The sequence below is a fragment of the Thalassophryne amazonica genome, chromosome 18, assembly GCF_902500255.1.
Source record: "Thalassophryne amazonica chromosome 18, fThaAma1.1, whole genome shotgun sequence".
NCBI classification, from domain to species: Eukaryota; Metazoa; Chordata; class Actinopteri; order Batrachoidiformes; family Batrachoididae; genus Thalassophryne; species Thalassophryne amazonica.
The window spans coordinates 30878859-31149450 of record NC_047120.1 but is presented as its reverse complement, the minus strand read 5'-3'; the positions used below and the strand labels follow the sequence as shown (position 1 = coordinate 31149450).

General features: G+C 40.5%; 2 protein-coding genes and 2 long non-coding RNA genes across 7 annotated transcripts; 2 read left to right on the top strand and 2 right to left on the bottom strand.

Moving 5' to 3' along the window:
- Positions 1-45403: 45403 nt before the first annotated feature.
- On the bottom strand, positions 45404-47473 carry LOC117530291. Its single transcript, XR_004566291.1, has 2 exons — positions 46822-47473; positions 45404-46471 (listed from the first exon to the last, which is right to left on the bottom strand). It is a non-coding gene; the product is annotated as an uncharacterized LOC117530291 (long non-coding RNA).
- A 4910-nt stretch (positions 47474-52383) lies between these two features.
- On the bottom strand, positions 52384-254299 carry ptprea (protein tyrosine phosphatase receptor type Ea). Of its 4 annotated transcripts, XM_034193179.1 has the most exons (22): positions 254231-254297; positions 156209-156392; positions 100809-100886; positions 96994-97090; positions 96514-96587; positions 92570-92614; positions 91167-91303; positions 79149-79239; positions 76019-76095; positions 75859-75895; positions 72553-72650; positions 71770-71889; positions 69393-69553; positions 69033-69168; positions 68794-68943; positions 62548-62641; positions 62365-62441; positions 59651-59785; positions 59354-59479; positions 55897-56048; positions 53009-53144; positions 52384-52883 (listed from the first exon to the last, which is right to left on the bottom strand). In XM_034193179.1, the coding sequence occupies exons 3-22, from the start codon at positions 100879-100881 to the stop codon at positions 52809-52811; spliced, it is 2091 nt and encodes a 696-aa protein (XP_034049070.1). In that variant the 5' UTR covers positions 100882-100886; positions 156209-156392; positions 254231-254297; the 3' UTR covers positions 52384-52808. The 4 variants fall into 4 exon arrangements, with proteins under 4 accessions (XP_034049070.1, XP_034049071.1, XP_034049072.1 ...); XM_034193180.1 differs by lacking the exon at positions 92570-92614 and having other exon boundaries at positions 254231-254299; XM_034193181.1 differs by lacking the exons at positions 96994-97090; positions 100809-100886; positions 156209-156392; positions 254231-254297 and adding an exon at positions 96698-96918.
- On the top strand, positions 54898-75581 carry LOC117530293. Its single transcript, XR_004566292.1, has 4 exons — positions 54898-54909; positions 55739-55746; positions 58483-58485; positions 75469-75581. It is a non-coding gene; the product is annotated as an uncharacterized LOC117530293 (long non-coding RNA).
- A 5768-nt stretch (positions 254300-260067) lies between the features above and the next one.
- On the top strand, positions 260068-268242 carry LOC117531062 (clarin-3). The gene is made up of 3 exons (XM_034194084.1): positions 260068-260344; positions 265521-265706; positions 267536-268242. Exons 1-3 carry the CDS (start codon positions 260113-260115, stop codon positions 267811-267813), a joined length of 696 nt encoding a protein of 231 aa, XP_034049975.1. The 5' UTR covers positions 260068-260112; the 3' UTR covers positions 267814-268242.
- The last annotated feature ends 2350 nt before the right edge of the window (positions 268243-270592 follow it).

Genomic DNA, 270592 nt, shown 5'->3' with positions numbered 1-270592 from the left:
CTATTTGTACAGGTTACATTGCTAGGCTAGGTTACGTGACTGGCAGAGTTAGCACGAATGAAAATAATATCCAACCTTAATTCATATCTGAGTGACCCAGTTAGACAGCACTTTACTTCGGACCAGAAGATCAGAATGTCTCTCTCACACACAGATGTTTGATTTATGAACAAGTTAGGTTGCTGTTCATCAATTAATAGCTGAAGTTAACCTTCACTTACCATCATGGCCGTAGTGGTCCCCGCCTCACTTTATAGTCACCCTTTCTTGACTTCAATGAAAATACATACTTGTTTTATAAAAAGTAAAATAAAGACCTCTTTCTTGACCTCATATTTAACTGGTGACAGCACTGTAACAGTAAAACTTATAATTTCTAACCTACATTGTTAATAAATGTAACTATTAAATTGTTTCTAACATTTTTCTAACATTTAAATTTTCTCTAAACATTTTACTTGTCGAAATTATTATTATTTTAAGTAGTATTAGTAGTTGTAATAAATAAGGCTTCAAAACTGGACCTTTAATCTAGGGGTGTTGTGAGGGGGGGACATCCTTGCCCCACGCCCCCATTCCATCTGGATTCGCCCCTGCTTTGGCGTTTGAGCACAAAGAATGGATAACATTTATTTATGCAGAAAACGACCAGATTTACAGGTCAGAAAGTTTTATTGCGTTTTCACATCATGCACTCCCCAGAAAGAGAGTTTAGGTGCATTTGAGTGGAAAATAGTGTTAGTTGTTGACGCGTCGCAGAGGATCAGCTGTTTTAACGTGCAGATACAGAGCGGCTCAGCTCAGCTCTAAATAAAGAAGGAAAAAAGCATAAAAATGTCTTTGTAAAGCTCAGTGCAGGTGTGCTGTTATCACCGCGCCTTAAGAGGTGACGACGAGTCGTAGCTGCTACAAAAAAAAAAAAAAAATGCGGATAAAAGCTCACAGTTCGCTTTACTTCATAAAAAATAAAAAAATTAAAAAAATCCGCAGGCCAGTAGGCCATCAGGCCAGCGGACAAATTCCCGGTGTGCAATACTATCAGTCCAGCGGTGGCAAAAAGTGACTGAGGAAAAGTGACCAGCTGCCTTTCATTTTCAATCAGAATGGGCGTTTTACAGCAACAAGAGACAAGCAGTCGCTGTGACGCCAGCAAGGTGGGGCCAAAATAGACGAGAAGTCTATTTTATGCGAATGCTGAGCGATGCAACACAGTAGCTGCTAGTTTGAGTGGAGGCAGTGTGACGACAACATGACATACATTGGTTGGTCGTTTGAAGACAATAATCTAAGATAACGGAAGATGCTTGCAGACAGCTGTATTTCTATGTTTGTCATTTTTTTCAAATTTCAGAAATTTTTATTGCCAAATATCATATTGGTCCCCAAAAATTCCACATGATTTGGGCTCAACCTTTGTACAGTCAGGCCCATACGTATTTGGACAGTGACAAAAAGACTTTCGGCTTTCATTCAATGTTACGAATTACAGCCTTTTGTGTAGACATCCCCTCCATGTTCAGGCTATGCTTGTCCAAAGGTGCTGACTGGATGCCTTTGGTACCAGGTGCCTTCAGAAGATCCTTGGGTACTGCTGGAATGATTTTTGTCAAATGAGTAGTTACTTAGGGAGACTTGAATTATAAGGGAACATCAGCTACAATATTAAGGCTGTTGTAGCTGATGTGTTAGCTATATTTCTCTGTGCTGGACCAAGCACACAGGTTCCTCAGTGTTGAAGACCCACTGGCTGGAGAAGGCCAAGGAGATGCCTATGTTTACCCTGGCTGCGGTAAATAGCTGGTTACTTTCTAGAGGTGGGGATGAACCGGCTGTCTGCTGTCCAAATTTCAAGGCAGTTAACTAGTGTTTTGGATGCAGTGTTGCACGGCAAAACTGCATACTCCCAGCTCCTGACCACCAATTACAGTGTTCAGACACCTGTACTGCTGAACAGCAGTGGGCACAGTTCACCTAACAGCTAATTAGCAAAGCTATCTTTTTGTTTGTAGTTTAGCTTTGACGGATTGGCGTCACAGGAAAAGCCTTAAGGACAAGTTGGAACATGTCCAGCTGTTAAACAATTTCTCAGATACTCACTCAACTGAAAGCCATCAAAAGCCGCCTGTTTTTTTACAAATGGTTATCAACACGGAGGCGTTTCTCCTGTGGCGGCGTGCCGCGCCAGCTGCCTGTCGACGCGCCAATCCGTCCGCACCTCTTTCATTACAAAATCTCCTTTAACAGTGGAATGTCCAGATAAACTGCTGATCCCGACCTCTTCTGAAAGTTCTCTGCTCTCTCACAACGTCCTGGGTCAACAGAGGCTTAAATTTGGAGGTTTTCAGCTTGAAACAGGCTGACGACGGCGCCTCAGAGCGCTGAGTGACGTCCCACTCCGTGGGAAGTCCTTAAAGCGACAGTAACACTCCATAATCTCTCATCACTGAATGTTCACTGAAAACCAGCTGAATTTCTCGAATGGTGTCCACTTCGATGTGCCTCACAGGTTCTGAAAAAATTTTGATAAATGACATAACCGACAGGCGTGAAAAAACTCACGCATGCGCACGAGGGTTCAAGGTTGGCTGATGTAATTGCACGTGATTCAAATCCATATAGTTTTTGAAAAAAATAAATAGGTAGGATACTTTTCTGATAGACCTCGTATTTTCTTTTCTGAAGGCAAACCTTTCCAACATCAAGCAAGAAGTGAAGACATCTGTAGTGAAAGCCTGCCAAACCATCACCATGAATCAAACCCGACATCTGCTGATGTGTGTGGGTGCTACATGCCTTCTGGCAAATTCACACTTGTAATTCTTTCACATGATGTGTTGATGGCATCCCTCGCTGATATAGTCCTTATTTACCACCAACATTCTATAGGGGATGGTTAAAATGACACATACTTTGAAGTAGTGAGGAACGTCCAGTGAAGTGACTGTTTTCTAGGTGGTTTAGAGCCCATTTACTATCCCAATGATAAATATGACACCAAAAACATGACAAAACAAAAATGGTACCCACCTGACTTACCCTTGGAACAAGATGAGCAAAGTCAGCGTGCAGCCAAAAAAAACAAAAAAAAAAAACACAATCAGATAAAAGACAACGAGACAGAGGAGTGGGAGTCTGAACACTCTGATGAAGAGGAAGACTACCCCTACTGCCTCAGGACCATACCTGTGTATCACAGGGAGGGAGTCAGACCTCCCCTACCTAGGTCAAAACCACATATTGAACTCAGTGCTGTAGCTCCAGCGTTCCAGCCAATGAGACCAGTAAATGAGACAGTTCAAATGCAGCAGCCAGCTGAACTTGAGCCAGTTGCAGTGCCATATCCAGTGCAGGTGCAGATGCCATCTACTACACCACCAGCTGAAGAGCTACAGGAGGACCCAACTGTTATGTGCAGACGCGGGTTGAGGAGCGGACCTGCGTCTGACTGAACCCAGTGCTAAATAACCAGAAAGCGGTTCCAAAAACAAAACAGTTTTATTTTTTCTCCTGTGCAATAATTGGTGTACAACATAAATGTGCATTTGTCTGGCGAGGTGAAGGACGGCGCGCTCTCCAGCGCCCAAATGGATCAAAGCTCGGCGCTTCTGGACCCAGACTCACCGCCGAACACCCCCCAGGTGGATACGACAAACTGACTCTGTGAAGGGTGAAAAGGTGAGTTAAGTCAACAGCTACAACAAATATCCTTCAAAGGCACACACTATCAGCAACACATTCAGGTCTGAATTTAAGCTTTATGTAAATGAGCAGCTTCTCACAACAGGTGGAGGATCATCATTCCGTACGCCACGGCAGTGAGAAGCGAGCTGCACAATTCTCATCAATGTTCAAATATACTGCGTAACAAAATACCAAATTACTGTTAACACTTATTCAGACAATCATCACCTCTGATGTGTGCTGACAGCATGTGTCCCTCACCCATCCTCCTTCGCAGGCATGATGTGTCAAACCCAGGCGCGGTCCTCAGCGTCTCACAAACGAACGTCACAAGGTCGAGTTCCCGGCAATCTGCTCGAATCACTCATGGCTTAAATGCAGAACGCCATCTCATTATCTGCTTCAGCTGAAAGTCTTTAAGTTTGCACGTGAGCATCATCCACAGGTGCTGCAAATCATGCTGATGAGGGTGAAGGACTCTTCTGCCAGCACCTTCTCCACAGACAAAAACCAGTTTGCATACCACCTGGAGAGCAAAGAAAAGAAAACAACACCAAAATGTCCAGCCAAACCCCCCAACACACAACAGTACCCCCCCATCAACGGGAAGCCTCCCGGCGACCGAACAGACCAGGCCCGAGAACAGCACCTCCCTCCGGGGTCCACGTCAGGAAGCAGACGGCGTAACACTCCCAAGGTCCACCGCAGACAGCAGGACAGGGCACAGCGGCTGGAAGGCTGGCTGGCATCAACAAAAAACCCCAAAAAGTCCCATATACAACCCAACATACAAGAAAAAACACAAAACCCACCCAAACCCTCCCCAGGGGACCGTCCCATCCAACCCCGGGAAGAAAAGAAAAACACCCAAATCCAACAACCCAACACAGCCCCAACAACACAATACAAACATAAATTCACAAAGAAAAACAACAAACAACCCCCCCAGAACAACTTGCAGAGCCCAACACCCCCCAGAAGACCTTTACCGCCAGTTCCAGGAGAAACAGCCAAAGCCGGAATCCCACAGAGGTCCCCAGGTACACACGGAGCAACAGCGTCCCCCAGAGGACCGTACCATCAACCCCAGGAGGCACCCTCCCCACAACCCAGGAACCCCAGACCCGGCCACACTTGGCTAGTCGGCCCCACAAGCCAATTCCCCCCCAGAGGACCGTTCCATCAACCCTGGAGGTGGAACCTGGAAGGAAACATAAGAAACACAAAAATCCAACCCCCGGCGGACTTCATTAAACCACCCTGGGGGCAAATAAAACAACCGGCAAACCCTGTTACCTCCCCCAGCACCCCGAAAGACCCCAGATCACTCCCAGAGCCTATCGTTGGCTCAATTTTGGCGAACGGCACAAAACTACCAAGCTGGGGAAGGAAACAGGAAAAACTAACCCAGTCCCATCCCCTAAGCACAGCGGAAAACCGGAAAGACATCCGGTGCCCCAAACCGACCATACCACCAGCCCATCGGGAGGGGTGGAACTACCGAAATGGCGAACGGCACAGATCGGCCCACCACTCCAACTGAGGTACATTCCCGCTGCACCACACCCCAGTAACACCAGTGACGAACGGTCAAAGGTCCACCGGGGCTGGAGTGCAACCGGGCATCAACCAAACCCAAAAAAATGCCCCTGACAACCCCCCCTAGGTGCAGAGGTTGTCTGAGAAACGCTCAGCGTAACCAACCTGCACCACCCCACAACCCAAAAGACAAACGGTCTTAGAGAATGTGAGGTTGGGGTTAGGGAAACAGGGAAATAAAAACAAAACAAAACGACCCAATCCTCAAACAAAAATTACCTAAATTCAAATAATGATTACCTGAGTCCAGCCGAGCTCCGAACCGCCAGTCGTTCACTCCACCAGAACCGCCTCTAAATCCCCAAACAATTTATAACCCCTTACAAGAAAACAAAAACAGCCCTAATAACTAAACAACCAAAGATCTGCCCCCTTTTTTTTTTTTTTGTGTCCAATATTATGCCTGTCTAAGAACACCTGGAGATACGTCATTGTTATCTTTCTTGACGCTTATGTGACCGGGGCAATATGGCGGCTTCAGCTCATCCGAGCTGCATGGGCTCATCCGCAAGAGGAGCCAGAGGTCCCGTCAGAGGAGTCTCAGTGGGGCGAAGAAGAGGCAGCCCTGATCCGTGTCGGGGAAAGCCCCAAGACGAAAAGACCCACTCTGATGTCCGCCCTCTCTCGCGTCCACGCTCCTTTATCCGATCATCTAGACGAATAGCCAAAGATATTAGCTCATCTAAATCTTCTGGTTCGTCATGGACCGCTAGCTCGTCTTTTAATGAATCGTTCAAACCATCCGCAAACACTCCTCTCAAAGCTGCGGCATTCCAACCGGACTGAGCAGAAAAAATTCGGAAATCCACGGAATAATCCGCCGCACTCCGCCTCCCCTGCCTGAGATTCAGCAACCGTTGGGCAACGGTATTTGTTTTCACCGGATGGTCAAAAAACAATCTGAACTCCCGGGAGAAATCCTTAAGGATCCTAACAATGGAGAGTTATTACTCCACAACGCAGTGACCCAAGCTAAGGCGTCACCTCGGAGCAAATTTGTCACATCAGGCTACCAGACCGGCTACCATCAGAAGAGAAGGAAGCCGGTCGCTGAGCAAAAACCAGAGAACATTGCATCAAAAACGGAGCACAAGCTTCAACGTTTCCCGCATATGGCTCCGGGTGACAAATAATTGGTTCGGAAGCCGAATCTCTGGGTGACGGAGTTATCTGCACCGGTATCGATGGTGCCGCAGCTGGAGCAGCAGGAAGCGGAACGGCTTGCGCTGCAAGCTCCGTGACGCGGGCATCTGTTTGTTTAATTTGGTTTGAGAGATGCTGTAATTGCTCCCATATCTTCTCCAAATGTTCTTGAACTCTTTCAGCAAAAGGAACCGCTTCTGCCGCTGGGTCCATTTTAGAATGGCCGGGAACTACTGTTATGTGCAGACGCGGGTTGAGGAGCGGACCTGCGTCTGACTGAACCCAGCGCTAAATAACCAGAAAGCGGTTCCAAAAACAAAACAGTTTTATTTTTTCTTCTGTGCAATAATTGGTGTACAACATAAATGTGCGTTTGTCTGGCGAGGTGAAGGACGGCGCGCTCTCCAGCGCCCAAATGGATCAAAGCTCGGCGCTTCTGGACCCAGACTCACCGCCGAACACCCCCCAGGTGGATACGACAAACTGACTCTGTGAAGGATGAAAAGGTGAGGTAAGTCAACAGCTACAACAAATATCCTTCAAAGGCACTGTTAACACTTATTCAGACAATCATCACCTCTGATGTGTGCTGACAGCATGTGTCCCTCACCCGTCCTCCTTCACAGGCATGATGTGTCAAACCCAGGCGCGGTCCTCAGCGTCTCACAAACGAACGTCACAAGGTCGAGTTCCCGGCAATTCTGCTCGAATCACTCATGGCTTAAATGCAGAACGCCATCTCATTATCTGCTTCAGCTGAAAGTCTTTAAGTTTGCACGTGAGCATCATCCACAGGTGCTGCAAATCATGCTGATGAGGGTGAAGGACTCTTCTGCCAGCACCTTCTCCACAGACAAAAACCAGTTTGCATACCACCTGGAGAGCAAAGAAAAGAAAACAACACCAAAATGTCCAGCCAAACCCCCCAACACACAACACCAACAAGGGATAACATTATGGAGGAAGTAGGTACAGAGGAGCAGGTTGAAAAGAGTATGCGTGCTACAGAGCCATTGGGGGTGGTGGGGGTGGGGGCACTGCCTGTGAGGAGGTCAAGCCGAGCAAGAAAACCTCGAGAAATGCTCACAGACGACCACCTTTGACAACCCTCCTATTAGCCATGGAGGCCTGGAGCAAAACATGTTAGACCTGTGTTAACAAAGATCTTGACTTAAAAGACATTCACTTGTGCAACTGCGATAGACTTTGAAACTCTAACTTTCTTGGCTCTTGACAGCTATCCTTCACTTGTGTTAGTTTGGTTCTAGATGTCCGGAGACATCTCTTGAAGCAGGGGAGAGTGTAATTGATTGAAAATGCTATATAGATAATGCTATATATATTTTTTATTTATTTTTTTTTTTTGCGATAACATTGTAAAGAAATACTCTAGCAGAGTGACTTGAATGCATTATGGATTCATGGATTTACTCCACCAAAGCAGTAGATGACACCCGTTCGCTCCTGTGGATCAGGGAGAGCCGTTTCTTCTCAAGCCTTACCTAATGCGACTCAGAAATAAAATGTCGCTGGCTTGATAAAGACTTTAATCTGTTGTCTGTCCTCATTGATCCACAGTGTGTAGAACCAGTGCACCACAGATCCACAGTGCTTCCCAGCCTGTGTATCACATGTTGCCGGCCCACATACCCCTAGGTCTGACGCCGGTTACATGGACACCCTGGGCAGGCTGCCAGTCTATCACATGGCTGGAACAAATAGACAGAAAAACCAGTTCACCAAATTGTGAGGAAACCAGAGTACCAGGAAGGAACCCACACAAAGACGGGGAGAACATGCTAACCACTAATCCACCGTACTGCCCAAATACAATAATTAGATGAATAAAATTATTTTCCATGTGTGTTTTTATGACTTAACATTTGTTATTTGTATAATGTTTTCAGTTTTATGCATAAATTGTTGTGTGGGCCGCCAGAAGAGGAGGTACTGCTGGCCCACCACCAGTGGGCGCCCTGCCTGAAGTGCGGGCTTCAGGCACGAGAGGGCGCTGCCGCCACGGACACAGCCGGGGGTGACAGCTGTCACTCATTATCTCTTGACAGCTGTCACCCATCTACTCAACATCATCTCACTCCATAAAGACCAGACGTCAACTCCACCTCGTTGCCGAGATATCGTACTTCGTTGGAGGTAATATTCTCAGCCATTTGTGTTACAACATATCTGTATATTGTGAGTGTTTGCAGGAGTACCGGTCACTCTTTCCGTGGAGGCTGAGTGAGTGCAGGACGGCACTCTTTTCCCCTGAGGAATCACTGCGGTACTCTGCAACATATTGAGTGAGAGGTGGAGGTGGCATTCCCACCGTTGTTGTTACTGGGTGTACACACACCCACACTTGACTGTTTTTGTTCTCGCCAGTAGTACCAGATCCGACAGTCGGGGACGGTGATCACCTGGGAATTCGGGACTTGGCGGCTCCAGTATTCACCAGGTTCGGTGGCGGCGGAAATCGTGTGGTTCCGGCTCTTCTCAGGACAGACATCTTCTATCCTCGAGCCTGCCCACACGTCACCTTTGTGGATTGACTGTAATCATATTCTGAGATTGTCTGTATGTTCGTTGTGCACCTTCACAACATTAAATTGTTAATTTTTGGCTCATCTATTGACCGTTCATTTGCGCCCCCTGTTGTGGGTCCGTGTCACTACACTTTCACAACATAAATTGTATGTTGAATTTAGACTACTGTCCATTGAATTATTCACACACATCTTGATCATCATCTAATCTTGGTGTGCTTAACCTTGTGGAAGTGGCTATTTGTATGTAGCTGTATTAATATATCCAAATTCTATTAGGCTAGTACATAGCTATCCTTGTTAGGGATTATTGTTATGGTTAGGATTAGTGGTTGTGGTTAACATAGTTTAGGAATCTATGTATCAATAGCAAGTACATGAACCAGTGTGTAGCCTCATGATCACGTGACCTATATTGACCAATGAGAGAGAGAGAGAGAGAGAGAGAGAGAGAGAGAGAGAGAGAGAGAGAGAGAGAGAGAGACGCTACATACATAAAGAATTTTACTATACGAATGCGGCTATGTACGAATCTATTTTGGGGAACTTCCATGTTTTCACTACAAAGTATTAAAATTTCACTTGTTTAGGTCTGTTTTTTGTGGGGGAGGAGGGGGTTAGAGCCAAGAAGAAGATGCTATTCAATTTCTAAGTTAACCATTAGCAGTAACTTTAGCTGAATGAATTAGCAGTTTAGCATTATTACAGTTAACTTTTCAATTAGCGAATTAGCGTTCATTGAAGCTAACTTTTAGGTTAGCTGTGCCCACCAATGTATAAATGTAATGTGGTACAAAGGCGAGCAGCGTTTGGTTCACACACACACACACACACACACACACACACACACACACACACACACACACACACACACACACACACACACACACACACACACACACACTGCTACTCATACAGAAATCATGTGTTCTCTTTTCTACTACCAAGGCTATAAAACAAAGACCTGCCTGTTTTTGATTCATGGTCAGTGGGGGTGGAAGCATGCAGTTAATCACACAGAAGGTTAGACGATAACCAGAACAATAAACCACTATGTGTCAGCGCAACTACCAATAAAAGAATAAAAAAAAATAAAAAGAAATAAAATCTGTCACCATCAGCAGAAAACAGTTAACATATGGGTGTGATGCTCATGTGAGTGCGCATGGAATCAAATTAAGTGGTGTTGGGGAAATTCTTTATTTAATGGATCTTTTTTTTTTAATGGTAGTGCTGTGAACAGATGTGTTTTGCTCCCAGGTCTCACTCTATGCTATGCAGTAATTATAAACATTTAAATAAAATACAAAAAAATAATACGTTTGTAATCACTTATGCTAACTACATACAGTATTACTGCCCAACTGAAATGCATTTTAAATATAAAACTAGAAGCACTCGGAGAGCACAAACCTCCAACAAGGCCATAGGGTCACTGACGTCACATGGAATACCCTTTGGCAAAGAGACTTATTCCACATCGTTTCATGCATCTCACGTCATGTTTCAGATTCAGTGGTTAACCCTCTGGGGTCCGAGGGCATTTTTTTGGACAGTTCACTCGCCTGGCTTAAATGTTTTATTATTGCTGTTAATGGCTCCCCCTGCATCCCACAATCAAGTTTTATGTCTCTTTTTTCCAACACTTGTACTTTCAAAATATATATGCTATAGTTGTGTTTTATAAGTGCAATCAGAAATAAGAAAGGAAAAAGTAAAGCGGAAATCATTTTCCACACACATTTATTCAAAACACACAGCAAACTATAATAAACTAGTAACACATCACTCCTAAAAACAATCTTTGGTGTGTCACGTAAGGTGAATCTGCCCTACGATTGGATTTTGGAAAACCATGTGACGGTGAACCAATTCCGATTGGACACTCACATTGCTCACGTCATCACACAGCTTCTATTAGGAGTACAAAGATGGTGGACGGTGGCTCAAAGGTCCGTGGAGTTAATGTTTCAGCAAAAAAACTAAGTTTCTAGCTCATATCATTAAAAAGTTATTTATAATTTAGTAAAGCTTGGTCTCAGCCATCGTATACAACGGCGTCAGCCCCAGAGGGTTAAACCCTTAGCTCTTCAGCAAATGTATTTATAAAGAGAAACTGCATGAACTACATAAGTTTTTTAATTTTCTAACAAGTTTATTCACTGAAGAGAAACAAATGCTAAATTACTGTTGTGTCATAGCTTAATTTTTGTTCAGCCTTTGTTACATGCAAAAATGTTGAAATTGGCCCTATCCTGCAATGATAAAGAATCCTTAAAAAATGACTGGATCCGGATTGTGTTTTGGATCATTACCAAAATTTAATGACTTCTAAGTTAGGCCAAGATATACCCCTGGTAAAAATTTCATTGAAATCTGTTGAGGATTTTTTTTTTGAGTAATCCTGTAACCAAGCAACCAACAAACAGACGCAACTGAAAACATAACCTCCTTGGTGGTGGTAACAAAGAAATAACCAGATATCCATGGGAGGTATGCTGGAGACAAACATTATATTTTGTGTGTAAAATAGTACGGTGGCATAATAAATCATTCATTAGCAATAAATGAATCCTTTTTTTGACAAACACTAGTTTTAATTCAAGTACAAACTTTAGTTGTAGGTTCAACAACATCAAATTCAACTGGATTTTTGTTCTATTCTGAGTATATTCAGATATTCAGTTAGCACTTCATTGATAATGTAACTGGCCCCCTGTGACAGACTGGTGTCCTGTCCACAGTGTACCCCGCCTCATGCCCTGTAACTGCCGGGAAAGGCTCCAGCCCTTCTGTGACCCTTAACTGGAGTAAGCAGGGATATAGGAAATGGATGGATGGATGGATGGATGGATGGATGGATGGATGGATGGATGGATGGATGGATGGATGGATGGATGGATGGATGGATGGATGGATGGATGGATGGATGGATGGATGGATGGATGGATGGATGATAATGTAGTTCTGCTGTCAGTGATGAGTCCCACACACCCACGGAGTGCACCGCAGCTCAACACCTGAGCTACAGTGACATTCACTGAGCTTTTTGGATATTTTGTTTCACTTGAAAAGCTACTATGGTGCATCACCAGAGTCAGTGTTTGTCATCATTTAATTTGGGTACCTTTCAGTATCAACAAGGTGAATATTTTAAGAGTAATTGTATGAACTGTCAAACAGCTGTGAGTGAAACAAACCCTTTATGTTAATTCCGGGGTTAATCTTTGTCCACATGTCAAGTTTGGTTTGGAGTGTGATTAAAAGTTTCAAATCAGACTGAAGATGGCTGCAGGTGAGGCTCACATTGGAAAACTGGCCCCAGATTTCACTGCCAAAGCGATGATGCCAGATGGACAGTTTAAGGACCTCAAGCTTTCAGACTACAGAGGGATCTACCTTGGGCACCTTTCTGTGCCCAAGGTAGATCATTGCCTTCAGTGACGCTGCTGATGTATTTAAGAAGATTTAAACAAAGATTTAAAAGTGTTCTTTCCACAACATTTTGGTGTATAGTAATTTGGGGCTCCATGTGACTCTGGGCTCCTTATCTTCAACTCAGGCCAAACTGTTGGAAGTACAATGTGTAAGAGACATGATACCTATTTTTGGTCCTTCACAGATTTTAGTATTTCCTCATTCTGTGAACTGCTTACTGAAGCAATTGTGGTTCCTCAGAAATTCCAAAATACATAGGTGCTAAATTGCAGACAGAATCTGAGAAGAAGGGAACTCAAAGGGTTGGCAAGCAGTAACAGTTAAAATAAATGTCAAACAGCTTGGGTTGCATCGAGGTTATTCACTGGTGTTGTTGCTGAATTAATCACATGGAATGAATGGGCAGATCTGTGATCCATCCCCATCTCCTAAAAGCAGCCATCTTTTTGTCACAGGCATGTGAGACAAGAGCGTGTCATTGACTTTTCTCAGTAAATGTGGTTCTCAGCAATGAGAAACCTGTGTGCTGGAAATCTCAGAACAACGCACCCCATGACTCACCCAGTCTGTTCACAGCTTGTGAGATGGAAGACATCAGGTGGACAGAGATGGAGGTGTTGCAGAAACGAGGTACTCAAATGCTTCACCTCAGGGAACTTTGGTGGATATCATTCCATAAATGGTCTGCTCATAAGCTTGGATTTGCTCACAGATCAATTTCCTTGCCAGAAAACCTATTACTGAAGTCTATCATCTAAATACACGCCTGCCTCTCAAAGGGAATGACAGGTAACAAACTGGATTAATCGTGGTGATGACACAAGGTGAAATGAACCCATAATTAATTAAGAGGCTAAAGACAACTCCTTCGAGCCCTGAATCTTCATTTGAACTCAGATTTCCCACCATGTAAATAGTAAAAGTGGACATGGACACGTCCCAAAAGCACTTGCACGATGACTAGCTTGGGCCTCTAGTATGAAAGACATCCAGACGTTATCCTAGGTCACTGGTAAGCCTCCAGGTGTCACAATCTACAGTATGATTTGGAATCTTGTCCTGGAAATATATCAGCATCACCATACACCCCCGCTGTTGACTGCTCAGTCCAAAACCCTGGCTAGTGGGCTTTATTCAATGCATTCATAAGCTGAGAGCCTCAGATATTTCTGGAGCTCTGCAACCAGGACATACTAAGATTCCCAAAACATCACAGCATCATATGCAAAGTCAAGGCCAGTGAGCATTTCCTAACTGACAAAAGCACACAAGTTGCTGGACTCTACAGCCTTATACAGCACCCAGTCTGTGCAAGCCTTGAGCAACACAGGAACCAGAACAAATCCCTGACAAATGTTAGATATCACTGGAAATAATTCAAAGACCGGAATTCCGCTCTGCACAGCGCTCCCGAGAGCCTGCATGGAAGCCTGCTATGACATCTAGCAACCTAATAAAATATTTTACAAAAATCAGCATAGGTCACAAAAAATCCTGCCAATGTTCATGGTTGTGTTAAATGAGTAAATGCAGATGTAATGTGGTCAGTGAATGAATTCATAGACGTGAAGCCAGACTGCTCTTGAGCAAACAACTGGCAAGAAATTGTATTCAAAATGACCCTTTGAAGTACTTATGTTGGGTGTGTATATATATGTGTGTGTGTGTGTGTGTGTGTGTGTGTGTGTGTGTGTGTGTGTGTGTGTGTGTGTGTGTGTGTGTGTGTGTGTGTGTGTGTGTGTGTGTGATTGTTGTTGTCTCATGTCTGTGTCATTTCTGTTTGTGCTCTCCCCGGTCATCGTCTGTCATCCGTGTGTCCTCCGGGTGTCTGTTGGTCTGTATTTTCCCGTCCCAAGTCCTCAGTGTCCTTATTCCATGTTAATCCTCTTGTTATTTTTTCCCTCCTGCAATTTCCGTGTTTGTACTCTGTTCCCTTAGCCTTGTTTTTGTGATCGTTTGAAGTTGCAAGTTGCATTGATGCAAGTGTTGATGCAAACATATGCAAGCGTTGTGAGAAGAAATTGCAACATTACAATGTGGTACATTCTTTTAAATTCTGTGGTAAATTCCACAGCACAGATCCCAGCAGGTTTACCTGCTCATGACTTAATCACCACTTTGGAATCTTGGAGATTTGGTGGATCACAAATTACTGAACAATGAGCCAGAAAAACACTGGAATTGTAGATGTCCAATAATCCAGCTGGACGATCAGCCTCATACAACAGCTAAAAGTAAAAGCAGAGTCATCTGTCATGGCCGTGCCATAAATTTTCATGACTGCAGCAACAAAGAGTGTGCGTGTGGATGCATACTGTGCTTTGATTTCCATGTAAGCACAGCTAAAACATAAATAATACAACAAATCAAAGGTTTAAAGTGACTACATGTCTCCCTGAGGGCTTCCCAGAGGGCTGTTAGTGAGGAAATGTACAATGAAATATAACCACAGCAACAATATTTCACAACATATATGTTGTTGTTCTGCTGTGTTCATCTCTTCAAAGAAAAACATTACTCATGCTACACTGTATAACAGATGTCATCAAGCTGCACACAGGAAGAAGCGCTCATTTTTTATGTGATCGCACTGAATAGAATTTTCTGCATTAAAGCCATGTACAGAATTATTCATATTTGGTTAATTTGGTCATTGTGTGTGTGTGTGTGGTGGTGGTGGTGGTGGGGGGGGGGGGGGGGGTGTACCATGGTTACTTTTGCCAAGCAACAGGTCTGTAAAAGTGAAAGGTGGACATATATGCACACATCTGGCTTATATATACACACATACATACAAACATATATACAGTGAGGCAAATAGGTATTTGATCCACTGTCAATTTTGCAGGTTTTTCGACCTACACAGAATAAAGAGGTCTGTAATTTTTTTATCGTAGGTACACTTCAACTGTGAGAGAATCTAAAATAAATAAATAAAATAAGAAAATCACATTGTATGATTTTTAAATAATTAATTTGCATTTTATTGCATTGATATAAGTTTTTGATACAATAGAATTGCATTAATTTCATGAACTAGTCATGAACTAGTCGTGAACACTATTTGTCACTGCTTGTCAATGCTTGACATTGCGCGCAGGGCATCGGAATGATTTTGATGGAATATTATATCTACAATAAACATAATTTTACAGATACATTATCTAACCACTGAGAAGGAATGAAAATGCAACTGTTTTATCAATCCATTCCAATATACGTATAATAAAAAATACATTTGAGACAAGATTCCAAATGTGTTCTCCACTGCATGATGCACACGAGACAACCTGCAGCTGCAGATAATTCCTCTGTCATTCTGGAGTTCTGAGAGCAAATGTGTCATGAAATTATTATTTTATATAGCGTGACATCCAGCAGGACAAAGCGGGATGCATTGGCATGACAAACTGCGCGGCAGGCGGAGATCAAATTTGTGCGAGTGTCAAGGTGCCTTAAGACTGCAGTCTTCTGGACAGAGACCTCCGATGTTGTGCCTGGAATCTGTTGGAGCCAATCTTCCAAGATGAGGTTTACAGATCCTAGGACAGGGGTGGCCAAGTTCGGTCCTCGAGAGCCACCTTCCTGACACTCTTAGTTGTCTCCCTGCTCCATCACACCTGAATCCAATGAAAGGCTCATTAAAAGTCTGCTAACGAGTCTTTCACTGGATTCATACTTGGCCACCCCTGTCCTAGGGCTTCTATTATCACACAGACCACTTTGAGCTTTACCTTTCACATCCATTCCAATTGCTCCTTCAACCCTCTGTATTTCTCAGTTTTCTCATGCTCTTTCTTTCTGATGTTACCATCAACTGGGATTGCCACATCGGTCACAACTCCACAGGCTTTTCTTCTTTCCCTTGTCAACCATTACTATATCTGGTTGGTTGGCCAGCAGCTGCTTGTCTGTTTGGAATTTGATGTCCCACAGGACCTTAGCCCTGTCATTCTCAACCACCTTTGGTGGTCCTGGGGACTTCTAATCCATATGTGGCACAGATGATTGTGTATACGATTCCTGACACTTGGTTGTGCCTCTCAGTGTACGATGTCCCAGCTTACATCTTGCATACTACTACTATGTTCTGGACTGTCTCTGGGGCACATTTGCACAACCTGCAACTTGGGTCCTGTTAGCTATGATAAACTCCTGCCTCTATGGATTTGGTGCTTAGGGCTTGTTCTTGTGCTGTCATTTTTATGTTTTTGCCAATACATTGTTAACAGGGAATTGTGTTAACGGTGTCATCTGGACACCATCTCTGTCAGGTTTTCAACAAACAACAGTATCACTTGCTTTTTCTACAAATTCCTTACAGTTCAACCCTTACACATTTGGACAATGGTGACTTATTTTAACAGTCAAACACATCATATTAAAGTTGGAAGGTAAGAACAAATATGAATTTCATGTGAATATTAGTACCTTGATGGATATAGGAAAATATGACATGTTAATGTCACAGTGCTGTTACAAAAAAGATCAACAGTTTGTAGTCAGATGAAAGACAAACCTTGCTGGTATAAATACATTCCATTATTGTACTGGCCCATATATAAGACAGCCCTACATATAAGGTGACCTCTATTTTTGAAGATGTAGTTTTCTGCCATCTCCTCTGCTTAAGACACTCTTAGGCTTCCTAACAGTCCTCCTTCCTACTCTTACCAGTTTAGCACCATAGGAGCTCACTTAAGGCCTAAGGTAATTTGCGGACAACTTTCATCTTACCAAAGGAAAATTCTAAGAAATGTCTAAGAATTAAAGTACACTCAACAACAATATAAACGCAACACTTTTGGTTTTGCTCCCATTTTGTATGAGATGAACTCAAAGATCTAAAACTTTTTCCACATACACAATATCACCATTTCCCTCAAATATTGTTCACAAACCAGTCTAAATCTGTGATAGTGAGCACTTCTCCTTTGCTGAGATAATCCATCCCACCTCACAGGTGTGCCATATCAAGATGCTGATTAGACACCATGATTAGTGCACAGGTGTGCCTTAGACTGCCCACAATAAAACGCCACTCTGAAAGGTGCAGTTTTATCACACAGTACAATGCCACAGATGTCGCAAGATTTGAGGGAGCGTGCAATTGGCACGCTGACAGCAGGAATGTCAACCAGAGCTGTTGCTCGTGTATTGAATGTTCATTTCTCTACCATAAGCCGTCTCCAAAGGCGTTTCAGAGAATTTGGCAGTACATCCAACCAGCCTCACAACCGCAGACCACGTGTAACCACACCAGCCCAGGACCTCCACATCCAGCATGTTCACCTCCAAGATCGTCTGAGACCAGCCACTTGGACAGCTGCTGAAACAATCGTTTTGCATAACCAAAGAATTTCTGCACAAACTGTCAGAAACCGTCTCAGGGAAGCTCATCTGCATGCTCGTCGTCCTCATCGGGGTCTCGACCTGACTCCAGTTCGTCGTCGTAACCGACTTGAGTGGGCAAATGCTCACATTCGCTGGCGTTTGGCACGTTGGAGAGGTGTTCTCTTCACGGATGAATCCCGGTTCACACTGTCCAGGGCAGATGGCAGACAGCGTGTGTGGCGTCGTGTGGGTGAGCGGTTTTCTGATGTCAATGTTGTGGATCAAGTGGCCCACGGTGGCGGTGGGGTTATGGTATGGGCAGGCATCTGTTATGGACGAAGAACACAGGTGCATTTTATTGATGGCATTTTGAATGCACAGAGATACCGTGACGAGATCCTGAGGTCCATTGTTGTGCCATACATCCAAGAACATCACCTCATGTTGCAGCAGGATAATGCACGGCCCCATGTTGCAAGGATCTGTACACAATTCTTGGAAGCTGAAAATGTCCCAGTTCTTGCATGGCCGGCATACTCACCGGACATGTCACCCATTGAGCATGTTTGGGATGCTCTGGACCGGCGTATACGACAGTGTGTACCAGTTCCTGCCAATATCCAGCAACTTCGCACAGCCATTGAAGAGGAGTGGACCAACATTCCACAGGCCACAATTGACAACCTGATCAACTCTATACGAAGGAGATGTGTTGCACTGCATGAGGCAAATGGTGGTCACACCAGATACTGACTGGTATCACCCCCAATAAAACAAAACTGCACCTTTCAGAGTAGCCTTTTATTGTGGGCAGTCTAAGGCACACCTGTGCACTAATCATGGTGTCTAATCAGCATCTTGATATGGCACACCTGTGAGGTGGGATGGATTATCTCAGCAAAGGAGAAGTGCTCACTATCACAGATTTAGACTGGTTTGTGAACAATATTTGAGGGAAATGGTGATATTGTGTATGTGGAAAAAGTTTTAGATCTTTGAGTTCATCTCGTACAAAATGGGAGCAAAACCAAAAGTGTTGTGTTTATATTTTTGTTGAGTGTAATTCTAAGATTTTGTTGAGAATAATGTCATTAGGAGCTATTTTTAGCCTTAGGGTGCTTCGTGGAGATGGGCCCAGGCTTTTAATGATTTCCTGGACTTAGTCATCATCGTTGTATCTGTAGCTATGTAGTGAAAGTATTGAATTTATAGAGATATTCACTTACCTCTGCAGTGACATTCATGCCTCTGAGTCTTCAGCCTTTGAGATCGTGAGGCACCTGGGAAGAGTCTATGGAGTCATGAGGTCCTTGGACAGAAGTGTTTGAGGATGTCTTTGGTCTTTAGGGTCCCAGTGCTTCCTGTCTTACTCAATGGTTGTGATGCCTGGATACTAACCATTGACCTAAGGTGATGACTTTATGTATGGCAACCACTGGATTAACTTTGTATCAAACAAGCAGTTACATAGGGAGACCAAGATAAGAGGTGTCACTTGCATTGTGAAGAAGTGTCAGCTTCAACATTTGGAGCATTCCTCTGTGCATGATCCAGCACACAGGTGCCTGAGCGCTGAGGGCCCAAGTGGATGGAGAACATCAAAGGGACACCACGGTGAGGAGGTTGGATGACTAATTGAGAGATGTGGATATATATATATATATATATATATATATATATATATATATATATATATATACACGAGGTCTGTCAATAAAGTATAGGTCCTTTTTATTTTTTTCAAAAACTATATGGATTTCATTCATATGTTTTTACGTCAGACATGCTTAAACCCTCGTGCGCATGCGTGAGTTTTTCCACGCCTGTCGGTGACATCATCCGCTTGTGAGCACTCCTTGTGGGAGGAGTCGTCCAGCCCCTCGTCGGAATTCCTTTGTCTGAGAAGTTGCTGAGAGACTGGCGCTTTGTTTGATCAAAATTTTTTCTAAACCTGTGAGACACATCGAAGTGGACACGGTTCGAAAAATTAAGCTGGTTTTCGGTGAAAATTTTAACGGCTGATGAGAGATTTTGAGGTGATTTTGAGGTGCGAGACGTCGCGCAGCGCTCTCAGGCGCCGTCGTCAGCCTGTTTCAAGCTGAAAACCTCCACATTTCAGGCTCTATTGATCCAGGACGTCATGAGAGAACAGAGAAGTTTCAGTTTTCAGAAGAAGTCGGTTTCAGCATTTTATCCGGATATTCCACTGTTAGAGATTTTTTTAATGAAAGACGTGCGGACGGATTGCAGCGTCGGCTCGCTGCTGCTGCGATGCTCCGCCACAGGAAAAACACCTCTGTTGGAAGCCTTAAGGACAAGTTGTCCAGCTGTTAAACAATTTCTCATATACTGACTCCACTGAAAGCCATCAAAAGCCGCCTGGATTTTACAAATGGTTTGACAGTGGAATATCCAGATAAAATGCTGAAACAGACTTCTTCTGAAACCTCTCTGTTCTCTCACGATGTCCTGGATCAATAGAGCCTGAAATGTGGATGTTTTCAGCTTGAAACAGGCTGACGACGGCGCCTGGGACCGCTGCACGACGTCTCGCACCGTGGGAAGTCCTTAAAGCGACAGTATCACCTCAAAATCTCTCATCAGCCATTAAAATTTTCACCAAAAACCAGCTTAATTTTTCGAACCATGTCCACTTCGATGTGCCTCACAGGTTTAGAATAAATTTTGATCAAACAAAGCGCCAGTCTCTCAGCAACTTCTCAGACAAAGGAATTCCGACGAGGGGCTGGACGACTCCTCCCACAAGGAGTGCTCACAGGCGAATGACGTCACCGACAGGCGTGGAAAAACTCACGCATGCGCACGAGGGTTCAAGCATGTCTGACGTAAAAACATAGGAATGAAATCGACGAGCGTGTGGACGACTCCTCACTCAAAGACTGCCCACAGGCGAATGATGTAACCGACAGGCGTGAAAAAACTCTCGCATGCCCACGAGGGTTCAAGCATGTCTGATGTAATCACACGTGATTCAAATCCATATGGTTTTTGAAAAAAATAAGGTCGGATACTTTTCTAATAGACCTCGTATATTTATCCCATGGTCACTGAGAATTCTATGTCTAACTGGCGTACATTATTTTCGTGTATACGCACATGTAGTTTGGCGAGTTAAGTCACAGTTATAATCACTCCGCTCTGGTTGTCACCATAGCAACGTGCAAATCAGTTGGTGCAGATCAGCTGTGTTTTGACAGGTGAATGACAGAAACGTGATAAAAGTGAATTTTAAGATTTTAAGATTTTTGACCAAAATAAAACGTGTGAGGAATGGAAAGAGGAGGAGAGCAAACGAAAAGAACAGCAAAAGCAACGGCATAAAGATTTAACATCGGAACTGGACAAAATTGAAGACGGGAAAGAAGAAGAGAACGGTTCTATCCTTGGGGGCTGCCGGAGCGCTCTGGATCAAAACAGCGAGCATAGTTTCTGGGCCTGTTGCCAGAGTTGGCTGCAGCTCCACAAAGCGGGGGGGGCGGGGTGAGTGGCCCGCTGCGGCACGAGCCGCAGACACAGTAAGCGCATTGGAGACAAAATGTCTCGAGACTGGCATAAAATAGTCCCAAATACTTACGCACTTCGTCGTGGTGTTTTAGACTCCGTGTCGTGCTTTCAAACCGTATATAATGCACAGTTTCTCGTTGTTTAATCCTTATATATATGTGTGTGTGTGTGTGTGTGTATAAATAGTATTTATTATTATTTCTTGCATGGAAATAGTCAAAGGTACAGATCTCAGAGGCTTGAATGTTAATGTTTTAATGGGACTAAAGCTGTAAAAACCAATTAACTTTTTGGTAATTTCACTCTTACAAAGTTATAAACCTTTGGTGTTCTCACCTTCTGCCTAATTAAATGTTTGATTTCCTGAGTTTTATAGTGTCTACAGTTTGAAAAGTTTATGAGCCTGATGCCTAATTCTTGTAATCCATTTTTTTGGTGGTGAGAAGCTTCACATTAAGGCCGCAGTAAGAGCTGTGTGACTGAGTTATGGCGAGTCTTAAAGTGTCTGTTCATAACGGGTTTATGAGAGCGAGACGGAGCGAGGAAGAGGGCAAATTTAACAAAGTGATTAACAAGATGGTGAGGACTCACAGGGACGTGCAGCAGACATCATCCGGAGAGACAATCAGGACCTGGGGTTCATTCCTGGGATATTAATGGTTCAGTTTCCACAGTACGTCCTGTGCCTGTCTCCCTTCATCACACACAAACACACTGAGGCGAAACGATGACACAGCGCAACACAGTAAAGGACAAACTCATGCTAAAATTACAAATGCAATATTATCCAGGCCAAATCAACCCCAAGCACACACACCCCCCCCCCCCCATCTACTATTAAGTCATAGTTATCTGCAGATATGATTTCAGCTGTGATTAAAGTTTTATCTTTGTCAACATCCTTCTTGTTGTTGACACCATGTTTTATCATAACTGCAATACTCTCAACATGCAGTTGAGTATTTGCTATGTGCAACCATTGGCTAGTACATACTACCCAGTCAATACTGTAGTAGGTACTACGTAAAAGTAAACAAGCGAGCAGGAGAGACGCAATTCTGATGCACTCACAGCCACTATATTACTGCAAAAATGTCTATTTTGTATTATATAACGGCTGAGTGGATCCTTGTCATTTGATTGGTGCTTTGTATGTCATGTGACATGGATTATTCATCCCATTTGTGTTGCATTGCATTTAGAGTGCAAATTTGGTTCCATACATTTGGTACCATTGCACTCTGCGCACACACACACACACACACACACACACACACACACACACACACACACACACACACACACACACTAAACAAATCCACTGCGCTATAAGCCATCTGACGTGATTGTTTTCTTGTTTTCGCTGCACTGAGGAAGTACACAGTCTTTTTTTTTGGTAGTACACACGCGCAACTGCTGTCCCGCTTGTGTGAGTGTGCACGCGTGCATGGTGCACGCTCACACAAGCTGGACGGTGCTTACTTTTAAAACAAACATGGCGGAGTTTGTTTTGCTGACAGACGACGATTTGATGCACGGCATGGCGGACTTCATCGTCAGATTTTTGGACTCCTATTTAAAGTTCATGTTGGATTGTTGATGTCAAAGCAGCAATGACGCACCAAAGCTGGATTAATTTCTGATGTGATTTTTTTCACTGGACTGAGAAGGTACAGAATGTAAGTCCCTTTTCTGTTGTTTGTAAATTAATATAATATAAAATGACAAGGATCTATTTTAGCCGTTATATAAAACAAATAATGAATGTTTTTGCATTCTTTCAATGGAAAAAATATTTAGTTTGGTGAAAGCTGGAACATTCCATTCAACGAGGCCTCCAGCTTTCACCTCATGAAATATTCATACCATTGAACTCAAACATTTAGTATTTGTACACCATTTCATATTTGTGCTATGCCACGCCCCCTTGGATTCTGCTATTTTTATGTATGTCCGCTATCTTCTCAGAATTTTTCCAGGAAGTTTTTCTTTCTTCTGTGACCAGGTTCCAGCTGCATTGTGAGATTACGTCGTGTTGTCCGATTGCACACTATGGGGGCAGTATCATCCAGAAACCATGAGGACTAAATCCATACAGTGTATCTGGATAGCCTATGACATAATGCTTATTGCCTACTATATAGTAAGCTCATATGAGTATTCCTATGTAGTCTCCATCTCAAAGGAGAGGGGTCGTGGCAAACATTAACTCCTTTTCATTTAAAGTAACACGCACACATTTTTATTTTTGTTCCCGAAACATCAACATTAGATTATTTTAGGTTCTTAGGAATTTCTGTTCCCTTACAATGTTACCTTAAAGCTTAGTCCACATCTGTTTGCAAAACACTGTATAGAAAGCAAGTTTGTTTGGAAATAAATGAGATTTGGAACAAGTGCACAAACAGTAATCATCACAAAGTGGTTGCAAAGGGTTCGGTGCTCAGGCTCCACTGACACACCCACGTACGAATGAAAGATTCCATCATCTTTGTTATAAACTGGAAGGAAAAATTTAAATGAGTTTGGGGTCAATCAAAATAGAGAGTGGGTTTGGGTTAATGCATAATACATATGACCTCTTCACTCATGGTGACCTCTCCGGGGCTGCGGGTCATCCTGCTGTTGTGACGTGTTGTCATGGTGCGCGACCATTGAGGAAGTGGAAACTGTCAACAAAGACACTTTTTGTCACTTGGGTTTCTCTGTGAGATAAGAAACATGATTGTCTGGCAACAAATTTAGCTCCTCTTTACTCCCTGCATAATGGACTGATAGCAATCACACGGCTCTGTAAGCACAGATTTAGATCCTGTGTGTGTGTGTGTGTGTGTGTGTGTGTGTGTGTGTGTCTGTGCATGTGATAGCATACTGTATAACCCTGAAAGAAGTGATTGTTTTAATTTACGAGTTATTTTAAACCTACAGTATCTATTTAGAAATGTAAAAATATAAGTATCACTGTTTTCACTTGTAGTGCACAGATTATATCTTATTTACTGTAATCAAACGGAGCAATAACTAATTTTTTTTTTTTATCTATCTTTTGTAGATGAATATGGTTTGGGATTTCACATTACTCATCCTCAAATCCCATAATTCCACATATGTGTATTTGGAATCTATCCTAAGCAAAATTTGATCAAGAATTGTCTGGTTTTAGACTTCTGTGACATATGACACAAAAGGTCAATGACTGGAGTCCTGCTCGCCCTGTGAGACAATGAGGGGGTGTTATACTGTCTAACACACCCACATGATCTGTCGGACAGAGAAATGCTCCCTTACACTTTGGAAGGGGATGTGGCTAATAACAGCTTCTTTTCACTTGAGGTGAAATGCTCATAAATTATTTTAGTTCCTCTTGAGGATGAATTACTACTACTACTACTCGCATGTCTGCAGTATTTCTTATTGGAACCCCCAAAAAACCTGATTCTGGACCTTCTGGCTAAGAGGACACATGGTGGATTCATGGCCGCATGAATCATCATGGACAAAAGAAGCTGTAGGGGCAAATCTGAGGTGCCAGTAACTCTGATGAAGAAGTACATAGAAAAAAGTTAGTCCTACTACATACGTAGGCCCTGAGACCCATTAGTGTTGGTGCTTATTCCCAGATTCCTGTCAGAACGGGCGGGGGCCAGTCTACTGTGGTGGCTGGACCCACAATGCAAACTCCCAGACTAGGCTTAGGTGTAGGAGAAAACATGGTCTTTATTCCAGGCTCTGGTTCGGTACACGTGATCGAGCACAGATACAATCAGGATCAGGCAAAAAAGCAGTCATGGTTGAGCAGGGGTCAGAGGCACGAGCAAACTCAGACGTCCGTGACAAGGCAAAAGGCATGGTCGAGGAAAACGGAGCAGAGGTACGATACACGGTGAAGCAAAAAAAAAATCAGAACTGACAAAGGTGCTGGAATGTGTACGAGACAACAAACTGGCAGTGAGCTGTGAGACTGTGATGGTTTAAATAAGGAGCAAACAAATTAGGGTGATGTGAAGCAGGTGTGTGGAAGTCTCTGGAAGGGGGGATGAGCAAGGGGAGCCAAAGGTTGTGCAGAGTACAAGATAGTGAAGGAAGGAAAGCACAGAGGACTGAAGTAACAGACAAAGACACGTGAGCTGGAGCAAGAGTGGGAGTGAACGAAAACACAAAGCAGACATAAACAAGGTGGGAAACAAAGACATGGGGCAGGTGCAGTGATGTGAACATAATAAGCTGGGTGTGAGGAATAAACTAACACCGAATGTGAAACTACAAAAACATGAACTGAAATCAAACATGAGCATGTGAACAAAAGCAACTAAAACTGATCAGGAAATCAATACAAAAGCAAAATTAAACAGGAACAGACTAATAAATAGAAAACAAAACCTGATATAAAAGTACAACAGAAAACAACAGCCAACATATACAGAAGAAAGCTAAATGATAAACAATGAAAACACAAACCGGCTGAACAGAACTAGAACAGAACTGGACAATGGCTAAAGTATGAAAAGTAACAAAGTGATAAGAAAAACATAACCGAATAAGTAAATAATATTAAATAATATAATAATAGTAAAAAGTGATTCAAATTATTGGCTGAAATGAAAGAATTAATAAGTGGAATAATTTTGACTGTGTTGAATGCTTAGCCTCCAAAGTAAAAGTCAAACAAGGTCGACGTCCATTGGATTCTATGACATATGACATGTAACATGATAACTAAACATGGCAGATGGCAGTGATTATCCGAGAAATTGTGGATGTGCCTGGACATGCCAGAACATGTCCCTTGAGGCTTCATCACGGCATTGCTTTGCGCCAAGCGGCACCGCTGCGACGCGCAAAGCCTCCAGTCCTCTTTCCATGACAAAAACTCCTGTAACAGTGGAATGTGCCGTTCATTTCCAAACTGGACGCTGTGTTTTATCCGGGACGTCGTCTGACTAGCACAGGAATTGTGAAAAGACGTGGACATCAGCACTTTTTCGGCACATTGAGACAGACGTGTGGAGGAATTCCGCTCGGCTTTCCATGACAAAATCTCTTGTTGAAAGTGAAATCTGCCGGAAAATGGTTGATGTCCAGCTCTTGTCATAACCAGAGAAATGGCACACGATGGTCACGGATCCATACAGCCATCCGTTTAGAAATGAAATGGTCGTTCAGCCTGTCGATGGCGGCTTCGGAGCGCGGCGCGCCCCACAGCCGCTGGGGGCCGTCCTTAAAGCGACAGTAACACTCCTTATTCTCTACCAAGCCCGTAACATTTTCACCGAAAGCCAGATACATTTTTCTAATGGTTTCCAGCTGCCAGTCTCTAACAGTTTCTGAAAAAATTCTGATGGAAAAAAGCCCAAATCATTCCACCATTTCCTGACAATGAAACAACGACAAGGGGGTGGACCACTCTTCACTCAAAGCCTGCTCACAGGCGAATGACAGGCGTGGAAAAACTCACGCATGCGCATGAGGGTTCAAGCTTGTCTGACGCAATCACATGTGATTCAAATCCATATGATTTTTTAAAAAAATAATAAGGTCGGATACTTTTCTAATAGACCTCGTATATGTAGTTTTGCAGATATAGCTACTGATTCACCGTGCCCCGGTTTCACCTATTCCTTTTTAAAATGCGAAAAACTCAACCAATAATTTGCATAATTTTTTTTACCAAAATTAGAGCAACTTAAACATTTGACTCCTGTACAAACTGAAACTGACCTTTGTCACCATTTTTGCTGTTTTTGCCCCATAACTTCAGAACATTCAGTCATAAACAGTCCAAACTGTACCTTTTTGGAATAGTTATGATCAGATAAATAATGTGGTATAGTTTTCAACATGATTGGAGCATTTTTAAATTTTGACCTCTGTGTAATTGTTTATTTACCCCTGTAGCTCATTAGAGGTCAGCTCCAGGATGTCTCCATATCTGAAAATAAACATTAGTTAATTTAGAATATGTGTCTGCCAAATTACATGCTTTTAACACAAAATTAACAAATTTTATGGAAATTTTAGCTAAGCTGCACCACTACAGGCAACACCAGGGCCCTAACGCCTTGGACCTTTGTTCATTTGCAAACACCTCTGTCCAGTGACCTCATGTATGCCACTGCCGAGGTAAGTGAATATTTCTAAAAGTTCAACAGTTTCACCACATACAGATACACTTTTGATGCCTGAGTCCAGGAAGTCTTTAAAAGCCCGAAACTTAGTCTTGATCCATGACAATCTCAAACCCAGACACTTCGATTCCTCACCGAGCTTCTCAAGTGCTGCATGAAACTCTGACACATATTGTACCTTAATCTCATCATCTCTAAGTGCTCAGCATATTAACACTGTGCTTTCTGACAGTGATATTCAGTGGTGGGCCGAGAGAGTGGATCCAACATCTCATCTTCCAGCAAACATGGCAGAGGAAGCATCAAAGGTCACATGACTGTACGAGGTCTATAATGGGTTTTTAACTCCGTGTTTAGGCAGCAACTCTGTGAAAGGTTGAAATAACATCTCAAACAGGTGACTTAATGAACAAGTGTGGCTTGAGGCTAGACAGCAGCTTATCAACATACGATATTAGTCAGCCAGAAATTTGCAAGGGTTAGAGCAACTGCACCTTTCATAGTGTAGAATGTTAGCAGAAGCTTCTGGGAATTTGGCACAATCTGTGCATAAAAAGGCTATAAACAAGTGTGAAACAGAGAGGCATCACACATCTCAAGGCACAAATCTGGAGAAGGATACAGAAACATTTCCACTGCTTTGAAGGTCCCAATGAGCACAGTGGCCTCCATCATCCCTAAATGGAAGAAGTTTGGATCCACCAGGAGTCTTCCTAGAGTTGGCCACCCATCTAAACTGAGCAATCGGGGGAGAAGAGCCTTAGTCAGGGAGGTGACTGAAAGCCCAATGGTCACTCTGTCAGAGCTCCAGCATTCCTCTGTGGAGAGAGGAGAACCGTCCAGAAGGACAGCCATCTCTGCAGCAATCCACTAATCAGGCCTGTATAGTAGAGTGGCCAGACAGGAGCCACTCCTTAGTAAAAGGCACATGGCAGCCCACCTGGGGTTTGCCAAAAGGCAACCTGAAGGACTCTCAAACCATGAGAAACAAAATTCTCTGGTCTGATGAGACAAAGATTGAACTCTTTGGTGTGAATGCCAGGTGTCATGTTTGGAGGAAACCAGGCACCATCCCTACAGTGAAGCATGGTGGTGGCAGCATCATGCTGTGGGGATGTTTTTCAGCATCAGGAACTGGGAGACTAGTTAGAATTGAGGGAAAGATGACTGCAGCAATGTACAGAGACATCCTGGATGAAAACCTGCTCCAGAGCGCTCTTGACCTCAGACTTGGGCGGCGGTTCATCTTTCAGCAGGACAATGACCCTAAACACACAGCCAAGATATCTAAGGAGTGACTTCAGGACAACTCTGTGAACGTCCTTGAGTGACCCAGCCAGAGTCCAGACCTGAATCCAATTGAACATCTCTGGAGAGATCTGAAAATGGCTGTGCACTGACGCTCCCCATCCAACCTGATGGAGCTTGAGAGGTGCTGCAAAGAGGAATGGGCAAAACTGCCCAAAGACAGGTGCACCAAGCTTGTGGCATCATATTAAAGAAGACTTGAGGCTGTAATTGCTGCCAAAGGTGCATCAACAAAGTATTGAGCAAAGGGTGTGAATACTTAAGTACATGTGATTATTATTTTACAGTGGATTGCAAAAGTATTGGGCCCCTTTGGTATTTCATACATTTTAATTTGTTTGTGCCATTTCAAATACAAAAAGTAAATCAGGTTTCTCAATATAACAATTTGGAAAATTATGTTCCTTAAACTCAAACTGAAAACAAATCTCTACAATTTGATGTAAATTAATAAAAAATATAAAAGCCAAGATAATGGATTGCATAAGTAATCAGCCCTTTTGGTATAATACCTGTAAATAATCAGCTTTATTGCCAGTTATCTTCAAACAAGACAGGAGATGGATACATAAACATTTCCATGTCACTGATTATGGCTTGGAATTTATTTACATAAATTATGAAGAAATACAAACAATATGGCACTGTTTGGTAAATCTGTATGGAGCACATAGTTCTCAAAAATTGAATGACTGTGCAAGAAGGAGAAGAGTGAGGAAAGCCAACAAGACACCCAGACAATCCAGAAGAAGTTATAGGCTTCTCTGGCTGTGACTGGAGAAATTGTGCATAGTGTATTTTGCATTTTGTATCCCCAGTTATACAACTTCATGATGAAGTGATATGGAGGAGGATTTTCTTTTACCAAAACATCAAATCTAGGCTTTCATCTCAGATGTCCCTTCTGGCAAATTGGAGCTGAACTTTCAGATCTCTTTTTTTTTTTTTTTTTTTTAAAGAAAACTCTTCAGTCAGCGGGGACCATATTAGGGATCTTCTAGAGCACATCGGTCAAGAGGGCAGTTCTGGGTCTTCCTGATCTTGCTCAATCTGTGATGCTTGTTCTGGATAACCACACCCCATACTTTTTCTGAGTCAAGCTCAAAACATTTCAGTCATATAAAGCAAGTTTCTTTCACCTACATAATATTTCAAGTACATGCCTTCACCTGAGTGCTAGCTAACAACCGTCATGAGGCCCATAATGCTTAGCGTGTGGCCAAATGTGATGTGAAATATGCAGCAGAATGGAAAAGTAAATCCAGAATTTATATATATATATATATATATATATATATATATATATATATATATATATATATATATATATATATATATATATATATATATATATATATATATACACACACACACACACACACACACACACACACACATTGCTCTCGGTGTGTTGTGAGTGCCTTGTATGATGGCACCCTGACATCGGGGTGAATGTGAGGCATTAAAGCGCTTTGAGCATCTGATGCAGATGGAAAACGCTATATAAATGCAGTCCATTTACCATTTATATATAGTGTGGATGGGGTGATACCACACCTTTTCATTTGTACTGGTACTTAGTGAACATTGTCCCCCAACCTATAAAATAAAATAAATAAACCTTAGATATGCTTAATACTGGCACTTACTGGATGGTTCATAAATGTGCATCCACACAAAAATGTGAACTTCATATTTACAGGCTACACTTAGGGCAGGTTCTGTATGTGCACTAGCATGTATGTTGCTTGTGTTATATCACAGAGGGGAAACATGTTATGTGTCGGACGCAGGACGGAGAACCAACCAGCGTTTGAAAGACCCAGTATGAAATAAGCAGAGCACGGTACAAAGGATAACAAAATTTAATGACATAACAGTGATAAAAGTACAAACAAATAAGTGCGCGGTCTGGCGAGGTGGATTAGCGGTGCGCTCCTAGCAGCACAAACGGTCCGGAGCCAGAACCAGTTCGGACCCAAGGACCCCGCCGACACCCCCCAGGTGGCCGCGACAAACCGAGTCTGTGAAAGAAGAAACCATCATGTGAGTCCACACTCCACACACAGAGAGACCACTCAAAGGTGTACATAAACAGCAAACACTTCCTGGCTTAATCACTAATCAGCTTCCCACCCTGCAGGCATGGAACACCCAGTTCACATTCTCAACTGCAGTGGAAGCTAATTAAACGACTAACATAACAGCTCAATATAATAAGGTGTGAGGGACACCACATCTACTGACTGTACTTATGTTAGTCACAAAACCTAACGTACCTCAGGAAGTGTGCTGACGAGCGTGAGACCTCACCCCCTCCTCTTTCACAGACCATGGCATCAAACCTGGACGGTCTCTGCATCCATAATGATGAGATGGCTCTCAAGACGACGATCTCACCCGTCTGGTCACAAGGTCGAGTCTCTGGCAAATACACACTGTGTACTCCAGACTTAAATGCCACCATGCTCCAATCCATATAGATGCACCACAGCTGTGAGTCCTGACGAGCTCCACATGACAAGCTTCAGGTGATCAGGGTGAGGTCCTGATAACTCAGCCACACAGCCACTCAGTCCTAAACGCGTACCACCTGGAAGGAAAAACAAAAGACAGAAACAGAAGACAGAAACAAAAGGCAGCCAGGCACGCCAGGCACCCCAGCCACAACAAAACAAAGGTGTTTTTTTTTTTGCATTGTTTGGTTCCATCAAAGTTAACCAAGGTCAAATCAGTTTATCTAGAAATAACGAGACTTTTGCCAAGTCAGGTCTTGGGGCGCGTGTTGGTGCCACACATGGTCACATCAACCACACTATGGAACTGCCTTGGGTGGCAATCACCCAGGCAAACAAAACCAAGGAAGATGGTATGAACTGTGAAGGCTGGGTACAGCGGTGCTGGTTCTTCTGCTTACAACAGAAACAAGCCCTGCGCTGACAATGAACTCGTATGAACTTAGTGAAGAGTGGTGTCACCAAACTGGAAGAATGCTAAGATAATTTGCTGGCTATATAATCTGTTGTTTCTTTTATTTCCTGCAGTAACCACATATAAACATACCTCCAATGGGATCGGCTCCATGCTCCCAGACCTTCGAATGACATTTTCACCTGTTCAGTGGAGAGAAGAAGCAGTTTACATTGAGGTTTGTAGCTTGCCCCATAGCCTTCCATTGTATCGGTTTTTGGCACATGACAGTGTTAGTGTTCTACCTCGGTACTGGAAAAATTATTGTTTTTGTCAACAGTGAAATGTTTAACTCAAAAACATCTACGAATGGGGCCAACATTGAAAAATGTGGGATTTACTCTTTAAATTATTTGCAAGCTATACATTTCTACAGGTTCTAATGCAACACAGTGTTGAAAAGTGAAACACTGCAATGATAACAGCCAAAGTCAACAAAATTTCACCCAGATTTACATAACCATTGAGTCTACAGAGAACGTTTTGAGATTAAATTACTCAGAAACTCAAAGTATGCACATACATCCTGAAAATGACTGAGATTTCTTATTTTGACCTTTGACCTAGCTGAATTGGTCCCTTGCTGTATTTCAGTAAAAGGTCAGGACCATTGTCCAGAAAAAGGGATAAACTTAAGAAAATATCAAAGCAAATAAATGAACAACTTAATAAAGATGTAAAATATTTATGTTGTGAATTATTCAGCATCACATTCAAGACCATACAACCAGCCCAAAAATCAGTCTGTAATAGGCTGTTTGCTTACAAAACATAATCAGATTTTTCCAAGATAAAATAATCATTCATCCATTTGAAATGATTGCTTCAGTTGTAATTACAGTGAATTTGTTTTTAATTGCTAGTTTGCTTGCAGTTTGGGGAATACTGGGAGTAAACAAGGTTAATTTTGATCTAATATTAACAGTTTCATACTCACATTATTCAGCATCACTGAAGCTGCAACATTTTTCTCATAAATACTGAATTAAAAAAACAACAACTTGTAGATTGTTATATTTCTATATGAATGTTTTATGCTTAATAGAATACATTATGTGCATGTAAAAAACAAGATTAAAGATACACTGCCCCCTGTTGGCCCACATTTTTATTGACACGGGCCTCTGGTTGTGACTTGACAGGTATCACTAACATTGCGTAACTATGGCGACATCATCTTTTTACAACCATGGAGAAAACATAGCTCAGGTATTGATATAAACATCATTTTATGATTAGGTCATGTATAATTATTATTACAACTTTTTAATTATTTAATGTACTTACCACTGCAGATCCAGTATGGTTCCACCTTGGCTTTGGCACATTTATGCTAGATGTCCTCCTTAAAGCAGCTCCACTTGTACAATTAGAATAGGGCATGGGTGACCTCAACCCGGTGATGTTTATATTGGGAGGCAAGTGTGATCAGTCCTTGTGCTGTCGTAGCACCATAATTATTTACTTACCCCACGATCAGATAGCTACAAATGGGCCCAACAAGCATTTGCTGTTTGCCGATGGGCATGATGGGCGTTCCTGGGGCGTGGCCAGCTTGTAGTTATTTAGCATTATTGTGTGCAATGTTTGATGATAGACTGTAAAGGACGGCAGAAACCCGAAGCTGTCACTATGACCCTTCCCCATTTTTCCTCCATGCTTGACTGCTTAAAGGAACCAGAGTTTGGTTGCTTTGATTCACGCTTTTTTTTTTTTTAAACTTTATTTACCGGTTTTTTAATTTTAGTATACATTCACACAAATATAACAGCACACAAAACAAAATCAGACAAAAATAAATACAACACCACAAATCCTGGTAAAGACCATGGATTAATCCAAGCACGGTACTGACGGAACTGAAGATATAAATATGTAAATAAAAATAAAAAAAACACCACAAAAAGGAAAAAAAAAGGGGGGGGGGGGGGCCTAAAACAGTGTCATAACAAAAAAAAAACTATCACTCCAAATCCAAAACAAACCAAGGTGCATATTTCTTGTGGGTCACTTAGAGCATTAAGTAATCCAAAATAGGTCTCCATATATTATAAAGTTTCTGTGGTGAGCCTGCCACTTCATACCTCAATTTTTCAATATGGAGAATCCCTGTTAGCTCCCTCAGCCAAGCCTCAAAATGGGGTGGTGAATCTGACTTCCATAGTTTCAAAATACACCTCTTGGCAATAACCATCCCATAGGCTACTACTACACATGCACTGTGATCCAAATTGTCTAATGTGCTGGAAAAGCCAAGTAAAGCTGTTTCTGGGTCAGGATCAAGGTTTACTTTCAATACAGTAGAATACCATTTAAATACTGATTCACTCTGTTTTCCACAGTCAAGTTCCTGTATTGCTAGTTAGCATGCTAGCATCTCTGTAAGATGAACTGCAAATCAACTAAGAGATACTGGCTACAAAAACTGTGTTTTTAGCTTTAAAGGTTTTTATTTCTCACAAACTTGATCAGAATATGTGAGAAACTTCACTCGCATTCTCAGTCGCCATGTAGCGTTACTCAGTAGTTGCGTAAAATAAGACTATTTTGGCACTGTCTAGCTGGTGACTATTCTGCAAAAACACCCACTGGCTGAGAATGAACAGCAACTCATCACTTTGCCTCTGTCGCCTGCGGACACTTGTACAGTGTGTTAGATAATATCTCTGCTAATTCCTTATTCTATGTTAGTTATCAAGTGTTTGTCTGTGTTATTTGTCTGGAAATTTCTGAGCGTTAAGTTTCACTTCCATCACGTGCAAGTTTCAGAAACAGGGAGATCTTCCCCTGTTGGTGAGAGCCAGTAACATTATAAATGTGAGACTAAATCACACCTACTGTGATGCCCACAGGGTATAAAAAGGGTTGTATGACTCATTTTAGGGGCCTTTCACAAGATGGACACTGTCTCTGAGGGTCCCAGGCCTGGTTTCTAACATGGCCTTGAATAAACTCAAAATGAGGAATGCAATGGTTTGGTTTTTGGTAAGGGGCAGAATCTTATCGGAATGTATTTCCCATAAATCCCGTTGCAAATACTGGACAGAGCAGTCTGGATGTGCCCAGACTGGCCGTTTATTTTTTTTTTCAACCCGTGCTCAGACACAGGACCTAAAACGAGGTAGGCTGTAACTCAAGGCGGGTAATTATTAACAAAATGCTGCTTGTTGCCTGCACTGTAATATAATGTTGTTTCACACATATCCCTGGGTTTGATGAACCAAACCACTTTAGCTCAGCGCCCTCTGTGTGGCGCACCCTCTGGAGCCTGACGCACATCTGCTAAACAACTGAACCGCAAAAGGCTGTGATTTGTCACTTTTCCACTTTCACTCCATATTGTTCGAATAAAAATCAATCACTCAGTTGACTGACCAAATGTAATCCTTTTAATGCACATAACACCTACTCACAGCACCCCATAATGACATGAAATTTTTTTTTATTTATTTATTAAAAAAAAACTAAGAAATCACATGTACTTAAGTATTCACACCCTTTGCTCAATACGGTGTTGATGCACTGTTGGCAAGTGTTCTTGAATATGATGCTACAAGCTTGGCACACCTATCTTTGGGCAGTTTTGTCCATTCCTCTTTGCAACACCTCTCAAGCGCTATCAGGTTGGATGGGGAGCGTCGGTGCACAGCCATTTTCAGATCTGTCCAGAGATGTTCAATCAGATTCAAGTCTGGGCTCTGGCTGGTCCACACAAAGACATTCACAGAGTTGTCCTGAAGCCACTCCTTTGATATCTTGGCTGTGTGCTTAGGGTCATTGTCCTGCTGAAAGATGAACTGTCACCCCAGTCTGAGGTCAAGAGCACTCTGGAACAGGTTTTCATTGTTTTACATTGTTGCATTCATCTTTCCCTCAATCCTAACTAGTCTCCCAGTTCCTGCTGCTGAAAAACATCACCACTACTTGATGCTGCCACCATCATGCTTCACTGTAGGGGTGGTGCCTGGTTTCCTCCAAACATAACGCCTGGCATTCATGCCAAAGAGTTCAATCATTGTCTCATCAGACCAGAGAATTTTGTTTCTCATGGTCTGAGAGTCATTTGGCAAACTATTAACGTTAATTTTACAACTGAAGCTCTTGCTCCTCCATCTCTTCAAGATGATGCCTATAGCCTTTAAGCTTAGGCCTTTAAGCTAGAAGCAAGAAGAAATATGCTTGATATTATTTAAGGGTGATTCTTAGACTACGGGCACTTATTATGTCCTTTGATCATATTGTATGAAAAACAGAAAAAGGGAAATTTCACACTTTTATAGTTATCTTTACAATGATAGTGTGTTAAGAAATTTGTTCTAGTAGTCTATGATGACTTTTTCACCTTTTTTCAGCATCATTATATGCAAATATTGCCGTTTTGTGCTTGTCCCACACCCAGACTTTTGATCTTCAATGATAAAAATGAATGGTAAACGTTTTTTCTAATGTTTTAAAATATCTCTGAATAAATATCAGTAAAATAATCAAAACATAATTGGGGTATTCAATGTCATACAACTGTTGTGATTTTTTTAAACAAAATGTAGTTGTCCCACACTATTGCCGTAATTTCCACCACAACACTGTAATGTCCCTTTAAACAGTTTGTATGAAAGATTGTTTGGGTAGTTTCTATGGAGATAAACAGTGACATCAGAGCACATGTATATAGCGCCAAATCACAACAAACAGTTGCCCCAAGGCGCTTTATATTGTAAGGCAATGGTGTGGTGGAAATTACATTTACAAGGCCAATAGTGCCCATAGTTAAAGAATCACCCTTGTAATCATTAGTGTTTTTATTAAGTGAAAGAATCTATGACTGTGCTCAGGGCAAAGGACTGAGATGATTTCAACTGTTCATCAAAATCTCTCCCGTCTTGGAAAATATTCCCTCATAAGGCACAGAAGTGGTTGCCGAAATGAGGATAGATCTTTGTCAGCTGAACCAAATGAGTGAAATATTGCACGATCTAACACACCTTCTTCTGGGTAGATATGGAGGATGACAAATATCAATATTGAGAAGTAATTCATACATTTGTAAGTGGGTGATGTGAAATACTCAATTGTCATGGCAATCGCTCAGTGGCATTTAAGATCATCTTTGATCCATTTCTCGATGGCATGGTGGACGTGGTGAAAATCTACATCAAGGATTGAGCTAGAGACACCTGTACGTGGGTTTGTTTAACGTGGGAATGTCATTGCATGTTGACAAACGCACAGACCACGGCCGATCCGTTGACTGGTCCAATGGATGGGAAATCCCAGGTGATCGGGGTCTGAGGACCTACTGCAGCCTTCAAAATCGTTCAGTTACAAACAATAACCAAAACTGAAGTCTGCTTTAGTTTCTCTTTTATTTACAACAGAAAACTGAACATTTCCGATGTAAATCCTGACAACCCGAGTATTTATGACAGCAGTACTTACGTACTTCCAACCAACAGGGGGTGTGGGAGACTGACTTCTCAGAGGCAGAGGATTTGAAGAAGAGATATCACACCTGCATATCTTGTCATTTATTTGTTATTGCAAAATGTATTTTATGTTATAATGCTACATTACTGTTAGTTTTTCTGGTTTTACAAAAATAACGTATACTCATACAGGTAACAGTCATTTTTCAGTTAGTGGGCTGTTGTAACTCACACACGCCCCCTAATGTTCAGAGTAGTAACTGCTGATGCAAATGTCATGATGTTTTAATGGCTCCATTCTACAAGTGATAATTTGCTTAACAATGTAAGACAAATATTTATAGTTACTGCTGTGCTAGATACAGTCAGATTTGTGTAATAATATTTGATCATTTTTATAAACTGCTGAAATTAAAATCTTTCCTAATGTGTTAGATAGCACATGCCGGTTAGCCTCATACCTGAGCAGAAAATAATTTGATAAAAATGAAATAAGAGTTTACTTGAATTTTACATTATATTTATAAATGCTATTACAAATGGACTTGAAGATAAAATATGTTTATGAATTTGTAGTAGCTGACAAAAATGTAAGTGGGAAATGGCATTTGAATGTTTTTTTTTTTTTCAAAATGATTTTCTATATTTTTATGACCTATAACACTTATTATGAAAGGACACTGATTTTTCAATTATGGTCAATAAAGATAAAGCAGCTTGTTGACCAATGTCAATTAAAAAAGTATTTGCTGATCTGTTTTCATATGTGTCTACTATAGTACTTTCATGTCCGGTACCCATAACATCAGCATTTTGGAACAGTTGGCGATGTATGGATATTGTGTATGACAGCGATGGAACGTTTGCTTGTTTGATTCATCGCGCTACCATGAGAAAACAGGTTGCAATATCTCAACATACAGCATTAAACAAGGGAAAAGAACAAACAAAAAAGAGCAACAATAGCCCTATTGAACTTCTGCAAAGGCCAAAACTGCACCCCCAAAATATATTTTTCAGCCTGATTGCACATTCATAGTTTCAAAATATTTTCTTTTTCTGGATGATAAACTGCAATTTATTCATTTTTTGCTTGTTTGGCTGGTCCCATGACTTGTATTTAAAAATACTGTATTAGCATCTAGGCCCATAACATGTCACAATCTACAAGCATGACAAGGTGCTTCTCTACACACTGATCAGAATGAGGTACTGTTTGATCCACACTCCAGAGCAGAATGTCACAGTAATGCATCATTAAGCTGGATGTCAGTCCCTGTAAATCAAGATTTGACTGAGGAGGGTGTGCTGGGCCTTTGAAAATTATTCAAGCATGATCTCAAACTGAAAGACCATGCTCTTGAACTAGGTATGTATGTGTACAGTAGTGTTCAGAATAATAGTTGTTACATGGGAAACAAGGTACCAGTAGATTCTCACAAATCCAACAAGACCAAGCATTCATGATATGCACACTCCTAAGGCTATGAAATTGGGCTATTAGTTAAAAAAAAGTAGAAAAGAGGGTGTTCATAATAATAGTAGTGTGGCATTCAGTCAGTGAGTTCGTCAATTTTGTGGAACAAACAGATGTGAATCAGGTGTCCCCTATTTAAGGATGAAGCCAGCACCTGTTGAACATGCTTTTCTCTTTGAAAGCCTGAGGAAAATGGGACATTCAAGACATTGTTCAGAAGAACAGCGTAGTTTGATTAAAAAGTTGATTGGAGAGGGAAAACTTATACGCAGGTGCAAAAAATTATAGGCTGTTCATCTACAATGATCTCCAATGCTTTAAAATGGACAAAAAAAAAACAAATAAAACAGAGACACGTGGAAGAAAACGGAAAACAACCATCAAAATGTTTAGAAGAATAACCAGAATGGCAAAGGCTCACCCATTGATCAGCTCCAGGATGATCAAAGACAGTCTGGAGTTACCTGCAAGTGCTGTGACAGTTAAAAGACGCCTGTGTAGAATCCCCCGCAAATTCCCGCTGTTAAATAAAAGACGCGCAGAAGAGGTTACAATTTGCCAAAGAACACATCAACTGGCCAAAAGAGAAATGGAGGAATATTTTGTGGACTGATGAGAGTAAAATTGTTCTTTTTGGGTCCAAGGGCTGCAGACAGTTTGTGAGACGACCCCCAAACTCTGAATTCAAGCCACAGTTCACAGTGAAGACAGTGAAGCATGGTGGTGCAAGCATCATGATATGGGCATGTTTCTCCTACTATGGTGTTGGGCCTATATATCGCATACCAGGTATCATGGATCAGTTTGGATATGTCAGAATAATTGAAGAGGTCATGTTGCCTTATGCTGAAGAGGACATGCCCTTGAAGTGGGTGTTTCAACAAGACAATGACCCCAAGCACACTAGTAAACAAGGAAAATCTTGGTTCCAAACCAACAAAATGAATGCCTTGCAGATGTGAAGAAATCATGATAAACTGTGGTTATACAACTAAATACTAGTTTAGTGATTCACAGGATTGCTAAAAAAGCAGTTTGAACATAATAGTTTTGAGTTTGTAGCGTCAACAGCAGATGCGACTATTATTGTGAACACCCCCTTTTCTACTTTTTTTACTAATAGCCCAATTTCATAGCCTTAAGAGTGTGCATATTATGAATGCTTGGTCTTGTTGGATTTGTGAGAATCTACTGGTACCTTGTTTCCCATGTAACAATAAGAAATATACTCAAAATCTGGATTATTCTGAACACTACTGTATGTGTATAGGTATATATATATATATATATATATATATATATATATATATATATATATATATACACTCAACAAAAATATAAACGCAACACTTTTGGTTTTGCACCCATTTTGTATGAGATGAACTCAAAGATCTAAAACTTTTTCCACATACACAATATCACCATTTCCCTCAAATATTGTTCACAAACCAGTCTAAATCTGTGATAGTGAGCACTTCTCCTTTGCTGAGATAATCCATCCAACCTCACAGGTGTGCCATATCAAGATGCTGATTAGACACCATGATTAGTGCACAGGTGTGCCTTAGACTGCCCACAATAAAAGGCCACTCTGAAAGGTGCAGTTTTATCACACAGCACAATGCCACAGATGTCGCACGATTTGAGGGAGCGTGCAATTGGCATGCTGACAGCAGGAATGTCAACCAGAGTTGTTGCTCGTGTATTGAATGTTCATTTCTCTACCATAAGCCGTCTCCAAAGGCCTTTCAGAGAATTTGGCAGTACATCCAACCAGCCTCACAACCGCAGACCATGTGTAACCACACCAGCCCAGGACCTCCACATCCAGCATGTTCACCTCCAAGATTGTCTGAGACCAGCCACTTGGACAGCTGCTGAAACAATCGATTTGCATAACCAAAGAATTTCTGCACAAATTGTCAGAAACCATCTCAGGGAAGCTCATCTGCATGCTCGTCGTCCTCATCAGGGTCTCGACCTGACTCCAGTTCGTCGTTGTAACCGACTTGAGTGGGCAAATGCTCACATTCGCTGGCGTTTGGCACATTGGAGAGGTGTTCTCTTCACGGCTGAATCCCAGTTCACACTGTTCAGGGCAGATGGCAGACAGCGTGTGTGGCGTCGTGTGGGTGAGCGGTTTTCTGATGTCAATGTTGTGGATCGAGTGGCCCATGGTGGCGGTGGGGTTATGGTATGGGCAGGCGTCTGTTATGGACGAAGAACACAGGTGCATTTTACTGATGGCATTTTGAATGCACAGAGATACAGTGACGAGATCCTGAGGCCTATTGTTGTGCCATACATCCAAGAACATCCCCTCATGTTGCAGCAGGATAATGCACAGCCCCATGTTGCAAGGATCTGTACACAATTCTTGGAAGCTGAAAATGTCCCAGTTCTTGCATGGCCAGCATACTCACCGGACATGTCACCCATTGAGCATGTTTGGGATGCTCTGGACCGGCGTATACGACAGCGTGTACCAGTTCCTGCCAATATCCACCAACTTTGCACAGCTATTGAAGAGGAGTGGACCAACATTCCACAGGCCACAATTGACAACCTGATCAACTCTATGCAGAGATGTGTTGCACTGCATGAGGCAAATGGTGGTCACACCAGATACCGACTGGTATCCCCCCCCAATAAAACAAAACTGCACCTTTCAGAGTGGCCTTTTATTGTGGGCAGTCTAAGGCACACCTGTGCACTAATCATGGTGTCTAATCAGCATCTTGATATGGCACACCTGTGAGGTTGGATGGATTATCTCAGCAAAGGAGAAGTGCTCACTATCACAGATTTAGACTGGTTTGTGAACAATATTTGAGGGAAATGGTGATATTGTGTATGTGGAAAAAGTTTTAGATCTTTGAGTCCATCTCATACAAAATGGGAGCAAAACCAAAAGCGTTGTGTTTATATTTTTGTTGAGTGTAATTCTAAGATTTTGTTGAGAATAATGTCATTAGGAGCTATTTTTAGCCTTAGGGTGCTTCGTGGAGATGGGCCCAGACTTTTAATGATTTCCTGGACTTAGTCATCATCGTTGTATGTTTTTGGGAGCAAAACCAAAAGTGTTGCGTTTATATTTTTGTTGAGTGTGTGTATATATACATACACACACACACACACACACACACACACACACAATTATATATATACAATTTCTTGGATAGTCACACGACTGAAAAGCCACCGAAAGCCGTCTGAATCTTCCGAATGGTGGAAGAGGTGGGCATGTCACATGTCCTGTAAGACTTCAACACGAAGGCGCGTTTGCTCCGCCATCAGCTTCGTGCCCAAGCCATCGGCATGAATTTCGCTACAAGTCTTTTCATGGCAAAATCTTCTGTCACAGTGGAATGTGCCGAAAAAGTGCTGATGTCCACCTCCACCACCGCAATTTCTCGGATAGTCACACGATGGTCCCGCATCACCACAGCGTTCACTTTGGAAATGATCTAGTCATTTCAGCATGTTGATGGCCGCTCGGAGCGCGGCGTGCCCTCCACCGTTGTGCGGCCATCTTTAAACCGGATGTACCGCTCCTTAATCTGTGTGATGCCCAGAGGATCGTCACCAAAAGCCGGCTGAATAATCCGAATGGTTTCCACCTGGCTGTCGCCCAGTTTGTGGCAAAATTTGATGCAGTCGCGCTGCTCCAGTCGTTCCGCCATTTCCTTCCAAAGAAAAAAACGACGAGAGACTCCACCTATCCTCACACAAAGGCTGCTTACAAGCAAATGACGCAATCGACAGGCGTGAAAAAATTCACGCATGCGCACGAAGGGTCAAGGTTGGCTCATGCAAGCACACGTGATTCAACATTTAACAGGTAGGTGCTCAACTGATTTTAAATTTTTAAAATGTTTGTAGCCGTTCAGCTTTGTTTACCACGTTAACGGTCTAAAAATTATCGGACGAAAATTTATCGGAAGATAATTAGTCCAATAATAGTTTTTAAAGTTATCTGAAAACATAATCTGATAATGAAAAAAATGGTTTATTCTTCTCTACAAGAGTCAAGACAGAAGTCAGACTACCAGAGCAAGAATTTTAGCTGAGGAAGCTTCTGTGATTTGAAGCGAAACGTCCTCACGTCAAGCAACCCAGTCCAGTCGAAGATTCAAGGTTCTCTACTCTGATAATGAAAACGTTATCTTCGATAATTATCAGTTATTGGATTATTGGAACTGTGCCCACCACTGCTCTCAACGTCTTTGTGCTTTGTGCAGTAACATTAATTAGCCTGTTAGCTTCTGTTTGCTAATGCGGTATTTACTTTATAAATAATGTGTGGAGGGCAGCATGATGTCTTAGTTGTTAGCACTGTTGCCTCACAGCAAGAAGGTTGTGGGATCACTTCCCATCTAGGGCCTATCTGTAGAGTTTCCATGCTCTCCCTGTGTTTGCGTGAGTTCCGTCTGGGTGCTCTGGCTTCCTCCCACATCGAAAACATTGAATGTTAGGTAAATTGGAAACTTTAAATCGACCGTAGGTGTACGTGTGTGTGAATGTGTTTGTCTATGTGTGGTCCTGTGGTAGACTGGTGTCCTGTCCAGGGTGTACCCTGCCTCTCGCCCTATGACTTCTAGGATATAGGCTCCAGCCGCCCCATGACCCTTAATTGCAGTAAGCGAGTATAGAAAATGGATGGATGAATAATGTGCGGATTAAACTCATTTCACTTCTTATAGCAAGAAGCAGCAGCACAAAGTTTCCAAAATAAATAGACCGATGTGACGTGTACATTTTCCCCCTCTTCACAACACATTGCACCGATGCAGTAGGGCTGAAAACTAGAATTTGAGGGAAGTGATGTGCAGTTTACGTATTATGGACTTGTCCTGTCCTGACTATGACAGTCATTTAGATGTTTGGTGGTAGATTATTTAACACTTCACTGGTAGACATTTTTCAAAAGCTAGAAACTGAAGTGGAGTTGTATAAAAAAAAAAACACTTTTAATCTGCCTTTCCTGGACACCATTGAGCTGTTGCATCCCCCAAAAAATGGTCCCCGGTTTAAAACCATTCATGCCTCAAATTCCATGTTCATGTGTTGTTGCTTCAGGACGGGCATCTGGTGTAAACCTTATACCAAATCACCATGCAGATGTACACAAGAAACACTGTGGTGAACCCGAGCAAAAATGGGAGCAACAAAAACAATCACAGTTGGCCTTAGTACATTCTGGTCCAAGAATCAAATCTGCTTCCTGACATTTGACAAATATAACCCACCACTCAAAACAATATGATTGTGCAGGCATTTTTCCCCCTCTAATATCTATATTTTACCTTCTGTTTAAAGTGGAAGGTGTTCCTCCAAACATCTAAACTCTTTTTAGGAAAAATATTTTTCTCCTTCTCTTCAACTCCCTAATATCAAAACATATTTTATTTCTGTTTGTTTCTTCCACTGCTCATCCAAAGTGCTTCTGCCAATTTCCATCAATCCTCAATATGCATGTTGGCTTACCCCAAAACTGTCTTTCAGGGATTTGTTTTAGAAAAAGGTCAGTCATTGGAATCAAAGGTCAAAATCTGGGTTGCAAATTCTCCTATGTTGGACAAATAAAGGAATATCTTATCTGTCTGTTTGTTCCCCTAATTCCTCCCAGGTCCTCTGCCTAATTTCCAACAATCTTGATATGCAAATGACAACTCATCCCAAAACTGCCCTTAAAGGCTCTTTTTTGGCAAAAGTCAAGATCACCACAGTGTTGTGAAAGTGTAGTGACACGGACCCACAACAGGGGGCGCAAATGAACGGTCAATAGATGAGCCAAAAAGTAACAATTTAATGTTGTGAAGGTGCACAACGAATATACAGACAATCTCAGAATATGATTACAGTCAATCCACAAAGGTGACGTGTGGGCAGGCTCGAGGATAGAAGACGTCTGTCCTGAGAAGAGCCGGAACCACACGATTTCCGCCGCCACCGAACCTGGTGAATACTGGAGCCGCCAAGTCCCGAATTCCCAGGTGATCACCGTCCCCGACTGTTGGATCTGGTACTGCTGGCGAAGAGCAAAGACAGTCAAGTGTGGGTGTGTGTACACCCCGTAACAACAACGGTGGGAATGCCACCTACACCTCTAATACACACTCGTGCAGCGTCTGTGTAACCACTTATCTGACGGGAAGTAGGACGAAACAGTCGCGACCCACGCCGGCCCTCTGGTTAGACAGCTGCAACACAATAGCTCTTGGAATCAATCAATACAGGCAGAGAAAGTTACCTCCATAGAAGTACGATATCTCGGCGATGAGGTGGAGATGACGTCTGGGTTTTATGGAGTGAGATGATGAAGAATGAGTGACAGCTGTCAGGAAATAATGAGTGACGGCTGTCACTCCCGGCTGTGTCCGTGGCGGCAGCGCCCTCTCGTGCCTGAAGCCCGCACTTCAGGCAGGGCGCCCTCTGGTGGTGGGCCAGCAGTACCTCCTCTTCTGGCGGCCCACACAACACACAGTCCACTGTTAAAATTATTATTTTCATTCTGACATCCACCAAACATGACACAAGTATGTAAGTGGGTTCAGCAGAATTTACCAAGGCAAAAATTGTGGTCACAGTCATGTCTGTCTTTTGTCTGAGTTGTTGGCCAACACCTACCAGGCCATTTTGATGTTTTCTACCAAACTTGGTATGTTAATGAAGGTTGGCTCTGAACTTTTCAAGGCAAAAGTCAAAGTCAAGACATTGTAGCAGACATTCAACATGTAATGGACGTTGTGGACATAATTCACCATACCAAGGCATGCATACTGAGTTTTCCTGTCTCGCCAATGTGTATTCTAGGCATATAAAGCTGTTTCCTGTTTTGGCCCCTGTGTGGGTGAGAAACATTCTATGCATATAAAGCTGTCTGGGCAATGTTTATTCCTGTTATGTATTCAAAGGTCTCTATTCCTGTTACGCATGTGACAAAATGCTGATTTGTGTGACGTGTATACAAAGGTCTTGGCCCTATTGATGCTCTCCTGTCAGGACCCCTGTGTCATTAATGGGCAGGGCTGAGCTGTATAAAAGGTCTGTTAATTGTGTGAGGAGAAATGGAGAAATAAAGAGGAAAAAGTGACACGCCATTGTGTTGTCAAAATGGGAAAGTTGTGGCTCTTTCATTCATCACAATCTCTACAATATTTGACTTTCAACCCAATTTGGGTGAAACACACTTAGGTGGATCCCAGAATTGCCCTGGCAAGGTCAGCCAGAGGACAACCTATGGGTAAAGGTCAAATGTCAGACTGCCATCGCTATTAATGTTTTTGTGGCCACTGGTACTGATTTTTAATCGTGCAACAGAATGAACTGTAGCTAGTGGCATCCAGGAAAGGCGGGTGATTATTTTAACTTCTTTTTCATTATGCTGTTTTTGAAAAAGGATATTTATATAGTTTAGGACATCAAAATCACCATACTGTCCTCTCAGGTCAACATCTGATCTTTGACCTTCAACTCAACTCCTATAAAATTCCTACATTTTACAAAACTATACATGGCACTGATTTATGAAAAAATACTCCTGTAACAATAAGGGGAAAAACATTATGGTCATATTGTTGAGTACTGCAGATTATTGGCAAAGGGCTTAGTTATATGTGCTTTTTAATGCGCAGTCACTTTATCAAAAATGTTGCTTGCCATCTACAGACAAAATTCAGGTGAGTACAGGTACAAATGTGCTCAATGTCTTTACCACTTTAAGGTACAGAACCAGTTAAATGAGTTTTCACCACTCTGTAGTATGTAGAACTGTGAACGTATACCTGATTCTGTCGGGGAAACCAACCCTCCTGTTGTGGCCCCAGCCTCCGCTGCATAACGTAAAGGAGAACACTGGGATTTTACCACCTAGTCACTATTTTTAGACATTTTGGGGGTCTTACTCCATGAGCCAGTCATCAATTTTGACCTAATCTGTACCACTTAAGGTGACCAAACGACACTTAGAATCCAGCCTCAGTGTCCCATGGCCTACACAAAAATGTATGATAGCCATCCCAGGGTGGTAGCTGTAACCAGGTAGGGGTCAATGAAGAATTACACAATGTGACTGGAGCATTTTTCAATTTTGACCTCTGTGTAATTCTTCATTGACTCCTACCTGGCTACAGCTACCACCCTGGGATGGTTATCATACAGTTTTGCGTAGGCCATGGTACACCGAGGCAAGATTCTAAGTGTTGTTTGGTCACCTTAAGTGGTACCAAAAACATGACTGGCCCATGGACTATCTTCTTTTCACTTGGAACAAAAACAACATTAACTGGCGCAGTACAGATTTAGAACCCAAATATATTCAAGAGCTAACCAGCTAATTTATGTAATGGCATGCATAGCACATGCTGAAAGTACTCTTAGTAAATGGTTTCTTCACACTACTGAAAATGTCCCGAAAGTGTCCTGGAGCACACATAATGTCCCAGTGGAGGGAAATATGTACATGCTTACCTCACTAAATAGAAATCTGAATCAATTGTGCAGTTAGCTGAGCACCGCATTAGCATACAGCATGTAATCACTTAGAGAATAGCACCATAGGTGAGGATGGCTCACTAAGGAATGTGGCTAACTGTAAAATCACTGGGGGAAGAAGGCTAGGCTAAGGTAAGCAGTTAACTGAAAATCAGTTGTTTAAAAAAGTTTCCATTTACATTTAGTGAGGTAAACCTGTCTATGTTTATGTTGTTAAGTATGCTCTCTGTGCTACTAGACACTTTTAATATTTTTGCCTGTACAATGGTGACAATAATCTATTTAGTAATCAATCAATCAATCAATCAATTTTATTTATATAGCGCCAAATCACAACAAACAGTTGCCCCAAGGCGCTTTATATTGTAAGGCAAGGCCATACAATAATTACGTAAAAACCCCAACGGTCAAAACGACCCCCTGTGAGCAAGCACTTGGCGACAGTGGGAAGGAAAAACTCCCTTTTAACAGGAAGAAACCTCCAGCAGAACCAGGCTCAGGGAGGGGCAGTCTTCTGCTGGGACTGGTTGGGGCTGAGGGAGAGAACCAGGAAAAAGACATGCTGTGGAGGGGAGCAGAGATCAATCACTAATGATTAAATGCAGAGTGGTGCATACAGAGCAAAAAGAGAAAGAAAACCCCCAGCAGTCTAAGTCTATAGCAGCATAACTAAGGGATGGTTCAGGGTCACCTGATCCAGCCCTAACTATAAGCTTTAGCAAAAAGGAAAGTTTTAAGCCTAATCTTAAAAGTAGAGAGGGTGTCTGTCTCCCTGATCTGAATTGGGAGCTGGTTCCAGAGGAGAGGAGAATGAAAGCTGAAGGCTCTGCCTGCCATTCTACTCTTACAAACCCTAGGAACTACAAGTAAGCCTGCAGTCTGAGAGCGAAGCGCTCTATTGGGGTGATATGGTACTATGAGGTCCCTAAGATAAGATGGGACCTGATTATTCAAAACCTTATAAGTAAGAAGAAGAATTTTAAATTCTATTCTAGAATTAACAGGAAGCCAATGAAGAGAGGTCAATATGGGTGAGATATGCTCTCTCCTTCTAGTCCCTGTCAGTACTCTAGCTGCAGCATTTTGAATTAACTGAAGGCTTTTCAGGGAACTTTTAGGACAACCTGATAATAATGAATTACAATAGTCCAGCCTAGAGGAAATAAATGCATGAATTAGTTTTTCAGCATCACTCTAAGACAAGACCTTTCTAATTTAAGAGATATTGTTGTGTGTTGGGGGGTGTGGCTGGAGGTTTTGGTGTTGTTTTCTTTTCTTTGCTCCTCAGGTGCCATGGAAGCTGATTTGTCTGTGGAAAAAAGGTGCTGGCTGAAGAATCCTCACCCTCGTCAATATCATGTGAGGCACCTGGGACTGGTGCTCACGTGCAGCCCTAAAGACTTTCAGCTGTAGCGGATAATTGGATGGCGTTCTGCTTTTAAGGCATGTGTGAATCAAGCAGAACTGCCGGGAACTCGACCTTGTGATGTTCGTTTGTGAGACGCTGAGGACCGCACCTGGGTTTGACACATTAAGCCTGTGAAGCAAGGAAGGGTGAGGACACATGCTGTCAGCACACAGTAAAGGTAATTAACTGTTGGACTAATTGTAGATAGTAACTTGATGTTTTGCTACATAGTATACGTGAAATTGTGATGAGAATGGTGTGGCTTGCTTCTCACTGCTGTGGCGTGCAGGATAAGTGATCCTCCACTTATTGTGAGAAGCTGCTCATGTGCATAAAGATAAAAAGTACAGACCTTGATGTGTTGCTGATAGCATGTGTTTTGTGAAAGAAATTGCTATAACTGCTAACGTACCTCACATCTTCTGTGCTTCAACAGAGGGTCAGTTTGTCGTGTCCACCTGCGGGGTGTCTGTTTGATGGTAGTGAGTCCAGGAGCACTGGACTTCTCTCTCCATGAACACTGGAGAGCGTGCCAGCAGTCACGCCTCTTGAAGGACATTGGGTTGGGGTTTTTTGTATAATTTATTTAGGCACAGGTGAAAAATAAATTGTTTTTTGTTGATGGAACCGCTTTCTGGTTATTTTTAGTGCTGGGTCCTGTCTGACGCAGGTTCGCTCCTCAATCTGCGTCGACATATAACAGATATTGCGCAAATGCAAAAAAGCAGTCCTACATATTTGTTTAATATGCGCATTGAATGACATATCCTGATCAAAAATGACTCCAAGATTTCTCACAGTATTACTAGAGGTCAGGGTAATGCCATCCAGAGTAAGGATCTGGTTAGACACCATGTTTCTAAGATTTGTGGGGCCAAGTACAATAACGTCAGTTTTATTTGAGTTTAAAAGCAGGAAATTAGAGGTCATCCATGTCTTTATGTCTGTAAGACAATCCTGCAGTTTAGCTAATTGGTGTGTGTCCTCATCTGCGTAACAATGAAAATTTAAGCAATGCCGTCTAATAATACTGCCTAAGGGAAGCATGTATAAAGTGAATAAAATTGGTCCTTACACAGAACCTTGTGGAACTCCATAATTAACCTTAGTCTGTGAAGAAGATTCCCCATTTACATGAACAAATTGTAATCTATTAGATAAATATGATTCAAACCACCGCAGCGCAGTGCCTTTAATACCTATGGCATGCTCTAATCTCTGTAATAAAATTTTATGGTCAACAGTATCAAAAGCAGCACTGAGGTCTAACAGAACAAGCACAGAAATGAGTCCACTGTCTGAGGCCATAAGAAGATCATTTGTAACCTTCACTAATGCTGTTTCTGTACTATGATGAATTCTAAAACCTGACTGAAACTCTTCAAATAGACCATTCCTCTGCAGATGATCAGTTAGCTGTTTTACAACTACCCTTTCAAGAATTTTTGAGAGAAAAGGAAGGTTGGAGATTGGCCTATAATTAGCTAAGATAGCTGGCTCAAGTGATGGCTTTTTAAGTAATGGTTTAATTACTGCCACCTTAAAATCCTGTGGTACATAGCCAACTAATAAAGATAGATTGATCATATTTAAGATCGAAGCATTAAATAATGGTAGGGCTTCCTTGAGCAGCCTGGTAGGAATGGGGTCTAATAGACATGTTGATGGTTTGGATGAAGTAACTAATGAAAATAACTCAGACAGAACAATCGGAGAGAAAGAGTCTAACCAAATACCGGCATCACTGAAAACAGCCAAAGATAACGATACGCCTTTGGGATGGTTATGAGTAATTTTTTCTCTAATAGTTAAAATTTTATTAGCAAAGAAAGTCATGAAGTCATTACTAGTTAAAGTTAATGGAATACTCGGCTCAATAGAGCTCTGACTCTGTCAGCCTGGCTACAGTGCTGAAAAGAAACCTGGGGTTGTTCTTATTTTCTTCAATTAGTGATGAGTAGCAAGATGTCCTAGCTTTACGGAGGGCTTTTTTATAGAGCAACAGACTCTTTTTCCAGGCTAAGTGAAGATCTTCTAAATTAGTGAGACGCCATTTCCTCTCCAACTTACGGGTTATCTACTTTAAGCTGCGAGTTTGTGAGTTATACCACGGAGTCAGGCACTTCTGATTTAAAGCTTTCTTTTTCAGAGGAGCTACAGCATCCAAAGTTGTCTTCAATGAGGATGTAAAACTATTGACGAGATACTCTATCTCACTTACAGAGTTTAGGTAGCTACTCTGTACTGTGTTGGTATATGGCATTAGAGAACATAAAGAAGGAATCATATCCTTAAACCTAGTTACAGCGCTTTCTGAAAGACTTCTAGTGTAATGAAACTTATTCCCCACTGCTGGGTAGTCCATCAGAGTAAATGTAAATGTTATTAAGAAATGATCAGACAGAAGGGAGTTTTCAGGGAATACTGTTAAGTCTTCAATTTCCATACCATAAATCAGAACAAGATCTAAGATATGATTAAAGTGGTGGGTGGACTCATTTACATTTTGAGCAAAGCCAATTGAGTCTAATAATAGATTAAATGCAGTGTTGAGGCTGTCATTCTCAGCATCTGTGTGGATGTTAAAATCGCCCACTATAATTATCTTATCTGAGCTAAGCACTAAGTCAGACAAAAGGTCTGAAAATTCACAGAGAAACTCACAGTAACGACCAGGTGGACGATAGATAATAACAAATAAAACTGGTTTTTGGGACTTCCAATTTGGATGGACAAGACTAAGAGTCAAGCTTTCAAATGAATTAAAGCTCTGTCTGGGTTTTTGATTAATTAATAAGCTGGAATGGAAGATTGCTGCTAATCCTCCGCCTCGGCCCGTGCTACGAGCATTCTGGCAGTTAGTGTGACTCGGGGGTGTTGACTCATTTAAACTAACATATTCATCCTGCTGTAACCAGGTTTCTGTAAGGCAGAATAAATCAATATGTTGATCAATTATTATATCATTTACTAACAGGGACTTAGAAGAGAGAGACCTAATGTTTAATAGACCACATTTAACTGTTTTAGTCTGTGGTGCAGTTGAAGGTGCTATATTATTTTTTCTTTTTGAATTTTTATGCTTAAATAGATTTTTGCTGGTTATTGGTGGTCTGGGAGCAGGCACCGTCTCTACGGGGATGGGGTAATGAGGGGATGGCAGGGGGAGAGAAGCTGCAGAGAGGTGTGGAAGTCTACAACTCTGCTTCCTGGTCCCAACCCTGGATAGTCACGGTTTGGAGGATTTAAGAAAATTGGCCAGATTTCTAGAAATGAGAGCTGCTCCATCCAAAGTGGGATGGATGCCGTCTCTCCTAACAAGACCAGGTTTTCTCCAGAAGCTTTGCCAATTATCTATGAAGCCCACCTCATTTTTTGGACACCACTCAGACAGCCAGCAATTCAAGGAGAACATGCGGCTAAACATGTCACTCCCGGTCCGATTGGGGAGGGGCCCAGAGAAAACTACAGAGTCCGACATTGTTTTTGCAAAGTTACACACTGATTCAATGGTGCGTAAGAGTGTTATAGTTCCCTCTATCATTAGCCAGTTTGCCTGTAATGGTATTACATGATAAATCAATACTGGGATGAGGAGGACAGCTAGGCTAAGGTCAGCATGACATTAGAATAATTACACAGCCTGTGACAGGGTTTTGTGCTCTAAACCAGTATTGTGGTGATTAAATATTTTTGTGCCAAGTGAAAAGATGACCCCATAAATGTTTGTACAAAAGGCTGAGGTTGTAAAATCCCAGAGTTCCCCTTTAACATTTGTTGCTGAAGTAACAATCTTTTTATGAAGACATTTCTGCTGAAAAACCATCGCATTCATTCACAGGCATCTAGTTTGAGGACAATAAAAATCTTCAATATCACCTGTAATCTCAGGTAAAAGTTAGCAGTAAAAGACAGAAGGAAGGTTTATATATATATATATATATATATATAAAAAAAACATTCTTGCCATGTTCTCCAAACGTAAGAATGGAAAGTCAATACATAAATACATTTACAGTAACTTACTCTTAAAAAATATTATGTAGTCAGTCCAAAAACATTTAAAATACAGTATTATACAATAAAGATTGACTGAAACAACACTTCATGACAAAATAATCATCATACATGATATGAAATATACAATATTAATCAAACTTTTTTAAATTTACAATTTTTACCTACTGACATACAGTATATTACAGCGAGGATGGAGTTTTAGTTAATGGCGCCACAAGTGCATAGCAAAATAGAAAATCATTTCATAAGGGAAAGACATAAAAGTGACAAATCAGCTTTAGAAAACAACATTAAAAATCGGCTTTAAGGCAAATCTCACTTGAAATTGGCATAGTCTGAGAAAATGTCGACAAAGTCTTGTACCACCCTGTAGCAGAAGTCGTATTGTTCCTGTAGATAGAAGAAGAAAAAGAAGAAGAAGAAGAAGAAGTAGAAGTAGAAGTAGAAGAAGAATTTTTAACATTTTCTTCGTTTTCCCACTTTGAACAAAAAGAACATCTTGGGATGGCACATACCACAGTTTGGACCATATGAGGCCTCTGCATGCGTAAACTCTTCACAGTTTGGAACAAGTCCAGCAGGCCTTCTGCCTTGACTCGCTCCAGGATATTACTCAGTGCAATGAACGTACCTGTCCGCCCTGCACCAGCACTGCAAACACACACACAAAAAACACAGCAAATAACTCAAAATACCAATTTGTTACCATATTAATGTAGTCTGGCACTGTGAAAAGAAAAGTTCTGTTTTGCACCACTCCAGGTCAGTTGTGGGTACAACTAACGTTAGCTTCAATATCTGCTAATCTGTTAACTGAAACGTTAACTTTGATAACACTAAGCTGTTAAAGACTTATCTGAAAATTACGCTATCTGCTAATTTTTATTGCATGAAATTAGCTTGGGGTTTGCTTGTTTTATTTTCATTATTTATTTGGCTCTAAACCCTGAAAAACAGACCTAAAAATCTGAAAAAACCTGCATGTTGTAGCATTCCCAAAAAGGTTTAGCATGCTAAAATCAGATGATAATCAAAATGTACATCAGTAATTAAATGAACAAATACGTAAAATTAAAGAGTAGTTTCCAATCAACATACAGTTTATTCACAGTGCTACAGTGCTAAGAAAGATATAACAATGAAAATATGCATGGAAAGTCATTTAACCCTCTGGAGTGGTCTGACCTGTTTCCATGTAAAAGTCACGTGACCGCATTAAGTAGTCGTCCCATCAAATCCACCAGACTGTATGTTTCAGTTTGAATGTGTGTTGAAAGTGTGGATTGCAAACAATATACCGGTTTTTAGGTCCAGAAAAACTTGAATTATAATTAATTAATAATTTTAATGTTTTTTTCCTGAATGTTACCGTCATTTTTGGCGTGCTATTTTGTAGAAACATGCAGCAAACGTGACTTCCTCTTCCTTGTCGGCTCTCCCTCTGTGCAGTTGCAGGGGGAAAAAAAGGACTTCCCATTCATCGTTGGTGAAACAACGCACGACCTAAACCAATCAAAAACACCAACCCCCACATGGGGTAGTGATCAACTAACAGACCCAGAATTTAGATGAAGTGAGGCCGAGACCTGTTCCATTGCTAATAAAATGAATTTAAAAGGATAAGAAGCATAGTACCCTACTATGGCAGTATGCTAACCATACGAGAGGGAGAACAGATGCATCTTAAGTCTTGACTTGAATGTCTCTACAGAATCTGTTTTTTTCTCCATAGGGAGATCATTCCACAAAACAAGTGCAGGACTTTTTATTCACCCTAGGGACACAAAGTAGTTCTGCACGCTGCTGAGAACACAGAGCCCGGGCCGGTATGTAGGGTTTGATTAGGTCAGCTAAGTAAGGAGGTGCTAGACCGTAAATAACTTTATAGGTTAATAGCATAACCTTAAAATCCAACCTTACAGAGACACTGATGCAAGGTAATCCTCTAAGGATTTTATGTGTATGAGATTACCAGCAATTATCGGCATGTAAAACCACCCAGGCACTTTTACCCAGAATCCTTTGCGATCTGTATGTTTGTTACAAAACCTCAAAATTAGTGCATTACTCAACATTAAAAGATATGTGTTATATTTTAACTTTGTACAAATGACATAATTGACATTAATGGAGTTATTCTATCGGTATTAATGTTATTTATAATCAAAACCATAAGTCAGCATGACTTTATTTTTCAAGACCTGCGCCTTACCGGAGTGTCATAATTGATACAGAGTTGGCTTTATGGCTGATCTTGGAGTGCCTCTGTGTTGGGAGCTCTGTAGTAAATAAGAGCTTCCAGCAGGGGCAGAATGTAGAAATAAAAGTGTGGTCTCATTGTTGGGGTCTGTTTTTATTTTTAATATTACTGTAAGCTATTAAATTTGTTTTACTACTAGTTGTAGATGTGTCAGAGGTAATATTGGAATTTATCTGTTATCGGTTATCTGTAACTTCTGATACATTTTTGGGTGGTTTATTGTTATATCTTTATTGAAGATAACTTTTCAGTTATCTGATTATCTGTTAGTTAATTTTTTGGTTATCTGTGCCCACCACTGTAGACAAGTATATACTTTTCCAAATCATGTCCAATCAATCAAATGTATCGCAGGTGGACTCCAATTAAGCTGTAGAAACATCTCAAGTATGATCAGTGGAAACAGGATCCACCTGACCTCAATTTTGAGCTTCATGGCAAAAACTGTGAATACTTAGGTACATGTGATTTCTTAGTTTTTTTGTTGTTTTTTTTTATAAATTAGCAAAAATCTCAAAAAGCTTTTTTCACATTCTCATTATGGTGTAGAATTTTGAAAAAAATTAATTTCATCCATTTTGGAAAAAGGTTGTAACACAGCAATATGTGGAAAACATGAAGTGCTGTGAATACTTTCTGGATGCACTGTAGGTTAAGTTTAGCAGCCCAAGCCTTGTGACTTCACTCTGCTTGAACTATGGACCAAACTGTCATAACGGGCAATTCCACGTCCTCTACTTTGACACTGCCAAATTTGGAGGATGGAGGTTATATCAAACAATGGCACAGTAACTCTAACGCAAATCCTGCCAACCAAGATCTATTAGGGAATAAACATGGTGAGTATATTTTGTTGATAGATGGAAAGTACCTTTTATTGCCCCATTTTGGACCCCTAAAAACAATGTGGATCCCCCACTTCATCCAGACTCACACAAAATCACAAATATGCCCTGGTCGATGTGAATCTACTGTCACATGGCAGTAGACCAAGTCCTCTGCCAAGTGTTCTATCGTGAACGTGTTCATTAGTGTGATTAAACCTGCTGCCCTCTCGTGAAGACAAGTAAAAACCAAGTGAAAGTCAAACCTGCTTGAGAAACAGCCTGAATGCCCATCTAAAAGAGAAATGGGGCGTTTTACCTGCAGTGTACGACGATGGGATGGTTCCCAGACTGCTGCTGCTGTCTCTGCACTGAGGCGATGATGTCGATCATGCCTTTACCCTCGGCCGGGATGCCAATCTCCGGCCAGCCGTGAAAGTGGAAGTGCCTGATCAGCCTCGTCTGCTTCTCCTGTAAGAGGAAATGCACAGCAGCTTGAGAGATCATAAAACCTTCCAAATGTGATTTCACGTCAATATATGAAACTTAATAGCAGACATGTTCTCACTGATGGTAAATGAACTGTGGTCTGTTGCGCATAGATGGATGCTGCTCTGAGATCTATACAAAGTGTTATAAGCCTATTTTAGAGTCCTGCTGAGGACAGTACAGAGATAAAACTGGCTGAGCTGTTTGATAAAAATGGATTTTTTTTTTTTAGACTTTTTTCACATCATTAAGGGTTGTATCTCTCTGAGCTGTGACTGCTGGCAAATGGCAATGGCAATCACAAGGGAGTTTCCCTAAATGTGTGGTGCAAGTCGGTGAGTCACCACACAAAACATCCACTTATTTCTTTGTTTTATTTCCCCTGCAAGGCTGTTATTTATTTATTTTTTTAAAGGGTGTTGCCTTCCATGCCTACAGTCTGGGGTATTCCACAGCCTCTTTTCACATAACAGCAGCATCATAGCAGCCCACAGCCATTGAGCACTTTGTTTGCAAACATGTCATAATTTCAGTGTGAAAACTTGTCGCTAATTTGCGTGTTTTGTGTCTCCAAATCCTCGCGAACAGTCGCAGCCCAGTGAGACACTACCCTAAAGAAAGCGATCAATTGTCAAGTTACAACATCACCACCAAGACCAACATACTGATCTTGCTGATGTGCTGACCCAGCATGTCAACAAAGACAATTGGTAATAATCACACAATTTAAAAAAAATAACACAATGCTAAAAATACCCTCGGCCGCATGAGCAGTGTGTTCTTTATAATTTGCAGTTGTTTAATTAATTATTAAGATCCTATTGTCTTATGTACAATTTGTGTATGTTCAATAATGTTCTATTGTGTTCTCCCAATCAATCAATCAATCAATCAATCATACACAATATTTAAGTTTTAACGGCATCTGCAGGAGGGTGTGCGTATATGTGTACATGAGCTTTTGACAAGGGTGGAAGTTACTTTGAGTCAGAGGAAATTAGTGTGCATGCTGACATCCGCGAAATGTCTCATAAATCCTTCCAGAGGTGTTATTAGGTTACAAAACACCATTTTCATTTTTAGAAGTGTTTATTTCTTGATAGCTTTTACATAATATATGATAAAGGCGTTATATTTAGCCAAAAACAAAGTAAAGTTAGTATCGAGCGAAACCAGGAAGTGATGTCACCACACTAACGTCCAAGCGATCATACCATAAAAATACAACCAGAATGTGACATTTAACCTCTTAAAATATGTCAAGATTAGCCATCTTTTAACTTGTCCAAGGTCTGTGTCCCAAAAATGTAAAAATTGTAAAAATTAACCATTTAAAATAAACTGCAAACTAAAAGTAATTACGTATTTTTAAAGGTAAAAGGAGGTCACATTATGCAGTTCATATTTGTTAATTTATATTTTGTTCCTTGGGGGCTTCCCTCACTCGTCTCCTTGCACAGTCATTTAGTTTTTGAGAACTGGCTGCTCCATACAGGTTTACCATACAGTACCATACTGTTTGTTTTCTTAATGATTGGTGTAAATAAATTCCAAGACATACTCAGTGACTTCGTAAAGCACATGTGGCTGCATATAAACACAGTTCAGGTCCTGGAAAAGTTATTGATACTGACATTGTGTCCTTGGGACCTTTCAGAACAGCTTTTTCAAATGAAGCAATTTCAAATCTGAAAAAGCTGAAGAAGTGCTGGACGAAAGAGAGGACCTCTTTGAAAGCCAAGTCAACAAAGATGCTTTCACTGTGCACAGTTTGCACATGTTTAGATGTGAAACTGAAATATATCACAACCTTTATAAGGGTGTGTGTCACCCTGTCTGCAAAGCTTGAGGTGTACTGTGTTTGTCCCAGATCAAGTCAAAGATCCAGGCTTTCAGTGACTTCTTGAAATCGGACATTACAAGTGTATCTGTATACAGTGAAAGTGTCAATCTTGGAGAGACAGTCTTTTTTATGAATTCTGGATACAGGTGTTTAATGATGTTGATATCTTTGCAGGAGAATGAAGTTCCAAGTCGTTAGGGTCGTGGTCCTTCCTGTATTACTGTACTGTTATGAGACTTGGAGACTAACCACTGACCTAAAACGATGACTCTTCAGAGGATCCTTGGGTACCACTGGTACGATTGAGTCAAATGAATAGTAACTTTTTTTTTTCAATATTTATTTCATTCATTTAAAAGAAAAACAGAAAAGCAGAAATGAATATATTACAAGACATTGAATGAAAAGGAGCAGAGAGAAGAACAAGTCTTATATTTTCTGCCCCTTTTTACAATACAATCTTTTAATTGTATTTAGTCGGGACACAGCCGCTCATGGCGCGGAACAAACAACACCTCCGTGTTGGAAACCATTCGTAAGATTCAGATGACTTTCGGTGGCTTTTCAGTCGAGTGAGTATCCGAGAAATTGTTTAACAGCTGGGCATGTTCCAACTTGTCCTGTGAGACTTCCAACACGGAGGTGTTGTTTGTCCCACGCCATGAGCGGCTGCGTCCCGACGCGCGAATCCGTCCGCACGTCTTTCATTACAAAATCTCCTTTAACAGTGGAATGTGCCGATAAAGTGCTGATTCCGACCTCTTCTGAAACTTCTCTGCTAGTCACACGATGTCCTGCATCAACAGAGCCTTAAATTTGGAAGTGATCTGCTCGTTCCAGCCTGTCGATGGCCGCTTGGGGCGCGGTGCGCCCTCCACCGCCGTGGGCCATTTTTAATCCAGTTTTAATGGTCCTTAATCCGTGTGATACCGATAGAATCTTCACCGAAAGCCATCTGAATCTTCCAAATGGTTTCCATCTGGCTGTCTGGCAGAGTTTCTGAAAGAATTTTCATGGAACAATGCGGCAGTCGCTCCGCCATTCCTAAACAATAAAAATCCAACGAGGGGGGTGGACCAGTGCTCACTCAAAGCCTGCCCACAGGCGAATGACGCAACTGACAGGCGTGAAAAAACTCGCGCATGCGCACGAAGGTTCAAGCTTGTCTGATGCAAGCGCACCTGATTCAAATCCATATAGTTTTTGAAAAAAATAAAAAGGTCGGATACTTTTCTAACAGACCTCGTATAGGCTGGCTACTTTAGTGTGGTGTATGTGGTGAAGGACTGCGTTGATGCATGCTGCCGGTCCTTAACTCAGTTGTCTAGTACGATCATGAAGTCAAAAGAAAATCTACGAAAACTGCAGCTTTCTGATTTTCGAGCGACTGACAGGTAAATGCAACGGGGCGTTCACTTTGATACTGTGAGGTTCATTTGCTTACCGGCACAAAGCTGAGTACCAAGTCTCGTAGACTGAAGGTGTCACACAAAGTGTCACCCTTCAGTTCTACTGTATAATTTCCATAGGTGACTGTGGCTTCTGTGGGCCAGTACTGGCAACATTTGTCCTGCAAACACATGCAGACAAATCCTAAGAATGCAGTCATTCAACGGGAATTTTGCCCAAATATGAAACAATTCATTTTATTTATTTACTGCACATGAAGGCAAATTTTTTATGTTGACTGGGTATTTGTTCAAAGCCAGAAGTTAGTTTGCTTGCAGGCATCGCAGCTTACCTGCTCCCTCTCCTGAAGCTCAGTGAGCATGACAATAGAGTGACATTTCCATTCCCACACCATTCTCCAGAAATCCTCCACTGTATGTGGCAGAGGGCCCTGGGTGGCTATAAAGTAGTCCTTCTGTCTGTAGCCCTGAAACACAACCATTTGATATGAAGACAAATTAGTCTCTAAATAGTCATGAATCTAAATGACATGATCTACAAGTAAAAAAAAAAAAAAAAAAAAATAGGATTTACAAATGAGAATAACAGTCTGTGTGTAAATGTGGTTACTCATGAATGCATGTTGTAAATCACGATTGCAATTTCTTAAACGCATGCATCACATACTATAAAGACAATACTGTAGTGGCCCGAATGTAAGACATGTCTGATTTTAAGATGCCGCCATGTTTTTCAGATGTGTTTTAAAGGAAAAAACTATGTCTGCATATTTGGAACAATACAGCAAGACAGTATTGTATGTACACAATAGGCTATGAACAGATTTTTTTCACTTCAACATCACAGATTTGATAATACTTTTCAAAAGGCTACATTTGTGTGTGAAGTTTTGAGATTTTTCATGATCTCAAGCTCTCACAGATCCATACAAGCATGCTGCGTTTAAGTGCTCGTCAAAAAGTGGGACATCTGGGTGTTTGGTGGATTCAAAGTAACAGACAGAAACCAATTATACTTTGACTATATCTCCAATATACGTTATCAGATCTGTGAAGTTGAAGATAAAAGTCTCATAAAATCTGAATATTTATTCATGTTGTGATGTGTGCATTTGTAGAACTGCTTTACATGTGCAAATTAATTGGTATTTATGTGTGGACTGAAACATGCATTTGAGTACACAAAATTGTTCACAAATTCATTGTTCACATTTGTAAATCTTATTTTTCATCTGTAGATGATATTACAAGCAGTAGTAGCCACCAGACCGAGATTTTGGAAATGAAAGAATGAATAAATAAATAAATATTGAAAATAATAATAATTATTATTATTATTATTAATGCTGTCATTATTATTGTTATGCACAGCACTTTCAGGTAGAAAAAAATTGACAAAGTGTTGTAAATAATAAATTATCAAACAAAACAATAATAAATTTGATAATTTACATAGCGATTTTATATAGCACATTTATACAGCACTTTCATAGTCAAAGCGCTGACCATGAGAAACAAAATTCTCTGATCTGATGAGATGAAGATTGAACTCTATGGTGTGAATGCTAGGCGTCATGTTTGAAGGAAACCAGGCACCATCCCTACAGTGAAGCATGGCGGTGGCAGCATCATGCTGTGGGAATGTTCTTCAGCGGCAGGAACTGGGAGACTAGTCAGGATTGAGGGAAAGATGAATGGAGCAATGTACAGAGACATCCTGGAGGAAAACCTGCTCCAGAGCGCTCTTGACCTCAGACTGCTCCGATGGTTCATCTTTCAGCAGGACAATGACTCTAAGCACACAGCCAAGATATCAAAGGAGTGGCTTCAGGACAACTCTGTGAATGTCCTTGGGTGTTCCAGCCAAAACTGCCCAAAGATAAGTGTACCAAGCTTGAGACATCATATTCAAGAGGTCTCGAGGGTGTAATTGGTGCCAAAAGTGCATCAACAAAGTACTGAGCACATCATAGCCACCAATTGTTTGCAAGCTGACCTGAGACTTGACTTAGGACTTGCTGGTTCATGACTTGAGAATCACTTGACAGTGACTTACTCCCACCTCTGGTATTGAGCAAAGGGTGTGAATACTTATGATGTACATGTGATTTCTTAATTTTTTTTTATTTTTAATAAATTTGCAAAAATGTTTAAACTGTTGTTGTTATCATCCAGCTAGATGTGGAGAACATAATTCAGCATTTTTTATGAAGAGGAAGTGAGCAAGCATGTCTCCTTGTGGGGGTAAAAGCTCTCAATGAGGTTAACAGGTGTCACCAGTGTTTTCCTTGTAAATACTGAGAAATGCCTACTAATAAACTATAGGCTTTGCAAGTGAAGACGCATGCTGCACTTCTCCGTCAATGTAGCCACTGGTCAAAGAGCAACAGTGGTGAGAGTCCAGTATCCGTCACCGTTACACAACGCAAACCTGTGACTAAGGGAAGGAAAACCCCTACAGAAAAATCCTGATGCAGGTGTGGCGAGCTGCGTCAAAAAGAGAAGTACGGCCGACAGCTTCACGGTTAAAGCCTGTGACCTACCAGTTCCAAGCAGGACCAGCATCCCTGCCTCAGGAACGATCCACGATGGAGCAGTGCCAACTGGGATCAATTTGTGACCAAATTTATTAAATGCGGAAATCACATAAAAATCAGTACCTTCAACATATGTACACTGAACAAATCTGACCACCTAGAAGAACTCATCCACTGTGTCAACATGAAATTAGTAAAACAATCTTGCTTCATTTTTTATTATTATTTTTTATGTGGTGCATCACAGTTCACCAAAATTTAAGCAGTTTATCCTTATTGCATGCCTTTTTAATTTGGATAGTCCCAAGATGATAGCCTTTAGTGCTTTTGGTTCATCATGTTAACATACTGAAGTGGATGGACACATTCATCCATCTATTCATTCACTCATTGTATTTGCTGAAGCCTTCATAAATACACATTCCAGATCATCTCTGGTTTTTTTCGCTCCAGCATTCAGCACATCAGGCATGCATAATTAAGAAGAATGCCATAAAACCCTGCCTTACATCTATAAATGATGCGTTGATGTAGTCGGTGAAGTCCTGCCCTCTTCTCATGGAGAGAATAACTCTGTTGAAGTCATCTGGAATGGAAGAAGAAAACATTTAGCAATAAAGAGGGAACACAAACGCTTTTTAGTGAGCTACTTTATGAACACAGTGTTGTGTTTGTTGTGATCCGTTGCTTACATGGAATAATTTGCAGAACTCTGTTCTTCTTCATATTGGCAGGAAGGTTCCCCGTCCTCATGTTTTCCTTCATTATTCGCATGTTGGTCAGTTTCTGCTCAGAATTCAGAAAAAGAAAGGATAAAATGGTACAAACCCACAAATGCTCACTGATCATTTATATGCATATTCGCAAAGTGAAATCAGAACGTTTGTCCTTCAAATATTATACAAATAACGAATGTTTATGAGTTCAATGGTACAAAAAAGACTGTGTACTTCCTCAGTGCAGCGAAAAAAATCATGTCAGACGGCTTACATCGCAGTGTTTTTTTTTTTGTGTGTGCACACGCATGTTGTGTGCGTCTGTGTGTGCACACGCACGCATGCGCATGTGTATGTGTGCGCGCATCTTCATGTGTGCATGCGCGCGTGTTTGTGTGTGCGCGCAGTGCAATGGTACCAAACGTATGGAACCAAATTTGCACTCTAAATGCAATGCAACACAAATGGGATGAATAATCCATGTCACGTGACATACAAAGCACCAATCAAATGACAAGGATCCACTCAGCCATTATACATTTGTTCTTATAAACAAGTTTCCTCATTTCCAAAAGTGTTTGTTGGTAAGAAAATTCACAAACTCTAATGAATGTTGACATAAATAAAGATCAACATCCAAACACATTTTGCATTTAAACTCTGTTCAGTATGTTTTTAAAATGAATTATGGGGAAAATACAAAATGTTCAATGATTGTGGGTCAAGTTTTTTTTTTTAAATTAATAACATGTTTTATTTTACAGCACAGAGCTTAATATAGCTTTTTTTTAGTACATTTTTGCTTGTACATCAAATCAACTTTTAATAACATCAATAACAACATCGGTAAATAAATTATTAGAAGAAAGTACTGCTCTTTCCTCAAACAAATCTCCACACATTTAGGCCCCATTAAAAAAAACCCATGCTTGCATGTCGAAATCGGCCCAAAATTTATTTATATTTTTATTTTGGCGAATTTCATTGACAATGGTACAGCTGGTGCAAGAACTGGTGTTCTGTCGAGATGAGGTTCCTCACGTAACCTATGTGTGCACTGAAAAAAATTACTTGACGAAGTTCGCTTATTTTGATGGGCAAGTAAATGTATAAATTGTTCAAATGTAGTAATGTATAAAATCTACTCACTATAAAACAATAAGTATTTTTAACCTGGAGTTAGCTTATTTCAACAGGCAAAATATACATATACATACATTTATGCTCTTAACGTAAAATACAGAAAATGTTTTACTTACTAGGCTACAAATACACTGAATACAATTAATAAAAAAACGTTGACGGAAAAAACAAAAACAAAAATATAAACAAAATGCGCATGCCTGTGCGTCTCCCCACGTGTAGTTGCGCGAGGCACCTCATCTCGAGTAGTGACGTCTTCAAGTCCGGCACGCATGCGCAGTAGCGCGACGCACCTCATCTCGACGTTCACCTCATCTCGACGGGACACCGGCACATCCGCTAGCTGGCGAGTATGCTTTGGCCGAAGACAGCCGAAAGTTACTGAGCCGGACCCGTAAATTGCAGTCCGTTGCTCCGTCTTACTAACACACACAGTACACATGTTTATCACACTACTAGTGTGCCGGACACTGACTGCATTCAACATGGAAACAAAAATTATTTTAAAACTATCTGATATTTTCACTTTCTCACTTGGTATGCAGGTGCTGTATGTGTCATTTGTCAGGTTTGAAATGACATTTTATGTACCGGTTTCAAAGAAAAATAAATAAATAAAAATCTGTCCTCCCGCACTACTTTTTTCTGACATCTATTTTTTTTTTTTTTTTTTTTTTTTTAATGGGGCCTTATCTGAATTAAACAACATTTCTGTGAAAATGCTCAATTTATTATTGACTGATGTAATTTCAAGTAACATTTAATGACTGGGACTCATATTCTGATTTGTCTAATGTAACTACTTTATCAGTGATGACTCATGCAATCTATTATTTTTTGTTTGGCTTCGATTATACTTAAGTTTTTTGTAAAACAAAAGTAAACATTTAAATAATTTTTTTGTCTTTTTTTTCTCTCATTAAAAATATGTCGTTTATGCATGTGTAAACAAATTTAAGCTTTTTCCCCTCTTTCTACTTTCTATCATTAAAAATGTATAATTTATGATGCACGGGTACCCAAATGTTTGCTTCCAACCTCAGATGGCACAGTTCTGCAGCTGGGAATTTAATGTGCTATTTGATAATTGGCACATGTTTTTGGTTTGTAATGTTGATGCAAGATGGTGTTGGAAATAGGACTTACATCCAAACAATAATGAGCAGTCAGTAATTAGAACTTGTTAAATATTCCCACCTACCATGTCCCAGTATCCTTTGCATTATTATCAGATTTTTTTTGTAAAAATAAGGAAATAAAATGCATTATTCATTATTTTAATTGTGTCTTAATTTTACATTAACAAAATTCTTTAACGGGTGCCTTCATTCAGGTTTCAATACTGAATTTATTTCCATCATTCATTCATTTTCTGCTGAATATCTGGTCCAGGTAATGGCAGCAGTAGACCAAGCAGCTCATCCCACACTTCAGTCTAGAAAAGTTATTAATTAGAATAAAACGGATCTATTTACATGACAGTTATTTTCTAGATTATTTGTACATGTCACAGTAGTTTAAACATCACCCAAGATGTTCAGTATGAGCAAGTATTAGTGATTAGATTCAAAAGTTAGGATCAACAAAATATGATCAAGATCAAAAGTCAACATTAAGGATCAAAGTTCAGCATTCAAGATCAATGGTAACACCCCCGTCACACACAGCCGGAATCATGCAGAGTGGCATCGGATTTATGAATTGGCGCACATCCGAAGGGTGTCAGATTTCATTTCCACACTCTCTGACAGCCATCTGCGGAAGTCGACACAGTTGGTCAAAATCGGCCGATGACCCCAAGTGTGACGCACATGTTCATAATTCTCCAGGCGACGTCGAGATGGGACACCAATCCGACAGCGATCCATGTGTAATCTGACTATGATCTGACCGCAATTTACATATTCTGACAGCATCAAAACAGCATCTGAAACGATCTGATCGCAGTTGATTCAGCTCTGAGATCGATCGGTCACAGCAAAGCCTGCCGAAATGTTGTTCCACGTTTGTCCATCTCCAAGGACCCCGGCCAGGGACGGCAAAGGAAATGTTGGTCATGTAATAACATGTATGTGGCACTGAGGGTGCATCAGAGGCTCAGTCCGGCGCCCAGCAATGCAGCTTAACTGGGATATCACAGCTGTAACGCAATTACGCACGTATTATTACACGTTCAGCTCCCAAGTCTGTAGCAGGTATGATGTGGAAATGGTTGCCCAGCACATGATGACATAAATAAACATGTAACTCCCTTCCGGTACCCCGAGTTCCACAGCGCAGACAGCTGGTCCCTTTCACCGCGCTGCTCTGTGTACTGCCGATCAGATGACAAAAGCATAATCCACCTCCGATATAATTGCGCACCGACAGCACAATCAGCAACAGTTTGGAGTCCAGCCGGACATGTGCACCCCACGTGCACACGCGGAGTGGCTGGTACAGCGTTTATGAACACATACACACAGCTAAGCAAACATTTCGGCCACACACTCGCACACTGCTTTGATCACCTGTTCTGCACACGAGGGCGCGCTACACGCAGTGGCTCCTTCAGCCATTGTGACCACACACACACACACACACACGCGCTGCTGAGTGGACACACACTCATCACTCGAATCACCCGTTCTACGCATGTACACACTCGCACTCCATCATGTGAGACACACACTGATGAGAGGTAGTTTAGCGATGGGAATATGAGGACGAGCGGAGATTTGTCGGTGCCGTCTGACAGCACTCTGTCATCTAACTTGTCTGAAATATGTTTGGGCTGAATTCTGCAGGTGTGCACAAGGCAGTCCGGATGTGTTCGGGCAACGGGTCTTTTTCTGCCGACTGCATCGGATTATGAAAACATCTGCCGTGTCGGAATGACTCCTCCACATTGTTGCTATGTGTGATGGGGGCTTAAGGGTCAAAGATTCCAGATAAGGCTCAAAAGATAAGAACATGAACAAAGATGAGCAACCGGAATCAAATATCAGCAACCAAGATGAAATATTATTGTTCAGGACCAATGATATGTTATCAGGATCAAAGTTCAGCATTCAAGAACAAAGGTTTGGATCAAATAGCCCAGATAAGGCTCAAAAGACAGAAACATGAGCAAAGGTGCGCAATCTGAATAAAAATATCAGTAATCACGATTAAATAATATTTCTCATGATCAAAGAATAGGATCAAAGGATATGTGATTAGGATGAAAAATCAGCTATTATGATCAAAGGTCAGCATTAAAGATCAAAATTCTTTGATCACATCCAAGTTCAGCCTTCAAGATCAAAGGGCGAGATCCAGCGGTGGGTACAGCTAACCACAAAGTTACCTTTGATAACAGTTAATCTACTAACTGAAAAGTTAACGTTAATAAAGCTAAACCAATAAATCCTGCAGAGAGTTCGCATTGAGACTGTCTGATCAGGCTGCAATTTAACCGCTGCCCTGCATGAACAACAGCATTAACGTCATCCAAACATAAAACTCTTTGTATATTGTGCCTAAAACTCTCATGAATATATGATCTGGGTTTTGAGACGTTATTGTGTTTGTTTTATGTAAACCTGCGAGAAGCTCAGGTTGTTTCACTGTTATTTAAAGTGGGCAGGAAATCGCCGTGAGCCACGATTGCTTTAACTGAAGTTTGCTCTTTAACATCCTGCTTATTGTCCTTTACAGCAGCACTGTTTGTTCCAGAATAATATATATAAAATGTTTGAAATTTGGTTTGTGTTTATGAAGTTCCATGCAGGTTAATGGTAGCAGACACGGAATATTTGGAATATTTGTTTTAGCAAATTTTCAGGGTCCGATACAGCAGTCTCTTAAAAATGTTATGAAAGGCATAAAAGTTACATTTTGGTCATATAATGTTCATTTGCAATTGTTGTCATGTAGTTTCTCAGTATTATTTTGACTGCAGCAACTCTCTGGTGCGCAAGGGATTATGTGACATCTCAATGGGGCAAACTGTGGTACTTTAAAATGATATACTGTCGTGAAACTGAAATAAAAAATAAAAAAAACAATTTTGACACCACCTGTAAAGTTACTGTAACTTGTGTGTTGGTTTTTACAATGCCTGTGATCTGTGATTCACTTATATTGAGACATTCTGAATATGTTGGTCTATTTACACTCCCATCCAGTAGATGGCAGTTTTCTCTGCATTTTGATGGAGGGGAGGAGGAGGAAGCAGGTCATTAGAATTTTCCCATAATGCATTTCAGCACGTGTCTAACATCAAACCTTCGGAATTCGTGCATTATTTTAAAACTAAAACATATAGTTGATGTTTTCACTTTGTAAAATCGACAAAGGTGATGTTAATTTCAAAAACTATTAGATGGTTTTAAATGAAACCATGAGCGAAAGGTCCTTTGCGCTTCATAACTTCCTGGCCACTCTGTGAGTATCGGCATGTTGAAAGTAAATGACGGGTTGGGGTTTTTTTTTTTTTTTTTTTTTTTCCTTTCTTCTTCTTCTTCTTTTTCTTTTTTGCAATAGCAGCTGGTCTACCCACTTTTACTGGGGGAGGACTGAGCTTCTCACAGCGGTCTGCTTATTGCAAAGCAACAACCATGTAGGGTTTTAGGTTTTTACATGTTTCTGACCGTTCAGTTTGATCTCTGCCAGCAAAAAAAAAAAAATGTTAGCAGAACTAAATTCAGTGGAAGATAATTGTCCGCTGATGGTTTCTAAAGTTAGCTGACAAGCTAATCCGCTAACAAAAATATCTGCTTCACTAATTAGTGGTTAGCAGATTAGCAGAACTGTGCCCACCACTGGCAAGATCAAAGGTCAGAGATGAGGCTCTAAATTCAAGAACATGATCAAAGATTAGCAATTGGGAGTATCAGTAATCAGGACGAAATTTCATTGACCGAGATCAAAGTTCAGCGCTCAGTATCAGTCTTCAACTATCACTATCAAAGATGACATATCAGGATAAAAGTGAGCAGTATGGCCTGGCAGCAATGTAACAAAAGTAGTCCCCTCTGTGTGGTAGTAACTCAGGCCAAAGTCCACCACGATGGTGATCAACAGGTTTGACTTAATGGCATTTTGTGGGGTCGTTACCTTAAACTCCTCCTCCAGGCCGACCCGGTCACCGGGTGCAAAGGTGTTGTGCAGTTTGTGCAGATGTCCTTCTAGAGACGACACGTCCAACTCTGTGTCCCCGTAGAGGTAGTATTCCAGCAGGGCCTGGTAGATGAATGAGTACTGCATCTGAGGTGAGAACACACACAACCATACGCATTAACACACAACAGCAACAACAACAACAGCAACCAAAGAGTGTGACAAGTGCAACTCACATCTGTTTGGATGAGCTGCGAGCGCTGTTCTCGTATCTTAGCGACGAAGCCAAACACGTCCACTTTCTGCTCGGCGTGCATCATGTCGATCATGGCGTCTATAACGATGAAGGTTCCGGTCCTTCCCACACCAGCGCTGCAGAGAAGGAACAAAACACAGACAGGATGAATCAAAGGGCAACATGTGTGTTTGTAAACACAAACGTTTCCAGTGTTTATTTGAACACAAACACAGGAAGACGACGATGAACTGTTCTCCAAAGATCGTAATTAAACCCGGTTAAAGTCACTGTCCATTCGTTCCATTTGTCAACAACAACGTAAGAAGCACTAGCATCCTGCAGCACCCTCTGCTGGTACCTGCAGTGAACTACAATGGGCCCAGAAAAAGGCGGATTGACTGCTTTGACCTTCTTGAGGAATTTGAGCATGCCGATGGGGGAGAAGGGAACGCCGAAGTCGGGCCAGCTGGTGAAGTGGAGCTGGGTAACCAGACGAGGAGTCTTGGAGACGTCGCTGGCCTGAAATGCAGACACACAAATGTCACTGTCATAATGTGTGGAAAGAGATAACGCTCACTTAAATACTGGAAATATTATCCTACCCCCCCACCCCCAACCAATACATTTAATTATTTTCAACATCACTGCTTTGACTGTGTGTTGGATTATCAAGTGATGTTTAAGTTGATGATTAAGTTGTGATATACACAAACCTCAGGTCTGTATCTCATAAAGAGAAAGCACTTTGTAAATTTCAGTGTTGATGGATATGGATTCCAGAACCTCTTTTTTGTTGTTGTTGTTTTTTAAGTATCTGTAACAAACTCCCGGGCCATTCTTCAAACTCAAATCTGAAACCTGTCAGTTAAACATCTACCAACACACGCAATCAAGAAGTGAAATTTCATGCAGCTCTGGAAAAATGCTTATTCAAAATATTTATGGATTTACGAATAAAGTTGACCAGAAAGAAGAATGCAGGGTTTTTGTTTGCTTTAATTTGCATTTTGAATGAATTAATTAATTAATTTATTCAGCACACACAGAATCAAAATAACAGAAAGAAAACAATCCAACACCACACCCATGTGCCTGAAAGGGTGTAGGCAGAAGCAAAAGCTTATAAACGCCCACCCAAACAAAATCGATAAACCTAGTAATTAGATGATAATGATGATTTTTGTAGAGCCTATCAAAGCCACCCAAGTCACCATGTGATTTTATGTTATCTGAGCACAAATTCCAAATTTTAACACCTTTAACAGAAGCACAATGACTTGTTACAGTAGTACCAATCTTTGATTTTTTAAATAATAATGTTCCTTGCAAATTATAACTGGAGTCCCTTGTTTTGAACAGGTCCTGGACACATTTTCCACACAGTCTCAATTTGTTTTTGATTTTGGACTGCACAGCTGCATTTGGAAGCACAGATTTCCCCATCTAAGTATTTTCTTCTTGCTTTAATCTTCCTTCTGGCTGTGTGTGTGTGTGTGTGTGTGTGTGTGTGTGTGTGTGTGTGTGTGTGTGTGTGTGTGTGTGTGTGTGTGTGTGTGTGTGTGTGTGTGTGTGTGTGTGTGTGTGTGTGTGTGTGTGTGGTGTGTGTGTGTGTGTGTGTGTGTGTGTGTGTGTTTTTCCAGACGCTGGAAAAGCAGCATAAAATTTGAATTGGACATCCCAAAGAGTTTGAATTTGAGCACAATCAAGTTTTACCACAAACCTCTAAAAACTACCCACTGTCCCGAGCAGAGTATTAATTACTGGAATTTATTATGGTAGATGTAGATTTGTTTTTGTTTTGGGTTGTTTTATGTCAATATCAACTGTTTTTTTTTTTTTCTCTCAATCCTTCCCTGATGAATCCCCCCAACTTAAATGAGGATTTGGTCTACTTATATTATAAATCTTCAAACTTAAAATTTTCATATCAGAACTGCCACTAGTCTATTTACCCAAATCCCAGTGTGGTTGTGTTATTGGGTCAGTAACACAGCTGACCGTTTTGTTTTTTCAAATACACTATCAAAAGATAAAAAAGACATTTCAGTACATATTTCTTAATTTGTCAACCAAAGAAATCCATCCAACACAAAGGCAGCATTACAATTTATTGATAACGGGACGCTCAATACCTTGTTGTTTTAGCTGAAATTAGGTAATGGCACCCGTGGGCATTAACAAAGCAACAGTTGCAACGTTGACCTTCACCCAAATGATTGATCTCTGGCTGACTTTGCCAGGGCACTTCTGGAATGTGACCACATTTTATTAAAATTGGCTTAAAAAAACAAACTCCTTGACCCAAGCTAATTTCTTAACAGCAACTATTGGCCCAACTTTCACAGAAATCAGCAAAACGACCTGCGAGGATGACCTTGACACCGATGACCGACTTTTTTTTTTTTTTTTTTAGCAATTTGATCTTGCTGGCCAGTTCCGGAACCTACACCCATACGTGTGCCACATATGGTGGAAACTGGAGTTCAAAACTTACATTCTGACCTTTGACTCTGACCTATGACCTTGACCCCAATCATTCATTTTTGTTAAATTTGATGTCATCTGGGCAATTCCAGAACCACCACAGTTGTGGACATCGGGTAATTGTAAAGTTGACTATCACGCACATTTCACCTTTGGCAGAAATCAATCAAACTCACTGGAAGGACTGGAGGGATGATCAGATAAACCAAAATTTCACCCAGTTTTCATCATATGATTTGCGTGACACTCACGTATTGTATGCAGAACTTGCGTATAGTGTAATCCACCAGGACAGTGAAGTCTTCCACAGCCACTCTCACATTCCCATATGTCCAGCAGCCCTGGTCGGGCCAGTACTGGTAACACTTGTCCTACAGAAAAACAACAGACACATTCAGCACATAAGGAAAGTCCAAACCATCACAGACACAACAGCAGCTGGAGAAAAATATGCCCCTGAATAGGATCTATATCGCTATAAATGGATCAGACACACACACTTCCATTTCACATCCAGTCAGTCCAGATAGGTGCGAGTACTGTGAGATGAGGGAAACCACTCTGGACTTCGCTGAGTAATTTTATGAAGTACACTGACTTCAGCTCATATTATGCGATCACTGATTTCAAATCGTCCGCCCGTCGATTTTAATCTTCGCCGACTCTCTTCTCATTGATCTTTTTAGTCTTCTCTGTCTCTCTCGATCGTATTTGTTCTGCTTCACATGTGCTGCTGAGCTGTAGCGGAACAAACCGATGTCACCAGACAATTTCAGGTGTAAAATGAAGTTTACTTTCAATGCCATCTTATGGTCTTTGACCGCAGCCTGTCAAATCTTTTCTCAGCTCAATTCATGGCAAATCGTTTTGTGACACTCGCCGCTCTTCCACAGGCTGGACAACACAAAAATCCAGGAGTGCATGTGGATGCGCCGTCATGCTCATGGGCACTGCAGCAGAGAGTGAATGCAATGATTTGATGCCACAGAAACAGAGAAACAAAGATTTGTTTTTAAAGCTTCGTAATCACTCACTTCTTTTCTTTCTTTCAGATTTGTCAACATGACAACAGTCGCAACTTTCTGCTCCCAAATCATCCTCCAGTAATCTGCAACGGTGTCTTCTTTTGGACCTGAGAGGCAAAGAATTTAGTTTATTAATTTAGAGGAGAAATATGGCAATCAAAGAATCAATGCAGTGATTAGATACGCCAAGAAAGGTACGTTTTCAGAGTGTATTGCTATTTAAAGTGGACTGGCATGACTGACTACTGAGGGGCCGTATTAGATTAAAAGCTAACCGTTAGTTAGCATTAGCACACGTCGTGTCAGTATGTGATGGACACTTACCCTTCAGCAAAGAGAACAGAGTACCAAGAGATGACACTCCAATGCATTTTAGACATAAGTGATTTATTTTGTGCCTGTTGGCAGCTGAGAAACGCACCTGGAGCAAACACAAGAACCTCTTTAAAAACATCTTTGAAACGCTGCACCACAGTAAGGAATTAAAGTACTGTCAGACGTCTTATGTGGATGTTTTTGTCAAGCTGTGATTTTTAAAAAAAGCTTAATTTACTCTGCGTGCTGTGTCTCCATCAAATTATGTAAACTTTGTTTTTGTTAATTTAAAAAAATTAAATACAGGATCTAACAGCAATTCTTCCTGATCGCGGGCTGGGGATTTGTTTTGAATGAAAATAGACACCTCTGCCTCTGGATTGGCAGACCGGGGTGGTGGTCCCTCTGTTTAAGAAGGGGGACCGGAGGGTGTGTTCCAACTATAGGGGGATCACACTCCTCAGCCTCCCCGGTAAGGTCTATTCCAGAGTACCGGAGAGGAGAATTCAAGCGATGGTCGAACCTCGGATTCAGGAGGAGCAGTGTGGTTTTCGTCCTGGTCGCGGCACACTGGACCAGCTCTACATGCTCCATCGGGTGCTCGAGGGTTCATGGGAGTTCGCCCAACCAGTCCACATGTGTTTTGTGGATCTGGAGAAGGCGTTCGACCGTGTCCCTCGGGGCACCCTGTGGGGAGTGCTCCGGGAGTACGGGGTCCTTTGCTAAGGGCTATCCGAGTACGGGGTCCTTTGCTAAGGGCTATCCGGTCCCTGTACGACCGCAGCAGGAGCTTGGTTCGCATTGCCGATAGTAAGTCAAACCTGTTTCCAGTGCACGTTGGCCTCCGCCAGGGCTGCCCTTTGTCACCGGTTCTGTTCATTATTTTTATGGACAGAATTTCTAGGCGCAGCCAGGGTGTAGAGGGGGTCTGGTTTGGGAACCACAGAATCTCCTCTCTGCTGTTTGCGGATGATGTGGTTCTGTTGGCTTCGTCAAATCAGGACCTTCAGCGTGCACTGGGGCGGTTTGCAGCCGAGTGTGAAGCATCTGGGATGAAAATCAGCATCTCCAAATCCGGGGCCATGGTTCTCGACCGGAAAAAGCTGCTTTGCCCTCTTCAGGTCGGTGGAGTGTCCTTGCCTCAAGTGGATGAGTTTAAGTATCTCAGGGTCTTGTTCACAAGTGAGGGACGGATGGAGCATGAGATCGATAGACGGATCGGTGCAGCATCTGCAGTGATGCGGTCGCTGTATCGGACCGTCGTGGTGAAGAGAGAGCTGAGTAGGGGGGCAAAGCTCTCGATTTACCGATCGATCTACGTTCCGATCCTCACCTATGGTCATGAGATTTGGCTCATGACGGAAAGAACGAGATTGTGAGTACAAGCGGCCGAGATGAGTTTCCTCTGCAGGGTGGCTGGGCGCTCCCTTAGAGATAGGGTGAGGAGCTCGGTCACTCTGGAGGAGCTCGGAGTCGAGCTGCTGCTCCTCCACGTCGAAAGGAGTCAGTTGAGGTGGCTTGGGCATCTTTTCTGGATGTCCCCTGGATGCCTCGCTGGAGAGGTGTTCCGGGCACGTCCCACTGGGCGGAGGCCCCAGGGAAGACCCAGGACACGCTGGAGGTACTACATCTCTCGGCTGGCTTGGGAACGCCTTGGGGTTCCCCCGGAGGAGCTGGGGGAGGTGTGTGTGGATCGGGAGGTCTGGGCGGCTTTGCTTGAGCTGCTGCCCCCGCGACCCGACTCCGGATAAAGCGGAAGAAAATGGATGGATGGATGGATGGATGAAAACAGACACATGAACAGCGTCAGGTTCAGACAGAAATATGAACTGCAGTTCAGAAAACTCGCACTCTAATGACCAAATGCAAAGTAAAGCGTAATATTCCAACATCAGCTTTTATTTTTGAGGAGGAATCGCAATGCTGTCAACACATCAGATCAGATGGAAAAGCGCTATATAAATATATATCCAGTTATCTGTAATCTGCTTTATATTTGTGATGTCAAAGTATATTATTCTGATACATCAGATTTGACACCACAAGCGAAAGTGACTGTACGGTTAAAGTGTTGACTCATTACATGTTATGAACATGTTACGGCTATTCATGTATTAATGTGCTTATTTTACTTGTTCAAAGCATTAAAGTATGAGGAAAAGGCAAGAAAACAACAAAAAAAAAAGTTCACCTCTACAATAGCTGCTGTGATTTTTTTTCGAAGCCACAGGGGGAATCTGTTGCTGTGGGGTGTTCTATTGAGTGTTCCCTCTTGGTACTATAGTTTCTTTGCCTTCAGGAAACAGTTGGGATCAACCTTGGTTAGCATCAAAGCAGGTTAGCATCGTATTAACAGTGGCTAGCATAACCTCATAAGCTAATACTAAGTGCTAACACAGATTTTTTTTTAAATGAAGCCTAATAGTCAACGTGCCATGGAACACAACAATGGAAATGCATCAATTCCCAGAAAACTTTAATCTCTGGTGCTGTTATGATGTTTGTATCTATTTTCGTTCATTTTTTTCATATTTTTGATCAGAATAATTACTTGAAAATTAGGCCATCGAAGTTGGGCCTGGCCTGGAAAAAGTAGTATTAGCCTTTCAGTAGGGTGACCAAATGTCCTGTTTTCCCAGGACATGTCCTGTTTTTCACATCCTGTCCTGGCCGTCCTGAGTTGTTTTTTGGAAAGTGATGAAAATGTCCTGGTTTTCATTGTTTTTCATCTCAGAGCATCTTTGAGTAAACTTCAAGTATCATTTGAGTATCTTATTGCCGGCAGAGCTAGAACATAATAAAGAACTTAAGAAAATTTTGAGCGAGAGTGTATCTGTTCAAAACATTTTCACAAATCTCTGTAAGAAGGTGGCGCATAAATGCTAGTCTATTTTACGCCAGATCCAGATTTGGAATCAGAGAGGCAGATGCCCAAAAAAAGAGCAAAAGGAGAGTGCCCATCTAGTTAGAAGCATAATTTCAAAATTTAATACATCTTACCTTGTGCTCCTATGAATTTATTCTTTTCCGTGTACCCCTGACAGGAATAAAATTTAATTAGCATTAAGAAATTGTGCAGCAAAAACATGATTTTGAAAGGCAAAAAACAAATAAAATTATATTTTGAAAACATTAACATTTGTGTTAGCGCATTACTCACGTCGATGTAAGAAGCATTCACATAGTCTGAACAGGGTTTTCCATCCGTCTGAGTCAACACCACCCTTGAATGATCATCTGTGGATGAAAATAACACACGTTGTTGGGGTCACAGTGGAAAACAAAACAGGGAATCCATTACAGGCTCTCGGTATATATATTCCTGCAGTCCTTTAACACGCAGCAATGACCACATTCGAACCTCCCAGTGCAGCTATGTGATCAATAAAAGAAAATCACTACAGCTATGTGAGGCTGAGCTGAAGCATTTATACAGTGATGATCCAGAGCTTCTGCAAGATTAGATTATATTAAATTAGGGAAATTGAGGTTCCAGCAGCATTGTGTAGCAACACACAGGGTAAGAAGCACACAGAGTATCAAAAGTGAAAGTAAAATTTAAAGTAAAAAAACAATTTTCAAAAATATAAATACACAAATATGTAAATACCACATATTCACAGTTCGGTACATTTTCAGTACAGATCAAACAAAGAAACACATTAAATATATTAATGTGATGTACTTTAGGTTAGTGTGTGGCTGAATAGTCTTTCTAGATTGTTACAAATTATTTTCTTGAATTTTTGTGACACGTGTGTACATATATATATATATATATATATATATATATATATATATATATATATGAGGTCTGTTAGAAAAGTATCGGACCTTTTCATTTTTTACAAAAACCTGATGGATTTGAATCACGTGTGGTTGCATGAGCCAACCTTGAACCTTCATGCGCATGCGTGAACATTTTCACGCCTGTCGACTGCGTCATTTGCTGGTAAGCAGCCTTTGTGTGAGGACATGTGTTGTGCTCTCGGCGGATTTTCATTGCAAGGAAAATGGTGGAACAACTGGAGCAGCGCTACTGCATCAAATTTTGCCAGAAACTGGGCGACAGCCAGGTGGAAACCATTCTGATGATTCAGATGGCTTTCGGTGATGATCCTATGGGCAACACACAGATTAAGGAGCGTGAGTTTTTTCACGCCTGTCGGTTGCCTCATTAGCCTGTGGGCAGGCTTTGAGTGAGCACTGGTCCACCCCCCTCGTCGGATTTTTATTGTTTAGGAATGACGGAGCGACTGCCGCTTTGTTCCATGAAAATTTTTTCAGAAACTCTGCCAGACAGCCAGATGGAAACCATTTGGAAGATTCAGATGGCTTTCGGTGAAGATTCTATCGGTATCACACGGATTAAGGACCATTAAAACTGGATTAAAAATGGCCCACGGCGGCGGAGGGCGCACCGCGCCCCAAGCGGCCATCGACAGGCTGGAACGAGCAGATCACTTCCAAATTTAAGGCTCTGTTGATGCAGGATGTCGTGTGACAAGCAGAGAAGTTTCAGAAGAGGTCGGAATCAGCACTTTATCAGCACATTCCACTGTTAAAGGAGATTTTGTAATGAAAGACGTGCGGACGGATTCGCGCGTCGGGACGCAGCCGCTCATGGCGCGGGACAAACAACACCTCCGTGTTGGAAACCATTCGTAAGATTCAGACGGCTTTCGGTGGCTTTTCAGTTGAGTGAGTATCCGAGAAATAGTTTAACAGCTGGCTTTCGGTGGCTTTTCAGTTGAGTGAGTATCCGAGAAATAGTTTAACAGCTGGGCATGTTCCAACTTGTCCTGTGAAACTTCCAACACGGAGGTGTTTGTTTGTCCCGTGGCATGAGCGGCTGCGTCCCAATGCGCAAATCCGTCCGCACGTCTTTCATTACAAAATCTCCTTTAACAGTGGAATGTGCCGATAAAGTGCTGATCCCGACCTCTTCTGAAACTTCTCTGCTAGTCACACGACGTCCTGCATCAACAGAGCCTTAAATTTGGAAGTGATCTGCTCGTTCCAGCCTGTCGATGGCTGCTCGGGGCGCAGTGCGCCCTCCGCCGCCGTGAGCCATTTTTAATCCAGTTTTAAGTCCTTAATCCATGTGATACCGACAGAATCTTCACTGAAATCCATCTGAATCTTCCAAATGGTTTCCATCTGGCTGTCTGGCAGAGTTTCTGAAAAAATTTTCATGGAACAAAGCGGCAGTCGCTTAGCCATTCTTAAACAATAAAAATCCGACGAGGGGGGTGGACCAGTGCTCACTCAAAGCCTGCCCACAGGCGAATGACGCAACTGACAGGCGTGAAAAAACTCATGCATGCGCACGAAGGTTCAAGCTTGTCTGATGCAAGCGCACGATTCAAATCCATATAGTTTTTGAAAAAAAATAAAAAGGTCGGATACTTTTCTAACAGACCTCGTACATTCCCTCCAGCATGTCATTGGTCTTCCTCAGGGTCCCCTCCCAGTTGGATGTGCCTGGAAGACCTCCCTAGGGAAACAACCAGGGGGCATAACTTACCAGATACCCCGAACCACCTCAGCTGGTCCCTTTTGATGCAAAGAAGCAGCAGCTCTAGTCAAAGTCCAACCCGGATATTTGAGTCTCTTACCCTGTCCCTGAGTGTTAGCAAAGGTACCCGATGGAAGAATTTCATTTCCATGGCTTATATTACAACGGTGTTCTTTTGGTCATTACCTAAATTTATTGTAGGTGAGGATAGGAGCGTAAACAGACTAGTAAACGGGGAGCTTCACCTTCTGGCTGTGCTACGTCTTCACCATGATGGTCCAGTACTGCATCCACAAGACTTAAGACACCGCGTTATCAGTCTGTCAATGTCGGTCCATCCTACTCCTACTCGTGAACAAGACCATGAGATATTTAAACTCCTCCACTATGGGCAGCAACTCTCCCCTGACACAGAGGAGACAATCCACCCTTTTCTGACAGGGGACCATGGTCTCAGATTTGGAGGCGCTGAGCCTCTTCCCAGTTACTTCACACTCTGCCTCACACCTGCCCAGTGCACACTGGGTTACTGTCTAATGAGGCCAACAGAACCACATCCTCTCCAAACAGCAAGGGAGCAATTCTGAGGTCACCAAACTGGACACCCTCCAATCCCTGACTGCACCTTGAAGCTTCATCATGAATAAATAGAGAAGCTGTAGAATTCAGCTGAGCTCAGAAATGATAAGGATCACATGCACTTACAGGAAACTGAGCTCCAACTGTAAGTCAAAAGAGAAAACCAAATGCATTCAGACCCGGCTGATCTTACAGGGAAGAATATTTGGGTATCTGTTCTTCTCCTTGTTGTCATCCTTGTTGGCCTCCTCGTAGGTTCCGTTGGTATGACCGCCGGGCAGAGACTGTGAGAAAGAGTGACAACATCAAGAGTTAGGTTACACTCACATACTACGGTACATAGGTCTTTGATCAATCAGCATCTGTGTAGGCACTTCCTCTGCAATAAACAATCCTGTATTAAAAATGAGAGAACTTCAGCTTCCTCTGTGGTGACAAACTGTCTCAGTAAAATCATGCTAATATGTGTTACTTGAGCCATTTACTCGACTTTGACTCAGATCCTGAGTTACAGTCAGAAATAGTCAAAAGGGTATTTTTCATGTATGCATGTGTCAGACAATTTGACACATTGGTGACTTCAGGAAAAACACCGAAGTCCATGTTTGAACTTCTGCTTGCTCTGTGAGACACGCACACAGTTTGTAGGAGGGGGTGACCATGCAGCCAGTAGGAAGGGGGTTTTAGTGTGACTATATTTCCTTTCCAACACCTTTTGTTGTAGTGTGAGAAGCCATCGACTGTACTGGGCCTAATTCAGTAACGTGTCACTGTGCACATGGACAGAAAAACAGACTTTTTAAACTTGACGTCGTTTGCAACAAATTAGTCAAAACCAGCAAAGGAAGTGCTTGAACACCACAGCAAAGTCAGGTTTACAAATCTGAACTACAAATCTGTCTGTGGAAAGCATTTTGTCACAGTTTAGTGTTTTTAAAAATCTGACTATGGAAGAAACAACAATGTAGGTAGATAATAGTAGTAGCGGTGCACAGTGATGCTGGTAATGCATTACTTAGTAACACGTTACTCTAACCACTTTTTTTAGTAACGAGTAATCTAACGCGTTAATCTTTCCAAATCAGTAATCAGATTAAAGTTACTTCTCCAAGTCACTGTGCGTTACTATTATTTTTGCATTGTGGGTCGATAGCAGCATTAAACTTGGTCTGTGGGCAGGAGGTCGGGGTTCAACTGAACTGCCCACTTTAAGCGAGCTGTGAGCTTTTCATCTGCGGTTTTCTGCAGCAGCTACGACTCGTCCTCACCTCTTAAAGTGCGGTGACAACAGCACACCTGCACTGAGCTTTACAAAGACATTTTTATGCTTTTTTTCTCCTTTATTTAGAATTCTGAGCTGAGATGCTCGGTATCTGCTCGTTAAAATCAGCTGATCCTCTGCGACGCGTCAACAGCTAACACTATTTTCCACTCAAATGCACCTAAACTCACTTTCTGAGGACCACATGATGTGAAAAACGCAATAAAACTTTCTTACCTGTAAATCTGGTCATGTTTTCTGCATAAATATATGTTATCTATTCTTTGTGCTCAAACGCCAAAGCAGGGGCGAATCCAGATGGAATGGGGGCATGGGGCAAGGATGTGCCCCCAGACAACACCCCTAGATTAAAGGTCCAGTTTTGAAGCCTTTTTTTTTTTTTTTACTACAACTACTAATACTACTTATAATAATAATAATTTCGACAAGTAAAATGTTTAGAGAGAATTTAAATGTTAGAAAAAATGTTAGAAAGAATTTAATAGTTACAGGTTAGAAATTGCAAGTTTTACTGTTACAGTGCTGTCAACAGTTAAATATGAGGTCAAGAAAGAGGTCTTTATTTTACTTTTTATAAAACAAGTATTTATTTTCATTGAAGTCAAGAAAGGGTGACTATAAAGTGAGTTTTGGCAAAACAAGTATCATTGTCATGTTGAGGTAGCAGAGGGTTGTTGTCGACAGCTCGGGAATGTAACTAAAAAAGTAATCTAACTTAGTTAATTTTACAATTGAGTAATCAGTAAAGTAACTAAGTTCCTTTTTCAAGGAGTAATCAGTAATTGGATTACTTTTTCAAAGTAACTGTGGAAACACTGGTGGTGCACCAATATGATATACTGGACCAATATAATCTGTGTAGTAATGCGTTACGGGCATCACTGAATATAATCATATAATATTGGACAAATTTAATGAATGTGATATATACATGTATTTATTTCACAGCTCCGGGTTGATTATTTCTTAAATGACTCAGTTAGCACATGCAGACAAAGGGTTTTAATTGCACGTTAGTTGTTTTAAGACAGGAAAATGGTATCATATTTGTATGGTATCAGCAGACACTGAAAGTTAGCAGAGTTAAAATAAAGTAAGTAAATAAAACCACAGATCTGGCGATAGAGGGTTCAATATTCTAAAAATTAAAAAAAGCCCTCAAAACGTATTTAAATGGTACTTTTTGAAGAAAACGCCGAGATTACAACAGTCAATTTGCAAGACAGAATCCCTCCAAAAAGTTTAAGCAAAAACTTTTGAGATTATAAAGTTATAAATATGCTAAAAAAAAAAAAAAAATACATTAATAAAAATCTTGGAAAAACAGTGGGATTTTTTTTTTCATCAAGGAACCACATCACTGAAGTAATACATACTTGGTGGATGTAATAAATAAATAAATTGGTTGATGCTTTAAACATTCTTCAAATCATAGCACCAAAAAACAAAACAAAACAAAAAAATATTCCTTCTGCATTTAATGTAGCTTTTATTTTTTGGTGGAAATTGCAGAAGAAAAATTCCAAAAGTGTTTCCGTGGAGATGTAGCAGTGCTGCATTCAGGACTACTGTAAAAGTTCAATAAAACACATTTAGATTCAGCTGCACTGTAATCATGCTGGGAAGTTGAACCGAGAATGGAAGTCAGCGGCAACCAGCAAATATAGGTAAATATGGTTCAACTTCTCCTTTTTTGGTTTTGTACATAGAATTCACCAGTTTCCCACTGATTATCATTAATTCACACATTTACACAGAGAACTTCTCCAAAATCTTATCAGCTTATCTGCTGCATAAAGTGTAACAGTGGACTAAATACAGTGTGTCTACTACACTCAACAAAAATATAAACGCAACACTTTTGGTTTTGCTCCTATTTTGTATGAGATGAACTCAAAGATCTAAAACTTTTTCCACATACACAATATCACCATTTCCCTCAAATATTGTTCACAAACCAGTCTAAATCTGTGATAGTTAGCACTTCTTTGCTGAGATAATCCATCCAACCTCACAGGTGTGCCATATCAAGATGCTGATTAGACACCATGATTAGTGCACAGGTGTGCCTTAGACTGCCCACAATAAAAGGCCACTCTGAAAGGTGCAGTTTTATCACGCAGCACAATGCCACAGATGTCGCAAGATTTGAGGGAGCGTGCAATTGGCATGCTGACAGCAGGAATGTCAACCAGAGCTGTTGCTCGTGTATTGAATGTTCATGTCTCTACCATAAGCCGTCTTCAAAGGCGTTTCAGAGAATTTGGCAGTACATCCAACCAGCCTCACAACCGCAGACCACGTGTAACCACACCAGCCCAGGACCTCCACATCCAGCATGTTCACCTCCAAGATCGTCTGAGACCAGCCACTCTGACAGCTGCTGAAACAATCGGTTTGCATAACCAAAGAATGTCTGCACAAACTGTCAGAAACCGTCTCAGGGAAGCTCATCTGCATGCTCGTCGTCCTCATCGGGGTCTTGACCTGACTCCAGTTCATCGTCGTAACCGACTTGAGTGGGCAAATGCTCACATTCGCTGGTGTTTGGCACGTTGGAGAGTTCTCTTCACGGATGAATCCCGGTTCACACTGTCCAGGGCAGATGGCAGACAGCGTGTGTGGCGTCGTGTGGGTGAGCGGTTTTCTGATGTCAATGTTGTGGATTGAGTGGCCCATGGTGGCGGTGGGGTTATGGTATGGGCAGGCGTCTGTTATGGATGAAGAACACAGGTGCATTTTATTGATGGCATTTTGAATGCACAGAGATACCATGACGAGATCCTGAGGCCCATTGCTGTGCCATACATCCAAGAACATCACCTCATGTTGCAGCAGGATAATGCACGGCCCCATGTTGCAAGGACCTGTACACAATTCTTGGAAGCTGAAAATGTCCCAGTTCTTGCATGGCCGGCATACTCACTGGACATGTCACCCATTGAGCATGTTTGGGATGCTCTGGACCGGCGTATACGACAGCGTGTACCAGTTCCTGCCAATATCCAGCAACTTCACACAGCCATTGAAGAGGAGTGGACCAACATTCCACAGGCCACAATTGACAACCTGATCAACTCTATGCGAAGGAGATGTGTTGCACTGCATGAGGCAAATGGTGGTCACACAAGATACTGACTGGTATCCCCCCCCAATAAAACAAAACTGCACCTTTCAGAGTGGCCTTTTATTGTGGGCAGTCTAAGGCACGCCTGTGCACTAATCATGGTGTCTAATCAGCATCTTGGTATGACACACCTGTGAGGTGGGATGGATTATCTCAGCAAAGGAGAAGTGCTCACTATCACAGATTTAGACTGGTTTGTGAACAATATTTGAGGGAAATGGTGATATTGTGTATGTGGAAAACGTTTTAGATCTTTGAGTTCATCTCATACAAAATGGGAGCAAAACCAAAAGTGTTTATATTTTTGTTGAGTATATGTATCGTTGTGGAGCTTTTGCATTTACAAAAACACACACAGAGTAACATAATACTATATGTTGAGTTCAAACAAACAAACATACAAACAAAGACCAATGTGATTATTTAATAGACCTGGACATTGACTTTAGCTTCCTAAAAGATGTGTGATATGACCTTGTGAGAGGACGTGTCTCTAATCCTCATCTCATACAGGCTGCAGTGTTTTCTGGGTCATGAAAAATGTGCATGTTTATGCACGAAGCAGCACCACCACAGGTGTAGACAATAAGTCATCTCCTGGACATTGGTGGTTAAGCACCCTGTCACACTCCACCTGCACACCTGCACCTTATACTGTATGTTCAAGACAAAGTCATGCAAATTATTTCTTCGTGACTCAGTGTTACCAGAACACATGGTTCCGTGTGGCCTTGACGCCTGATCAATCATATCAAATCAATTTTAATTATATAGCGCCAAATCACAACAAACAGTTGCCCCAAGGCGCTTTATATTGTAAGGCAAAAGCCATACAATAATTACAGAAAAACTCCAACGGTCAAAACGATCCCTATGAGCAAGCACTTGGCGACAGTGGGAAGGAAAAACTTCCTTTTAACAGGAAGAAACCTCCAGCAGAACCAAGCTCAGGGAGGGGCAGTCTTCTGCTGGGACTGGTTGGGGCTGAGGGGAGAGAGTCAGGAAAAAGACATGCTGTGGAAGAGAGCAGAGATCAATCACTAATGATTAAATGCAGAGTGGTGCATACAGAGCAAAAAGAGAAAGAAACAGTGCATCATGGGAAACGCCCAGCAGTCTAAGTCTATAGCAGCATAACTAAGGGATGGTTCAGGGTCACCTGATCCAGCCCTAATTATAAGCTTTAGTAAAAAGGAAAGTTTTAAGCCTAATCTTAAAAGTAGAGAGGGTGTCTGTCTCCCTGATCCAAATTGGGAGCTGGTTCCACAGGAGAGGAGCCTGAAAGCTGAAGGCTCTTCCTGCCATTCTACTCTTAAAAACCCTAGGAACTACAAGTAAGCCTGCAGTCTGAGAGCGAAGCGCTCTATTGGGGTCATATGCAGGGTTTGCCTTTTAGAATAAATAGTTGTGTGCCTTAAGGGTACCAAAATCTGAAAAGTTTGGTGCCCCTCAGAAAAGTTTGGTACCAAACCTACCGCTACGCAGCATAGCGGCAAAGCAACTAGGGGGTCTGGGGGCATGCCCCCCCACAAAATTTTGATATAAAAGGATGCAAATTGTGCATTCTGGTGATATCTGGGGCAGATTTGGGGTGAAATTATGGAAGAACAAAAAACGAAAGAGATGGGCACAGCCAGTTAGCTCCCAGACAAGCATTTAATAACACACCAAAGGTGACGTTTCGGGCCTCGCCCTTCATCAGACAGGATGAAATTATGGAAGGGAATTTTTGTGTTTTTGGAGTAATATTTTCTGAAATTTCGAAATTTTCTAACCTTGTCAGAAGCTGAGATGACCCCATGCCAATATGCACAGGCAGATTGGCATGGGGTCATCTCAGCTGCCGATGTTTTATTAAACATCCAGCCCATTAACAATCATGGCTGCCATGAGTGTTGATTACACTTGTGATTACAGAAAATCTATTAGCAGTCATCATGGTCATCTGCCATTCTCTGCAGCACTTCAAGGTGTTCTTCCTCAGAATCAGAATTAAGCTCAGAATCTAAGGCAGCTCTTCCCTCAAAAACTCTGTCATAATTGTGTTTATAAACCAGTCACCATTTGCTTTTATTATACATCTGTGTAGTTAATAAATAAAATAATGATGATTTGCTCGCACGCGCACATAGAGAAATATAAAAAACTCTCCGTTGGCTGCTGTTCGCTCTTCCCTCAAAAACATTTGATCTGTGTATAATAAAACACGGCATTACAAACAGAGGAGAAGAACATTTTTTGATGACGTTTTGTGTATGTGTCGGTCTCAGAAAGTCAAATTCTGCGCAAATTTTGCCCAAATTTGATAGATTTCTGTACAGTTATGAAATAAAAAAGGTGGATTCCAGTCGGGAATGCAAGTGTAAAGAGTTATGTGCCCACCCCCAAAGTAGGGTGCCACGGGTTCCCGGGTAACCGCTAAAATTGAACCCTGGTGATATGGTAGTATGAGGTCCCTAAGATAAGATGGGACCTGATTATTCAAAACCTTATAAGTAAGTAGAAGAATCTTAAATTCTATTCTGGAATTAACAGGGAGCCAATGAAGAGAAGCCAATATGCGTGAAATATGCTCTCTCCTTCTAGTCCCTGTCAGTACTCTAGCTGCAGCCTTTTGAATTAACTGAAGGCTTTTCAGGGAACTTTTAGGACAACCTGATAATAATGAATTACAATAGTCCAGCCTAGAAGAAATAAATGCATGAATTAGCTTTTCAGCATCACTCTGAGACAAGACCTTTCTAATTTTAGAGATATTGTGCAAATGCAAAAAAGCAGTCCTACATATTTGCTTAATATGCGCATTGAAGGACATATCCTGATCAAAAATGACTCCAAGATTTCTCACAGTATTACTAGAGGTCAGTGTAATGCCATCCAGAGTAAGGATCTGGTTAGACACCATGTTTCTAAGATTTGTGGGGCCAAATACAATAACTTCAGTTTTATCTGAATTTAAAAGCAGGAAATTAGAGGTCATTCATGTCTTTATGTCTGAAAGACATTCCTGCAGTTTAACTAATTGGTGTGTGTCCTCTGGCTTCATGGATAGATAAAGCTGGGTATCATCTGCATAACAATGAAAATTTAAGCAATGCTTTCTAATAATACTGCCTAAGGGAAGCATGTATAAAGTGAATAAAATCAGTCCTAGTACAGAACCTTGTGGAACTCCATAATTAACCTTCGTCCCTGAAGAAGACTCCCCATTTACATGAACAAATTGTAATCTATTAGCAGTGGTGGGCACAGATAACCAAAAAATTTACTTTGATAACAGATAATAAGATAACTGAAAAGTTATCTTTGATAAAGATAAACCGATAAACCACCTAAAAATGTATCGGAAGTTACAGATAATCGATAACCGATAAACTCCGGTGTTGTCTATGGGACATTTGCAGTTACTAAAGAGCTGAAATTGATTTTTAAGACGATCGCTTTTAAAAGCATCAAAGGTGGTAAAAGAGCTAAAGAATAAGCAAGAATGTTTGACCATGCTGCCCCCTGCAGGAAGCAGCACAGACAAATCCTGAGAGCACCCACAAAAACTCTTTACTAATCATAATCATTTTTCTATCAACATTCTGCGCCTGCTGGAAGCTCTTGTTTACAACAGCGCTCCCACCACAGATACACACCAAGAGCAGTCATAAAGCCAGCTCCCTATCAACTTCAACACTCCGGTCAGGCGGAGGTCTTGAAAAATAAAGTCATACTAACTTATGGTTTTTTGAAAATACTGATAGAATAACTCCATTAATGTCAATTCTGTCATTTGTACAAAGTTAAAATATAACATATATCTTTTAATGTTGAATAAGGCACTAATTCTGAGGTTTTGTAACAAACACAGACTGCAAAGCATTCTGGGTAAAAGTGCTAAACAGTGATTGGTTCAGTAATCCATTATGTAAACCAACACGTTAATGTGATGTGTGTTGGTTTAAAGATAAATGTGCTTTTGTAAAATATTCCATTTTTATTTGTAAAAACAGGCATTTTTACGGAGCCCTGGAAGTGTCATTGCAATTGCATGTTTTAAAACTTTTATGATGTTGTAAAACGTGCACTCAATATTAGTAAGTAAGTAAGTCAATTTATTTATATAGTGCCTTTCACAGACATAAGGCCATGTACACACGTTGTCGGGTATTTGTAAAACCGAATATCTTACACTTTCAGTTTGGGGAAAAAACTTCACACTACGTCGTTTAAAAAAAATCCATCCACATCGAACCGTATAAATGTGTTGTAATTAGTCTGCCAAACCTTTGGGTGGCGATACTGATTAAAATTCTATCCAATCAGGAGCCTTATTCTCTTGTCGTCACTTCCACAAAAACCGAAAACATGGCGCCAACCTCATTCGTGTGGACCAATAAGGAGTCGGAATTACTTCTACCGTAGTTTTAGAATACAAAGTTAACATATATGCACACAAAAAGCACCTGGACAATGGACAATACCAACACTTTGAGAGCAGCCATGTACCCAGACGTTTAATACTGTCATAAACACTCCTGGCCAGTAGATGGCAGTAACAGCCTTGAAAAAATGTCAAACAAAATTCCAGATAATCCGTGTCTGCTACATTTAAGATGCGTGGAATTTAACAAACGCAAATACACTAACGTCTATAAACCCAGAGAATATATTCACGAGAGTTTTAGGCACTAGAGTTTAATGCTGTTATCTGTGGACCCTGAACAGAGTGTCTGAAATGCATTTGTCCTGTCGTGAACGTCTGAGATTACCTTATGCTACCCATAATGCATTGCTGCCTGGTACAGGATGTGCTCACAAAACCTTAAAAATTAGCACATTACTTTAAAACGAAAACATATATCTGATATTTTCACTTTATAAACTTCAGACATGACAATAATTTTAAATAACTTGTCTAAAATGAGTGGTTAAAAATTGAACCATAAGTTAAACATGTATGCCTCTGGATGACTTGGTGACATTGCGATTATATTAGTATGGTGTTAAAGGAAATGACTTTTTTTTTTTTTTGTCACCAGTTCTCCTTTGCTTATAGAAGATATAGTGGTTTCTGATTGCAGAGGGTAGAACAACATGCCTATTAGGAAACTTCTAACAGGTAGATCTCAACAGCTTTAACAGTTTTAAAAATGTTTTTCACTGTTCATCTTAGTTTAGTACGTTATCAGTCTAAAAGTTATCGGACGGTAATTCATCGGAAGATAATTAGTCCGATGATGGTTTTTAAATTTATCTAAATAGATAATCCGATAATGAAAACATTATCTTCGATTATCAGAAGTGTGCCCACCACTGTCTATTAGATAAATATGATTCAAACCACTGCAGCGCAGTGCCTTTAATACCTATGACACGGTGGATTAAATTCTGTCCAAATTTAACCCACCGTGTCCGAGTAAAAGCCCCTTTCACACCAGACCTCTGTAGAGTTGCATTGTGCAGTACACAGGGATAAACGTCTTCCGTGGTTTTGAAGTTACACTGCCACCAAAGTTCAGCAGAGTCCAGTGGAATGAATAAAAACTAGCAATGCAGGTATGTACTGATAAAAAAAAAAAAAAAATTTGCCTGATTGGCATAGGGTTGCGTACAATTGCGGAGGCATGGTGTACAGTAGCGCAGTGTTGCATAGACGTACATACAGTAGTGCAGTGTTGCATAGATGTGCATACAGCAGCGCAGTGTAGACTTGTGTAGAGCACTGCATTCGGTGCTCTATGCTAAAAGTCCACCAAAAAATTAAACACGGTAAAATTTTTGCATCCATTTCGTGGACCCCTTTGCGTCCCTCAGCGTATTGCCACGTCGGACTGCATAAACTCAGCATAGGGCTACATAAGCTTGGCGTAGTCAGTATGCTGCATTACGCAATTCTAGGTCGGCAAGGTGTAAAAGGGGCTTAAGCAGTCGTGACCTTCAGTTTAACCTGTGAAAGTCAAAGATCATCCCTGGTTCTCAAGACCAGGCACCTAAGTAGCTCTACTCTACTCTTTTCTACTCTCCTATTTTACTCTTCCTTTTTAGATATTTAGATATACCTTTGTATAGTGGCATAGTTCCACCTTAGAATTGGAATATAATACACAAGATATACCTTACTGAATTTTCATGTGAACAAGAGAATGCTAATGGGACTTATAATTTGTGTTTCACAATAACCAGAGTTGTATCTTGGACCAACTCCTTAACCAGCTATAATTGTAAATGGGACTGACATGTTAAAGTCGCCAAAGGTCATGTGAACAAAAGAACATTGATGATTAGTATTTCACAGTAACAATAATTGTGATTTATAGTAACCATTGTACCTTACCCAATTCCCTAAAGCGCGTATCTCATGGAGCGGCAAATGCTGACAAACATAATGAATTTTGGGTTGCGTCAGGGTTTGTAAAGGGTTGCAAAACAGTTTGCAAACAGTATTTCTTGTCACAAATAAATTCCCTAAGAAGTTCAAAACTTCTTAGGGAATCCATTGTTCTGCAACAGTTGCAAACATTTGCAGAGCAGTTTTAAGCATTTGTAAATGGTTGTTAACGCCTATCGCTAAAGTTCTTTTTTGTTTGCAACCACTGTCTGACCCAAACAGTGGACCTTTTCATGTTCCTTTCTTTTTTCTTACTTACTTTTCCTTTTTTCCTTCTCTTCTGCAGCAGGATAGCTGCAGCAGCTACCGGACAAAGCAGTTCTTCCCCAAGGGTAGCAGAAATTTGCTACATTCGTCAGCATTCGCCGCTCCGTGAACTACAGGCTTGATTTTCGCAAACAAAGTTGGTGAATCCAAAAATTGCAATGTACACCACCATTTGCCACTCTGTGAGATACTGTCCCAAAATAAACATTTTAAATGAGTTTGACCTTTCAAGGCCACCTAAGATTTAAGATCATGTTACCAAATGTATGTTGATATTACCTAAATTTTTATTTTATAGTTACCATTGTTGCATTTTTACAAAAGTCCTATGCCATTCTAAAAGACTTTGATCTTTCAAGGTCACCCATGATCAAAGGTCATGTGACCAAAATAACATTGATATTACCAAATGTAGTGTCTGTGGTTTACAGTTACCATAATTGTATTTTAACTAGTTGCTTAAAATAATCATTGTAAATAATTTGATTGTTCAAAGTCACCCAAGACCAATGATTACATGATCACTGTGGTTTATTTGGAACCAATTCCCTCAAAATAGCCATATTTTGATATGTTACTGTACAGTATAAAAGAACTGGGTCAAAATTTTGACCATGGCCTGTGACTTTGACTTTATGTGATTTTTCTCAATATCAAACCACTTTGTCCTTGGCTGACCCTCAGTCACTCTGTCAAGTTTGGTCCATATCGTATCCCAACTATTTGAGTTATTTCATTCAAACTTGGACAGACAGAGGGACACAGAGGAAAACAATATCCCTACATGTATGACCGCTTCGTGCCAGTTTAAAAATAAACTGCAGAGGCTTTTAGGTGTGTCACCACATGACCTTTGTAAAAAAAATTTAAATTCACTAAAGAGTTTTGTTGATTTGAACTCACTTTACTGTCACAAAGATGCTGAGCTTTGTGAGCTGCAAAGTTAAAAGCAAATCAATATAAAAAGGTACCGCTTGATAAGTGGCCTTCTCACCTACAGATCATCTTAATCCTCAGTAATTCAGTGTTACATTTTCCCATCTGACATCAGTCCTGTAAATCCTGGTGCTTCTGCTCCACTGCTCTCTAATCCCACACTCGCAAAGTAAACAGTATTTTTGTGCAGACAGGGCAATTATCAGAACCTGTTACTGCTTACATTGTACTCCTCCCTGAAGAGTTTGCCGTCGTCTGCCGAGCGCAGCCTGTACTCCTCCTCCAGGTGGTCCACCGGGATGGGGAGGTAAGTCTTCGCAGCTGAAGGAGATCTGGGCAGGAGTACGACTGTCTGTTGCTCTGTGGGGGAGAACAGACGGTCTGTCACCCACAATGGACTGAATATTACTGTGAAATACCTCGTACATTTCAAAAAATTTGCAACAACTCTGTAATTAAAAAAAGTAATGTAAAAACAGGAATGGCTTTCAGATTAGTATCAAAACAATGACCAAAATCTGACATATTCAATTTGTTTGAATGTTGCTCAACAACACCTTAGTGATAACATTAATGCTACAGTGTGTAGGATTTAGTGCCATCTTGTGGTGAGGTTGCAGACTGCACTATGCCATTGGCAGTTACGATATTGTTTACATTTTTCGCATCTTCTGCGATGGGCATTTTCTTGTAATAGGCAACTGTATTTTCTGGAGTGTAAGTCACATTTGTCAGAAAATGCATCTTAAAGAAGAAAAACTCATACATATGTTGCTCTGTAGTATAAGTCGCACTTTCTTCTGTGTTATGTAATTTTAATTTAGGATTTTTTTGTTCACTGTTGTAGTGTACTTATTATTTGCATTTTCTTTTATTGTTGGAGTTTGTTTTGTTTAGTGTTTTGATTCCCGAGAATGTCCGATATAATGTCTGATATACTGTATTATAATTACTGTTATTAACAACAAACTTGTAATTTTTTTTTTTTTTTGGTATATAAGTCACACTGGAGTATGTCACAGGGCCTCCCAAGTTAGAAAAAACAAAACAAAAAAAACAGACTTGTATTCCAAAAAATAGGGTATGATCCTCCATTTCACAAAAATGAGGGTTCTTGAACTTCTTAACCTTCATTAGCAACCAGCGGACAGTGTGTAGGGAAGCAACCACAGATTCCTCTTCTTTTATCGACAGTGTTCCAGACTCACTGTAAAATGTGCAAAATGGAGTAAGTATGTCTCTTATGGGCTACTGTAGCAACATGTTAGTAGAACATGACGGCCTCCATGAGGGGGGCCCACTCCCATGTAGATATGATGGGCTCATTCTCAACACACATCAGTTCATTTTTGTCAAATTACATACAAATGTTGAACAGATAGTTATTAATGCTATACTCTATTTGTGCTAATAAACACCCATAAGTCCTACACGCTGTAGCTTTAAAGAGATAAGGAGTGTCAGTTATTAGCCAACCAAAAGCCCCTGAGGAGACGGCGCCTTCGTGCTGGTTTGTGGACAGAAACCTCTCCAAGACACCACAAAGACACCGTGTTAGCACTCACGCAAGTAGTGAGAGTGTTAGTAACCCAGGGATCCCAACACCAGCCACACTGTATACCTGACCTGGAGGTAAAGTCGTGTATAATGACTCAGTACTGTATCCAATGTCTAAAACACAACACACATTAAATCACGCACATGTAAACGGTGCCAAAAAACTGAGACAATGTTCAGAACTCACCGTACAGTTAAGCCTGGTTTCCACCAAGTGGTCTGGATTGGTACTGCACGTTACACAAAGCTATTCTGTGCATTTCCACATTCAGATTTAGGGACGGGTACCAAAATAACCGATCCGAATGGTACCACGTTTTGGCACCCTTTACTTAGGGTACCAAAATAACAGAACGGTTACAAAAACTAGGAACTAACCTTCTGCTGTCCACTGACTGGCTCATATCAACACAGGACCACGTCATCACCCTGCAACAGCTTACACACTATACAGAATCCTGTCAAAAATATACGCTGCATTTTAAATATCCACACAATGAATAATATCAGCAAAAAGGAGCCAAGCTTGGTCACACGAAGAGGTGCAGACTTTCCTGGTGATAATTGCGGAGGACCAAAGATATGATATCATGCTGCCCATCTTGATGACGTGCATGTCAAAGTCTACTTTGCTCCACCTACCAAACAAAGGGCACTGCTGGTAGTGGAAATACAAACCAAGTCATATTTAACCATTCTGAAAGATACCATACTGTGCTGTGCAGACCTGGACCTCTTGGTGGAAACGAGACTATACTGCGCCCTCTTTTATTCATTATAAATACAACACAAAGTGCACATAATAAGGATAAAACCAGACACTGGTGAACTTTGATGCACCAGATCAACCCGAAAAAGCAACTTTTTGCTTCCGTAATGCAAGAAAACTCACATTAAATGGATTCAGGTGGACCAGCGAATTTTGTCTGTTATAACTGAAATCTATTATACAACCCCTGGCAAAAATTATGGAATCACCGGCCTCGGAGGATGTTCATTCAGTTGTTTAATTTTGTAGAAAAAAAGGCAGATCACAGACATGCCACAAAACTAAAGTCATTTCAAATTGCAACTTTCTGGCTTTAAGAAACACTATAAGAAATCAGGAAAAAAAATTGTGGCAGTCAGTAACGGTTACTTTTTTAGACCAAGCAGAGGGAAAAAAATATGGAATCATGAAAAACAAAAGAACGCTCCAACACATCACTAGTATTTTGTTGCACCACCTCTGGCTTTTATAACAGCTTGCAGTCTCTGAGGCATGGACTTAATGAGTGACAAACAGTACTCTTTATCAATCTGGCTCCAACTTTCTCTGATTGCTGTTGCCAGATCAGGTTTGCAGGTTGGAGCCTTGTCATGGACCATTTTCTTCAACTTCCACCAAAGATTTTCAATTGGATTAAGATCCGGACTATTTGCAGGCCATGACATTGATCCTATGTGTCTTTTTGCAAGGAACGTTTTCACAGTTTTTGCTCTATGGCAAGATGCATTATCACCTTGAAAAATGATTTCATCATCCCCAAACATCCTTTCAATTGATGGGATAAGAAAAGTGTCCAGCTCTCCACAATTTCACTGATACTTACTGGACTGGTAAGCATTGAAAACCGAGATAGACATGTCCAAACCTGTCCTCTGGCATGCCGAAACGGAGGTGTTCCTTTGTCTCGCTTCCAAAGCGAATCGGTCGTGATGCGCGAAGCCTCCGCGCGGCTTTCCATGACAAAATCTCTTGTTAAAAGTGAAATCTGCTGGAAAATGGCTGATGTCCAGCTCTTGTGATAACCAGAGAAAGAGCACACAACGGTCTCGTATCCACAGAGCCATCAGCTCAGAAATGGTCCGGTGGCTTGTGCCGTGTCGTCGCAGCTCGGAGCACGGCGTGCTGAGCATCCTTAAAGGGGTCCTTAAAGCTGTACTACCAGACCTTATTCTCTGTGAAGCCCGTAAAATTTTCACCGAAAGCCAGATACATTTTTCGAATAGTTTCCAGGTGCCAGTCTCTAACAGCTTCTGAAAAAATTCTGATGGAAAAAACCCCCAAATCATTCCGCCATTTCCAGACAATGAAAATCCGACGACGGGGCGGGACCACTCCTTCCACAAGGCGTGCTCACAGGCGAATGACGTCACCGACAGGCGTGGAGAAACTCACGCATGCGCACAAGGGTTCAAGCTTGTCTGATGTGAAAACATATGAATCAAATCCATATAGTTTAAAAAAAAAATAAAAAGGTATGATACTTTATGGACAGACCTCGTATGATTGAAATGTAATCTGTGAGCCCACTGCAAAAACTTTTCAAAATATGATGGGAGAGGAAAGAGTGAAAACATAAAAGTGACCAATCACAGCCTTTGTGGTCTCAACTGTTTAGCAGGTGTGCACCAGGCTACGGGGAGGGTTCACGGCTCCACAGAAGGCTATGATCTAAGGTGGTTTGGTTCGTCACTCCCATCAATCTGTGTGAAACCTAGCACCATATTACAGTGAAGGCAGCAAGCAGCATTTTGATAATAATCACCGGACTTAACTAAAGGCTTCGATTAGGTGCTGTGTCTGAGCACGGTTTGAAAAAACTAAATGGCCGGTCTTTTAATCACGGAAATACAGTCCATCATCACCCCTCAAAAGTAACCATTTATGTACCACAGGCAGGTGGAGTGTGGTCATCTCCTTGGGATATCCCAGCAGCTAGGATCCTCAACACTAAGGCACCAATGTGCTGGATCACACTTAGAAAAATGTGCTACATGACCAAAATATCATAAATGACTCTCCTTCACAATGCAAGTGATACATAAGTGCTCGACTGGCACAACGTCATTCAGTCGGGACCCAAGAATCCGCCAAAGGGACAGAGTACAATGACATCCAGTCTTCGCCTTAGGTGACTGGTTAGCATCCTAGTCTCACAACCATATAGTAAGGCAGGACAAATACCCAAAAGACTTGGACCTTCATTGTCCTGTAAACATACTGGCTTCACCAAACACCTCTGTTCATCGACCTCATGACTTCATAATCTCTTTCCAGGCGTTTCTCGATCTCAAAGGTTGAGGATCCAGAGACATGAATCCAGCCAACTTTTACAAACTAAACTAAACTGCGGGAATGAATTATATGCGGCATGCATACAATAGCATTTCAGGTGCTATACAGTTTTTACAGAATTTTTTTGTTCTCTCTATGGCCACTTTAACGTTCAGTGAACACATTTATGTGCACACCTTAGAAATCAGGTTCTTTATTTGTGGTTTCAACCACTAAAACATGATCTCCTCCTCACAGTTTTTACGGTGGTCCAGTCCGTGAACTTTGGCTACAGGTGAATGTGTCATTCTCAAGTGCAAATGTGTGTGACACGCCTGTGCACCCCTGTACCTGTCTCTGCTTGTAATTACATCTATCAGACAGCACACAACACACATTATGATGTCATACAAAACTTAAACTGTTGTCTTGCGGCCTCGTCTCACCAAGACGCAAGTTTGGAGCACAGCTGTACACGGTGTGCATTCCTGTACGATCCTGCAGTAGCACCGTGCATCATTTTATAGTCAAAAAACAGATCTAGTGAGTACCTGAACTCCAAAGTACTGCCATAAAAAAAAAAAAAAAGAAACACGTGTGTAAATTCCTCTACCTCTCATCAGCTGCTGTTGTACTTCACACAAATCTGACAATACAGAACAGCTTCAAGGCTCGCCATGGCCGCGACGTGCGTGTGCAATGAGCGCTTCTGGTGACGGCTGCTGTTTGCATGCGCAGCTTCAATCTCGACAAAAAAAACTGCAATGACAGTATCTCATTATAGTCATCTGCTTCACGACATTAACCACAGGAAGTCACACATATCCACAACATGGTGGCAAATATGACACCAAACACACAACATGCCGACTGCACCTCTACTTCTTGTTTAACATGAGCATCTCACTGTCACCTAAAGGTTACATCGAAAGAATTCTCTGCTTCTTTTGTTGGATTATAGTAAAAGTCTCACCTTGTTCCTCCAGGATGCCATTCGGTACCTTCTTGTCGACTGTCGTGACAACTGCTTTTCTCTGGTTTTTTAACCTGACAAGAAAAAAATTAAAATTTTAAACAGCGTGGAAAAAAAAATTATCTTAATCTTTACTCTTTTATCGTGGCTAAACAATATCAAGACCAATGTCTATCTGTTGTACCATCTGAAGCTCGAGAAGCTGTTCTTTCTCATTAGCTGATGTCTCAGAAAGACGGCGCTCTCGTGTGAATGTGCTGCAAACGTCTTCTTCGTTCCCTCCCGCTGACTGCCTGAGGCTACTGTGACAGACTGACTGTTCTTCTCATGAGCATGAGAGGGTGTCAGCCTGCAAAACTTCCTGACTGTGCTCCGCCCCAGTGAGTACAGGAGGAAGTATTCGTCACCCTGAGCCCTGCCCGCCTGCTCCTGTACGGTGCCGCGGTGAGTCCTAGCAGAGGTTTTTGTTTTGTTTTTTACCTGAGGAAGTACCAGACCAGCAGCGTGATGATGAGCAGCAGCAGGGACAGGACCAGCACGGTGGGGAGGATGTGGGGGCTGGAAGACTTGGTGCCTTCTGAGGAAGAAGGAGAGGCAGAGAACAGGGGGTCAGGGGGTGCTGTCAACACAGACGCAGGAAGAGGCACAAGATTTATGTCCTTTGCACGTGTTGTTTTTATGTTGCTTGACTGCATGTGTGTAAATGTACGCTCTACATTGGATCCCAAATGTATTTCCAAGCGATTAGATTAGATTAGATTAGACAGAACTTCATTAATCCCTTGGGAAGACTCCCTCAGGGAAATTGAGGTTCCAGCAGCATTGTATAGCGGCACACAGGGTAAGAAGCACACAGAGTATCAAAAGTGAAAGTTTCCAAATATAAATATAAATACACAACATAAATTTTCTGGGATGCAAAGAATTAAGATCAATTTTGTTGAACTTTAAGATCTTACTACTACTGATCTTTGAGGCACCAAGACCAAACTGTATTCAGAATGGTGGTGGCTATCATATAGCTTGGCATATGGCTATGGCATATTACCTATAATATGTATATGTCACAGACATGAACGAGCAAAGCTCTTCAGCATTTCACCATGTCATTGAGGTCCTTCAGACTGTTTTTTGAGCAAATGCTTCAGGGGAGCATTAGCATGGCTAAAACCTTTCAGCTTCTGGGTATTACAGCCCTCTTAACCCCCTGCCACTTTAAGCATTTTTTTTAAATGTAGATGTAAATTAATATTCAAAGTTTTCAGCTAGTTGACAGTAGATCTGTATAATATGTCCAAATTATCATATCTCAATATTGTCATATCAATATGATATATGATATGACTATGATTTCACACAAAGTGCAGCAACAGTGAAAATTAAACATATTTAAACAAAACAGTAATAATACCACACTCATTTTGCACTCGTCATAAGGTTAGGATACTGTGCCCTCCAAAACTACTGGAACACCTGGTATTTCACACATTTTATTTTGTTTATGTCATTTCAAATACAAGAAATACAAAAAATAAAGAATAAAAATGTCTTAAATTATCTTCCTCAAACTCAAACTGAAAGCAAATCTCTAAAACTTGCTAATACCTGTAAATAATAATCAGTTTTATTGCCAGTTTTCTTTAAACAAGTCAGGGGATGGAAACATGAACATTTCCAAGTCATTGAATATGTCTTGGACTTTACTGACATCAATTATGAAGAAATACAAAAGTTTCTTTCACCAAAACATCAAATCTAGGCTTTCATCTTTTGCCAAATTGTAGCTGAACTTTCAGGTCTTCTTTTTAAGAAAATCCTCCTCTACACCACTTAATCAGGAAGCTGGATTTTATATTTTTAATTAATTTATATCAAGTTGTAGAGATCTGCTTTCAGTTTGAGTTTCAGGAAGTTAACTTTAGATTTATTTATTTAAAGTGTTGTAACTGGTTTGTCACTCAGACAGCAAAAAATAAAAATCACTTGTTTAAAAATCACTGGAAAAACACGTATATATAAGGCAACCAGAATTAAAGGAGAAATGCTGCTTTTAACAACCTGGGCCTCATTTCTGGCATAAAATACAGTCGTTTACTCACCAATATAAGTTTGGCGTCATTATTAGTCCATGGTTCAAATGATGTGTTCAGTTCAAATCTGAAGCAAACATTTTTCTTCTTCTACTAAGGTGGATTAGAACTTTTTGTGGTACACAACACCAACTACTGGACAGGAGGAACCTAGCAGTCAATATGACTCATTAAAAAATGCAGCTCTTTTCAACCAGACGTGTGGTGCCATCATATATCAATCATCTATGTCCAATCAGATTTCAGGGGAATCCAGTGCAAACCTGGCCTCCACTCTATCTCCACCCATGCCAGAAAGTGTTCAACATTTGACATTTCCTGTTTGACTGTGGACTCAAACTTTGGCACTTCCTGTTTCAGTGTGAACTTGCCACTGAGTTCCCGGAAGATTCCATGAGATCTCGTCTGTCAATCCAGGAAGTGTTTGACAATTGATATTTCCTGTTTCATTGTGGACTCAAAATTTGACACTTCCTGTTTGGGACTCCCTGTACCTTGAGCAAGCTTCGTGGCGCTGCACAACACTTCGCTCATATAACTTAGTTACAGAATTCTGTCCTACTGAAAAAGACTATAAAAACATATATATGGTTTGCACTCAGTCAGAAGACAAGAACTGGTGGAGCAAAATAGAAAAACAGCTTCTTACTTGGATTGTAACTAAGTACACTGATACTGTAGGATGCCTAGCACAGCCCAGTCTACGTGTTCTGCACAATACTATAATTAGTCCATTTTTCAAAGTGGACCTGGACCATACTGGAAGTCTGAGGCGGTGCATAATTTCCAAAAGCGTGCAAAGAGGAAGCCAGTTTGAAAAAACAATAAGCGATACACTGGCTAACCAGGCACCAGTTAGCTTGGCTCATTAGCATGTAGCTTAGACCACATATTCCCAGAGGAGTTGTAGTACAAATATACAGATCGCAGTTTGATTCCCATTATCTGCTTTACACTGCCTAAAATGGGTTCCAACCTTAGCTGGGAAAGTAAGTTTTGATGGACTGGTGTCCCGCTTCATGCTACAAAATACTGGCATTTGGCCTTGCCGCTTGCGTGTAGAAAGTTCTCCAGATTCTCTGAATATTCTGATTATATTATGGACTGTAGATGATGGAATCCCTAATTGCTTGCGATTGAATGCTGAGAAACACTGTTCTTAAACTGTTGGACTATTGTTTTCACACAATTGTTCACAAAGTGGTGATCCTTGCCCCATCTTTGCTTGTGAACAGCTGAGCCTTTTGGGGATGCTCCTTTTATACCCAATCATGACACTCACAATTAGTGTCCTCAATTCCCAAACACAGTGTTGTTAGAAGGAAAGGTGATGTAACGCAGTGATAAACATACCACTGTCCCAGCTTTTTTGAAACGTGTTGCAGGCATCCATTTCAAAATGAGCAAATATTTGCACAAAAACAATAAAGTCTATCAGTTGAACATTAAATATCTTGTCTTTGTGGTGTATTCAATTGAATATAGGTTGAAGGGGATTTTCAAATCATTGCATTCTGTTTTTAATCTACATTTTACACAACGTCCCAACTTCACTGGAACTGGGGTTGTATAACCAACTCAGGCATGAAACCAAATGGGGGCCAAATTAATAATAATAATAAAAAAATTTAACTGAACAATTCATAAAGGTTCCGTTCTTTTTAGTTTTTTAGTTTCATATCCTACAACAAATCACCAAGCCACCTAGTTGCCACTCCTGCACACTGCACCAGATGATGTGAATAAGTTCTATGTTGTCAAACCCTGTGAGCGCTAACTTAGCAAGTACACATATGGTGCAAAAATTGATAACACAAATGCTAATCTGGCATAATAACTGGTTTTAGCAGTATTTTGTCTGTAGAGGTAAATATTGGAGGGTGAACTAAAAACCTGCTGGTGTGTCTAACTGTATATGAGGACTTTTTAGAATAAAGACAGAGTTAGAAGTCAGTGCCACACAGCCAGCCATTAGGTTGCTTACAAAGGCGCACAATGAGCCGCAAATTACAGTCCAGGGTTGCTAACGTTCATTGTGATCCAGTAATAACAAGGCTGGAGAAAAGGCTATTATCAGTGTAAGAGACACATCATAATCATATCTATGGAGAAGTGATGAGTGCAGTGTGCAGAGAAAAAGGGATTTTGTTGCTGGAGCAAACTGTTCAGTCTCACATGGTGCGCTGGCCTCGCTGTTGTTCCTACCTTCTGTATGGTTTCCATTCGCCATGTAATTGGATGTTGTTGTGGTTGCCACCAAAAACAGAAGTGGGACCATTGTGACTGTGGGGGAAAACAAAATGAACACGGATATTAAATTTTTGTTTCAGACATGTTTTGCCAAGCAAATCAGGATCACGAGAACATGACAACACAGCCACACGGACGCCATCAGCGCTCAGGACGCACAAAAGCTGTTGACAAACAACTGGAGGGCATGTTTCTTTATTTGTGACGGCTGCCTTCAGGAATGTGCCCATTGAGGCAAAGGCCACAGAGACACACACTCATATCCTCTTCAGTCATAAAACTATCACTGTAATACTTGGTGCATCCACATGGGGGCACAATAGTCTAATCATTAAAAACAAGGCTCTGGCAACAAAGCACAAAGAATCAAACCAAAGCAAAAAATATCTAACCCAGTTAAGTGGAAAATTCAAACATTATTAAAACTACACATTACGAATAAAAAAGAAAACATGAAGTTATACAAATCTGCTTCCATTATTATATCTTGTATAGCACACCTACTTAAGATTTTCATACTTAAACAAACTGGCATATATTTTTTTTCTAGCACAAATAGATTTTCTGGTATCAAGCCCACTGTTTTAATATTGAAACCACCTATGGACAATTATGGAACCATGAACACTCATCTTTGATCCTGACTGCTGAACGTTGATTTTGATAATTGATCAATCTTCTTTGATCCTTATTGGTGACCTCTGATGATGACCTGTGATCCTAATTGATCATTTAAATTGTGACTGATTGTGCTGGTCACTGTGCTTAGATACTGGTCATGGACACTGATCACTGATCTTTGAATTTGACTACTCATTTTGATCCTGATTACTGTATTTTGATCTTAACTGCTGAACAATGATCTTGATATTTGATCTTGAGAACTTATCTTTGATCTGACTATCAATGTTTGATGCTGATCTGTGATCCTAATTGATAATCTTTGATCATGTTCATTGGTCCTGATCTCTGACCTTTAATCCTGATCTTTGAACCAAGCCACCAAACTTGGATCCTGATTGCTTTAACTTCTTGACCACCTTTCTTTGATCCTAAATGGTGACCTTTGATGAATACCTGTCATCCTAATTCCATCTTTGTTCATGATCTTTGACCCTGGTTAGCAAGCTTTGATCATGACCTTTGCTATTGAGATGAGATCCTGATCAGTCATCCAGATCACTAAACCTGGATCCTTATTGCTTTGACTCCTTGACTGTTTTGTTTTGATCTTGATTGTATCAAAGTTATCAGGATAAAGGAGCAAATCCTGACTTTTGATCCAATCAGACATCAAAAGACATCAAAGCTCAAAAGCAGGTTTCAGATCAAAGTAAATGTTATCAAATACCCAAGATTAAGGTAATCCTTGATCTTGATCATTAATCCAGTTCAGTGCCAAAATTTAAGCAAGTCATTCGTGACCAAATGTCTCCCTCGCCACCAGATTTCATCAACATGTTTGTGTCCTTTTGAGAGATTCTGCTGACAGAAAACAAATTTACAGGCATCAGACACATGACATCTTTGATGTAGGTAACTACAGTGAACCAGGAACCAAGAACCAAGAAAATGGAACCAGCTACATTTTAATACACTCAACAAAAATATAAACGCAACACTTTTGGTTTTGCTCCCATTTTGTATGAGATGAACTCAAAGATCTAAAACTTTTTCCACATACACAATATCATCATTTCCCTCAAATATTGTTCACAAACCAGTCTAAATCTGTGATAGTGAGCACTTCTCCTTCGCTGAGATAATCCATCCCACCTCACAGGTGTGCCATACCAAGATGCTGAGTAGACACCATGATTAGTGCACAGGTGTGCCTTAGACTGCCCACAATAAAAGGCCACTCTGAAAGGTGCAGTTTTATCACAGCACAATGCCACAGATGTCGCAAGATTTGAGGGAGCGTGCAGTTGGCATGCTGACAGCAGGAATGTCAACCAGAGCTGTTGCTCGTGTATTGAATGTTCATTTCTCTACCATAAGCCGTCTTCAAAGGCGTTTCAGAGAATTTGGCAGTACATCCAACCAGCCTCACAACCGCAGACCACGTGTAACCACACCAGCCCAGGACCTCCACATCCAGCATGTTCACCTCCAAGATCGTCTGAGACCAGCCACTCGGACAGCTGCTGAAACAATCGGTTTGCATAACCAAAGAATTTCTGCACAAACTGTTAGAAACCGTCTCAGGGAAGCTCATCTGCATACTCGTCGTCCTCATCGGGGTCTCGACCTGACTCCAGTTCGTCGTCGTAACCGACTTGAGTGGGCAAATGCTCACATTCTTGGAAGCTGAAACTGTCCCAGTTCTTGCATGGCCAGCATACTCACCGGACATGTCACCCATTGAGCATGTTTGGGATGCTCTGGACCGGCGTATACGACAGCGTGTACCAGTTCCTGCCAATATCCAGCAACTTCGCACAGCCATTGAAGAGGAGTGGACCAACATTCCACAGGCCACAATTGACAACCTGATCAACTCTATGCGAAGGAGATGTGTTGCACTGCATGAGGCAAATGGTGGTCACACCAGATACTGACTGGTATCCCCCCCCCAATAAAACAAAACTGCACCTTTCAGAGTGGCCTTTTATTGTGGACAGTCTAAGGCACACTTGTGCACTAATCATGGTGTCTAATCAGCATCTTGATATGGCACACCTGTGAGGTGGGATGGATTATCTCAGCGAAGGAGAAGTGCTCACTATCACAGATTTAGACTGGTTTGTGAACAATATTTGAGGGAAATGGTGATATTGTGTATGTGGAAAAAGTTTTAAATCTTTGAGTTCATCTCATACAAAATGGGAGCAAAACCAAAAGTGTTGTGTTTATATTTTTGTTGAGTGTAATAAACTAATAATTCTAATTCTAATAATTCCCATCAAACTATTTCAGCACTTGGTGCAAAGGCAGAATTCAGAATTCCTTTTATTGTGTTGATAATTTGTTTGACCACAGTTGTGCTATAAATTCAAATTGCACTCTTTCGCAATACAGCAGCATTGTTGTTTCAAACAATGTGCTGACAAAAGCAAAATCACATGTTCCCTGATTCTGAAAATGGAGCAGAATGCTCCTTTCATCAATGCATTATCACATTAAAGGGAACAAAAAAGAGAAAATCAGCTGTCTGAAGATGTGGTGATGTCCAGGATAAAGGGTCTTGTTCTAAAACATCAAAACAAACTTTGGGCCCACATGCACACCAACAATGGGACTAAATAGGCCTGAATGGAAAGAAAGCACATTAAGGGAACTTTCACGCCATAATTCATTGATAATATTACCCCAAAATAAAACGCCCAGAGGAGGGGCAAACGTGTCCGAGTATTCTGACACATTTGGGAGCCTGTAAGCGATGATAAATTTGCATTTGTGTGTGTGTGTGTGTGTGTGTGTGTGTGTGTGTGTGTGTGTGTGTGTGTGTGTGTGTGTGTGTGTGTGTGTGTGTGTGTGTTTGTGTGCGCTCTGCAGCTGTGGGCTAAAACACAGCCGGGGCCAAGAGGATGGTCAATGAAGACACTGTGCTGAAGCGTCCAAGCTGTGCTGCAGTGTCCCGTAAAGTGTCCAGGCAGGACAGCGGAGGAATGCGGAGGCAGCAGAGCACAGAAGGTGTGCAGCAGGGAGAGACCAGCACAAGGTCCAGGTCAATAATATTTCCTGGAGCGATTAATAAACCCTGACATGTCAAGCCCCTGCTCCACAGGGAAGACTGATGAGAGAATTCTAATGAGAGGAGAGGAGCAGCCCCCCCACCCCCCACCGCCTATTTCTCCTCCCGCTTTAATACTTCCTCTGGAAATGTCAAATGGGGAGAAAGCTTGGCTTTGCTGAGACACTGAGCAAATATTAGCGTAGTGTGTGTGAAACCTCGGGGTAAAAACGTGTGTGTGAGGGTTAGACGATGTGGAGATACACTTGTGCGGCTGACTGATGTGTGTTGTATCCATTTGTGTGATGGTTCAAAGGGGCTGCCAAATCTTAGCTTCAAGCTAACTCAAAGTGATGCTCAGGCTAGCAAGGCATAGGGCTGAAATAATTAATAAAAAGAAAAATTACATTAAATTCAACTCTCATGAATATGTCAATTTGAGCCCAAACTCAAACCATCATGTTAACAAGATATGCCACGTAAGGCCCCATAAAAAACAAAACATTAGTTTATCATCCCCGCCTGCATGCTGAAATCAGCCCGCATCAACTTTTTCTTTTTTTGCCAAATTTCATTGACGGCAGTACAGCTGGTGCAAGAACCAGCATGTCTGCTAGGTGGCAAGTATGCTTTGGCCAAAGACGGCCAAAGTTTACCGAGCCGGACCCGGAACTTGTTGAACTGAGCTTGTTGTCATTGACAAACAGTCAGTTGCTCCATCTCACTCACACACAGTACGCATGTTTATCACACTACTAGTGTGCAGGACACTGATTTTATTCAACATGGAAACACAATTTATTTTAAAAATATCTGATATTTTCAGTTCCTCACTTGGTATGCAGGTGCTGTATGTTGTTTTTCAGGTCTGAAATGACGTTGCATGTATCCGTTTCTAAGAAAATAAATAAATAAGTAAAAATCCGCCCTCCTACATCACTTTTTTCTGATGTCAAGGATGATAAACTAATGTTTTTTGTTTTTTATTTTAATGGGGCCGAATACAGCTTTTATAAAAAGTGCTTTGATGAAGTGCAAAGGTGTTAAAAAAAAAAAAAAAAAAAACAGGTTAATATTGACTTCAGTTAGTTTTAAGATAATCCTGGATACTATAAATACATTCCTTTCTTCCTTCTTATTCTTATTTGGGTTTATATAATGGCTGAGTGGATCCTTGTCATTTGATTGATGGGTTGTATGTCACGTGACATGGATTATTCGTACCATTTGGTGTTTTGTTTCATTCGCCGTGCAACAGTTCTTTTTTAGCATGCAATTTTGGTGCTATATGAAATTTGCTATTGCACGGCCCGACTACCGCATGCACTCCCACTACCGGGGGCATGTTTAGCTAAACATGGCGGAGTTTGTTTTGCTGACAGATGACAATTTGAAGGAGCTAATTTACGCTGGCTTATTCTTCTAACACACACACAAAATCCACTACACTGTAAGCCATCTGGAGGCATGAAGAGCTGTTAGGATGAAAAGCTGGACAAATTTCTTACAAGATTTTTTGCTGGACTGAGGAACTACACAAAGTCTTTTTTCACAAAGTACATGAAGTCAGTTACGGCATCACGGACTACACTGTAGCAATTTTGGACTCCAATTTAAAGTTTGTGTTGGACTGTTAAGCAGCAGTGGAACACCAAAATGTAAGTCCCTTTTCTGTTGTTTAGAAATTAATAAAATATCAAATGACAAGGATCTATTTTAGCTCTTATATAAAACAAATAATGAATGTTTTTCATTCTTTCAATGGAACGAATATTTAATTCGGTGAAAGATGGAATGTTCCATTCAATGAGGCAAAGCTGAGTTGAATGGAACATTCCATCTTTCACCTCATGAAATGTTCATACCATTAAACTCATAAACATCCATTATTTGTATAATATAAACCCAGGTAATTTGCTCTGAACCCCACAACCCACAAACAGGTTTCAATTTCAATTTGTTTTCATCTATATAGCATGAAATCACAACAAAGTTGCCTCAACGCACTTCACATAACCCCCAGAACAAGCACACAGGCGACACTGGTAAGGAAAAACTCCCTCTGATGATTTGAGGAAGAAACCTCAAGCAGACCAGACTCAAAGGGGCGACCTTCTGCTTGGGCCATGCTACAGACACAATTTCCAAAACAATTCATAAAATGAATTTGAATAATTTTCCATTTCAATTTACTTCCTTTATATAGCACCAAATCACAACAGAGTTGCCTCAAGGCGCTTCACACAGGTAAGGTCTAACTTTACCAACCCCCAGAGCAACAGTGGTAAGGAAAAACTCCCTCTGAGGAAGAAACCTCAAGCAGACCAGACTCAAAGGGGTGACCCTCTGCTTGGGCCATGTTACAAACATAAATTACAGAGATAATTCACAGAACAATTCACGGACGAATACACAAGAATTGCTGTTGGTGCACAGGACAGGAGGATCGCCAACACAAACATAACTCCCATCTCTGGATGGAGCTGCACCTTAAACAGAGAAAAAACAGAATCAGGCATCAGAAAGACAAAAAATACTGTATAATTTGCCAGCATTAATCAACAAGAAAAACAGAAGAAATACTAAGGTGATCGCCGGCCACTAGCCCTAAACTTCACTAAAAGACCCAGAATTTAGGTAAAGTTGAGGCCGCAGCCCACTTCAATTACTAATAACATGAATTAAAAGATTCTCTACAATTCTCTACAAGAGTCAAATTCTCTACAAGAGTCAAGACAGAAGTCAGACTACCAGAGCAAGAATTTTAGCTGAGGAAGCTTCTGTGATTTGAAGCGAAACGTCCTCGTGTCAAGCAACCCAGTCCAGTCGAAGATTCAAGCTTCTCTACTATGAATTAAAAGAGTAAAAAGCGTAAAACAAAACTGCACCAGTATGCTAGCCATATGAAAGGGAAAATAAGTGTGTCTTAAGTCTGGACTTGAAAGTCTCCACAGAATCTGATTGTTTTATTGACGCAGGGAGATCATTCCACAGAACAGGGGCACGAGCAGAGAAGGCTCTGTGACCCGCAGACTTCTTATTCACCCTAGGGACACAAAGTAGTCCTGCACCCTGAGAACGTAAAGCCCGGGCCGGTACGTAAGGTTTAATTAAGTCAGCTACGTAGGGAGGTGCCAGTCCATGAATAATTTTATAGGTTAGTAGCAGAACTTTAAAATCTGATCTCACCGATCTCACGTTTTATTTCCAAAGTATTAGAGAAAGTGGTGGCCAAACAGCTTAATGAGGTTTTAGCTGAACATAATATTCTTGATAAATTCCAGTCTGGGTTCCGCCACTTGCACTCTACAGAAACTGCCCTTCTCAGAGTTTCAAATGATATTTTAATGCGCAGAGATGCAGGTGAATATTCTGTGCTTGTCCTTTTGGATCTCTCTGCAGCTTTTGACACGGTGGATCATGGAGTCTTAGTTGAGAGACTAAGGACTTGGGTGGGCATTTCTGGGTCTGCTCTGGACTGGTTTCTGTCTTATCTTTCACACAGGACTTTCGCTGTTGCTGCTGGTAAATTTATGTCCTCCTCTGCCATGCTATCCTGTGGTGTGCCTCAGGGTTCTGTTCTGGGACCTATATTGTTTGCTCTATATTTGCTCCCATTTGGTCATGTCTTGAGTAGTTTTAAAGATGTCTCCTACCACTGTTATGCGGATGACATCCAGCTGTACATCTCATTCACTCCTCAAACGGTCTCTAGGGTATCTGCTCTTCAGAACTGTGTTGAGGTTATTGGTGACTGGATGGTGGCCAACTATTTGTTCTTAAATATAGCAAAGATTGAGGTCCTTGTTTGTGCCCCTGATGAGTTTGTTCCCACTGTGGTTGGGAATCTTGGTTCTCTGGCCCCTTTTGTTCGCTCAGCAGTGAGGAACTTGGGTGTTACATTTGATCACTCCCTCAATTTTGACGCGTATGTTACCCGCCTGGCACAGTCTTGTTTTTTCCATTTGCGCAATATTGCCTGTCTGCGCAGCATTGTGTCTCGGGCGGAGATGGAGATGATCATTCATGCATTTGTTGTTGTGTGGGCTGCTGAAGAGGAGGTACTGCTGGCCCACCACCACCAGAGGGCGCCCCTGCCTGGAGTGCGGGCTCCAGGCACCGGAGGGCGCTGCCGCCTCACAGGAGCAGCCAGGGTGACAGCTGTCACCCATCACCTGAGACAGCTGATATCACTCAACAGGGAGGTATATCAGCAGGACGGCATCTCCACCTCATTGCCGAGATATCGCTCTACCAAGGAGGTAACGAACTCAGCCAGCCATACGGATTAATCCATTGTTGCTTGTGTGTAAAACGACTGAGGACTGAAAAGGACGTATTTGGATAAGTACTCTTATTCCCACATTACAGCATTGTTTCTGAGTAGAGGTGGAGGTGGTGTTTTCCAATCTGACTGTTTCTGTTCCTCGCCAGCAGTACCGGATCCGACGAGCGGAGGCAGTGATCACCTGGGAGTTCGGGACTTGGCGGCTCCAGTATTCCCGGGTTTCGGTGGCAGAGGAAATCGGGTGGTTCCGGTTCGACTTGGACAGATGTCTCCTATCGTCGAGCCTGCCCACACGACACCGTTGGAATTCGACTTGTGACCAAAATTGTAATTTGTTGTGTTTGTGCGTGTTCACAACAGTAAAGCTTTGTTATTTGACTTTCTTCATTGTCCGTTCATTTGCGCCCCCTGTTGTGGGTCCGTGTACTGACACTTTCCCAACATTTGTGTCATCACGTTTGGATTACTGTAACTCTCTATTTTTTAGCCTTAGCGAGTCCTCTTTGGACCGCTTACAAACGGTTCAGAATGCGGCTGCGAGGCTGCGGACGAGGTCATCAAAGAGGTCACATATAACCCCAATCCTCTCCTCCTTGCACTGGCTCCCCATCCATTTCAGACTCCAATTTAAAATTCTAGTACTGACTTTTAGAGCTCTGCATGGTCAAATGCCATCTTATATCACTGAGCTATTACATCCATATGTGACAAGTAGGTCTCTGAGGTCTTCGGACCTGGGCCTATTGGTTGTGCCTAGGACAAGACTGAAGACCAGGGGAGACTGTGCTTTCGAGGTGGTGGCACCTAAAATGTGGAATGCATTGCCTTTGGACCTACGCTCCGTGGACTCTGTTGAAACATTTAAAGTGAAGCTAAAGACCCTTTTGTATAGGCTGGCTTTTACCTAGTTTTTATGGTTTTATGTTTCTGCTGTTTTTAGTTTCTCTGTTCTTATGTGAAGCACTTTGTGATTTCTATCTTGAAAGGTGCTATATAAATAAACCTTACTTACTTACTTACTTACTGGGACAGGAAGCCAGTGAAGAGACGCCAAAATGGGTGTAATGTGGTCAAACTTTCTGCTTCGTGTCAAAAGTCTGGCTGCAGCATTTTGAACCAATTGGAGACCCCTAATGCTAGACTGCGGTAAACCAGAAAATAGAACATTGCAGTAGTCCAATCTAGAAGAGCTGAACACATGGATCAGGGTCTCAGCATCAGCCATAGACAGGATGGGATGAATCTTCGCTATATTTCGCAGGTGGAAGAAAGCAGTCCTAGTAATATTTCTAATATGGAGGCCAAAGGACAATGAAGGATCAAAAATTACCCCAAGTTTCCTCACTTTGTCAGTGTGATGTATGACACACGAGCCTAGACTGAGTGTTAACTGGTCAAATTGATGCCGATGTCTCACTGGACCAAGAACCATCATTTCAGTCTTTTCAGAGTTTAAAAGTAGGAAGTTTCTAGACATCCAACTTCTCACTGCTGCAAGGCAATCTTCTAAGGATTTTATGTGAATGAGATTACCAGCAGCTATCGGCATGTATAACTGAGTATCATCTGCATAGCAGTGAAAGGTAATCCCAAAACGACGCAATATGTGCCCAAGGGGTGTTATATAAAGGGAGAAAAGCAGGGGACCTAAGACAGACCCCTGTGGAACCCTAAATTTCATGTCACTAATGTTAGAGGTAGTGTTACTGTACAAAACACAGTGAGAACGACTGGTCAAGTATGACATCAGCCATGCAAGGGCACTCCCAGTAATCCCAAAATGATTTTCCAGCCTATCAAGTAGTATATGATGATCCACTGTATCGAATGCAGTGCTGAGATCTAACAGCAACAGAACCGTAGTGGTGTCTGAATCCATTGTAAGCAGAAGATCATTCACCACTTTAGTGAGGGCCATTTCTGTGGAATGATATTTTCTAAAAGCAGACTGCAGCGGCTCAAAGAGATTATTCTCAGTAAGATAGTCTACAAGCTGCCGTGACACCACTTTTTCCAGAAGTTTAGAGCAAAATGATACATTTGATATCGGCCGATAGTTTTTCAATACACTAGGGTCAAGATTAGGTTTCTTAAGTAATGGTTTAATCACTGCAGATTTGAAACATTTAGGAACAGATCCAGAAGTTAAAGAAAGATTAATAATTTCCAGCACAATCGGCCCAAGAGTGGGCCACAGGTCCTTAAACAGTTTTGTTGGTATAGGATCAAATAAACAGGTTGTGCTTTTTGTTGACGTTACGAGTTTCGTCAGCATGTCTAGAGAGATACCATCAAATTCTGTAAATCTAGGTAATACCTCAGTAGTGGCGCCCACCTCAATAGCAGGGTGTAGTGGCTGGGTTAAGGCATGCTGGGATATGTTCAACCTAATGTCATCTATTATCTTCTCAAAGTAATCCAGGAAATCTTGTACACAATCTTGAATACGTTTGAAAGACATGTTTTGTTTAAATAAAATAATAATAATAATAATAATAATAATAATTACATCACTTATCAAAGTCAGAAACTGTAAAAACAGAAATTCTCATCAGCTTTTTAATTAACCATGTGAACTGAATGTTTTATTCAGGAAAAACAACCAAACTGGAGTTTAAAAAGTGATATAAGAAAAAATATAAAGTGCATATATACGAGGGCTGTCAATAAAGTATACAGAGAAGTTTCAGAAGAAGTCGGTTTCAGCATTTTATCCGGCTTTCAGTGGAGTGAGTATATGAGAAATTGTTTAACAGCTGGACATGTTCCAACTTGTCCTTAAGGCTTCCAACAGAGGTGTTTTTCCTGTGGCGGAGCGTCCCGGCGGCTGCGAGCCGACGCTGCAATCCGCCCGCACGTCTTTCATTAAAAAAATCTCCTTTAACAGTGGAATATCCGGATAAAATGCTGAAACCGACTTCTTCTGAAACTTCTCTGTTCTCTCACGACATCCTGGATCAATAGAGCCTGAAATGTGGAGGTTTTCAGCTTGAAACAGGCTGATGACGGCGCCTGGGACCGCTGCACGACATCCCGCACCGTGGGAAGTCCTTAAAGCGACAGTATCACCTCAAAATCTCTCATCAGCCGTTAAATTTTTCACGGAAAACCAGCTTAATTTTTCGAACCGTGTCCACTTCGATGTGTCTCACAGGTTTAGAAAAAATTTTGATCAAACAAAGCGCCAGTCTCTCAGCAACTTCTCAGACAAAGGAATTCCGACGAGGGGCTGGACGACTCCTCCCACAAGGAGTGCTCACAGGCGAATGACGTCACCGACAGGCGTGGAAAAACTCACGCATGCGCACGAGGGTTCAAGCATGTCTGACGTAAAAACATATGAATGAAATCCATATAGTTTTTGAAAAAAATAAAAAGGACCTATACTTTATTGACAGCCCTCGTATGTATGTATGTATGTATATATATATATATATATATATATATATATATATATATATATATATATATGTGTGTGTGTGTGTGTGTGTATGTGTGTGTGTGTGCATAGACAGACTTCTGATCCACCTCCTCAGAAGTGTCTACTTCTTGTAAACCCTTCGCTGCTCAACTGCTGAGCCTCTCCTAGACCAGCATTTCTCATCACGTCATCCCAGTAGTCTCCTTCCCCAAATCTGTGACATGTCTGAGCAGGATGCCCAATGGAACAACATCTCTCATTGAACAGCTTCCCTTTTCTTAGGAATGTCTCCAACATAACTATAAATAAGGCTGCTTGCTGTCCTTCTGAATAGCTGATGTCAGGCTCTGCAGAAAACAGTCAAGACCACAAGTCTCAAATTACAATAAACCAACATCTCCACATTGTATGCGTTGTCATCTGTGTTTTGCCCTTTCAACATTTTGCAATCAGCAGCCACTCACTAACCACCTGCCATAATGAAAATGGATCATGGGAGATGTCAGCTCATGGGATGGTCTAAGGCGTTCTTATTTTGTGATAGGAGACATTTGCACATAGCCTTGGAGAAGAATGTTATGATGGTCAGCCATTTAGCCGTGAGCTCTTGTGGCTGACCCACAGGTAGCCACAGGTATCTTGGGTATGAATTTTAGCCTGCGTGTTCGAGATACAATGTTTTCATGGTACATCTATTTTGTCATCACATTTTTAACATTATACAGGTGTCTGATTGCATCTGGACAGGCATGTGACAACTATCTGATAACAACCTACCAAAGTAGTTCACTTCTTCTTGAATCAAAGGATGAACTCAAAAACTTCTAAAAACAGAACCCAGGTTGAAAATACTCACTCTGACCAGAGCTGTACACGGTGCACCCAGAAAGTATTCACAGCGCTGCACTTGTTCCACATTTTGTTATCATACAGCCTTATTACAAAATGGATGGAATTCATTTTATTTCTACACACAATACCCCATAATGACAATGTGAAAAATGTTTTGAGATTTGCAAATGTATTAAAAAGAAAAAAAAAACTAAGAAATCACATGTAAATAAGCTTTCACAGTCTTTGCCATGAAGCTCAAAATTGAGCTCAGGTGCATCCTGTTTCCACTGATTATCCTTGAGATGTTTCTACAGCTTAACTGGAGTCCACATGGGGTAAAATCAGTTGAATGGACATGATTTGGAAAGACACACACCTGTCTACATATAAGGTCCCACAGTTGTGCATGTCAGAGCAAAAACTAAGCATGAAGCCAAAGGAGTTGTCTATAGACCTCCGAGACAGGATTGTTTGGTCACAAATCTGGGGAAGGGTACAGAAACATTTCTGCTGCTTTGAAGGTCCCAATGAGCAGAGTGGCCTCCATCATCCATGAATGGAAGATGTTTGGATTTGAGAGAAAAAAATTAATTAACTCCATTTTGGAATAAGGCTGTAACATAAGAAAATATGGAAAAAGTAAAGAATCGCTGTGAATACTTTCTGGGTGCACCGTATGTCCTGTGCTGCGAATTTAGAAAATTTGCTTTTGATGCCTTTGCTCTGACACTTGTTTGCAGATCTGCAGCCAATATTTATATTCCACATTATGCTATGAGTACATTCATTTCTGAGTAGTTGTATCAATAACCCAACACACGCATACAGGCATAAAGTCCTGCTTTAACCTCTGTGCAATAATAAACACAATTTAAATTGACAAGACAGAAAGAAAAACAATAAACAATATAAATGTACAGTATTTTCTAGAGTAAAAGTTGGACAGGAGTATGTCACAGCTGGGAGCACTGGAGTATAAGTCATACTTTATTTCTGTATGTGGAATTCTTCAACACGTTTCCCTGGGGGGCACGTTTCAATGGACAGGAACTAAGGAGCACATGTGCACACCACAGTATGTGCAGTAACTTAAAATAAGGAATTCCACAAACAAGCAAGATGAACAAATAAACATGTGTTGGACAATGTACTCTATGTTATTTGATGTAGTTCGGACAACATAAATCATTAGATGGACACAGGTGGAGAAGTAAATGGTGGATTTTTGCAGGAAGCCCTCAACTTGTGGTATGTGCCAAAAGGACTTAAAATCAAAATTGAAGCAAGATGGACAAATAAAGTGCAATGGACAATATATTGGGTGTTAATTTTGTCCAACTTTTGGACAGAACACTCTCTCTGTGAGGGCCACTAACATCTGGAACAGTCTTCCTCTACACATACGGGAGAGCCCTACATTGATCAGGTTTAGAGCTCAACTCAAACTATGGCTGAAAACAAATCAGTCATGTGACCACTAGACTTTTAACATTCCCTTGTGTTGTTTATTTTGTATATTATATTTTCTTTCTTATGTATTTGCCTGCCTAGGGACTACGGATGAAAACTAGCTTTGTAGCTATAATCCGGCATATTTACATTTGTTTTTATACTGATGTTCATTAATGTGCATTGTCCCTATTCAAATAAATAAATAAATAAATAAATTGATCCACAGTGCTGGAAAAGTACGATAAAAAGTGAGTGCATTTGATTTATTTAATCAGGTCTTTAATTTGGGATTTTTGTGCATTGTTACAAAATGATTGGAGTTTCTTTTATTTAGTGCATTTTGGGGAAAGCCCTGTGTGTGATTTTTCAGTATATAAGTGGCAGCACCTTCCAAAGTGGGACTTTTTGTCTGTCTTTGCCTAATTTTGTAGTTGGACTTAATTTTTTGAAATACTGCTGTTGAATGTTTGTTGTTCCTCCATTTCAGTGTTTGCACCCACAAAATGTCACAGTGAGTGGGACGAAGTGAGGTCTCGCACTGCTGCTGCCTGTCTATTCTATTAAATTGTCACTGTAAAACCTGGAAACAATGCAGCTCTATTGTACGATAAGTGAGACCTGACAATGTGAGGTGAAAGGTTTGTGTCAAAACTGGGACAAAAAAAGAAAACAAAATCCAGAAGCATAATCAAAAGAACTGGAAATATAAAACAGCTGAAAGGAACCAAAGAACATCAATCACACAGAACACGTCAGTGGAAAACTAAGTTGTAATTACTGTTGTACATGTTTTTCTCTGGGTTTCAACTTTGCTTTCTCAATTTATTTCACATGAAAAATGAAATGTATTTCATGATTTTTCACTGTTGAAAAGAGGAAAATCATCCCCCATGTTGCAACTATATTGGCACAAATATTGTAATCAAACTCTTCTTCTGCAGCTATATGATGATCCTGCGATTATGTGTCCCCATCATCTACACATCAGTGTACAAAAAGAATACAGTTCATTATCAAAAGACTTTAAATAAATGCATGTTACTTTTCATTGGCATTACTTCATGCTTAAGATCTTTCTTTTTGCATACAATTTAGAACCAATCAGTCAGTATTATATTTCCTTACACACAGCATGTGATAACACTACATCCACTTTTTTGAGCTCCACAAAAACCTTTATGGGCTGTAGCCCCTCGATTCTGCCAGGTGTGGCTGCATCGCATCACCACTCCATTGCACCATGTTGTGTTTTTTTTTTTTAAAGAAGGTCCTGCACACAACTTCAGATCCCACCGATAGCATTTCAGAAACTGATTATTTCTTTACTTGATCATTTTTTTCTAGATTTTTTTTTTTTTTTGTGGTTCTTACCCTGGGTGAGTAGTCGATGCGGTTCCATGGTTTTTTCCTTGTAGCTTTTAATCATGTTTAATGTTGGTATTTTTATGATGTAATGGTGAATTAATAAAGAAAACAAGAGCAGAGTGAGTCTTCCATCACCTAATATCTATCTGTGGTACAAATGTGGCGAGAATCTGTGAAGTAGTTTTGAAGAAATCCTTCAAAGTCTATAAAAAAGGAAATCTTGATCCAGAATCTGGATCACCTCCAAAATTCAGTGGAGTCTTCCATGCCCTAATATCTAACTGTGGTACACATTTGCTGAGAATCTATGAAGTAGTTATGAAGTAATCGTTTAAAGCCTATATAAAGTGAAATCTTGATCCGAATCTGTATCCGGATCACCTCCAAAATTCAGTGGAGTCTTCCATGTTCTAATATCCATCCGTGGTGAAAATTTTGTCAAAATCCATGCAGTAGCTTTGATGTAATCCTGCTAACTAACAGACAGACAAACAGCCAGGCAAATAAACGCCAATGATTTTATTATGTCCTTGGCGGACATAAAAATCTGTAGCCTATGCAAGGTGCTTTATTTTGAAAATTGATGGGGTTCACAATGCCATTCCCATCTGGCCTGGCATGCTCAGTGCAGAACTGACATGTTCCATCTAGTTCCATTAACAATAGATGTGCTGTGTATTCTCCAGTGAGCAGAGCAGAAATCCACATCGGGGATGTCCACAAAATGCACTGTGGCACTGCTGGCGGAATCTCAAGCACTGTCTCAGCAACTGTGATGCAGCCGTAATGCAATGCAGCCAAGCCTCATGCAATTTAAAGGTAATGCCGAGTTCCATTTACCTTACAAGTAAAACTAAAGTGAGAATGATGTCAAGCCAGAGGTAAATGTGTTCCTGCTTTCACAAACCACCTCAAGTTGGACAATAAGGCATGTCCAAGATATTGGAGTACAAAGTGCTACAAAAACATTCAGTCTATCAAAGAGACCTCAGGGAAGAGGACAAAAGTTACATCAGTGGTTTAATTTACTTCATGGTTTGCAGTGGTGGGCACAGTTCCACTGAACCGCAAACCACTAATTAGTGATTTTGATCCAAAATCACCATCTACTGGACAGGAGTGTAAATAGCATCTAACTGTCATACGGTCGCCATTTGTTGCACTGTATCACACAAACAGAATTTTCAGTTTTGCAAATGCCTTTTTTTTTTACAAATGAAAAAAAATTACATATTTACAAATACAGACTTATTTGTAAAAACCAACACACATACATTACAGTAACTTGTGTGTTGTTTTTTATTTACAACCAGTCAACCAGTGATCAGGAGGCTCAATTTCCCATAATGCCTTTTGGCATCTGTGAGTTTTAATGCTCAAACTTTCAGAATTAGTGCATTACTTTAAAACTAAAAGATATTTGTGATATTTTCACTTTGTAAAAATGACAGTTAATGTTAATATCAAACCATCCAGAATTAGTTTGGTTTTTAAAATCAAACCATAAGTCAAACTTGCTTTTCTGTTTATGCCTTTTGCCCACGTGTGGTGGACTGTATGTTGTGAATGTAAATGACAGTTCCTTACAGCAGAGGGCAGGGTGCACAATGACAGGAGCTCTGACTCATTGTTTGTGTTGGGTTTGTGATCGCTTTTGATTCTACTCAGAAGCATCGGTGGTGCTTAAACTCAAAACTGGCTCGTCAGTAGCTGACAGTGTACTAAATACTAAAAGTTAGCGGTTATCTGTTAGCTGTAGCTTCCGCTATTTTTTTTTTTTTATCAGTTTATCGGTTTATTGTTATAAAAGTTAACTTTTCAGTTAGCGGATTAGAGGTTATCAAAGCTAGCTTTTTGGTTAGCTGTGCCCACTCTGGTGGTTTGTAGTAAGGTGTAGCCAGCCCGCCTAGTTACCAACATCCAACATAACCAGGTTAACCAATATTAACAACACCAGTTGACAAACAACACACTATAGCCCCGTTTACACATAGACGGTAAGAGCTCACGGAAGCGTCCCGTAAGAGTTTTTGGCTCCTCTGGGCCGTCTTAGAGATCAAACGCCGTTGTTAATGCCGGCGCTAGGGGGCGTGACTTAGTTCTGGCTTCACCAGGAATCGGCGAAAAAAATTATTCAACATGTCAAATAATTCCGGAATTCGTGTGACGATGGAGACAACGTGGACAATGGCGTTTGATACTTTTTAATCGCCGTTTCATCCTGTCCCTTCCTGTAGTGCCACAGTTTACACCGCCGTTAATCGGCGGCCGGCGTTGTATCCCTAATCAACGGCATATAAAATGGCGATAGAGCCCACAATGGCGTCTTAACCGGCGACAGAGGCAGACAAAACGGCAGCGCTAGCAGACAGTACGCCGTTCTAAACGCCACCTCCCGGTTAAAACGGCGTTCCAAACGGCCGATAGGCGGCGGTCAGTATAAAAACTGCAGGCCTCTCACTCGCGGCCAGAAGACAGAAGAAGAACAAGAAGAAGAAGCTCCAGATATTTTTGCAGAGAAGCTCCACTATGCCTCCAAAGAAAGTTGGCAGCGGCAAGGACTTTGGCAAGAAGAAGGAAACCAAGAGGTCTGGTTCAGAAGCAGAGGGGAGGCCTGTGGTGGAGACAGAGGAGCAACACGTTGAGGAGGGGGAAAGGGAGGAAGAAAAGGCTGAGGATGATCCCCCTCCCCCTGCAGTGACTGAGGCATGTATTCCTGCTGTTCCAGCTGCTCCAGCTCTTGAGCCAGGTGGATCCAGAGAGCAGTCTGCTGGGGAGGAAGTGCATGTACACCTCGACCAAGTTCCGGCATGGTGCATGTTGCCGCATGCAAGGTCTCAGCTTCATCAATGCCCATGGGCATGTCCATGTCGAAGTTTTCTTGGTCAAAGAAGTCCATGGTGCTCCTTTTACAGCTCAGCTAGCAACTCCAGAATGATGAAAATGTGTGCAGAACCAGCCTATTATACTGGATACTCTGGGGGCGGTGCCTAATATGCAAATGATCCTGGAGTAACGCAGGATTTACCCTGTTTGCCTGGGTAAAAACCTGGGTATTAACCAGCGGTACACAGGGCATTATCGGCGGCAGCAGATCACCGCCGTTCTCACCCGCGTCTTAACCTGCGATTGTAAGGGATAGAACTGGGTATTAACCCCCGTTGCCAGACGTGTGCCGGATGCTACGGCGTCAAAACATCGCTTTATTAGGCGGATTTAGCAGCGTTTTATCTGCCTATTTGCGGCTAGTACGGCGGTCAAAACGCCAGCAAAGTGCTCCACCCTTTTCCACCGCGAAAACAGCCGGAACTACCGCGAACTTCGGTCTACATACTACCCGCCGACTAAACCGTCTATGTGTAAACAGGGCTTATGCAGTATAAAATGTGGCCAAAGAGAAAAGCTGAAGAGGACTTTATGCAGAATCAATTAAATTGGACACAAAAAGAAGTCCTCAAAACAGCAAAAACTAGAGCCCCACGCTCGTACAGCACAAACCACTGCCAACACTAGGTTCCAATCCCACAAAGTTTTACTTTGGAAAAAATTATCAAGAGCAAAGTGCAGTTAGAAGTGGCTTTTCATGAGCTAAATTAGATGTGATCACAATGTCAGGAGTATGTATTTAGCTCACGCACTCAAGTGGAAGGCTTTTTGTGGTGTTGGCAGCTTTTTTTCCCCCAACTTTTTCGGTTTCTGAATTCTTTTTACATTGGTTATCTTTGCTATGCCCAATTTGTCATTGCTTTTTGTCATTTGGTTTCTGACTGATAACTGGAAGACAAACAGGCATAAAATTGGAAATGCATAACAGAAAAATGAGAGTGACTGAGGCATTTTTGACTATAAAATGTACACCTAATGAGGTTTTCAATATTAAAGTCAAATGTCCACAAAATCCACAATCCGGATTAGACTTTGTCAAGCGATAGTGGGTGCCAGTCTGCACCTCACTTTCAAATATGACAGTGATTGGGGCATGTTTGGTTAAGATGTAATGTAAAATATACATTAAATGGGGTTTCAATGGCCACAAAATCTGTAATCTGGGACAGATCCAGATCAAACTGTCAGTTGATAAAGGATATCATCCAACATAAGGTTCTAAAATACAAAAGAAATTGGATCTTTTTTAACAGAGTTATGAATTTTTGTAAATTTGTTCAATGTTAAAGGTTAGGGATTTTCCAGGATTTTTTCTGACTTTGATCTTGAAATTTCAATCAGTTCTTGCCTATCAGAATATGAATCCTCTGTAAAAATGTCATAATAATATATGAAAAATTGTGGGTTCCAGGCTGTTCACAAACAAACAAGCATGGGTGAAAACACAACCTAACTAGGTAACTAGACCTTTCACTAATGTTGATGCTTGGAGTAGCCATCTTGGATTGTGAACTTGGGGTATGTGGGATTGCAAAGAGCTGACAAGTTAGAATTCTGACTTCAGGGCATGTTGTTGGGGGGAGATAACTGGGAAAATCAGACCACAGAGTACAAACGGAATGGCCCACGAAGATCCACCGATTACAACCTGCCACCTCTAGATCCCTGCAAATCTTACAGCAGGCAAAAGCAAGTACGCACAAACCCAAAGTACAGTCCAGAAGATGTAGTAAGCACGCCATTTCAGAGCAGCATGGGAAACCTGATTCACACTCAGTCTGGTATTGTTTGGTCTCTGTGGTTTGGTTTTGTTGTGGTCCCTCCAGTCACCGTCTATCAGTCTGAATTTAAAAGAAGAAATAACACAACAAAACCCCTGCAGCACTCCAATATGATCTTTTCTCACACTCACTAATTAGCCTCAAAAATCAAACCGTCATAAAGAATGAACTTCTGAGAAGTAGAAGATGAGACGGCGCCATCAGCTGTCTTTGACTTTGACAGGAAATGTGGTGTTTGCTGGTTCGTTCTGCGGACAGAGGCCATCAGTTCCAGGTTTCGCAGAGCACAGAGCCTCTTCTGTCTCATCAGAGAAATCAGCTGGAGAATTTGGGAGAAGCGTGGTGGGTGTCTGGGCGACGTGACCGGGTGAGAGAGCAGCAGACACACTGTGTCCTCAGAGCCAAAATCTGCCAGACTGTTTACTCTGTAAGCCTCAGGTTTTATTTATTTATTGTACTAACTGATTGAAAGCTGCAAAGTGAATTATTAGAGAATAACCAATTAGCAACTGAAAGCCTTCACTGTATTCTCTGGTGTTGCGTTAAAAACAATCAGGAACTTGGATAATCATACTGACACTAGTAATTAAAAAAGTTAAATTAAGTTCAAATAAATAAAACTCAAAGTATGGAGACTGATGTTCCAATGAGAAGGAGGTGCGTTACTTTCCATGCCTTTAACACCAGTGGCGGATCTACACTGAATTACTCCAGGCGAGACCCTCTCTGCCCCCCCAACCCTTTTTTTTTTTTTTTTTGCACAAGCAGTGATTTTTTATGTTATTTTAATTTTTTTATATTTTACAAGTGCCCCTGAAATTGCAATTGAAACTGACATCAAAAGGCAGCAGGCTACAATCTAACTCCTATACAAAACATCCATGAATGACAAATTTAAATAAACATGTCCTTACATGCTAAATGTCTGTAATTAGACACTATATTAATCTGTCTTTCAGGGAGGAACAATTAGCTCTTTTATTAAGGTACATATTTGTCTCAAGCTTTAGTTTAATATAGCTTGGTGTTTGTAAATATTAGGCTAAATGTGTAATTATTTAGCATTAATTAATCTGTGGGCAACACGGTGTCTTAGTGATTAGCACTGCTGCCTCACAGCAAGATGGTCATGGGTTCGATTCCCACTTGTGGTTTTTCTGTGTGCAGTTTGTATGTTCTCCCCGTGTTTGTGTGGGTTCTCTCAGGGTCCACATCCAAAGACACACAGGTTAGGTGGATTGGAAACTTTAAACTGTACGTAGGTGTGCGTGCGAGTGTGAATGTGTTTGTTTGTCTATATGTGGCCCTGCGACAGACTGGCGTCCTGTCTAGGGTGTAGCCTGCCTCATGCTCTATGACTGCTGGAATAGGTGCCAGCCCCCTGCGACCCTTAATTGGAGTAAATGGATGAAGATGAGTGAGCGAGTGAATAAATAATCTGCAAATGTTTTAGGTTTGACAAAAATCTGATAATGTACCCTACTCAGGGTTGAGGGCAAGATGCATTCATCTTGCCCTCAACCCTGACTAGTCTCCCAGTTCCTGCTGCTGAAAAACATCCCTACAGCATGATGCTGCCACCACCATGCTTCACTGTAGGGATGGTGCCTGGTTTCCTCCAAACATGAAGCCTGGCATTCACACCAAAGAGTTCAATCTTTGTCTCATCAGGCCAGAGAATTTTGTTTCTCATGGTCTGAGAGTCCTTCAGGTGCCGTTTGGCAAACTGCAGGTGGGCTGCCATGTGACTTTTACCAAGGAGTGGCTTCCATCTGGCAACTCTACCATACAGGTCTGATTGTTTGGATTGCTGCAGAGATGGTTGTCCTTCTGGAAGGTTCTCCTCTCTCCACAGAAAAATGCTGGAGCTCTGGCAGAGTGACCATTAGATTCTTGGTCACCTCCCTGACTAAGGCCCTTCTCCACGATTGCTCACTTTAGTCAGGCTGCTACCTCCTGGAGGATCCAAACATCTCCCATTCATGGATAATGGAGGCCACTGTGCTCATTGGGACCTTCAAGGCAGCAGGGATGTTTCTGTACTCTTCCCCAGATTTGTGCCTTGAGACATTCCAGTCTCAGAGGTCTACAGACAATTCCTTTGACTTCATGCTTGGTTGGTGCTCTGACATGCACTGTCAACTGTGGGACCTTATATGTAGACAGGTGTGTCCCTTTCCAAATCATGTCCAATCAACTGAATTTACCCCATGTGGATCCCAGTTAAGAAACATCTCAAGGATGACCAGTGGAAACAGGATGCACCTGAGTTCAGCTTTGAGCTTCATGGCAAAGACTGTAAATACTTATGTACATGTGATTTCTTAGTTTTTTTTTTATTTTTAATAAATTTGCAAAAATCTCATTAGAATGTTTTTCATATTATCATTATGGGGTATTGTGTGTAGAATGTTGAGGAAAAAATAATTTCACCCATTTTGAAATAAGGTTGTAACTATAAAAAAAAGGGGGGGGGGGAGTACAGCACTTTGAATACTTTCTGGATGCACTGTATGTCATGGAGGTGATGGTCTAGTGGTGAAGCGGTAGGCTTAAGACCAGAGGATCCTCTGTTCAAATCCACACCAGACTGGAAAATCACTAAGGGCCCTTGGGTGAGGTCCTGAATCCCCAGGTTGCTGCGGGTGTGCAGTTGAGCACCTTGCATTGCAGCACCCTGACATCAGTGTTGGGTGAATGTGAAGCATCAATATAAAGCACTTTGAGTTTGTGATTCAGATTGGAAAGCGCAATATAAATGCAGTCATTTTACCTATATTTTCCTTTAGGAGAGCAGAATATTTATTTCACAGTCTGAATTGATGTGTTGCTTGATTTTTAGGTTATCAAAGTACATGTACATAAATGTGCTTAATAAGAGATTAGATGTTTTAAGACAGAATAATTCAATGAAACAGGAAACGGGATTCATTGAACTCATACTGCAGTTACACTTAGAAACTCCCAACAAACAAACATATTTTCTTTGCAGTGTTAAAATAGAAGACTTAGTTTTAAAACTGCCCAGTTTTACACAACTCATGCCCAATGACTGTGTCCACCACCACAATGGCAATAACATAAAACCATCAAATCCTTCTCTATTCTTGAAACTGGTGATACAGACGACAAATATGCACAGTTGGGAGGTGATGGTCTAGTGGTTAAGCACTGGGCTTGAGACCAGATGATCATCGGTTCAAATCCCAGCCTGATCTGAAAATCACTAAGGGCCCTTGGGCAAGGTCCTTAATCCCCCTAGTTGTTCCCCATGTGTAGTGAGCACCGTGTATAGCAGCACCCTGACATCGGGGTGAATGTGAGGCATTACTGTAAAGTGCTTTGAGCGTCTGATGCAGATGGAAAAGCACTATACAAATGCTGTCCATTTACCTTTTACAGTTTCTCCAATCAGAGTTACACAGATGTATAACTCTTTCAAAGTTGTTAAAGGTGTTTTTGGTGGCATCCCTCATTAGTGTTCTAGTGCAGTGCCAATCAGTCCATTGAGAATAGAACAGTCAACGGTTTTCCCGTGTCTCCGGGTCTTCCTTGCGTCTTTGTCTGTGTGTTCGGTCTTTGGGGAGCCATGTGTAATTTTGTGCTGCTTTAGTTAATTCAAGGACAGTGCGCTGAATTCACTGTGTTGACTGAAGACCTGCGTGTCCATCTGCTTGCACAGATGTGCGGCTGCTTATCTGCACCAGCAGGACAAGGTGTTCATTGTTACCCTTTGGAAACTTTTCCATTTCTGCCTATTTGTATTATGTATAATAACGTCCCTAATTTAAATTCAGGACACGAGCACATTTTATACATAAAACGAACATAAAACTAAATTAATTTACTGGACCCAGTTGTAGTCATTTGCACAATTTTAAAAATGGTTTAAGTCCTAGATAAGTTCGTATCTCAATGGTGTGCTCCCATGGTAACTTCTACAGCAGCACTGGCACAAATGTGGCAAATGTGTGATGCTGAGCATAATAATAAAGCCATTTGTGCATGTGTACTTTTAAAAGTCTATGTTGCTGCCTTAGACACACAGATAGAACTGACGGCTCCAATCGCTCACATAAAGGAGCTTTTATTGTGACAGCAGGTGGCGAGGACACATCTTCTGTTTCACTATTACACCATGAGACAGAGATGATAACAGGATGAAGCTGCTGGGAAACTAGAAAAAACAACATGTGAAGGTCCATCATCGATGATGCACAGTATGTGAAGTTTTACGGAGAGTCTACACGTCCCACAAATTTTTATCTGCATCATATTGCGCAGTGTTTCACTTTTTATTTTATTTTTAAACCCCTTTATGTACCACTGATGCATCCCCTACTCTCACTGAAGACCCACAGCACAGAGCTGCACTGTTCGAGGCAATCAGGGCTTCCCCTGTATTAGATCTCATCAGCATCGATCAATACAGCTCATCAGATATTCAGATATGATTTAGTACATGGAGCATTTGATTGCATTGCATTGCATTTGACCTGTGTGTCAAACTCAATCTGTTCAACTCAAACAGTTTGGAGCCAGTGTGCATTAAAAGTATAGGGCCACTAAGCTTTTAAAGAATTAAAGGTCTAAACATAATTTTCCTTGGCACCACTATAATTGTATTTATTAGCCTTAAAATGGGTGATTTGTAATCTAACATCACCAATATGATTAAAATTCACAGAGTGCAGGAAAAAAAATAATAAAAAGTTACCCTGAAGGGTAAAATTTCAAAAGACCCATGACAGTGACGTCATAGATCATTTGGGGGCTTCCCTAAACGTGTATGGTATGCTGGGAAGCACATGGTGACAGCCAATCACAGTAGAGATGCATAGTGACACCTGCTGGCTGGTCTCTCTCTGGTTCCTAATCTAACAATGCGGAAAATGCTCCAAAACTGGTGGCATTTCTGTGTAAATCTAATATGTTTCTCAAAGATTTTGCAAAAGCTAGCGAGAAATAAACACTTCTAAAACTAAAAATGCTGTTTTTGTAAGCAAATAACCCCTCTGGGGTGATTTACAAGACACCTCATGCTCGTCACACATGCATCACCCACGGTAAAAGGTAACTTACGGCCTTTTCGAAAGCTCATACATGCGCTCACGCATGTCCTCCTGCAGATGGCGTTACAAGGTAAATAAACTATTTCTTATGGAATTCCCCCCAGACAAATATCATCTCTTCATTAAAATGAGCTGTAATTTCACAAGATGTTTCAAAATAAACCAACATTCTAATGCTTGGATTTCAGTAGAAACTAAATTTTGTCAGTTTAGTTCAATCTGGGTGGCCTTATAGCTTTAAACAGAGGTGTCTCAATTAGATTTTTTATTGATCTCTATCCTGATCAGTTATTACATAGAGTACCTGAGTCCTGATTGGATTAGTGTATTTTCCTCAATAATACACTTGCCAGAGCAGAATGCAAACACAAAAGTTAATCCAGTGTATATGCTTGTTACTTTAACAGCTCTGCCATGCTTTAAGAAAAAAAGAAAAAAAACAACTTCAATACAAGCTGCTTCTTAATGTTTGTATACATTTCTTAAAATTAAGTAAACAATTTTTTTGTATTAAATCAATCCTCTTTTGTGCACAATTGTAATAGTAAAACTAGGACACTGACAGAAAGATGTTTCAACTGTTAAAAATACATTCCTCATTCTTATTACTGCCGCTGTATGTTACAAAATATCTTTATGATGTCTTTAAAAGTGGACCGTTGCTCTAACAAGGGGGCAAGGGCCCTTTTGACTCCCCTCTCTGGCTCCGCCCCTGTTAACTGTCCCTGTAAACAAAGTTAAACAGATCTGATGATAACAAAAACGTACTTATTTTTTTAGGAAATCGTGACCTGACTGACTGGGAGAAAGGTCATATCACACTCTCCATCCATAACAAACAGAGCTGGTATCCATTTGAAGCGATGTGAAACATGTTCTTGAAACTTTGACCGTGTCAGCTCTGAGCACTGCATATTACCATTCTACTCTTATGAAACATAGCGAGAACGATGCACATTGTTGATCTGTGTAAATAAAACAGTGTTGGTGTTTGTTTACAGAGCATTAAAATTCACATGCAGCTCTTTGAAAGATTGCAACTGTAATAAAAAAAGATATTTGATGCTGATTTATTTCCATACACAACCCCTCCCCCTGTGCGCACGCGCGCGCGCGCACACACACACACACACACACACACACACATACACACACACATTCTGTCAAGAGGAAAGAGCCAGCATTTCAGCAAAATATTATGAGATCCCAGAAAATTTGATGGAGGCTAAGAAATTAAAAAGAGCACCAAATATCAAATATTAAAGTGTATGCAAACTTTGAGACATTCAAAATCTGTCACAGTACATATGCCCAAATAAATTACTCCCTTAATATTTTTAATAAAAAACCACATGAAAATGGATGTTCTAATTGACTTCACCGAAGTGTTTGTAGTGCAGCAGATAACCAAAACAATCATTCAGTTTGTGATAAAAGTATGAAATTTGGCACACATATTCTAAATTAACCAATGTTTATTTTCAGATATGGAGACATCCTGGAGCTGACCTCCAATGAGCGGCAGGGGTCAATAAAGAATTACACATTGGTCAAAATTTAAGAATGCTCCAATCATGTTGAAAACTGTACCACATGATTTGTGTGACCATAATGATTCCATAAAGGTATAGTCTGGCCTATCTATGACTGAATGTTCTGGAGATATGGAGTAAAAACAGCAAAAATGGTGAAAAAGGTCAGTTTCAGTTTGTACAGGGGTGAAAAGTTAAAGTTAGTTCAATTTTGGTTAAAAGTGATGCAAATTATTGGTGGAGCGAATAGGATTAATAAATGGAAAAGTATTGACTATGCTGAATGCTTGATCTCCAAGGTAAAGGTCAAAAAAGGTTGACGTCCATTGAATTGTATGACATGTGACATATGGTACCTTGTAACATTATAACTAAAATGCTATTAACTCAACCAATAACTTGCATCATTTTTTTTACAAAAATTGGAGAAACTTTAAATTTCGACCCCTGTGTAATTCTTTATTGATCTCTGTAGCTCATTAGAGATCAGCTCCAGGATGTCTCCATATCTGAAAATAAACAGTTAATTTAGAATACGTGTGCCAAATTTCATACTTTTATCACAAACTGAACAACTGTTATGGAAATTTTAGCTAAGCTGCACCACTATTGGTAAAAATGAAATGAGTACAGCTGTAGAAATATTAAAACCAGATGCATTTAATTAAATATATGACTTCAACAGTTTACTCAGAAGGTTTGTTTGAATCATTGAAATAATTTCAGATTTGGACAGACGTTGCTGGAGATGGTACTTGGGTGAGGGAGGAGTTAAATTTTGAGACAAATCATGATATTTTCTTTTATCTCAATGTTGAATACTCTGAGATCTGTTTCATATTTGTCTCCTTCCAGGTAAAACAAACAAACAAACAAACACTACCAGTCAAAAATATGTCCACACATTTGACTGATAGTGTTGGTTGTAATTTGTTCTCACATGATCTGTAGGCAAAAAGAAAATAGTGACTTCAATTCAGCGTGTCAGTTAATGTTACACATAAGGAAACACCCTGATTCCACATAAATCATTCAGTCTGGATAATTTCAGGTATTTGGGTAAATAATCACACTGACCAGACCTCAACTTCAATGAATCCAGTCCTCACATCAATTTCCTAACAACAAATGTCAAAGCTTAGTAATTTTACTTTACTATAGTACCTATCAGTCAGCAGAGGGCGCTCTCTCATTACTGATGATCCATTATTGATGAGCATAATCTCCAGAGTCTCAATGAAAATCTTAAGTAGTTGGATAAAACCTTGAAACCTTAAAAAAAAATGCAAATACAAACAAACAAAGAAAAAAAATTGTTTTTATTCACATTTACTATTAATGCATTACTACATCTGGGTTACATTAAAATTTAATTTTCTGAAAAACATTTAAAAGCAACCCAGTGTAACAGAGATGCAACTGGAAATGGTCAACAATGTAAGATTTGAATTTGACCTAGACTAGTTCTTACTATGACTGACCTGTTCAGAAAGATGCAGTGTATGAATGAATGAATTAATCTGGTTACATCCACATTAACCATTTTCAAATATGATTGTTCTAATTATATGAACTATTACTTTGGTGATTTACAAGATGACAGCAACTATTTATTTTTAGTTATGTCAACAAGCTGGAGGGGACAGACTCATTATTCTGTCAAATCACTCACTGAATTTTGTAAGGTATACACCTCAGATTTAGAAAAGCATAGGGAAAGACAAAATCCAAAATAATTACTACATGAATGTCCTCTATTAAAATGTATAATAGTGGCCTTAGTGGCCTCCAGAACCCTGCAGTAGACTCCTTGGGCATATCAAAAGGGGCCAACACAGCCCAAAATAAGCAGTTCACTGGTCCTCACTTGTGTCTATCAGAACCCAAAATTTCACAGCTGAACATGCAGCAGCATTTACTGAATTATTTACAGATATTTTGTGGACTCACTTGCTGCCTGACTCTGTTAATCCTATGCTGGCCGTGATAATCACAAGGAACTTCTCAAGTGGAATCACCAAACAAAAAAAAAAAAGCCTTCAGAAAAGACTAAGACACTGAATTAGGAGCACCCATAGTATGTACTGGCTCAGGCTAAGGAAGCTGGGTGCCAGATTTTGGGGGAGATCCATGTTATAAGAAAAAACTGGGGGGGAGGGAGGTGTCTCAAAACCAAGTAACTTGTAGGATTCACAAAGGATCTTGATGGAAATCAAGTATGGACTGTCCAATAGTGAGGAAAAGTCATGTGTCAAATTTCACTGAGATGTGTCAGACAATATCATTATTTAAAAAAAAAAAAAAGGAAATAAAACTGGTGAGATAGAAATTTTCTTGATACGGTGATGCCTCAGCTTGGGTAAATTATGAGGGTTTTTGTTATTATTAATATTATCCGAGTCATCACGCTCGTGGTGCATCACTCCTGTGCTTTCTGCGGCGTGGCTGCAGTAACAATTCCTCTGCGGCGCTGGCTTCCCGCCCTCCTGTGCATGTACCATTGTCATTAATCAACTCCCGTCTTCCTCCCGGGGCACCCAGGTGGCGTGGTGATGGTAATAACCTTGGAGACCCGCTGGCTCCACTCTGCTGTGTCAGTTCCCGACCTCTCAACGCCAACAGAGAGCTCAGCCGCACGTATGAGAAAACAGCCACTGAATGACACCCCCCCCACACACACACACACACACACACACACACCCCACCATAGTAGTCGCTTGCATATGTCATGTATAATGGTGGTATAACAAGCGGCAAACCTCTGTGTTCTTCTCTCCCCCTGTGCACATGCAGCAACCTCCAGTGCTGAAAAAATAAGCCAATGTGGAAGTGCCAGATCTTGAAGTTACCTGAATGGCCACTTGAGGCTGGTTTCAAAAGAGAGTCAGTCCCCGAAGAACCCATGATAAAATCCTGAACTTTACAGTAGAAATAAACATGTTTACATCCACAACTCCATGTTTTAAGCTATTCTAAGCCATAAAGTTATAAATAATTAGCGTTGTGCTCCCTTTGAGTTGCAGCTGTGTGCTGGCGAGTCCAGGGCCCCGCTAGCAGTGGCTGCTAGCTGCTGCAGACATGACAAGTGTTTGTCCTTTCTGCTTATTTTATTACAAATATCTGAATAAAACTGGGATTAAATGTACTGGCAACAGAAAAAGTTTGAACTCCAGTATTTCTGTTTACTGAAATTTTAAGATTTAATTTGTATGTTAGCACCATTATTACTAATTAACAGATACCCATAGATAGGTGAGCTTTGCTCCACTGTTACTCCAGGTTTACTGAAGCAATATCATACATACACATACATAAATTATGACTGCAAAAATATTTTTTGTCATGACATATTTTTAATGACGTCGCAGAGGTCATGAGGGTCACAGAGCACTCATGCTTAAACTCTTCCAAGAGTTTGAGCCAGACTATATCAGAAATAGAACCTGAGAGCATTGACAGGTTATCACAGTGACAAGGTTTTGAGTGAAACTTATTTTAACTTTTGCAAGTACCTCTGCAAGTAAGGAGTTGGGCTACCAATATGCAGACCTGGGTTTGATTCCCCAACATACTACCTGTGTTGTGTCTTAGTCAACCCAGCTGTAAATGAGTACCAGCCTTGGCTGTGGAAGGAAGCTGTAATGGAATGGTGTCCCATCCAGACAGAATCAGAGTTTTCGTCCACGTTATGCTATGGAATGGATAAGCACCAGCAAGAAAGGGCCTCTGGGCCGATATAGAAGGGCCTATTTACAACTTCCTTCTATTGAAACTCAAGGGTCATTCATCTCCCCTTGAAGACGTTGGATGTACAGACCAAACGATATGCATTTGTTAAAGGCTGATACCGATACTGATATTGGGGAGAAAGCATTTCCAATATCGATATATCTGCCAAAATATAGATTAAAAAATGCCAAGGATTCCTATCATTTCATATGACAAAATGAATTTAAATATAAATAAGTATAAATATAACCAACAACCAACCATCCTGCCATAACCCTGCCTTCACTCTGATTGTCAGTCACCATGTTTCATCACTCAGCATTTACATATAATGGACTTCTGGTCTGTTTTTGACCACTTGTCTTGTTGCTGTAAAATGCCCACACTGACTGAACATGAATGGCACGTGGTCACTTTTCCTCTGTCTCTTCCAGCTAATGTGATCAAGTGGTGATGGCTGACCCAGCCATGTTTGACAGCATTCTAAACAATGCTGTCCTATAGCCCTGTGCTGGATAAACTATGTAATGACAGAATTTCCAACAGCCAAAGCATTTTTCTACATGGTTTCTTCTGAAAAAAAAAAAGGTTTCTATATTGGCAAAAATAATACTAATACTGATATGTTTGCGAAAGGCTCATGGCGCCCAATATACTGGCCAGGCGCTACTTGGCTGGTAATTATTTTCTTTCATGCATATCTAAATATTGTGTGCTACCGCTGTGAAACATTTAATGAAATCCATCAACTGGTTGAACAGAGTCGTGCTTACTCATACAGTGCGTCCAGAAAGTATTCACACGCTGCACTTCTTCCACATTTTTTTGTTTGTTACACCCTTATTCCAAAATGGATGAATTAAATTTTTTATTCACTCAAACTTCTACACACAATACCCCATAATAACAATGTGAAAAAAAGTTGTTTTATGAGATTTTTACAAATTTATAAAATAAAAAAAAATAAAAAATTATATGCATAAGTATTCACATCCTTTGCCATGAAGCTCAAAACTGAGTTCAGGTGCATCCTGTTTCCATTTATCGTCCTTGAGATGTTTCTACAACTTAATTGGCGTCCATCTGGTATAAATTCAGCCCTTGTCCACATGGGTACAAAAAGATCTTTGTTTTCAAATAGTGTTCCATAAACACAGCAACGTTTCAAGATCTATTTGCATCTACACTAAAACGCTCAAAATGACCAAAAAGGCTGTCGTACATATGCCAGGCTTGTATGTGGCGCTGACTGTTGTGTGAGTGCACGCTCATTTTCCGTCATTCACTGGACTTTCTACAGTCGAAAAACAGAGACAGAGAAAGAAACAGAGAGAAGCTACCAGCTAAAAATTAGCTACATATTAAATGATTAATTTTCCACACATCAGTTTGGATCCATCTTTTGTGCGTGGGCACATTTCTCCCCCATTAAAGTGGTCGGCGTCAAATCAACAGAAAAATGACCACTGGAAAATTAGCATCTTTCACTGGACTTTCTACAGCTGAAAGAAAGTCATGCGATTGTTGTCCGGTTCAGAAAACTCACTTTTGTCCTGGCGCGCCACACTTTGGATTATACAAAGACCAGAGCACCGCACGAGAAAAGAAAAACAAAACTGATGGTGAGTCCACATAAACTTTAATGTACTTATTAATATATTAACATATTCCATGTGAGGTTTTTTGTGCAGACGCTTCAGGCTCACAGCAGTTTTAAAAAAAAATGCACTATAATAACAACATCAGTTGATAAATTATGAGCCCCTGTGGTTAGACAGATGGTGCTGTGACATAATGCTTTCAGAAACAGTCCTTATTGCTTGAGCACACCGAGACGCAAATTCAGCGTTTTCAGATTTACCCACTCTGGGACCTGTTTTCAAATACTTTCATTTGGCTGCCCAACACGGCATTTACATGTGAACGAAATCCAAAATTATACAAAATCTATGCAGATACACCAAAATCTGTTCCCGTGTTGATTGGACACGATTTGGAAAGACACACACCTGTCTACATATAAGGTCCCACAGTTGACAGTGCATGTCAGAGCACAAACCAAGCATGAAGTCAAACGAATTGTCTGTAGACCTCTGAGACAGAATTGTCTCGATGCACAAATCTGGAGAAGGGCACAGAACGTTTCTGCTGCTTTGAAGGTCCCAATGAGCACAGTGGCCTCCATCATCCATAAATGGAAGAAGTCCAAATCCTTCAGGACTCTTCCTAGAGCTGGCCACTCGTCTAAACTGAGTGATCAAGGGAGAAGGGCCTTAGTCAGAATGGTCACTCTGTTAGAGCTCCAGCATTCTTCTCTGGAGCGAGTGGAACCTTTTAGAAGGACACCCATCTCTGCAGCAATCCACCAATCAGGCCTGTATGGTAGAGTGGCCAGACAGAAGTAATTCCTTTGTAAAAGGCACATGGCAGTCCACCTGGAGTTTCCCAAAAGGCACCTGAAGGACTCTCAGACCATGAGAAATAAAATTCTTTGGTCTGATGAGACAAAGATTAAACTCTTTGGTGTGAATGCCAGGTGTCATGTTTGGAGGAAACCAGGCACCATCCCTACAGTGAAGCATGGTGGTGGCAGTATCACGCTGTGGGAATGTTTTTCAGCAGCATCCTGGATGAAAACCTGCTCCAGAGCACTCTTGACCTCAGACTGGTGTGACAGTTCATCTTTCAGCAGGACAATGACCCTAAGCACATAGCCAAGATATCAAAGGAGTGGCTTCAGGACAACTTTGTGAATGTCCTTGAGTGGCCCAGCCAGAGCCCAGACCTGAATCCGATTAAAAATCTCTGGAGGGAACTGAAAATTGCTGTGCACCGACAATCCCCATCCAACCTGATGGGAGGTGCTGCAAAGAGGAATAGATGTACCAAGCTTGTGGCATCATGTTCATGAAGATTTGAGGCTGAAAATGCTGCCAGAGGTGTATCAACAAACTATTGAGCAAAGGGGGTGATGTTTTTGTGTACATGTGATTTCTTTTTTTTTTTTTTATAAATTTGCACACACAAAAAAAACTTTTTCCTGTTGTCATTATGGGGTGTTGTGAGTAGAATTTTGAGGTAAAAAAAAATTACTTTGTTTAGGATGAAGGCTGTATCATAAAATGTGGTAAAAGTGAAGCGCTGTGAATACTTTCTGGATGGACTGTACTCGAATCGTGAGGAATGGTATTTTGGCAATGTGACACACACTTTTCTGGACATGATCCACCACTCAGGTGCCTGTTTCACCTGGCTGTGACAGTTAAATGGTTACATTTGAGAGTTGGGGATGGATTGGTTGTCTCCCTGGATTGTTGCTGTTGAGGAACTGGGGCGGTTCCCTGGTGTAGTGGCATGCAGTGTAGCTCCCAAAATTGACCTGACCTTACAAGAACTCATGGTCATGGTATAAAAATCCTTGGTTTCCAGATTCAGTTCACAACATCCTGATAGGCAGCAACTGTTTTGTCCCTGAAAGCTGCCACAATCTCACTCACTGTAAACAAAATCTTTCAGCCATCAGATTTTAGTAAAACCTAAAGGTGTGAGCAATTTAATCCTCTTAAAAACATTCCAGCCACGAGAGCAGCTCTCCTTTGGCAAGTAACGTCAGCACTAACAACGCTCGTCACATTCCAAGCACATAATTAGACAGTAAATATTCACTCCAGTCTTTGGTTCCAGCAGCAGACACTTGACAGCTTGTTTGAGTTTTGTTTAGTCTTCACGTTGTGAGTAAGTGTGCCACATATGCACAGTCACAGTTAATATGTTTTCAGAGTCAGTAGGCCGTTCCACCCATATGATCCCAAACTGTGGTCTGCAGAGGACCCTCGGTTCAAACCCCAGCCAGACCAGGTCCTTAATCCCAGAGTTACTCCCAGTATGTAGCGAGCATCTTACATGGCAGCAGCCTGACATAAGTGTGTGAACGGGTGAATGTGAGGCATCATTGTAAAGTGCTTTGAGCTTCTGATTCAGATGGCTAGATAGAAATGAAGTTAATTTAAAAGCTGAAAACACAGCAATAACACAGTGAACTACATGGACACCATATACGTGGGACTACTTGATACAAGATATTATTCAGAGCTGTTAAGTGAAGCGATCGTGCTGACTGCTGTTGGTTCCTGTGTGATCGCTGGACTCAGTGAAACATTCTTTGCAGCAGTACCCTGTCTCTGTTTGTGATAGTTGTGCAGGAAATTCTGAAGTACAAAACTAGTCACCGAGAAGAAAATTAGTCGACTAATTGGGTACTGGCTCATCGTAGTCAGCTATTACTGTATTACTGCTATAACTGGTTGTCCCAACCCTACTTTATAACTGATTGGATCAGATGCTGACTCTTACACACCGGTACTGACTGATTAAGCCCAATGCTTAATCACTAGACCAGGGGTGGCCAAGTTCGGTCCTCAAGAGCCACCTTCCTGACACTCTTAGTTGTCTCCCTGCTCCAACACACTTGAATCCAATGAAAGGCTCATTAAAAGTCTGCTAACGAGTCTAGACCATCACCATCATCATAATTTTTCCCTTTACAAGACTTATACTCCGGTGAAGCTTATGTTCTGGAAAATACAGCAAGTACATATCAACATGGCGGCCTCCATGAGGGTGGCCCACTCCCATTTAGACATTAAGAATTTATTCAAATTTATGAAAACACATGGACTCATTGCTGCATATACACTAATAAACAGATTGCTATTGAAGCTATATTCCATTTTTGTGAATACACACCCCTAAAGTCTACATACCGTAGCTTTAATTAAAGCCAATTTGGAGTTTCTACTGCTTCCAATTGTGAATTGGTGCCACAGACTTCAACTATGAGAGGCAAACATGCACTGATCACCAACCAAAAATCATCTTACAACTGCTGATCAATGAGAATATGGAAAAAAACTAATGAAGAAAAAAAAAAATCTATATTCTTACAGATACTAGGACTGAATGACAATCTTAGAATGTCGAATTCAGCAGACTGCAGTCTGCCAGAAATATCTGATTCCATGACCAATCTGTGCAGGAAAAACTGTGGGAACCCTGCAATAACTACTCAGAATCTAGACATTTACCTGCCTGCACAAACACACCACATGCATATGCTTCTGCACCAAATATGCTAACAGTAGCATGCTGCGCGACATTGGTTAGTGACACCAAGCGGTTTGCACACACCCACACACGCTTCAGCAGGGATCCACGGAAAACATGTGCCAGTGTGTGTTTGCATACCAGCATGCCAAAAATCATCTTGCTGGTGGTCAATCATCTACAGCACGCCTTGAAGGGACAATCCCACCACGGGGGTCTCATCATGTGCTCCAGCCCCTTACACCTCCCAAACCGACAGCATCGAACACAGAGGCATCAATCATTCTCTCACCCTTACACCTCTGGGATTTATCACCTCCCCCACGTTCAATTATTCAGAGGCATGGCAATTATGGCTTGGAATCAGAGGCGTCGATAGCCGGCGTAATGCACAGACAGGTTGTAAATGACAAAACCAGTGTTGTGATACTTCCAATTATCACCAAGTAACATGCAACGAACAGGTGTTAGCATGCCAGACAAGTAGAGAGAGTGAGAGAGAAATAAGGGATTCTGTCGGAATCTGGGAGCCAGACACCTTGGCAATCTATAGGAATTCCACTATTCCGTATCTATGGGAGATATTCCAAAAGTACAACAAAAGAAGCTAATCACAGTTCAAACTTGTGAGTACAAGAAAACCTTTTCCTACAGCTATTAAAATCTCTTTTCTTCACTCAGTATTTCTCGGAACCCTTTTCCACCGAGGTTCTGAGACTGCAATTTAATGGAAATAGCGTGACATTGAACTCGGCAGTCATAGCAGCGGCCTTTCGTCAACACTAACCACATTGTTGCTCATTATTTGTTGCTGAAATGGCAAACATTTTAGTATTGCATGTTGGCGTCTTTAGAAAATATACATTCAAACCTCTTAACCACCAGTTCTCCAGTCTGACTGTCTGTCTGAAGTTCATTCGTTGATGAAAAAAGGATTCAACCAAAGTATAACCTGATCACTCTCATTTTCAGTATGTTGTAAGAAAACAATGGATTGTACAAATGCACTCAGCTCAAAAAATTCAACTATTGCTAGCAGATGCACAACCTTGTCCAAAATGGCTGCTGCAGGCATATGAGACAGAAATTAAATTGTCATATACGAGGGTAGGCTGAAAAGTTCTAAGGCTCCCCATGAAGGAGTAATGCATTAACTGCATTATAGTGAGCCTTAGAACTTTTCAGCCTACCCTCATACATTAATAAATTCCGGCCCTGCCATGGCATAATACATGGCATTTCCTCCAGTAAAAGGTCCGAACCGAAGTCCAGCTTGTGTCTTATAGCCTTCCCCAATGTCCACCTTCTCATATGGTTTCAACAATATTTATTAATTTTCAATTCAGGAAATGTTCAACAAAGTGCACAGCTAGCTCCTTTACCATAAATAAAAGAAGTAATAAATGTAAGGCCTTTTTTCAAATTAAAGAAATTTTTAAAAAATGGAAAACAGAGCTGATTAACCCTTATTCTCTTAAAGAGGTCCCAGCTTAAAGAACTGGAGGCCTACTTCAAGTAAAAAAGTCATCATCTTCAGAAAACTACAAATAAAAAACCCAAGTGCAAACAGTGCACTGACTAAACATTTTCCTCTTCTTTTTTCCTTAAATTAAAGGGTTCCCAGCCTAAAAAAAAAACAAAAAAAAAAAACTGAAGGCCTACTTTTCAAGTAAAAAAACCTTCAACCTACAATAAATACAATAAATAAAAAGTGGCGCTTTTATGGATAAAAGCGCAAACAAAGCAGTGACTAAACATTTTTCCTCTTCTTTTTTCTTTAAATTAAAAGGTTCCCAGCCTAAAAAAAAAAAAAAAAAAAATCTGAAGGCCTACTTTTCAAGTTAAAAAAAAACAACAAAAAAAAAACCTTCAACCTACAATAAATACAATAAATAAAAAGTGGTGCTTTTATGGATAAAAGTGCAAACAAAGCAATGACTGTGTCACTTTGTTCTTTTTTCTTAAATTAAAGAGGTCCCAGCCTAAAAAACAAAAAAAAAACCCTGAAGGCCTACTTTTCAAGTAAAAAAAACATCTTCAGAAAACAAATGAAAAGTGGTTCTATTAGGGGGGTGAAAAAACAAGTGGAAAACAGAACACTGACTAAATATTTTTCTCTTCTTTATTCTTAAATTAAAGTAGTCCCAGTCTAAAAAAAACAAAAACTGAAGGCTTACTTTTCAAGTAAAAAACATCTTCAACATCTTCAGGAAACAATAAATAAATTGTGGCTAATATTTCTGATTTTCTGTTTGCTGTTGAAGCTGACATTGGGATTTGATTGATTTTTTTTCTCCACACACCTCTTTTTGTTTTCCCTCAAATAATGTCTCAGCAACAGCATTTAGGCACTCCTTCACAACTGTCCCATCAGTAAAAGTTTTTCGTTATGTTGCCCCAAAATCCATGATACCTTGAGTGAACATTCGTTGGCACGTTGCTGGGCTGTTTGCATGATGAGTCGGGTAGATCTGTCATACTGGGCTGCAGTTCTGTTATTTTGTGTGTCCTCAGCTCAGACTTCAGGGGATAACTTTGACCAAAAGAGTTGTGCTTTGTTTCGTAGTGGCACTTCATGCTGCCACTTTTAATTAATGCCACATTTTCAGAGCGTATGAGGCACACTGGTTTTGACCTTCTTGCTGGAGGAATGAACATATATTTTTTCCGTCCATTCCCCTTAAAACAACAGTTTTCCGCATCAACCTTCTTTCTTTTGGAGCAAGCCGCGTCGTTATCACTGTCTCTTCCTCTCTGCTCTGGTGCACAGAATCCTTTGAGCACTGGGGAGGGAGACTTGATAATGGCAATGCTAACTTTAACATTGAAAATGCCATAGAGACGCTAACACGTTAGCATCGGTCCTGTTTTTAAGTTATAAAATACATCTATCAACTGTTTCAGAAGACCATAACAGGTCGGTTTAACATAAAAAAGGTAAATATTACTCACAGACATATGTTCTTTAAGGTTTCAGCGGGGAAAAATTACAATAAAGTGAAATATAACAAAGAACCAATGAAGAGGCAGATTGAAGATTAAAGCACTGCTTCATTGGTTCAAGGTTCAAAGCAACACCGCGCTGCAGAAACGGTTTATTATACAGACCCGCTGCAGGGTCTGTAATCAATGCAGAGAAATGATCATTTTCCTGACAAACACCTCCAAAAACAACAGCCACTCTGAAGAACTGATAAGGGAATCATTAAGCAAAAAGACGATTGATGTTGATGGATCGAATCATTTCTTAAGGATACCTGAAAAGAACCGGCTCCCGACACACAGCCGTAACAGCAACGCACTTTTTTTTAATAAAACTCACATTAAAGACTCACAATTATCTTACTTAAACACCTAAATACATATTTTGATTAAACTCAGCTCCATAACGACGCAATGTTGTAAATACGTTGCCGCAAACGCTTACACTGACAACGAAATCTCGGCCTCCCCAGTGGGAACGTGATTACGCGCGAGATGTGACACCATAAAGTCGTCTATAGCTGCGACCGTCGGAAAAAAAAAAAGGTCCGTGAAAATGATCTATCCTTGTGAATTTATCAGAGATTTATCAGAGATTGGTCATGGGTCAGGCCAGAACCATCACTCGATCTGGATCTGGCTGATGTAAATAGAGCTAGGATATATATTCATGGACTTGGAAATAATTATGTATCCATCTCACTTGTTTGTAGAAAACTGACTGTGAAACTAAAGTTGCACTGAGCTGATTGCAGTGATTGGAATCAGGCCCAATCAAAACATTTTTGATTAATTGGTATCAGATAAAAATTAAGCCCGAGCCACTAAATAAGTGCACATTTACTCTCACTTTGTTGCATATACTTTGTGTCAGCAGAGCAAGCAGCTGGTCAATGCTGCTAATGCTTCACAAAGCCACATGCATGTTTCAAAAGCACATTAATGCTCTCATTTGCTTTATATATGCAAGAACAACATCAACAGTGCACGTGAGACTTGCTCTGTTTCATAAGTTCAGTGTTGATGCAGCGTTAACAAGGGGTGTTGTGTCAAAGTTTTAAAAACACATTTCACTCGCCTTCGCTTCAAATACACACGAAGTCTGTTTCTCATGGCTGGTTCATGTGATATACCCTTCTTCCCAGCCAATAAGATGCTTTCTGTCACATTTGTATGAATAGATGATATCTTGACAAAGGGTTCTACAGAATTTCGCATCTCCCATTCAGAAAACTGGGATTGTTCTGAACGTTTTGATATGCAACACTGGCATTATACTAAAACTTACTTAAAAGGGGAACTGCTTAAGGTATGATAAAAGCTAGAAAATACCCTCAGGGCTCTACGGGTTAAAAACCGAACCCCCAAAACATCTAAATAATAGAGTCCATTTTGTAAAAGCCCAATGTTCCACTATAATATGCAAATAAGGTGACTGTTTTGATGGTGATCATTTCCCAAACTGAGATAAATTTGGTTAGTTACTTGGACAATTACAGAGGTAAATATTCAAAGAGACAGCCAAAGCTCTTGACTATATACCCTGCCAATATTTCAGACAGACAGACAGACAGACAGATTAGTATGTTTCTGAAACAGATAGCTGATATTTTTCAAGGGTGGTAATAAATTAAGCAAAGTTTTCATATAGAGTTGGAATGGTGTGTGACTCCAGAATGGTTTTAGAACCTTAGAGCTTAACAATTTGAAGAAGAGGAACCCTTTCATTTCCTTTTAATTATGTATTTTTTTTAATGTTAATTTACTGTCTTAATGTAGTTATAAATTGTTTAGGTGGTTGTTGTCATATACACATTATTATTATTACATTTTATTAGTACTTCTATTTTGTCATTTGATTTTTAAATGTACCACAATGGAAATGTGTTTTCACTTTCTTGTGTCATCCATGTATTTTAACATATTTACAATTACATTATGTACTTACATTGAACTTACTAAATAAATTCCCAGACACACGCACGCACTCATGCTTTTAATATAAAGATGATTTACTGCCCCCTGCTAGAATTAGCAATGTTAGCTAATAGCCATAGTTTCTCCAAAAATATTAGTCCTATCAACATTCTGTTTTGGCACCATTCATCCTGGACCCAAAATACATAAGCATACCAAACGACAAATGTCAACTGTCCCCAGTCGCACGCACGCAGAGCTTTTTGTGTTTAATGCATTGTGCTGCAAGCAGGTACTTTAATTTTTACACATGCACGGAGATGATGGCTGCTGCAAGCAGGTGCTTTTAATTTTTACACATGCACAAACAGAGACGTGGCGGAAGACAAAAGCAATACTCTTTTCACTAATGGTTATGACAACATGACACTTAACTAAACTGACTAAACCAATTGAACACTAACAACAGTAACACTAAGACTGTTAAAATAACATGAACCACAATAACACTTAATACCCCAAAAACCCTGAACTCCCATGGTGCATTGCAGCATAATGTCCACCATTTACTTGTTAGCTAACTTGTTTCATGTGTTCATCCCTAACCCAAAATATATAAGCATACCAAACAGCAAATGTCAGCTCTCCCCGGTTTCTGCGTGATCGAAACCAAACACACACACACAGGCCAATTGATTATTATATATATATATATATATATATATATATATATAAAAACTAAAATGTGATTGCTGGAGGGTACTTTATGGGTAAATCTTCTTCTCTTCAAGTGACCGTAAATCTGTCAGAGGTCCTTTTATGGATGTTTTATGGTCAATAAAAAACGGATGAAACAGACTAATTGTAGTTCTGTCTCCCTTCAGAATATATGGCTGTTTTATGTCACATTTCATGGTATTAAGAAGTAAATCCTATAACAGCCTAGAGGCCCATTTGATTATATTCAAGCACATATATAACTATGAAACCCTCTGAGACAATCACACTCATGTTACTCAAGTGAATTAAAAGATTTAAGCTTGTGATGATAAGAATCCACAAAGATTTGCTGCTGACGTGACAGTTATTTCCCATCGGCACTGACCCAACTCTGAACACGACCCACCAAAGAGAAGGGCACTTCTACAGAACCACAGTCCTTTGAGATCTGCACTGGACAGACGACATCCATCTCCCCAAAAATATCCTTTCATTCCCTGGAGAAAGGCAGTGGCAGAGAAACAAGTGATAAACGCTGCTGCTGCCGGAGAACAAAAAGCCATTTGATTCCGAGGAGTGAAAGAGAGAAGGCGAGGAGATGAAGGACCAGGAGACGTAAGTGAGTGGGCCTCGCTGACAGGATGACTGCAACACCTTTGCTGCTCTGCAGAGATAGAGTGGACTTGTCTGCACGGCGCAGACACACAATATAAAACCCATGTAGGAATCTTTAAAGAGGGATGTGGGCAATGTTTCTGCCGATTCTCAGACCGACAACATGAGAACAAATTGTTATGCTCCCACTGTTGCCATAGCAAAGCGCAAAACCCCACTTTAATCTCCTGAGCAGCAGCACCAACAGGTTAAACTGCAGAAAGCCGCAAGTCTCAGAATTACATTCTTGTTCACATATACAAGGATTTCTTACTTTTCTCTGATTTTAAATTGCAGAACTTTCATATTTGTGGGCAATCAACAGTAAAAGAAAATAAATACTTTGAAGGTGTCACCTTGGTTAGAAAATTAAACAGATGATTCTGCTTTTCTGATATTTTATGACTAATCAGAAAATAAACACAATGAAAATATTGCATTATTAAGAATGTGTTTTGCTAGAAATACATGTGGGAAAAAAAATGGGGTGATCATATTCAAGTTCTAGAGACTTTTACACATACTGTACATCCACAACAGTAGGTGGCACCAAATACCCATGACGTACGAGGTCTGTCAATAAAGTATAGGTCCTTTTTATTTTTTTCAAAAACTATATGGATTTCATTCATATGTTTTTACGTCAGACATGCTTGAACCCTCGTGCGCATGCGTGAGAACAGAGAAGTTTCAGAAGAAGTCGGTTTCAGCATTTTATCCGGATATTCCACTGTTAAAGGAGATTTTTTTAATGAAAGACGTGCGGATGGGTCCGTGCGTCGGCTCGCAGCCACCGTGACGCTCCGCCACAGGGAAAACACTTCTGTTGGAAGCCTTAAGGACAAGTTGGAACATGTCCAGCTGTTAAACAATTTCTCATATACTCACTCCACTGAAAGCCATCAAAAGCCACCTGGATTTTACAAATGGTTATCAACACGGAGGTGTTTTTCCTGTGCCGCCGCACCGCGTCGGCTGCGTCCCGACGCGCGGACCCGTCCGCACGTCTTTCATTAAAAAAATCTCCTTTAACAGTGGAATATCCGGATAAAATGCTGAAACCGACTTCTTCTGAAACTTCTCTGTTCTCTCACGACGTCCTGGATCAATAGAGCCTGAAATGTGGAGGTTTTCAGCTTGAACAGGCTGACGACGGCACCTGAGAGCGCTGCACGACGTCTCGCACCGTGGGAAGTCCTTAAAGCGACAGTATCACCTCAAAATATCTCATCAGCCGTTAAAATTTTCACTGAAAACCAGCTTAATTTTTCGAACCGTGTCCACTTCGATGTGTCTCACAGGTTTAGAAAAAATTTTGATCAAACAAAGCGCCAGTCTCTCAGCAACGTCTCAGACAAAGCAATTCCGATGAGGGGCTGGACGACTCCTCCCACAAGGAGCGCTCACAGGCGAATGACATCACCGACAGGCGTGGAAAAACTCACGCATGCACACGAGGGTTCAAGCATGTCTGACGTAAAAACATATGAATGAAATCCATATAGTTTTTGAAAAAAATAAAAAGGACCTATACTTTATTGACAGACCTCGTATACCTCACAAGACTCTAGCAACCTGTAGCTAGCTTACAGGGTTGAATGAGGGACAAGCTAAATCTGGGTTTCCATTATAGACTTGTGCAAATCTTCAGTGGAATTTTCAGGAATTTGATAAAACACAAAAGCAAAATGACAGTATTTCCATTGATGGATGGAATGTGACTGTTGGGTTTGTCTTCTCGGGATACTTGTCACTGTAGCGATGCTCTCACCGGAACTGTAATTCCAATAGTCATGGCAATGGAAGGGTTAAGTCCCATTAAATACTGTCACTTTGTTGTTGTTGTTTTTAAATACAATACTGCCATAAAGTCATCTCATATAAGGCCTAATAAGATCAGTCTCTTCCTCTGTCCACCAGTACTATGTTTCACGTATTTTCAAAGGTCATTTTGACTCTTTCTGTACATCATGTGACCTGTAATAGCAGAAAAAGTGTTTTCATTGCAGTTTTGTGAAATACTGCCAGAAAACCATCTCGCATGCATAACAACCTTTTTTCGAAGTACGCTCGTTTACATTAAATGTCTTTAATTCACTACTTTAAATTGTGCAATTTGGAGCATAACTGAAACCCGCTCATTACCATCCTCCAGCAAAGACAGTGCAGCTACAAATTCAAGTTTTATAACCAGCACCTGAGGAGTTATGATGATAAAGTTATGAAGCAAACTTCAAGCTCATGGTGATAAATACGGCACAGACATCTACTAACTCCCAAGCTCATTTTCTGAAAGCGAGCTCCTTGTAAGAACTCAGTGGATCACAATACTGCTGAATGGACTGGAGGCTAAGGTAAGCGGCTAACTTTGTAGTTTGTCATCTTACATTTCATGATGTAAAAATGTGCATATTTACAACCCCAATTCCAATGAAGTTGAGACATTGTGTAATGTAAATAAAAACTGAATACTAGGGGTGCCGGAAAAAATTGATTCACGACCGAATCGCGATTCTTATTCATTACTATTCTGAATCGATCCAAAATGTCCAAGAATCGATTTTTAAAAAGCATTTTTTTAAACATTTTCTTGCTTACTCGCTGCGTGTACCGTTTGTCAGGTAATGGCTTCCGTACTACAGCATCCCCGCGAGGGGGTGGGGGGGTGGTCCAGTGTGCTTCAAACACTCGTGAGCTGTAGCTTAGCATGGCGGACGAAGAGCTAATTCAGCCAGCACCGTCTTTGCTGAAGGCAAATGTTTGGGCGCATTTTGGATTTTATTATTTGCTGCGTAAGAAGGAGCTTGACATGACTTATGCAGTGTGCAGAATCTACAAAATGAAAGTCAAGTACTTCGGAAACACTTCAAATCTGCAAGCCCACATGCTACACCATCACCCGGAGCTAAAAGAGGGGAGCAGCGGTTTCTGCCGACTACTGACCAGCGCTTCGCTAAACTGCCAGCCAACTCTGAATGAGCAGCAGATAAGTAAATTTACATCTTTAGAATAACTTGATTAACCTTGTAAAGCTGCATTTTCTTAAACATAAAACTTGTTGAGTAATGTAACCATTTCTCAGAGCTCTTTGAATCGAAAATCGATTCGTCACCCCAAGAATTGGAATCGAATTGAATCGTGAGCTGTTGTACAATTCACATCCCTACTGAATACAATTTGTAAATCCTCTTCAACTTATATTCAATTGAATACACCACAAAGACAAGATATTTAATGTTGAAACTGATAAACTTTATTGTTTTTGTGCAAATATTTGCTCATTTTGAAATTAATGCCTGCAACACGTTTCAAAAAAGCTGGGACAGTGGTCTGTTTACCACTGTATTACACTGTGTTACCACTGTGTTATCCTCTTCAACCACACAGGTTGAAGAGGATTTGCAAATCACTGTATTCTGTTTTTATTTACATTTTACACAACATCCCAACTTCATTGGAATTGGGGTTGTACGTCTGTTGGGGTCCTGTACATGCTACCAGATATTTCTAATTACTTTTTTGACTGTTCAATGATGAGAAGAAGCACGTTACTGAGTCTTTTACCGAGTCTACTACTGCATACATTAAATTCCTTTTGTCCTGAGTTTAAATGAGTCCCAAAACATCTAAAAAGTACAGCCCATACTGAAAAATGTCAGCGTTCCCATTTGAAAGAGTCCCATAATATACTTTTTCATCGAGATGATCTACATCACCAAGTTCCTTCACATGTTTGAAGGCAGACAAAAATACATATGGTTGTTATTGAGTTGATGTGTATCATAATAAATAAATAATAATGTGTTTCACAAACAACTTGTTTCTGTGCCTTTTCTTTAGCACCTTCAAACCGGAACATGTTGTGAGGAGCACCCTGTAAGTCAAATTTCTAGCATTTTATCATTTATTTGCGCAATAAAATGGCTAGGGATATCATTCAAAGGGATGGGCTCAAAATTAGCATTTTTCAATGCTGCAACCATGATACAAATCAAACGAACGCATAAGATAGCTTAAATGCTAAAACCTAGCTTCCGTAAACGCATGAGATCACATCTAGGAGGAATATAAATTTTACATTTCACGGTAATTTGGCAGTAGATTAGCAGAGGCTTTGACTCATGGGCTGGTGAATGTTTAGGCTTTTGTTTAGTAATGGCAAGAGGGACGTTTTTCTCTGCAAAAAATATTCCTTGAGTAGAGTAACAATGGTCAAAGAAGAACAAAGACCACAAAAAGCAAAAACCACAAATGCATGTGCACAATGCACAATTGACCATGCGCCATACATTGTGTCCCTTTTGTGCAAAAACAGCATTAGGAATGGTGCCAAATACCTGAACTTTGTGTGTGTGTGTGTGTGTGTGTGTGTGTGTGTGTGTGTGTGTGTGTGTGTGTGTGTGTGTGTGTGTGTGTGTGTGTGTGTGTGTGTGTGAGAGAGGATGAGAAGGTGAAAACATTTCCAAATCTTTCTGTATTGACATTTTTAATATTCAGCAATATCACAAAAGTTAATCCAATGAGCTCTCTTTTTATGCTCTTGAAGTTGGAAAAATGCATAATTTGACATTAAAAAAAAAAAAATCCTCAGTTTTCCTATGTATGCGATATTTTACCATCACTGGTGACCCAAAGAATGGCTAAACTTGACGCCCACTGATTTCCAGAAATTTTAAAAGGTTTTCTTTATCTCATGTTCAGAAGCAATGAGACACTTTAATTTTTGGGATATCATTTTGAAAAAAAACACCTCCAGGTCATAAAAATTCAAAATGAAAGGATCTGCATAAAACCACGCCTCTTCTCTGTAGGGAGGGAGAGAAGGAACAATGGACTGAATGAAAAGTCCAATCTCCCTCCCAAAGAACGTGTGAGCATATCGCACATAGTAAACAGAAGTTTAATTTTCTAAATAATGTCACAAAAGCCTGAAACAAGCTATTTCATGTGTAAATGTTGCTTAGCGCAGGGGATTTTCAATATACATGGATAGAATTGTGGGAAAGGGACCATGTTTAACAACTTTTAACTGTAAAAAGTAGATTTTAAAAACAATATAGCACAGTATGACCCTTTAAATCATGTCTGGATAGTTCATACACAGCAGAAATCACTCACTGAGGTGTGCAAGAATGTGTCACCAATCTGGTGCTTTTCTTCATCTAAAACATTCTGCAATGGGAGGAATCAGAATTTGAAGAGACAGAAAAAAAAAAAAAATAGCACGGACCGATGCTAAATGGCATGAGTCCAGATTCATGGACAACATTTGTTATGGCCTTTTTTTTATATATATATACAAGGCAATTAATTATATTATGCAAACACAAAACCTAATGATCGCAGCCGCTGGACAGAGCGTTACATGCAGCCGTCTGTCGAATAAAGAGGTGCAGCACCGTTGCGTACAGTCTACCTGATTTCTATAGACACGAGTCACTCAGTGGGCATCACGGTGAGCCTGATTGTGCTTCCTCCTACACTGACTTTTCCCATAGGTAATAAATGACAAAAGGCAAGCAAACAATTCGAAGGCATCTCTGAAAACTCTCTGCCATCTCAGGAAAAGGACGTGCAACACCCAGCGCTCACACCCTGCAGACACAGACTGTGTGTAACAGCAGTGCATGATGGGAAAGGCATACCCGGCCACTGATGGCTCTTGACAGAAGAACGGAGGTATGACAGGTCATCAGAAAGCATGAACACAACACACCCGGCAGGGAACCGCACGAGGAGGTGCTGACATTTTAGGTGTCAATGAATTGCCACAACACAATAATGTATTTGACCTACAAACCACAGAGGTAACTGAAGAGTCAGTGTCACGTGAGACTGGATAATAAACAGATTATAGATCTGAACCTAAACAAATTATAGGTGAATTACGTCATCACTCCAAAACAATGAGGCTAAAATGATGTGTGGATGTCAACGTCCAAACTGTACCGGAAACCAGGGCTCGTATCCACAAAGCAGCCTAAGACTAAAACAGTTCCCAGTGACGTTATTCTAAGAAAAATCTTAGAATTCCTCGAATTCTTAGACATTTCTTAGAATTTCCCTTTGTAAGATGAAAGTTGTCCGCAAAGCACCACAGACTGTAAGAGAGCTCTGAAGGTGCCAAACTGGTAAGAGGAAGGAAGAGGACTTTTAAGAAGCCTAAGAGTGTCTTAAGCAGAGAAAATGGCAGGTCCTGATCTACAGTGCATCCGGAAAGCCTTCAGAGCGCTTCATTTTTTTCCACATTTTGTTATTTTGCAGCCTTATTCCAAAGTGGAGCAAATTTATTTTTTCTCTCAAAATTCTACTCACAACACCCCATAATGACATGAAAAAAGTTTTTTTTTTAATTTTTGCAAATTTGTTAAAAATAAAAAACTAAGAAATCACGTATGCATTCAGTATTCACAGCCTTTGCTCAATACTTAGTTGATGCACCTTTAGCAGCAATTAAGTCTTCTTGAATATGATGCCACAAGCTTGGTGCACCTATCTCTGGGTGGCTTTGCCCATTCCTTTTTGCAGCATTGGGGCACAGCCATTTTCATATCTCTTTGCAACACCCAATAACCATATTTGATGGCCTCAGGTAAAAACAGCGTTTTCAGTTTTAGAAGTGTTCATTTCTTGCTAGTTTTTACATAACACAACCCCTGGCAAAAATTATGGAATCACTGGCCTTGGAGGATGTTCATTCAGTTGTTTAATTTTGTAGAAAAAAAGCAGATCACAGACATGACACAAAACTGAAGTCATTTCAAATGGCAACTTTCTGGCTTTAAGAAACACTATAAGAAATCAGGAAAAAAAAAATTGTGGCAGTCAGTAACGTTACTTTTTTAGACCAAGCAGAGGGAAAAAATATGGAATTACTCAATTCTGAGGAAAAAATTATGGAATCATGAAAAACAAAAACACTCCAACACATCACTAGTATTTTGTTGCACCACCTCTGGCTTTTATAACAGCTTGCAGTCTCTGAGGCATGGACTTAATGAGTGACAAACAGTACTCTTCATCAATCTGGCTCCAACTTTCTCTGATTGCTGTTGCCAGATCAGGTTTGCAGGTTGAAGCCTTGTCATGGACCATTTTCTTCAACTTCCACCAAAGATTTTCAATTGGATTAAGATCCGGACTATTTGCAGGCCATGGCATTGACCCTATGTGTCTTTTTGCATGGAATGTTTTCAGTTTTTGCTCTATGGCAAGATGCATTATCATCTTGAAAAATGATTTCATCATCCCCAAACATCCTTCAAATTGATGGGATAAGAAAAGTGTCCAAAATATCAACGTAAACTTGTGCATTTATTGATGATGTAATGACAGCCATCTCCCCAGTGCCTTTACCTGACAAGCAGCCCCATATCATCAATGACTGTGGAAATTTACATGTTCTCTTCAGGCAGTCATCTTTATAAATCTCATTGGAACGGGACCAAACAAAAGTTCCAGCATCATCACCTTGCCCAATGCAGATTCGAGATTCATCACTGAATATGACTTTCATCCAGTCATCCACAGTCCACGATTGCTTTTCCAGTTGACTCCAGTTTCCTCCCATTCGTTCCTCATTTGTTTTGTTGTGCATTTTCGATTTTTAAGACATATTAAGTTTTCTGTCTTGACGCTTTGATGTCTTCCTTGGTCTACCAGTATGTTTGCCTTTAACAACCTTCCCATTTTGTTTGTATTTGGTCCAGAGTTTAGACACAGCTGACTGTGAACAACCAACATCTTTTGCAACATTGCGTGATGATTTACCCTCTTTTAAGAGTATGATAATCCTCTCCTTTGTTTCAATTGACATCTCTCGTGTTGGAGGCATGATTCATGTCAGTCCACTTGGTGCAACAGCTCTCCAAGGTGTGATCACTCCTTTTTAGATGCAGACTAATGAGCAGATCTGATTTGATGCAGGTGTTAGTTTTGGGGATGAAAATTTACAGGGTGATTCCATAATTTATTCCTCAGAATTGAGTGAGTCCATATTTTTTTCCCTCTGCTTGGTCTAAAAAAGTAACCGTTACTGACTGCCACAATTTTTTTTCTTGATTTCTTATAGTGTTTCTTAAAGCCAGAAAGTTGCCATTTGAAATGACTTTAGTTTTGTGTCATGTCTGTGATCTGCTTTTTTTCTACAAAATTAAACAATTGAATGAACATCCTCCGAGGCCGGTGATTCCATAATTATTGCCAGGGGTTGTATATGACAAAGAGGTTATAGTTACACACAAACAAAACAGAGTTTGCAGCTAGCTAGACCAGCCACGGGCATCACAATGCCACTGTACTCTGACTGGCTGTCACCCCCGCGCCTAAAAAAACAGAAAAGAATGAAACAGAATGTGACTTATTAAGCTCTTAAAATAGGTCAAGTTTAGCCATCTTTGAACTTGTCCAAGGCCTGTGTCCCAAGAATATTCCCTGTGAATTTGAATACTCTGGCAGCAATAGGACTGGACTTATGCTGAGCACAAATAGACGGACGGAAGGACACAAAGTCTTCGCAATACCAATGGCCATATTTGATGGCCTCTGTAATAAAAATAAAAACTAAACAACTTCTGCACTTCTCAATGCAACTGGGAAGCCTTACAGGACTCTATTGACATTAACAATCACACATAACCAAAATTTGTCAAATGATCAAGGATTAACTGGGAAGTGAAGATTAGGTTGACGTGGTGGCATTGAAACCAGAGGATCCTTGTTTCACTTCCCCGTGAGACTGGAAAATTAAATGAACAAGTTGAGCACCTTACACTGCATTGAAAAGAAAGATCGTAGAGCAGAAAGAGGAACACACAACAAAATTCCAATGAAGTTGGGACATCGTGTGAAATGCAAATAAAACAGAATACAATAATTTGCAAATCCTCATCAACCTATATTTAATTGAATACACCACAAAGACAAGATATTTAATGTTCAAACTGATAGACATTTTTGTTTTTGTGCAAATATTTTCCTCATTTTGAAATGGATGGCTGCAACACATTTCAAAAAAGCTGGGAGAGGGGCAAAAGCCAGCATCTGTGATGGTATGGGGGTGTGTTAGTGCCCATGACATGGGCAACTTACACATCTGTGATGGCACCATCAATGCTGAAAGGTACATCCAGGTTTTGGAGCAACACATGCTGCCATCCAAGCAACGTCTTTTTCAGGGACATCCCTGCTTATTTCAGCAAGACAATGTCAAGCCACATTCTGCACGTGTTACAACAGCGTAGCTTTGTAGTAAAAGAGTGCAGGTACTAGACTGGCCTGCCTGCAGTCCAGACCTGTTGTCCATTGAAAATGTGTGGCGCATTATGAAGCACAAAATCAGTTTGAACATTAAATATCTTGTCTTTGTTGTGTAGTCAATTAATTATAGGTTGAAGAGGATTTGCAAATCATTGTGCTCTGTTTTTATTTACATTTTACACAATGTCCCAACTTCATTGGAATTGGGGTTGTGCAACATATGCATAGCATGTGATGAAACAACCCCAAACAATGCAATGAATACTCTGGTACAACATATAGCTCAGAAAATGTTCATTTGGACTTAAATTTTCCACAGTGAATAGTTACTTTATTTACTCTTATTGTCTGAGAGACAATATGTTGCACCAGAGAAGAAGGAAAATGACATTGTATCACCGTGCTCAGCCAGAAGCATAAGAAATTTATTTTTTATTTTTTAACCAAGTGTTTTTGAAATGTGGAGGTTGGTTTGGTGCCGGGGAAACACAGCGGTATGCTCGCTATAAATACAAAACAAAGAAAACACCTTCAGAAAACTCCAGACAGCAAAACAAGCTTCCGGCGGGAGAAAATGACCTTGCTGTTATGAAAACATCTGAAAAGTTCATTTGAACAGCCAAAAGTGTCCCGTTATCATCTGCATTCAACAGGCTTATACAAAACCTGTCGAGTCTCCGTGCCTGACATTTGCAATGTGCGATCTAGGTCACGGTAACAACAGCTACTGGATTTGCACACATTTTTGTTGTGCATGTCAGACTGCATGTGTGTGCGTTTGTGCAGTGTAAGCACATGCTGTCTCCATCTGCTGTTTGATAGAGACCGTTTCCTTTCCTGTGCAGCCAAGCAGCCAGGCTTCCTGTAGTGCGCTGCTCCAAAAGGGAAATGGGAGACAAGGCCGCCACACAGTCCGGGCACAAACCCTGGATAAGATACAGATGCACACAGACACACACACACACACACAGCTTTGGTTTCTTTCATTCTTCCCACAACTCATTAAACATCTTTGTGAGAACTAAGTATCTGAATTAGTAGATTCTTACACAGACAGAAAGTCAATAGTTTGGGGATGGGGGGATTTTGAAGCTACAGCACTAATTGTGAAATCAATTGAGTGAGATTTGTTTTAAGCACAAACTGATAGAGGTGCAGCGATGTCAGCCCTGAGACATTAGCAAACAATCAACTCAATAAAAACATATTCATTCCTTTATCTCTCTGGAGATGAAGTCACTTCAGTGTCAAGTCAAGTCTGGGAGCATCCACTGGTGTTACATTTCGCCACATCTACCACACCATGGAGCCATCCCGGGGCCCTGGATTGCAACCCCGTCAACTGACATCTGGTCCATCCCTACATCTCATCTGTCTCATGCAATCAGGTGAAAAGTGGTGTCTCTTCTGCCTTTTCTGGATACTTTGGTCCTCAACACTGAGGCCCCCATGTGCTGGATCATGCAGAGAAATGTGTCACATGATCAAAATATGCCGTTCGTTCACAATGCAAGTGATCATCCTCATCTTAGTCTCTGTCAGCAATCGTGCACTTCATTAAAATTAACCATTTAAAACAGATTCAAACTGGTCTTCTGTTGAAGAGCTCAACATACTTTTCATGAGTTTCATGTTGTGGAGGAGGATGAGAAGGAAGCTTCTGCTCAAAGAAGCTTCCTTCCTTGGGCAGGTCCCAATTAGCACATACTGTACCTCGTGGACTTTCACCTAGGCTGCCAGGAGTTACGTGTGCTTCTACTTAGTGCATAAAAATGTGGACGACACCACAATGCATTCTGGCAAAAAGGTCAACATAACCTGTTACATTTGACTTTGTCACTCTACAAATTTGTTTATCTAGTGTGTGTTTTAAGATGTTTTACTGGTGTTTATGGATCCCAGACAGAATGGTGTTAACTGTGAAGCAGCAGAATGTGGGTCTCATAGAAGCAAGCTGAAAAAGCTGGATGTTCACCCATGGATATGGAGTGTCAACTTCTCCATTTATGTTTAGACTCCTTATAATCAAACTTCTCGAGATCCTCATGTCTGCCCTCTGCCTGTTCTAGGAATACTAATACAGCATATCCAGAAAGTATTCACAGCGTTTCACTTTTTTCACATTTTGTTATGTTACAGCCTTATTCCAAAATGGATGAAACTAATTGTTTCCCTCAAAATTCTACACACAATACCCCATAACGACCACAAGGCTCATCATTGAGCTCAAGTGCATCCTGTTTCCACTAATCATCCTTGAGATGCTTCTACAACTTAATTGGAATCCACCTAGGGTAAATTCAGTTGATTGGATATGATTTGGAAAGACACACACCTGTCTACATATGAGGTCCAACAGTTGACAGTGCATGTCAGAGCACAAAGTATGAAGTCAAAGGAATTGTCTGTAGACCTCTGAGACAGGATTGTCTGTAGACAGAAATCTGGGTCAAAGGAATTGTCTGTAGACCTCCGAGACAGGATTGTCTAGAGACAGAAATCTGGAGAAGGGTACAGAAACATTTCTGCTGCTTTGAAGGTCCCAATGAGTACAGTGGCCTCCATCATCTGTAATGAAGAAGGTCGGGACCACCAGGGCTCTTCCTAAAGATGGTTGAACCTACTGCCACTCTGTCACAGCTCCAGCATTCCTCTGTGGGGAGAGGAGAACCTTCCAGAAGGACAACCATCTCCGCAGCAATCGACCAATCACGCCTATATGGTAGAGTGGCCAGAGGGAAGCCGTCATGTTTGGAGGAAACCAGGCACCATCCCTACAGTGAAGCATGGTGGTGGCAGCATCACACTGTGGGGATGTTTTTCAGTGGAAGGAACTGGGAGACTAGTCAGGATTGAGGGAAACATGACTGCAGCAATGTACAGAGACATCCTGGATGAAAACCTGTTCCAGAGCGCTCTTGACCTCAGACTGGAGCGATGTCTCATCTTTCAGCAGGACAATGACCCTAAGCACACAATATCAAAGGAGTGGCTTCAGGACAACTCTGTAAATGTCCTTGAGTGGTCCAGCCAGAGCCCAGACCTGAATCTGATTGAACATCTCTGGAGAGATCTGAAAGTGGCTGTGCACCAACACTCCCCATTCAACCTGATGGAGCTTGAGAGGTGCCGCAAAGAGGAATGGACAAAACTGCCCAAAGACAGGTGCGCCAAGCTTGTGGCATCATATTCAAGAAGACTTCAGGCTGTAATTGCTGCCAAAGGTGCATCAACAAAGTAGTGAGCAAAGGGTGTGAATACTTACGTACGTGTGATTTTTTTGTTTTTAATAAATTTGCAAAAACTATAAAAATTATGGGGTGTTGTGAGTAAAATTTTGAGGGAAAAAAATGAATTTACTGAATTTTGGAATAAGGCTGTCACAAAACAAAATGTGTAAAAAAGTGAAGCGCTGTGAATACTTTCCAGATGCACAGTAACTCTTTCTTGTTTTTTTTTTGTTTGTTTGTTTTTTTTTAAGCTTGGAGTTCTTTCCCAAACAGAAATTCTTATCATTGTTTCCTGGTTGAATGTGACAGCGGCACATCGGAAGCCATGTTTGATTCTGGCTGGTCTCCGCCAGAGTTGGTTTTTGTGTGTTGACTAGTTGCCCAGATGAGATGCGTGTTTTTAATGTGCTCGGTGTAAGCCTCTATTTTACACAACAGTTCCATCACTCTGCGCCAACTAAAGCCAATCATTCATGGTTTTTGGATCACAATTTAAACTGATGTCACAAATTGTTTAAAACTTTCCTGATTGTTCCAAGTGTTATACAATGCTGCTTTTACCCAAGATTACATCCGATTTCAGCCTCCAACTGGGTATCCAATTTTTTGTTTCCTTTCACAGCATACACAACCAGGTATTGAAAATCAGAAACAGGAGATCACCCTTGAGCTTGTTCAGAGATGATCACAAACCCAGACACTCTGTTTCCTCACTCAGCTTCTCAAGTGCAGCAAACACAGCATCCAATGATTCCCCACAAAGATTACATCACCTAAGAAGTCAAGGTCGGTAAACCTGTCAAAAACAAGAGCATAATCTTCAAATCAAAAGTGTGAAAAACAACAAAAGCAGTGTGACATTTCTGCCTGGTTAACTGATGAAACGATCTACTAAAATTATGTCGTTTCATTTTTGGGCTGGCGCATGAATCCGGTAAGTGCCGCCTCATTGTTCAGTATTAACAAAGCAAAACATATATGAAATTCCACAGAGTGTTAAATCAGCAGAGGTTTTACTTGTCTACATGCTGCTGTACAGCATTCTTTCACGAAACTGTCCCGCTTCCTGTTTCTTCATCCATTTCAGCAGCGTGAACACACACACACACACACACACACACACACACACACACACACACACACACACACACACACACACACACACACACACACACACACACACACACACACACACACACACACACACACACACACACACAGTGAAAAACAGGCATGAAAGTTCAGCTCGAGGAAGTTGCAGCTTAGTCACAAATGTGCCAAGAATATGTGAGAAAACATCTACAAATGCAGGAAGAAACCAATCAATTCTTTGCAAGTAAAAATAGTGCAGACGTCCAACTGTAATACCAAAAACCAGTCCCAAATGCTCGCCTCACATTTAGCTTATTGACCTCCAATTACAGCTACTCCACATTAAATCAGTGTGTAACTTACCTGGATGAGTGCTACGTCAACGTACGCTGATTCTCACATCCATTACAGCAGGTCACGTGGTCCGGACCGAGTCCTGCCAGTAGTCACATCACTGACGCCGTCGTTGTAGGACAGGACAAACGACAGCCAAGGGATGGCTGGATCCAGGTGGTGCAGTGTTGTGGGTTTAAGTTGAGCTCACCACCTTCAGTTTGTAAAGGGAGAAGGAAGAACAGAGAACATTTCAGATCCATAAATTACACGCTTATGAAAAGTTTCAGTGAGAGAACAGAAGTTGGAGGATGAGGAGGTGTGATGTCAGTCTCTTGTTTCAAAGAAACATGTAGCAAAAATAAGGTGGTTCAAAGTCATCCAGAGCTTCCTCTAAAGAAAAATCTGTGAAGTAACACACGGTAGCGTCACACGTCTGCTGTGATTTAATGTGTCAAAAGTGTTTGTGACTGTCTTCAAACAAAGCCATGGCAGACTTGGATGTGTACATTAACCCAGGGGTAGAAATTAAATTTACTGGCTGCTGCCGCCGCAGATTTCACTGCTCACCGTATGAATGGTGGGTGGAAAATATTCACACTTTTTTGTTGAACACCATGAATGCAGCACGTGTGCCTGTACACCCGAACCAACAAAGCAGTGCTGTGTTCAAATAAAATGTAAAAATACCTCCATCAAAAGTGCTCAGACAGCACAGTGACGCCACCCCCACATTTCAAAGGATCATGTATAGAAAACGTTTCACGGTCTTTTAAACAGCCAATTGGAACATCGGAACCCATTTTCATTATATAAAATTAGCCGTTGTTTATATGTTGGATAGCACCAGTGTGTCCTTAGACTAGACACTTAATCTGCATTGTCTCAGTCTAACCAGCTGTCAAATGGTACTGCTCTTGGTGGGGAAGTAACCTGTAATGGAATGGCATCCCGTCCGGAAGGAGATGTAGGGAGATGAGGCTCAGCACTAACAGACCACAGGACCTACATAGGACTTAAGTCTTTTTACTTCTTCCGGCATATTAACATTGTGCAGAAAATTTGGTCTTGGCCTCTGATCATGATCACTTCCTACCCACAGGTGTAATGCACTAACCATGTACAATCAAACTTGGATTAGACATGTTGCTATCATATTGCAGCCACTATAACAAGAAGGCATATGCGTGGTGATTGACATTCTATACTCATTCACTCACTCACTATATACCCTCTCTACTTTTAAGATTAGGCTTAAAACTTTCCTTTTTGCTAAAGCTTATAGTTAGGGCTGGATCAGGTGACCCTGAACCATCCCTTAGTTATGCTGCTATAGACTTAGACTGCTAGGGGGTTCCCATGATGCACTGTTTCTTTCTCTTTTTGCTCTGTATGCACCACTCTGCATTTAATCATTAGTGATTGATCTCTGCTCCCCTCCACAGCATGTCTTTTTCTTGGTTCTCTCCCTCAGCCCCAACCAGTCCCAGCAGAAGACTGCCCCTCCCTGAGCCTGGTTCTGCTGGAGGTTTCTTCCTGTTAAAAGGGAGTTTTTCCTTCCCACTGTCGCCAAGTGCTTGCTCACAGGGGGTCGTTTTGACTGTTGGGGTTTTTACGTAATTATTGTATGGCCTTGCCTTACAATATGCTCTGGGGGTTGGTAAGGTTAGTCCTTACTGGCGTAAAGTGCCTTGATTCGATTTTCTTGTGATCTGGTACTATATAAATATAATTATAAGTGAATAGTATATAGATGTGTATGTCTGTGTGTCGACATGTAGTAGTGAATTTGTATTTATGTAAATATGACTGATTAGAATTGTTGGACTTGTACTATACTAGCAGGGGTGGGTGCTAATAAGCTTTGCTTCAGCCCACACCCTTTCGGACTCACTAGTTTTGTCTGTGTTTGTTTGTGGAATTGTTCATTTTTTTCTATTTGAATATTTTGTGTGCCGAATAAAAAAACATTGTCACTTTGTCAAATATAAAGCGCCTTGGGGCAACTGTTTGTTGTGATTTGGCGCTATATAAATAAAATTGATGATGATGACACACTCACTGCTAATACCATTGCGTGTGCATGGCCTTCAGTGGTGCCTAGTATAGCGTGTAAAACCTCCATTTCATCAAGGATTTGGGGTTTCTGAACAACCTGGTGCTTTCCAACCTCTCAGAAGGCATGTGCGTGGCATGCAACAACCACATGAGTGAAGTTGAGTGGCAAGTGTTTTGAACATGACTCTCAGGACATCCTGGTGAGTGCTGACATCCATGTGGTGTTGTGTGACATTTTATGGTGGATAGTGGTTAGTTGGGTGGTCACAAACCCACCATCTGTGTGAGATCGGCTCATACCAGGGTTTGAGCTAAGATGGGCAGCGGCAGGCAGCACCATTCAGCTCTGCAAATTTCAGCCCGGCTCTCGGGTTCAAATTGGCTGTCCCGCCCAGCACAGATTTTCCAAAAAATGAATTGAAATGTTGCTGAAAAATTTATCAATCTGATTGTATTTCAAACTCATAGTGCCATACTTTTTCTTTATATCTCAGCTGCAAACAGCAGAGATCAGCAGTCAGCTGCTATTGAAAGCAGATCAGAGCGGAGAGACACTGTGCATCTCTCTCCACTCTGACCTAAAGGGAAAAAACTCCATCAAAATGTTTCATTAAATAATCCAGAGTTGCTTCTGTGTCCGTAGATGCTGATACATTCAGAAATTTATGGTTTATTTTACAGTTTAAAGGCTCCCATTTCCAAAAAGCTCAAAGGAAAACCACTGACAGTGAGAGCGGAGGGGAGAGAGAGAGAGAGAGAGAGAGAGAGAGAGAGAGAGAGAGAGAGAGAGAGAGAAGGAGGAGAGGAGCCTTGGTGAAAACAGACAGTGAAAAACTGACAAATCAGTCCAGGTTCAGCTCTTGTTCAAACAAGACAATTAGTGTTTTGTTTTGGGGTTTTTTTGTTGTTGTTCTTGTTGTTTTTTTTAAAATAATGCAATCCCACTCAAACATGTTGGAAAAAAAACTGCCATGACAGAAAAACTCTGCCTGCTTCACTGAATTAAAGAGGAAGAAGAATAGAGCAAATGCTATATGCCCATCAAATATTAATGTGTTTTTAACCTTTTCCATGTTATTTATTTTATTGACTTAAACTTTGACAGAAACATTTAAAAAGAATTTTGGTATTACATTTATTACATAAATGCCATTTTTTTTGTCTAAACTTTTCATTTCTTGCACTAAAATAGTTCCAGCTAGAAACCTGGCTCATACATATAAATAGTTGCATGTAGACACCAAGGTGATAACAAAAATGTACACCCCTGGTGGCAGCTTTAAAAAGGACATGCTTTGGAATTTACAGTACTCAGTTTTTTGCTACTGTTCTAATCCAATCCAAATTTGCTGAACACATTTAAAAGCAATAACAAAGTTTCAAAGTGCGCAAATATGGCAGAGCCATAAAAAAAGCAACACTATGGGGTTTCCACTGCTGAAACTGAAAACCCACAATATGTTACGTGTAGCAAACCATAACCTGTATTATACGGACTATAACTCATATTGTTATGTTCAAATGGTTGTTTTTAATGTTATTATGCAAAATAGAATGTAAACACATCAAGCAGAATGTATGTCCTCAAGCCAACTGTTGAACATTTCAAGTGATATTATTCCACAATTTTAATTTGTGATTTTCTTCAATAGCTGCATGAGGAAACCTGACAGTAATGTACAGTGACGTCAACCATATCGTGACCTTGAAACCATTATTTGTACTGCACCATGAGTGTACCATTACACACCTAATTTCCACATACAGTGGGCATGCCGTTGGCTTCAAAGTCAAATTCCACCAGGACCATTTTGTAAAACTAATTATTTTAATCTGTAAACAAATGAATGTTTCCTTGTCCAACAGAAGGCAGCCTTTCCACTGGGCATGGGCACTGGGCATGTTGAGCTTTGGAAATGAATATTTTAGAATATTTCATGCCATGGTTGCATCATAAAACATTAATGAGCACTCAAATTATCTGATGAATTTGATGAAAGAATAAAAAAGGGCCAGCTAGTAAGAATAATTTTTTGCTACAATTGTTTTTGTGTTGCTGGTTTTATGTATATTAATATGTCACAAATTAAACTAGGATGGGATACAAGAACCAACTCGGGAATAAGTTTGTGTTGTTAATGTTGCCCAGCTGGATATCAATGCAACCACATTGCCCAGACATTATCATTTGGAGACTGACTTCACCTAATTAGATATTTAAAGTTCCTGAGCATATGTACAATACCCCTCCCTGTGGGCCACCCTCTTTAAGTCAGAGTGGCTTTCCTGCAGAGTTCTTAATTGAAAAACCCGGCTCACCACAATATGTAACTCCAAGGGCACTTGTGAGAGCACTGACTCATGCTCTGTATGCACTTTAGAAGCCACAGACAGCACCATTAAGGGGTGTTTGGATTGAAGGCTTTTGCATAGTCCATTGGCTAGACCTTCTGTCTCACCATGGTTGACAAGACTCAATATGGATGATGTTTGACACCAGCAACCTTCAGGAAAGGAACAAAACCAATTACCCTTCCAGGAAGGATGATTTCACATCAGAAAATTGGCCATTTTCTTCATCAATGTGATCCATTTTTCATTGTTGTCGGTGTGTCATCCGCCACAATGCACAGTTGTCCTAGTGTCAATGTTGTAAAGTTACACATTTTGGTGGGCACAAACCAACCATTTCCCAAGTGGACGCTTATTAAGGATTTTGGCCATCTATGACAAAATCCCAGCGGAAAAAAATCCCAACCCCTTATTACAAAAGTGGACAAAATCCCAGTCTCATGAATAAATATAAAATATATATGTATAAACATAAAATAATAACACATATATACATTCAAAATATTTTATTTATAGTTCATCACACACATTTAATTACATTTTCTTCACACTTTCAAATAGAATAGCACAGTTACTTTAAACAACTATGGTGTCACCTCAACACAATACTCAATATTTTGAAAAAGCTGAAACCTCTTAACAAGTGAGATGAGACTTGGGAATGAGACTGGGATTTTGTCCACTTTTGTAATAAGGGGTTGGGATTTTGTCCGTTGGGATTTTGTCCTGTCACCAGAGATAGGACCCATGAAAAGCAGCCAAACCTAACTCTGTCTCCCCATCCATACTAAAGAACTGTGCAAACCAACTGTCTCCAGGGTTCACAGACATCTTCAACACCTCACAAGAGACATGTCAGGTGCCAGAATGCTTCAAGATCTCCACCATCATCCCCATCCCTAAAAAACAAAGAACTACAGGACTTAATGACTACAGACCCGTCACCTTGTCCTCTGTGGTGATGAAGACCTTTGAGCCCCTTGTCCTCACACACCTCAAGGCCAGCTCTGACCCACTCTGGATCCCCTGCAGTTCATTTACAGAGCCAACAGGTCTGTAGAAGACACTGTCAGCGTGGCCCTCCATTTCATCCTCCAGCAACTGGCCCTGTTGCAGTACAAGCTCTCTCAGCTTGCCATGCCTGACACCACCTGTAGGTGGATCACTGACTTCCTGTCTAACAGGAGGCAGCCTGTGAAGCTGGGGGGGTACGTCTCCAACACACGATCCATCAGTACCGGATCCCTCCTTCTCCACCCAACAGCTGCACCTCCAGTCACCAGTATGTGAAGTTCCTGAGGTTTGCGAAGGATGCAACATTCATTGGACTCATCTCTGATGGGGACAAGTCTGCCTACAGATGTGAGATTGACCACCTGGTGTCCAGGTGCATACAGAACAACCTGGAGCTCAATGCCCTCAAGACAGTGGAGATGGTGGATGACTACAGAAAAAAACCCAGTTCTGGCTTCTCCCATCACCCTGTGTGGCTCCCCAGTCACCACTGTGTGACTCCCCAGTCATCCAAGACCTCAAGTGGGATCTGAAAGTCAGCTGTCTCATCAAGAGAGCAAAACAGAGGATGTACTTTCTGCAGCAGCTGAGGAAGTTCAACATGCCAAGAACAATGATGGTGAACTACACTGCCATTGAGTCCATCCTCTCCACTTCCATCACCGTCTGGTACGCTGCTGCTACTGCTAAGGACAGGAGCAGACCATAACATATCATCCATGCCACAGAGAAGATGATTGACTGCAGGACCTGTATGCCTCCAGGGCCCTGAGGCGAGCAAGGAAGATTGTGGCTAAATCCCTCCCACCCAGGACACAAACTTTTTCTCATTATTCCTTCTGGCAGGAGGCTGAGGTCCATCAGGACAAAAACCTCAAGACACAAAAACTGCTTCTTTCCATCTGCAGCTGAACTCAAAGAGTGCCAGAGTCCCCCACTTACTCTGCCTCCCTCACCCACTACCATAAAGTACAGACTGGCCCCTGCACTGAAAGATATTGTACATCTGTACTCCAGTCACCTGTTTTTGCACTGTCCCATTCCATTACAGTGGATATAGTATGTCTATTTGACTCTTTTTACTTCTTAGAAAAGTGTTTTTTTCTTAACTTTTCTTATTGTTTATGCACCAATAACACCCAATCAAATTCTTTTTATGTGTGAATTTACTTAGCAATCAATTTGAATCTGATTCTAATAAATCCTGATCAAAATTTAAACAAATTAAGAGGAACAATAGATTTTTATATAAGCTGAAATACACAAAATGCCAGGTTTTTTATTTATTTATTTTTTTAAGAATCAAGGAATCTTTAACCCTCTGGGGTCCGAGGGTATATATTGGACAGTTCATTCGCCTGGCATAAATGTTTTATTATTGCTGTTAACAGCTCTCCCTGCATCCCACAATCAAGTTTTATGTCTCTTTTTTTCAGGATAACCTGTACTTTCAGAATATATATGCTATAGTTGTGTTTTATAAGTGTAATAAAGGTTTACAATCAGAAATAAGAAAGGATAAATTAAAGCAGAAAATAATTTTCCACACACATTTATTCAAAAACACATCAAGCTATAATAAACAACTGTTTTGACACTTTATAAAGGTAATTTGGGCTCTTGTGTGAAAGACTGTACAACAAAAAGGTTTAAACAATAAACACAAATGCGCATTTTGTACAATACATACAAAATGGTCTATGTGTTTTGTTTGTCTTCATCTCAAAGCAATTTCTGTCTGCTATTACGCAAAGGTCACATCACAAACTTCTACTTCTACTGTGTTTTGGAGTGTTCTGTCCTGCTCTGAAAGCAGCTTTCACACTTTGGCTCCTTACACTCTGAGGAGTGGCCCCTCCTCCCTTGCTCCACTGATATGGTAAACGGTGCTTTACGCCGGAGCGAGAGAGCTTGCCACAGGGTTATTCAATAACATTCGCAGGTAATGAGGAGTGGAGCATCTTTGAAACTCACACACTCTGTGTTTGAGCACGTGAGATTGTGTGAGAGGCCCTCCATGTGCTCGCTATCACTTATCGCTGTGTGTAATGGCGCAGGGCACATTGGAGCCAACAGCCAGATAGCTATTCAAACGGGCCAACTTGTAACACATCATTGCTAAAAACGATATTTGGTTTATCACGTGAGGTAAATCTGCCCTACAACTGGATTTTGGAAAACCATGTGACAGTGAACCAATTCTGATTGGGCACTCACATTGTGCATGTCATGACACAGTTTCTATGAGGAGTACAAAGATGGTGGATGGTGGCTCGAAAGTCCGCAGAGTTAACGTTTCAGGAAAAAAAAGTAAGTTTCTATCTCATGTCATTAAAAAACTATTTATAATTTAGTAAAACTTGGTCTCAGCCGTTGTATACAATGGCGTCGGCCCCAGAGGGTTAAGGAGCGGTGCGTAAAATGAATGCCTGTTGCAGGTAATGTTTTAGAGACTGACTCATCCATATCCAAGTTAACCCCATTTAGCAACAACCAAAAAACTCCAAATTTGTAAATACTGTAAATATCAGGTAGAATTTGAAGAATATCTCAATCTGTCTCATGCTTATTCTGATCCCTGGCAGGGTTTTAGTCGATGTATAGTTGGTAACTTTTTCTCCATCACAATAAAATGTAGAGGCAGCTGCTTGGCAAGTGTTGCTGGCACATTTTTGTGGTTTTTAAGTTTGCTGCATAAGGAAACAGTGGTGCATACTGCACATAAACTGAAGTGGAGATTATACGTTGGTCGACTGCCACCTAATACATAATCCCTGCTATTTCCCCCAGGGGGCCTGAAAGGAGGGTAAGGCGGAGGTGGAGGCGGGTGCGAGAAAAAGAGGACAAGGAGTACAATTTATCTACCTGGGAATGTTGAGAAGCCAATGAATCCAGAAGCAGTGTTTGTACATTAAAACCTCGCGAGAACAGTTGCACTCATTTAATGTGATCACTAACAGGTCGGCCATCAAAAGATGAAACTCTTCCCCAAACGGAGTAAACGCAGTGGTGCAAATCTTGTTTTGTCTGATCTTGCAACTTTGACATTTTTGGAGACGTAAGGTTCTCACCCGCCAGCAGTGGTGAGCATGGTGAGTGGTTGCTATGGCGACAGTCTTGTCTAGCCAAGCAAATGGCTTGCAGGGTGGATTCTCTCTCTGTTCCTCTTTATTGAGGTGGTAATGGTAAATAAATGGACACACATCTCTGACAGCCCTCCCACGTCCCCATGTCAGCTCAAGCTGAGCGCAATGAAAATATTTTCTCTGTATCGTCACTGAAAACGAGGTGTCATCAATGAGGATTTTTGTGACAGTCAAATAATGACAAAGGCCAAACAGTCTGTTCAGTAGGGATAAAGTGAAACAGGAGCACAAGAAGATTTTATCAGTAATCCCGCACAATATAATTTTGTTTTCCACACTGCCAATTACACCAACAATCCTGGAAAGCACCACGCGGGAGTGAAGTGTCATCTCAAAGCTCATAAATAAATAATATGAAGTCTGACAATGTGGAATCAGATCAAGAAAACTACTGAATAATAGAAGAACCTTCCTCTTCAGATTTATCTCCCCAGCAGCACAAGAAAACAACAGTCTTGTTTGTCTACAAAAATGTAGTTTCCCTTAAAGGGGCCCGTGTTTTGTTTTAAAAATGAATTAAAAATTTTTAGAGGTACATATCAATGGTGTTTCATATTAATCACCCTCAAGAGGACACAATCCTATCAGTGTGCAGGCATCACGAAAGGGTTGCTCCAAAAGCTCCCTCCCTCACTCTCCAACGAACCCCATGCTAAAATGTCCAACATTATAACAGAAATAAACATGTTTACACCCTGATACAAAAATCTGTTTTGGCCTGTGTTGCTAGCTTCTGCATTCACGATAGCTGTATGGGGGATCCATTTTGATTAGTTTAACCTGCTTTAATCTATAAAGTAATACACAATTAGCAGCTACCATCGAGGTGGCAAGTCGCTAGCATAGCTACTTCCTTTGGGATGTTCATACAAATGACCTGATATAGCTTGTGGTAAATTATATGAACGGACTATCTAAGAAATCTATATTCCAGTATATTTAGCCAGACAAATTTTAGTATTATTTAATTTGTATGTTAACAGCAGTAATAAGCAGCTATCAATAGGTTAACTACTCTAATAGTGCCGTGGTTATTAAGGCTGTATGCTGATCATTTTTTAATACCCGCACCTAATCACCCGTAATAAGAGCCTCTGCCAACAAAACTACACTCAACAAAAATATAAACGCAATACTTTTGGTTTTGCTTCCATTTTGTATGCGATGAACTCAAAGATCTAAAACTTTTTCCACATACACAATATCACCATTTCCCTCAAATATTGTTCACAAACCAGTCTAAATCTGTGATAGTGAGCACTTCTCCTTTGCGGAGATAATCCATCCAACCTCACAGGTGTGCCATACCAAGATGCTGATTAGACACCATGATTAGTGCACAGGTGTGCCTTAGACTGCCCACAATAAAAGGCCACTCTGAAAGGTGCAGTTTTATCACACAGCACAATGCCACAGATGTCGCAAGATTTGAGGGAGCGTGCAGTTGGCATGCTGACAGCAGGAATGTCAACCAGAGCTGTTGCTCGTGTATTGAATGTTCATTTCTCTACCATAAGCCGTCTCCAAAGGCGTTTCAGAGAATTTGGCAGTACATCCAACCAGCCTCACAACCGCAGACCACGTGTAACCACACCAGCCCAGGACCTCCACATCCAGCACGTTCACCTCCAAGATCGTCTGAGACCAGCCACTCGGACAGCTGCTGAAACAATCGGTTTGCATAACCAAAGAATTTCTGCACAAACTGTCAGAAACCGTCTCAGGGAAGCTCATCTGCATGCTCGTCGTCCTCATCGGGGTCTCGACCTGACTCCAGTTCGTCGTCATAACCGACTTGAGTGGGCAAATGCTCACATTCGCTGGCGTTTGGCACGTTGGAGAGGTGTTCTCTTCATGGATGAATCCCGGTTCACACTGTCCAGGGCAGATGGCAGACAGCGTGTGCGGCGTTGTGTGGGTGAGCGGTTTTCTGATGTCAGTGTTGTGGATTGAGTGGCCCATGGTGGCGGTGGGGTTATGGTATGGGCAGGTGTCTGTTATGGACCAAGAACACAGGTGCATTTTACTGATGGCATTTTGAATGCACAGAGATACTGTGACGAGATCCTGAGGCCCATTGTTGTGCCATACATCCAAGAACATCACCTCATGTTGCAGCAGGATAATGCACGGCCCCGTGTTGCAAGGATCTGTACACAATTCTTGGAAGCTGAAAATGTCCCAGTTCTTGCATGGCCGGCATACTCACCGGACATGTCACCCATTGAGCATGTTTGGGATGCTCTGGACCGGCGTATACGACAGCGTGTACCAGTTCCTGCCAATATCCAGCAACTTCGCACAGCCATTGAAGAGGAGTGGACCAACATTCCACAGGCCACAATTGACAACCTGATCAACTCTATGCAATGGAGATGTGTTGCACTGCATGAGGCAAATGGTGGTCACACCAGATACTGACTGGTATCCCCCCCCAATAAAACAAAACTGCACCTTTCAGAGTGGCCTTTTATTGTGGACAGTCTAAGGCACACCTGTGCACTAATCATGGTGTCTAATCAGCATCTTGGTATGGCACACCTGTGAGGTGGGATGGATTATCTCAGCAAAGGAGAAGTGCTCACTATCACAGATTTAGACTGGTTTGTGAACAATATTTGAGGGAAATGGTGATATTGTGTATGTGGAAAAAGTTTTAGATCTTTGAGTTCATCTCATACAAAATGGGAGCAAAACCAAAAGTGTTGCGTTTATATTTTTGTTGAATGTATGTTTTAATCACTTGAAGTCAAGTTAGCTAGCTTGCTAGCCTGGGCTAATGTGAAAACTTTAATTAAAAAAAAAAAACAGCAAATACTACAATTCATATCCATCTGATATTAATAAGTTCAAGCCACAGAAATCCCCAAATTTAAAAATGTCAGGCCAATCTGATTAATAGTTACAGTAATATATTATTAATAACATACCATATATGTGTTTGCCACCTGTCTAGACCATAGATTGTAGATATACTGGACAAGCCCTGGATGACATCACCCACAGGTTTTTGAGAGAGACCTGGATAAGGCGACATGAAGCCCAAAATTCGCTGCTCCGTGTGTCACCATGTTCACAGCACTTACTCTGCCATGACTAACCAATACAAGAGTCATCAGGAGATGACATATTTCCTAGTCCCCAGAAATCATTAATACAAAGTGTCAGAGGATCACCCAAGTACACCCTTATGCTAAATATGAATGAAATTGGTCAACTGGTTCTTGAGGTATCACGCTAAGAAGTAAAGAAGACGGATGGACAAGATGGACGTGCTGATCGCTAAATCCCACCGTATTGCATACAAGGGGTTTAATACGGATAAAGAGGTGGAGCACAGGTGACATATTGCATGACCTGGACAGGGCGAATGAAGCCTGAACGTGCTCCTCCCCTTCTTTAACTTATAGAGAAGCTAAGGAAACAAGCTAATCTTGGTTCAAGTGTTTATTAAATCATATTTTTGGGGACTGCATGGTGGTTCTGATTATGTTTACTTTGGTTTGGGCATTAAACTTATGACCCACTTATTTTCTCAGTAATTGTGGATTAATAGGATAAAACTGATCAAGCTACCAACAGCCACTGGTGGCACAGTCCCGCTAATCTGCTAACCGCTAATTAGCAAAGATAACTTTTTCGTTAGCGGATTAGCTTTTCAGCTAACTTTTAAAAACATCAGCAGATGAATTAGCTTAGGCTACGCTAAATTTAGTTCTGCTAACCTTTAGACCACTAACTTTTTTTGGCTGGTAAAGTGAGCAAAGCTTAAGAGTCAAAAACGTTTGTAAATCCTAAAATCATACATGTTCGTTCCTGCCTGTTCTGTGTCTGCAACAGTCAGGTTGCTGTGAGGAGCTCAGCACCCCACTCAGAAGAAGGAGAGCACTCTCTTCACCGTGCTTTCGCTGCACAGCTGCCACAAAGCAGTGTTATTTACTTTTAACACATAACAACACAGACGGTGGCAGAAGACATCAAACGCAAGGCACTTATCACTCATGGTGACAATATACGAGGGCTGTCCGTAAAGTATAGGTCCTTTTTATTTTTTTCAAAAACTATATGGATTTCATTCATATGTTTTTACGTCAGACATGCTTGAACCCTCGTGCGCATGCGTGAGTTTTTCCACGCCTGTCGGTGACATCATTCGCCTGTGAGCACTCCTTGTGGGAGGAGTCGTCCAGCCCCTCGTCGGAATTCCTTTGTCTGAGAAGTTGCTGAGAGACTGGCGCTTTGTTTGATCAAAATTTTTTCTAGACCTGTAAGACACATCGAAGTGGACATGGTTCGAAAAATTAAGCTGGTTTTCAGTGAAAATTTTAACAGCTGATGAGAGATTTTGAGGTGATTCTGTCGCTTTAAGGACTTTTCACGGTGCGAGACGTCGCGCAGCGCTCTCGGGCAGCGTCATCAGCCTGTTTCAAGCTGAAAACCTCCACATTTCAGGCTCTATTGATCCAGGACGTCGTGAGAGAACAGAGACGTTTCAGAAGAAGTCGGTTTCAGCATTTTATCCGGATATTCCACTGTTAAAGGAGATTTTTTTAATGAAAGACGTGCGGACGGGTCCGCGCGTCGGGACGCAGCCGACGCGGCGGCAGAGGAAAAACACCTCCGTGTTGATAACCATTTGTTAAAATCCAGTTGGCTTTTGATGGCTTTCAGTGGAGTGAGTATATGAGAAATTGTTTATCAGCTGGAGATGTTCCAACTTGTCCTTAAGGCTTCCAGCAGAGGTGTTTTTCCTGTGGCGGAGCGTCGCGGCGGCTGCGAGCCGACGCTGCAATCCGCCCGCACGTCTTTCATTAAAAAAATCTCCTTTAACACTAACTACTGTACTTGAACTACAAAAACACAACAAATCTATCACACTAAAGCCCTGGTCACACCGAATAATGAACGATGAATAATGAGCCACGTAGCGTGTTTTTTTGGTACGAGTGGAGAACAGTGGCTCTTAGAGGCAAATTATTTGGCTAACAAGACTCATCTCTGATTGTGGCACTAATTTCATGAAGTTCAAAATTTAGCAAAAACACTGCAGGGTGATTTGTGTACAAGGTACCACGAGGACAAATGAGGATGTTAGTGGAGAGTACAAGGCTGTCAGAGACCCATTATCCGTGTACCTGGCGGCTACGAGAACAGGACAGGATACATGCAACAGAACAGGTTCTGCTCTGAGAAAGCCCTTGTAGCCTTTTTTTTAACATCTGTTCCCTTCAATTCCTTCAAAAGATCATCATATATGTGGTTCATTATTTGAATAATCACTGAAATTTCTGAAAAATCCATACGTGGCTCATTATTCATGGCTTTATTATTCGGCTTAACAACACTGCTAAACCAACATGTACCACAATAACAATAATAAAAACCCCAAACCCGAACTTCCACAATGCATTGCAGCACAACTCACAGTCCAGTAATTGCTACAATATTTATAAACTGTTAACGGAGCTGCATTCACAAACACACAAAAAATGCACAAAAAATAAATAAATAAAAAATCCCAAACACTGCCTTCATTTTAATAAAAAGCAGTAAATTGTAGTATAATAATAGTCACCGTTTATCTCTGTATAAACACAGGAATGGCTCACCCATGTTGCAATGCAACTGGGAAAATCTACACCTCATCCGTTGCATCATAAACAAACTGGAAGCTGTGCTACTAAAAGTGAAAACCTTTGCAAAAAATATTGGAGGCGATATGGAGTAAAATGTCACCAACAAAATATTTATGGACTACAAGTTTACAAACTCAGTTTTGAGAAACATGCAAAAAGTATCATGCTTTTAATAGAAACCCCCCGGCAAGTGGGGATGTAAGTACTACTAAAAAAAAACAAAAAAAAAACTGAGCTTCTCACCAATGAAGCAACAGTTTGAGGTAGAGATGGAGAACTGATACAGTAAGTCGTGGTGAAAAACGGAGTGAACAACGCATCTCTTCCTCAAAGTGGCACGCAAAACAAGTGTGCATGTGATAAGGACTATGAATAAAAATGTTGCATCACTTTCTGAAAGACTGCGCTGGACTCTACGGCTAAAATGTGGCATAGTCCTTTAGAAAGAGGAAAGAATGATGTTGAAAGCAGCTGAAATATGCAAAAGAACCTATCACATATTGTGCAAATGTCATAAAAAGTATTTTAGGCAGTCTTGTTTGTGCGTTAAACCCAAGTATATAAAGCAATGTTTGTCTGTTTCCTCTCCTGTTCTTCCAAGGTCCTTTGGCAAAGTTCACTCAAACTTGATATCAGGATGAATTACCTTTAAAGGGTGTGTTTTGTCAGAGGTCAAGGTCACAGTGGTCTGCTGCACAAATTAACAGATGTAAGACAGCACAAAAGACAAAAGCAACTCAATTATCTTAATATGGTGGTGTTAACCAATCCTCTCTTTCATGTCTTCAACTTGTGCAAAATGCTGCTGCTTATCTATTAAACACTTCCAGACAAGAGCATTTAAAGCCATGAATGGCCTTGCACCATCTTACCTGTCTGAAATTTTAAATCTCTGCACTTACAGTAGTGCATTGTGGTCGTCTGGTCAATTTTATTTAAAGGTTCTGAGGTCAGAATGTAAACTTTGGGGTGATCCTGCTTTTGTGGTAGCTGGAGATTTGGTCAATCAGAAGCCCAGCCTGAAGCATCTCACAGCCACCGGATATAAATGCATGAGTATTGTAAAAGTAAAAAACAGAGGACAAAATAATCAACAATCATGCAGCCTCCATTTGATGTCTGCTCAAAATTTTGAACAAGCACAAAACTTTGACGGGCTCGGCGGATATCAGCTGACAAGAACCGCAATTGGCAAATGAAAAAGTAATTTTGCAGGATAAGAATAGATACTCAAAATTTGTAACAGTTCCTCAAATGTTTTGTTAATCAGTCATGGTGTGACAGGCGTTTAACAGTGACATGAACAGTCACATGTGATATTCACACTGCAGACACAGAAACAATTAGTAGATTCCTTAGTGTCAACAAAAAATAACCGTCAATCAATGAATAATTTAATAAATAATAACCCTAAGAGGTAACTTTTCAGCTACTGTGATGTTTGCAGTACTTTGAGACATTCAAATACAGCATACATAAGTTTCTTAAGTGCAGTACTGTGTTACAGTACCTGAAAGAGAAAATAAATTTACCAGTGTACAGTCTAGACTCCTAATTGGTTCTGGAACTTTTGATGTGAAACAGTAATTTTGATTCTTCAGAAATGGAGGAAACATCTGAACTAGAAAAATGAAAAGGTACATCAAGAAGCAACAAACAGAGAACAGAGGAAGAACATGAATCACCAAAGCTACAGCTCTGAAAGGTGTCTTTTGTTATGCACATCTACTTTTTTCACATTGTGAACTTGTGGAGCTTTAACTGTACACAGTGTGACAGGAGGAGAAGACACATCTAGTCGAAAGTGCTTGTACTTCAATAAACCCTTCCTGCAGCTGAGCGAGTAGAGGATAAAGTAAGTAGAGGGGGGAGAGGAAAAAGACTGGTTTGGAGGAAAATAACAGGAAAAAAGTCCTGGTCATTTTTCATATGGGACAGACTTTACAGAGTCTGTATTAAAAAATTGCCACTGACCATACAGATGTAAGCTGTGGCAAACAAACAGTGTACAGTGCATACAGAAAATAAATAAACAAGAGAATAAAGTAAATAAATGAGAGAAGTCTTTATTTAAATGTTTGTCTTAAATTTGGTGAGCATGTATAAATGGTTCGAAAGTATGAAACAAAAGTAGTAGGAGTGGTGGTGGTGTTGTAAGAGCAATGCATGTCTAGGGCTTTTATTGTGAAAGTTGAGGGTGAGAGGTGTTAACAAAACGGAAACGTTTCGTCAATCTGTTCGCACAACGGAGCCTCACTCTCTGTATTCTGTCATCCTCCTGCTGTAAGAATTAGCATAACTATCAGTGAAATAAAACTTTGACAACAATTTCCTCGGCTTTAGATGATGATGCAAGTTCATTTTCTCACTCACATTTGTTTTTTGCCCTACTGTTTTCTGCACTTCATTACCTGCCTGGTACCTCAAATAGCTCTGGTCATTTCTTAGTTCGTATAATTGTCCAAGGCTTACTATCACAAGCAACTTAAATGTCATGATTTTATTGTTTTATCGCCAAACCCTACTTGAAAGTAACCTTACGCACGCAATAGGAAACTTTAAACCAGCACGTGCAAGCAGCGCAAAGACATAAATCATCTTCTGTATGCAAACGCAAAATCTCTGTGTGCATGTGAGATCCATCCTCTCAACAACACCCAAAGATCAACTGGAAATACATCAAACCAATGTGATAAATATGAAACACACACACACACACACACACACACACACACTTGGCTCATTGACTTGAACTCCTCTCTGGGGTGTGGGCAATAAGATTACAGCATCGTACTGAGATCACCGAGTGCACCAACATCCACACACACAGACAGGATGTTTTTGTCATCCGGGAGACATTATGTCGTATTACATCAATTCACAGGAGACAAATCACATGCAAGGCAAGAAAAAGTTGGTTAATAACAATTTTTCAAATTGCACCATTTCAACAATTGCAATTGTAACATAAATCTAAACAAATTCATTTCTCAAGTTTATGTTCATTTTCATGTGCATTTTAAAAGCACAACATACACAACCTCACACTCATCTTCAATTGTTTATCCAAGAATGAGTCACAGGGAGCTGGAGCATATCCCAGCAGTCATAGGGTGTGAGGCGGAGTACATCCTGGACAGGATGCCAGTCTGTCACAGGGCCACACACACACACACACACACACACACACACACACACACACACACACACACACACACACACACACACACACACACACACACACACACACACACACACACACACACACACACACCTGTGGACAAATTAAAGTTTCCAATCCACCTAACCTGCTTGTCTTTGAATGTGGGAGGAAGTTGGAACCCGGAGAGAACCCACACAAACACGGGGAGAACACGCAAACTCCACACAGAAAGGCCACAGATGGGAATCGATCCCTGTGAGGCAACAGTGCTAGCCACTAAATCATCGTGCTGCCCAGTACAATATACAATAAAATGCAATTATTTTCCTGGCTATCATCAGCCCATAAAATCTGCAAATAAGTAATATCAATTACCTATTGAATCTCCTAATATTATTCATTTAAAACAAACTATTCCTTTACTTATCCCATAATGGGGAAACACACACAGCTCTGTCTGGGCGCGTCACACAGCTAAGCCTTTAGCACCACAGGGGCCTGAACTGGATAACATCAACGTAATTATGAAGTGTAATTTATGTGGGATTTTCAAGCTAAAACTGGTTCAAAGTAATCATAAATACAATTAATTACTGGAAATATAGGTTTAGATGGCAGCAAATTAACTGTACGAGTCCAACAACAGGTCAAGATCATTTGTAGATTTTGTTCATAGTTGGAAAAATTGGACAATAAAGGAACTTGCCTTAAATTACATATACAGGCTATTTATGAAGGAATCTGTTAGTACACGTGGTTGTTGCATGAAGCCTTACGTGTTTTTGGCACTCCGGTTCTGCTGTACCCCCTGAGTAGCTCTTGGACAAACTTTGTACTTGCTGTGATCATCAAATTTGGAAATTTCCTAAAATAGCAAAACAGGTCTTCATTATTTCCAGAGTGTGTGTGCTGTTTATTTACAGAGTAACTAAAAGCAGAGCGTCAGCTAAAGACCTGTAAAACTGCCAAGGAAATTACTGTGCCCTCCAAAAGTATTGGAACACTTGGTATTTCACACATTTTAATTTGTTAATGCCATTTCAAATACAAAAAAAAAAAAAAAAAAATCTAAAATTACCTTCCTCAAACTCAAAGCAAATCTCTTCAACTTGATGTTAATTAATTAAACATATAAAAGCCAAGATGATGGGTTGCGTTAAGTTATGGAACACTTTGGTATAATACCTGCTAATAATCAGTTTTATTGCCAGTTTACATCAGACAAGTCAGGGGATGGATACATGAACATTTCCAAGTCACTGAATATGTCTTGAACTTTATCTACATTGATTATGAAGATATACAAACAGTACGGCCCTCTATGGTAAATCTCTGTGGAATAGACAGTTCTCAAAAACTGAGTGACTGTGACAAGGAGAAGCGTGAGGAAAGCCACCAAGACACTCAGACAACCCACAAGAAGTTACAGCCTTATTGGAGAAACTGTGCATAGTGCATGTTTTGCATGTTGTATCACCAGTTATGCAGCTTCATGATGAAGTGATATAGAGGAGGATTTTCTTAAAAAGAAGAGCTGAAAGTGCAGCTACAATTTACCAGAAGGTACATCAGAGATGTAAGCCAAGATCTGACATTTTGGTGAAAGAAAATCTGTAGTAATTTGGAGTTAATAGTATATACACACACACAGACTACTGAACCTTCGGACTAGTCAACCTTTCCCTGATGAGATTGGTGTTAGGTAAATTAGATCAACTCTCCCATGGCAGCTCAATAACCAAAGGATCATAAGGGCATGCCTCAAAAAAAAAAAAAAACTCTCAACTAATAAAGAATGCCTTCTTAGTCTAAAACCTGAATGTGATTTAAAACTCGCATGTTTTCAAAAGTATTCAGGTCTCGCAGTATGTAAAACAACTTATCAGTTTGCCATCCGGTAATCCAACAGACATCCTCCTGGTGGTGGCGTTTCTCTCCTATGTTTCTGTTCATATCCAAAACCAAAGCTGCTCCCACAGGTTTGGGAGTGGCAAAGATTAAACGAGGGCGAGGATTAAAACAAGTCCCCAGCTGAGTATTCCCTGCTGGGAGACTCCTGCAAGGTAAATATTCATGATATTAACACAGAGTGCTAAGGGTATTCTAGCAAAAACAGGAAGAAAATAAACACAAGTACATGTACTTGGCAAACACTTTGTATTAATTCAAATAAATCCAATTATCACCCCTTGAACATGTCAGAGAAGAATGTTTTCCTTCATGTGCAAATTTCACTAAAATCCAAAAACGGTCTTAGGAGGAGTTTCCCCTACATATGAGGTATTTTTGAAACAGAAAATCCCAATTACCTCATTTTCTGGAGTATAAGTCGCACCTGTGGATAAAGGCCTCTTGAAGGGGAAAAATACATATACAGTGAGAAAAATAAGTATTTGAACACCCTGCGGTTTTGCAAGTTCTCCCACTTAGAAATCATGGACGGGTCTGAAATTTTCATCTTAGGTGCATGTCCACTGTGAGAGACATAATCTAAAAAAAACAACAAAAAAAAAAAAATCCGGAAATCACAATGTATGATTTTTGTTAATAATTTATTTGTATGTTACTGCTGCAATTAAGTATTTGAACACCTGTAAAAATCAATGTTAATATTTGGTACAGTAACCTTTGTTTGCAATTACAGAGGTCAAATGTTTCCTGTAGTTTATCACCAGGTTTTCACACACTGCAGCAGGGATTTTGGTCCACTCCTCCATACAGATCTTTAGATCTTTCAGGTTTGGTGTTTCAGCTCCCTCCAAAGATTTTCTATTGAGTTCAGGTCTGGAGACTGGCCAGGCCACTCCAGGACCTTGAAATGCTTCTTACGGAGCCCCTCCTTAGCTGCCCTGGCTGTGTGTTTGGGGTCATTGTCATGCTGGAAGACCCAGCCATGACCCATCTTCAATGCTCTTACTGAGGGAATGAGGTTGTTTGCCAAAATCTTGCAATACATGACCATCCATCCTCCCTTCAATACGGTGCAGTCATCCTGTCCCCTTTGCAGAAGAGCACCCCCAAAGTTTGATGTTTTCACCCCCATGCTTCACGGTTGGGATGGTTTTCTTGGGGTTGTTCTCATCCTCTAAACATGGTAAGTGGAGTTGACTCCAAAAAGCTCTATTCTGGTCTCATCTGACCGCATGACCTTCTCCCATGCCTCCTCTGGATCATCCAGATGGTCACTGGTGAACTTCAAATGGGCCTGGACATGTGCTGGCTTGAGCAGGGGGACCTTGCTGCCCTGCAGGATTTTAAACCATGACAGCATCATGTGTTACTAATGTAATCTTAGTGACTGTAGTCCCAGCTCTCTTCAGGTCATTGACAAGGTCCTCCTGTGTAGTTCTGAGCTTTCTCAGAATCATCCTTACCCCACAAAGTGAGATCTTGCATGGAATCCTAGACTGAGGGAGATTGATAGTCATCTTGGGTTTCTTCCACTTTCTAAGAAATAATCATAAGAGTTGTTGTCTTCTACCAAGCTGCTTGCCTGTTGTCCTGTAGTCCATCCCAGCCTTGTACAGGTCTACAGTTTTGTCCCTGGTGTCCTTAGACAGCTCTTTGGTCTTGGCTATGGTGGACAGGTTGGAGTGTGATTGATTGAGTGCATGAACAGGTGTCTTTTATACAGGTAACAAGTTAAACAGGTGCAATTAATACAGGTAAAGAGTGCAGAATAAGAGGGCTTCTTAAAGAAAAATGAACAGGTCTGTGTGAGCCAGAATTCTTGCTGGTTGGCAGGTGTTCAAATACTTATTTGCAGCAGTAACATACAAAAAAATTATTTAAAAATCATATATTGTGATTTCCAGATTTTCTTTTTTTTTTAGATTATGTCTCTCACAGTGGACATGCACCTAAGATGAAAATTTCAGACCCCTCCATGATTTCTAAGTGGGAGAACTTGCAAAACCGCAGGGTGTTCAAATATTTATTTTCCTCACTGTATAAGTTGCACTGGAGTATCTTTCAGCAGGACAATGACCCTAAAGGTGCCCTGACACTTGCTTGACTTTGATCCGTGCGCACTTGCATGCACTTTGCCATACAGGAGAGTAAACCTGTTGTAAACTGTTGTAAACTGTTCATGGCTTTGTGCAAGAGCGCAAAGAAAATTTTGAAATGTTCAAAATCTCCATCACACATTACTTACATGAACTTCACCTGAACATTGCGCAAACAATTTAAAACACCGTGTGAGTGCGAGTGATTGCGTCAGAGCACCACATCACAGCACAGATCATCTGAAAGATTATAAGAAGATGTTAAATCTATCATAAACATACTTTTACAGTTGCTCATAAGAAGGAATGAACATGCAACTGTTTCACCAAGCTATTACAATATAATCATTACAAATAATGACCTTTTAGACTGTTCCAAATACATTCTCCACCTCATGCAGTGCACAAGAGACAGAAAAAAGGTTCAGCTGAAAGGGTCCTTTGTGATCCCGGAAGCGATTAGAGGCATTTTCAACAGCCAAACTCTGACAGAAAATGATTAATCCGTTACAAAATAATTATTTTATATACGCAACATCCAGCGCACAAAGTGCAGCGTCCAGCGGAACAAAGCACAGCATCCAGCTAGGAACACAGTGGGTGGGATCCTCACAAGCAAGTACGTGCAAGTGCGCGGGTCAAAGTCATGCAAGTGTCAGGGCACCTTAAGTACACAGCCAAGATATCAAAGGAGTGGTTTCAGGACAACTCTGTGAATGTCCTTGAGTGGCCCAGCCAAAGCCCAGACCTGAATCCGATTGAATATCTCTGGAAAGATCTGAAAATGGCTGTGCACCAATGCTCCCCATTTATCCTGATGGAGCTTGAGACGTGCTGCAAAGATGAATGGGCAAAAACTGCCCAAAGATAGGTGTTCCAAGCTTGTGGCATCATATTCATGAAGACTTGAGACTGTAATTGGTGCCAAAGGTGCATCAACAAAGTATTTAGCAAAGGGTGTGAATATTTATATACAGACACATGATTTCTTAGTTTTTTATTTTAAATAAATTTGGAAAAAAAAACTATTCATGTTGTCATTACGGGGTGCTGTGAGTAGAATTTTGATGAGAAAAATGAATTTACTCCATTTTGGAATAAGGCTGTAAGATAATGTGGAAAAAGTGAAGAGCCATGAATACTTTCTGGATGAACTGTACACCGCTCTCCCCCACCCCCGCCCCACCAAATGTGTGTTTACGAGGGATATTAAAAATACACATCCTTGTGGATCTCTGTGAGTTTGGCTGTATCTGTTTGCGCTACCTTTTCTTGGAAGAGACAGGTTTGAAAACAACACCCCCATCTTCTTCCAAGAGAATGGACAAAAATAAGCACAGAAGTGAGAATTCAGCACAGAAATGTAGCACAATGCCACCTTGAGCAGTGGTATGTTTTGGTCCCATTCATATCATTCCTATTAAAAAAGTTAAATTCGGTGTTGGACAATTAATACATCAGCAAACGGGTGGCGCTTTAACTTCACCTTTGAAAGACTCACTGCTGCTGCCGGCTGTATGAATAATGCAGAACAAACAGTACACCCTGCTGTGGCTCCTGAAGCTGGAATCCATCACCTTTGGCTTTCGGTCAAAGGTTCTCTTGTTCTCGCTCCCTCCCTCAGCGTCACTTCTTTGTCATTGTACGAAGCTGACTCAGAAAGCAGAACATCCACAAGCAGGATGAGAAAATGACTTAGATCATATCCTGTGTGTGAACTGCGGTTTACATCCAAACACAGAGGGGTACAAAATTAGCCGCGCTCTGAGAAAAACAGGCAGGCACACTCACAAAATCGAAACAGAAAGAGAAAAGGATAAGAGAGTTGGGGAAAACTCAGAGCTCCGCTGTCCACTGTCAAGTACACAAACATTAAAAACTGTTATTTACAAATCATCTATTTATTACAGGTGTTTTTCATGGACATAATTCAAATCAATCTTTTGTAAAGACTCAGATTATTTTGTGAGCAGGTTCGCTGTATGATACGTTTAATTTATGAGGTAAAATTAGAGCATCTGAGGTATCCAGTTATCTGTGTTACATGTGTCACGGAGGTGTTAAACAAGCTGTTCAGTTATAAATACTGCTTAAATCACAAGAATATCTGTGCAAACACTTATACAACTGTGGGAATTTGAAAATTTTGAACATTAAATGTCAAACAAATGAAAATGTAAAAGATAGAAAAGTGTTCGATCCATTAAGATAATTATTAAATTATTGTGCCAAATCATTATTTCGTTTTCAAACCTGCCCTTTGAACATTAAAATCTAGATGAAAAACATGATGAATCACACTGTTTTCAACCTCCTTGTGGCTGTTCATTAATCATTAAAGCTTAATTAGTGTTTCAGTGCAAAATGTCAGTTAACACAAAAAAACATTTCAGATGTATCATTGAGTTATTAAAGCATTTTGTATGAAAAATCTTGAACAGGTATTGCACATATATGTGTCACTGAGTAGCAGGAAACATTAACATGGTGTTTTTATTGCACACATCACAGAACAAAAAAGCTAATCTGTGCACTGTGGATTTGCTGACTGCTTATTTTTTGTTGGCACTCTTAAAAATAACAAAAAAGAAAAAAAGTCCTGCTGTGGAACTGATGTTTAAACATGCAAAAAAAATTGTCCAAAGGCACACACAACCAAACCAGTTATTTCTCCCAAAAACAATCTTATTTACAGATCAAGTCAGTGACATCAAAGCAAAAATGATAGGCTGCGATAGACTCCAGCCTGCCCGTGAAAACGCAGAAACGCATGGATGGAAACTGATGCATTATAGGCACTGTAATTAATTAATCTAATTTAAAGTATTATTTTGACAGACATAAAAATAATACTCATAATAATACTCAAAGACAGGTGCTTTATGACATTACAGGCTAGTACTATAAAGGAGAATCGAATGAGAAAAAAGTATCACCTAAAGGACTCAAAAGAAAACGGTGTGGTTTTTTTGTTTCTCACTTGATTCTCCGTTATGTCTACATTGGCCTGTTCTGGCGTGGTCTATACTTAAAAAAAAAAAAAAAAAAAAAAATGAGGATAAACTGGAGGTCTGCCTGGGTGGGGCCAAACAGGTCCGGGACACGGAAATACTAAAGTGATAGAATCAAGAATGTCTGCACGTCATAATCACTGATTATTTTTTCTTGTTCTGTTTTCCGCACAATCAGGTAGCAAAGGAAGAGATTATCTTCAAGGAGTTGACTGAAGTGGAGGGGGTTGAGGAGATCATGCTTTCGTGTTTGGAGCATCGTTACGCGGAGTAAACTTCAACAAGATGCAGAAAGAAAAGGCAAAGGTAACACCAAAGCTTTGCTCAAGGAAAATGCATGGGTGAAGGAACTTCAAAATGAGCTGGTGGACATGAAGAAACAGTTCATCAGAGCTTAAAAAAAACCACCAAGTCTGAGCAATAATAATGATAATAATAATAATAAAATGTTGGAGGCCAAGGAGAAATGTCTGCAATCTAAAGAGCAGAACCACCGGAAAGAGATGATGGCCAAAGACGATTATGTTCGAAAAGAGCTGCCAGCCCGGCCGTGCTGGACCTAACCAATTTGGTGCCCTAGGCAAGATTTGTATGAGGTCTGTCCAAAAAGTAACGGACCTTTTTATTTTTTTCAAAACTATATGGATTTGAATCACATGTGATTGCATCAGCCAAGCTTGAACCTTCCTGCGCATGCGTGAGTTTTTCCACGCCTGTCGGTTGTATCATTCGCCTGTGGGCAGGCTTTGAGTGAGCACTGGTCCACCCCTCCAGTCGGATTTCTTTTGTCTGAGAACTTGCTGAGAGACTGCCGCTTTGCTCCATGAAATTTTTTTCAGAAACTGTTAGAGACAGACAGTTGGAAACCATTCGATAGATTCAGTTGGATATCGGTGAAGATTCTGTCGTCGTCACGGGGATTATGGACTGTTAAAACCTTTTTAAAGACGGCCCACAGTGGCGGAGGGCGCGTGGCGCGCCGAGTGGCCATTTGACAGGCTGGATCGACCAGATCATTTCTAAACTGAACGCTGTGTTGGTCCGGGACATCATGTGACTACCACAGAAATGGCAACAGAGCTGGACATAGCACTTTTGTGGCACATTCCACTGTTACAGGAGATTTTGTAATGAAAGACGTGCGGAGGATTTCGCGCGTCGGCACGAAGCAGCTCAGGACGCGCAGCAAAAAAAAAAAACACCTCCGTGTTGGAAACCATTCAGAAGATTCAGATGGCTTTCGATGGCTTTCAGTCGAGTGAGTATCCGAGAAATTGTGTAACAGCTGGACATGCCCCAACATGTCCTGTGAGACTTCCAAGACGGAGGTGTTTTTTTGCTGCTCGTCCTGAGCTGCTTCGTGCCGACACGTGAAATCCTCCCCACGTCTTTCATTACAAAATCTCCTGTAACAGTGGAATGTGCTGCAAAAGTGCTATGTCCAGCTCTGTTGCCATTTCTGTGGTAGTCACATGATGTCCCGGATCAACACAGCACGTGTGGTAGCTTAAATTCACTTTCACTAATTCATTAAATTCATCCATTTCAGCGGCAGTGGCGTTGGTACGTGAATTCTCTCGCTCTCAGCTGACAGCACTAACAGCTAGCAGCGCACAGCTGGTGTTCTGTTGAATTATGCATCTTGTTGCATAAAGCGACAGTTCCGCGTCCCGACAATATTGCGCATGCACAGTTGCACGGAGGCCAAGAATGACATTCGACAGCAATGACATCTCATCAGAACACCAGTCAGGGCACAGAGTAATACATCCAAATGTGAAACGGTTGAATATTTTGCCACAGTTACCCCGATATTATACTGTCTGAAATCTCACACGCTTAACCAATCAGATTCACGGAAACAATGTAAATGGATTAGAATCTGCAATATATAGACACCGCCGTGTAGAGGCACCGACGCCCCTGCGGATTTGAGGGGGTTAATGATGTGCGTAAAGAGTAAAACTACAAACACAGACAACATGAACTGTAATGCAAATAAACCAATATGTTTACATCTATGTTACAGCATTTTTTTAGCTATTCGCTGTTTCACAGTTGTGAATCTCGCACCGTCTGGCATTTCATGACTCACGTGAGAGGTAGATTTCAGCCGAGTTCCGGTTTAAGGCACAATGCAAACACACCTCGTGAAGTGCGGACAAGACAACATCGGGACATGGTAGAAGTCCATCACAGGTGCTACACCTCCTCTCGATAACCCTCTCAACTTGGGAGAACGGGCCATCATCATAATTGCCCGTGAACTCGCTGGATCAACGACATCCACATCCTCGCTAGCCATTGTTTACACGGCTTTGAAATGCTGGAACTCTGCTGGCACCACAGTGCATTCTGGTAAGCACAGGGGGCTGCCAGGGGGATTATGGCAAATGTTAAAGAACTGAATTACAAGCAGGGAAAATTTTAGCTTTGCTTAACCACATGACATTTAAAAAAAAAAATGTAAACAGCCACTGACATTTAATGATCAACAGATGTAAAAATGACTGGGAGAAACTCAGCTCAACACCTCTACCAACTATTCCCACCCCAACAAAACAGTTTACTTTGGGTAGGTCAGTTTAGGTGAACCTCACTCCAAAACACCTTAGGAATGAGCAAACCATGGACAAAGGGACATTAACACTGCTAGCCACCTGATGCAATGCAAAAAAAAAAAAAAAAAAAATTCATCATATTATTTTCACCGTACCTCTGTCTTGGTCCTGTTTTTCCTCCTCCTCTTTTTTCCTCCAAAAAACATGTCACAAAAATGTGACTCATTTCGTGACAGGAGCAGGAAAAAAGCCTGAGACTGGGCTGCAATTAGACAATGTCAGAACACTAGGACAGAACAGCTGGACACTTCAGGGATTACTTTCTTTTTCTACAATTACACCACCAGCTTGGAGGCATGTGTTGGCATATTTGAAGGGAACAGGGTTATTCAAGAAAGTACAGTGTAATTTCCCCCACTTTTTTCTGCCCTCCCCTCCCTTATCTCTACATTTCCGTATTAATATAACATACATCAGATTCCACTAATGCTCCACACCCAAACAGTTGGTGGTGGTAATGCACCATGGCGGTTTGCAAACCGCCAACACACTCAAAAGAAGAAAAACGTCCTGCTCTCGTAGCCTCCCACCGAACCTGAGCCACTCACTTTTGTGTCTGTTTGGAGTATTTTGTTACAAACACCTGGAATAATACGGCTTCCTGTGTGGTGAAACGTCCTAACAAATCATCTAAGATGTCTTTGTTGCAATATCAACGCTGAGTGAAACTCGTCTTATTTAACCCTCTGGGGTCCGAGAGCATTTTTTGGACAGTTCACTCGCCGGGCATAAATGTTTTATTATTGCTCTTAACAGCTCTCCCTGCATCCCACAATCAGGTTTTATGTCTCTTTTTTTCAGGACAACCTGTGCTTTCAGAATATATATGTTTTTGTTGTGTTTTATAAGTGTAATAAAGGTTTACAATCAAAAATAGGCAAGGAAAAAAAATGCGAAAAATAATTTTACACACACGTTTATTCAAAACACACAGCAAACTATAATAAACAACTGTTTTGACACTTTATAAAGGTAATTTGAGGTCTTGTGTGAAAGACTATACAACAAAAAGGTTCAAACAATAAACACAAATGCACATTTTGAACAATACATACAAAATGGTCTATGCGTTTTGTTGTCCATTGATATGGTAAACAGTGCTTTATGCCGAGAAAGCAACAGAGTTATCCAGTAACATTCACATGCAAACTTGTTTGAGCACGTGAGATTGTCATCAGAGGCTCTCCGTCTGCTCTGTCTGCTTTCAGTGACCGCTGTGCGCAATGGCGCAGGGCGCATTTGGAGCCCAAAAGTATGTACTCATTGGAGCACCCAGGGGGCTATTCAAATGGGCCAACTAGTAGCACATCACTCCTAAAAACAATCTTCAGTGTCTCACGTGAGGTGAATCTGCCCTACGATTGGATTTTGGAAAACCATGTAACGGTGAACCAATTCCGATTGGACACTCACATTGTGCACGTCATCACACATCTTCTATAAGGAGTACAAAGATGGCCGATGGCTGGCTCAAAAGTCTGCGGAGTTAACTTTTCAGCAAAAAAAGTAAGTTTCTATCTCATATCATTTATATAAATATCAAGTTATTTATAATTTAGTAAAGCTTGGTCTTAGCCATTGTATACGACGGCATCAGCCCTAGAGGGTTAAAATCGTATGCTACCGGAGTTAGCATGTTTAGCAGCTGTCGGTAGGTCCACTTAACCCTCTTAACCCTCCTTCCTTATTTCAGATTGTAAACCTTTATTACACTTATAAAACATAACAAAAGCATATATATTATGAAAGCACAGGTTGTCCTGAAAAAAAGAGACATAAAACTTGATTGTGGGATGCAGGGAGAGCTGTTAACCGAAATAATAAAACATTTATGCCAGGCGAGTGAACTGTCCAAAAAATGCCCTCAGACCCCAGAGGGTTAATGCAAAATTACTGAGGAAATATGCCATGGAGAACTTTTACTGTTCAAACCAAAGCAAACCGCTATGAGAACAACCTTGCACTCCCTAAAAATATGAATTAATAAACCTCAGCCGGCCCTGGTGCCTGGTTTCGTGACCCGAGGAAACGGGGTACCTGGAAACTATTACCAGTATTTAATAGGCTTTGCTATGCAGTTAAATCAATGTTATATTCATTTTTATTAAAAGATTAACAGTATTAACTAGTTTTAGTTTAAGAATTGTGAAAGTTGACTTTTTCCATCATTTGTGGCACCCCCTGGCTGGACGGCACCCTTAGCAATTGCCTATACCGTCTATAGGCTGGGATGGCTGTGCAGCCTGGGACCATCAGCTTTAAAAAAAGAGCTGCTGGCCCACAAGGAAAACTACAACAAACAGCTTGAAGCTACAGTTAGGCATTTCCAACAAGAGCTGGAAGAACATAAGCAAAAATACCAGGATGTGCTGGAGGACAGGGAGGAAAGTTTCCATAATCAGCTTAAAGCCACAGAAATACCAAAGGACAATTATCATGGGTATGTGGCAACAAGAATTTTACTTTTTGTTGGATTTGTCTCAGCAAAAATGCATCACTGTAAAGTCCTGATCAGATTTCAGGAACAGAGAGGTGAGCCTTCAATGACTGATGGAGACCAGTAGACCAAAGAGTACGTTATTAGATTTCTATTACAAACTTACAAACTCTGATGTCTTCTTTGGTGAAAATGTTTCTTCCAACAATTTGTTACTTTTTTCAATTCATCAATAAATAATTTGACAGACAACGTGGTTGCTCCCAGTGGAAAACCCACCAACACAGCCAATTAAAATCCAAAATAAAAATATACCAAACAGTGACTGTCCAGCTCACAAAAAGATGAGTGAATAAAAACGGCATCATAAAAAAAAATAACTCTGGCATTTGTTCATTTTATTAAAGCCTTTTTTAGTGATGATTTCAGGCATGTTTGTGTGTGTGCTTGCTAAAGCACCTGTCATACCATGACAGACCAAGGAAATATATGAGGAACTGGTATAAATTTTCCCATTCCTTAATTGCATTCCTTGTCAGCTGATGCCCGTCAAGTCAATCGAAAAGTTTTGTATGTGCTCAAAACTTTGAGCGGACATCAGGCGGACAGCTTTTCGTGTGTCTGCAAGGTTGTTTACTGTTTCGTCTTCTACTTGTTTGTTACTTCTACAATGCTCATGCATTCATGTCCAGTGGTTGTTCGATGCTTCAGACTGTCTGATTGGCCTGCTGCAGCCTTCAACCACCTTCCCAGCCAATGGGTTACAAGACACCACCTCCTCCACCGCTGAGTACTTCTTGTTTCACCACAGTCCCATTAACTATTTTGTGTTTGATGTTCCAGTTGGGCAAGCTTACTGTACAGGCCACGGGGTACACAAGGTCCCCACTCTGTATTTCACCCCAACAGGCACTGACATACTTGATCTGTTACCCAGGTGTCTTAACGCGACTAAGGGGATAGATTTGCACACAACTTAAAAGTAATGAGTAATGTATCTAACTTGTTCATAGACAGTAAAGAAGTAAAGCACTTTTTTTTAAAGTAGGGAGTAAGTGTAAGACATTCTTTTTTTATTACTACAGACCTCAAAACTGGTTGGGACATGCCTGTTATGTTTTTGACAGTAGAAGGACTTCATACATTGGACAGAGATGACAGGAAATCATTTGAAAGCTCATGAACACTGTGAGGTCACTATGTGTTCCAGCTAATCTGCCCACTTATTGTTCCAGACAACACTCAAAGCCTTGTTTAATCTTCTACTTGTATGTCACATATTCACAGAAGCCGCTTGACTGCAAACAAGCTTGACAGATGCAACACTACAGTACTGAAACAGACTGTCAGTGATCATTTCTGCAAAAATAAGTGACTTACTGAGTGTCAGTCCATGCGGACTAACGTCTAGGTCTCATTAGCTACAAGAGATATGGGCAAAGCGATGTGCTGCCATTAATTTTCAAACAGAGAGTGTGTTTTACATCAAAAGACAAATGATCACTATGCCATCAGCTATACGAGGCCAAAATAGTCAAGAATCTACTTTATATTAAAGCTGAGCGATGCAGCACGTCATCTACCAATCCAAGTGAAGGCAGTGTGACGCATGTTGGTTGTTCGCTTGAACAAACTAATCCAATATGGAACAACATGCTCTTGGACAGTTGTATTTCCGTATAAAAGTAATATGTTTGACATTTTATTTCTTTTGTAAATGTTAACAAGAAATAAGCACTTCTAAATGTAAAAAAAAAAAAAAAAAAAGGTTTTGTAATCGATAACGCCTCTGAGGTGATTTACAGGGCATCTTACATGGATGTTAGCATGCTAACTAGCGATACAGGAAAACAAGTGTGGGCGGGGGCTGTGTGTGTGTGTCTCAGGGATACAAGCTTTTTATTCTTTTCCTCAAAAATAATTTCCTCTATCATCAGCTTTTATGCATAAGCAACTAACATGAACTCACTTTTGAGCTAGCTTTAAAAAAATTCACCCATACACCCATGTTTGTACTTATGCAAAACATATTTGAATATGGGCAAGGTTGTATAGCATTCTTGGTTTTCAATAAACTCTTAGGGTTTGTACGACTTTAGTGGCGATTAGATTATATTGCTGAGTCATCATGCTTTTTTCTCTTTTTTGTTTATTATTCAACCAGGGTTCTAGGTTTTGGAAATCCACCCAAATTCAACCAAGTAAAACATTTCAAAGTTCATCATGCGTGAACTTTTTTTGATCAAACATTGATTTTCATTGTTTTCTAGCAAATGCTCATCATAATATGATACAGGACCATGGGGTTACAAAGAAGTTGTATCTCTAGCCCATTTGACACACATTTGACATATACTGCCCACTTTACTAGGTACACCTTGCTAGTAACGGGTTGGACCCCCTTTTGCTTTCAGAATGGATGCCATGACAAACGAATGGAGTTCTTCATGGCACAGATTCAACAATGTGTTGGAGACATTCCTCAGACAGGTTGGTCCATATTGATATGATGGCATCATGCAGTCACCCATTCATTCTGCCTAATCTTTGTCTCATCAGGCCAGATCTCTGACCTCTGACATCAGTCGGGCATTTTCGTTGTATCTTCTCTTTTTCAGAGCATTCTCTGTAAACCGTAGAAATGGTTGTGTGTGAAAATCCCAGTAGATCAGCAGTTTCTGAAATACTCAGACCAGCCCATCTGGGACCAACAACCATACCACGTTCAAAATCATTCAAATCCCCTTCCTTCCCTATATTGATGCTCAGTTTGAACTTCAGCAAGTCGTTTTCACCACATCTAAATGCCTAAAAGCATTAAGTTGCTGCCGTGTGATTGGCTGATTCGCTATGTGTGTTAACAAGCGATCGAACAGGTGTACCTAGTAAAGTGGCTGGTGAGTGTATATAAGATACAGCACATCACATTGCAAAATAGTATAGCTGCAATGATTATCAATGGACTATCAACTGACAATGAAATTAATTATTTTTATATAATCAATCGAACATTTTTTTTTCTGAGAAATTCTCTGACTTCAGCTTCTTAAATACCAATATTTCTGGTTTCTTTGGTCCTCTGTGACCGTAAACTGAAAATCTTTTGGGGTGTGGGCAAAACCAGACATTTGAAAGCATGATCAACATTTGTTTTCACCATTTTCTGATATTTTGAGGAGCATACAACTCAAGAAAATAATCAACACATTAATGAATAGTCAAGATAACCATCAGTTGCAGCCCGACATTAAAACATCTTTCCCCCAAGTCTAGAAAGAGAATTTACCTTTTTATACATGTAAACCACATTCCTTATGTGAAGTGTGATCCCACAATCCATCCATTTTCTATACAGGCTTACTCCAATTAAGGGTCATGGGGGTGCTGGAGCCTATTCCAGCAGTGTGAACCCACAATGTCCCAGAAAAAAAAAAACAAAGAAAAAAGAAAACTGGGACAGAAAGCGACCGTTCATTGGGAGGCTTTACAGGATACAGATGGTTTACTATGGAACATCCATGGCACTCAGCAGCAGGGACCAACCACGCCTGAATTCTACTTGTTAAACCGCTCTGTAGCTTTCTGTTCAAAGACATCACTTGACCCAATCTGCAGGCAGGGGCGTGCACATGAGTCAATACTGTAATCTATGTATTCATCAGGCAGTGGGAAGCTTACAACCCCCACTGCAGGAAGCAGTCGTGTAAATACTCCGCTGACATGTAAGATGAACCATAATGGAGGCCAGTGACTGAACACTGGAGGTCAGATGCATCAGATTTGCAGGGCTGGTGACAGACGGCCAGGCTGCAATTTGGATATTTCTGAAAGCGAAAGGTTGTGATCCAATTACATCTCTCCCTACAGGCATGTGACGCCTCTCCCCAACGGGACTCAGAGAATTCTGATTGGGTCCACTACTCAGCCACACAACAAACACCAAAAACGGGAAACATCCTTGGATGTCACATTATCCAAGGGATAATGATTACAAACGCAAACACCGTGGCTTGTTGTGTTATTTAATTTGTATTTCATAGTGCGCCTGTGTCAGAGCGACCCACGGTGAAGCTGGAAACGCTCTGACGCCCCACCATTAAGGTAACGGGAAACTGGCCATTCAGCACATTATCTACAGTCGCTGCTCTGCTCAGTCAAATGACTGATGGATGGCAAGTCGCATGCAGGCTGCAACACCATTGATTTTTTTCTCAAGCACACCGAGACTGATGATTCAAAGTAATGTTACATTTTTAAAGCTTTAATGTGACACCACGGTGATAAAATCTGCCCATATTGATGGTAATGATTTATTTCCAAGCCGCTGATGTATTTGTCTGGTGATATAAATTATTACTTCCACCAAGGAAGTAATAATATCTCTTCCTCTGTTGACTGAAATGTTACTATGCAGAATTCGATACTTTTGCCTGTCCAATTCTCCCCATCGCATATAACCACATCTGAGCCACTGTAGGGGGTGAACTATTATTACTGCCTTATTTTGCAAAGATTTACAATCAGCTGCACTTCTGGTTGTGTTGTAATTGGCACAGAGTTAAAAAATACTGGAGACTGGACAAACCAACAAATAAACATCCTGCAACACAAACATATCCAAAGATAAGCTAAAATAAGATATGATGAGATAAAACAAACATTATTGATCCCACAGCGGGGGAAAACACTTGTTGCAGCAGAAGAGTCATACAGTAGCAAAGAAAAAGAAAAATATTTACATTAAAGAAAGGTAACTAAAATATACTGTGATGTTTGCTGGAGGGTGCATAAATACTGATGTGAACAGATTACATGAAAAATAGAATATAGTGAGTATAAGTATGTATAGATAAGGTAAAATTGTTGCACAGGATAAATTGCACAGTTGTGCATGTAACAAAACACAAAAGGTGACAGTAGATGTAGTTGATACTGCAAAATCAGCAGGTGATTATGGTGCATGAAACATTTTGTGGTATTATACAGTCTGACTGCAGCAATCTGTCACTTAAGGAGCTGCTTAAGGCTCCTACAGTCTAATATAAGGGGTGAGAGGGGTTGTCCATAATTGATGTCATGTTAGCAATCATCCTCCTCTCACCCACCACCTCTATGGGCTCCAGAGTGCATTCCAGGACAGAGCCAGTCCTTCTGACTAATCTATTGAGTCTCTTCCTTTCCCTCTCAGAACTTCCACAGCCCCAGCAGACCACAGCGTAAAGTATGGCTGATGCAACCACGGAGTCATAAAAGGGTTTTCAGCAGTGCCCTGCACACAGCAAAGGACCTCAGTCTCCTCAGCAGGACAGACAGCTTTGGCCCTTCTTACACAGCACATCTGTGTTGTGTGTCCAGTCCAGTTTGTTGTTAAGGTGAACACCCAGGTATCTGCATTTACTGCTGAGTTTACTTCTCGTAAAGCGGCACCCTGTAGTCGTGGAGAATATCGTCTTGCTGTCCCACACTGCTTCTGGCTTCATAAGCTTTGATATTTCAAAGTTACACAAGTTCGACATGATGTTCATTAAAGTCACATTTGTGTTTCTTGATTCATTTGTTCCCTTGAGATTGCAAATAAAACCATTTGCTTCAGGAGAAGTATCACACAGTAACACCAGTCTTCATAAAGGTCAATATTTTCAAAAGTTCACATTCGATAGCAATATCACATTTGTCTTTCTTGAATCTTTCATTTGTCCAACCACAATTAAGAATCCAGTAAACACAGACACTGAGCAGCGATCAGCACTAACTGCTTCAAAGTCTGGTGTCCACATCACAGCTGTCATGATGAGATTGTTTACACACCAAAGTGTCTTCACCAAACCTCCATCGTCATATTCTTGCAAAGTCAGATAAATGTGCACAGGTTTCTTGTAGACATATTTCTATGTAGAAATAAAACATAGATGTCAGGCACTATAAGGAATAAGGAATTGGATCAGAAAGTCCACTGACACCCCCCCCCCCCCCCCCCCCCAAAAAAAAGGATGTTGATGATGCAATGCTCTTCAGGTCATTTTTGCACATATGTGATGGGGAGAATTGTCTGAGATGAAAACAAAAACTGTGTGGACAACACAATTACTGCATTACATTGTCCAAACAGGAAGAGTGCAACTTTGTCATTGAAAGTAGCTAAATTTAGTATAACCCCAATTCCAATGACATTGGGACATTGTGTGCAATGTAAATAAAAACAGAATACAATAATTTGCAAATCCTCTTCAACCTATATTCAACTGAATACACCACAAAGACAAGATATTTAATATTCAAACTGATAAACTTTTTTGTTTTTGTGCAAATATTTGCTCATTTTGAAATGGATGCCTGCAACACATTTCAAAAAAGCTGGGACAGTGGTATGTTTACCACTGTGTTACATCACCTTTCCTTCTAACAACACTCAAGAAACGCTTGGGAACTGAGGACACTAATTGTTTAGTGTCATGACTCTGTATAAAAAGAGCATCCCCAATAGGCTCAGCCATTCACAAGCAAAGATGGGGCAAAAATCACCACTTTGTGAGCAACTGCGTGAAACAATAGTCCAACAGTTTAAGAAAAATGTTTCTCAACATTCAGTTGCAAGGAATTTAGGGATTCCATCATCTACCGTCCATAATACAATCAGAAGATTCAGAGAATCTGGAGAACTTTCTACACGTAAGCGGCAAGGCTGAAAACCAACATTGAATGCCCGTGACCTTCGATCCCTCAGGTGGCACTGCATTAAAAACCAACATCATTGTGTAAAGGATCTTACTTCAGAAAACCATTGTCAGTTAACACAGTTCATCGCTACAGCTACAAGTGCAAGATAAAACTCTACCATGTAAAGGGAAAACCAGACATCAACAACATCCAGAAATGCCACCGCCTTCTCTGGGCCCGAGCTCATATGAAATGGACAGACGCAAAGTGGAAAAGTGTGCTGTGGTCTGATGAGTCCACGTTTCAATTTGTTATTGGAAATCATGGACATTGTGTCCTCCAGACAAAAGAGGAAAAAGACCATCCAGATTGTTACCAGCACAAAGTTCAAAAGCCAGCATCTGTGATGGTATGGGGGTGTGTTAGTGCCCATGACATCGGCAACTTACACATCTGTGATGGCACCATCAACGCTAAAAGGTACATCCAGGTTTTGGATTAACACATGCTGCCATCCAAGTAACGTCTTTTTCACAGACGTCCCTGCTTATTTCAGCAAGACAATGCCAACCACATTCTGCACATGTTACAACAGTGTGGCTTCGTAGTAAAAGGGTGCAGGTACTAGACTGTCCTGCTTGCAGTCCAGACCTGTCACTCATTGAAAATGTGTAGCGCATTATGAAGCACAAAATACGACAACGGCGACCCCGGACTGTTGAAGAACTGAAGTCATACATCAAGCAAGAATGGGAAAGAATTCCACCTACAAAGCTTCAACAATTGGTGTCCTCAGTTCCCAAATGCTTATTGACAATCTTTTTACTATTGTGCATAAACTAAACTGGAGCTAAATGCCACTTGACTCCAGAGATATTCCATTATGTTTCCACCGGCTGTCCACATTTTGCACTCAAGGGAGTGTCAGTCATGAAAGGGACAAAAGGAGGGGCTTGTCAGAAAGTCTACCTGTCAGTGGGATTAGCGGTGTGAATCACTGGAACGAGCTGTAAATAAAAACCCGCTCTGAGGCGAGGAGATAAGAGCGTGTTGGAGAGCTTGTGTCGGAAGGCAGAGGAGGGGTTGCTCAACGCTGCGCCAAGCTAGAAGCTGCATGGCGGATTTCAAACCAATCTAATGGTCTGAAGCTGTATTATTTGGTGTCCAACAAAGGCCAAAAGTGCTTCTTTGGAGTATCATCATTTTTTTTTTCCATTTCGGGTTATTGTTCTTGCTGCACGGGTGAGCAAACAACCCCCATAGTTCTCTGGCATGTTACGCAAGCATCGCGTTTGTCAGCCACACTGCTTTCGGCTAAGAATACCGTCTGGAACGGAATAGGAAAAACATGACTGAGAGCACCTCATACCTTCTGCAAGTCACTCGGCGAGCACATACCGCTGCAAGAATTGAGCAGTGCGGGAATTTTGTCTCAGAATGAACACGATTACTTCATGTTTGCAGCTCCCTTTTATTTCACATCCAGATCCTGAACCATAGTGGCAAAAGTTTTGACTTGTTTTCTGGAATTAAATTCACTATTGTGTAAAAGGAACATAAAGCCACATTTATAAATAGACATAAATTAAATATATGACCATTTTCAACTTTTAAAAATGCATGTTTTCTTTTAAGTGGTCTCCTGCAATTTTTTAAACAAAATAAATAAATGAATAAAAATCAGGTCTGTTTGTGTTGTCATGTACTGATCAGTACACCAACAAAGGATTTTTTTTTTTTTTTTTAATGGAGAATCCGAAAAGGAATGTTTGCATGAATGGCTCATTTTTACGTGAGAACCCACTAAACAAACCAATGGACATTTAGGCAGGAAAAAGCAGAACCAGCTTGGCAAAGGAAATAAATGAATATAAACAAAACATTTCCCATCTCAATAGGATAACTGCTGTTACGGCACACAGATCCACAGACATGGCAACAGAAGAGTAGCATGCTGGCCACATGGCGCAAATGAGCGGAACAGGATGTTGGATCCTTTATGACATAAACCATAAGCAATCTCTATTTTTAGATGCACTGACATTACACAAGGAAATAACAACAAAGATGCCATGTCAGCCTCTCCCACGGGTCAAAAATGTGCGGATTAAACTGCCATTAATACTGAATCTATATTACAAAAATCCCAAGGCTGCTCTATGGCTACAGATTACTTGTATTCCCGCCACACCAATGTGAGACAATGACAGCTTTTGTTGCCCGGAATTGAGAGTGACGCACAATAACAAAGGAGGACTTGCTTCTAACAGGGTCAAGTCAGATTAGACACCAGCCCTGGCAGCACACAGAAAAGCCCAAGATCTCCCAGAATCCCCATCAAATCTGACTGGATTTGTCAGATTAGGCCCCCAAGCACTCCAGTTAGCCTATTAGTGTTGTTAACACTTGTATTGTAAAACAGCAGCCCTAAAACCAAGCTTTTCAGCCCGTGATGATGATGATGCTTACCTAAATAAATAAATGAATACTAGCGCGTTGCCCGTGGGGATCCATGGGCTCCAGATTGGGCCGTGTTTATAAAATAGGTAGCTGACATTTTTCAAGGGTGATAATAAATTATGCAAAGTTTCTGTAATGAACTGGAATGGCGTGTGAGTCCAGAATGGTTATCAAAACTTAGATCTCAACAATTTTAAGAAGAACTCAACCCTTTTATTTCCTGTTAATTACATAATTTTTTATGTTAATTTAGTGTCTTAATGTACTTATAAATTGTTTAGGTTCTTGTTATCACATACACACTATTATTATTATTATTTTATTATTGTTTTTGATGTTGTTGTCCATTTGGCTGCTCCGTGTTTTTGTTAAGGGTCGCCACAGCGGATACAGCCAGATCCGCATTGGTATTTGGCACAAGTTTTACACCGGATGCCCTTCCTAATGAAACTCCAGTGTAACCTGGAGAAACACACAGCCGCTGGTGTTCCGAAGAGGTCTCCTATCCAAGTACTGACCAGGCTCCACACTACTTAGCTTCTGAGATCCGACGGGATCAGGCTGACACAGAGCAGACCAGCTGCATTATTATTTTATTACAACCACTGGCAATAATTATGGAATCACCGGCCTAGGATGTTCATTCAGTTGTTTAATTTTGTAGAAAAAAAAGCAGATCACAGACATGACACAAAACTAAAGTCATTTCAAATGGCAACTTTCTGGCTTTAAGAAACACTATAAGAAATCAGGAAAAAAAAAAATTGTGGCAGTCAGTAACGGTTACTTTTTAGACCAAGCAGAGGGAAAAAAATATGGAATCACTCAATCCATAATTTTTGCCAGGGGTTGTAATTATCAATATCCATTGTTCACTGTTGATAGCTAATATTGGTAATTTCCCCAAAAATATTAGTCCCATCAACTGTCCGTTTTGGCAGCGTTCATCCTTGACACAAAATACACTGGCAAATTTCAGCTTTTCCCAGTTTGTCTGTGATCAAAGTTTTACACACACACACACACACACACCTTTTTGTCTTTTCTGCATTCTGCCACATGCTTTTATTTTTACACATTCACAGACAGTGGCGGAACACATCAAAAGCACTACACCTTTCACTCATGGTAAAGACACTGTGACACTTAACTAAACTGACGAAACCAGTTGAACTACAAAAACACAATAAATCAATAACACTAACAACACTGGTAGACTTACATGAACCACAATAACATTTAAAACCCCAAAACCCTGAACTCCGGTGGTGTATGGCAGCACAAGGTCCATTGTTTACTGTTGTTACCTCCGCCAAGGAGGTTATGTTTTCGGTCGCGTTTGTTTGTTTGTCTGTCTGTCAGCAGGATAACTCAAAAAGTTTTGAACGGATTTTGATGAAATTTTGTGGAGTGGTTGGAAATGACAAGAGGAATAAGTGATTAAATTTTGAAAGTTTGAAAGTTTTTATGAATGGTATACTTGAGGGGTGAGGTATTATATGTTTACAGTATCAATAGTCTTTGTGCTAAATGGATTTTCTTTTCATTTACAAATGCTGTTATTTATAGTTAGACATCAACCTGTCCAGGGACTACAGGTGGAAATTAGTATTTTTTGCTATAACCTGGCACAATGCATCTTTCCTGTTTTTTTAGGTCAATGTATTATTGTGCACTGTCCCTGAGAAATAAAATCATACCATACCATACCATTAAATTTTAGTGGTGATCCGGATCACGATCCGGATCCCGATGCTAACGCCTTAGCATGTCTATGGCATTTTCAATGTTAAAAGTTAGCATTAAGCAGTTGCAGATATCATCACGTTTGGGTGCATTTGTTTTCAAATTGTAATATTTTTCTTAAATTTATTTTTGTTTAGGGTTAGTCCTCTGTCTGTCAGCAGGATAACTCAAAAGTTTTGAACAGATTTTGATGAAAGTTTGTGGAGTGGTTGGAAATACAGGACAACCGGGTGATTCCATAATTTTTTCCTCAGAATTGAGTGATTCCATATTTTTTTCCTCTGCTTGGTCTAAAAAAGTAACCGTTACTGACTGCCACAATCTTTTTTTCTTGATTTCTTATAGTGTTTCTTAAAGCCAGAAAGTTGCCATTTGAAATGACTTTAGTTTTGTGTCATGTCTGTGATCTGCTTTTTTTCTACAAAATTAAACAACTGAATGAACATCCTCCGAGGCCGGTGATTCCATAATTTTTGCCAGGGGTTGTAGTTAGCTAATATTTCTCCAAAATTTCCCCAAAAATATTAGGCCTATTAACTTTCGGTTTTCGCAGCACTCATATTTGACCCAAAATACTCAAGCATACCAAATGGCAAATGTCAGCTCTCCCCAGTTTCTCTGTAATCAAAGCCATACACACGTACACATACATGCACACAGAGGCCACTTGGCTATTATAATATAGATATGTAGGGCTCAAACCTGAAGTAAGTGGCAGTGTTTCATAGTTGATCAACACTGAAAAAGCACCCCTTTAAAATGTGGTTGTAAAATCCATCACAGCTGTGGGACAGATATGAGACTGTATTTTTCAATGATAAAAAGATATACAACAAACCCTTTTTCCTTTACAAATTCAGGGGTGGGGGGGTATCTCTACTGAGATCTGAACATCTAAAAGTACACCAAATGTAAAATCAGATGGGAGGTGTGTTGGCATGAATGGCACAAATCAATCATTGCAATTGCTTTGAGCTGTAGACAGCTGTAGACAGTGCTTAATGACATACTTCAGGAAATGCAATAACAAATTTACTCAATTTGATTTTATAAGATAATCAGCACCTGCAGCAGTTACTGTTTGAATAATTTAATGCACAAATGTGCACAGTGGGCAGTAATGTTATTTCAGCCATTAACATTTTTCATTTTAATTTTTATTCATTTTCAATGTACTGTTGCATTGAATAAAACAATTTCATTTCTAGCTGCACCAAGTACCATACAGCGAGCAAAAGAACAATAATAAATTTCTACTGTTAGAACACAGTGGCGGGTCCAGAGTTTACTGGGGGGGGGGGGGGTGTCTGGGGAGGGTATGTTTATTTGGTGGTCGGGCAACAGCATTTATAGACAATTTGCAAATATGCATATACAGTAAATTTCAAGTGCCTCTGACATGAATTAAAGAGAGTTAATAACTATTATTTGTGGTATAGACAGGACTGGAGAGATGGAGGCAAAACATTGAGAATTTTGAAATTCTACATGCTCTTAAATGCATTCTGGGCACTCTAGCAGTCAAATCCTGTCTGATTTCTCAACAGCAGAAAGTTAGACATTGTAAAACCTATCAATATGAAACATTAGATTGGTATTATTAGATTTATTAGAATGGAATTTGCACTGCACAGTACCAAATACCACACATGACTGAATGACAGGAGGTCTAATATGGAGCTGCATGTTGATCTGGCACATGGTCCACGCTGGCTGCCCCTTCTGATGCAACTCCACATTACATGGAGAATGGGTAGGTGTGGTGTCGAACTGAGAACATCTGATCTGGAAAAAAGCGCACTAATTCAAGCTTCTCTACTATTTACGTCTTGCACTTCACGCATATTTTTATAGTGATGCTTTTGTAGCTTTACTTAAATCATAAATAACATTTTCAATGCAGGAACTTTATTTTACTATCTTTATCACCAGCCTGCTGTAGCAGGGGTGGTGGCCAAGTGGATAGTGCACTTGGTTTCAGTGTGGGAGGTTCCTTGTTCAAACCCCACCCCTGCCACATTTCTCCATTCAATGTGGAGTTGTGTCAGGAAGGGCCTCTGGCGTAAAACTTGTGCCAATTCAACATGCAGATCCACCTACAAATTGCTGTGGCGGCCCCGAGTGCAAACAAGGGAGCAGCCGAAGGGACTTACTTTTATCAGCCTGCTGTAAATCACTCCTGTCTAGCTGGTGGTGGTAATGCATAAATGGGTTTGCTAGCCATCATTAAAGTTACAAGAAGAAGACAATACTAACGTCACACTAACTTAATGATAATTTCTACAATAATACTATCTGTTACGGATGTGAATCGTACAACAACTCACGATTCAATTCGATTCAGATTCTTGGGGTGACGATTCGATTCAGAATCAATTTTCGAATCAAAGAGCTCTGAGAAATAGTTACATTACTTAAAAAATGTTTATGTTTAAGAAAATGCAGCTTTACAAGGTTAATCAAATGATTCTAGATGTAAATTTACTTATCTGCTTTGCTCGTTCAGAGTTGGCTGGCAGTTTAGCGAAGCGCTGGTCAGTAGTCGGCAGAGACCGCTGCTCCCCTCTTTTAGCTCCGGGTGATAGCGTAGCATGTGGGCTTGCAGATTTGAAGTGTTTCCGAAGTACTTGACTTTCATTTTGCAGATTCTGCACATTGCATAAGTCATGTCAAGCTCCTTCTTACGCAGCAAATAATAAAATCCAAAATGCGCCCAAACATTTGCCTTCAGCAAAGATGGTGCTGGCTGAATTAGCTCTTCGTCCGCCATGCTAAGCTGCAGCCACTGAACTCTGCAGCGCATGAGTGTTTGAAGCACGCCGAACTACCCCCCCCCCCCCCCCTCACGGGGACGCTGTAGTACGGAAGCCGTTGCCTGACAAACAGTACACGCAGCGAGTAAGCAAGATTATGTTTAAAAAATGCTTTTAAAAAATTAGATTCTTGGACATTTTGGATCGATTCAGAATCGTAATAAATAAGAATCGCGAGTCGGACATGAATCGATTTTTTTCGACACCCCTACTATCTGTTTGCTGTGAAAATTGATAACGATAAAAACTTTTTAACTACACAGGAAATTTTGCTGAGTAAAATTTACTCTGCTGGAATAGCATTTGATCCCAGTCTAAATAGAGTAAATTACACTCTATCATAGGGTGAATCAGCTCGACAACTGTCGCAGACTGAACAGTCCGCCCCAAAATATTGGTCTGCCCTGCCTCCACTGTGCATGTGTCATGCTGGAGCCCAGCTGCCTGTGTAACACAGAGTCTCTCCACCCAAAGCGATCAAATGGATTAATAGGATTATTAACCATCAGATGACAAGGTAAAACCTCTTGAATCATTCTAAAGTCAGTAAATATTGTCTAAAGTCTAAAGTCTCGTAAATATTTGTGACCTGAGTTGTGGCCAAAATAATTCATTCAAGCAGCTTCAGTGACACATGCCAGTTATTTAGTGGGGCTGATAAAATTGTGGTTTGAAGGATCCCCCTTACAGACATTATGCATCGGTAATTCTTAATATGAGTTTTAGTAGTAGTGATCAAGTCAAGATAAAAAAATAATTTATAGCTATTAAAAAGAAAGAGAAATGCTCAGTGAAATTATGAAAAAGAAATGAAAAATCTGACAGGATGCTGCAGAGGGGAGAGAGGAAACCAGAGAATGAGACTACAGATGAGCCAGCGTCACCCGTCCCCGTCCCACAAAAACAAATGACATCAGAATAGCTGCCAATCAGCTGACATGCAAGGCCATTAGAATTCAATCCAGCTGTTCTCTTACACTGCGCCATAACCATCAGACGAAGAGAAAATGTTCATTACAACCCCGGAATGGATTAATTAAATCCTATACGGCTCACGTCATGTTTTAATAGCGAGTTTGGAGTCAGTGTCATCACGGTAACCTGCAGTAATAACTGATGGTGTGAACAAGACCAGACCGTTGATCCTCATGTAAAAATCTGCCTTCAACAGCATCATTCCGCAAGACAGCTCAGTCTAATTCAATTCCACACACATTTAAGAGAATCAATTTAGAGGGATGGAAAAAAATAAAAGCAATGACACTGGTTGATACGGGTGGCTTTAATGAAGTCAATTAGATGTAGCGCCGTTGATGAAACATAAAGCATTGTAAGCAGGCTGCACTGCGGCATGCGCGCCAAATGACTACCATTTCAAAGTATCTCATCACACCCTTATTTAAAGTGATCCCTGGCTGCCATTAGGCCAAACCGCATCATCAGCGTGTGGCTGGACTTATGGAAATTACATAAGAATTCTGTTTTTGCTCAAAAAGATAGTCAGTGATGACTCGTGACACTCTTTTCAGGTATTAACTTGAAAACACTGACACATGATTGAAATCCAAAGGAATAAGGGCTCAAAAAGGACCTAAAACAAAATGCTACAGGGAGCCAGAGGAAGAGCAGTTTTGGGTTTCCCCTCCACTGTATCACTCGCCCAAAACCTCACAGATTTGAGCTCTGAACACAAAATCCTCACTGGCACATTGCATTGTTTCTGGCATACACTATGCGTTTTTAGAGGAGTAATCCAGGCAGCAGGACGTGCTGCCACCTTCACACTAGCACACTCAGAAGGAAGATTAATTACATGCAAATGAAAGATGTGTTTAAAAATTCCTCTTCATCAGAGGGGTATTTTGGCACGAACACTCGTAGTAACCCCCCGTGCTTCATCTTTTCCAGTCGTGCCAATAGCAGGCAATGAAATATACACTCAAACCCAATTTTCTCACCCTCTTTTCCTATTTTTTTCCCCCACGTCCCCTCCACAGCAAACACCCCACCCCCACTACGTATGTTCACATTAACCAATTACAGGCACTGGAGTGCGGCGCAAAATGTGCGGCCTGGAGCGCACCATTTTGGACCAGACTACAAAGTGATATGATAGTAACAAAGGAGGGCTACAGCTTCCCTGTGCCATATCGTCATCTTCCTAAAACAACGGCCTAAGTCATGTTTTGGAAAATATGACTTAGGTCTTATTTTAGGAACGTAATGATATGCTAGTTGAAAGCAGACTAATAAAAAACGATCTCAGTAGCGAGATTTCTTTCCAGGACAAAAGTGTGACATGCCGAAGGACCCGTTGCATCAGAGTAGAGCAACAGCACGAGAAACAGAACAAAGCTTGAGCTGCCGACAGTAAGAGTCCAATCAGGAGAAGGCTAACTAAGCAGCTAACAAGACTCCTGCTGGGCGCCGGCTGCTGGATGCGATAGCACAGTCATGAGCTGGGAGCAGGACAAAAAGTCTTATTTTTTGTTTCCTGTTGTAACTTGGCCAAGTGAGAGAGCATCACTGATGGCTGGGAGCACTGTGTCAACAGGTCGGATTTGGATTCAAATCTGTCCTGGGACACAACAGGCAGAACATTCGCCTCGGATCAAATACAATACAGAAAATCAGCAACACAGAGTCGGTCCGTTACAATTCAGTGTTAAACACAGAAATACTGCAATTTATGCTGTACCGAGATTCTCCTGCATCATCTCAGATTTTGTTCAGAATGTATTGGCATGGTATTATGGAGCATAAAGTAGGCATTTCTTTTGGCTTCTCCCATCTGCTTGAGGTCACCATGGCAAATCCAGAACAGGCCCGCGTGCTTGACAAGTTATACATCAGAAGTCCTTCATGGCACAATTCTAAATGTTCGAGAGTCGATTGAGAGGTTTTGAGCCAGACCCAGAAGAAGTAGGGCTTGGTTCTCCATCTTTTGCATTTTGAGAAAGTAACATTTCTCCAGAATGTGTGGAATTTTGTCTCACTGGGTGCAATGTTGAGACATGTTGGTTTCTCAGAATGCAAAAGGTGGAGAACCACGTCCTACTTTTTCTGGGTCAGGCTCAAAACTTCTCAATCGGCTCTCGTACAAGAATGGGCAGACTGGCTTTGAAACTTGAACCTTCCTGTTGGGATGCTCAGAGTGCAAACCCTTAGTTCTGTAATTATATGTAGTGGAATTATAAGAAAGAATGAATGCAATTTTTTATTGTTTTAAAAAGCCATATATGTGTCAAATTTTCAAATGAGAGCAATATAGACGAGTAAACCCTGACGACAATTCAAATTATATGCCACACAATGGCTGGGCAGATTACCCCAGACCTTACCTGAACATTATTGTCATCTTTCTTACTAGTTCAAATGTTGTCACTGATGGGTACATTTTGTGTGTGAAAACACCACTTAGTAACTGTATTTTAATGCATTTTGCATTTTTTTTTATACAAGCTTTTCTACTCCTGAAAAGGATTTTGTGATTGTTGCCTCAGGTATTACCATTATGTTTGGAACTAGAAGCACTGGTTGCTAGGAGAAGTCACATGACATTGATATGATGACTAATCAGGTCCGTTGGTGCGCCAGCAATGTAACCCTAAGTGTATATTCCTGCAAACATTCACAGTTAATAACTGCGTTTTTTATTACTAATTGTACCAACGTTTAGGAGCTTCAACACAGACACAAGTTGAAATGTGTCAAGTATGTAGAGTAAAAGAAGTTTCCGTTTGGTAAACTTCAACAGGAAGAGAGCATGGGAAAATAGTTTTTACTTTACATAACATATATCCTACATTAACTTTCAGTCACTATTTTTCACCCCCCCCGACCACATCACAAAATAATTTCGTAATGCTGTCACGAAAATGTAATAATAGATTAAATCGCTTTTTATGATGCCATCACAAACTTGGTGTAGTAGCTTGCTCTGCGTTGCGTTGTTTTCTGTTTTGACTCCTCCCACTCCTGTTAGTACGCAAACTCACAATCTCCGCCATGGGAGGTGGACTCTCTAATCAGAAGACTAAAACCGAGAGCTCTGGCCTTGTGCTCAGAGAGTCCTTGTAGCTGCTGGGAGTGAGGTTTACTTACTACTATTGCACAGTGACACCTGCTGGCCTCCGTCACATTGGCATGACATTGGGTAGCCACTTCCTACAGATACTACATTGGTTAAGTAGCCAGATCCTTATTAAACAAGTTTGTCCATTCAAGAGTTCACAAAAGATCTGTCACCAAGTTCGAAAATAATACCCCTGCTCTGCCATATTAGTTTGCTTGAATCTATTATGTTACAGCCCCTTCACACACAGTGCGAATTTGGTGGAAGTGCGCATGAAGCAGGAATTGTATGCAATACGTGTAAAATCATAGCTTATCAGTGCTAGCAATTCTGCCTGTCCAGGGTGTACCCTGCTTCTTGCCAAATGACCACTAGGATTGGCTCCATCCCGTATGATCCTTAACTGGTGTAAGTTTAGAAAATAGATGTTTAGAAAATAGAATAGTAAGTCTTAAAGTCCAATGAACAATTGGGCCAAAATGCCAAATCACACAGGCTACAGAGGTCCATGGCAATGGTTACATATCACTGTGTGAGAATGAAGCTCAAAATCCTTGGGGCCCTGGTGCTTTCAGTCTTATTGCATGGTTGCTGCAGGGACTCTAATCATTGACTTAATAGCCACCTGATGCAACAGGCAGATGTTGTTGGTTGTATGGCTCTTTGGAGAATCTTTGGGTACCACTGGAATGACGCTGTCAAATGAATGTTCACTTCCTGGGACATTGATGAGGCATAGTGTTTGCATTCCGAGGAAACATCTGCTACAGCACTCCAGCTTGAGCAAAATCCACCACGCAGGTTCCCCAACAACGAGGACCCCAGCAACGGGAGAAATAACAAGAGTGGGGATGAATCACCGGTTTGTTTGCGTGGTTGACAATCAGGACCCAAGGGGAGGTAAATCTTTCAAAAAATAATAATATTAATAGAAGTCTAATCTGGATCCAGCTGTAGTAAAAATTAACCAAAACAATACCTTACTTTGTGCAAAATTTTTAATTCCTTTGTCAGTTCTGTGAGTAGACCCATATGATTCCAATCAACTCAGGGTGGGGTGAGGTGACTAAGGTTCTAAAACTGCAACGTGTCAGCACAACTGGACACTATGAATAAAAAGGCTGGATTCACAAATGAGGCCATCGGGTGCGGCTGTTTTTTAAAGCGACCACCTAATTTCTGGCAGGATAACAAATTAGTCATTGTGCAAAGATGCACAATACAGACAAGGTACACAGAGGATGTAGTCGCTCCGGGTTCAAAAGGCATTTTCCACAATGTATTAACGTCTTCTGCTGCACTCGAGGTGGAGGGAGAATAAAAGGATGAGGAGAGCTTGTGCGTGGCTTCACCAGCATTACAACTGTCATTTGTGTAAAGAGCAGCCCACTGACTGGGCTCATCCAACAAACACAAACTATGATATTCAGCCCTGGGACACCTTGGTTTTCTCCAAAAAGCAGCAAAGCGCTGTGGGTTTTGATGGCTGGCTGTTATCCTTGCTCCCTGTTAGCTGGCCTGACTGTACGAGTTGCCATGAAAGCATTAGACCCAGAGGACGAGGGGATGGACATAAGAGGAACGAGAACAGACTGCTCAATTACTGTCACCGTATGGGGCTACCACTGTATATCCAAGACCTGTTGTCCAGAATTCATGAACTCAGCATGAAACATCAACTAGGTTGGTGATTTGGAATTTGAATGTAGCCCACATTATTCAGAACGCTTTTCCTCACATCTATTTATGACACCTAATTATCAGATTTCATTTTAAACAACCAACTTCAATTGTTTAAGTTAAAAACAATTTAAGTCTCTTTTACAAGTGCATTCAAGTTAATGTTCCTGCTGTCGACCAGGACAGCTACACTGATCAGCCATAACATTGTGACCACTGACAGGTGGCGAGTATTTTATTTCTAGGATGTTTCTCTTGGTATGCAAATTCTCAGCCAATCATAAAGACAGTACCCACTACGTCATTCATGCGATTTGCATATGATTAACATACCAATGCACACGCGCCAAAAGGTGAACAAACACTGGCCACCACTTGGATTCTGGGTAAAATGTACTGATAATAAATGAAGTTGTATTACATGCTTCAAAAAGTGGAACTTTGTGCTGTTGGAGTGTAGTGATGTTGGAATAATTAAAAAAAAACTCTTCTATTTGCTCACAAAAAGCAGACAATTTAATGCTGACTGTCTAACTGTCTAACGTATCACTCCATAAAAAAAGTTTTCATTTGATGGAGTGAAACATTAGTTTAGAGATACATTTTTAAAGATAGATAGTTTAAAGATACATTAAAGTTATTTGAATTAATGTATCACTTAAAGTTATTCAAATTAACGTATCACTCCATAAAAAATTGCGCCAAAAGATGAACAAACACAGAACAAACACTGGCCACCACTCCAAATTACACTTACCATGTGTTGTTGACATTTTGTTTGCCTCATGAATGACACGTGCGTTTGTTTTTAGCACTTCCTTTTTTCTTTTTCTTTTTTTTTTTGCTGTTAGCACAGTTTAAGATAGTGCCCATCTCTCAATGCAGTAGATCAGTGGAATCTATTAAATGTGATTTTCTTGGCTTCACTTTTATTTTGACATGGTCCAAAATAATTCATGGGTTAATGCAAAAGCAAACAGTGAAATTTGATACCATCAAATATAGCTTTTATTAAACAAAAGAAATGTAAACTATAACCAGAACCATGAACAGAATCATCAAGATTCAAAAGATATTCAACAGTGAAATTTGATGTAATCAAATGCATCTTTTATTAAACAAAAGAAATATAAACAGAACCATGAACAGAATCATCAGGATTCAAAACACATTTAACAGTGAAATTTGATGTAATGAAATTCATCTGCTTTTATTAAACAAAAGAAATATAAACTATAAACAGAACCATCAGGATTGAAAAATTCAAATTCCAAACAAATAGAAAACAAAACAATAAAGACAAAAACAACAGACTTCCTACTGTTCAAGATGTACTTTTTCTGGCCCACCCTGTAGTATCCAGAAAAACAAAGTACATGTATGTCACAAGTGGATAATTATAAACGCTGTGAAAACTTCAGAGCAAAGACTGTGCGCGACTTTACTGTGCGTCTTCCCGAGACTCTCCCAAAAGATCTTCCTGAGACCTTTCGGCGCATGCGCATTGGTATGTTAATCATATGCTAATCACGTGAATGAGGTAGCGGGTACTGACTTTGTGACTGGCTGAGAATTTACATACCAGGAGAAACATCCTATGAATAAAATACTTGTTGACAGGTGAGGTAAATAACCGAGTATCTCGTTATGATGGTGCCTTTCAGTGGGTGGGATATATTTGGAAGGAAGTTAACATTTTGACCTTAAAGATGAAGCACTGGAAGCGGGAAAAATGTGGATGCATAGAGACTTGAGTGACTCTGACAAGGGCCAAAATGTGATGACTGGGTATGATGACTGGGCCAGAGCATCTCCAGAACTGGAGGTCTTACGGGGTGTTGCCAGTCTGTAGTGGTCAGTACCTACCAAAAGTGGCCTAAGGAAGAAAAACCAGTGAACCAGCAATGGGGTCAAATGGGATGTGGTGGACAAACAAGGCTGATCCATGGGGGCTCCACTTCACAACGTGAAGGATATAAAGGCTCTTCTGCTAACGCCTTGGTGCCAGACACCACAGCACACGCACGTCCCTGTCTCAGTGCTAACAGTGGGAAGACCTTACGCACAAATAAGACAACATAGTCAGGTCCTTAAGTAAATGGACAGCGACAATTTCAAACATTTTGTCTCTGTACCCCACTACAATGAAGACAATCATTTTAGAGTCCATAATTAGTTTGACAAAGTAAATATAACAATTCAATAATCACTTTCACAGCCAGTTTTCTTTACACTTTTCAGGGGATGGATACATGAACACTTCAAAGTCAATGAGTACATACTGGTGTTCATTTTAGAAATACCCTCAGTAAGGCTGCTCGATTATGAAAAAAAAAAATCAGTATCATGATTATTTAAGTAAATACTGAAATCACGATTATTCAAACGATTATTTTTTTTAGTTACACAGTGCATTTATTCAGCATTTCTCTCACTCTAAAAAAAAATAAATAAATTGTTATAGACGATGTGCGCAAAACCTCCAAACTGAAAATGTACTGTACCTTACCTGGATAAAATATAAAATGAATAAAATAAATATTAAAAATATCATATTATATATTATTTTTCTGTTTTCCTCTCCCTTCCCTGTTGTCACTGACCAGTTGGTCAGTGTCTTTGGGCATCTCCCTGACTTGTGCTACTAGGACATAGTGCAGCTGCATTGTTTTTGTTTCAATTTATGTTCATTAGTTTGTGTTTTTGTCATCATTCCCTTGACCACGTCTCCGTATCTCCTTTTGGAGAAATTTATCCGTTCATTTATTGTTAAAATATAAAATGAAACAGCTTTTTTTTAAATAATAAAATAGTTGTTGAAAGAGCCTTTTATTTAGAAGCACGTGATGTTCTGCTGAATTCTCTGGACCAGATGAAGGTCTCTTCTGCAGCTTTGAACTCTGGTGGTGTTGCTGAAGACACTTTTGTCCTATTTTGAAGACCAGAGATGTTTTCTTTCAACTGGACGTGGTGTTCAGCTCATCAATGGAAGTTTGGTTGTCTGCACAGCAAATGTTCCTGATTGGAACAAATAAAAATATTTCTTTAAATATAAAGAAACACTAAACAGTTTATATATAAAAAAGGAAAAAAAAACAGGGAAAAACGATGGAAAAAAATGCCAGAAAAAATAAGTTATTTAAAGTTGAGCTTTTGTGGTGTCTGAAAAAAGCTGTAGCTTTATTTGGTAAAAATAAAAAAGACTGAACCACTTACAGATTAAAGCGTTCACTCAGATCAACTGTGCTAAAAGGCTAAACTAATGTTAACCGATCATTAAACCTTCACAGAAGTTCAGTAAACGTCACATTTTATTTTTACATTATTCTCACCTCGATAAAGTTGCAGAACTAAACTCCGTTGGGCAAACTGGGACTTCGCATATATCAAAAAAAGTGGGAGATTTCGGACTGAGTGGGTTTGCTCCATACCCCCGGCTGCCTGCCTCGCTCTGCCCAGGAATGATGCCTGAAGGCCGGCTTCTCCGTGCGGATTGGCTCGCTGTCGTGGTTGAATCGATATCCCACCAAGTCGTCAGTCCTCCCTCCGTCGGCGTCACTCGGAAAAGTAGCTGAAAAAAGCTTCTCCCAGCAGGATGATGGGAGAATCGTTCTACTGCTGTTTTTTAAAGGTTTTTGTGGTTCAGACGACGCAAATTCAAGAAGGCGATCGCTGAACTTTTTTCAGGTTGTGGAAACAGCCAGAGTGTGACGTAGCAATACCGCCCCCTTGTCGCTTCCGAAGTGACGCGTCTGACGTCATGCATCTTGGGACACATTGACGGATTGGCCTGATGAAAGATCGTTTGATACAAATATTGATATCGCGATTGAAATTCGGTTAATTGCACAGCCCTAACTCTCAGTGTGGTACTGTATTTTAAATCTGTCTGGAGTAGGAAGTTCTCAAAAACTGAGTGTGCACAAAGAAAACAAATGAGGGAAGCCACCAAGACAGCCAGTCAACTCTGAAGGAGTTCTAGACCACTGCGGTTGTGATTAGAAATACTGGTGACAGCATAAATTCTATCTTTTGCATCACAAGTCACAGCTTAGTGATGGAGTGGAACAGCATCAATTCTAGGCTTGAGTTTTTCCAAGGGCCTTCTGGTGAACTGCATCTGAAATTTCCACATACTACTACTCCACCACAACAAAAACTGCATGATGGACAGTTTCTCCAATCACAGCCAGAGAAAGGTCACTCCTTCAGAGTTGTTATAGGTGTCTTGGTGGCTTCCCTCACTTCACCCTTACATAATCACGATCTACTTCAGACAGATTTAATATGAAGTACAGTTGTGCTTGTATTTCTGTGATTAATGTAAATGAAGTCCAAGATATATTCAGTCATTTTCCTGTTCATGAAGGCATCCCCTGAAAGGATGACGTAAAAGTGATGATTTAATCTAAGATATTTAGAATTACCTTAGGTTTGACAAATTACTCATGGCTTTTGAAAATGGAGGAACTAGGTATAAAAATCACAGTGATTCCTTCATGGTTAACGTGTTATTTTGTTAAATTCCTGCATCACGTCCTGTGACTTCTGGGATAGGCTGAATAGGGGTCATGGGGAGGGTGTAGAAAATGGATGGATGGATGTTAAAGTCCTTGAACTAAATCTGAACATCTATGCTACCAGCAAGTCTTGAGAAACACCTTTGTGAAATATCTTTAATTACTGTCACAATTAACAGATATGAAATGAAAACTGATTTTGAAGTAGCAGATACAACTACATTGGTACATGAACCCCTGAATCAATCTAAATGTACTATGAACTGGTTGATTGCTCAATTTTAGCCTGAACACCTGGAATCTTAGATTTTTATTTTTAATAAATTTGCAAAAAACTTTTTCATGTTGTCATTATGGGGTGTTGTGAGTACAGAAAGACAAGGGCACACTGTCCATATACTTATGGACCTCGCTGTATATAGTCTACTTAAAATGCTTCAGACTTTATGAATCATATCACTAAAACTGATGAATCATGAAAAAGTCATGTTTTTCTGTGTGTGGATGGAACAATCCAATCTCAAGAGAACAAGATGTGCTACATGACTGAATTTTTCAATGGATGATTTTCTCCACGTCGTTTTATTTTCTGATGGGTATATCTTACAAAATAACACAGAGGAAACAGCCATCTGTTTGACAAGTATAATAATGTTGTTAATTAGCTGCCAAAATCAATTAGCAATGAGATATGAAGATTTATGGCAGAGTTGAAGATGGAGGCTGGGACAGTGTCTTTAATTAGTATGACTAAAATGGAAAGCTCAATTAATCTCTCAGAATGTCACCGCAGAGTAAAAATCTGCTCTATGAAAAATTAATGGACAACAAAGATAGCCAGTTATATCAGAATTTGCCTGAGGCATTTTTGGAAAGTTGCTTTATGCAAAACATAAACCGTTCATTCGTACCAGCTGAGTTTCTCCAATCAAATAATAAAGTCACTTCTAGACACATACACCCACAGGAAGCAGGACTACCTGGTGTTGGAATGTTCAGATGAGTGCCACGCTCACAATTCCACTATTTGCAGCGAAACAGCTGCTACAACTACAACTTTTATCCTACATTAACAAATAAAGTACTATTTTTGTATATCATAAGTATATATAAATTATTAGGGGTGCCAGAAAAAAAAAATCGATACACGTCCGAATCGCGATTCTTATTTATTACGATTCTGAATCGATCGAAAATGTCCAACAATCGATTTTTAAAAAGCAATTTTTTAAACATTTTCTTGCTTACTCGCTGCGTGTACTGTTTGTCAGGCAACGGCTTCCGTACTACAGCCTCCCCGCGAGGGGAGGGTCCGGCGTGCTTCAAACATTCCTGAGCTGTAGCTTAGCATGGCGGACAAAGAGCTAATTCAGCCAGCACCGTCTTTGCTGAAGGCAAATGTTTGGGCGCATTTTGAATTTTATTATTTGCTGCGTAAGAAGGAGCTTGACATGACTTATGCAGTGTGCAAAATCTGCAAAATGAAAGTCAAATACTTCAGAAACACTTCAAATCTGCAAGCCCACATGCTACACCATCACCCGGAGCTAAAAGAGGGGAGCAGCGGTATCTGCCGACTACTGACCAGCGCTTCACTAAACTGCCAGCCAACTCTGAATGAGTAAAGCAGATGAGTAAATTTACATCTGGAATCACTTGATTAACCTTGTAAAGCTGCATTTTCTTAAACATAAACATTTTTTAAGTAATATAATTATTTCTGAGCTCTCTTTCTGAATCGAAACTCGATTCTGAATCGAATCGTCACCCCAAGAATCGGAATCGAATTGAATCGTGAGCTGTTGTACGATTCACATTCCTATAAATTATGGACTATTATCAAAATGACCAAAGATAGTAATAAATCTTTCTTGAAAACACCTTTTCACAACAAAGGCATTGAAATGATCAAACTGTCACAGATTCTACATAGCAAACCAATCCAAAAAACTATACCGAATTTCATCAGTGATCAAACCCCCCCCCCCCCCCCCCCCCCGTTATTAGCTACTCATATGCTAAAACTATAGCTGCTAAAGTTTTTAATTTCAAACAAAGCATAAAAATTTTTGATTTTGAATTAGGAACTACAAACCTTAGCTGTGACTGCCACTCATCAAATTTCAAATGTGAGCCAATAGGACATGTAGTGGCCGGTGGTCTTGGAGTGGTTGAGAGCAGGAGGCTTGGAGAGTTGCTTGGTGGAGGACCATCATTTAGAGAACAGGGTGATGTTGGCTGGGACACAGGCCTCATAATGGTTAAAAAGGAGGGCATTGGGGATTGCAGAACGCGATGGCCAAACGGGGAAGGGGTAGATGCTGGAGAGTAGGACGGATGGGAGGGCAAATTGTTGGAGGCGGTTCAGGTTAGGATGGATGGACTTGGGAAGGAGGGAGGGAGCCATGCAGGAGGGCATGTGCTGTCAGGTGGGGTTTGTCTAGAATACCTGGGTGGCTTTCGGAATCGTTTTGTTGCCGGCGGATGGGGCCGGGAACGGTATCCTAGTGATTTGCAAGGAGTATTGCTTAGATGTGGTTTTGGAGGGGCTTAGCACTGGTGGGGGGACTGGCCCACAAACATATATGTCTTGTGGTGGTCACATAGAGGGTATTTTTGCAAAACACCAAGAATTTATGACTAGGAATACCACTGAAATTGTTACCGATGTGAGGCGGTTACCATCCTTCTGCTGGCTTCCAGGGGTGCACGAGGATCCAATGGGTGGTGGATTTGTGGTGGCCTCTGGTGCATGTACTGCTGGACCATGGCCCCAGCTGCTAGCCTCTGGCCTTGGATTGGTTGCAGGACATTTCGGACAGTGTTGCGAGGGTATGGCTTGTGGCACTGGAGTTGGCTGTTTTTGGATTATCAATAATGCCACAGATCTGCTCTGTGTAAGCCTGATCCCGTCAGATCTCAGAAGCTAAGCAGTGCGGGACCTGGTTAGTACTTTAATGGGAGACCTCTTTAGAACACCAGCGGCTGTGTGTGTTTCTCCAGCAACACTGGAGTTGTGTCAGGAAGGGCATCCGGGGTAAATCTTGTTCCAAATATCAATGCGGATCTGGGAGCATCCGCTGTGGCGACCCCGAACACAAAACGGGAGCAGCCGAATGGACAACAACATCTAAATTATGGACTATATGGAATTATGGACTAAACCGTTCAAACAACCTTTTCGATGAGAAGACGAATTTTCTCAAAAACATTACTATCTGTATTATTTCATCTGACTACTTTATTTGAGTTGTTTATTTCCAATAATACAGGCCAGATTTTTACTAAAAATTTTAGTTGCAAATGCAATATTGATTTAAAAAAAATTCCATTCTTAAAACCATTTAGCCTCACTAAATTTCTTATATCCCAACTACAAGGTGAAATTATTTAGCAAAAACACTAAAGTGGATAGCAGCCAAAGGTGAAACGATAACTATTGTCACACTCTAAAACATGCAGCTGCATTTAGTTATGTCCACTTGCTACCTCTCTTTAATATAAAGAGCTCTTACAAGTTTTGGATGTTGAACTCACAGAGACCACAGCCAGCGCGCCGTAGGACTACAAGCCAACAGTGAGACAAATATGGCAATTTCGGTCACGTATCACCAAAAATGTCGTACCAAACACTGTTTTGTCAGTTATTACGGTGCTTTTCCTCTTTGTCTAGATCATCTAATTTCTCTCTTTTTTTTAATACGTTCATCTCTTTGTTGGTTTTAGGCCTTTTACGTTCCTGTCATAGGACAGCGATGGTAGCACAGTGGTAAAGTTTCCTTCTGTTCATCAGAGCTTTTATAAATTGCAGGTTCGAATCCCATGGGTGGCATGTATTTCTTATTTTTTTGTTCCTCCACAGCAGTGCGAGATGTGGTTCCACACGTTCCAGCTGGTTTTCATTTTTTCTTTTTCTCCACATCAGTGGTGTGATGTGGTTCCACATGTTCCAGCTGTGTTTTTTTCCCCTATAGCAGCTGCATGATATGGTTCCATACGCTCCAGATGCTCACACTGTGCATGCACGAAACGTTGCAGCGGGATCATTCATGCCTGCCCGACCGTGTGTCCCTCCCGACGTTGAATCAATGTTTTTGTGGTTTGCTCATTTGGGCTGTTTCGCCGTGATTCGCCCTGATTCCTACTTATTCATGCTATGTGTGAAGGGATCATTAATTCAGTTACTTCAAAGATCAGCTGTGTCAAGACAGGTGGTGACTGGGCATCAGACCAAATATGTTTGTCCAAGTTCACCAATGTTCACCTCAACTAAATATTTAGTTGTAAATTTCTCTAAGGGATTTCATCACCTTGGATGAATCCATAAGTGACACTGAATTCTGTTTTGCAATTTAATGGCAAAGATGCTTGCATGGTCAGGTGTTTAGGAGGCTAGTGGCTAGAATTAATCTGATGCAAATATATTGTACAGTGTTAAACAGCGGCCAGCAACCATATTTTGAGTTTAACACAATGGATGTGAAGCATAATACAATAACTTGTCATCACTTCAGTCATATGCTTTATATTGTACCCGCTGACTGTCCAAGAACATTATTGGCATCTGAGGAGGGCATCAAACTCAGCAGCATTTCCTGCATCCTCGACAAGAGCAGGAATAAAGCCCCACAACAGTGCAAGACCAAGTCTATAAAGTTCCACTGCAGATAAAGTGTCTTGTTAAAGGACATAGGTAGCATAACTGGAAATCGAACCCAAGTCGCCATATTGGTAGCCCAATATCACCACTGAACCGGTAGCTCAGTGGGATAAGAAATGTCTTCAATGTTATATGGTACAGTTATTATTGGAACATAGAGAAAACGTGCATTTTTTTCGGCCCCACCCCCACGTTACCGCCTATGGAGTCAATGCACTTGTTTAACCATATCCTGCACTGCATGCTCTCCAAAGTTCAGAAATGACATCCATCAACACTGACAGAAATTCAATAAGCTGAGGCATGCTCAAGATTTTCTCCACCTCATCTCGCACCCACCATGACCCGGGCTGCCACGACCCTTCGTGATTCATACCACCCAAGACAGCTGCAATTATTGGCTCATGCACTCGTCCGTTATGATGCCCATCTGCAGGTAGTCCGTATCATTTTACCTGTCTGTGTGCTCACTTATTTCGACACATTTATCACAGTCAAAGAGCGCCTGACGCGATGAAGAGTCCCAAAGACCCAAGAGTAAAAACAAACGCCTTTAATCATTGAGATCTGTTCTACTCAGTCTCCGGGCCGCATCCATTTCAACTCAACACCAAAAGAGACAACAAGCCTTTTATGATGTCACCCACATGCAAGTCGTTGTAATCAAGTCTGTGATCAAGTGTACAAAATGATACCATCCTCTCTGCCATACCAGCTGCTTACGTATATACACTCATGTACATATAGGTGGTATCAAATCTTTTGTGATTGAGTACCTGAATTAATAAAATAGCAATTGCAACATAGAACAAGGTTAAATCTTCCCTGAAAAGCCTGTTTTCATTAAGTTACAACAAGCTGGTTGAAAGTGTCTCCGCTCTGAGTATACAAACACCAAAAAAAAACAAAAAAAAAAACAGAGAGAGACTGAATTGTTGGTTTGGTCATCTCTCTCTGCGTAGCGTTATGAAAGATGACTGATTAAAGCCAATTAAGGCCTTCTTTTTAGATTAATGAATTTAATGCTTTTTAACACTTTTTAAGAACTGTAGTTGGCAAATATTATGTATAACATTAACATATTCTGTAAGTCTAGGTAGCACCTAGACTTACAGAATTTAATAGTATTTCATTGGACGTGCTGAAGATAATGTGGCGTCTACAAAAAGCACAACCTGTTTATTTGATCCTTTACCAACAAAACTGTTTAACGACCTATGGCCCATTCTTGGGCAAACTGTGCTGGAAATGATCAACCTGTCATTAACCTCTGGATCTGTTCCGCAATGTTTTAAATCTGCAGCGATTAAACCATCACTTAAGAAATCAAATCTTGACCCTAGTGTATTGAAAAATTACATGCTGATATCAAATCTATCATTCTGTTCCAAAATTTTAGAAAAGGTGGTTTCACAGCAGCTCGTAGACCACCTCACTGAGAATGATCTTTTGGAACCACTGCAGTCTGCTTTTAGGAAATAGAATTCCACAGAGACAGCGCTCACTAAAGTAGTGAATGATCTTCTGCGAGCAATGGACTCGGACACCACTACGGTTTTGGTGCTGTTTGATCTCAGTGCTGCATTTGATACTGTGGATCAACATATTTTGCTCGATAGGTTGGAGAATCTTTTTAGGATTACTGTAAGTGCCCTTGCGTGGTTGACGTCATACCTGTCCAGTCGTTCTCAAGTAGTTTGGTATAATAACACTTCCACTAATCTTAGTGATATGAGATTTGGGGTTCCACAGTGTTCCGTTTTAGGCCTCTTGCTTTTCTCCCTGTAGCACCCCTTGGGCATATACTGCAGCGTTTCGGATTGCCTTTCATTGTTATGCAGATGATACTCAGTTGTACATGCTGTCTGTGGCTGACGGTGAGACCCTGATTCATGCTTTTGTTTCTTCTAGACTGGATTATTGTAATGTCCTATTTTCAGGGTTACTGCAGTCCAGCATTAGGGGTCTTCAGCTGGTTCAGAATGCTGCTGCCAGACTTTTGACATGAGGCAGAAGGTTTGAACATATAACACCCATTTTGGCATCTTTACACTGGCTCCCTGTCTCTGTGAGAGCAGATTTTAAGGTGTTATTATTGACTTATAAATTTGTTCACTGACTGGCGCCATCTTATCTGGCCAATCTGGTGGAACCCTTCGTGCTGGCCCGGGCTTTGCGATCGCAGAATGTGGGACTTCTCTGTGTTCCCAGGGTGAAGAAGAAGTCAATGGGTCAAAGAGCCTTTTCTTATCGTGTAGCCGCTCTGTGTAACAGTCTTCTTGTGACCGTGAGGCAGTCGGAGTCCATGGACATTTTTAAGTCAAGGCTTAAAACCTATTTTTAATCTCTTTCTAATGAATAGTTTTTTATTTTTTATCTGTTTTATTCTTTTACTTCTGTTTTTAATTATGTATTTGATTGTTTTTTATTTTATTTATTTATTTTAATTTTTGATGTTGAACTGTGAGGCATCTTGAGATGGCTTTTGTTGTGATTTGGCGGTTTAGAAGCTGATTGAACTGAATTGAACAGAACTGAAAATTAAATTAAACTAAATCCAGTTATCGCTCATTGAAGATGTCGGACCAGAATTATTTTCCTTTGTGTCGTGAATGTTACTGTCACCATTTTTGAGACAGAGACACCTGAGAAGCATGGATGGACACATGATGTTGCTTGACAGAGATTTTTGGTGATACTGATATCTTTGAAGGACAAAGAAGGTCTATGAATTCAGGGATCTGGTGCTTTGCCTCTTTCTGTGTGGTTGTGAGAACTGGAGGCTAATCTGTGACCTAAGACGATGATGAGATGGTACAAGTTTTCTTCGGCGAATCCCTGGCCTCCACTGGAATGACTGCGTCAAGCAAATGGTTACTTAAAGAGACTACGATGAGAAGTGTCCCTCACATTTTGCGCATTCTCTGAACATTATCCAGTCTGCAGGTGCTTCAATGTTGAGGACCCCAGTGGCTGGAGAAAGCAAGGGGATGACCGCACTTCACCTGGATGAAGTAAAATAGATCTTACTTTCGAGAGGTAGTGATGGTCTCGTTGTCTCCCTATATTGTTGCCATGTAGACCCCATGGTGGTTCTGTGGTGTGGTGGATGCAGCAATCCATGAATGCCACCACACCGACATCTTCAAGTGTCCCACCAATGTGGCATTTCATTGAAACCATGCATATTATTTACAAGGATAAGTGCCTACAATTCTGCTACAGAGAGGGGGTGGACAGGGTAATTCCTACTGTTTATATGCCCCCTACCCCCACAATTTTTATTTGTTTGCAGGGATATGATAAAAAATTGGATCACCTCAACGAGAACAGTTTTAAGCCATGTTGACACTTGCACGAATGTAATCCCAGCACTGCTGCGCAATTCGTTGTAGCCACTTTGTGCCGCTGGACACAGCGTTATATAAAATAATTATTTCATAGCGGATGACGCATTTGCTCTTTGAATTTCACTGATGAAACCATCTCTTATCGTTCCCAAAATCACAGAGAAATTATCTGCAGCTCCAGCTTGTCTCATGCGCGTCATGCGGCGAACGCATTTGGAACCATCTCAAAGGTAATTATTTATAAAATTTATAGCGTAATGACTTTTGTAAAACAGTTGCATTGTCATTTCTTCTTCTGAGTTTAATAATGTATCTGTAAAATTTTGTTTATTGTGGATGTAACATCTCGTCATAATCGTTCAGATGTGCTGCGTTGCGGCAGTGAGACGCATCGACTCGAAGTGACACAAAGCGTTTTCGAATAGATTGCGCAATGTTCACATCTATGTCACAAATTTAATGCGTGCCAAAGATTCTGAACATTTCAAATTTTTCTTTGCACACTTGCACGCAGCCGAGCAGACTTCACACACAGTTTCGAGTTTATTCTCTGGCACGCCTGATTGCCTGCCAGTGCGGGGATCAAATTTGTGCAAGTGTCAAGGTACCTTTGGAATTGTGGTGCCTATTGACACTGCCTCAAATAATCCAACACAAACAGTACTTCTCTTCTCTAGTACTTCTGTATTGTGGATTGATGGAATAACAATATACACTGAGGTAACCGCTGTGCCTCCAAAGTGCATAACCGTACTGAAACCATAATAAAAAAAATATTGAGCGGCTGATATGATGACACTTAACTCTGCATTGCAGCCTTCAAAGAACAAATAGGAAATGGTCTGCTTTAGTCAGCATCAATTATTCAGTAAGCACCGTACTCCACATCAACACAGCCCATCTATTATTTCCTCATTCACTCACTCCCGCCTCCCTCCCTCACCCCTTCCTTACATCTTACTTGATATAATCATGCAACAACCTAAAGAGCCTCTTCGCTCAACTTTATAATCCCATTGCATTTTATGGGCATGTTACAAACTTGTGATGTTACATAGGGCACTTTGATGCACTTTGATGCATCTCCAGGAGGCCTTGTAGTTTATAGGGCTGCAACATTTGGGCTGAAGATGCCATCACCAGAGACACAGTGACACCGCTGCTACTTTTGGGATCAATTAGACACCACTTTAAAAGTACTGCAGCTTGCAAGGAAACACAACAAAGAAAGTCAATAATATTTTAGACGGATGTAAAGCACAAAATAAATGCTTCATTAAGAAGAAACACTGCTCAACAAAGTAATATTCAATATTAACAGCATAAATCACATAGTTGCAGTTATTGATTACATTTTTCAAACAAGATCATCACCAACATTTTGTTCTCTATCTCCAATGGAAGTCCTCTCTGACCTCTTATTCAAATGCAATCAGATCTGAAGCAGATCCAACAAAACTAAGTAAAGAATTCATTATCACCAAGGCACTGGGCCAAATCTGACATTGTGGCTTCAGGACAACTCTGTGAATGTCCTTGAGTTTCCCAGCCAGAGCCCAGACCTAAATCTGACTGAACATCTCTGGAGAGATCTGAAAATGGCTGTGCACTGATGCTCCCCATCAAACCTGATGGATTTGAGAGGTGCTGCAAAGAGGAATGGACAAAACTACCCAAAGATAGGTGCACCAAGCTTGTGGCATCATATTCAAGAAGACTTGAGGCTGTAATTGCTGCCAAAGGTGCATCAACAAAGTACTGAGCAAAGGGTGTGAATACTTATGTACGTGTGATTTCTTAGTTTTTCATTTTTAATGAATCTGCAAAAATTTAAAAATAAAACTTTTTCATGTTGTCATTATGCGGTGTTCCGAGTAGAATTTTGAGGGCAGAAATGAATTCACTGCATTTTGGAAGGCTGTAACATACCAAAATGTGGAAAAAGTGAAGTGCTGTATAATAGTAATTTCCGGATGCACTGTAGGTGAAGAGGAAGTGAAGAAAGAAGGTATAGCTCTCACTATTTCTGTCAGAGTTGAGGCATTTGTATGTCTGTCTTTCACAAACATAGATGTGGGATTGAATGCAAACAATTAATTTTTATTTATACAGCACCAAATCACAACTTAAATCATGTCAAGGTGCTATTACCTCGGGTGTTCTTTGATTACTGGAAGAAACCTCAAGCAGCCCAGACTCAGTGGGGTGACCATCTGCTTTGGCCAAACAAATAAAAACACATTCACCACGAGGAATTGTCAAACAGAGACATGTTTGGCACTCAAGCTCAAATGATGTTTCCTCGCAGGGTGCCTGGGCAATATGTGCACAGTAGGAAGCTGATGGCTAGATGGATCTACAGTGTTAAACGCAATCCTGTATTAATAAAGAGTAGAAATCCCCTCATTAGTGTCTACCATCTGCATGAAGTGACAGGAAATGATTCATCCGGATATGGTGGGCAGAAATACATGTTTCTGATGTGTGTCATACTTTTTAAATGCCATGACATTAAAAAAAGAAAAAGTTCATTTTAGAAGACAATGACTTGCCATCTGTGTTTCTGTTGGTCTCATTTAAAAAAAGCCAATTATTATTTCTAATAAATGATTCAAAACAGCAAAAAAAATTTAATAAAATTATTTATACCCTGAGAAATTAATTCAAATCTTAGAATGTCAAAGAAAGTAGATAAAGTAAATAAATTAATTTTACCAGGTTTTGTGCTCTAAAAATTGAGTTCTTGATTCATTTTCTGCCACTTATCCATGTCTGGCTCTCTGTGGCAGTAGACCAAGTCACTCAAGCCTCATTTCCCTATCCAGACTTCCCTATCCTTGGGGGTGTCTAACTCTTCCTGGGGAATCTTGAGGCGTTCCCAAGCGAGCTGGGAAATATAATCCCTCTAGCTTGTGCTGGGTCTTCCTCTGGGCCACCCGAAGAGAATATATATATATATATATATATATATATATATATATACACGAGGGCTGTCAATAAAGTAAGGGTCATTTTTAGTTTTTTCAAAAACTATATGGATTTCATTCATATGTTTTTACGTCAGACATGCTTGAACCCTCGTGCGCATGCGTGAGTTTTTCCACGCCTGTCGGTGACGTCATTCGCCTGTGAGCACTCCTTGTGGGAGGAGTCGTCCAGCCCCTCGTCGGAATTCCTTTGTCTGAGAAGTTGCTGAGAGACTGGCGCGTTGTTTGATCAAAATTTTTTCTAAACCTGTGAGACACATCGAAGTGGACACGGTTCGAAAAATTAAGCTGGTTTTCAGTGAAAATTTTAACGGCTGATGAGAGATTTTGAGGTGATACTGTCGCTTTAAGGACTTCCCACGGTGCAAGACGTCGTTCAGCGCTCTCAGCCGCCGTCGTCAGCCTGTTCAAGCTGAAAACCTCCACATTTCAGGCTCTATTGATCCAGGACGTCGTGAGAGAACAGAGAAGTTTCAGAAGAAGTCGGTTTCAGCATTTTATCCGGATATTCCACTGTTAAAGGAGATTTTTTTAATGAAAGACGTGCGGACGGATCCGCGCGTCGGGACGCAGCCGACGCGGTGTGGCGGCACAGGAAAAACACCTCCGTGTTGATAACCATTTGTAAAATCCAGGCGGCTTTTGATGGCTTTCAGTGGAGTGAGTATATGAGAAATTGTTTAACAGGCAGGACATGTTCCAACTTGTCCTTAAGGCTTTCAACAGAGGTGTTTTTCCTGTGGCGGAGCGTCGCGGCGGCTGCGTCCTGACGCGCGGACCCATCCGCATGTCTTTCATTAAAAAAATCTCCTTTAACAGTGGAATATCCGGATAAAATGCTGAAACCGACTTCTTCTGAAACTTCTCTGTTCTCTCACGACGTCCTGGATCAATAGAGCCTGAAATGTGGAGGTTTTCAGCTTGAACAGGCTGACGACGGCACCTGAGAGCGCTGCACGACGTCTCGCACCGTGGGAAGTCCTTAAAGCCGACAGGCGTGGAAAAACTCACGCATGCGCACGAGGGTTCAAGCATGTCTGACGTAAAAACATATGAATGAAATCCATATAGTTTTTGAAAAAAATAAAAAGGACCGTTACTTTATTGACAGCCCTCGTATATATATATATATATATATATATATATAGGCCTGGCAATTTTGGGGTAATTCTGTTGACAAACAAACAAACTGGTCGAAAGCAGTCTTCTGGTGTAAGTGAATTCCAAATGAAACCCATGCCTTCATTTTCAGAACAATAATAGATGTTCACACTGTTGAATTAGTGTTACATCTGCACCATTTTTTAAGAGAGCAGCATAAATTTGAACAACTACACTGCTATCTAGAAATGAGTGGGTGATCTCAACATCATATGTGCATATAAAATGGGCATCAAATTCATTTACCGTCAAACATCGACCTTTCAAGGAAACGGCACAGTTGAATATTTGTCTTCCTATAGCAGTCAAATTAACTGAGCTTCCAGCCTGCAAGCTGCCCTTTGTTTTTCACAGAAAGACATTCAGATTACCGGCGGGGGGGGGGGGGGGGGTGCAAGACTCAAATGCTGGAGATGTTTGCTTTCTGTTAAATCAGGCCACACTGTGCAGAAGTTTTTTTTTTTTTTGCCCAGGTTCACCCTGCTTTGTCTGAGACGGTCAGCAAATTAGGCTGCTGTGTTCTCTGGCCTATAAACAAAAACAGTGCTACAAACTATATACGAGGTCTGTTAGAAACGTTCTTCCTTTTGACGGCTTTAATTTTGTCATATCATCATGAAAATTGACACACAGGTCAAGCATGACAACCTCTTACAATTCATAGGAGCGTCGCCCATGGGCGGGGCAAAATGCCTCAATAGCACCCCCTTGAAACTTTCAAAAACCCCTCCCCATAGGGGTTTTTTTTTTGGAGTAGGGAGATGGAAAATTGGTACACGTGTGACTTGCATAGACGTACAAAAAAGTCTCTTGCACCACTGGTCTACTCCAAACAGGAAGTCGGCCATTTTGACTTTTCTTGTCATTTTGCCATGATTTCCACACGTTGTATTTGAACAAACTCCTCCTAGGGATTTTGTCCAATGCACTTCAAATTTCTTTAACAGCATCCAGAGATGATACTGACCAAAAGTTATCGAAAGCTCTTCTCTATATTGAAGGGTGTGGCTGCTATGGTGCCGCCATTTTGACCCTTTGCCATGGAATATCAAGTCATGATAACTTCTTCATGCTTTGCCTGATTGACTTGAAACTTCACATGTATGATGACGGTTGGCCCCTGAACACACATGGCCCCTCTGTTTGTACACTAAGCACCCCCTAGTGGATGAACCATCAACATGTCATAACTCCTTGATGCATTGTGTGATATTTTTACAATTTTAACTGTGTGATGAGTGATTGCCCCTGTATGCACATGCCCACATGTGCTCACAAGGGCACCCACTGGCCTGGGTAGGTGGTCGCGCGGAAAGAGGGCCCATATATGACTGCTTGCAGTCCTAGTTGTCATTGTAATTTACATTGCAATGAGATTTGAGTGCATCTTCAAAAAGGTGCTTTCCGTGGTGCGAGTAATTTTTAGCCAAATAAAAGATAATAAAATTTAACAATAAATTATTCAGAGTATATGTACAACTAAATAAACATAAGATAAAATAAAATAAAATAAAATTTTACCAGCACAAAGTTCAAAAGCCAGCATCTGTGATGGTATGGGGGTGTGTTAGTGCCCATGGCATGGGCAACTTACACATCTGTGATGGCACCATCAGTGTTGAAAGGTACATCCAGGTTTTGGAGCAACATGCTGCCATCCAAGCAACATCTTTTTCAGGGACGTCCCTGCTTATTTCAGCAAGACAATGCCAAGCCATATTCTGCACGCGTTTCAACAACGTGGCTTCGTATTAAAAGAGTGTGGGTACTAGACTGGCCTGCCTGCAGTCCAGGCCTGTCGCCCATTGAAAACGTGTGGCACATTATGAAGTGAAAAATACACCAACGGACACCCCGGACTGTTGAACAACTGAAGTCATACATCAAGCAAGAATGGGAAAGAATTCCACCTACAAAGCTTCAACAATTAGTGTCCTCAGTTCCCAAATGCTTACTGAGTGTTGTTAGTACCTTGGGGGATGCTCCCTTTATAGCCAATCATTACACTCCTTTGTTTCCAATTAACCTCTTCAACTGTGGAATGTTCCAAACAGGTGTTCTTTGAGTATTCAACTTTTCCAGTCTTCTGTCCCAGCTTTTTTGAAATGTGTTGCAGGCATCCATTTCAAAATATGCAAATATTTGCACAAAAACCAAAAAGTTTATCAGTTTGAACATTAAATATCTTGTCTTTGTGGTGTATTCAATTGAATATAGGTTGAAGAGGCTTTGCAAATCATATTCTGTTTTTATTTACATTGTACACAACGTCCCAACTTCAATGGAATTGGGGTTGTAAAATTAAATGACCGATACATCACCTAAACCATAAGAAGGATGCAACCGTTTACCAAGGCACTACAATGTACATAAAGCAAGTAATCACCCTTGGAACGGCTCCAGATGCGCCTCCCACTGCCACGCCGCAACCATCAGCTATCATGTCATCCGTGTGACATGGGTGTGAAGTGGGATGGTGACATGATCCAAGGGCAGATCAGTCGTTCACTACGAAATAATTATTTCATATGACACCGTGTCCAGACAGCTCTCGACGCTCACTTGCTTGGCCATCCCCACTCTCCCTCTCTCGACCTTCCCGCTGTCTGGCAGTTGCAAGTGGCGATGAAGGAGGGCGATTCTGTGTGGAAGATCCCTGACGAATTGGAGCTTCTGGATACTACTCTTTGGATCCTTATTGCCGGTCCCGATTAGGCCAGTGTTTATAGACATCCTGTGCAACTGTGGAGTTGGATTGCATGGAGCTGTGGAGTTGGCTTGTGCGCGGCCCGTGGAGCTTGATCGGGCGCGGCCCCGTGGAGCTGTAATGTGTCTAATCATGCAGTTTTTTTAAATACTCAGACCAGCTCGTCTGGCACCAACAACCATGCCATGTTTAAAGACACTTAAATCTCATTTCTTCCCCATTTTGATGCTCGGTTTGAACTTCAGCAAGTCGTCTTCACCACATCTAGCTGGCAAAATGCATTGAGTTGCTGCAATGTGACTGGCTGATTAGTTCTTCGCATTAACAAGCAATTGAACAGATGTAGCTAATAATAAAAGCTGGTGAGTGTATGTGGTTAACTGACGGTGTTTCTGAATGCAAATGACCATGACTGTGCATGAAAGTGTGTGATTTTTCAACATCTAATACTTACTGATGTCGTACCATATATTGATAAATACAGATATATTTTTTAACTTGCACAAATACTAAATTTTGTTCATACGACAGCATTTAGAAGCTTTTCTAAGCACAATTTGGGGCCCAAGAGTTGAGGACTGAGACTGAGACAGAGGCACTCTGAGCCCGCTGAGCACAGATGGGACCATAGTAGCTGGGAGGAACAAAAACAGATTTCCACTACTTTTTCTAATTTCAATGCCTGTTTGGGAGGAATCGGCACGACCAGACTGGAGCTACATGGGGTAATCAGATGAGATGCAGCATTGTGAGTGAAGCCTGGCACCTCAGTACCACCTCAGTGTGCACAAATTTATTTGAAAATATTTGTTAAACATTCTTGTTTTCACTGTTCAAGTACATACAACCACATTTCATATTTGAAAAGTCCCATGCTGCCCTGCCCCGAGGCCAATGATGAGTGTGTGACTGTTGCGCACAGAGTGTTTGGCAGCCTGCTGCTTTGTTTCAGTTACAACAAGTTGCACAGCAAACAACAAAGTACTGCTTCAACATTGTTGGCTTTCTTTGGAAGCTTAGAAAGAAACTGCTGCAAGGTCACTGCTCAGTCACACAAAATGTGTCTTCGCTGCACTATGTGCTGTACTTGGTAATACACACATGTAGGAACTCACAAATACAACACAGAAACTATGTGTTGCCTGGAGGTAGAAATACATCCACAAGTGAGCGCCAACTGATGTGCAGTGACATCATTCAGTACTGCTTAATGTTACAACTACAAGTCGAGATGAAAATAAAATCCAACTTCTTATGTTGAGACATAAATACACCTGATGGAATCTCTGAAAAAATCCGAAAGTGTAATGTTTGGCACCAGAAAAAGGTGACATTTTCATTTTGTTGTTTTGTTGGACTGTTGGCAGGATTACACAAAAACTATTGAACCAATCACAACTGTGTACGCTACATTCTGGCCACCCAATGGGCTCAATGAAATACAGACTGAAATCAAATTTTTTCAAAAAATTATATTTTGTTTATTCAAAAACACTCTTTGAAACCAAAAACAAAACTCTTCAGCATAAATCAAATCAAGAAAAAAAACACTGTTCTGTACTATCTCCACTTTTAATTAGTGATTTAACTGAACTCAATATTCCATGATTTAGGCGGGTTCTTGCAGTTATCTCTTGACTTGTCCAAAGCCAAATGGCTATAAAAGTGATGATGCAGTTTTGCCTCCCAATAAGAACCCCCCCCCCCATGCGACGCCACCCACTACTAACAAATCAAGTTAGTTTTCCTTGTACCAATACAAGAATGAAATGATAGTATCAATTAAGGTGACAAGCACGGACTTTTCAGACCATCTTAATCTGTGATTTGTCAAATTTAAGGTATCCACGCCACATTTGTATAATTGATATGTGTTGCCGGCTATTTTATTAAGTTGTCTCTTACAAAAATATTCGGACATCATTTAAATGCACCGTGTTAGCACCAGTTAATATCTAGGGCTTTTATCATGAAAGGTTAGGACAGAAGTTGTGGGTAGCAACAGAACTCAACCCTAGGGAGAACTCTGTCTGGGTTAGGGTCAGGGTTGGGTTAGGGAGTAGGTTTAGCTCAAGGCCCAGATTTCACATCGGACCAACTTCTCCTGTATCCAAGCTGTGCATCGCTCCCTTTTTGGGTTGCTTGACGGTGAGTTCAGAGGTAAAGAAACACAACAGACCCTCCGTGTCTGTATTTTGTTATCTGGCAACAAGTATAAGAAGAACTACAACTCTCACTTATCTATTTGTGAATAATTTCTTAAGTTTTAAAGGATGATGCGAGCGACGCACTGACACCAGCGGCCCTGCATAAGAGGTATTTGCATGCACTGATGAATCATCATGGAGACAAGGTTTGGACCATGAACTACATAGGTCACATTCTAATCCAATGACATTTTTTTCCCCAAATCTGATTGGTTAATCATGTGAGATTTCAGACAATAAAATATTCCGTGGACGGTGGCAAAATATTCGACCGTTTCACATTTGATGTCTTACTCCGTGGCCTGACTGCACACGCTGCTACGCAGAGAAACTACCGGAGCAAGGATGTCAAAATGGATTAATTTAAGATACCACATGAAAGTATTGATGTGGATTCTGCTCACAGAATTTCCAGTAGGGCATGAAGACGCTGTTGCTATGGTAAGCTCTGACGAGCCGACCACACCCTTTGTCTGTGTAACAGTGTTATGGAACTGTATTATTATGCGGATTAAGATGTAGCCTTCAGTGGTGAACACGGATCTGTGCAAACATTGGAAGTGGATTAGAATGGGAATAACCCCCCTTGTGTCTGATGATTTGTGGGCGTTAATGCTGGATTACGGTCACATATAACCATTTTACCTGTGATGCCTTAACTCAATTTCCGACCTTAAAATCCAGCATTAATGCCCACAAATCAACAGACACAACAGGGTTATTCACTAAATGACCACTAAGTACTCACGTGCAAACAAGTCTAAGAATTTGGGCCAGAGTGTAAGTGTATCCCATATGACAGCAATACCTGGAAGCATTGATTAGTTATTACATCAACAAGGTTTTGACTGTGACCTAATTATAACTACATTCACATCATTCAAGATTCCGCTCCAGAGAGCACGTGTATCCCATATGAAAGGAGACAGAAGCGTCCGAGTAATGGCAGAGACAAGGGTTGAGATGTATTAACAGGTACAACCCTTATAATATCTCCCTCCCGGAGGGCAGGAGACAAAAAGTGCAATATATAATATGGAATCACAGTACTTTATGAATCGCAAAGAATCAACACCACAGTATCATGATAATAACAAATCAGGAGATAGGTATGCTGTACCACCTTACAACAAACTATACAAACTAGTGCTGCACAATTAATCGCATCACGCTATTGCATATGCAACACCGTTGAAATGGAGACTTTCATCTGCAGACTTTCATCTGAAGATGCTGAGGACTTAATGCACTTGTTGAAGAATGACCTCTGTTACATATGTAACAGAAATATGCTTCAATTTTCTTCAAGACTATCATCCCCCTTCCCCACCCACCCCAGCAATCCAAAGTAAAATTTACATATTTGTAACGATTATTTACACTGCATTATTTTGCGAATTTTACTGACAACAAAACATTTCTTACATTGCGTTTTTCAGTTCCCATAAAATTTACATAATGGCTGTAACTTCTAAATGATCAGTAATGTGATATTTTTTCTTAAACCCCTTGAGTTAAGGCTGAAAGTAAACACTACAAGAATATCTAGCTGCAAAAGTACAAACACCGGAACAGTGTCTAAATACTTATCCGCTTCATCTTGAAAAGTTGTTGAAACCGCTGCACGCACACGCTACACATATCAGAATGTGCAAACAATAACAGTAGCATGGGAATGACAAAACTGGGTGTATTTTCACTTATCAAAAGACCAACTCTGTGCTGTATCTCATTCTGTTCTCTCAGAGGAATACTACAATGCCGTCTTTGAAGAGATGGCTTGTGAATTTAGACGTAGCTGGACCGCGAGAGCCTTGACCTCTGCCGAGCTGTTTCCACAAAACAGTGACCAGAGTCCATAACACAAGCTAGGCCAAAAAGAGCACGTTATTACAAACAAAAAAAGGGAACATGCATGCACACCTTCAGAGAGATAGTATTAATATGTTGAAATCACAATCTTCCTTAGCACATCAGCAACAGCATTAGCACTGCTGACATGCAGGGTGTGTGGTAGAACGAGATGCAACGGTTACACTTTGTACAGCTGTGTGAACTGTCTGTGTGTAATAAGGCCTGTTTGTTTTGTGACACACCCTCACTGTGTCAACGAGGTCCCACCTCTCTGCCAATGGAGTCCACAGGGACTTCCTGATACCAAAGTCCACCTGTAATACACACAGTCTCGCAAAATTTCACACTTTCACAAGCAGATTCCGGTATATGTGGAGCAGCAACCTCTCATGTGGCCCAGCAGCAACAGAATAACAGAATTCTCTCAGTAATATTAAACACTCTATTGGGTTCATCACCAGTGTTGTTCTAGGTTGCCTTAAATAATTTGACAGTGTAAGACCACCATTTGTGTGTTGCATTCCCTGTAACACAGTATTTTAAGCAGCAATACACGTGTTAGCTTGACGACTCACTAGAGCCTGTGTCTCGACGATGACTAATAGAGGAGTTTCCCCATACTCACAATATGTGATGTAAAGGCAAGAGGATTTTCCGGATTTAACTGAAAGCCATTTAAAAATAGAACCATAAATGAAATAAGAAATAAAACTTTTCAGCTGTTAAGTCAGCCATATTAACTAACATTAATGCAGGCAAAAGTTGTTTCGCTAGCAAGAAGTCAATCTGGAATTTCTGTTATCATATATAAATGTATTAATTTTAAACCAGTGTCACTAGTTAGCATTGTTAAATCCTGTTTGCTTAAAACCCACAGCTACACAGCGTTAGCAGAAACAGAGATTATTCTTGTATTTGTTGCAGAGCTTTAAAATCATCACTGCTAGCTTGCTACTGTTCTCTAATGGGAGCTACTTAGATAAGCATATTGATTGATTGATTGAACGTTTTATTTCAGACATGATAAACAAAACAAATATAGAAGAACACAAACAAACAAACATAGAAAAGCAACAAATTACACATAAAAAAGGCAAAGCAACAAGAACAATCAACATACGTAATATGTCCAAAACAGAGTAGGAAGAAACCTATGCTTTTTCACTCCAACACCTTGTCCTTTCTAAGTCCTTTTCTTAATCATCACTTTCAAAATACTGTCTTTTAAACAAATTTGCAACTAGATGTATGTAAATACCTGCTAACACTTCATGATTATACATATTTACATATATGCATATTTAGAGACAAATAAATAAATAAATGAATGTAAGTAATATGGGAAACTGTGAAACAACTGGTGACCATCAAAGCCCCTCATCCCCCCTGTACCTTGTGAAAACCATGTTTTTGTACCACCGTTTGAACTGGGTCTTGCTTGGACATTGCTTTAGCTCCACACCCAACCCGTTCCATGGCTTCACTCCACATACTGATGGACAAAACTTTTTTTAATGCTCTGCAAACCCGTAGATTTAGTTTATACTCCCCCCCCCCCCCCCCCCAGATTATAATCCCTATCTCTATTAAAAAAAACAATTTTTGAATATTTCTGGGAAGTAAATTGTTTCCTGCTTTATCATTTTTGACTTTTAATGTTTTTGATTTTTAAGAATAGTGAAGTTGTATGTTCTTTGTAACTGGCTTCATGAATTATCCGTATGGCTCTTTTTTGTAGTATCAATAGTGAATGCAGTGTGCATTTATAAGTATTGCCCCAAACCTCCGCACAGTAGTTTAAATATGGTAAAACCAGTGAACAGTAGAGAATGTGGATTGATTTAAGATTCAGAATGTAATTGGTCTTACTGAGTATTGAGATGCTTCTTGACAGTTTATGTACATGTTTGGAGTGAGGACTCCATCTTACTTTAGCATCTATTATTACACCAAGAAACGTAGTTTCATGAACTCTTTCTATATTCATACCATCTATTTGTACCTGCACTTGAGTCTCCTAATTTGTTTTTATCAAACCACCTCTTTAATCTGCATATTTCTGCAGTGATCATCACCAGTAGTTCCTTTAACTCCCCCCCTTTCCTTTAATTTTTTTTTTTTTTGCAAATTTATTAAAAATAAAAAACACAGGACTCACATGTACATAAGTATTCACACCCTTTGCTCAATACTTTGACAGTCCTTTGCCAGCAATTACAGCCTCAAATTTTCTTCAATATGATGCCACAAGCTTGGTGCACCTATCTTTGGGCAGCTTTGTCCATTCTTCTTTGCTGCACCTCTCAAGCTCCATCAGGTTGGATGGGGAGCGTCAGTGCACAGCCATTTTCGGATCTCTCCAGAGATGTTCAGTTGGATTCAGGTCTGGGCTCTGGCTGGGTCACTCAAGGACATTCACAGAGTTGTCCTGAAGTCACTCCTTTGATATCTTGGCTGTGTGCTTAGGGTCATTGTCCTGCTGAAAGATGAACTATCGCCCCAGTCTGCGGTCAAAAGTGCTCTGAAGCAGGTTTTCATCCAAGACGTCTCTGTACATTGCTGCATTCATCTTTCCCTCAATCCTGACTAGTCTCCCAGTTCCTGCTGCTGAAAAACATCCCCATAGCATGATGCCGCCACCATCATGCTTCACTGTAGGGATGGTGCCTGGTTTCCTCCAAACATGACACCTGGCATTTACACCAAAGAGTTCAATCTTTGTCTCATCAGACAAGAGAATTTTGTTTCTCATGGTCTGAGTGTCCTTCAGGTGCATTTTAGTAAACTCCAGGTGGGCTGCCATGTGCCTTTAACTAAAGAGTGGCTTCTGTCTGGTCACTCTACCATACAGGCCTGATTCGTGGATTGCTGCAGAGTTTATCCTTCTGGAATGTTCTCCTCTATCCACAGAGGAATGCTGGAGCTCTGACATAGTGACCACCGGGTTCTTGGTCACCTCCCTAACTAAGGCCCTTTTCATGCAGTGTAGATAGGCAGCCAGCTCTAGGAAGAGTCCTGGTGGATCTGAACTTCTTCCATTTATGGATGATGGAGGCCACTGTGCTCATTGGGACCATCAAAGCATGAGAAATGGTTCTGTACCCTTCCCCAGATTTGTGTCTTGAAACAATCGTGTCTCAGAGGTCTACAGACAATTCCTTTGACTTCATGCTTGGTCTGTGCTCTGACATGTACTGTCACACACTTGACAGTGCATGTGTGCCTTTCCAAATCATGACAGGAGTGTGCCTTTCCAAATCATGTCCAATCAACTAAATTTACCCCAGGCCAACTCCCATTAAGTTGTAGAAACATCTCAAGCATGATCAGTGGAAACAGGATGCAGCTGAGCTCAATTTTGAGCTTCATGGCAAAGGCTGTGAATACTTATGTACATGTGATTTCTTATTTTTTTATTTTTAATAAATCTGCAAAAATCTAAAAAAAAAACTCTTCACACTGTCATTATGGGGTATTGTGTATAGAATTTTGAGGAGAAAAAATGAATTTTAATCATTTTAGAATAAGGCTGCAACATAACAAAATGTGGAAAAAGTGAAGCTCTGTGAATACTTTCCAGATGCACCATCACCCGCAGCAAACACCTGGAATCAAACCCCAGTTCATACATTTGTAGTAAAGCCCCTAACGCACAGATCCACTTTTTCCTGCTCTACTCATCTTTATGGATGAGAGTTACATTTTACCTATTAAACCTCCATGTTTTATCATTAGTAAATTATTTGAGCATGATGCCAAAATTCTACAGGGAGTCTGCAGGGTTTGCATTCTGCAGCATGAGCCACAAGCACAAACAAGCCTACAGTTGCAACATTTTGAATCATAATGTGTTTGGGCAAGCTTCTGCTAAAGCAAGCAGAAAAATGGGCTTGGTACAAATTCTGCTTTCAAGAGTTTCTATCGAGAGACAGATCTGTGATTATTCCCATGCCTAATTCATGAGCCATTCCAAGAGGAAGGCTAAAACTGTTTCTGCCTGCAAATATCTCACAAATTCTGGGTCAGGCCAAGCTCATCCCTAATTGCCGTGGCATTATTCCAATTAGTTTCTTCTCTTCTGTCTCTTAATGTAAAAAAAACAAAAAAAAAAAACAACAAAAAAACCCATATCTTTAAGAGTAGTGCAGGTAATGTGGTGCAGACAGCACAGTAGCAGTTGAAAGTTAGAGTCTGGGTGAATCTGTGATTCCATGATACACAAGAGACAGCAAGAAGACAAACAGGAGGATGAACTTAAACCTAGCACTTAGATTTATACCCAGAAAACTGGTAAGATTCTTAAGGTGATGCATGACTCACCCCTTTACCTGACTTTGAATTTTAATATTTATATGTCACGGACATGAACAAGTGAAGCTCTTCAGCATCTCACCATGTCATTCGTTATTTTTTCAGTAAATGCTTCTGTGGAGCATGAGCATGCCTAAAATCCCCCAGACTCACCAACTACAGCCCTCTTAACCCCCGCAATTTTTGGCATTTTCCTTTATTTTGCATCTCACATACCTGGAAAGTCCTCACCATGTCATTTAGGTCCTTTTTCAGTAAATGCTTCTGGGCAGCATTAGCATGGCTAAAAAACTTAATGCAATTTACACACTAAATAGTCACTGACTGACCTCATATGCTGTCAACGTGCGCGCTGCTACTCATGTTAGCATTACCGGATTCAATGTCGACTCAACATTTAGCAGTTCCTGTTTCAGTGTCGACTGTGCACTGAATTTCTGCAAGATCTCCTCTGTTCACACGAGAGCTCCTCTTTTTTTTCTGTAAATTTTCTTTTCTTTAAATTGAGACAAACAAAAAGTTACACAAAAACCTTACAGAGGATAAACATGCCAGAGGAAAAACAATATAATGAAAAACAGGGTAATATCATCTGCTGTAACTCCAGGAAGTGTTCAACAATTTGCATTTCCTGTTTCACTGTGGGCTCAAAAATTTGGCACTTCCTGTTTCAGTGTCAACTTGCCACTGAATTCCCGCGAGATCCATAAGATCTCCTCTACTGTCAATCCAGGAAGTGTTCAACATTTGACATTTCCTGTTTCACTGTGGACTCAAATTTATGCACTTCCTGGTACAGTGTCAACTTGCCATGGAATTCCTGCAAAATCCCATAAGATCTCCTCTATTGTCAATCCAGGAAGTGTTCAACATTTTACAGTTCCTGTTTCACTGTGGACTCAAAATTTGGCACTTCCTGTTTGGGACTCCCTGTACAATGAGTGACCTTGCACCACCTGCGTGGCATTTCACTCGTAATAATCAAGCATCATCTAGTTCTGTACAGAATTAAGATGTCAGTCCTGTTTTGCCCCTGACATCCACTGGTGCTCATTCCAGATTCTGTAGCATAAAGCGGATGAGAGTCTACAACTCCCCCTGGATGGAATGCCAGTCCAACACAGGCTACTTCATCAGCCAAGGCCAGTACCTATTTACAGCTGGGTGGACTCAGAAAATGCAGATAAAGTGTCTTATTCAAGGACACAGACAGGTAGATTAATCAGGAATCAAACCCAGGTATGCAGATTGGTATGCAAATCCCTTTTTCCCTTGAGCTACAGGTGCTCTCATTCACAATCATCCAATTCCTCACCAACACAGTTGTACATGCAACTAGTTGTAATAATAAATGTGGATGCACACCAAAACCAGATGGATACTGATATGATATGGCTCACAATATGCTAAACCGTTATATTACACCTGAGGTACTTCATGAATGTGTTTATTAAATATGGATTGTTGAATAGAAATGTTTGCTATTGTTAACACTAATGTAACTAATGTATATATAGTATGCATAATTTGAGTGTATTTCGTTGCTCATAAAATAAAGAAAAATTGAAAAGAAGTTTGGAAAATCCACTTTTTTTTTCCATCACATATTATAACACGATTGGACCTCACTTTTTCAACCAGGTCATATTTTTTTCAAACCAACCTCAAGGCAATTGCATTGTGCGTTAGTCAATAGAAAACCCATTAAATGAAAAATTAAAAGTAAATAAAAGGCCCTTGAGTCAATTTTAAATCCAAAAAATTAAATTAAAAATGACCCTTGTGGATGTTACGCTGTCTGTCAAAACCAAGTGGGAGATATAGATGGTTAAAAGTCGCATAAACTATAGCTAACATTTACACTTAGATGGACATTCTACTTTGAAATATGTATTCTCCGATATACGTCGTCAATTTGTATAAAAGATATGCGTATTAAGAAATTATAACAAGTTGAAAACAACCTGAGAATTGTCCGTCAAAAATAACATCTGCAAGGGTCCATACGCTTATTAATTTCACTTTTACACTTTCACTTTTTCATGTTCTTAACCTGTGAGACTCTCGTGTTGACCTTTAAGCATATACAAGAGTATGAAGATGTGGAAGCTGTCATATATGGTTTTATAAGGCTCCGTCATGAAAATTTGACTCATTTCGTCACGGGAGCATGAAAAAAAAACATGAGACTGGGCTGTCCATATGTTAGTTGCTGTGTGCTCTATCTTCAGAGGAGCTGATAATAAAGCAAGTTTACAAGGCAGCCTTCCCATGATCATTCTACACATGGGTGCAATTTGGTGGGGGACAGGGGGGACATGCCCCCCCACATTTTCAACCAGGGGGGACAGAATATGGTATGCCCCCCCCACCTTCTGACATATATGTGTGTACTTGAAACATGCTATGCCAGTCTTATGTGCAAACCATGTCAGTCTTATGTGCAAACCATGTCAGAATAGTATCTTTGTTTCTGCAAGTTTGTATTTTTAGCAGCATTGACTTGTTTACAACACCTGTTTCTTGTTTGTCACATTTGGAATTTTCTGGGACTGCATTTGCCCAGATTTGAAACCAAAAACAGTTGCCTCTAGGGACGAGTGTCTACACATAAGTATCAATGGACCATATGCTAATTTACTAAATTCTGAAAGTTAGAAAAGGAAATCAGAAAAGCTATCTGGGACCTCAGAAAGCCCATCTGCAATTATTGCTTGATCTCCAAAATCAGTCTATGCAAGCAAAATTATGTTCAGTATGAGTGTTGTCATTAGTGCCACTTTGAAAATTAAATTCATGATAAGTAATTTATCCTGAACTTATGATCTGTTGTTTTTTCAAACTTATGCAAAAACAAATCTTGAGAAAAAAATACAGTATGTGATAGTTAATAATTATTAAGAGCCTGTTCTTTCATATTTATGAATACATTTTACCACATTGCAGTTGTTTTTTTAATGAAAACTCAACCTATCATTCTTTTTGAGTTCTACACATGTGGTGATACCTTATTTACACCAGGATGTTAAAATCAATGCTGGTTATTCTCAGAATAAAGTACTTATATCCACAGTTTCAAATTGCATAAGTCAAATGGTGTCCACTTTATGGTCTTCTCAAAACATTAAAATTACTGTTCTGGATGCTCAGAATGCATCTGAGCTTATCTAGAAACCGTTGGCTTCTGGGGGCCTCAAGCGGCCCCCAGACCACCCGCCTGCGGGCCTCACACTTTGTCCCCCCAATTTCTAGTTCTAAATTGCACCCTTGATTCTACATGGTGTCAGATGTGTTTCGGCACACTAAGTGACAACGACTGAAGATGGACAACGTCAAATGGCAAAGTTTAATCCCCCAGCGAACTTTCCCTTTGATAAGCCAGCAGAATGGCCGGACTGGAAACAATGCTTTGAGCATTACAGGGTCACTACAAAACTTAAAGACAATGGAGAAGTGCAGGTGAGCTGCCTGATTTACGGAATGGGCAACGAGGCTAAAAACATCTACAAGTCATTCACGTTCCTTGAGGAGGGACACCGTAATGACTTTGCAGTCATGAAGGAGAAGTTTGACAAGTACTTCTTTCTGCGGTGTAAAATTATCCACGAACAGGCATGTTTTCACCAGCGAGTCCAGCGGCCAGGGGTACGAGCTGAGTGTTTTATCTGAGCCCTGTACGGCCTATTAGAGCACTGACAATTTGGTGCAACCAGAGAGGGAAATATCCGCGACCATATTGTCGTCAAGATACTGGACAAAGCGCTCTCCCGCAAGCTGCAGTTGATGGCGGACCTGACGCTGGCACAGACAACACAGACCGTCAGACAGGCAGCAGGACAAGTGAGCCTGCACGGAGATGCTGTCGGATCAGCACAAGAAGTGCAGTTTAAACGAATAAACAAACTGGAAACCACAACAGCGACAACAAGGCAAGTTAAAAGACAAAAAATGGGGAGGACATGATGAGAGATGGGGAAAGTGTGTGAAAACACAGCCTAACAGAGACGAAAAGTGCCCTGCTGAGAAAGTTACATACCATCCATAACTGTCAAAAAATAGGACACTGGGCTAGAGTATGTCACAGCCGCAGGTCAGTGAATGAGGTAACAGAGACTGAGAGGACCGAGCAGACCTCTTATTTTGCAGGCTCAGTGTGTGATGCTAATGAGACGAGTGAACAGTGGACTGTGTAGCTACAAGTGGATTCCACCCCAGTGGAATTCAAAATTGACACAGGAGCTGATGTCACTGGTATAAGTGAGGACACATTTCACACATTTACTCCTGAGAGTCCAAATTGAGCTAAGGGTTGATGCTGTACCACATTGCTGTGCACACTGCACACCGTGTGTCCTTCCTCGTGCTACAGAAAGTAAAAGAGGACCTGAAAAGGATGGAGAACAATGGGGTCATCAAGTGAGTGATGGAACCTACTGAATGATGTGCACCCTTGGTTCTAGTTCTGAAAGAGAACACAGTCAAATCGAGGATCTGCCAAAAACTAAAGTGAGCCGCTCATCTCTAAGCCCCTGCCCGATCATCAATGGAAAAGAATAGCCATCGACCTCTGTGAACACAACAACCACTCCAGACTTCCTCATGCAAACTCTTCTCTTGGCACCCTGTCATAAGCTTTCTCTAAATCCACAAACACACAATATTCGTTGAGTTATAAGTCAAAGAAATTACATTTTGTGTTTTGAAAAGACACGATTACAGCTAAGTGCACTTTGAGTTTGTTCACAAAACTATTTCAGTTTCAGGACAAATGTTTACAGCATGAATGCATTTATTAGAGATGTAACGCTAACAAAAAGTGAAGGTGTTTCTTGGGAAAATCATCATTTCTCTACGTTGATTACAGACCCTGCAGCGGCTCTGTAATCAACCGCTTCTGCACTGTGACTCCAATTTGAAGCTTGAACCAGTGAAGCATTGCTTGGATCTGCTGCTTCGTTGATTCTTTGATTTGCTGCTCTTCAGAAGCGGCAACTCCGTTTCTTAACCCTTTTCAAAGCCATTAAAATATGTCAAATGTGAGTCACTTTGTGCAGATTAAAGTGACTAACTGGGACTCTTGTCTTGCTGCAGTCAAGAAACGAGAATAGTCTTCCGTTCCGTTGGCACAGCTCCAAACAATGCGCTGCTCTCTGCTGAGTCGAGTTAGACTCCAGTCAGAATTAATAACTTCAAAGCGAATCGCCGCTTTAAATAAAATGACACCTCTTTCCAAACGTTGTAATACTAACAATAAACTACAATAGACTAAAACATTTTTTCCTCCCAAAATAAGCGTCCTGCGTTCTTTATGAATTACACTGATGTTGACTTGCAACACAGCCGACTATAAGAGTTCAGCTCAGAGGTATGAAGTGACATTCAGGCCAATAATGTCTGAAAGGAAATGCTTTTGACAAAAACTACAGATTGTGTTTATTTCTATTTATGTCCAGAAATCAAGGATCCACCATCCAAAGTTTATGTCCAGAATTTAAGGATCCAGTGACCATTTTCATATTTATTTAAGACTCAATAAAATGTTGCCGACATAGAAAACCTGTAAAGCCTAATTTTAGTACACAGAAAATTCACAAGCGGTATCGATAAGGGAATCAATAAGGAATCGGACCGATAATGGTATGGATACTGATAAAATCTTATCAATACCCATCCCCAGAAATAACATAAAAAGGGGAGTGATGTCATATGTGGTTTCATAAGGCAGAAGTAATGTTAATGGTCACAGCAGTTTTATGACAGCAATATTTTATGGGAGCAGCTATGAGGGGGAGGAGGATAACAAAAAAAGAACCCGGCCTACACCGTATGTTAGTCGCTGTGTGCTCTATGTTCAGAGTAGCTGATAATAACGCTGATTTGCAAGGGAGCAGCCTTCCCTTGATCATTCTACAGAAGTAGCAACGTAACAGTAAATAGATATAGGCCACATCCACATGGAGATGGGTTTACTCAAGTTTTGTATCATATTGGCATTTTGGCCACACAAAACTGTTGTTTTTACAGGCCAAAACTGCTACTAACTGAAACCTTGTCCCAGAATGGATGAATCAGAAAATGCCGCCTTTGTGTTTTTGTGTTGAAAGTCTAGTAGTCTTACCATGTACTTGAAAAAATGATTCATATGGGTGAAGTGTCACACCGCCAATAAATACCACAAGTAAAATAGGTATCACCGTTTCACCTTCACAAAATGTCCTTGAAGTAGTCCCACAAACATTGTGGGTCATTCACGGCCATGACTGCTTGTGTTCTCACAAGAATAAGTGTTTTGACAAAATGTCATTTTCTTGAGGTCTGCGTGACTGAAATATTCACGACAGTCGCTGGTTGCCATACCATAATAATTCCTCTTCTGTTCTTTATATGTCACTGCTTACAAGACATTGTTTACAAATGTGATGAAACTCTTCCGAGTTATTGTGTTGTAATGTCAGAAATTATTATTTTGGAAGTTTACTGACAACAAAACAGTCTCAGTAATTAAAAATGAGTTGAGCCTGAGAAAGTCGAAGTTCTTATTTCTTTTCATGGCAGACATCAGCCTTTTTTCCATCCCTTTCTTTCTTCACTAAATTTGCATTTGTCTTTCAGAGCGTGGGCCATTCATCTGACTGAATTTACTTTAGCTTCGCCAACAGAAACTGTTTCTAGAGTCCACACTGCGTAATTACCTCCATCAAGGACATTATGGTTGTACCTCCATTTGTCTGCCATAGCTGAGTGGGTTATCTATTAAACAAATGGTCACACACTCAAATCCCCTGATGTCAAAATGTCCTTGAGCAAGACACTGAACCCCAAATTGGTCGTGGTGCTCAGGTCAGCACTTTGCATAGAAGACTGTGATCATTTGCGTATGAATGTGATTGTATGTTACTATGGATAAATGCAGAATTGCATGTTTGAGGGACTACTTGAAATTTTATGAAACATTTGTTATAAGAAAAAGAATATCTTAAAAATTCTGGTAATTATCCAGAACAATGAAATTTCATCTTTTTGCCTTTTCGTGAAAACCATCACTGAAATCACCTGAACACGAACATAAGTGACACAAAAGAACACACTGTTCATATAAGTTAGATATCAAACAACGACTGATTATTTAAGTTAGTCAACTCCTGATAATGTTTGGAAAATATAGAAATACAGATGAACACAGTAACTAGTATGCAGAATTTTTATGAAACTAAATGAAAAACTATAATTTTCCCATCTCACTTGTTTATCTTCATGTATTAAAGTAAAATAAATAACTCAAAATTCACAAATAAAAACTTGACATTTCAAAATTATTCAGTGACTGATATGGCTACCCTTCGTTTCAATAACTGCCATAAGCCTTCCATCCATGGAGCCTGGCAGATTCATGATGATTAACGTTTCATGTAGCACCAAATAAACGGTCCTCAAAGAGGCGTGTTGTTTTATTCCCACTATAAATATCACATTTAAAAATGACCCACAAGTTCTCAATAGAGTTGAAGCCAGGTGGGGGATGGTGTTATGTCATTATTCTGTCATTTTGGGGGCCTTTGCTGCATGTAGGAAGAAGAAGCTTTATTGTCATTGTACAAGAAATACAGTGAAATTCTGTTTGGAAGAATCTTTTGTTGTTGTTTGTTTGTTTGTTTTTTTTAGCAGCTGCAATGTTACAGGCATAAAGAAGAAAAAGAGAAAAGAAAGAAATAAATTATTTTAAAAGGTAACAAAATGTAAAGTATGTTAAATATAAGTAGTCTATATTAAACTAGTGCAACAGTTAGACTGCATTTATATAGCACTTTTTCATCTGCATCAGACGCTCAAAGCACTTTACAATAATGCCTCACATTCACCCTGATGTGAGGGTGCTGCCATACAAGGTGCTCAGTACACACTGGGAGCAATAGGGGATTAAGGACCTTGCCCAAGGGCCCTTAGTGATTTTCCAGTCAGGCTGGGATTTGAACCGAGGATCTTCTGGTCTCAACCCCATCGCCTTAACCACAAGACCATCACCTCCCCTAAGTTGTGTGCAATAGTCCATTTATTGGACTGGTAGGTAGTATGTGCGTATGGATGTGTGTGTGTGTGTGTGTGTGTGTGTGTGTGTGTGTGTGTGTGTGTGTGTGTGTGTGTGTGTGTGTGTGTGTGTGTGTGTGTGTGTGTGTGTGTGTGTGTGTGTGTGTGTGTTGGGGGGGGGGTCATGGTTCCCGCAGCACTCTCTTCACAGCCATGGGAAACAAGCTGTGTTTGAGTCTGTTGCAGCGGGCTCGTATGACCCTGAGTTTGCCAGAGGGAATGCTGGTGAAAGGAAAGTATCTTTGGTGGTGAGGACATCCCGAATTTTTGTTGCCTACTGAAGAATACGGCTCAAGTAAATGGAAAATTGTCCTGAAAAAAAAATCATGGCCTTCTTGGATGATGTAGACCTTTTCCTGCACCACTACTTGAAGAAAAAACTTCTAAAAACTGGATGTAGGCTTGAGAGTTGATGTCAAACCCCATCTTCAACCCGAAAAGATCGGACTCCCTCATCTTTAATAATTGTAGCCAATGCCCTCCTCCACCTTGCTTGTGTCTGACTCTTGAGTGTTGCTGTATGAAATAGCCATGGAACCATCCATCTAGTCCATCAAGAGTCACTCTCATCTGTCCATAAAACATTTGAAAAATCTGTCTTCAAATAGTTCTTGGCCCAATCTTGACATTTCAGCTTGTGAGTCTTGTTCAGTGGTGGTTGCGTTTCAGGCTTCCTGACCTTGGCCATGTCTCTATGTACTGAGCACTTCGTACTTTTAGACACTCCAAATAGATTATAGTTCTGGAACAGGGTAGCACTAGAGGATAATGAATTACTGGTAACGGACATTAGCGTGCATGCTAACGTCCGCTAACTCGAAGCTAACTTCCGGCCTTTTCAAAAGCTCATGTTCACATATTGTGTAAATGCTAGTGACAAATAAACATTTCTAAAACCAAAAAGGCTGTTTTTGGAACCTAATGACACATCTGAAGTGACTTAGAAGACATTTAATGGATGTTAGCGTGCATGCTAATGTCCACTAACTCAAAGCCAACTTCCAGCCTTTTCAAATGCTCATGTTCACATATGTATATGTGTAAATGCTAGTGACAAATAAACACTTCTAAAACAGAAAAGGCTGTTTTGGAACCTAATAACACATCTGAAGTGATTTAAAAGACATTTTATGGATGTTAGCGTGCATGCTAACATCCGTTAACTCAAAACTAACTTCCAAAAGCTCATGTTCATATATTATGTAAAAGCTAGCAACAATAAACACTTCTAAAACTGTGCTGGTCTCACAACACGTGTCTGTGTGCTACTAGATAGTTAGCTAACCAAAAAAGAAAATTCCCAACACAAGGCTTGATTTTCTTGCAAAAGCATATAGCAGTAGTAGTGGTTGTTGTAACTGCTACTGTTGTTGCTATTGCTGTGTGTGGGTGTGTGGTAACTGTAACATAAAAAAAGGAAATTACTACCTATAAATGTACACATGGTTTGCTAAACCAGGCAGCCAGCTAATACACATGCAACATATAGCTAACTGCTAACACCATCCAGTTTCAAGCTTATTTCAGTAACATTTGTGACCTCTATATAAGTGCTTTGCACACATAGATACTCACAAAGATGAAAATTTCCCAAGGCTCAAACGTTTTAGTACAAACAGTGTCTTCATGAGTTTTTCAGGCTTCTTTCTGCAGTCCAGCTAGCTTGTTCTCACGGAGAGGAAAAAATATCAAAGATTGTCTATTGTCACGAAGAGCATTCACTCCAAACCATAACCAAACCGATCCTTCGTGGAGATGATGTCTCACTTTGTTAACCTTTTTAACCTATCAGGTTTGGCAGACAGAAGCGTCTGGACACAATTGCAGGACTCGACACAGTAGCTTTTTTGGTAAAAGCGTTTACTGAAAAATTCAGTGGGATCCGGTACACAGCAAGGCAGTCCAAGAATAGCAAACGGATCAAAAACAACAGGCGTAAGGCATGGTCAGTACAAACAGACAGGTGGCTGAAACACACATCATGATAGCAGGACTTGGAAACATGGAACACAGAGCTGGAAGCAAAGGCACACGGTGCAACAATCTGGCAAAGAACTAGTGCAACCAGTGGGACATAAATACACTTAGGTGATGAGATACAGATTAGAAACAGGTGTGTGGAAAGATCCAGAACAGGGTATGGCCCAAGCAGAGTGCAACACCCACCACCAAGCACCAAGAGAGACACAAGAGAGATAGGGACAGAAAAAACCAAGCAGGAAAAACCTGACACAGAGAAAACAATCAAAACCAAAACTAAACATGGCAACTGTGAATTTATTTATAACTTCTTAGCTAACTTATAAATCTTAAGAAATGATGAATGTCTTTGACCTAAAGACATGACAAAAACTGAAAACGCTGTTTTTGTAACTTGATAAAACACCTATTTTAATAGACTGGCCGACAGACAGATAAATGGAGGTTTCTGCATCATTACTGAACATGTACAACTTGTATGTAAGACAACAAGATCTTAATAATTAATTAAACAACTGCAATTCATAAAGAGCACGATGCTCATATGGCCAAGGGTATTTTAGCATTGCGTTATAGTTAGTTAATTTTTGTCGTTCTTCTCCACACGTTTCCTGTGACATTGTTGACCGTTTGCAACAAAATGCTTCTTTAGTGATCACACATCAATAATTTAACTATTTAAAGACTGTTGCATTGCTCTGAAAGGCATTTAATAATTTTTAACTTGTCAGTGTCTTTTTTTTATCCGTTTTGTCTAAAATAAAGAAGTTGCCTAATAATTATGTACACCTTGATTTAGAGTTTTAATCATTTTAGGCCACACCCTCCCTTGTTACACAAATACACATCACCTCACTGCTTAAATCCAATGAGCACTCAGGTTTATGTAGCTTGGGGTTGGAAAATATGCACAGAAATGATGACAAACAGACACTGAGCAGATTAGGGGGCCCATGAGGACCAAGGTTGGGAACCACTTAATACTTGTTTCACTCAGCATGCCCTTCATTTCTCTTCCTCTACAACAGCAACCTTTTGCAAGCGCTCATCTTGCATGATAAACATCTGAAAAGTCATTCCAGATTTTCCCATAAAGGAAAAAAAAGACTATGATATTGCAAGAGATTTTACAAAGAGTTCAAAAATTGCTGATAGGTTCTTTGGCCAGAAAACCTAGAATGAGGAGTTGTTCTGGAATACACATCAACCTCCGATCCCTGTTGCAGACTCTCATCGACAACTCTGATCCGAGGTGGAAATAAAGAGCGAGTAAAGAACAAGATGGTGTAATTACACTGTTCTTATCTTGTCTTATCAAAGTGTTCCTCCTGCTGCAGTTAGAGCATCGAAGTACAATCAGGCTGGCGACTGTACACAGGTCCACTGAAAGGGTCGGCGCAACAAGAGCTGCTGTCTACGGATGGCAAAATTACAAATCCGACTGTTTTGTGCAACACATACAAGAAATCCATGTGGATTCATTCATCTGAATGAGTCCATTCAGACCTGATTCCTTTCTTATCGCTCTTCAGTCCTTTCTCCAGTCTGCTGGACGAGGTCCCATTTTGACTGGTTCTCATTCATGGCTCTCTTGTTCTCCACATTGGCTCTGTCCCTGAATAAATGGAAGAACAGGCACACAAGCAACATCATGACCCCAGCTAGTGTACAGCTGACAGCGATGTGCTCATGCTGATCGCCTTCTTGCTTCTCAGCTACAGCATTAATAGCTTACAGATGACCCACTGACAGATGACCCACATCATTATGTTCCTGTCTAAGATTCATTCAAACAAAATGGTTCTTGCAGGCACTTCAATCCAATTCAGTTTATTTATACATTTATAAATCTTAAGAGACCTCAAGGTGCTATATATGAGCACTAGTCTAGTCTAGACCATATCAATCCCTTGAACAAGTACACCATAGGCAGAAACCTCAAGCAGATGAGACTCAGTAGGTGGTGACCATTGGCTAGGGTTATTCTAACACCACACCCACAAGATGGCAATGACAAAAATGTTGCCTCACACAAAGCCTGTTTAGTCCAATGTTCAATATGACAGGATACTTGAAATGACAACATGAAGGTTTACATTAATCAAACTCAAATAGACGGTTTGTAAGTGAGTGATTGTACTGATGCCAGCAGATTTCCAGATATATCTCCAACCTCTCCCTATGATGTGGAAGGTAATTGTCTAGTAGTTAAGCTGTGGGGTTGAGACCAGAAGGTCCTCAGTTCAAACCCCACCAGATCAGACAATCACTAAGGCCCCTCATCTCCCAGTTGCTCCTGGTGTGTAGTGAGGACCTTGCACCCTGACATCGTTGTGTGTGTGAGTGAATGGGTATATGTGAGGCATCATCGTAACGTGTTTTGAGCAGCTTCTGATTCAGAAGGAAAAGCTTGATATAAATGCAGTCTATTTACCATGACACCCCATTAAACAAAGGAAAATGCAGAATTCAAAAGTTCTCTGCAACTTCACACTAAATCATATATGAAAAGGAAGGCACCAAAGGGCTCTACACACCACAATATACATAAATCTTTAATGGTGTTTTTGACTATATATGACTTCACCAATCAATCGCAAATATTTTGTTACTGAATATATGCTTTAGATCATCTATCTAGACTTCTTGGTTGTTGAGGTATACAAAAAAAAGTGTTTTTTGGAGGGGGGGGGGGGTAATATTTTCATTGACCTTGACCAAACTAATCCAAAAGCTGATCACCTCTAGCTATCTATCCAAGTAATATTCCAACCAAGTTTGATACATCTGGGCTTCTTGGTTGTCAAGGATATACAAGAGAACATTTTTACAGATATGTATTTATATGTCCCTTGACCTAACTACTCCAAAATCTAATCATCTCTATACGTATCCAAGAAATACACCACATTTGAAGGACCCAGCCTTCTTGAGTTATCTTGTCCTCAGATACACAAACACACCAGTGAAAACAATATCCTGTTCACCACTTTGCCAACTCGCAGGGTAATAACCATGACTTTATCACACACCTTTTCCTTTTCATAATCGTAAGCTCATTAAATACTGACACTAATTAAAGTGTCCAAATTAGGGCTGCAACAAACGATTATTTGGATCATCGATGAATCTGATGGGGTTTCGACACGATTAATCGATTAATAGGATTAGAGGGGAATTTTTTAAAAATGTGCCAGGGAAACAATTTTTCTCTCCTTCAATCACTTTATTTAACAACAGAACATTATTTGAAAACTTAAAATACATGAAAATCAACAAATCATCAAATGTCCCATGGCTGTTGAAATATAAAATAATAAAGAATAAAACAGTTTATAATAAAGAACAAAAATAATTATTTCAAATGGCATTGCTTTATCAAAGCGCTGAATTGCCATAAAACAACACTGAAACATATGTTATAAAATATATGGTGAAAAAATGAGGTATTTTTGTTGCTGCAAATGAGCAATTAGCATAACCAGTTAACTATAAAACCTAAATCAAAAACTGTAACCTGACTCATATGTGCAACATTCTCTGTATAACTTGTAAACTATGTGGTCATTTCACAATGACACATGTGACTCATGTCTCTTTCTCTAAAATTGTATTGTAGCATTATTAGTTATTATTACTATTATTATTGTTACTATTATTATTATATTATTCATATATAAATAAAAATAAATTTAAAAATATTATAATTTGTAATACATTTGACTCTTTTATAACAACAAATGCTGAGCCATTAATTATTATACAGAAAACAAATGCACAAGCAGCTTAATGCTAACTTTAACATTGAAAACGCCATAGACATGCTAACGTATTAGCATCAGCTTTAGCATAAAATCCATCTATCAACTGTTTCAGAAGACCATAACAGGTCAGTTTAACATAAAAAGGTAAATATTCCTCACAGACATATGCTCTTTAGGGTTTTAGAGAGGAAAAATTAAGATAAAGCAAAATAAAACAAATGAAACCAACGAAGCAGCAGCTCGAAGCACTCCATTGGTTCAAGATTCAAAGCAAAGCTCGGTTGATTATATGGAAGAAATGAAACATTTGCGGTAAAACAAAGTTATTCAGCAACTAAGCGATGACTAAATTAGTTGACAACTATTTTAATAATCGATTAGTTGTTTCAGCTCTAGTCCAAATTAGATCCACAGAGTCCTGCTCAGTCCCGCCAAATCTAAACTCATATATCTACTGTTATATACAATAAATGATCCATCCAATGAAGGAACAATTTGCTCTCCTTTGAGAGCCAACTCCTGTGTAAAAGCTGCATCACTGTACACTTGAAGGTTTACTTTGTCTCAGAGGTATCGAACATAAGCTTTGCTGAAAAGAAGTTGAGTTTATGTAAGATGAAGACTGCATTTCTATTTCACTGACATATAATAGAAAAACTGGAACACCCAGAAGCCATAAGTACCCATTACATATGATCGGCCTTTCACTCTACCTTCCAGAAAACACTGTTATAATCAGTCCACTAAGACCATACAAAGACTGTGTCAGAGATACCTGCTGATCAAGATGTTTCATCATAACACAGACTGGCTGGAGTCTGAACAGTTGGGAGACCTGAAGGCCAGACAGCTATCACATCATATTCCAAGTACAAGTCACTGCGATACCGATACTCATCCAATAACGCACAGATTTCAGTTTTGACGTGACCCCAAAAGCACTGAACAAGCAGGATGTATTCAAACAGGGTTCTTTAATCAAAGCCAACATTCAGTCCAAGGTCATACACAGGTGATCAAAGTAGTACAGGCACAAGTCCAAAAATCCAAACAGCAGGCTCAGAGGTCGCAAGAAGAAAGTCTAGTTCAACAACCAGGAGGCCAGACTTGGAAGACATTAACACAAGGAAACACAAGGGCAAAGCGGACTGACACACCAGCAACCAAGAAACAGAAAAGCAGGGTTTTAAGTCCAACTGGGAGGTAATTACAATTGGCAGCAGGTGCAGAGACGGCGGAATGTATTCAGGTGTGAAAGTAAATGTCAAGATAGCAAACCAAACAAAACAAGAACAGAGAAGAATTTGTCAAAGTAAAACAGGAAGTGATGAAAAACTGCAGCAACAACATGTTTTTCTTTGCAATCAATTACTTAAATACTCTTGTAGATAAAACATTCTTAACTGACTGAATCTTCACTTCCCTACACACAAGACGTTCACACTCAAAGCAGAAAGCTTCAAAATATGGTTTGGACTTATTCAGGAGCATCTGCTAAACATTGTGCCACCCAACAAGTGAAACATCAAATTTCAGAGAGTTCAGTAACTTTTAAAGCCTGGTATTGGTGCAGTTTAATTAGTCTGTGGTAAGATGTGCAGCCATCCTACATGAAACTAATTACATCCATAAATTTACTCAGAACACACAGTCAGAAGGAACCTTCTGTTGTCCCCAGTTAAAGACAGCATTTTTCTTTGCAAGTAAAAACAGAAAACACTTTGGATTCTCTCAGCAGTAATGGACCAATAGTGAGATATATTAAAGAGGGACATACCACACACCTGTTCACCAAGCTAACACACCTCACCGAAATTTGTAGCAAAAAAGTACACCAGTACACTGAGCTGCGCAAGCTGATCTTTCAGTCTAATAAACTTACTTAGTCAACTACAGTTAGTCGCCCATCATTATCCATCTGATCACCATTTCACATCGACGGTTAAAACTTGTAGATTAGCTGTCTTGCTTTAGATGATGGTTTTCACGGGCATAATGACCTTGAACGTGCCATTGCCAAGAGACTGCTACAATGCACGACAGTTTTGTTTACTTCTGGGTTGGTTGTTGTCATAAACTATGTAGCCTTTGTTTCTTAAGCTGGCTTTATTAACATTTACGGACCCATACGAACAGCAGAATGACATGTTTGGCTCTTCACTTTCTTGTTCTACACTTCCATCAAGACTTTTTGTGCACATAACGTTGCTCATCGTAACAGCGACGCCCGGTGGCTCGTGTGAGAACTGTCACAAACACATCATTACAGTCGTCGTCTGCTGCAACGGTGGCCAGAAGTAGAGGAAGCTCTCTCTCCTTTTGAAGGAATATGAGCGATGTAGAGGTGCTCCTAAGTGCTACCACATTTTGAGGTAAGACACAAGTTTTGTCGACTACAATAAGATCTGTACCAGGCTAAAAACTTTAGTCGGGTAACGTGAAACTTTAGCCAACTAAGCGCTTTGTGCAACAACTAACGTCAAAGCATTAGTCAACTAAGTGTGTCATTTGACTAAACAAGATTAGACTGCTTTATGAAACCGCACCCTGGCACAAAAAAACACTTTCAACTCTGAATTTTGTTGCTTGAAATGGAAGGAATTTACTGATGAACCCACTCACTCACACTTTTGAGACAAAGCATGTCATCCTGCCATGTCTGTGAAATGGGTTCCTAACCAAGATTAGGAATCTACTACCCAAACATTACTGTAGCATTTACTGAACCTTAACTGTCACATATGTGCATACCCAAGCATGCTGAAAAAAAGTTCTATTTTGTGACGGCAGACTATTTTTAAATGGCTCGTGATGTATAGTTGTACAATGCCACAGCTCCTTTGTATGTCACTACTGTATTCATGTGCTGCGTGTCCACTATCTTGTTCAAATTTTCCAGGGAAGTACTTCTTGTTCAGTGACCAGGCTCCACCTGCCTCCTGGGATAGCATAATGTAGTCCATTTGCACACTATGGAGGTAGTAGATCATCCATTCAACTACCACTAGATGTCTACTCTGCATTCAGACACCCTACAGGTTGTGCCATACTGCTGTTTGCTGATGAGCCGTTTGCTCCTCCAGTGACCCATGGGCACTGGAGGAGGTGCGACAGGCAGAAATGCCAAGCAGGAAATTCCATCTGCCTGTATGTTTACTATGTGTATTTGGATGTGGCCTTCCTCTTCCACTGACTGTGTGGGAATATTGCCATTGTTGGTGTAACGGAGGCCAGCAGGTGTTGCTGTGCAGATGTAGTTAGTAAACCTCACTCCCAACAGCTCAAAAGGATTCTCTGGTCACAAGGCCAGAGCCCTGGGTTTTAGCCTTCTGGTTAGAGAGTCTGACTCCCATGCCGGAACTCGTGAGTTTGCGTCCCGAGGGGAGCGAATGGGCGGACTCATAACAACACAACTCCATATTATTCATACATGGCTTCTTGATCATCAACAAGTTATCCTAATTTTAGCATTTTAAAATAGTAACAACAGTCCATATGGACAGTTAAATCAGCAACTGGTGACAATCAATAATAAAGTATAAAAGAATTCTCACAGTCATAGACAAAATGCAACATAACATAAATGCTGTATGTCTCGTGGCACTAAAAAAAAAAAAAAAGATGTTCTCACTCACTCTGGATCCGTGAGAAAAAGTTAATCCAATTCTACAACCCTAATTCCAATGAAGTTGGGACGTTGTGTAAAATGTAAACAAAAACAGAATACAATAATATGCAAATCCTCTTCAATCTATATTCAACTGAATACACCACAAAGACAAGTTATTTAATGTTCAAACTGATAAACTTTATTGTTTTTGTGCAAATATTTGCTCATTTTTAAATGGATGCCTGCAACATGTTTCAAAAAAGTTGGGACAGTGGTATGTTGACCACTGTATTACATCACCTTTCCTTCTAACAACACTCAATAAGCGTTTGGGAACTGATGATACTAATTGTAAGTGTCATGATTGGGTACAAAAGGAGCATCCCCAAAAGTCTCAGCCGTTCACAAGCAAAGATAGGGTGAGAATCACCACTTTGTGAACAACTGCGTGAAAAAAATATCCAACAGTTTAAGAATGTTTCTCAACGTTCAATTGCAAGGAATTTAGGGATTCCATCATCTACAGTCCGTAATATGTATTCAATTAAACATAGGTTGAAGAGGATTTGCAAATCATTGTATTCTGTTTTTATTTACATTTGACACAACGTCCCAACTTCATTGGAATTGGGGTTGTAAATATATAATACGCAGACATTTTTCCAGAAATTACCATCTGAATTACAGCGAGTGCCAAAAGGTGTGAGGAGGTCGACCCTGTAACCAAATGGCTAGTACACACTACAGAGTTTTACTGATAGGAAAATGTCAGGAAAATGCTGATTATTAAAAATTGTATGTTGCAAAATAGCAATGAAAATAGTGAACGATGCCAAAAGGCTCCAAAATGAGCCAATGGGAAAATCCATACAAAGCATTTTTCAAAATAACAGGCACTTAATTGTACATTGCTGGGATATAACAAACAAGGAATACCAGAAGAAATTCTGCAAAATGAATTTACCTTAAGGTTTGTGGGGGGAATAAAAAAATTTTTTTTTTTTTTTTTACTGTCCACAGCAGATGGAACAGCATCAAATGAACGCACTGTATTTGACTAATTTGGACCCCCCACCCCCACCCTCACTACTGGGGTCAAACCGAGGATCTAAATCTGATGTGACAGCTACCAACCAACCTTGTAAATTGCTTTATTTTAATTTTTGTTTGCGGTTAAGGTCAGGATAAAGGATAGGGTTTCATTTTTCTGGAATGTATATAAATTTTGGAAATTTGAGCAAAACTTCTACCTCCAGCCCACTTGCTTTGCACACGACTGGAAGTCTTGCACTGTGACAACCCTGTTCCACAAGGCTACTACAGTCACCCGCAATCCAAAAAAATGTGCAAAAATAGGATGAAACAGCTTATCCTGGCTTGTTTCCTAATAGGAAGTGCAGATCTAGCAACTGGATGGCTTATAAAGTGCAGACCTGGCCACTTGCCTTGAAAACAAAAATAAGTATAGCTGCACCGTCAGCCGGAACTGCAAAAAAATGGTGCTTCGGCTTGAAATTTGTACTCCGATGAAGAACGATCAAACGCGTTTGAAGTTGTACTCACTAGGAATACCCTGTTTACAGAAGTTCAAACATGACTGAAGGTGTTAAGACTATAAACACTTGGAAGTAACCACGTAGTAGTGATGATTTTGCAAATCGGGATGAAATTTTTGAGCATTTCCAAAATTTGACCCAGATTTTAAATCTGGTGCTGGTGATGTATCTAAAAACTATGCAATATGTTCAAGACTGATAAAGATGAATCAAGAAGTTACTATGATGCTTCAAAACGTGCCCTGATTGGCTATTTGGGATTAAAGGAACAGTGCTCTGTGGAACAGCCTCATAGCAGAATGCCAGCATCCTACACAGTTTTCAAACTGGGAAAAGGCTGATTTTATTTTTGTCTTATTTTAGTTTTTTGTGGCTGTTGCTATTGATAAGGTACTGTATGCAAACTGCGACTTGCTATTTGTACTGCACCCATTGTTATTAAACTATTCAATGTCATGGTTCATGCTCAATCCTACAGCTATGGTTGAGTATCAGGAACCAGTTCTTTTCGGGTATCGTTAAGAAATGATTCGATCCACCGATATGAATAGTCTTTTTGCTTAACGATTCCCTTATCGGTCCTTCAGAGTAGCCGTTGTTTTTGAGGGTGTTTGTCGGGAAAATGATCATTCCTCTACACTGATTGCAGACCTTGCAGCGGGTCTGTAATCAACTGTTTCTGCAGCGCGACTCCACTTTGAATCGTGAACCAACAAAGCAATGCTTTGATGTGCTGGCTTATTGGTTCTTTGATTCACTGCTCTTCAGAAGCAGAAAGTCCGCTTCTTAACGCCTCTCAAAGCCATTAAAATATGTCAATTGTGAGTCACTTTTGTGTGGATTAAAGTCACTAACTGGGACTGTTGTTGCAGTCAAGAAACGAGAATCGTCCTCCGTTCCGTTGGCACAGCTCCAAACGCTGTGCCGCTCTCTGCCAAGACAGAGTCCAGTCGGAATTAATAACTTCAAAGCAAATCGCCGCTTTAAATAAAATGACACCTCTTTCCTAACGCTGTAATACAGACAAACTACAATAGACTAAAATGTTTTTTTCATTCCAAAATGAGACGTCCTACGTTCTTTATAAATTACATCCTGACGTGCAGCACAGCCGGTTGCAAGAGCTCAGCTCAGATGTATGGAAAGACATTCATGCCAATAATGTCTGAAAGGAAATGCTTTTGACAAAAACTACAGATTTTGTTTATTTCTATTTATGTCCAGAGATCAAGGATCCACCATGTAGAGTTTATTATGTCCAGAGTTTAAGGATCCAGTGACCAATTTCACATTCACATTTATTTACTTTAAGTCTCAATAAAATGTTGACATAGAAAACCTGTAAAGCCTACTTTTAGTACACAGAAAATTCACAAGAGGTATCGATAAGGGAACTGATAATGGTATCGATATCAATAAAATCTCATCAATACCCCCCCTACCTACAACCAAACTGAATGACTATTTCTGGAAGGACGCTGTGCGCTTCCGGTGTTGGAATAAGGCCTCCTCCACTTAACAACTTTGCAATTTATTGTAATCTTAAATGGTTTGGAGTCAGGGTTGAATTTTTGTGAAATACATTTAAAAGAAAATGGAATAATACTTCATCCTCTAGACTACGCTGTGCACACTTCCAGGAGTCTTGTGCAGCAGGACAATTCTGATATGGTCCAGGTAAAATTCTATAATAGTTCATGTTTACAAACTTTTTTCGACTGGGACGTTTTTGGCACCAAGCAGTTGTGTGAGGTTTGTGGAGCACTCAGAGGGTTGGCAGGAATGTCTTAATACAGCGAGTATGTCCGTTATGAAGTGATTTGTACTTGATCCACACAGTTGTCGTGGTATCACTCCTAATAATCATGCTTGCAGAAGAAATGTGAGCATGCACGCACAAATTAAATTCAGATTCATCCCAGTCATAACTGCGCCAGCTGCAGGGTGCGCTGCAGACCTTGACCTCTGACCTCCTGAGGAGTTTGCTCTGTTGGATGACGTCTAAAAACAGATGTTTGATTCAGAAATTAAACACGTCAGTAATGTAGGAAAGTGTCCTCATGTGAGGAGTGTGATCTGGACCCAAAAGGACATGATGAAACTAAGAGACTCTATGCCAGAAAACGAACAAAATCCCAAAATGCAACAGAACGTAGGAACGACAGCAGAAGACGGAGACAGAAACTCCATCTGATTGAAGCAGCTGTTACAAATCCACACCACCGATCCTCCTGACGTCTCTCCCAAAACTGATCGTGCACCTGAAATGGACGGACTGGAGCGCGCAGCTGTGCGTAAACGGACAGGTAACACGGACGGCGCCGCGCGTGACTGGAAGAAAAAAAAACCCCAAACACTTTCACAAATAAAGACGTTTTCCTCCGGACACCACACAAAACACGAAGAAAGACCCGTGGAACTCACCTTGACGGCTTCAACGTGAACCGCTGCGCGCAGATTGTGTTGGAAAAACGAGGTGATGCCGCCTGTCAGCGCGAGCGCGGAGGAGGAGTTTGTGTCGGCTCCGGCACGACTGTCAGACAGCTCAGCGACGGGACGGCGACACCTGCCGCACGGCGGCAGTACTACAACAACAGTTTTTTTTTTCTTTTCTGTCCAGAAACAGATATTGAATTTTAAAACTGCCTAAATCGATTCATTTTCATGATCAGCTTCACTTGAATGAATACAGGAATTAATAAATTAATATATTTATTCAGGATAGCTCAATTATATACCCAATCATAGTTATATTAAATTATATCATTATGAATATCTTTCCAATGGGGTCCCAAGCATGCCACAATAATAGCTGTTAGCTTCTGTTTTCTGATTAACTGATCATTTCCTCCGTAGTGTTTGAATATATATTTAAATCAACAACAAAATGAGAAAAGTGTAAAAAAAAAATCTTAAATGCAGCCATATTTTCATTGATTTGTGGCATTTTTTAACCAGTTTTTTTTTTTGTTTTGTTTTTTTTTAACAGCCAACATTTGGTTAAACATAAAAAGTCGACTCTTGGTGTACAATTTAATTCAACATTTTAATTTAAAAAAATAACTCTAATTTAAACCATTTTCCTCGGAAATGTTGAGACATATACCCTGTAAAATTCAGTGATAATTGGATAGACAGACAGGCCTATTAGCTGTACAGACCGTGCATGGTTTCTGTCTTTGCAATTCTTAGGTGTTTAACGAATATGGGCATATCTAGTTGGCACCTGATCTGGTTTGATTGGTAATAGGTGCTTTTAAAATCAGTCAAATCAATATTTGAACATGTCATCCAATACCTATTTTCATGAAAACTTTATCACATCCCCTCTTACATGCCAGCATGTGACATGGTAAGTAACAAAATGCCGACATTCTTAGTTTTGTAGTTATCGTGTCTGAAAGAATGTGGATACACTCTCTGACTCACTCAGATTAGATTAGATTAGATTAGATTAGATTAGATTAGATTAGATTAGATTAGATTAGATTAGATAGATAGATAGATAGATAGATAGATAGATAGATAGATAGATAGATAGATAGATAGATAGATAGATAGATAGATAGATAGATAGATAGATAGATAGATAGATAGATAGATAGATAGATAGATAGATAGATAGATAGATAGATAGATAGATAGATAGATAGATAGATAGATAGATAGATAGATAGATAGATAGATAGATAGATAGATAGATAGATAGATAGATAGATAGATAGATAGATAGATAGATAGATAGATAGATAGATAGATAGATAGATAGATAGATAGATAGATAGATAGATAGATAGATAGATAGATAGATAGATAGATAGATAGATAGATAGATAGATAGATAGATAGATAGATAGATAGATAGATAGATAGATAGATAGATAGATAGATAGATAGATAGATAGATAGATAGATAGATAGATAGATAGATAGATAGATAGATAGATAGATAGATAGATAGATAGATAGATAGATAGATAGATAGATAGATAGATAGATAGATAGATAGATAGATAGATAGATAGATAGATAGATAGATAGATAGATAGATAGATAGATAGATAGATAGATAGATAGATAGATAGATAGATAGATAGATAGATAGATAGATAGATAGATAGATAGATAGATAGATAGATAGATAGATAGATAGATAGATAGATAGATAGATAGATAGATAGATAGATAGATAGATAGATAGATAGATAGATAGATAGATAGATAGATAGATAGATAGATAGATAGATAGATAGATAGATAGATAGATAGATAGATAGATAGATAGATAGATAGATAGATAGATAGATAGATAGATAGATAGATAGATAGATAGATAGATAGATAGATAGATAGATAGATAGATAGATAGATAGATAGATAGATAGATAGATAGATAGATAGATAGATAGATAGATAGATAGATAGATAGATAGATAGATAGATAGATAGATAGATAGATAGATAGATAGATAGATAGATAGATAGATAGATAGATAGATAGATAGATAGATAGATAGATAGATAGATAGATAGATAGATAGATAGATAGATAGATAGATAGATAGATAGATAGATAGATAGATAGATAGATAGATAGATAGATAGATAGATAGATAGATAGATAGATAGATAGATAGATAGATAGATAGATAGATAGATAGATAGATAGATAGATAGATAGATAGATAGATAGATAGATAGATAGATAGATAGATAGATAGATAGATAGATAGATAGATAGATAGATAGATAGATAGATAGATAGATAGATAGATAGATAGATAGATAGATAGATAGATAGATAGATAGATAGATAGATAGATAGATAGATAGATAGATAGATAGATAGATAGATAGATAGATAGATAGATAGATAGATAGATAGATAGATAGATAGATAGATAGATAGATAGATAGATAGATAGATAGATAGATAGATAGATAGATAGATAGATAGATAGATAGATAGATAGATAGATAGATAGATAGATAGATAGATAGATAGATAGATAGATAGATAGATAGATAGATAGATAGATAGATAGATACTTTCCATAGGTTTATCAACCCATCCTTTCCCATCAGTTTGTCAGCTCAACTCATAAACAATGAAAGTCATTCTTGGGTTGATCTTTGACCAACCTAGTCCGTAATCTAATCATCTCTAGATATCTATCCATGTCATATTCCTACCAATTTTGAAGGAAATCCATCCTACCATTTTTGAGTTATCTTGTCCACAGACACACAAGTCAATCAATCAATCCAATCAATTTTATTTATATAGCGCCAAATCACAACAAACAGTTGCCCCAAGGCGCTTTATATTGTAAGGCAAGGCCATACAATAATTACGTAAAAACCCCAACGGTCAAAACGACCCCCTGTGAGCAAGCACTGACAAGTGAAAACAATACCCTACTTGGCCAGCATGCATGGCAATTAATGTTATCAACTTGTAACTCATGGAATGAAAAGAACATATAAAGAGGATAAATGTTTTCACAACATTGTTTTGCCTGTGTAAAATCCAATTAACATGTCTGCCACCTGCTGCATGGATGATGGATTAGGAGCAGGTGTGGCATTTCCACATAGAAATTTACTAAATCAACAAAACAAACTTTTTTCCTGTTTATTTAAAAACTGTTACGTCCTAAAACTCAAATAATGCAGCCATATATCCACATAACCCTGTTGAAAGGATTTTGCATGATTTTAGTAGACACATGATTCTCTCTGCATCTCTCTCAATATATGCAGTTATAGTCAGAATTACCTGTGCCCCTATGTACACATTTTAATATGTGGTCAGAAATAAATGCAACAAAGCAACTTTGTTAAATCAAAATATTTTAAAAAATGTCCAAAATTATTTGGCAACAACAACTAAAAATGGTTAACAACAACAAAATCCTCACATAAAGTGTATCCTGGACACAGTTGTTGGCACCCTTTGATGAATTGCCAGTAAATCATCACTTTTAAAGCCAGCCATTTTTTTTTATATTTTTGATTAAACAAAATTTTTCATATTTTCCATACATTACATTTTCCATATTTAATAAGTGCCTTATTACAAAATGGATGAAATTATTTTTATCTCAAAATTCTACACACCATAATGACAATGTGAAAAAGGTTTTTATATATTTGCAAATTAAAAAAAAAAAAAGAAATCACATGTACATAAGTATTCACAGTCTTTGCCATGAAGCTAAAAATTGAGCTCAGGTGCATCCTGTTTCCACTGATCATCCTTGAGATGTTTCTACAGCATAATTGGAGTGCAGCTGCGGTTAATTCAGTTGATTGGACATGATTTGGAAAGACACACACCTGTCTACATATAAGGTCCCACAGTTGACAGTGCATGTCAGAGCACAAACCAAGCATGAAGTCAAAGGAGTTGTCTGTAGACCTCTGACACAGTATTGTCTTGAGACACAAATCTGGGGAAGGGTACAGAAACATTTCTGCTGCTTTGAAGGTCCCAATGAGCACAGTGGCCTCCATCATCCATAAATAGAAGAATTTCAGATTCACCAGGACTCTTCCTAGAGCTGGACACCCGTCTAAACTGAGTGAAGGCGGAGAAGGGGCTTAGTCAGGGAGGTGACCAAGAACCCGATGGTCACTCTGTCAGAGCTCCAGCATTTCTCTGTGCAGAGAGGAGAACCTTCCAGAAGGACAACCATCTCTGCTGCAATTCACCTATCAGGCCTGTATGGTGGATTAGCCAGATGGAAGCCACTCCTTAGTAAAAGGCATCTGAAGGACTCTCAGATCATGAAAAACAACATTTTCTGGTCTGAAGAGACAAAGATTGAACTCTTTGGTGTGAACACCAGATATCATGTTTGAAGGAAACCAGGCACCATCCCTACAGTGAAGCATGGTGGTGGCAGCATCATACTGTGGGGATGTTTTTCAGCAGCAGGAACTAGGAGACTAGTCAGGATTGAGGGAAAGATGAATGCAGCAATGTACAGAGACATCCTGGATGAAAACCTGCTCCAAAGTGCGCTTGACCTCAGACTGGGGCGACGGTTCATCTTTTAGCAGGACAATGACCCTAAACACAGCCAAGATATCAAAGGAGTGGCTTCAGGACAACTCTGTGAATGCCCTTGAGCGGCCCAGACCTGAATCTGGTTGAACATCTCTAGAGAGATCTGAAAATGGCTGTGCACCGACGCTCCCCATCCAACCTGATGGAGCTAGAGAGGTGCTACAAAGAGGAATGGACAAAACAGTGCAAAAATAAGTGCACCAATCTTGTGGCATTATATTCAACAAGACGTGAGGCTGTAATTGCTGCCAAAGGTGCATCAACAAAGTACTGAGCAAAGTGTGTGAATACTTATGTACATGTGATTTCTTAGTTGTTGTTTTTTTTTTTTTATAAATTTCCAAAAAAAAAAAAAAAAACTTTTTTCATATTGTCATTATGGGGTGTTGTGAGTAGAATTCTGAGAGAAAAAAATGAATTTACTCCATTTTGGTATAAGGCTGTAACATAACAAAATGTGGATAAAGTCAAGCACTGTGAATACTTTTGGGACGTACAGTATGTCATATCAGTGTCTATACTGTATTTTTAACTACTTATGACTTTACCTTGTTTTGAAGACACTCAGTGACACCTACATTAGCTCATGTTAAACTCTTTTTGAGTTTGTCTCATGGATTTGTTCTGAAAACATATGCTGGTATCCTCAGTGACAATCTTGATCGCTGCCATAGCACCAGCTAACAAACACACGCATGCACATGATAACCAATGATCGTTCCCCTTCCAGTTGAAGAGGGTTAGGTTCTGGGTTTGGCAAATAATTAAGCTACTTTATGTTTATGAGCCTAGATGTTTGGGACTTTGAATTCAAGTAAATGCAGGTACTTCCTTCAAACAAGGTGCAAGAGGAATGGTGCACCTAGAAATAGAGCAAATGGACCTAGAGGTTGCTTTTTTTTTGTTGTATGCTGCTTCTGTGTACAAAACAGCTAATAATGGAATTGAGTACATTTAAAACCATGTTGTCTGACACCAGAGAATGTAGTATCTCCCTTTTTTTCCAAGTGTGGGAAAGCTGTTTCACTCTCTGACAGCCTGCTCCTTGCTATCCAAAGGTCACACTCATAAACAGAGACTTTATGGCCAGGTTGTCACATTTTGATGCCAACCAGGAAGGTAACTCACAGTAACTGTGGAGGGTCAAACAATCCTAATCTGCGTCTGAGGCTTCATCACAGCATTAGAAAAGAGACGATTTGTACTTAACTGGTGCAGCTGGAAGACCTTCATAATGCCTTCAACAAAGAAAACTCTACATTTCCTATTCAGCGCCCTGATGACGTCCATTTCTGTCGGGCTGATGGGATACGGGATTTCCACAGAATGGGCTGTAATGTCCATCCAGTGCGCAAGAAACGAGGGTGACATCTACAACGGAACTGCTGAAATCACTTGGATGCTTTTTGGAGGATCTATAACCAGATCCTTATGTCCATTTTTTGGGAACACTGAAAAAATTGATGGTAAAAGACACCCTTAGAATTTTCTAAAAGCTGAGACCTGACATCGTAGGGCAGGTACATCATTCTGGCTGCCATACAAGCATGAAATGTAAATGTGTTTACCTGATAGGCCACTTATTCATAAAAAAAGTTATCCAGCCTAACATTCTATATGTTTACCATTTTTCTAGATGGCCATCATTAGCACTATGTTTTGTTTTTAGTTTGCTTTTTGTTTTGTTTTTTGTTGTTTTTTGCTGTATTTTTAATTGAGTAGGCAAATTCTAATGATATAAGCATCAATTTATAGGTTTTTGACATTCTGAATCTAATTAGAGATAGTTAAATTCATGCTGTAGGACCAATGCCATTCAAGTCGGATTTACAGGGTGTGGCCTTTGCTGGGGCCAGAGGTGAGAGTTGTGTATGGAATGAGGGCTCGTGGCAATAGATTTTTGATTGATTGAAATGTATATTTCAAATATCAAGGCACAAAATAAATAACAACAATAATAATATCAAATATAAAGAAAACTATAATCGATGTATATTCAAAAAGGAGTGAGAAGAAGTAAAGCTTATTTATTCCCACCCCTTGTCCTTAAGTAAATAACATAATTAACTTATACACATGATATATGCATTAATACATTTAAACATACACACATAATCAAGTACATTCATCCATCAGCACATGTATAGTCCCACATATAAATCCACATGTACCATATAAACATAATACAAAGAAACACCACAAAAAAGACTAGCAAGGCTAGCCAAAGCAAGGAAACAAAAGAATTGAGTAGAAATAATCAAAAAACAACAAAATAAATATAATAATAATAATAATAATAATAATAATAATAATAACTAGACATTTGCCCTTAAAACACCTGGTGACTGGCCACACCTCCTTCATCCTCATACCTTTTGAAAATCGTATTTTTATTCAGCATTTTGAACTCTCTCATATTTCATTTCATAATATTTATCCAGTGGATGAAAGTACTACCTCTACTACCAAACCCCTACACCCTGTGCATATTCGTGCACTACAGTTTTATCTGCTTATTCCTTTTTTTGTATGTCTTAATAATAAATCTCATCAGATTTGATTTTTGGCAGCAGGAGAGTTAATAATCAGGCGCAGATACAGATACAGGATGTTGGCATAGAAAGAGTACTCGTATATGGAACTAAATTCCTTGGAGTGATGGTAGAAGACAAAATTTGCTGGAAACTGCACATTAAGCACATCCACACTAAATGATTTAAGTACTGTCGTTATGGCAAAAGCAAAGCATTTCCTGGATAACAAATCACTCCACATTCTGCACCGTTCAGTGATTTTGCTTTATCTAAATTACTGTTCAGATGTCTGGGGTAACACTTATGAGTAGTTCACTCCAGGGACTGTTTATACTGCAGAAAAGAGCCATTCAAATTAATAACGTTGGGTTTCATGATCATACCAATTTTATTTTTAACATCTAAAATACTCAGACTCTATGACATTATTGAATTGCAAACATCACTGTTTATGTATAAGATCAGAAATAAATTATTACCTAGGAACTTAATGATAATGTTTCATGATAGAGATGGGCGGGGGTATAGTTTGGGGGGAACACAGTGTTAAGACTCGCAGTATTCAAACAGCAATGAAAAGATTTACCATATCAAGCAGTGGAGTTAAAGTCTGGAGTAGTCTGAAAGGGGAACGAAACAATACTCAAATATCATCCAGTTTAAAAACAAGTACAAACAGATCATTTTTAATGGGTACAGGGAGGAGGGGGCATGAATGTCAGTGTTTTCAGGTGCATATACAAAATATGCATGAGTATGTATTTATATGTGTACATAATATGGTTTTAAATTTATGAGGATGTGCATACAGTGTTCAGAATAATAGTAGTGTTATGTGACTAAAAAAATTAATCCAGGTTTTGAGTATATTTCTTATTGTTACATGGGAAATAACATTCATGATATGCACACTCTTTAGGCTATGAAATTGGGCTGTTAGTAAAAAAAAAGTAGAAAAGTGGGTGTTCACAATAATAGTAGTGTGGCATTCAGTCAGTGAGTTTGTCAATTTTGTGGAGCAAACAGGTGTGAATCAGGTGTCCCCTATGTAAGGATGAAGCCAGCACCTGTTGAACATGCTTTTCTCTATGAAATCCTGAGGAAAATGGGACGTTCAAGACATTGTTCAGAAGAACAGCGTAGTTTGATTAAAAAGTTGATTGGAGAGGGGAAAACTTATACGCAGGTGCAAAAAATTATAGGCTGTTCATCTACAATGATCTCCAATGCTTTAAAATGGACAAAAATAAAAAATAAAAAATCAACTGGCGTGGAAGAAAACGGAAAACAACCATCAAAATGGATAGAAGAATAACCAGAATGGCAAAGGCTCACCCATTGATCAGCTCCAGGATGATCAAAGACAGTCTGGAGTTACCTGTAAGTGAAGTGACAGTTAGAAGACGCCTGTGTGAAGCTAATTTATTTGCAAGAATCTCCTGCAAAGTCCCTCTGTTAAATAAAAGACATGTGCAGAAGAGGTTACAATTTGCCAAAGAACACATCAACTGGCCTAAAGAGAAATGGAGGAATATTTTGTGGACAGATGAGAGTAAAATTGTTCTTTTTGGGTCCAAGGACCGCAGACAGTTTGTGAGACGACCCCCAAACTCTGAATTCAAGCCACAGTTCACAGTGAAGACAGTGAAGCATGGTGGTGCAAGCATCATGATATGGGCATGTTTCTCCTACTATGGTGTTGGGCCTATATATCACATACCAGGTATCATGGATAAGTTTGGATATGTCAAAATACTTGATGAGGTCATGTTGCCTTATGCTGAAGAGGACATGCCCTTGAAATGGGTGTTTCAACAAGACAATTGTTATATGGCTGGGGGGGCCTGGCTGCCTTTTTGTTTCTGTCCTTTGTTTCTCCTTCCAGGTGGCTTGCATTTGGGACTGAGTGGCTGTGTTGCTGAGGTTATCAGGACCTCACCCTGATCACCTGCGGCTCGTCAGGACTCACAGCTGAGGTGCATCTATATGGATTGGAACATGGTGGCATTTAAGACTGGAGTATACAGTGTGTATTTGCCAGAGACTCGACCTTGTGACCAGACGGGTGAGATCGTCGTCTCGGGAGCCATCTCATCATCAGTGGATGCAGAGAACGTCCAGGGTTTGATGCACGGTCTGTGAAAGAGGAGGGGGTGAGGTCTCACGCTCGTCAGCACACTTCCTGAGGTACGTTAGATTTTGTGACTAACATTTATACAGTCAGTAAATGTGGTGTCCCTCACACCTTTATTATATTGAGCTGTATGTTAGTCATGTATCGGCTTCCACTGCAGTGGAGTTTTGTGAACTGGATGTTCCATGCCTGCAGGTTGGGAAGCTGATTAGTAATCAAGCCAGGAAGTGTTTGCTGTTTGTACACCTTTAAGTGTTCTCTCTGTGTGTAGAGTGTGGACTCACATAATGGTTCCTTCTTTCACAGACTCGGTTTGTTGCGGCCACCTGGGGGGTGTCGGCGGGGTCCTTGGGTCCGAACAGCTTCTGGCTCCGGACCGTTAGCGCTGCTGGGAGCGCACCACGCCAGACCGCACTTTCTTTTGTATATTTTGTATCACTGTTATGTATTAAATTCAGTTAGCCTTTGTACTGTGCTCTGTTTATTTCATACTGGGTCCTTCAATCGCTGGTCGGTTCTCCGAGCTGCGTCCGACACATAACAACAATGACCCCAAGCACACTAGTAAACAAGCAAAATCTTGGTTCCAAACCAACAAAATTAATGCCTTGCAGATGTGAAGAAATCATGAAAAACTGGTTATACAACTAAATACTAGTTTAGTGATTCACAGGATTGCTAAAAAAGCAGTTTGAACATAATAGTTTTGAGTTTGTAGCGTCAACAGCAGATCCCACTATTATTGTGAACACCCCCGTTCTACTTTTTTTTTTTACTAATAGCCCAATTTCATAGCCTTAACAGTGTGCATATCATGAATGCTTGGTCTTGTTGGATTTGTGAGAATCTAGTGAATCTACTGGTACCTTGTTTCCCATGTAACAATAAGAAATATACTCAAAACCTGGATTAATCTTTTTAGTCACATAGCGCTACTATTATTCTGAACACTACTGTACACACACACACACAGGGAGCAGGTTCACTGTTTTTCTCTGTAAATATATCTCTAAAGGTGCTATTGACATGAAATTTTCACCAGTTGTCAGTAACAATCCAAGTAATGCACACGTATAAAGAAACCGTAACAAATAAATACAGCAATTACATTATGTGTAATAATGTGAAATGACACCGGGAAAACGTATTAAACACCTGAAGAAATGGTGGTGCAAAAGGGAATGAAAAGCCAAGACACCAGCTGAACTTTATCAGTAATTACAAACCAATCCTGCCCCTTGTCAGTGCCAATACATAGCAGCTTTTAAAAAGGTGTCTTATTATACAGGTGTCACATAAGAAATATCATGATGGTGAAGGCAAGATATCTGAAGCAATATTTTTATGAGGTCCTGCTGATATCGCCCATTTGTACGACATTGAAATTAGGCATTTTTTTGCTTGGGATTCCCCTGTTGTCATGAAGATGTCACCAAACTAATCTGCTGTTTACAGTCATTTCACCAACATTAAATGGATTAAAAGGACATTACAAGGATTTTGTAACAAAGCAGGTCTTGTGAGGGCGTGAAATGGGAAGGCATTTATTTTAACTATCATTACATGCTTGAGTAAAAATGTGACATAACTTCATGAAGTGATGGGCAATCAACATGCTAGTTTTAAAATAAAATGTGCAAATTATGTTGGAAAGGTGTTTACAGCCATGCTGAGACAATTACCTCCATATTGTTATGGTGTATGAACATTTTTGACATTCCAGACCAGAAATGGTGGCCATTTTTGGATTTTTTTTTTTTCTTGTTTAACTTTCTTTTGTGAATATGCACCCCATGATGGGTATAGTATGTGCCAGTTTTGTTGCTTCTATGGCAGTTTGAATGATCTTTCTGATATTTGCAGTTATCTACCCCACGAACAGGCGCCACACTGTTGAAGACAGCAGTCTGTAATATGGTCCCCAATAGGCTTACAAAGACAAATAACCATAATGTTCTTGTGCTCTTTGTGTAGTTTTTAAAAAGATCACAGAAATAGGAGCTGCTCCTCAGGTGCTGCACGTGTTGGTTGTGGTGCTGTGTGCCCTGTGTCTACTATTTTCAGCCACCAGCATCTTTCTCAGCCTCTACAACAGCGTCAGTAACCCTTATGAGACCTACATGGGGCCCACTGGCGTCTACACTTGCAGCTCCCTCAGCGGTAAGTTCCATCACCCTCTGTAAGTGAAGGATGTATTAGTGCAGTGGTGGGCAACTGGAGACCCTTGGGCTGCATAGGTCCTTCCCATTTATTCATTTGGGTCCTAGGATGTGTGATGGTTTTTGCTGCTTCTGTTTTACTCGGGGCTGCTGCAGATGTTCCAGTGTTGGTCCAAATGTCCGAAGTTTACACTAGATGCCCTTCCTGATCCAAGTTCATGTGACGACATGTTTAGTTTATTTGAATTAAATTTCAATTTCAATTTGTTTAGTTTTATATAGCATCAAATCACAACAAAAATGCCTCAAGGCACTTCACACAAGTAAGGTCTAACCTTACCAACCCCTAGAGCAACCAGACAGGCAACTGTGGTAAGGAAAAACTCCCTCAGATGATAATGAGGAAGAAACCTCAAGCAGACCAGACTCAGAGGGGTGACCCACTGCTTAGGCCAATTAAAGACACAAAAGCTAAAAAAAAAAAGTTTATTTTGTTGGCTTCCACAGCAGATTTCAGCTCATTCCAGATCCCGCACCTTGAAGCATGTTATCTTTTGTATTAATTGTTGACTTTTAGCCTTGCCATGTGCCAGAAACAGAAATAGCTGCCAGTCTCCAGACAGTCCAGTCAAAATGGAAAGTGTTTATTTGTTATTAAAATGTAAAATATATTAATTAAAGAATGTTTAGAATAAAGTGATTGTTTGACTGTTTTGCAACAAGCTTGTGGTATCATGTTCAACAAGACTTGAGGCTGTAATTGTTGCCAAAGGTGCATCAACAAAGTATCGAGCAAAAGGTGGGAATACTTATGTACATTCATTTCTTAGTTTTTATTTTTAATAAATTAGCAGAATTGTTTTTAACCTTTTTCATGTTGTCATTATGGGGTGTTGTGAGTAGCATTCTGAGGGGAAAAATTAATTTACTTCATTTTGGAATAAGTCTATAACATAACAAAATGTGCAAAAAGTGCAGCGCTGTGAATACTTTCTGGATGCACCATATATTACATTCAGTGTATTCCTTGGCATTAATAAATTCCCAAGCATGTACTCAGTAAAATACAATGAGTGAATGAGTCTATACCTCCTAGTTTGTTTAAATGGCAACTCAAAAACAATAAGTGCTATCATCTTGTAACTTTACAAAATAAAAAGAGAGATAATGAGGATAAATTGATTTAATTTTCTTTACTTTGATGCCATATAGGCAAAAAAAGCATCTGAAAATTCTTGTAGTTCGCTCCAACCTTCCAGACACTTAAATTGGGACCATACCACACTAAATGTAAAGAATGAAAATGACCGATTATACATTTAGCCTCTTCTTCCTGAAGCTGCCCCTCATAGGTAATCAACTTATGAATCGGTGCAAAGAGGTCGCTGAATGACCAAGAGGCTAAGGTAAGCTACTAACAATACAGTGTAATCTGTTGTTTTAAAGAATTTCTCTTCATTTAGAACCTCCACAGTGATCCCCTCCATGCTACCAGATACTTCTAATGACATTTTCACATGTTCAGTGGTGACAAGAACATGTTAACTCTCAGTGCTTTTAGCTTGCCCCACACAATGCTATTTAGCATGTACCAATGTTTACATTCTAAATCAATACTGCACCTATTAAAATAGTTTGACTGAAAAGTTGAATCCAAAAACCATCAACAATAAGAGCTGAATTTCAAAAATTCTGAAGTTCTTGAAATGAGTGGAGGTGGAGAATCTTGACTTTGAAAACCTTTAGCCAAGGTGTATGTAAACGTACAGCCCAAGTTGTTATTGTGTCACATTCTTTGACTTGGATCTAACACTGCATTCTCTCCTGCAGCATGCTTGTCAGTGTTGGCCCTCATCTTGTTTGTGGTGAACGTCAAAGTGACCAACTTGGCAGAAGCTATCGTAGTGAACTTTGCAGACGGGTCACCGGTGTACCTAAAGAACAAGTCGGTTGAGCTTAAGATTGGATACTTCCTCCTCATGCCATACACGGTGCTCTGTCTGATCTCCATTGGCTTGATCTACACATATGACCATGCGGCCTACACTCAAAGGAAGGAACAGCAGAGGCCTACGGAAGACGCACCCAAGGAGATAATGATGTACTGACAAATACGACATGTAATGTGGACTTGCGTAACTTGGAGCATTGACGTACGAATGAAAACTGATCAAAAACTTTTACAAATTCAAAATCTGGGACGGTGGGGGGCACATTAGATGTCATGCAACAACCACTCTTGCTAAAATATTCTGTAAATGGTTCTTAGGATTGATTTAAGAGAACCTTATGCATTTACGAAATTTCTTGCAGTTTGAATTTTTCATGTGAACAAAATTCCCAAGTGTGTAATGCACTCTAAAAATATTCATGGGTTAGTTTGTGTAAATTAAATTGAAGAGGTTATTATTATTTTTTTTAATGTAATAAAATAAGGTTTCTGCATGTTCACATTTTAGCAAGTTGTTAAATTACAAGATGTTGGTATAAAATTGTTCAGTTTACAAATTAAAACAGCTGGATATAAGTTGACACTGGTTTAACAAAAACAGTGCAATATGTCATTTATTCTGATTTAAGTGAAATAAATTTAAAAAAAAATTATTCACAAAATTAAGGTAACAATTTGCGCGGACATTTATGAATAGATTGTAGGTAAAATGAAGAGGTTAGAGGAAATTACAATAACACCAAAAGCTTTTAAATAAATTGTTTCAACTTAATTAACCTTGTAGACAACAAAGCAAATCAGGTATACTAAATTACTTATTTAAATGCTTTGCTTAATATGATTTGGTGGCTTAGTTAGAATTACTTTAAAAAAGAGCCGTGCAAATTCTTACCTTAATTTTTTTAAGTTGTGCAGTACTCTCTCTCTTCTTGAGTGTAGTAGTTGTGTGCAATTAGTCTGCTGTCATCTAAAGCTGCTTTCAGTAACCAAATGAATATTTCCTTACTTTCAAGCCCTTTTAATTTAAATTGTAAAAAGAACTGTCAAAATTACACTGCCATTTTGAAATGTAATTTAATTCCATATTTATTCATATAGCCTAACAATATTAATTAATCTAAGAATGTGTTGTTATGGTAAAATCCATGTCTGTCTTGTCTTGTTGCCTATTTGCTAAGTATGTTTGGGTTGAGTTTGGATGTCTTGAGGAATTCTGAGTGCCCTCTTCCTTCATTTTAAAGTTTTGCTATACAAGGTCTGTGAGAAAACTATCCGACCTTTTTATTTTTTTCAAAAACTATATGGATTTGAATCATGTGCGCTTGCATTAGACAAGCTTGAACCTTTGTGCGCATGTGTGAGTTTTTTCACGCCTGTCAGTTGCGTCATTCGCCTGTGGGCAGGCTTTGAGTGAGCACTGGTCCACCCCCCTCGTTGGATTTTTATTGTCAGTGAAATGGCTGAGAGACTGCTGCTTTGCTCCATGAATTTTTTTTCAGAAACTGTTAGAGACAGCCAGTTGGAAACCATTCGAAAGATTCTGATGGATTTTGGTGAAGATTCTGTCGGCGTCACACGGATTAAGGAGTGTTAAAACCTTTTTAAAGACGGCCCACAGAGGCAGAGGGCACGCGCGCACCGAGCGGCCATCGACAGGCTGGAACGACCAGATCATTTCTAAACTGAACGCTGTGTTGATCCGGGACATCGTGTGACTACCACAGAAATGGCAAGAGAGCTGGACATAGCACTTTTGTGGCACATTCCACTGTTACAGGAGATTTTGTAATGAAAGACGTGCGGAGGATTTTGCGCGTCGGCACGGAGCCGCTCATTGAGCACAACAAAAAAAAACACCTCCGTGTTGGAAACCATTCAGAAGATTCAGACAGCTTTTGATGGCTTTTCAGTCGAGTGAGTATCCGAGAAATTGTTTAACAGCTGGGCATGTTCCAACTTGTCCTGTGAGACTTCCAACATGGAGGTGTTGTTTGTCCAGCAGCTGTGAGCGGCTGCGCCCCGACGCGCAAATCTGTCCGCACGTCTTTCATTACAAAATCTCCTTTAACAGCGGAATGTGCCAATAAAGTGCTGATCCCAACCTATTCTGAAACTTGTCTGCTAGTCACACGACGTCCTGCATCAACAGAGCCTTAAATTTGGAAGTGATCTGCTCATTCCAGCCTGTCGATGGCCGTTCGGGGTGCGGTGCGCCCTCCGCCACCGTGGGCCCTTTTTAATCCAGTTTTAATGGTCCTTAATCCGTGTGATACCGACAGAATCTTCACCGAAATCCATCGGAATCTTTCGAATGGTTTCCACCTGGCTGTCTCTAACAGTTTCTGAAAAAAATTCATGGAGCAAAGCGGCAGCCTCTCAGCCATTTCACTGACAATAAAAATCTGACGAGGGGGGTGGACCAGCACTCACTCAAGCCTGCCCACAGGCGAATGACGCAACCGACAGGCGTGAAAAAACTCACGCATGCGCACGAAGGTTCAAGCTTGTCTGATGCAAGCGCACGATTCAAATCCATATAGTTTTTGAAAAAAATAAAAAGGTCGGATACTTTTCTCACAGACCTTGTATTTGCATTCCATGTTAGTTTTTGTTGGCTGATCTTGTCATCCCTGTGTGACTGTTGTTTTTAGTGGTTCCTCTTGCAACTACATGTTCTGAGTGATGGTTCCTTGTTTTATTCATTAATTTTTCACTTTTACTTTGTGGTACTTTGCTTTAATTATGCTGCCTGTTTTTCTGTCTCTGTCTCTTTTCTCTCTCTCCCTCTGGCATCGATTGGTGGGGTTCTACTCTTCTCTGGTTATTTTGTTGTTTTTATTATTACTAGCATGTTGTCCGTGGGGATCCACGGGCTCTAGATTGGGTTGCGTTTATAAAATAGGTAGCTGACCATTTTCAAGGGTGGTAATAAATCA

Bases quoted from the DNA above. Each gene is read 5' to 3' on its own strand.
- ptprea (XM_034193179.1), bottom strand. From the start codon at position 100,881: ATGGTCCCACTTCTGTTTTTGGTGGCAACCACAACAACATCCAATTAC. The intron at 75,896-76,018 runs GTGAGTAATGCG...TATTCCTGTCAG, and splicing joins TGAATGCTTCTTACATCGAC to GGGTACACGGAAAAGAATAA. The intron at 62,642-68,793 runs GTAACGACCCCA...AATTCTGAGCAG, and splicing joins GCCTGGAGGAGGAGTTTAAG to AAACTGACCAACATGCGAAT.
- LOC117531062 (XM_034194084.1), top strand. From the start codon at position 260,113: ATGCCTTCAACAAAGAAAACTCTACATTTCCTATTCAGCGCCCTGATG. The intron at 260,345-265,520 runs GTAAAAGACACC...CTCTTTGTGTAG, and splicing joins GAACACTGAAAAAATTGATG to TTTTTAAAAAGATCACAGAA. The intron at 265,707-267,535 runs GTAAGTTCCATC...TCTCTCCTGCAG, and splicing joins CACTTGCAGCTCCCTCAGCG to CATGCTTGTCAGTGTTGGCC.